Raw genomic sequence first — 288,358 nt, 5'->3', positions numbered from 1 at the left:
ATCCATACTCCTCTGCTGTGCTGCCATTCTGTGTGTGCTTACGATCTGCTAGCTATGCAAATTGTAATAATCATTAGGGCAAGACCCTACCTTCTCAGTCATCCAACAAAAGAAAAAAAGGACATCAGCATGAGATACACATTTTATAGGGTTTGTGTCACTCGGAATTCTATGTTTTAATGTTAGCCATTTTTTTTACTATCAGATTGGAAGCATACATAGTAATATAATACGTGCTTTAAGAGTACTGTAGTAGTGGCACACTTGTTTATTTAAAGGACCATCCACTAGAGCATCAGTGGGGGAACTTGTGTGCTTCCAGATGTTATTGGAGTCTAATTCCCATCAGCCTCAGCCTGCATGGGCAAAGGTCAGGGTTTATGGGAGTTATAGCCCAACATCTGGAGGGCCACAGGTTCCCCACACCTGCACTAGAAGAACGATATCAAAAATCAATGCTGAAAGAGTTGCACCGTTATATCACAACTCAGGCCTACAATAAGCCAACTGCAATCATGTATTATGCCTTGACAGGTGTCTGATAACCCCTCTGCTTTTTGAGTCTCAAACAGGCTATAAAAGGGTTTATTGAATTCCTTGTATGCCACTGTTTATGGTGGGTTCTGTTTGTCTTGGCAGCTCAAAAGCTGCGCAGGCCTGTCATAACTGATGAATCAACCTACAACACTCTAGATCTACAACTTCAGGGTCTACAATGCAACTGATGAGAAATTATCCTTTCTGCACAGATCATATACACTTGCGAAAATGTTGGGAGAATGGCAACAATTCATACTGAAAGGCCGTGTTTCGATTTGAGCATTATAATTACATGTTGCTAAGATCATTTAGGCACCAAACCCTTGACAGTGTAGCACTTCCATTTTAAACCCTTTCAACGGAAATCTTACACTGAACAAAAAGTAGAGTTGGTAGGATGGTAAAGCCAGTACAGAACAATTGACCTCATTCAAGTTTGAGAGTACTTGATGGATGAAGTAGCTCAGGCTTGCTCAGAAAAAAAAAAGTTATTATGTTTTTTCCATCTTTTTGGCATCTGAGGAAAAAGTCATTATTTCAGCTAATAAAAACATTTATGAATCCTTCCTCGCCGGTCATGAAATAGTAGTTACATTTGTGTTTCTACAGATATGCTAATCCCTTTCGATTTCTACCATTTTTACCACATTAACTCCATTACAGAACTGCTGTTAAGTCTAATTAGCATTTTTGTTACTTTGCAAAAATAAAACCACTTACCACTAAATCAAAAGTGTCTTGCTATATCTTTGAAATCGCCATAGCCTAAATTGTGACACCTCACTTTACAAATTGAGAAGGAACCAGTCTCTTGGCCAGATGTCCTACTGAATTCCACAGTCGTCTGCCACTATCAATCATCTTTATTGCTGCAACCTTTGTTCTAAGCAGCTTGTCAACATCCAGGGTGCTCTTGCAGGATTACCATGCATTTTTCTCCTCTTGGTGAAAGAGCGCCAGAGGCAGGCAAGATGTTTGACTCAATGTTGAGGGATGTATAAATATAAACATGAATACAATGTTGTTGTGCCAAGTTATGCTGTGAAAACAAAGGGCTTGTGGTGAGGTATACAATATCCTTAAAAGAATGGTTCATTGTCCAAATCTGACTAGATACAAACATGAGACACTCAGTCTAAACAGAAATACTCAGATTGGCAGCTTAGCAGAGGCCACCTTTGCAATTAAGCCAGACTGTGCATCATACCCTGAAGTCCTGCACCTGTCTGTTATCACAATGCACCTTTATTATTTATTTATTTATTGCATTTGTATACTGCCCCATAGCCGAAGCTCTCTGGGAGGTTTACAACAAGTAAAAACATTAAAAACAAATATACAAATTTAAAAACACATTTTTAAAAAGCAATTTTAAAACACATGCTAAAATACCTGAGAGAAGAGAAAAGACTTGACCTGGCACCGAAAAGATAACAGTGTTGGCACCAGGTGCACCTCATCAAGAAGATCATTCCATAATTTGGGGGCTGCTACTGAGAAGGCCTTCTCCCTTGTCGACAGACTCTCAGCTTCCCTCCGAGTAGGCACCTGGAGAAGGGCCTTGGATGTTGAGTGTAGCATACAGGTGGTTTTGTGTCGGGAAAGGCATTCCATCAGTGGTCCCAAGCTGTGTAAGAATTTAAAAGTAAGAACCAGCACCTTGAGTCGAGCTTGGAAACATACAGGCAGCCAACGTAAGCAGGCCGGAATCAGTTTTATATGTTTGAACCGTCTGGTCCCTGTTACCAATCTGGCTGCTGCATTTTGCATAAGCTGCAGCTTCCGAACCATCTTCAAAGGCAGCCCCACATAGAGCGCATTGCAGTAATCTAACTTGGAGGTTACCAAAGCATGAACAACTGAAGCCAGGTTATCCCTGTACAGATAGGGGCGTAGCTGGGCCACCAACCGAAGTTAGTAGAAGGCATTCTGTGCCACCGAGGCTACCTAAGTCTCAAGTGACAGAGATGGTTCTAGGAGAACCCGCAAGCTATGAACCTGCTCCTTCAGGGGGAGTGCAACCCTTTCCAGGACAGGTTGGATATCCACCATCCAGTCAGAAGAACCACCCACTAGCAGCATCTCAGTCTTGTCTGGACTGAGCAACAGTTTATTAGCCCTCATCCAGTCCATTGTTGCAGACAGGCACTGGTTCAGCACAGTGACAGCCTCACCTGAAGAAGATGAAAAGGAGAAATAGAGTTGCGTGTCATCAGCATACTGATGGCAACGCACTCCAAAGCTCCAGATGACCGCACCCAGCAGTTTCATGTAGATGTTGGACAGCATGAGGGACAGAACTGACCCCTGCAGAACCCCATACTGGAGAATCCAGGGCGCTGAGCAACATTCCCCAAGTACCACCTTCTGGAGCCAATCTACCAAGTAGGAGCAGAACTGCCACCATGCAGTCCCTCCCACTCCCAACTCAGCCAGTCTTCCCAGAAGGATACTATGGCTGATGGTATCGAAAGCCGCTGACAGATCAAGGAGAATCAACAGAGTCACACTCCCCTGTCTCTCTCCCGACAGAGGTCATCATGCAGGGCGACCAAGGTTGTTTCGGTGCCAAAACCAGGCCTGAAACCTGACTGAAATGGATCCAGATAATTGGTCTCATTCCAGAGTTTCTGGAGCTGGCCTGCCACCACTCGTTCAAGGACCTTGCCCAGGAATGGAACATTTACTACCAGCCTATAGTTATTAAGATGTTCTGGGTCCAGGGAGGATCTCTTCAGGAGTGGTCTCACTACCATCACCTTCAGGCAGCCACGGACCACCCCCTCTTGCAGAGAGGCATTAAACACTTCCCTGGCCCAGGAAGCTGTTCCGTCCCTGCTAGCTTTTATTAGCCAAGAGTCGAAGGATCCAGCACAGAAGTAGTTGCATGAACCTGTCCAAGCACCTTGTCAACATCCTCAAGCTGTACCACCTGAAACTCATCCAAGAAATCAGGACAAGGCTGTGCTCTGGATACCCCGCTTGATTCACCTGCTATAACACTAGAGTTTAAGTCCTGGCGAATGCTAAAGATTTTATCCTGGAAGTGCCTAGCAAATTTATTACAAAGCTAGCAAAAACACTTAACATTGCAATCATGTTTTTAAACAAGTACATCAGTGCTATACTGATATTTCCTAGAGCAAACATGTATAGTGTGGATGATAAATGAAATTCACATGCACGTGTGTTGGGGAGCTGTAATCCAGTCAGGGCTCTCAGATATGTGATCATGAACCTGCCATTCACAGTTTACATGTTGGACATGGAAAATGCTGTTGCCATATAAAGTGTAGAGCTGCTCACAGACAGGCACAATCAAGGGAATCATTGCAGTATCCGGGTCTGCACTGCTACAGAAAACATGTTAACAAAAGGTTTGGTCACTCATTGTAAGACCAGATGACCCAGATCTCCCAGTGTATATTTAATTGTTCTGCTATTTGATTCTGTGTGATCCCAGCCAATAGCCAATGTGGGACATTTAACAGCATAAGAAAATATATAGATTGGGGAGCCCAAACACAGGAACTGATCACTGTTTTGTACCCTTCACTGCAAAATACTGCAGATAGAAGAGCTCACAGGAGGCCTCTCAGCATAGGGAAATGGCTGTTTGGTATCGTCAGTGGTGATGGATAAAGCACAACTGTTGAGGAAGTTCAGTATCAAAACTAGAAGACATGAGCCTAGGAAGAGAGCAAGAAAATAGGGAGGAGGGGAAAGGTGGAAGAACAAGAAAGGCGGGAAAGGGATGAAAGCAGACATTGTGGCTATGGAGATGGGAAAGTAAGGAGGCAAATGGGGTGCAGCTTACTCACTGATAGCGATGGAATGATCTTTTACTTTTGGTCCTTTCAGTTTCTCATTTTTCTAATCTTAAATTCAGTTCTCCATATTTCTGCAGCCATTTGAGTTTTTTTAAAAAAGTTTCTCATGAAAATTCTTCAGCATTTTAGTGCACGTTTCTCTTAATAAATACATTTTTGCAAGCAGTTTATCCTAATATAATGCATTTTTGTATGTTATTTTCATGAATATGTTCATTTTGTGTGTACTTTTCCCTAATATATGTATTTTTGTAAACATTTCCTGGTTGGAGAACTGCATCACAAAATTCAGGTAAGTGTGAATTTTGACGGATGGCTGCATTTTGGCTTTCATATTGTTTTGGAAAGTGCAAATTTGATCAATATGGTTTTACATGTGAACTTAATCAAAATCATCCCCCTTCTCTACTCATTGATTCAGAACAACTGGCCAGTTCTTTGACTGATGGTGCCTCAAAGCTGGCCATAAGAACCTCTCATAAGATTCACAGCTTTTAGCCTTTTAAAGGCCAGTTGCTGGGAAATGAAAGTGAGGAAAGCTCTTGCACTCAGATCCTGCTTCCAGGATTCCCATAGGCATCTGGCAGCACTCTGAGGACAGGATGTTGGGCTGGATGGGACTTTGGCCTGACTCAGCAGGACTTTGCTCATGTTCTTATGTAATGCAGTTATTTAGTAGGTGTGCTTTTTGTGTTTGTAATCTCAGTTCTACACTGCCATAATGGGAGAAGTGCATCTCAGGATCCTCTATCTTCCAGATGTCGTTTTCCTTGTTCCTTTGCTAACTGGATGTTTACAGATAGTGATAACTGTAAACAGAGCTGCTTGCAGATGCTGCAGTAATGAAGCTGGTGAAAGCACGAGTGATAGGGGTTTCTCTTGCAGACATGATACTGTCTGCAGAATGGTGCCTCTCCTCTCCTTCCACTCTGAGCAGCAAAAGTGGAATAGGCCATAGAAATGTCAGAGGTAGCTGGACCTTTGGGGGCAACCAGAAGTCAGTGCTCTAACTCATGTTTCAGTTAACAATGAAATGAAGTCTTTTCTTGAGCAGGTCATCCAGGTTAGTAAGGACCATATGAAGACAGATTTGGCACAAGGCCTTGACAGAGATGGATTGTGACTCCTCCAGGCTGCAGTAGGCCTATTAATTAAATAGTAAAAGATTTTCCCATGAAAGCTAGCAAAAACACTGCAGTCACTTCCAAAGCAACAGAGAAATAAACACCCTGGACAGTGAAATGCTTTTAGCCCACACATGTGAAAGTACTTATCAAGGGGAAATGAAAATGTATCATTTGATGCCTCATCTATAGCTTCGCTGGCAATTTGATGTCAGAAAACACACAATCACACACACACACACAAGGTTATGGTAATGGCAAAGTAGCACGAACCTGACAGAAGCCAGAACATCTGTGCTCCATGTGTTTAAACAGCATTGTTGGAGGGAAACTAGAACGCCAAGAGTGTTTGCATCATAGATCTTGGTGAGAAAATCTCAGTTCTGCTGCTTACAATACTTTGTTCAGTTGATCACACACAGAGGGGACAACTTTGAGAACAATTTGCCTTGACTAACTTTTGCCTGTGCACAGGGGTGTAGTCATCCAGGATCTCAGGGGGTCTTAGACCCTTTACTTTCTGGGGAGCCAAGTCCCAGCAGGGTCTGTATGTCTCAAGCATCCTGGGAACCAATCAGCATGAAAGGAGAGTGTGTTGGCCACTGAAAAGAGTCTTCTAACATGTTTCCTTGTCCTTTCTGCCTATGTGGAGCCAATCAGAGTTAAAGGAGGTGAGTCAGCCACTGAGAAGACTCTTCTCAGTAGCTAACACACTCCCCTTTCATGCTGATTAGCTCCTAGGGATGTCTGTTGTTGTAGGATAAGGCTTGTTGTAGGCTAAGGCATTAACAATGATAGAGAAGCAGAAAGCAGTATTCAGACTTGGCCAGATTATAATCTTAGAAGGTTGTATAATCTTAGAAGGGGTGTAGCTGTGAGCTGGCATGGCTGTGATTATCATGAAGGGACCCTGCACTTCTGAATTTGCCATTACAGTACTGCCTGCGCATCGTAATTTTCTAGACCATTGTATATTCAAAGCTATTATTATTTCTTAATAGTGAAATTTAGCAGCAGGGACTAGTGACAGCAGTCCAAGGAACCATGAAAATTAGTGTCACAGTCCTGACAATAGTGACACTGTGCTTGTAACTAACTCTGGGCTAGTGGTTGAATTATTTGGTATTTGTTCTGTACTGTTATATTTGTTACTTGCAACCTCGTATCTGGTGTTGCTAAGGACTCCAAAGTGCAACTTTGAAAGGTTCAGTCTACAGTCTTGATTCAAAATGGTGTCCAATTTTATCCAAGTATAGATGGAAACCGCTTCTTGATCTCAGAAACCATCATGCAAAATTTGGTTACAGTTTCGTAAGAGGTGTCGAAAGGCATAGAGAACAACTTTCCATAATATATAGTTGATTTAGCTAATGCATTACTGATTGAAAATTTGAAAGCTAAGTGTATACATATTATTGACTTGAGAATCATTGCCACTCTATCTCTCCTCATCCTAACTGTGCAATTCTGAGGCAACATAATTGTCACCATTTATTTGTCTGCAATTTTTCCATGGTAAACCATTCTCCAAGTGACTCACAACATTAAAAAGTTTACATAAGATAACTTACTAATAGTTACAAGACAATAAAATTTGAATAAACATTTTATGTTTGACTTGTTTTTATGTACACCACTTAGAAATGCAAATGATTAAGCAGTATATAAATAAATAATAAATAATAAATAAATAGTATACAAATAAATAAATAACTCTAAACTAGTGAAAACATATCAATAAGCATACAATAAAATTCAAGAATCCACTGATAGTAAGGTCTAACAATAACAATACAGGAACATAATCCAGATAACAAAAATAAAGCATCTCCAACATTAAATCTTGACCTTGTTGTTGTTGTTGTTATGTGCCTTCAAGTCGATTATGACTTATGGCGACCCTATGAATCAGCGACCTCCAAGAGCATCTATCATGAACCACCCTGCTCAGATCTTGTAAGTTCAGGTCTGTGGCTTCCTTTATGGAATCAGTCCATCTCTTATCTGGCCTTCCTCTTTTTCTACTCCCTTCTGTTTTTCCCAGCATTATTGTCTTTTCTAGTGAATCATGTCTTCTCATTATGTGTCCAAAGTATGATAACCTCAGTTTCATCATTGTAGCTTCTAGTAACAACTCTGGTTTAATTAATCAAGTTAAGAGAGATTATATTGTATCAACTAAGCATATAACAAGGTTTATAAACATAAGGTTTCAACATTTTAGCTTCAAGTGATAGTTCTGGTTTAATTTGATCTAACACCCAATTGTCTTTTTCGCAGTCCATGGTATGCGCAAAGCTCTCCTTCAGCACCACATTCTTGACCTTAGCAATCTTAAACAATACCCCACTTTGATGGCCTCTAGGCACATTTTGCAACAGAAGCAGCCTTTGTATGAGTCAGTAAAGGCCCTTCCCTTCCAGGTCAAGTGAAAATGAGCCAAAGAGCAGGGACCAGGTCTTGCAGGACTCACAGTGATATCTGCAATTTGTTACTGGTTTCCACATGGCTTTCAGATTAGATTTGTGGACAATAAGATCACATGGACTCTTTGGAAGCACACAGACATTACACACACTAACATCAGTGATTCAGATTTGACAGAGGGATGCTAAGGTGTAACTCTTGCATGACCCCAGAGACCTCATATAATCTAGTTATACAATCATCATTGGAGACAAGAGAGATCTAGACAGAGAAAAGTAGCATCTACTCTGCTCTGGCAACATGTGAATGAGGATCACAGTCTTCTAATGTGCAGGACAAAGCCACTGAGTTGTGAAGATTACTGATGGTGTGGATCTGGTCTACCGGTTATGGAGTCATATTTTGAAGGGAAAGCAACTCTGCTTAGTTTTATCTTAATGTCCCCCTTCCCCTTGATGTTTCCTGAATTTTTTTCACTTCAGTGTGTTTTCTGACATTCAGACATCTAATTACTAGGCAGAAAAAGCAAAGATGCTCTGATCTAGCTGTAGCAACTCTACCATTGAACTGTACAGACTTGTCCACTGAATCACTACAAAGGAAAGGAGCTGTGTGGAGGGTGCTTGCTCTTTTCTGCAAAGAGTCTGTCTCGCCATTGACGATATTCACTCAGTGAAGGTCTTTTTCATATTTATACTTCCTGCCATTTTAATTAGATTGTGGAGTAAAGTTTTCAAAGAGGGTGATGGAAAAGGGGTGTTAGTGAGCCCCAGTCAAAGCTGCCAAGTTCCTTCACTTCTGGAGCCTCTGAATGCTTCTTTTGAGGTCTGGGCTTGTCTCACTGGAGAGCTGGGGAAGGCCCCACATGGCCCCAGTCCTGCATCTCTCAACTTCTAGCTAGCTTATTTATTTATTTATTTATTTATTTATTATTATTTCAATTTATATACCGCCCTTAGCAGAATAGCTCTCAGGGCGGTGAACAAACAAGATAAAATACAATATATCATAGTAAAAAAAACCAAAAACATGTACAAACAAACAACAGAAAGCACAACAAAAACAAAATACAACACAAATTAAGAAGGATACATGTTAAAAGTAGAAAGATTAAGAAAATTAAAAGATTAAAATGCCTGGGAGCATAAAAAGGTCTTTACCTGGTGCCGGAAAGATAGAAGTGTAGGCGCCAGGCGTACCTCTTCGGGGAGGCTGTTCCACAACTCAGGGGCCACCACAGAAAAGGCCCTAGATCTAGTAACCACCCTCCGGGCTTCCCGATGAGCTGGTACCCGGAGGAGGGCCTTAGATTCTGAACGAAGTGAACGGGTAGGTTCATAGCGAGAGAGGCGTTCCACAAGGTATTGAGGTCCCACGCCGTGTAAGGCTTTATAGGTCAAAACCAGCACCTTGAATCTCGCCCGGAAGCAAATAGGGAGCCAGTGCAGACGCGCCAGAATAGGTGTTATATGCGAAGACCGACTGGTCCTCGTCAATAGTCTGGCAGCCGCGTTCTGCACCAGCTGAAGCTTCCGAACTGTCTTCAAGGGCAGCCCTATGTAGAGCGCATTACAGTAATCTAATCTTGAAGTTACCAGAGCATGAACAACGGAGGCGAGGTCGTCCCTGTCCAGATAGGGGCGTAGTTGGGATACCAGACGAAGATGGTAAAATGCATTCCGTGCCACCGAGGCCACTTGGGCCTCGAGAGACAAGGAAGAATCGAAAAGAACCCCCAAACTACGTACCTGTTCTTTCAGGGGGAGTGTAACCCCATCCAGAACAGGGTGAACATCCACCATCTGAGCAGGGAAGGCGTTCACCAGCAGTGTCTCGGTCTTGTCTGGATTGAGTCTCAGTTTATTAGCTCTCATCCAGTCCATTATCGCGGTCAGGCAACGGTTCAGCACATCAACAGACTCACCTGAAGAAGATGAAAAGGAGAAATAGAGCTGCGTGTCATCAGCATATTGATGGCAAAGCACTCCAAAACTCCTGATGACCGCACCCAGCGGGTGCTGCAGTCTCATTATTATGAATTTTTTAGGGATTGCTTAATTTTATTGCATATTTATTGAGATGTTTTCATTCGTTTCTTGTATATTATTATTTAATTTTGTTATTTTTTTGTAATTTATATATATGTGTGTGTTTGTGTGTGTATACTGCCTTGAGTATGCTTTAACTATGGAAAGGCAGCATACAATCATAGAATCATAGAGTTGGAAGGGGCGGCCATCGAGTCCAACCCCCTGCTCACAGCAGGAAATCCACAACTAGAGCATCTCCCGCAGATAGCTGTCCAGCCTCTGCTTGAAGACATCCAGCGAAGGGGATCCCACTACCTCCCTAGGCAGTCGGATGATAATGACAATGATGAGAGGGATGTGGCATCAATATTGGGTTCTAATAGCCAAATCAGAATATGGCCATTCACAGCTGTACTGCTAGAGAAAAAAATGTACATATTTGGAAATGAATACACAGCAGCCACAATCTAGGATATATTATGCGCATTTAAGCCCCATTGATTTTCATTGCTTCTAAGTCTGCATAACAGCGCATGGGATTGTGGCCAGAGGTAATAATAGAAGTAGCCAATTTCAGAAGCTGGAGATATAAAGTTGCTGCAAGGGAACATGTGCCAATTTGTCCACTACCCAAAAAGAAAGGGAGGGCAGGAGGTGGAATACTTGTCAGAGTTCATATATGAACACATTCAGTATTCTTGCATTATTATCCTAGCCACTCCATTTTCTCATTCCCCAAATGTCAACATAATGCCAGGTGATTATTTGCCCAGCTAACACCAGTGTGCTGACTTAACTGCATCAGATAGTGATGATTTTTAAGATCTTAGGATTCATCTTTGTCATAAAGGCTAGCACATTTTCACAGCCAAGTAGCCTGACTAGCAACTACCCCTTCTCTGCTTATGAGTGCCAAGCTACACATGACTAATGCAGAGAAGAGAGGTTTCTTAATCCTCTTCCCTTGTTCTGGTTTGTCAGTAAAATTAACCTCACAAAGCTATCTATGAGCATTTCCAAACTGTCACAGTTGTTAAAATTCAATCACACACCAGCAAATTCGGATAGCACAATTAAAGTGGATTTGATGCTCTTGCACAACAAATCTGCTTCAAAGAAGAATCAGACTTTTTACAGTGATGGGAAAATGCACTGGAAGATGGGAAGATAACAATTCCTTAGCATAACAACAAATAACCTCCCTGTAAACAAATCAGGATGAATGGTCAATGAACAGGTCGTTTGCAGCAGCCTGTGTCTTTTCTGATGTGGAAAAGGGAAATATGGTGCAAGACAGAGCTAAGAGCACTCCTTGCACCATGTAAACTACTGAGCATAACATATAGTTTAGACCTGATATCATGCAGATAGCGGAGGGCATTCAATGCTAATCATACTCAGAGCAGACCCATATAAGTTGATTCACTAATCAGCAAAAAAACCCGTGCTGTTTAAGAACGTACCTATAGCCAACAGATATTTCTATCAAACCTTAAAAAGCAGGGAAATTGGGCAGCTCTAGTGAATGCACAAAGGGAGCAAGAAACCTGACCTCCTCTCTGAGATATTGTACTGCCCTACAAATTTGTCAAAATGCAAACACAATTTGGGTTGGTCTTTCACAGTCGAATCTGTGTCAAATTTATTTTTCTTAATTTCAAAGCCTATTTTATTGGTCAGTGTCATATGATGGTGAAGACAACCATTTGTGTTTCAGACTGGAGTTTATGTTCTATTTCTATTTTGGGTGCATTAACAGTTGAATCTGAAACTGCAGTCTGATGTAAAATCAGACAGATTACAATATGTTGCTGCTTGAGCAATGAATCCAGCTGTTGGAAAAAACAAATTTGGCCTGCCCAAGATGCATGAGTTCAGCCTGCTACGCTTAAACTACTCCACTTAAGGAAAGGTGGGCATGGTCAATTAAAAACATACAGCACACCTAGAAATTTGCTAGAATATATTTCACCTGCCACTGTTTACCTTGTACAAATTGAGACACTCCTCATGCCTATTAGATACTATTCTGCAGAATAGTCAGTGCCATAATTCCACAATTGCTTTTGGAGTTTTTTTTAGTGCAAATTATGCAAAGTGTTGCTGTACTTCACATATTCACATAAATTTACTCAAAAGAAAATGATTTACTATAAGAAACTTCACTAAAATTGCACAGTAAATCAAACATATTTAAAGTGATTATCTGAACTACATCAACTGTCTTAATATTGTTGCTTCCTCCCTGCTAAAACAAGATCAGCACAGTACATGTCTTGTTTCTGTTATTTGGGTTGATTGCAGATATTGCCACCACTCACCATATACTCAGAGGCACATGTTACCAAATTCTTCCAAGCTACACAGGAAGTGGATTGGACTGTGAAAGATCAAACCAAATTGTGTTTGCATTCTTAGAAATGTGTAGGGCGTTACAATATATCAGAGAGGAGGTCAGGTCTCCTGCTCCCCTGGTGCATTCACTATAGCTGCCCAATTTCCTTGCTTTTAAAAGTTTGATAAAAATATCTGTTGGCTATAGGTATGTTCTTAAACTGCAAGGTGATTTTTTTTGCCCACTAGTGAATTTTTCTGCTTTTTCATCTGGGAGGTAAGAAATGGGATCCTGTTCAAGTTTGCTGAGAATGGATTGATCATTTGCATGCTTATTGAGTTTGATGGTGTTTACTCCCCTGCAATCATGTTTAGGATAGATGAAACTGACCATTGGGGATGAGGAGGGGGGAGGAGAAGAGGCAGGGGTAGGGGAGGAGAAGGGCAGGTTTGATCGTTTGCATGCTTATTGAGTTCAATGTGATATACTCCTGTGTGATTATGCTTAGGATAGGTGGAACTAACCATGGGAGAGGAGAAGAGGAAGGGAGGGCTGGAGTGAACAGGGGGGAGGAAAAAGGAAGAGGGAGGGGAGGAAGAAGGGAGGTGGAGGAGAGAGGAAAGGGGGAGGAGGAGAGAGGAAAGGGGGAGGAGGGGAGGAGGAGGAGGGGAGAGGAATGGAAGGAGAAAGAGAAGAGGAGAAAGGGGGATGGGGAGAGGAAAGGCAGGTCTTTCATTTGCATGTTTATTGAGTTTGATGGGATATACGTCCATGCAATCAGGTTTAGGATAGGTAAAACTGACCATGGGGGAGGAGGATAAGTGGGAACGGGACAGGAGAGGGAAGGAGGAAGGGAGAAGAGAGGGGAAGGAGGGGAGGGGATTGGAAGGGAAGAGGGAAGAGGCAAAGGAAGGGGCAGGGAAGGGGAAAAAGGGAGGGTGTATGAGGGAGGAGAATGGGAGGGCATGTTTGATCATTTGCATGCTTTTTGAGTTCAGTGGGATTTAATCCTGTGCAGTCATGCTTAGGGTAAGTGAAACTGACCTGGGGAAGAGGTGGGGAGAGGAAAAGGAGTGCAAGAATGGGAGAGGAAGGGGGAGGGGAGGGAAGGGGGAGGGGAGGAGATTGGATGGGTGGGCACTGGGCAGAGGAGAAACCCCTTTGCTTTCCAAAAGGAAAACGTTATGAACAGTATAATTGCTTTTTGGCTTTCCCCCACCTTTTTATTCTACAGCAGGCAAATGTAGCCTCCCACCCAAATTTAAACCAAGGCTGTCCCTGGCCAAATCCACACCAGACCTTTATTTCACTTTAGACAGTCATGGCTTCTCCCAAAGAATCCTGTGAAGTGTAGTTAGTGAAGGGAGCTGAGAGTTGCTAGGAGATGTCCTTTTCCCTTCACAGAGCTTCAATCAGAGTAGCTGACTGTTAAACCACTCTGGCCACTGGAGCTCTGCCAGGGGAATAGGAGTCTCCTCTCAGCACCCTTCACAAACTACACTTTCCAGGATTCTTTGGGGGAAGCCATGACTGCCTCAAGTGAACTAAATGTCTGGTGAGGGTGTGGCCCCCTGATTAGGCAAGCTCAGCAGCTGTGAGTATGGCTTTTAGAACACTGACAGTTGGTTCTTACTGAGCATGCCCGGCCTTATCATTGATTTCAATGCTAAATTTCTGAAATTAATTAAAAATCAGCCAGGTATTTTTTTACCTTTTAAACTGCAGAAGATGAAGGTCAGAGTATGGGGCAAGGTCAGTAATAGGATTACAGGTACTCTGTGAACATGGCTGATTTTTAATTCATTTCAACAAATTATGAGAACTCTGACAGAAAAAAGTCCAAATGGGTCTGGTTTCTCTCTCTCTCTTTTTACGCTTTGAACTCTCGATTCTCTTTGTTTTGTGTATCACCATGAAAATTTAGAGGGTTGTTAAGCAAGCGTTTCTGAGTTCAGGACTGTAAGTTTGGTAAGGTTTTGTTTTGAAATGAGCGTATAGGAAGCATCAGAATGGCAGGGGAGGTATTTTCAATTTAACATTGTGGAATGTGAAAAATCCACACTGGCTACAGTATACAGCCACTCTCATGGCTATATAATAAACATGACTAACTTAGGTTCATTAATTTCAGTGGGTTCTTCTCTAAATTAGACTTAGTTGAATACAACCCAGAAACGCTTGGTGGTCTAGATAAAGCTTGGTCAGCTTTATTCAAAGGGTTTCATTAAACAATGAAAGGATTTTGTGCATGTTTCCATCAATTTGATTTGGAATAAAGAAGCCAACTTCCAAAATCATATAGTCTTTTGATCCCTAGATTTTTAAAAAATGCAATATCACCAGTGAAGGTGGAAAGCATAGTTTCTCTGGGAGGGTATTCCACAAATATGGTGCTGCCACAGAAAGGGCCCTGTCCTGTATTGCCGCACAACATACCATGCCCATTGGTAGGACCACAAGTGGGGCATCTCATGCAGATTTCAAGGTATGGTAGGTATTGGAGGATTTGAGCCCCTTCTTGTGAGTGTTAATTGAGACTGAAAGGAGGCTTTGCTTTCAAAGGCCAGAACTTGGATTGAGAAAACAGATATGCAAAGGGCTTGAAAGAAAATCCATGTAAACACCACAAAAAATGGGGGGCACATGAATGTGGGCCAATAGCATTGTTTTTGCAGAAGGTATAAGACTTAGTAAAAGTGGGCAAAATCATCTGTGCTTGAGTTAATAAGGCAGAATGTGATATCAAGCTTTGACCCAAATTAAAATGTGAACACTAGGATTTTAGAAACATCTAAATTAAGAGATAGATAGATAGATAGATAGATAGATAGATAGATAGATAGATAGATAGATAGATAGATAGATAGATAGATAGATAGATATGCACCCTCGATACTCAAATTCCGAATTGCTAGTAAATGTTGTAGCACTCAACCACTTAAGAAAGGCAAGGCTGGTAAACAAGGTTTTTGAGCAAGTCTACAGCAGAGCATTAGATTTCTGAATAGGGACTTGTGACCTGGCAACAGAAAGCTATTTTCTCTTCAGAGAGGCTGTCTGCATTGTATGCCAATCCATGCCATTTGGGTTGTTTAAGAAAGGAAATTGAAATGGAGCAATTCAATTCTATTAGGAGGGGGAAATCCTCAAGGTAAAAATGCATGGCTTTTTGCTACAAAAACAAGCTTGTTAGGTTGATGTATGACCAGCAAAGGTTTCAAAGTACCCATTTGACCAGGTTGAGCTTTAGCATTTGAGGATGGATTTTTCTTTCAGTCTCTGGTATTTCAGAGGTATTTATCTTCATGATATAGTTTTTTTAGTGAACACTAAAGTAGCAGAACTGAATGATCCCACAATGTTGTGTTTGTGTTACCATCGTAAGATTTAGAAAGGGGCCAAGAAGCTTATTCTGTCCAACCATTTTCACTTAATTGATCTGTCTGATAGATGAATCAGTTTTGCCATATACTTTAATAGGATGTGAGTGGGCTGCTTTGTTTGCTGGTATATGTGCAGTGGATCATTAACAAACTATGCACATATTTAGAAATGCCTACTCTCCATAGGCAACTACTGATGCCGCCCTGGAGGAGCATGTGCTTCTGCTGGATTGGCCTGGGGAAAGCTGCCATGTGCTATTCTGAGCTGCCTTGAAAATAACAAAAGGTGATAATTTCTTCTGCATGGTTCCTGAGTTGTGGACACTTAGCAGAGGGCTGGTCTATGATATTTTGTGGCCTGAGGCAAAGGACAAGGTGATGGAATTGAATCTTACCACCATGGATGCTGGGACAGCATTCTCCACTGTACCTGAGGGCTGCAGGTTAGGTTAGAACAGCCTTTCCCAATTAGTGGGCCACCCGATGTTGTTGGACCGCAATTCCCATCTTTCCTGACCGTTGGCAATGCTGGCTGAGGCTGATGGGAGTTGTGGTCCAACAACATCTGGTGGCCCACTAGTTGGGAAAGGCTGGGTTAGGAGATGCAGAGCAGGTCAGCAGGGGAAATGGTGGAGGGAACCATGGCTGGCCCTGGCACCTGACATCTGCTCATCAGTGTAGGCGATATTGAGCAAAAGGGACCAATTGTCTGATTCGGTATAAGGCAGCTTCCTATGTTCCTAGGACTGATGAGCAAACCAGAGGTTTTCATTGTACTACCAAAATGTTTCGGCTTCCGCCTTCATCAGCTGCTAACATACAAATGCTGCTACCAAGGTGGCAGTTATAGAGCTCTGAAGATGGAATGCTCAGAGGGGCTTCATTTGCAGAGCTAAGTGATGTTTGTACTGTCCTCCAGGTTAAGGCCATGTGGTGCCAGAGAGTATATCCAAAAGTTCTTCCTCTTAGTCAATGCTGCTGGATCTGTTGGCATCTCTACGGCTGTTATAGAAAAGTCCAACCAGCTGTGGCCCTCAGTGTTGAAATGTTTTGCAACTGGTTGCTCCACTTTTTTTTGCTCAAGATTACTGATTTGTGGCTTCTGAAGCATCTGCATAGGTCAGTTGTAGTTTTTCCTATGTATTGGATATGACATGATACAGTTTTTTTGCATTGAATGACATAAATTATATTGCAGGACCTGCAGGTGATGTTCTGTTTGATGTAATATGTTCTGCCTTGTCCTAGTGCTTTGTAAAGTAGCCGTCTCCATGAGGTGCACACAGGTGATACATCATTTGGAGTGACAAGGATGAGACCCAGTATTGCTGATAGGTGGCTTAAGCACAGCTCTCACTAATAGTCTGCACAAATTAGGAGGCTAGCAAAATGCTGCAACATGAGGCTTGTTAATGGCTCTAGCAAGATGTTCAGAGTTTGCAAGCAATGGGTAGCTCTCCCTGATTGCTCTGTGATAGTTAGGAGATGCTGGATGGAAATCTACCACAAATGGAATCCTTTGTTCTATGAAACCTCATTATGATGGAGGAAGTTTTCCCTGGACAGAATGGAGGCTCAGTGGATGTTGCAATCGATAATATGTGGAGGATATCTTCTCTGAAGAAGGTTTCTCTGATCCTTCTCTGATATTTATCTTCATTCTTGCAAATATGTTTGATTCTCAGAGCTAAGCTGTAGACAATATTTTTCTTTATATGCTTAAAATGGCAGGATTTCCAGTTTAGATAGGTGTGGGCATCAGTGGGTTTGCTATAGAGATCAGTGGCTATTTTATTGTTTTCAATGGTGAGAAGGGATGCATGGATTATTATTTGTACTACTGAATGTAAACTTAATAGATGGATGGATAGAGTTGATGTAATTTTTAAATTGTTCTAAGCTCTCTTTACCATTTGTCCTAGGGTTGCCAGGTTCTTGGCCTGAGACTGATCCTGTATCTTTAGGAGAAGAGAAAGTCACCCAAGTGCAGGTGTTCTTGCACACTGTAATGGGAAAAACCACAAGGTGGAATTCTCCCTCCCCCCTCCACAACTTTTAAAGATACAGAAGACTTCTTGGAGGCCGGGCCTGGTAATAGAACTTACTTCTGTGTAGACACATCTTAGATTGCAGCCTAAGCCACAGTACCAACAGGAATGTGTATAGTTTACTCCCTACCATAGTGCCAGTGGTTAAAATGCAACCCCTTTAAAAATGCAGAATGAAACAAGTTGGGATCCATGGAGGTGAAATATGATTATAACTTCAGATCTTAAAGGCTAATGAACCCTCCCCCAGTGCCTTTTTATCTTCACCAGTTTCCTTGTAAAACTTTCCTTCAGACTCAGCCATTTGTTGAAATTAACTCCCGAACCCTCTAATCTTCCATTGCATCCCACGCAGATATTTGTTGGCAGCTGAGAGATATCAGACATATGAGAGGACTAAACCCCACAGGAGATTTTACACCTTAGCTGGAGCTGTCCCTGTTTGCCAAGCAACACATCAATTTCCTCTTCAGTGACAATATGTTTAACCTGTGTTTTTTCACAGTAGGCTTTAAAATAAGCAATTAGAAGACACAGTGTTTTCTTCAGGTTGATGTATTATGTACCAAGACACAATTGACCTTCAAGGCATGAGGAGAATCAGTGAAAACAGCAACTATTCTTAAGCCCTAAAGTGCTGTGGGATAATGTAAAAGTGCCAAATACTTTTTATACTATTACCAAATACTATTACTTTACTTTGTTATTATGGATATGTTTGCTTGCAATGGAACAACTGAAAGTAGACAGTTTATTATCTATCCATAGTGAATCTGGAAAGTAAGGTGCTTTTATGATAAGGCTAGAACTTATGGGTTTATACCTAAGACTTTTCATGCCTCCATACTTATGAAATGCTTATCAGTTTGAAACAATGTTTTCCCTTCCTCCTTCCTCCCTGGAGTTCATTTTTTATTGACATCTGGGCACTTGTGGAAACACAAAGATAGTAATGTGAGCCTTCAAAAAAATGCACACATTTCTGGGTAGGCAGCTTTCCAAGAAATTTCATGTCTACATGAATGCCAAATCATCACTCAAGATTATTGATAGTAGAAGTGCCTATTTCTTTGGGGAATTGAATTTCAAAATGTCCTTATTCTGTGGCTAGAGAAAACAAACTTAAGATGGCTAAGATAGTCACACCATCAACTTTCATAACCTCAGCACTTTACATAACCCCAATACTTTTCTTCCTCTTTGTCAGGGCATTGCTGTAGTGGCTCCCATAGCTGTATTGTCCAGAAGATTTGACTGTCTGGGGGGACAGACTATGGCTCAGTGGTAGACTAGAGTACTTGCTTTGCATGCAGAGGATCCAAGTTTCAGATTCAGGTGTCTCCTGTTAAAACAGGGAAGGGAAACTAGATGATGCCAGTGGACCAGATCCTTACCACCCCAACTCCCGCAGGCCACCTTTGACAGATGGGCAGGGCTGCCCACATGTCAATCACCTGATGTCACAATAATGTTGGATAACCCATTTTCCTTCGCCATGCAACTTGGAATCAGACCATGTGGACAAAGGTATATAGGGGCTTTGCAGGTGCCTGTGATCAGTGGATCTGCAGAGCCTGTTCCATGTGCCTTTCACCAGCTTCAAATGGTAAGACAGCTGTGGCTGTTTCTGGCAGGGATAGCCTGACCATTGTTGTCCATGCACTGGTAACCTCCAGGTTGGATTACTGTAATGCGCTCTATATGGGGCTACCCTTGAGGTTGGTCTGGACGCTGCAGATGGTGCAAAATGTGGCATCAAGACTGCTCACCGGAGCAGGTTATAGCAACATGTCACTTTGCTACTGAAAGAATTGCTCTGGCTACCTATTAGCTACAGGGCTAAGTTGAAGGTTCTGGTTTTGGTATACAAAGCCCTATACAGCTTCGGACCAGGATACCTGAAAGACTGTCTTATCCCTTATATACCCAGTCGATCACTGTGCTGTGCAGGTGAGGGCTGACTACAGATACCATCTTATCAGAAGGTCCATTACGCACAACATAGGAAGCAGACCTTGCCGCACAACATAGGAAGCAGACCTCTTTGGAATTCCCTCCCCTTAAATATCAGACAGGCACCATCTCTGTTATCTTTTTGGCACCTACTAAAGACCTTCCTCTTTCAACAAGCCTTTTAAGTAGAGACCTTATTTATCCCAGTCTGCATCTGTGTTGGAATTGCTTTTTAATATATTTTTAAACCTTCTTTTTAAAAATATTTTAAAAGCTTTAAAAAAAATTTTTAAAGGTGTTTTAATGGTTATTGTGTGTTAATATATTTTAAAGTCTGTTTTTATTATGTTTTAAAGTGTTTTTAGTGCTTTCGTTTGCCACCCTGGGCTCCTACTGGGAGAAAGGGTGGGATATAAATCAAATAAATAAGATGCATTTTCTCCATGTATACTACTCCCATGGTAGGAAATCCTGTGGATGTCTATGACCAACATGTGTCTGCTCTGTTTTGCCACATGTATTGTGGAAAGCTGATCTCTGCAGAATATGCATGCAGTACATCAATCACATCTGGTGGTGAAAATAGGGGTACATCTAATTTCCTACCCAGACGTGACAGGTCTATAGCAAATTGTTCTTGTGTGAAGAAGCTGGGTTTAGCAACATGCTGGCAGCTTTCTGTTCATCCAATTCATGATGCAGCAGGATAATCCAGGATAATTCACTGAAGTATTTTTGTGTAAAGTGAAAAAGACCTTTTCCCTTATGTTGCTTGTAGTCAATGCTATTGTGAAAATACAAATGTGGTATGTCTGCAAATTAGAATGTCTTGAAAATTGGTACAAAATCAACCATCTTGGGCCCTACAATTGGCAGAGGAGGCCCTGTTTGTGTGGTGCCACTGCTAGGGATGGAAAGAGCTATCAATTTCAGTTCCTCATTTTTCCAGTCTTAAATTCAGTTATCCGCATTTCTGCAATGATTCACTATTTTTTTAAAAAAACACAAAACCTCATGAAAATTCTCCATTTTAGTGTGAATTTCTCTTTATAAACACATTTTTGTAGGCAATTTTGACTAATGTACACATTTTTGCAAGCAATTTCTTGTCATATAATGCATTTTTGTATGTTATTTTCATTTTCATAATCATTTTAATGCACACTTTCCCTAATGTATGCATTTTTGAAAACATTGTTTCACTGGCAAACTGCATTGCAAAATTTGAATAAGTGTGAATTTCGAAGGACAGCTGTGTTTCAGTTCTCATATTGTTTTGGAAAGTATGCATTTTATAGATTCGGCTTGAATTTGAGCTGAATCTAATTTCTTGCCCATCCCTAGTCACCACTGGGGCCTGCCTGGTTGCTGTTGACCCATGACAGAGCCTTCTTTGTGATGGTTCCCTATTTGTGGAATGCCCTCACTAGCTAGTTGTCTGTCTTCCTTATGATTAACATTCAGGAGGAACTAAACATTTTTGTTCACCCAGGCATTTGATGGCTAACATACTGTTCCAGGCAACCTTGAAATTATTAGCTGTGAGGGTATGTGTTTTAGATGTTCTTAATGCTCTAAAATATTTTAAATGCTTTTAGTTGTTCTCTATATGTTTATTTTACTTTTAATGGTATCATTTTGCCACTTTGGTGTTTGCCACCTTGAGCTCCTTTGGGAGGAAGTGCAGGATAGAAATGAAATATATAAACAAAATTATCTCTGGAAACAGAAAATCAGTTACAGGATGTTGAGATCATTTCACTGGGGGGGAAATGAGAGGAACGGTCATCCCAAAATGTGCTGAATGAACTGGTCTTCAGCCTTTGTAACTTTGCCTTATCTGTACAGCATTGCTGAATCACATTGTGCTGAGCTGAAATGAGGAGTAGGCACGCATTTTGCAAACAGTTGCTTACCTTACTGAGTACCACTGCCTCATCTGCAATGGGAGGGGGAGTGTTCCATGTGATTGTGCCCTCTAACTAGATATGGGTGAATTTGTCAGTTTCAGCTTCGCTCAGTTTCACATTTTTCAAATCTACATTCATGTCATGCCCCCCTCAGAGGACTCATCCAAAGAGGAAAAGGCATGGGAGACCTCAGACCCAGGAGAGGGGACAAGCAGGGAGACAGCCCAGGACCCTTCACCAGACCAGAGACAAGCCCCTGAGAGAGCCTGCCTGCCAGAATCAGGAAGCGACCAGGAGACTGCCCCTTTCTCAACAGAGACAAGACACCAACAGGTGTTGCAGCAACCAAAGCAATCAGCATGATTAAGGAGCTGGAGAGCTCGAAAGAACACAGGCTGATTGGAAGCATCCAGGCCAGCATGCAGAGTACAAAAGGCTGGAAGGAAAGGGAGACTCCTTGCTAGAGTCAACGTCAAGCCTTGCTGCAGACATTACTCCAGCTCTCCTGTTAAACCCATGCCTTGAACACTGCCCTGCCTGATCGGATCTGGACATTTGGACTCCCTTAAGGACTTCTCTGCCTCCTCCTTCAGCACTTCCCAAACGGTAAAACATGCTGGCTGACCCCCTGGTTCCTCCTGCCTGGCAGATTTATTGTCTGGCCTTATCTGTTCATTAGCTGTATGCCTCTGTGAACCCCCGCGTTTGACAATTCAGTTCTCCACATTTCCACATCAGTTTGTGATTTTCTTTTTTAAAAAAAGTCTTCATGAAAATTCATCATCATTGTAGTGCAAATTTCTCCTTTGCATAGGATTTTGCCTAATACACACATTTTGCAAAGCATTTTTCCCTAATATAATGCATTTTTGTATGTTATTTTCACTAATACATGCATTTTTACAACACTTTATCCTGATACATGCATTTTTGTACCCATTACTTGGCTGGCTTGGCTGAAGAACTGCACTGCAAAATTCTTAAAAGTGCAAATTTCAGTGGATGGCTCTGTTTCAATTTGCGAATTGTTTCGGAAAGTACAAATTAGTTAAGCTTGCCTTTAAGTGTGAACAGAATTTCTCCCCCATCCCTGCTTCTAACACATGTTTAGTGCAGTCCCCTCCTTTGTAACCTGCATTGCAGCTGAGGTTGCTTCCAGATAACATTATTGAACATTCATCCTGATTAGTTTGTTCAATGTTTGTGGGAATATTCTATGATATCAGCTTTTTATCGAGTATTCATTCTGATTGCTTGCAGGGAGATTATACAATGTCAAATCAAGCAATTGTTATCCCACACTTTCCAGTGGGATGCATTTTCCCATCACTTTCCATACTGCAAAAAGTTCAATTTTTTTAAAGCAGGTTTGTTGCACAAGAATTTATTTATTTATTTATTATTTCGATTTATATACCGCCCTTAGCAAAAGTAGCTCTCAGGGCGGTGAACAAACAAAGTAAAATACAATATATCATAATAAAAACCACAAAAACATATACAAACAAACAACAAAAAACACAATAAAAACGAAATACAGCACAAATTAAAGAAAATACAGATTAAAAGATTAGAAAGGTTAAGAAGATTAAAAGATTAAAATGCCTGGGAGCATAAAAAGGTCTTTACCTGGCGCCGAAAAGACAGGAGTGTAGGCGCCAGGCGTACCTCTTCGGAGAGGCTGTTCCACAACTCAGGGGCCACCACAGAAAAGGCCCTAGATCTGGTAACCACCCTCCGGGCTTCCCGATGGGTTGGTACCCGGAGGAGGGCCTTAGATTCTGAACGAAGTGAACGGGTAGGTTCGTAGCGAGAGAGGCGTTCCACAAGGTATTGAGGTCCCACGCCGTGTAAGGCTTTATAGGTCAAAACCAGCACCTTGAATCTCGCCCGGAAGCAAATAGGAAGCCAGTGCAGACGCGCCAGAATAGGTGTTATATGCGAAGACCGACTAGTCCTCGTCAATAGTCTGGCAGCCGCGTTCTGCACCAGCTGAAGCTTCCGAACTGTCTTCAAGGGCAGCCCTATGTAGAGCGCATTACAGTAATCTAATCTTGAAGTTACCAGAGCATGAACAACGGAGGCGAGGTCGTCCCTGTCCAGATAGGGGCGTAGTTGGACTACCAGACGAAGATGGTAAAATGCATTCCGTGCCACCGAGGCCACTTGGGCCTCGAGAGACAAGGAAGAGTCGAAAAGAACCCCCAAACTACGTACCTGTTCTTTCAGGGGGAGTGTAACCCCATCCAGAACAGGGTGAACATCCACCATCTGAGCAGGGAAGGTGCTCACCAACAGTGTCTCGGTCTTGTCTGGATTGAGTCTCAGTTTATTAGCTCTCATCCAGTCCATTATCGCGGTCAGGCAACGGTTCAGCACATCAACAGACTCACCTGAAGAAGATGAAAAGGAGAAATAGAGCTGCGTGTCATCAGCATATTGATGGCAACGCACTCCAAAACTCCTGATGACAGCACCCAGCGGCTGCATGTAGATGTTGAAAAGCATGCGGGACAAGACCGACCCCTGGGGGACTCCACAATGGAGAGTCCATGGTGTCGAGTGATGTTCCTCAAGCACTACCTTCTGGTGACGATCCGCAAAATAGGAGCAGAACCACTGCCAAGCAGTGCCCCCGACACCCAACTCCGCGAGTCTCCCCAGAAGGATACCATGGTCGATGGTATCAAACGCCGCTGAGAGATCAAGGAGAATCAACAGAGTCACACTCCCCCTGTCCCTCTCCCGACAAAGGTCATCATACAGGGCGACCAAGGCTGTTTCGGTGCCAAAACCGGGCCTAAAACCGGATCGAAATGGATCTAGATAATTGGTTTCATCCAAGAGCGCCTGGAGCTGGCTGGCAACCACTTTCCACCAAATCCACTTTCATGGTGCATCCTGAATTTGCCAGTATGCCATTGAATTCCACCTGCAAAATAGTGACAGTATGGAAATGCCCTGAGCCTCTATATCAGCCTTTCCCAACCAGTATGCCTCCAGATGTTGTTGGACCACAACTTCCATCAGCCTCAGCCAGCATTGCCAATGGTCAGGAAGATGGGAGTTGTGGTCCAACAACATCTGGAGGCACACTGGTTGGGAAAGGCTGCTCTATATAGTCCAGATTTGTGGCTATTTTGGAACGGTTTAAACCAGCCTCCTTCTTCCTAGCAACCAGTGGTGGCTTGTGGCTCCATGTCAGTGGGGCAGTGGAATCTGCTCCGAGTTTTAGTCTGAACTTTCAAGGTGCACCTTGGACAGCCCCTTGACAATTCAGACTGAAATCCGGAAGCGTATTCCACTGCCTCACTGACATGGAGCCACCAGCCGCCACTGCTAGCAACAATAAGTTTGTCTGCTTAAAGTAATAGCAGTTTGAAACATTTTAAGCTTCATGAAGGAACAAATATGAGAACATCCCCTTGATAAAGACGGGTTCAAGATGAGTTGGGAACTTACCACTCCTTGCAGCTGTCTTTTTGTGTTTTCTGTTTTGTCTGAACATTTACAGCTGTTTGTGATCCCCCTTCTTGTTTGTGTTTGACTTCTGATTGGCTGCATGATGATGTCACTGTTGTTAGGTTGAAGGAACCCAATTTAAAATAATAACAAAAAGGTACTGAAGCAGTAGCCAATTGGGTTTGTGAGTAGTAGTGAACTGATGCCAAAAAAGCAAAAGCAAACAACAACAACAACTTGTTGAAAAAGAAAAAAAGGGTTTGGGGGATATTTCAGTAAACATTTCAGACTTCCCAAAAGCCCATGCTTTAAACTGAAAATGCCTTCTTCAGTTTCGTGAAATGTCAGAATCACATTCATTTTGCAGATGAACTTCTGAACCATCTTGTATAATGGTGGGAGACATTAAGCCAATGTTTTCTACTATTAAGTATTTTGTCAGTCTTTCAGATTTGTTTCTTCTTTGCTTGGTTCCTGTATAAACATAGATGTCATTAACTGAGCACCTTGCATCTGCACAAACCAGAGAATAATATTACTTAGATTCTTCTGTCATTTAATGGTTTGGAATTGGCTGATATTTATAGAAATCTGTAATAAATCTCCTCTTGGGACTAAGGCCTTTGTAGAAATTGGGCCATAGGTCTAGCTATTGACATACCTATTACAGAATGGAACTCCTGCTGTGTCTCATTACCTCTGATGTTACACTGTGCTTATCTAAAGGGAATGCAATATAATCTGTTTCACAGGATGGATTTCACATCATATCAGTTGTTTATAATGAAGCTTAGACCAGATGCATTGTGCTGGCGTCATGGTGACTATGAAGGATTTGGGTTATCAGATGGAGGATAATCCAGTCATATACACTTTTTCAATCTGAAGTTTTCATTTATACTGTATCTTGCCATTCTTGGTATTGTATTCAGCCAAATTCCTAAAGAAAGTAATTGCTTTGCTTCCTTGGGGATATGTCTAATCTTTGCTCAGGTCTGTTTTATGAATTCACTACATGTGGCAAACTAGGAACAGTGAAATCTGCAATCAGCTGCCAATGGAATAAACCTCCTCTCACAGTGCCTTTACAATCAGAAACACAGTAAGTTTCTGGATATAATCATAATATCAACTATCTGCTGGAGGAGCTTCCTAGTGGTGCTCTCTGTGCAATAAGTTAAAGCAGCAGGGGGAAGTTAGATGTGCAGAGGGGTATTCTTGGTGTCTGATAACCAGCTTTGGAATTCCCTTTTGCCCATGATCTGAGAAATTCAAAGCTTCTCTTGAGAATCTTCCAAAAGTGCTGCACAGCACTGCTATTCAGGCAAGCGTCTTGAGCAAGATGTTTGTTTAGGGGTACTACTTCTTAAGTAAGGTGGATTAACTATGCTCCTTTATTGATTCAGCATGGGCTGGGACTTTCTGAGCCTTTCCAGAGAATTCTTGGGAAGAGTTTGGGCTTTCTCTGAATATTATCTGAAATCTTGGAAAGACCTTGCACCCCCAAGTGTTTTGATGCTAGCTCAGTGCTGTCCTCAGCCTTCCAGCATATGGTTTTCCTTCCCCCTCCCAATTTCCTAAAATTACCTTGTTAGAAGTTAGGAGTAGGGATGGAAATTTCTGAAAATGTCAAAAATATATTTGTTCAAATCATGATGAGAAGCAAAGTTCTCCGCCCACTCCACCCTGGTTCCACTCAAAATATGAACAATTTTCACATATTACATGCATTCTTATATGCATTTTTATATGTATTATATTATACAAATACTATATAACTATATGCATTTCTTTTTTCTTGAGTGTGATGTCTCTTTCAGATTCTAAGCCTGAGGGCAGGGACTATGTTAATACTCAGCTTTTTTGGCTAAAAGGTGAGGTATAAATATATAATATAATGTAATACATGCTCCAGGTTTCCAAAAGTTATGTATGTTATGTTAACGGTTTATTTCTATGCCGCCTTTTGGCCAAAAAGGCCCTCAAGGCAGCTCACAAAAAATAAACACAAATACAAAATACACATTAGAAAGGAACAATACAGTTACAAAAATTTAAATAACAATATTAACATTGTTAAAATAAGCAACAGCAATATCTTTCAATAACAATCAGCACTTTCCTAATGTTTTGACGATGTCTGCTAGTTCTTACATCAATGTGTTATTTTCAGTAACCAGCACATAAACACATGCAAAAATTCCTTCTTGAAACTGTGACCAGGTGCAGACAACATGGCTTCAACATTAGCCAACTACTCTGCCCAATTGCTTAGTTTGTTATCTAACCTGATGAAGAGTTTTGGAGAACTTGAGAGCACACTGTTGTGTGATATCTTGGTGAATCAGTACATTCTGCAGACAGGAGGGAGAAGGAATCTTTTGTTGCTGCCATGAGACTCCTCAGCCAAATTCCTGGTCCAAAGGAAAGGAATTAGACAACTTGCAGTGGCTCCACCAGGAAATAGAATGGCTCAAGTGTGCTGTGCACCAGAAGGGAGCAGAAGAGTTATGCTGGTATACCACACCCCCAATAAACATCTCCTGGAACCCTTCCTCTCCACCTGATAACACCAGCCTTTTCACCAAGGGGGAGAGAAAACATTTTACTTCAGGCTTGAAGAAATCTGCTTGCTGTGTACAGTATTTGGCATTTTTGAAGAACTGACTGCTGCTTATATTTTTGTACATATTTCACTGTACCTGAAATGTTTTTCACGTCTGACTCTGTTTCGTATGTTCTAACAGTGTATTTTATAATGTATTTTAAATGTTATAACATTTAGGTTATCAAAATGAATTCTTTATTTGGATTGTTATATTGTGTTTGAATAGTCATTGGACTGTTATTGTAATGCTACATTGATATGCATTTTTTCTTTTGTGTTGTGAACCACTTTGGGCACATTTGGGTGGAAAAGCAGCATACAAATAGAATAAATAAAAATCTAAAGACTTGCATAAAAATATGTATGTATTAATATGCTTATAAAATTATGCTTCAGATATATAGTACATCATGAGGCTTCACTCCTTTGTGTGTGTGTGTATATATATATGTGTATATATGTGTATGTAGACAGACAGACAGACAGACAGACGTAATTGTGATTAACCAAACAGAGGTTTTTATTGTATTAACAAAACGTTTCAGCTTCCGCCTGATGTTGCTGCCTTCAGGGCCTGTTATTCTTACTTGACCCCTCAGTGGCTTTTGATACCATTAACCATGGTATTCTTATTTATTTATTTGTTTTATTTATATCCCGTCCTTCCTCCCAGCAGGAGCCCAGGGTGGCAATATATATATATATATATAGGTGTATAAGTTTGCACAATTACTTGGGCTCTTTTTTAAAAAAAAATGCATGAGCAATTGCCTCAGACATAATCGGACATTTGATACAAGCATCTGATGCAAGCAAAGTTCAACTCCAGGAAATAGAGTTTTAGACCTTTCGGAGGCCCACTGTGAATTGTTTGCAAGGCACTTCTTGCTTAAAGTGGTTGGCCTCCGTAGTAATCTTCATGCCCTATCCACATTTACTGTAGTCTCCAGTGTGGTGTCCCGTGCAATATCTGTTGCAACTTCTTGGGATCAGTATCTGTTGATGAGGCCTGATGATATTGACAAGGTGCTTGCAACAATGCAGCCAGCAACATGTCCTCTTAACCCTTGGCCTTCCTGGCTTATTAAAGCTTGCCAAGGGGGTATGACTGAGTGGATCCAGTGTACAGTCATGTCTTTGCAGACAGGAGTGGTCCCACCACCCGGAAAGAGGCAGTGGTCTGACAGCTCCAGAAAACACCCACCCTGGACCCATTGGTTTGTGACAACTACTGCCTGGTCACAAATACCCCCATTTTAGGGAAGGAGACTGAGAGGGTTGCGGCATAACAATTGCAAGTACTCTTGGATGAAACAGATTATCTCAACCCATTGCAATTTGTTTTCAGGCCTGGTTTAGGGGACTTGGTCGCTCTGATGGAGGACCTTTATCGGGAGAAGGACAAGGAGTATGACCCTGTTATTCTTACTTGACCTCTCAGTGGCTTTTGATACCATTAACCATGGTATTCTTATTTATTTATTTATTTGTTTTATTTATATCCCGCCCTTCCTCCCAGTAGGAGCCCAAGGTGGCAAACAAAAGCACTAAAACACTTTAAAACATAATAAAAACAGACATTAAAATAAATTCAAACAAAACAACTTTAAAAACATTTTTAAAGGTTCTGAAGACTTTTTTTAAAAAAAGGTTTAAAAGCAGATTAAAAAGCAATTCCAACACAGAAGCAGACTGGGATAAGGTCTCAACTTAAAAGGCTTGTTGAAAGAGGAAGGTCTTCAATAGGCACCGAAAAGATAACAGAGATGGCACCTGTCTAATATTTAAGAGGAGGGAGTTCCGTAGGGTAGGTGCTGCCACACTAAAGCTCCATATGTTGTGCAGAATGGACCTCCTGATAAGATGGTATCTGCAGGAGACACTCACCTGCAGAGCGCAGTGATCGACTGGGTATATAAGGGATAAGACGGTCTTTCGGGTATTCTGGAGCCAAGCTGTATAGGGCTTTGTACACCAAAACTAGAACCTTGAATTTGTCCCAGTAGAAAATGGGCAGTCAGTGCAATTCTTTCAGCAGCAGGATGACATGTTGGCAATACCCTGCCCCAGTGAGCAGTCTCGCCACTGCATTTTGCACCAGCTGCAGCTTCCAGACCAACCTCAAGGGCAGCCTCACATAGAGTGCGTTACAATAATCCAGTCTGGAGGTTACCAGTGCGTGGACAACAGTAATCTGGCTATCCCTGCCCAGAAATAGCCGCAGCTATCTTACCATCCGAAGCTGGTAAAAGGCACTCCTAGCCACTGAGCTTCTTCTGAGCTGACTTGGTGAGATGGGTATCGGAGGCACTATTTTACAGTGGTTCTGATCCTATCTCCAGGGTTGTTTTCAGAGAATATAGCATTGGGTGATTGGCTTTCATCTCCCTGGCAGTTGTACTGTGGGGTGCCGCAGGGTACCTTCATGTCCCCAATGCTGTTTAACATCTATATGAAGCCTTGGGAGCAGTCATCAGGAGATTTGGAGTGAGGTCTCAGTAGTATGCTGATGATACCCAGCTCTGTTTCTCTGTACCATCTGAAGTGGGAGATGCCATGCAAGCCCTGGACCAGACTCAGCGGTAGGCTGGATGAGGGTCAATGAACTGAGTTTCTAGCAAGATGGAGGTGCTGTGGGTTGGTGGTTCCTGAGTTCACATAAATGGTCATTTGCCTACTTTGGATGTGGTCGTATTCCCTCTGAAAGAACAGGTTCATAGTTTAGGGGTGCTCCTAGATCTATCTTTGTTGCTAGATACCCAGTTGACATCAGTGGCTAGGAATGCCTTTTACAAGCTTCATCTGGTAAGACAGCTGCATAGCCTGACTACTGTTGTCCATGCACTGGTAACCTCCAGGCTGGATTACTGTGATGTGCTGTATGTGGGGCTGCCCTTGAGGTTGGTCTGGAAGCTGCAACTGGTGCTATATTGATCAGGATGAGACAGAGGATAAAACAGAGCTTCTTTATTTATCAGTTCTTAAAACAGTGAAATATCTGAGCTTGTTCTGTGCTAGGCCTCACCCAGCACACACAATACTAACACACAAACTAACTAAATCAGTCTAGCTCCCCCTAGGGTGTGTCGTACCCTCTAGAGAAAGTTAACTCTTTCTTTAATGTGAATCTAACTTAGACACATTTCACTACAACTGGTGGAGCAGGGTATTGCCAACATGTTACCCTGCTGCTGAAAGAATTATTTATTTATCTATTTATTTATTTATTTATTATACTTGTATACCGCCCCATAGCCGAAGCTCTCTGGGCGGTTTACAGTAACTAAAAACAAATACAATTTAAAATACATCTTTTAAAAAACAATTTAAAACACAATTTAAAAATTTAAAACAATATAAAACACATGCTAAAATGCCTGGGAGAAGAGAAAAGTCTTGACCTGGCGCCAAAAAGATAACAATGTTGGCACCAGGCGCACCTCGTCAGCAAAATCATTCCATAATTTGGGGGCCACCACTGAGAAGGCCCTCTCCCTTGTTGCCATTCTCCGAGCTTCCCTTGGAGTAAGCACCCGGAGGAGGGCCTCTGATCTTGAACGTAGTCTACGTGTGGGTTTGTATCGGGAGAGGCGTTCCATCAGGTATTGTGGTCTCAAGCCATGTAAGGCTTTATAGGTCAAAACCAGCACCTTGAATTGAGCTCGGAAACATAAAGGCAGCCAGTGCAAGCTAGCCACCTAGCTACCTGATGGGGCAATATAATTTGTCACCTCCTCCACCTCCTCCTCCCTTCTTCCTTCTGAGAAACTGCCAAGGGGGTCCTTCAGAATGAGCTCTTCTGGGCAAGGTGAATAGCAGAATGCCTGAGATGCAACTGCAGTTTGCCACAGAGACTAGAAAGGTTGTTTTAAACTTAGATATTTTTTTTTTAAAGTTACCTGCAAGGACCCCCTTGACCTTTCCATAGAGCAAGGTGAGGCAGAAGGAAAGTCGAGGGAGTAGCAGACGCCACAAATCTGGTGGCTACAAAAAAGGTTTGAAAAAGGGAGGGGAGGAATAGGGCATGCCAGGGGAGAGGAGGATGGTGACAGCACTGCTAGGACCACGAACAGGAGGATGGGGCTGGTGGGTAGCAGGAAGAGGAGGTGTGCCACCACCTGCCTTAGATAGCCCACTCCCTTCTGCTGGGACTGGATCTTGAGAGCTGGAATAGGAGGTTACTGTTTCACACGACCACAGAATAGCTAACTTGTTGCATACTTCAAGAGAAGCAAACAGAAGTTAAACATTTTATATATATATATGCATCTACATGATCAAAATAATACAACAATGCTGTGAGACTGACAAAAAGGCAATAAGGATTCTTCTCCCACAGTTCTGGAATTCATCAAGCTACATCACAGCACATAGTTTGCTTAAAGAAGGTTGAAATTTAGTACAACTAGAAACCACAAAGCCCACCCAGACACAGTTCCCAGACTGTCACATCATCATGAGGAATTGTTGAACAATGTACACAGATTTAGTAGGACAATGTCAAAAGAACCTTGTGCAGCACAACATGATTCATAAAATATCTGCATCAGGTCAGTGGATAGTATCTGGAAATCCCCTTCTACTATTTTTTCATGTTTTTAATGGGAAAAATATACATATTTGGCTTTAAATTGTCAATGACTTGGAGGAAATATTTTGGTTCAGATAAATGTCAATTCCCTATGTATGCATAGGATTTTACTTCTAGAGGCAGCATCAGAGTTGCCATTTAGGAGGAACGGCAATGGCCCTTGTTCTCTTTCTTGAACAGAGAATGTTAGAGGTGCCTTACAATATGTTGGTCCATTGGTCCACCCAGTTTAGTGTTGTCTGCACTGGCAGGGGCTCTCTATGGTTTCAAACAGGGATCTTTGGCAGTGCTACTTGGAGATGCCAGGCACTGAACCTGGTCTGCATGCAAAGTGTGTGCTCTGCCACTGAGCATGAGCATTATCCAACTGCCTTTCAGAAGTCAGGAGTACCTATATTTCTAGTCAAATAGCTGGTGGTTCTACACATTGTGTGACAATTACTCTAGGCCAGCCTTTCCCAACCTTTGAGTCCCCAGTTGTTGCTGGACTACAGTTCCCATCAGACCCAGGAAGCATGGCCAATGGTCAGGAATGATGGGAACTGTAGTCCAGCAACATCTGGGGACCCAAAGGTTGGGAAAGGCTGCTGTAGTCAATTAAAACAGCCTATATATGCTAAATATATCTCTTTGAGGGGAAAGAGGGGGTGTCTGTATGAGCTCACTGGCTTTAGGTAAGCCACTACTTCTGTCTCAGATGCCATATGCACCCCAATGATAATAGGGGATTAATAATACTAGCCTATATTTCAGCATTCCTGAAAAGATGGATGAGATAAGGAAAAATATCATTTGTTGAAAGCTGGTACTGCAGAAGATCTTTAGGTACAATCCTATATACAAGATCCTTCAGCTAAGGAGCTATAAATTTTCAGCATAAGCACTGCTGAACTAGAGGAAGACTGGATATGCTACCAGCCCACCATGGCAGACACATCAGCAGAACACCTCAGACATGCTGGTGGAACATATCAGTGGCAAAGCCATTCTACTGGCAAAGATATGGCACTATGTGTTTTCACTCTCACTTCCAGGACTGGGCATGCGTTGGATACCATGGCCATTCCACAGAATAGCAATGGTATATCTCTGGTCCTAGCTAGCAACACAGGGGAATTCAGTTCTGATTTAAAGCTGAATCTATCAAATTTGCACTTTCTGGAACAGTATGAGAACCAAAACACAGCCATTCTTCAAATTTACACTTATCAGAATTTTGTGATGAAGTTCTCCAATCAAACAATGGTTTTAAAATATATTATATATATTAGGAGAAAGTGTGCATAAAAATGAATATAATAATGAAAAAATACAAAATGCACTATATGAAGAAAAATTGTTTGCAGAAATGTATATATTAGTCAAAACTGCATATAAAATATATTTATTAAGAGAAATTCACGCTAAAATGCTGAACAATTTTCATGTCGATCATTTGCTGCAGAAATGTGGATAACTGAATTTAAGATTGGAAAAATGGGAAAGAGAAAGGAGTGAAACTGGCAGATCCCTCCATTTCTAGTCCCAGCATAATGCGAGTACAGGTTTGCTCTATTAGTCATTTTCTGGTGTCACCTGATAACCAACCATATTCATTGCTGCAATCCCAAATCTTGTGATTATTTTTTATGAATGGATATGGTGTGTTGTGTTTCTCATGTCATCACGAGTATTGCAGCTCTCAAAACTGCATTGGAAATCCATATTTCTTGGTGACTTATCTCTTAAGCAAATGGCACGATGACCTCAGAACTTTGTGGATAGGAAGTGGATTTCTTTAACATCAGCTATAACATTTTACCTGGCAGTGTAACACTGAAGGCCGCTTACATAATCAGTTAGAATGTATATATGCCAAAGATACATTTACAAAGCCTTTCACCTGATAGATCCTTTGTTTACCACAGGCTAATTCTTCTGTTGACTTGGAATTATGCAATCACATTACAGTACTTTCTGAATAAAATATCATGTACAAATTATGATGTTCACATAGGCTTCCTCTCCTAACAAAGGGAATCATATTCATTCCTGTAATGAATCCACCAGAGATATATAGACAAGTGATAAATTATTAAAGGGATTTGAATCAGTGCATCAATTTCCACTTTTGATTTTGATGGTATGTTATGATGCCACTATTTGTTACAGGCAGAGAGGGGCTTTGTCTCTAGCCAACATGTTATTAGTTTTATTTCCATTTAAACAATAGCTTTATATTTTTAAAAAAGGTTTAAAACAGTTTCTTCATCACCTCTTATACCATAATGCTGCTTAAAATTATGGATAATAATTTGAATAGAGCTGAACTATTCAGTTGAGAGAGGTTTCAGGAAACACCATTGAAGGAGTGTGTTTACATGAGCACAAGTAATCCATTCAAATACCTGTTTTGAATGTGAACCATGTAACCATGAATGTGAACCAATAATTCCACTGTTAGTATGATGTGCTAGTATTGTAGTGATCACCCTTTATACAGGAAAAGCCAATAAAGGCACTGGCAATTCAGGAAAACTACAAGAAAATCCATATTCATATGCATCATTTGAATATTTTGTGTCACAAGACTTAGAATATAAGTGTTGCATCTCCACTTCTGAAAAATAATCTTAAGTATATGGTTGCCATAGGATATTAAGCATACCTGTTGTGACCTTGACTAGTGGTGGCATATCCTAGTCTTTAAAAAAAATTCCATGAGCTTTTCAGTTTCAGATTCATTATAGATTCTGTATTATCAGTTGAATACAAAACACATTTTTTTTCTGTTCAAGACCTACTTATTAATCCCACAAGTTACTTTATAAGCGATTGTATCATATCATCCATAATATCCACTCTCTGTACTAAACTACTGTTTTGGGAAAGGAGAAACTGAGCCACATTGTTCCATGTAGATCATTTTATTGCTTTAGATAATGAAGTGTGAATGATGCAGCTGTCAGACATAACAGGTATCTGCAAGGTGGGTGGCTCACTTGTTTTTAGTAGGGAGGAAACACAGGGCAGTGGTATTCTGCTCCTCTTCCCCCTGGGCTCATCTCTTCAAACGACAGATATAGCACACTATTTGTTCTCTACAGTTACACCTCCGGGCAGTCCCAGCTGAGGTATGGATGGGCCTAGGGAATGACCATCTCCAATGCTGTACTCCATATAGTCTACAGTTTACCACAGATCATGGCGGACAGGGCAACCCAAGACATTTTTCTGCCAAGTGCAAAAGACAAGATCCCTACTACCACCACCAAGTGCAGAAACCAACTGAAGTGGCCACTGAATTTTATTTCAACACTGGTGATGGGATAGCATCCTCCACAGCACCTGATGGCAGCAGGCTAGCTTAGGGTGTGCAGGGCAAGCCACGTAGCACACAGCACACTGTCCTCCAGCATTTAGAATCATAGAACAGTAGAGTTGGAAGGGGCCTATAAGGCCATCAAGTCCAACCCCCTGCTCAATGCAGGAATCCAAATCAAAGCATTCCCAACAGATGGCTGTCCAGCTGCCTCTTGAATGCCTCCAGTGTCGGAGAGCCCACTACCTCTCTAGGTAATTGATTCCATTGTCGTATGGCTCTAACAGTTAGGAAGTTTTTCCTGATGCCCATTCGAAATCTGGCTTCCTGCAACTTGAGCCCATTATTCTGCGTCCTGAACTCTGGGACGATCGAGAAGAGATCCTGGCCCTCCTCTATGTGACAACCTTTCATGTACTTGAAGAGTGCTATCATATCTCCCCTCAGTCTTCTCTTCTCCAGGCTAAACATGCGCAGCTGTTTCAGTCTCTCCTCATAGGGCTTTGTTTCCAGTCCCCTGATCATCCTTGTTGCCCTCCTCTGAACCTGTTCCAGTTTGTCTGCATCCTTCTTGAGGTGCGGAGACCAGAACTGGATGCACCCCACCACCTCCAATGGTATCTGCTGCCTGAGGCACCCATTTCATTCTGCCTAAAGGCAAGACTGATTATGAATACTGCAAAGTAAGCCCCCCTTCAGTTTCTTTAAGACAAAGCCCTTTAGTGCACCTTATAATGATCATCTCTTTGCAGTACACCTGCTCTCTGCTCTCAACACACTGTGGTCTAAACTGCATATGTTGATCTAACCCATGGTAGATAATGCTGACACACCATAGTAGGGACTATCAGAGCAATCCAACCCAGGGGAAGCCGACATAAGTTGTGCTGGAGCAAGAGAAGCCAGTGTAAAATCCTGCAACATCCAATTGCCATTCAGGAGCCTCTGGGTTGACTGAAAGCTGACTCAGCCGGGAGCTGCACACAAGGACCAGAAAGTAAAAGCCTGCTCTCCCAAATATACCTACCAGGGAGTAAGCCCTCTCCATTGATTTCTATTGCAATTATTTTCTTAGACTGACCATTTTCCTGGCGTAACTTTTGCCTGGATTGGGACCTGCAGGAATGCTCCGAACACCTAAGGCCTAAGGCCTCTCACCTCAGCTCCTCCCCTGACACACCCCCAACACCCCCCTTTTTTGGGCAGCTCCACTTGCTCCAGTCTTGGCTGAGCTGGACTGGCCCAGCTGAGCTGGGCTGAGGGACTTACACCAGCATAGCCTGGCTGAGAACTGCCACATCCAACTCCCATCAACCCAGTGTAAATGCAATTTGGATTGCACCCTATATTACCTCTGGCCTCTTCCAACTTGATTATTCTATCAATTCTCAGTTGCAGAAGCCTATAAGTTTGGTTACTGGAATAGCTATCTCCCAACAAAGATTCCTGAAATAATATCACTTAAAATAATGCAACACATTTTGGTGCAGACTTCTGTATTTAAGCATGACTAAATATTTTTAAAAATACCAAAGCTCTAGAAAACCACTAGATGTTGATAAGTGTTTTTCTGCACAGAGATTATATTTCTTTTCTTGGCAGAGTAGAGCGGGCTGAGGGAGGGGCTTACTTCCTAATGAGTGTGTGCAGGTTTGCAATCTTAGTATACATTTATGTAAATAATTCAGTTTTGCATGAACAGAATTGAGAAATTACATATAATACAAATTATATTTATGTGGGAGGGAAGTCAGCTTGTGAGAGTTAGCACTTTAATCATCTAAATTTATAAAAGTGAATCTTAGAAAGAAGTCAAGTCTGTGAGAGTCAGTGGTTTGAAAGTACTGTGCAAAGTCAATCTTAATAAACAGAATTACTAAACAGAATGCTATAAGCAACACCTGTGAATTGTGAAAATAATAGCTGTTATTTATGCTTTTGCCATTCATTTTATCCCTGTGAAACATTTTTCTTGTCCTTTGACTCATTTAGCTAGACTGGAGGTGGAACCAGCCTTATTGGGAGCATTCCTAAGACTGATCCTTTATTGTGCTTCAGAGACGGGTGGGATCAGCAGCAACTTGTCAAAGCAAATCACGCCTGATCGTTCTGTTTCATGTACTGCCTCGGTAAAGCTGCTGTCTGAATTCCTTGGACCTGGACAAATACCAGAAAAGTCAGACAGCACACCCTCTGGGATGCATCTGTGGAATTTGTGGAGTTCTTTTTATTCTTTCTTCTTTTTTTACCAATGCAATGAGAAATAAAGCAAAGGTTTGGTGACATATATAGCTATATTTTATAAAATAATGTTGATAAGCAAAAAAGGACCTTAGCTTTCTGTGCTTGTAAATTCTTTCTGTAATGTTCCAGTGGGAATTCATGGCAAATATCTCACTAGTCACAATCACAGCTCATCTCTTAGTAATTTCCAATCTATGGATAGGATCTTCTTCTGAATTTTTAATCTATAAAAGATTTGCATTTAAGCAATTTAACAAGAGACTACCAAGCAGCTGAGAGCAAACTGATGCCTTATTTCATAGCTCATGACAACTTTTGTTTAATGCTAGAGATTTCATGTGTTCACTAAAACAGTGAGAACTAAGACTGGCTGATGTCAGAAGCGATTACCTGGAAGCAACATTCATGAAAAAAAAGTTTTAAAAGTCATGATCTCAGCTGCTGGCTAAAGGTTTTATACAGACACAAATGTATTACTATAACTAAATTAATTAATCCTGTATCATACAACATATACAAAAAATGTGGAGTATTCAAATCAGTGATGGAAGAAATTCAGAATTAGGGGAGTTCAGATGACAAAGTATCTCAATTTGGAAGTTCCACCCCCAATACGAGCCAAGCTTAAACAGCTTCTGAAGTTTGAATCCAACTTCCATTACATTCACTTAGTCAGCCATCCCTTCTAGTTCTCTGCCCTTCTTGTCAAGCATGCTAAGGAATATCATCTTCTACAAGCTCAAGGTTCTAGTTTTGGTGTACAAAACCCTGTGCAGCATGGAACCAGGGTACCTGGAGGATCATCTTACCCCTTATATACCCAGGCAATCACTGCACTGTGCAGGTGAGGGCAGTGGCATCACTAGGGTTGGTGTCACCCGGTGCGGTAACTCATGGTGTCACCCCCATGGACCTCCTCCCGTATCAGACCATACAGAATCCTTAGTAATGTTTTTTGTACTAATGTTACTCGTAAATCGTAATTCCCATATATCACTGAATGTAATGGCAATAGTAGTGACATAAACAACTAGCAAAATTAAAATTACACCTTTGAATTACAATATCATACGCACAGCTCAAATTCTTGCTCTTATTACTAATGGGAGTTAATTATCTTGCATATGCCCATAGTAAATTTTCAGATACTTTCAGACCCTCAGCAATTTTCAAGTGGTCTATGTAGAAGAAAGGTTTGGGAACCCCTGGAATAAGACACCTGCTTATGACCCTATGCTGCTCTCTCCCCTCATTTAGGTGCCTGGGATGCATGCGTGTGGACACACCTCCTTACAATTATGGAAAGTGATTCTTAATAATAAGTCTCCAGACACAAAGTTACATAGGTATTTATCAGTTGTTTAGTAGCAAATTCAGAGCTGCAGGGTCCCTTCATGATAGTTACAGCCACGTACACCATTTTTTGCTCCTGGATTAAGAATGAGATCTTGGCTAATGCATTCTCTCACAACAACAAACATCTCTAGGAGCCAATCAGCATGAAAGTGGAGAGCGTTAGCAACTGAGAAGAGTCTTCTCAGTGGCTGACTCACCTCCTTTCACTCTGATTGGCTCTAATCTGCAGAAAAGGCAAGGAAGCATATTAGAAGACTCTTCTCAATGACTAACACACTCCCTTTTCATGCTGACTGTAGGATGCTTGGAGACATAGAGACCCTGCTCCCAAAAAAGCAGAGGAACTAAGATCCCCTGGGCGACTAACCTCCTGGTGCTTATGGACAGGGCATGAAGGGTGCTGCATTGCTAATGTCTATTATATCATTTTTAAACGAGTCTGAACTCTTTTAGCTATATGTGTGTATGGTTTTAATATTGGAAATAGTTTAATCTTATTTTAATGTAGATTTTGTATGTTTTTAATTATATGTATTTTTTATCTGGAAGCCACCATGAGTTCCAGTTTTGGAAAAATGGCGGGGTATAAATAAAGATAACAACAACAACAACAACAACAACAACAATAATATATTTTGTGATGCGCAAGTTCGACATTACACTGATGGCATTCCCAAATATGTACTTTCACACAGACTTTGGTTTTCCATGACACAATGTTTGTCCAAGCCTCCACACTTGGGGGGGGCACTACTTGCACACCCCTTCCATAAGCACATCAAAGTTGGATACACACCTGAACCAAGACCCAGACAAAAGGGCACTCAAAACAAAAAGGTAATTGCAGTGGCTGAGTAGATCTTGTACAGTGGTTATACTTACTAGGCAGCCACTGTCCTTCACATTTTACAAAATACTTTTTCCTATACAAAGATTAAATTTCTGTGTATGAAAAAGTAATATATGAAGTGGTCTCAATAGTGAGAAAAGTAAACAAGTGAATGGTGATCCAAATGTTTTTCATTCTCACGTTATGAAGCTAGCTGCCAGATGATGTATCATCTTCGCTACGCATGCAGCGTAGACTGAAAAAACAGCACCCAAGCCACCATTCAATACGTGCACGTGTTCTTTCCAACATGAATCTACAGGTCTCAAAAAGTAATGTGTGACAAAGTCCTCAAACACCTTATAACATGCCTCAAACATGGTTTCTTGTTCTACCAGTATGCCTTCACACCATCACTCTGCCAAAACATAAGGATAGGTAAATTGCTTTTAGGGAGGTTCACAATTATGATTTCCTATTTATTTAATCTAAAAATATTTAAAATACATAAAAACAGCCAGGGGAAGATATTGGAGAAATATAAAATAAATACAACTTAAAAAAGGGGGGGAGGTGAAAAGACCTTAAATGTGCTACTCACCATCTCTCAGCCTACCCTCCCCTCAGGATGAAAACAACGAACCATGACCATCCCCAGGAAGAAGGGCACACTTAAAACGTAGAGGAAAAAATCATCTACAACCATAGTGTGAAATCAAATACTTATTGGGACACAGTATGAAGAAATATTTATATAAACATGGCTATCAAATATGTTTATGAATTACACAATCTTTGTTTACTCAGAAGCAAGTCCCAATGTATTCAATGGGGCTTACTCAAACTGGGAAGTGTGCAGAGAACTACAGCCTCAAGTGATAAGGAACTTGTTATTTCAACTTGTGCTTTTAAGTTGAGACCTTATCCAAGTCTGAGTCTGTGTTGGAATTGCTTTTTAATATGTTTTTAAGCCTTTTCTTTTTTTAAAAAAATGTTTTTTTTAAGCTTTTAAAAAATATTTTCAAAGATGTTTTAATATATTTTAAAGTCTGTTTTTATGATGTTTTAAAGTGCTTTTAGTGCTTTTGTTTGCCACCCTGGGCTCCTACTGGGAGGAAGGGCGAGATATAAATCAAATAATAAATAAATAAACTTCATTCACCCAACCCAAAATTCAGAATCATGCCTCTTTAGGCTGTTTTCCAACTGTTTATTCTTGCTTTATGGTTATTGGATTTTAAATGGCTTTATTTCTTGTTGTGAGCTGCCTTGGTTTCCAACCCTACCTCAGAGGGGTGTTGGAAAGACTACGCACACACACTGCAGATGTATAAATACATACAGCCCATATAATAGTTTATTGTCAAACCAGTTGGTCATTGCAGAAAAATCAGTATTAGTTTTAAAAAAATCAGTATTCGTTTCCTACAGAATAAAAACTGTAACACCTAAGTAAGCCCTGCCTACTTGCCTTAAAATAGGACTGGAGGGGGGGGGACAGAAACAGAACAAAAACACAATTCTTTTTTACATTCACTCCAAAGTCCCATTGATTTTCAGCACATTCATAACCATGTCTAAAAGTAAATCCTATTGAATTCAATGGGATTTACTCTGGAGATATGGGATTAGCAATGCTTTTACCCCCACAAAAGCAAGTATTGGGAAGGTTTTGTCCTACACACAAGAGGGGAAAAAACTGAAATATATATACTTACCCAATTTATGAGATTTTCAGATAAACTGGGGGGGGGGAACCACCATTTTCTGGCCTTGCAATGAGGTTTACTAGACACTGCCACAGGTCAAACAAACACTTCACTGATTGGCTGCAATCCTGAACGGGCGGGGTTAAAGCTACGAAGTGCTATACAGTAGTTTTAAAAAAGATTTAACGGGGCGGCTGACATTTTTATGTATATCTCGAGAACCAGACCACCTAGAAACTTATTTTTTAAAAAAATTAAAGCTGAGAATCACCCCCCTCTGATGGTGTCACCTGGTGTGGTCCGCACCCCCTGCACCCCCTAGTGACGCCACTGGGGGGCGGCTGACGTTTTTATGTATATCTCGAGAACCGGACCACCTAGAAACTTATTTTTTTTAAAATTAAAGCTGAGAGTCACCCCCCTCTGGTGGTGTCACCTGGTGCGGTCTGCACCCCCCGCACCCCCCTAGTGACGCCACTGGGTGAGGGCTGACTGCAGATACCAGGAGGTATCTGCACAACATAGAAAGCGGACCTTTGGTGTAGTACCACCTACCTTTTGGAATTCCCTCCCCTTAAATATTAGACAGGCACCATCTCTGTTAACTTTTTGGTGCCTGCAGAAGACATTCCTCTTTCAACAAGACCTTCCTCTTTTCAGCAGAGACTTTATCTCAGTCTGTGTTGGAATTGCTTTTTAAGATATTTTTAAAGCTTTTTTTAAATAAAAAATATATTTGAAAGGATGTTATCCTTTAATATGTTTTAGAGTCTTTTGTTTTTTAAATGTTTTAGAGTGGTTTGAGTGTTTTTGTTTAAGGCAGTGTGCTCCTTCTGGGAGGAATGACGGGGGGGGGACCGGAAACACCAAATTCAATTTATAAATATGTTTAAAATGGATTCCTGCTCCAACCTTAGTTAGGAGTAAAACTGGCTTCAGGAAGGACTCCCCACCCTTTTGTGAGCCCCCTACCTCTTCTCCCTTTTCCGTAACAAAACCTGGAAGACTATATATGAGCAGAGCTGAAATTCAGAAGGATTGTTGGCTTGGATCATAAATGGCTCATTATTTCTGGAGGGGGATCACTTTTGACCTTTCCATTGCAAATCTACTTACTACCTACCCCCCCACACACACACACACATACCCTCATACCAGTTCACTTCTCTGGCTAGATCCATGCGAGTAGGATAGGATCAGATGTAAACAATGACAGCATTTTTTTACAGAAAGGTTATCTATATGTTCCAGCTTTAGGTCCCAGAGCTGCCACCGCTTCTTCTTCTGTACCAAGCTACATCTTGCAAAGCACACAAAAGAGAATGGCTAAAGTAGGCTGAAGGAGTGACAACAGTAGTTGACATCCTATTTATCATGCCAGGATTAGGACCACCTCTTTATAATGAAGCAGTGCTCTCCATAGAAACATGGACACCCTTTTTTTCCAAATGGTGGTGACAGAGGCTAGATTGAAAGGTTTTGATGTGGGACAGGAGAGGAAATGGAGAGGAGTGTCTCACCTGTCTTCAGATGATGAGTAAACCTGACCACAGACCCTAATGACTCCCAAGTCTGAAGGGGTGAAAAGTTCTTGCCAATTGTCTGGTGCATATTAATGAAACCCACTGCTTCTTTTCTCTGACTGGTTTTGGCCTCTCTCCCAACTATCCCATATTGCTTTTTATCATGGAATTCAGTGACATAGATCATGAGTCGCCAGTGTGGTACCTGCAGGCAGTAGTATGCCCACCTATGTCACACCCACAAAATGTCTCAGTAAATATCTCCCAAAATATCCACAATGCACAAGAGACTTCCTACTCAGTTCCTGTTTGCACTGTCTTGGCGTCTCCCACATTGTACGCTCCCCTTAAACATCCCCATATTTCCTTGAATGCCAGGATTAGACACGCACCCTCCCTTCTGCCCTGAGGAGAGATGCAAAGAGCTTTTCTCTCTGAGTGAGTTCACTAGTGGCTGATGAAGGTGCCTCCCCACTGATGGCAGGGGAGGGGGGTTTGGCAGCACCATTTTGTTGTCCTTGTCTCTTTTTCTACTTTTAGATGTGGCAGCTATTCTGTGTTATGCCACACTCCCGCAGCAGACATTTTGTGACTGCTGCATATGACACTATCTCAAAATTGCAAATATGCCCACTGGTCCAAAAGGGTTGGTGGCCTCCTGACATAGGTGATGGACCAGCACCCAATCTGCAGAGCTCTTTCCTTCACTTCATATGCACTATCGTGGGTTCCATTTCTTTGTCACACTACAGTGTGCCAAAGAGAGAGAATTTTGCAGCTGGCTTTATATAAATATTGATGATTCTGAACATCTTCAGATTGTTGTCACGGTTAAGTATGTTCCCTATTCTGAGACATTATCTATCATGTAACAAAACAATATTCAGTTGCATCTCCTTTTGTGCCAATAGAATTACTAGGATCTGATGTCTATTAATTTAACTGAAATACATGCCCTTGCTGCTAGGCATTTTATTTACATCCTTAATACAGTTTCTTCTTCATTAACATGGCTCACATCTCTGCCATTTCTTAAAAGCATTGTTTCACAGCATAAATTAATGTATGATATCCTGTTCCATTCTGCAAACAAGAGATGAATTTAGAATGCTTTATATAGCACTATGGATTAAAAAAACATACTTTTTGCTATTCAGATTAAATATATGCATAATATGACCTTAAATTAGCAATCAACTGCAGCCTAGCAGCCCATAGACTAAAGATTATGAGATGTAAGACCCATAACAATGAAAATTTCTCACACAGGCTATTTCAGAACCACTAGTTTTATTCAGTAGTTACATTTCCAACACTTTACACATTAAAATCATGTTACTTCTTAGTGTCCAACTCATGAAAAGTAGTTTCTTTGATCCCTGCCTGCCAATGAGTTGCTGGGCTAAGTCCAAGATGCTGCTTTTGGTGTATAAAGCTCTATAGAGCTTGGGACCAGAATACTTGAAAGATCGTCTTACCCCTTGTATAATACCCAGTTGATCACTGAGCTCAGCAGGTGAGGGCTTTCTGAAGATACCATCTCAACAGGAGGACTGTTTTGCACAATACAGGAGTTGTACCTTTAGTGTTGTAACATCTACCCTCTGGAACTCCCTTCCTTTAAATATTAGATAGGTACTGTCCTCCATTGCCTTTTCAACACCTACTGAAGATCTTCCTCTTCCATCAAACTTTTTAAGTAGAGACCTTATCCCAGTCTGTGTATGTGTTGGAACTGATTTTTAAGATCTTTTAAAGATTTTCTTTTAACAACGTTTTTTTTAAGATGCAAAGTTTTTAAAATGTTTTTATTGTTTTGTTGCTTGTTTGCTGTCCTGGGATCTCTTGGAAGGAAGGGCGGGATATAAATGTAATAAATAATAATAAAATGATTGTGCTACTGTAAATATACATATGATATTTAATATGAATGAGCGGAGATCATTTTTGTTTCATTTACACTCCCCTTTCTTAATTTTCAGCACTCCTTTTGCGGGTCTCTCATCTCCTTAAGGGAGAACATGCTTCTCCCACAAAATTTATTATTTAGCCTGAATTATTTAACTGCAATGTACGAAAAGATATTACCTATTGAATAGCCCATGGAAAAGGATGGAAATTAAGCATATAGTGAAGCCAACCATCTTATGCAGTGAGCAATGGACAGAAAGAAAGGAAAGCTACCTATGGCCTATGGGTACTATCACTTGAATCACAAGCACATAGAATATCTACATAAAACACTTGGCATTCCATTTTGACAAATCAGGTCCTGTAATCCTGTTCTAAAACCCTGTTTCACAATAACATATTTATCTTGCAGTCTCACCATTAAAATATGGGCCTAAACACAAATGCAGAACATAGAGGCACCATCTGAATGTGCTACAATCAGAGAACAGGGTGCTTATGTGATATCCATGGTTATACCTGTTTATTTAAGTGATTCTTACTTGGATATCCAAGCACAAAATACACACATCTCTCATCAGGTCTGAAGGATGTGCTTTGCTTAATTTGGCATATGTCCCTTTAGAGCAAAGATGGGAACCTCTAGACCTCCAGATGTTGTTGAACTACAACTCCCACGATCTCATAGCCAACAACATCTTGAAGTTTCTTGTTATCCACCTCTGCTTTAAAGCACTCAGAATAAGCAGCTAGGAGATCTCCTGCTTCAGACTATTTCAAAGTGACCATCTATGAACATGCTGAATCCTATAAAAGCAGGGGTAGCCAACATGGTGGCCACCAGATGTTGTTGGACCCTCAGCCTCAGTCAACATGGTCAATGGTCAGGGATGACTACAGAACTGTAGTTCAACAAGCAACATCTGGAGGGTACCACACTGATTATTCCTGCTATAAGGCCAACAAAAGTGTGAGACAAATATCAATTTTAGCTATTCCTCTCCCTTGTTATTTAACTTCTATATAAATTATATGATGGAGATTTTGAAATAAAGCCTTTTTAATTCTTCTCCAAGTTAGGAAATTATCCTCTGGCTACTTTCCCTAGATGCTGATGACCTCTTGCTGTTATTTCAGTGAAGCCTGAAAAAAAATGTGATTCGGTAGTTACTGTTGTGAAGACTTTTTGACAAGCAGTTACAGGGAAACAAGATATTTAGACTTTTAAAATAGCTGGACTTTGGTCACAAAGCAGAGCAAATAATGTGTCTGTGCCTGGACTTATCATCGTGTCTCTGTGTTGATAGAGTCTGTTAATAACAGAGATGATATGAAAGAAAATACAAAATCAAGATTCACCAGAAGCTATGGTGGAATGGAAACCCAGTACATCTCTCCAATAGGCAAAAGGCTTTGGTGCAGTTTCTGTATAGTAAGAGGACAGAAAAATGTTTCAGAATTGTAGGCAGTCCAAAACAGCTTCTTAAGGAAGCTCTTAATCTGCCAGAAGTTATTGGGATGGGGGGTGGGAATTCAGCTGAGACATTAAAGAAGCAAAATAGCAGTAGAAAAGCAAGCCATAGTTGGACAAATTAAATTATTGGAGATGTGTTATCTCCAAAGTTGATTTACTTTCAAAATTATGCATGGAGGAAGAGTATAGTAATCCTCAAACATTTCTGTGGCTAAAGTAAAACATAATGATGTCTAATCAATTTGAGGAAAAGCTCTAATCCACCTAGCAAATAATTTATCAAGGTAGGAAATATGGACAGTGCAACACAGGATGATCTTGCATACATTAGTGCATCTAGGATTTCACCTTCTTTGCATTTATTCAGTGGGGTCATTTGTATTTCAATGCTACTGAGCCAAGCTTTTTCTTCAGAGTTAAGAGTTACCTTCATCACGTTGGAAGTGGAATAGCAGAGGCCATTCAGTGTGTAACCCAAGGGTTAAATCTGTTTTCTGTCAACTAGCCAAGAGGGGTAGGTGGAGGTGTTGCATAGCAACCAGGGGAGGTGGCATGATCTTTAGTGAGGTAATAAGGGCTCTGACAGGCTATCTAGCTGTGAGGGAGTTTTCTTGTGAATGTTAAGTTGAATTTTACTCCGGACTCAACAAGGCCTGTTAAATAGGCAGATCCCCTTTTTCTTTCTGGTTGTTGCATACTGTTTTGTTCAGTTTTGCTCAATAAACGTTTACCAAGATTTTCTCTCTGGACTTCATCTGCATCATTCAAGTGCTTCTGCTAACACATCAGGCTCCAAATGAAGGTGCAATATGTTAATTATTATCTGAGCTGGTTTGATAGGATCATCAGAAGGAAATGCCCTTGTCCTTTCTCAAAAGCAAGTTGAGGATCCAATTCAGTACACAGTGTGAACTGTATTATTCTTGTTTTTTTTCTTTTTTAAGGGATCATTCAACTTTTCAGGGACAGGTCATGTACCTCTTTTTCCATATATTGAAGGAATTATTTTTCTATTAGGTAAAGGATGTACAGTGTTTTTTAAAAATTGTTTTAAAAAGATGTTTTTAAAGATGTTTTGTTTTAATGTGTTGTTAAGGATGTTTTGTTGTAATATATTTGAAGGTCTGTTTTTATGATGTTTCAGAGTGTTTTTAGTGCTTTTGTTTGCCGCCCTGAGCTCCTGCTGTGAGGAAGGGCAGGATATAAATCTAAATAATAATAATAATAATAATTTACTCCATTGCTACTTTTGTTTACCTCACTAATTCTTCTTGCTTGTAACGGAGCAAATATTGGGTGCAGTTTATGGCTTGAAGTCCCCTCCCCCCCCCATTTTTTGTTTGTGGGTTTAGTGCTGGCAGTTTTATCTTTGCTTGTTACATTGATTTTATGTTCAAGTAAATAGGGAAAGCTGAATAAACCATGACCGACTGATTGAGTCAAAGGAACACACACTGAATTTTACAAGCATGTGTCCTTCAAACTTGAGAAGAGGATGCATCTGTTCCCAATTACACATTAGCTGTGTTCAGGCAACCGGGGGCAGGGTAGAGGCGCACATGCAAGCCTCGCCCCCACCATCTCCAGGCTGCTCTTCAGATCTTCGTGGAATTAGTGCAAAGGTTTGAAGAGGATTTTTAAAGTGTGTTCATTTTAACATGCTTAGAAAACTTCCTTGTATGCAGCAACCCTGGCTTATCTGGGCTTCCAGGTGTAGGAAGATTTGCTTCTAAGCACATTCAATCCACCTGCATACTAATTGCGTGAAGGTCTGAAAAGCAGCTCGTGTGCCCAGGGACTTTGGGGACAAACCTTGCATGTATGCTTCTCCTGTCTCCCCAGTTTAACACTGTGCAAAGGTCTGCACAAAGCTACTGTAAAGGAACAATCGGCCCTTAGACTTATTCCATGGTAGGTTTTAAGCCAGATATCTGACATAAGGTAGGACTCTCTATGTCCAAATTTATTTATTTATTTATTTATTTAATTACATTTCTAGACCGCCCTATAGCAGAAAGCTCTCAGGGCGGTGTACAACAAATAAAATCACAATTAAAATATGAGCAAGTGTGAAAAATATAACATGATAAAAATCCGAAATAGAATTGCCATGAGTTTATAAATTAAAATCCATATTAGGTTTAAAATTAAATTTAAAATGTTTAAAAAGCCTGGGCGAAAAGGTAGGTTTTTACCTGGCGCCGAAAAGATAACAAAGAAGGCGCCAGGCGTATCTCGTCTGAGAGGGCATTCCATAGTTCGGGGGCCACCACCGAGAAGGCCCTAGATCTAGTTGTTGATCTCCGGGCCTCTTTATGAGTTGGGACCCGGAGAAGGGCCTTCGACGTCGAGCGTAGTGAACGGGTAGGTACATAGCGAGAGAGGCGTTCCACCAGGTATTGCGGTCCGATGCCGTTTAGGGCTTTATAGGTAAGAACCAACACTTTGAATCTGGCCCAGAAACATATCGGTAGCCAGTGCAGCTGCGCCAGGACAGGTGTTATATGGTCAAATTTCTTTGTCCCAGTGAGAACTCTGGCCGCAGCATTTTGCACTAGCTGAAGTTTCTGAACCGTCTTCACAGGTAGCCCCACGTAGAGTGCATTACAGTAGTCCAATCTAGAGGTTACCATAGCATGGATAACTGAGGCGAGATTCTCCCTGTCCAGATAGGGTCGTAGTTGGGCTACCAGCCGAAGCTGGTAGAATGCATTCCGTGCCACCGAGGCTACCTGAGCCTCAAATGCTTCTATGGACTAGCCATACCACCATTTTGTAGTGTGTCACTTATAGAGAGCTTGAATAACCACACTTCTGCATTGACAGAGGCACTTTCAAGGCAAGGGAAATGAGCCAGACCAGACGGCACAAAGAAGTTGGCTTGTGTCCGAGACTCTACAAGAACTCAAAAATGTCGTATGAAATATGCAGTTCCTCCTTATCCCCAGCTGTGGAGAATGTCTATGCCTGGTTCACAGTTGCCTGCCAGTATGGGTGGTTAAGCGGATCCTACCCCACCATGGACATCATATGATATGGGATGAGGCACTTCCATGACAAGACGTGACTAAAAGAAAACGGGAGAGAGGTCATAACTTGGGGGGAATCACATATAGTATCGGCCGTCACATGAAGTGCCACTTCAAACACTAATTTAGGTTTCTGGGAGAGGGGCACCCACCGACACCCTAATGTCCCACATTTGAATGTTTAGACAGGGCCTTAGAGTCACAGTACAAAACCAACATTGCCCATCAAATTTCACACAGCAACAATTATCTAGGAAATGCAAGGCCCTCAACATTTCTCTGCTTAGTTATTTGTACTCCTTACACTTCAAGGAGAGTTACTTCTGGGTCCAAATATGTGCAAATTCACATGTGTAAATGTAACGGGAATGTTTAATGGCCAGAACACACAATTAAAAATCAGCTTCTTTCTATGATCTTGTTCCTGGATATAGAAACAAATGGAGAAATCTATAGTGTGCTCTGTCAGTATGCTCATTTACTCAACAGTGCTTCTTATAATCAGAATAGATCCAAAAAGTATCACTGTTGCCATAGAAATTGCCATGGCGTGATGTGTGCTATTGGTGCTAGCCAAAATATACTCCTCCAGGTGATCTTTGCAAGAATCAAAGTTACATGGAGAGAAATAAAAGGATCCTTTTGGATGTGCCAACCAGCCCTACGGCACGCAGACAGCTCTGAGACAAACACATAAATTGGAGCTCTGCTTCTGTATGGCTTCTATCATAGGCATTCACAATACAATTACAATTTTAGAAAGACTCAGTGGATGTGTTTTGTCCATACTATGAGTGTCTAGTCACAGTCTTTGGACTCAGAAAGGAATTACAAATGTATCTGGGGGATTGCATGTGATATGGCTCATCTGCCTGGGAGCAGAATGGGAACTATGGAGCTGGTATCTCTCTGTGTTTCTTTCTTCTCTTGTACATAATATCTATTTAAGACAATATGTGACATGACTGTCACATGTGTGGAATAGCATTCCTGTTGAGAATGCTCATCGGCACTTTCCGGAAATAACTGAAGACATTTTTGTTCTGACAGGCTTTCCCCACTGGATGAATGGGTCTCTGCCATAAGTGTCTATTTTGTATTGTTTTGTTGTTGTTTTTAAATATGTCTGTTCTTTGTGTTGTTTTTGACTGGGTTTTTTTACCTGTGTTTATTGGACATTGCCTTGAAATGCCTGTTGAAGGCAAATAATAACAATAACAATAACAATAACAATAATAATAATAATATACTCTGTTTTGATCCACCTTGGCTACCAGCAGTTGATAATATGAGGGGGGGGAATACTTTGATCATCTAACTGATCATTTGACTTAAAAGCATTTTTAATCTATTTGTGCTTTTACCCATATTATGCTTTAATTAAAGGAAACCTTCCCACTTTATTAATGCCTAATATAAATTCATATTCCCACATACCAACATACTTCCATATTTAAGGATTTATTCCATTTTTTTCTTTGCTTATGTCTTTTGTATAAGAGAGCCTAGTTTAATTAAATATGCTTTTTTGTGTGATCCAGAAAGCTCTTGTCTCTGACATTTTCCATAAAAGTTCTCAGGATAACTAAATTATTCTAAATAGATGAAGCCTTCCTATTATTATTTTTTAAAACTGAAATAAGAACATCAAATGATATACAATGCAGGAACCAAGAGGAGTTGGACGAAAGAAACAACACCAAGAAGAAATGAATAACACTAGCATACTGAACTATTGCAAGAAGTGAATGGGAGAGATAAGTAATTTTTTTGCAGGGATAACAGGAGAGGGGTGGGGGTAGGGAATAAAGAATGGAGAAACTGTTAGTTTGCACTGAATCTCCATGCTGTTTTACACAGGTCTTCTGTATGTAGCAATATGGGAATCCTCTTCATGCTTTCTCTCTCCCTTATCTGAAATCAGCAGTTCATGAACCCATTTTCCAGCACCGGGAATAATTCCATTGTAGGACAATACATCTTGCAGTATCATATCCTGATAGATAACAAGAAAAGAATCGGTATTCCAAAGTCTAGTGAAGAATCAGAATATTGGTTACTCGCAGTAAGTTCTCAGTGAGTGTAGACTCACTCTGATGTCAGTGGGGCAGTGAATCCATTCCAAGTTTTATTCTGAACTTGGATAGCTCCTTGAAAGTTCGGAATAAAATCCAGAGCAGATTTACTGCCCCACTGTCATCGGAGCCACCAGTCTCCACTGGTCCCAGTAACTCCATTCACTTGAATATGCAAAGAGTCTGCAACTGACAGAAATTATTTAATCTCCCCCCAAAAAACGTTTCCTATTAGGGTAATCTATAATTAGGAATAATCAATGCACTATTTTCCTACCCATGGCTGTTCAAAATGGTTTCCATTATGCTATTACCTTTTTGTGCTTCCATTCTTTTTCTCCTTCTTTTTTTATATATTCAAGCTTGAGATCATCCTGCAAAGAAAGAGAACAATGCTGAATAGTTTAAACCCAATGTTTTTTCAATTATCTAGCCTTTGGTGGCCTAACTTCAAGAACTACCTAATTTTATAATCCCTCCAATACTTCATGATTTAATTTATATGATTTTACATAAAATACCTCATTTCAAAACAACATGTCATGGAATATTATCACTGCAGGACACATTAGAATTGAACTGCTGTTCTCTAATAAGAATAATGTTCCCCTTACAAGGAGGTTACTATCAAAACATAGACATATGTTGCTCTCAGAAACACCAAGATTTTTTGAACAACGGTCTCTTTTGCTCAGCCAGATATGCATGCAATATATTCATTTGTAGAAGGCAAAGACCCTGCACTGAGATATACAAATGAATACTACATGTAGCTAATGAATGCATTAATTCTGAACCTAAATTAAACATTTTTCATACAAACTCTCCCCAAACTCTATAGACCAGACTGTACTTTGGGAAGAACTTTTAAAACAAATACAACACTCTTTATTTTGGCTCCCACAAATGGACAAAAAGGCAGCTTGTTGTAACTGATCTGACTAAAGGTGAGGTAAGTTAAGGTACATATCATTGTTATAAGGAAGCACCTGGGACCAATTCTTGAGCTAACATACAGCATAAGTAATAGACTTGTTTAAGTGATTGCACTGTTGATACAGAAACAGAAAGGGATGTAGTTTAATTCTACAAAATGCTTCTTGAGAGGAAGCCTACGCAGATTCTAACTTCTACATCTCTGGTATTCAGCTCCTGAATATGTGCTTTGACCCTTGATGGAAACAAGAGAATGCGTACAATTTGCAGATGGCCATACAATGTTAGGGGTGATCCATGTTGCTAAGAAACTAGCAGTGTCTGGGAGTCAGGAAGTGACAAGTGAGAAAAGGTAGAAGCAGAGGGACGCAGAAACTTGCCAGGTCAAGCACTTTAGAGGCAACAGTTTAAATTGAATTAAAAAAACAGAATTGCAGAATGAAGAAAAGCAAAGTCCTATGAGTTCACTTGAAGCAGTAGTGTGCAAAAAACATGTGTGCAAAGCACAGTTCCCCAAACTGCAGCTATATAATTTCAAAAGTCCTAAAAATAATACTAGTGATCCTAATTCAGTGAAAATTGCACAATAGGGTCTCATCATCTACGGAAGGCAAAGATGTGCGACATCCTGGAAATTAGAAGCTCTATCTGCCATGCTAGCAGTAGTACTTAGCTGCAGTATTGCAACAACTAGCCATCTTAATCCAATAGAGGCAATAGGTGTGGAGAAATAGAAATCTCAATGAGATCACAAAGCTGATTTTCACCAAGAATTTGAAAGCACAACTGAAATGGAATTCATGGAATTTTGCATGAGCTGCACAGCAGCATATCATATTGGCTCAAAATAAGCTGAATTATTATCTATTTGGGAGGGGTTTTATTCATGCTTGAGCTCATCTAGTTAACTGTAGAATAGTTTCATATATGCACATATATATCTAAATGTAAGCAACTTATACTCAAGTGCTGGAGAGGCTAAGTGTACAACCAGTGAAGAAATAAAAATGGGGAGAGAGGGGGAAATTAAAATAGCAGGGACTTGCAATACACCTTGCCATGATGTCGTGGTTACCATCTGATACAGGGGTAGCCAACATGGTGCCCTCCATGGAATGGACTCCAGCGCCCATCAGCTGAAGCCAGTATGGCCAATGGTCAGGAGTGATGGAAGTTTTAGTCCAACAACATCTAAAGCTCACTGCATTGGCTACCCCTGATCTAACAGATGCATCTGACACTAGTTGCAACCATCAGCATCACAGAAAAATACCCACAATAGTTGTGCTTGATGCATCAAGGGAGGTATATGTTTGTAACAAAAAGCCCATTACCTAAGCTTGCATTGACAAGTCAGAAAAAAGAATTGAATCATGAAATCATAGACTCATAAGAGTTGACAAGGACCAAAAGGCCATTGGGTCTGACCTTCTGCTGTAAAGGACTATCCATCCCCTCGGCGCCACAATTAAACATTAACAACCCAGATTAATGTGCATGTGCACTACCCAAATGTGTTCAAAGTGGTGCTTAAAATATTCTCAAGGACCTAGTCTAATATATCTTGTGGGTGTCACCTGCACTACAGAATTGGCTGATCTTTGAGAAATGGCACAGGAATTTTAAAAAAGCACATGGCCACAAAGAGAATAATAGTCAATATTTTCTCATTAGAAAGTGAGCATAACTTGTTTGCCATTTCTGCTCTTAATATATACATGACCCAGAATGAATGTGAATGACTCTGAATATATTATGCTGTTCCCATAAATTGCCACTACACCAAAAATTATCCAAGATTAATAAGCACACAATTTCCCCTCCAGCATTCATAAAACTAATGAGGAATATTGAGTGCAAGGAGGGGAATATTAATTCTAAATTTTAACTATATATATATATTAATTTTACATTAAAATGATATTAATGAAAATATATATCAATAACCCAGTGGGAAAAATAAAATGCCACCAGTCAGGGAAAATTACAATGCCATCAGCAGTCATTTCAAGCAGTTTAACACCACCATTTTAAGACCGTTCCTAGTGGTCACAAAGGACCCATCAATCTTTGGAAGCAATTCCAGATCAGCTGCAGAATTCTAAAAGATTTAAAATAATACAGTACAAATGCAATGCAAAAATAAAAGAAAGCCACACAGGGTAGAAGTCAGTGTTTTATATTGCTTTTTTAAAAAACAAACAAACCCTAAATAATAATAAATAATAAGTGTGGCAATTGTCACAATGCAAAGAATACTCAAATTATTCTATTTGTGTGCTAGGGCTTCCTTAACTTTATTTTCCAGCTATCATTTATCATGCAGCAGCAGATGCCACTCCAAAAGTCCCCTGGAATCATGGAAGTTACTTGCTGGACAGATGCAGTCTGGAGGCAGGGGAGGAATAAAGCTTTGCAGATCTTGAAGATCTCCACATTTTATTATCCAGGTCTCTATCTCAGAAAAGTTGAGTTTGTTTCTGTATATATTATGTTTTTGATGTAATGACTCTGTGTTGACTTCCAGTTATCCCCAGATCAACAGCTTTGCACTCTTTACCAAATTCCATATAGGCCAATGACTTGACACAACTTCTCGGTGGCTATGGTTGTTGCCAGGGTAGCAGTATGTCAACCCATTATGATGCTCTAGCATGGGTTTGCTCATGACTCCAAAAGAAAGTAGTATTGGTGTGCTAGTGTTGCAGTTAGTGGTTTGCATACAATGGAACCCTTGCTTGAGTGAAGGCACTTGCATGAGGAGAAGGTACGTGCATTTGCAAAAGCAGGGGACTTTGATTTCCAACAATACCCACAACACAATTGCAGCTGCAGCCCTCCATGCTCTACGAGATGTTCTTCTGAAGCTACATAAATAAAGCTATATTATTATTTCATTAAGCAGTTTTACATTGTACAATAACTTATACATAATACACCTTGGTAAGAAACAAGATATAAAACAGATCTGCAATGGGAAGGTGATTTTAGATTAGATGCTGCTATTTCAGTAACTGATAACTGATAACTGGGCTTGAATTGCTCAGTCCTGTAATGATAATGGCTTGCATCTCAAGAAGCACAAGCAGCCTCCTGCTCATGGGATGAGTTTTTTTCTGGCCTTGTCTTACCAACTGCAGCATCCAAAAAGCTTTTTTCAGGAAGCTGTGTTGCTGCCATTGCTAAAGGTGAGTCCCACCCCGAAGAAATGGTTGTAGTAGGAAACCTCCTTCTAGAGAACTTTGGTGAAATGATGCCCTCAGTTTCTCTGCTCACAAAAAAGGTGGAGAATTTCAAGGGACCATTTGTGTGCACCACTAAATGTAACTTAATTTTGTTACACACTTTTTTTAATTAGGTGGGGGCGCTTTTGGTTTTTTAATGAGTTGAGGGAAATGACTTCTCTTGTTTTATGAATTATTCAGTGAATGCCCTCCATGTTCATATGTAAATTTTAAATCATTACGATTTGCATGTGTGTGAACCTGTAATCTGCAATTATTCCATTCATCTGTATCCCCACTTAATATTACATTTTAATTATATATTGTGATCAAGATTTATGTATATTTGACAGCAAATCCTAACAAATAAATTGGCAGTATTTTGTAAAGAACTGTAAATCAATTTATTTTATCTGTGTTATAAATTAAATTAGATGGCTGTCATGTTTAGACAAAAATGCATAGCTTTCCATAAATGTTTCAATAAAATGTCATCATGTTTCATATCCTCATACTGTCATAGTTATAGCCCAAATAAATGTAACCGAACCCAAAATTATGTCATGACTTAAATTTCAAATCTCTCATTTGAAACCTGCTCATTTCAAATCTGGATTTCAAAACATTGCATAATTTCCTAGCTACAGAGATACAAATCCCATAGATAAGATCACTTATAATGTACACATATTAAGCTGCATCCAAAGCCACCTAAGGAAGGTCACCAGAGAAGAATGCAGCGTTTTTCCAGATCTGATCACTTCTTTGCTCTTCAGAAACATCTGTTGTTATGACCCAGAAGATTTTTATTAAATGATTTTTATTATTTTTATTTATTAGAATGATTCCAAAAGATTTGAAATATATAACATGAGATCACTGGAAGCCGATTAGTTTTTTCAGGGAGGAGGGGGGATATTTAGAAAACAGCATTAATCTAAAGGCATGTTAGTCTTGCAAAAGTTAACAGCTGGAATTCTAGCTTTCCACGTGTGATTAGTGATATTGTCAAATTTCATTTTTCCTGGTTGAATCTCAACAACTTATAATGCTTTCATTCAAACAGAAGATGGGAATTACGGCCTCAAATTTTTTTCATCAGCTTGGATTTTAAACCAATTCAGAGAAGTCAAGTCCTTAAATACATGAATGTTAATTCCAGAGAATGGCATTAGTATTTTAATTTGCCCTGGACAGGGCCAGTGCCAAGCATGACCGGGCCCTTGGACACCAGCCTGCCCTGGGCCCCCTGCTCCAAGCCCCCTCTACAGACCATGCAGGACTGCTCCACCTACCTTTTATTTATTATTTATTTATTTATTATTTGATTTATATCCCGCCCTTCCTCCCTCTTTTTCTGTGAATGTCCTGTGCGCTGGCATGCAGATCGCTGCCATCAACCAAGATGGGAGCAGAGGCTTCTCTAAGGGGCTGATACCCCCACTGCCATCTTTGTTGATGGCATGCATGCATGCTATACTGCATGCATGCACATGCCTGCCATCAATCAAGATGGCGGTAGGGGCATCGATCCCTTAGAGAAACCTCTGCTGCTATCTTGGTTGATGTAGCTGCACACACAGTGCGCAGGGCATTCACAGAAAGGGAGGCAAGGTAGGTGGAGCAGGTGGGTGCTGCAGGCCCACACGATCTGTAGGGGGGCTGGGAAATCCGTCTCTGCGATCTGCAGCAGGGTCGGGAGTTGACCCTGCCAAGCATTGCGGAAAGGGAGTGCTACCCCCAGGCCCTAAGGAGGGGCTCTTCAGGGGCCCCTCTGGGCTGCAGGGGCCCTTGGCCAGGGCCCGACCTGGCCACCCTTTGGTGCCAGCCCTGGCCCTGGATCACTTTATAGATTTTTATTGAGTTAAAATTATTTAAATTGTTGTACTTTTTTGTTGGATACCACCTTGGGATGCTACATGAAAAATTGTATAAAAATGCGTTAAATAAAATAGATAAATGCATATAATAAGTCCCCCCTCACTCTTTCAGAAGCCTGCAAACCAACTACCTCCCTCAACCATCCACTTAACATTCCTTGCTACTCTGATGATGGTAGTGGTGGGAGAGAGGCAGGGCACTTTTTTAAAGGAAATCTGACTGATGGTTTCAGTTTCTGGCTTTTGAATGCTGAGACTGTTCTACCCAGGAAAATGGTTTGAAGGCTTACTGGGGCCTGCACTCCATTTATAAATCAATCAGGATTCATATACTGCTTAATCATCAAAACCTCCAAGCAGTTTACATAAAATATACATTAAAATTACTGATACAAGCAGGTGTTAAAAACAAGTTAGCCTATTTCCCCCCCCCCAAAAATAATAGGAGCAGTTATAAAAATATCTATTGTATTTAACAAGTCTGGGGGAAAGGAATTAAAGCTTTCCCCCTCTGAACAGCTATTACTCAACCACTGTATGCTCAACTGGGAGGGAGGGAGGGGGAACATTCTGGGCACTACCAATATGCTGTGTTCAAATGATAGGGGATAGCGTAATGTAATCCACAAACCCTGTCCCATTATTTTAGTTAAATCATGCTTCTCACCAGCATTCTGAAAAGAGTAGCTAGGGGAGATGTCACAGAAGACAAAAGGTAAGAAGAACGGGCTCCCTCTGGGCCTCCTGTAATTCCTCAAGGTTTTCTTCCATGAGGCAAATTTGGGGAAGCAATTTACATTAAGGAACGAGCACACGGGGAAAGAGTTACCCTAGCAGGGCCAGCCCTGGTATTAGGCAGAATGAGGCTATTACCTCAGGCAGCAGATACTGAGGGGTGGGGACAATTTAAATAAATAATAGAAACAGAGTTAGCAATAGCTAGTTTCATATGTACACCAAAATAAAACCTTTTAAAAATGATTCTGTAGGTTAGAAGTTTCTATTTTAAGTTACAAGTTAGCAATTTGCCACTGTGCAAATAGCCCCTTCAAATCCACAAAGCATCTAGGTTTACAAGTGCTATTGGGTTGTACTTTGTGGATTTACGTTATGCAGAGATAAGATATCTATGCCAGGGTTTCTCAAATGCACTTGCAGTCTGTCACAGGTAGGGACAGAAGGATCTGTCTGGTTCTGTTCTCATTTCTCCAGTGTTCAGTTCTCCATACTTCTGCAACAATTTGTTATTTTTTTTAAAAAAAAAATCCTCATGAAGATTCTTCCACTTTTTAGTGAGAATTTATCCTAACAAACATATTTTTCTATACAGTTTTGACCAATGAACACATTTTGTTAAGCAATTTCTCATAATACATTTTTGTACATTGTTTTCACAAATATATTCATTTTTAGGCATACTGTCCCCTGTTATATACATTTTTGGGAAACGTTGGTTGGAGAAAAATTCAGATAAGTGTGAATTTCAGAGGATGGCTCCAAATATTGTTTCTCATATTGTTTTGGAAATGCTAACTGAACTGAATTTTTTTCCCCATCCCTACTATCAGGTTTGTCTTGTGGCTTCACCTGCACACACAGCTAAAGCTCAGTTTGAGAACTACTGGACATATTAAACTGAACACACTGTGATACAAAGACCAAGTGTTGAAAAATGAGCAAAGGTTTGAGCAGCATAACTACAAGGTGTTCAAAAGAATTTTACAATGAAATGTATGTCGAGATGGCAATTTGTCAGTTACAATCCATGGTCAGTGTTACAGTATAGGGCTCAAAGCACAAAGCCCCATCTGTAAGCAAAAGAGTCACTCAGCAGCCACTAGAAAATGTTGAGTGATTGTTTTGGACCACTTAAGTAGCTAGTGACAATAGTTCACAGACAGCCAATTCACATACTTATCACCCTGTACTTATGATAAATAACATCACAAAGCATAGCTGATACTTAGCTTCTGGATTCAGAGCATGTCACAAAAAACCCTAGAGTTTTCCATCTTCATAGCATACAGGAGAGTCAAGTAATTTAAATTAGCAGATGTTTAACATAACCCCCCCCCACTGATTTTGTGCCTCTAGAGTGAGCATGGCTCCTAAATGATGTTTGGGATCATAAAATAATGCAGCCAGTTTACACAAGTCATCATAAAAAATCCTTCCAAGGCGACAATAAAATTGGAAGTGAACAGGAAAAAAAGTCATATTAGTTAACTTTTCAGTTTTGCTATGGTTGAAAAGTATGCTTTCAGCAGCTCTCTAGATGTTCCAGTTATTCATTTTCATCCAAGTCCTAAACACTCTAAAAAAGTGTTTTCATGACTCTGGTGAACCCTGCAGTCCCTGAACTAACCCACCTGGCACACCTCCAGGAGTTCTCAGCCTTGGAAGCAAAGGAGTTATGCAATTCCCCTTGGTTGTCTAACCAAGCTTGACTGAGGTAGAATTCCACTCTGTAAACAAGGGATGGGGAACCTATGGCACTCCAAATGTTGTTGGATTCCAACTCCCATCATGACCAGACAGCGGTGGAGTACTAAAACAATACAGCAAAGACACCTATCTGATGTCAACAGGACTTCCTCAAACTGTGCTGATGGCTTCTTCAAACTTGGAGCTGGCCTGTATCTCTGTTCCTTCCCTAAGAGGTGCAGTGAGCATTGGTCTGGTCAGGTCCTTCTGACCAGCCATGCAGACACCATTAGAACAGTTGGGAAGGAGGGTGGGCTACACAACTGCCCAAAGACCAGTTAAAGGGAAGCAACATGATTTTACTTCTTGATAGCCTTCATGCAGACCTACTTAAGCCAGACTATAATGGAAGATCCCTGCTAAAAGCTGGGGTTGCAGCCACCACCAATTTCACCTCAAACATCTCCAAGTACTCCTCCCCTGACCTTGTGTTGAGCAGAGACATCTGCATAGGACTTCTATGTGCGTTTGGGTGCGCATTTTTTGAAGCCTCTGCTTAATCAGGAACTCTGATAATGTTGGGGTCCCAAACACGTAGAGGCTTCTAAGTGTGCTCAGTCAAACACATGAAGAAGTGCCCTTCAGATCTTCCTAGTCAACATGAAAAGGTTGGGTTGGAGTGTGCAGAGGTTGGTATATGAAGGGACGCTGAGGGAGGAGCTGGCATACATACCCTCCCATGCCCTTTACTTGTATTTACATTACTACATTACTACATGCTAAACACATGCTGGCTGAAATAGATGGGAATTCACATTGTCTGGAAGGCACCAGGTTGGCAAAAGACGTTATATAACACATGGAAGGGCAGTTGCTGGTGATCACTTCTGTTACAGTGCTTTCATACCAGCTGATGATCGCTCAAATGATCCCTCATGATCACTCACGTTGTACTGCTTTCACACCAGTTGATTGATGCTTTTTTAAAAAGGGAATAATTGAATTTTTATAGAAAAATATTAAAGATTTTAATAAGTGAGAAAGTTTTGTGTATCCCAGCTTATGCTACATGTGCTTTCTTTGTTTATAGTGAAAACGGAACCAGGCAGGGTCATTTTATCCCACAACTTGAGCGCTCTAGGACTGGACTATTACTCTTCTGTTGCCATGGCAACATATTTTGCAAGAGTATTGGATCAGAGAAAGAGAGATTATTTCTTTCTAAAGTATCGTGCTGCTTTTTTCCCCTCATAGTTTTTAGCCAATAACCTAAACTTTGTAAGCTTTACGTTTCTTGGACTTGGATACTAATACACTTATTTGGAAGTAAGTTCCATGGAACCAACGGCAGTTCAGGGTGTAGGTTTGTATCAATGCAAATCCTACTCAAAATAGACTCATTGAAATTAATGGACTATTAATTTCAGTGGGTTTACTCTGAGCAAAACTTAGTTGGATGCAACCCATAATTAGGCATACTTAAACCCACTGATGCTAACAATGTGAGGGCACCAAACTCTGTGCCAGATTATTAGCTTGAGACCAGTTTGCTTAAGACTGGGCTGTTGGGCTGTCAAATAAAAAGATGTTCATGATCACACAAATACAGAGAGGTCACAGTTTTTTGCAGAAAGGAAACTGGTGTTGTTGAGAGTCAGTTTAATGACACTTGTATGCACCACTGTGAGGTGTTTTTCTATGCCTTGTTTAAGTTATGAACTTTACCTCTGTAAAAGGAATAACATTCTTTTAAAAGGAATCATTTTTAAGGCGCCTTCATACATTATAGGAAAGCATCCTATTTTACAAAAAGCTGCTTGTGCCAGATCATATATTCAACTTGTGAAGGAGGATTTCAAATGGCAAAATGACTACAAACAAATCTTTAGCTAGCTTCAGAAAATATTACTATTATACTGTTGGAGATCGCTGATTTATAGGGTCGCCATAAGTTGTAGTCGACTTGAAGGCACATAACAACAACAAATTTTTGATACATTAGAGCCAGAAAATTGGCTGATGTTTACCAGAATGTGTGTGTGTGCAAGTGCGCATGTGTTATTTTATTGAATAAAAGTGTTGAACTGCTTGGGAAGATGCTAATTATAAAGAAAACTTAAAGAAATGTGAAAATGTGTCTAAGTACTAATTAAAACCAATGTTATGCTAGAAACAGTGGTTTACCACTTTGAACATTTTATAACTTTGTACGCCACTTTGAGTTCCTTAGAGGAAATGTGGGCTATAAATGTAACAACAAGAACAACAACTTGGTAGCTTGGTTTGGTTGGCATGCAGCCTCTGTTTGAAACCTCTCTAATATTTAGCCCTTAGGAACACTTTCCCTGCCCTATGACCTGCCTTTTAGAAGTGTAATATTAAAAAATTAAAAAATAATGTTGCCATAGCTACTAGACTGAGGATAGAGGAAAATACATGTATTAAGAACAAGTGCATTTTCTGGTATTGGTAACCTTGGAGAAGTAACATTATCAAGTAAATAATGCTTCTGGGGTAATATGCAATATTTTATCCTTGTAGTGAAGTTACATCATGTGCACTGTCAGGAAACATCAGGAAAAGTTTAAGTCAAATATGGATTTCTATCCAAGGGATAGAAAGAAAGCCTGAAAAGTCTAACTTGGATCTAGAGTTGCAGAAGAAATTCAGTTTTGTCTGCATTTTAATGAGAAGCAGGCAATGTACTTCTTGAATCAAAATGCAGCTATCCTTCAAAATTTGCAGTTCTGTGAATTTTGTGATGCAGTTCTCCAACCAAACAATATGCACAAAAATGCATTGTATAAGGGAAAATTGCTTGCAAAATGTGTATATCAGTCAAAACTGCATATAAAAATATGTTTTTTACCAATTTTCATGAGGATTTTGTTTAAAATATAATTTGCTGAGGAAATTTAATTTAAAATTGGAAAAATGAGAAATTTAGAGAACCAAAATTGACAGTTTACAGCTACAGTGTGCTTTATTACTATGTAGGGGAAAGAATATAGTGGTGGTGGTGGGAGTTTTTTAACCTTATGCCATACATTCTCTCCCCCTGCTCCACCCCTCCATCCATAATGCTTTCCTCCAGTGTATTACTGTTTAGGGGTTCAAGTTCCCACCCTCTCTCCCCTCCATTGACCTTTTTTTCAGTTGATATATTTGACAGTCTATGTCAGGGGTTCCTAAACTTTGGTCCATGAGCTTCATTTAGGTGGGCCATGGCATGTCCTCATTAAATATTTATACTGATTTTTAAATGTATTTTAATGCTTCCTTTATTTCATATATTGTATTTTATTGTGTTACAGTTTTAATTCTATGGAATGCAAACTGTAGTAAAATAAAATACCATATAAGAAATCAAAGAAGCAATAAAATACAATTTAAAATCATACAGTGTCTAGCACAGCACATTACAACAGGCAGAAAAACCATTAAGTCGTCTACCAAGAGCCTCGGGAATTTTCAAGTGGTCCATGGGAAAACATGTTTGGGAACCACTGGTTTACAGCTTAATTGCTCTCAGTTATAGACTAGCAACACAATCCTTACATGTCTACTTAGATACAAGTTCCAGTGAGTTCAACCAGTCTTACTCCTAGTGAAGCTTGCCTTCACTACGAGACTCACACTGTCTGCCCAATTGTGTCTATTATGCCTATTTTAGCCCCATCTCTAAGCTGCAATAAAACATTGGACTATGTGTAAGAGAATTTGTATGCCACTCTCAGCCACAGCACACACAAATATACAGAGAGAAAGAGAGAGAGAGACTGCACTAGAGAGGATGGGAGGGATAACGGGGTATAGTGGCATTAATCTGGGCAATTTATACTGATTAGTTACTTTTTAAATACATATTTATTGTTAGTTGCCTTAGGTATTATATATGAAATGGAAGGGCATAAAGTTAACAAAGAAATTAATGAGTTTTAACATGTTTTTAAAATCTAAACACTGGCAGAAAATGTTTTAAAGAACTGCTACCTTTTGTTGCAGGTGAGGATGGGGGTGGTGGTTATGCTGATGACCAATCCCAGCTGAAAGGGGAAGGGGTTTTGATGTTGTGCAAAGTGTACAAGTACAGTTCCTTCCTCTACAAAGAAAGGAAAACAAACCTACTACAAGAATACCAAAGAAGAAAGCAAAGGGTCTCAGCAGACCTATGCTCCTTGCAAATAATCAAAAAGTTGCTCATGCATTATGCAATTGCAGTCATGAAATTGTAGGCATATGGATCAGGAACCAGCTAGGAAACAGAAAACAGAGAGTAGGACTAACTGGAGAGTTCTCCCAATGGAGGGATGTAGAAAGTGGAGTCCCCCAAGGACTGGTATTGGGACCAGCGCTTTTTAACTTGTTCATAAACAATATAGAGTTGGGGGTGAGCAGTGAGGTGGCCAAGTTTGCTGATTATACTAAATTGTTCAGGGTTGTTTAAACATTGCAAAGAGCTCCAAAAGACCCTCTCCAAACTAGGGATGGTGTTTGCTGCCTAGTTCCATCTGCTTGTATTTCACAAAGCCGTTGTTCGATCCCAATCTGCCTTTTTTTGTTCCTGCTTGCTTTGGCACTTGCCGATTCGATCCACTGTAGTTATTGTTTTTGCAAAAAAAAACCTGTATTTTTTAATGCAAATGCTTATGTAAATGATCATTTGTTCCACGTGGTTTATTTTTTCCTATTTATCACACCTACATGCTGTTACAAATGCATCAACTTAGAGAAAATTACCAAGATAATTTCAGAAAATCGGGGGTGGGGGTAATTGAAAAAAAATCTGTGCCAATTACAGCTACAAACCACTGCAAGAAATCAGGTCCAATCCAAAAAGATAGTGGACTGTCAAAATCAGTCAGAATCCAGTACTAAGTCTGATTTACCGGATATTCTCTCCCATCCCTACTCCAAACTGAGTGAATGAGTGGTAAAACACCAGATGAAATTCAGTGCAAAGAAGGATAAAGTTACGCATATTGGAGCAAAAAAATCTTAATTTCACTTATACACTCATGGGGTCTGAACTGGCAGTGACTGACCAGGAATGAGACCTTGAGGTCATAGTGGATAGCTCAATGAAGATGTTGACCCAGTGTGTGGCAGCTGTGTAAAAGGCAAATTCCATGCTAGGGATCATGAAGAAAGAAATTGAAAATAAAACTTCAGATATCGTAATGCCATTATACAAATTTATGATGCAGCCACATTTGGAATACTGTGTACAGTGCTGGTCACCTCACCTCAAAAAGGATATTGTAGAATTGGAAAAGTTTCAGAAAAGGTCAACCAAAATGAGGAAAGGGTGCAACATTTCATTTTTTTTGGTTTAGTTTAGAGTAAGAGGTTACATGATAGAAGTGTCTAAAATTATGCATGTCATGGAGAAAGTGCACAGAGAAAAGTTTTTCTCCTTGTCTCATAACACTGGAACTTGTAGACATCCAATGAAGGTGGATGTTGGAAGATACAGGACAGACAAAAGAAAGTACTTCTTCACACAGCACATAGTTAAACTATGGAATTCACTCCCAGAAGAGGCAATGATGGCCACAAACTTGGATGGCTTTAAAAGAGGATTAGACAAATTCATGAAGAATAAGGCTATCAATGGCTATGCTCTGCCACCGTAATCAGAGGCAGTATGCATCAGAATGCCAGTTACTGGAAACCGCAGGGGCAGGGGAGTGCTCTTGCACTCAAGTTCTGCTTATGGGCTTCCCATGGGCAACTGTTTGGCTATTCTAAGAACAGGATGCTGGACTAAATGGGCCATTGGCCTGATCCAGCAGGCTCTTCTTATGAATTTTTTCAGGTATAATTGAATCTCGAACTTTGAGGCTTTAAACAGCTGTAAGGCAGAGCTTGCCATTCAGTTTTGCATTGATTCTGTTGGGAATTATTTGCATTCTTCTGTTGGGAATACTGAGTTCTTTTTGCCTTTTGCATAGTCAGAAAAGAAAAAGGGTGTTGGAGAGCAAAGGGAGGTGTCTGTCTGATGTTGACTGGGAGGGAGATCCACAGAATCGGGCCACAACACTGAATGCACATCTGCTGCCAGATATGAGCCATGCATCTGAGCTTTGTGGGACCACTAACAGGTGGTCCTTAAGGTGTCTTGGACCCAGGTTGTTAAGGGCCTTGTAAATAAATACAAGAACCTTGGAGTTGGCCTGCTAACATACGGGCAGCCAGCGCACGCTTTGAAGCACCAAAGTTAGGTGCAGGTGGGAGTCTGTCCCCACCAACAGTCTAGTTGGAGCACTTTGTACCAGCTGGAGTTTCTGAATGTCCTTCTTCCAAACGCATGTTAAAAGGAATTATGTTTATATTGCTAAATAATTTTAAATGTCTACATAATTTTAAGACTGTATCACCCTGACATTCTGAGACACGCAGATCTCACATTAAACTAAGTAAGATATCCTCTACTCTGCTTCATAGTTTGACAAGACCCAAAACACATCCTACACATAGCAGCTGAAGGCACTGAGTTCTTTACAGTTCTTCAGTATGCTAAAAATTGGGTTCACCAGCCTCACAATATTCTTGACAGACACTTTTAGGCAATCAAAACACAAGAACACAGAACATAGAACACAGACTAGAGTTGGTAGGGTTGTTCTGCATGATCGAGTTGAAGTTGAACAGTATTTATTAGGTAAAAATGTATATTGCTTGCTTAATTAATAAAACATTAAATTTTAACCATACTGAATTATACAATATTTAAGTGGAATATAAATATTTGATGACATGGAAGTTGTAGGAACTTCATAAAAATGAAGTTTAAACATTTACAATATCTGTGGCAGAGTTATGTTAACTTTGTTTTAGATCAGTTTTAATTTTTCAGATGAAAAAGTTGCTTACTTAAGAAAATAGGAAGAGCCCTGGTCGATCAGAGCAAAGCCTAACCTAATCCCACAGTGGCCAACCAGATGTCTAAGATGTTTAAGAAGCAGTGTCAGACTGGGAGTGGGAGACCAGGGTTCAAATTGCTGCTCAGCCATGAAGCTCACTGGGTGACCTTTGTCCAGTCACTACGTCTCTCAGCCTAACCCACCTCACAGGGTTATTGTGAGGATAAAAGTGGGAGGGAGAGAACCATGCTTGTATGCCACCTTGGAAGAAAGGTGGGATGTAAATGTAATAATAAATAAATGTCCATGGGAAGCCCACAAGCTTCTGGCTATTGTTCCCTGGAAACTGGTGTTCAGAGGCATCTAGCCAAAATTACTAGTAGCCACTGGTGTCTTCTTCCTCCATGAATTTGCCTAATTTCCTTTAACGCCATCTAACCATCTCAGTTAGTGGCTGTCGCTGCATTTTGTGGAAGCAAATTCCATAATTTAACTATGTGTTATGCAAAGAAGTACTTCCTTTGAATCTTCCCAACATTCAGCTTCACTGGATGACCCTGGATTCTAGTATTATGAGAAAGGGAGGGGAAAATGCCTTCTCTCTGTTCACTTTCTCCACATTATGCTTCATTTTAAACATCTTATCCTTCAGTACTCACCTTTTTTCTAAACTAAAACTCATGTAGTAGCTTGTCCAGACCCCTGAGCATTTTGGTTGTCCCATTCCACACCTTTCTATTTCTGTAATTCCTTCTTTGAGATATAGTGAATGGAGCTGTACATAGCATTCCAAGAGTACTTCATATTCTGCTCTACTCTCCCCCTTATCACCTCTGCAGTTCTTGCCTTATATTTCAGCTAGCCTCTCCTGCCTGCCTGCCAGCTGATCAATGGGGTTTTGATGCCTCTCAGGCTACTAGTGTGATAGATGTAAAAATGCCAGTCAAAAGGAGGTTCTATAGGCTAGAGTCTTTTCAAAACATAGTAAGGATTAAGAAAGATGCCAGTCAAATCCATAGGCTTTCCCACATAAATTGCAGCTTTAACCAGCAGAATTGTAGGCATAAACATCAAGCTGCCTGTGTGTGTTCACACACGCACACACACACAGAGCCATTTCAAGGAGATAATTTCAAGTTAATAATCTTTTTATGCTGTCCCCAAACCCAAAGCTTCAAGAAGTACACATTATCTGCAAGTCAGAACAATAGTCCAATCTTATAAGACTGCTTTAAGGCTTTCCTTGCTGCTCAGAATGTAGTTCTAGTAGTAGATGGACTACCACAATAGCTCTCTGCTTCTGTATTTGCCCTTTATTGATATAACATTTTTTTTATAACATAGAAAATATGGTTGCTGAATTGCTCTAAAACGCTTGACACTGAGATACAGGTTTAATTCAGTTTGGTCCCAGAGAACCGTCTGAGGACATACGAGGACAATTAAATGCAAACGGTGGCATTTGTGCATGAATGGAATGCGTCCTGGAAGCCTCATGTCAGCACACTATGAACCTCCCAAACAAACAGAGCCATACATATAACAATTTAAATAAATAAATGTGCCAGTCTTAAGTCCAGTTTGAATGCTTCCTAGACCCTAGAATGCAAAACCCCAACATCTTACACCCATCTGGGATCATGTGCAGATACTGATTGTGTAATAAATCAGAACTTCCATGTGAGTTGGAACCTGTCCTACTGTTGTTCCCCGGTGACTAGTTTTCAGAGGCATGCTGCCTCTGGTCCTAGCAGTAATACACAGCCATTATAATTAATAGTCACTAAAATCCTGGCTCTTAGTCAGGATCATAGAATCATAGATTAGTAGAGTTGGAAGGGGCCTATAAGGCCATCAAGGCCAACCTCCTGCTCAATGCAGGAATCCAAATCAGCGCATTCCCAACAGACGGCTGTCCAGCTGCCTCTTGAATGCCTCCAGTGTCAGAAAGCCCATGACTATATAGTGTATGCTACCGCCAGGATCAGAAACAGTATGCCTCTGGATACTGATGTGCTAGATTGTGGAAGTTTATTTATTAATTTATTATTTATAAAAATACTTGTATGCTACAATTTCATTTTAAAAAAATCAAAGCATCTTACAATGTGTGTGTGTGTATGTAGCACACAATAAAAACTACGTAAACATTTAAAATCACAGATCCATCAGTTATTACAGAAGATGTATTCTTAATCATCTGTATAAGGCTGGCAGCACACCAAAGTTTTGAGCAAGCATTTAAATATTAAAATAGAAGGTGCCTGCTGAACCTCTATTGGAAGACCATTCCAAAGGAATAGGCCGATGATGCTAAAGGCTCGTTTTCATGCTGATGTCAAATGAGCTTCACCAACTTGGATGATGACCAATGATCCTCCTACAGATAGTGGTTGAGCTGAGATATAAGGGTGCAGGCAGTCCGTGAGGTACTCTGGACCTAACATGCCCAGAGCCTTGTAAATTAATGCAAAGGACATTGAATCTGGCTCAGTAACAAATGGGCAGTCAGGTTGGAAAGAGCAACTGTAACCACACACACTGCGGGAGTCTGAACTGAGCCTTAATCATACTAAATACTACAGTCTTCTGGAAAATTTAGGGTCTAATCCCAAAAGGGCAAACTCTGGAACAGTTGCTATACCCTACAAGGCTTTTCCAAAATATGTTCTTTCCAGAGTGTGCAAAATTCCCTTTGCAAAACTTCAAAAATATTTTACTTACATATGTGATATTTTCAAATGATGGCTTTACTGTTTGTAGAAGGAGCATCTGAATCACTGGATCTAAACCTGCAATGTAAAGAAAGGGAAGAAAATATCTAATTATATTTTATAAGAAAGCTAAGGGAAGAAACAGAATAGTGCGTAGTTCAAGTACTATAACTACTAAAAAAAATATCCTAGCACAATGAGGCTATTGTTACATTTCCTTGGGATGGGTTTTTCCTTAGTTTTGTACGCTGACAACCAAGGCTGGCGCCAAAGGATGGCCAGGTCAGGCTCTGGCTGAGGGCCCCTGCAGCCCAGAGGGGCCTCTGAAAGACCCTTCGTACGGGTGGGAGAACAGCACTCTGTTGCCATGGTCTGCAGCAGAGTCCCTGGCGTGGACTGCAGGGAGGGAGCTTCCAGGCTGTCCGCCCGTTCATTTGCTTCACCTACCTCTTTCCTGTCTTTTGCAGCTGTGCGTGCTGCATGCACAGGGCTGCCATCAACCAAGATGGTGGTGCAGGCTTCTTTAAGGGGCTAATGCCCATACCGCCATCTTGATTGACAGCAAGCATGTGTACCGCACATGCGTGCCATCAACCAAGATGGTGGTGCGGGCATCAGCCCCTTAGAGAAGCCTGTGCCGCCATCTTGGATGATGGCAGGCCTGTGTGCACAGCACGCACAGCAGGAGGAGACAGGAGAGAGGTAGGTGGAACAGGCAGGAGCTGCATGCCCGGGCAGGCTGGTGCCCAAGGGCCCAGTAATGCCTAGTGCCAGTCCTGCTGACAACTTTAACCAGGACATATCCCTATCTGTTTCATATAGCAAATGTCTTTTATTATTATGTTAGACTCAATGTTGGAAAGAACTATTATATTACAGAGCCATGCTCATGGCCCGTGTTAAACATGAGTTGGCTGAATCATGGAGGCAGAGCATATTCACAATGGCTAGTAGCCATTGATAGTCTTATCCTCCTAGAATTTGTCTAATCCTCTTTTAAAGCTACCCAAGTTGGTGGCCATCACTGCCTCTGCTGGGAACGAGTTCCATAGTTTTAACTACACGTTATGTGCAGAAGTATTTTCTTTTGTCTGTTCTGAATCTTCCAACATTCAGCTTCATTGGATGTCCACAAGTTCTAGAGTTATGAGAGAGGGAGAAACCCTTTTCTCTGACCACTTTCTCTATGCCATGCATAATTTTATACACTTCTGTCATTCTACCTCTTACTCGACTTTTCTCTAAACTAAAAAGCCACAAATGTTGCAACCTTTCCTCATAGGAGAGTTGCTCCATCCCCTTGATCATTTTAGGTGCCCTTTTTTGAACCTCTTCCAACTCTACATAGAAAACTGTCTTATACTAATCAGATCACTGGTCCATCTAGCTCAGGGGTAGCCAATTTGGTGCTCTCTAGATGTTGTTGGACTACAAATTCCCACCATCCTTGGCCATTGGCTGTGCTGGCTTGGGCTGATGAGAGTTGGAGCGCAACAACATCTGGAGGGCACCATATTTAGCTATCCTATATAGATGGCAGGGAATTGAAGTTTAGCCCTTCTGCTTGCCAAGTATGTGTTCTGCCATTAAGCTACAGTCCTTCCTGACTTTCTCTTACATTAGTCAGTTCTGACAGATGATCTCAGCATGGAACATACAGAGATGTACTATTCCTCCTTGCAACTCACAGTTCCTCTTATATACAGGCCCTTTCTCTCCCTACCATAATGGTTCATTTTTTCAGTTACTAATTTTTTAAAAAGCCAAAAGGTTACAAAAAATAATATATGGTTTCTCAAATCGTGCAGATCTAAGAGACTAAGTAGGAACTTGACTATATGGATTTGCAGACAAACTGAAGACAGTGGACAGTATTGTACACCAGTCCAGTATGACTTAGTGGTTAGAGTGTCAGCAAAGACTGGGGAGAAGTGGGTTCAAATGCCCCATTTAGCCATGGATCTCACTCGACCAGTCATTCATTATGTCTCAGTCTAAACTACCTCACAGGGTTATTGTGAGTGCAAAGGGGGGCTATATACAGCATCCTGAATTGTTTGGAGGAAGATTACTGTAATTTTAAAAAATAAAAAAAGCTTTACTAGGCTTTAGAGCACCTGTTAGGCTTCTTTTTAAATCACTGGCAAGGAGTGGGTTCTTTTGGACAAAGCAGTGGCCTACTGAGCCATCTTCAACTCATGATGGCTCAGTTAAGTCCATGACAAAACAATACTATGCAGCACTGCTTGCTCCATAAGTGATCTAACAGCTAGAGTTGCATTGCTGTGAGTCATTACCCCTAAGCTTGTCACTAGGCCTAAGTTACTTGCATTCCCGCTCTCCAAAATACCACACTCTGGGAAAGTATGTTGTATTTAAAGTAAGTGTGGGGCACCTATAGCCTTCCAGATGTTGTTGGACTCCAACTCCTATCATCCCTAACGCTACCCATTGGCCATGTTGACTGGGGCAAATGGAAGCTGGAGTCCACAAACATCTGGAGGGGCTACAGGTTCCCTCCCCCCCCCCCGAATGGACAGAATGCTGGTTTCCTCATATATTGCCGAGTGCAATGTCATGTCGGGCATGACTTTGGATATCCCAGACAGCATTTCTGTATCCAAGACAGGGAAAGCATATAACAACAAGTATTAAGTGCTCAAACCTAAGAAAATGACGAGACAATAATTAGCATTTATATAACCAGTGCAGAAGAGGAAAGGGGGGGATAAGCAGTAATTGCAGCCAAAGGGCTGAAGAATAATAGCCATGGACACAGCTGCTGCAGTTTAACAAGTCAGCAAAATAATAATATGGATGGGCTTTGGGGTCCAGATTGCTAATTACTTAAACTCCCACTTATGGAGCATGCTTAGCATCTGGCCGCCAGAAATATAAAGGGAGTTGTTAGGTACTGAATATGTCTGATAATCTCCTAGTTGGGAACGTTTGAGTTACAGCTGGGATTTTTGGAAGAACCAGGTCAATGTTTCAGAAGTAGATGGCTTGGAAAAAAATCTCTGAACCAAATTAGCACTGAAATATTTTTTTTGTTGAGATTGAGAGAGGAAGGGAAATATGTTTTCTGAAATATAAAAATTGTGGGGAAATTAGAGAAGAGGAACAATCTGTTTATTGGATAAGCTAATGCCTCCAGTAGGAACTGGGGAGAAATTCAGTTGGGTTTGCATTTTAATGTGAACCTGCCTAACTGGCATTCCCAAAACAATACACAATACACTTCTCCAAATCTTGCAATGCAGTTCCCTAATTACAAACCTGTGCAAAAAATGTACATACTGGCGAAGATAACATAAAAATGCACAATATTTTGGAAAAATCACTTGCAGAAATATGTACAGTAGGAAAAATGCATGCTAACATGCTGATGAATTTTCATGAGACTTTTTTAAAAAAAAACTGCAAACTGATAATGCAACTCAAATTCCAGTACAGAAATCAATGTTTGAGTGAATAGATTACACTTCACACTTTAAATGTTCAGTGCTCCACAATGGGTGGTGTCCTGCTCACACAAGAACAAGTTCTAAGTAGACTTGTATAGGATTGCACTATTTAAAATCAATTCATTTATTTATCATTTTGATTTTTTTTTTAAAAAAAGAATAAACAGGGGGGAGGATTTAGAATTTAGATGAAGAACTTAAAATCATATAAAAATCCAGTAACACTATGGATCATATATAATTATACTACAAATCACATTAGTACATAAAGGCATATACTCGTAGATGGAGCAGCTGGTAAGAAATACAAAGGAAATAATCAGTTTCAACACTATGTTTAATATGCATATCTAATATCTAAATTAGATGGAGGTTGTAGGAAAATGTCCTGATCCTCAGAAACAGCCAGAGGATATACCAGACTTTAAAACCTTTAAAATTTATCTAGTGGGCTTGCTCTGGTTTGGAACAACCTTCTCTGATGTGTAATTTTTTCCCCATAGGAAAGGCATCCCACATCCTAGAGAACTGCTCATATTCAGTGGGAGGTTTTTCCTTCTTCCGGAGGCTTGTTTCTTCCATCTCTCTAAGATTTTAAATGGAATTCATTCAGATGCTGGAATGAAAAAGACATCTGGGCACACATATTCCATCACTATTGTTGTTTCCTTTTTAAAAAAAAACATATGCCAAGTTAATTAGTCATAAGAACCCACCCTTATGCCACTTCTAACACATGCTAGTACAGTTCATTACCACTGACATTTTTCCTGCTTTTCCTCTTTGTTTAAGTTTATATCCTACAGCAGCAGCAACTGGTCAGTTGCATGAATTATTGCCAGGAGCAGTGTAGTGGTGGAAAGATATGGGAATCATTCTGGATCACCATGGAAGCCCTGGCTGCACTTTTCAATACACTAATGCTAGTATTAGCAGCTGCATCCTGTCAAGAGATTTTTTTTCTCAGCCAAACAATCTGCCATGCTTTAAAAATACAATGTGTGTGAAATTAAGAGAGAAGAAAAATATAATCTCATGATGAGAACAGTTTTTGGAAGAATCAACGTTGATGTGCTGGTGAGCCTCACCACCCACACCTTTGAAAAACATGGCAAATGAAGCACAGCTTATAACTGAAAGATTCATGCCCGTGTGGTCACCAGAAGTAAACCACTCTCCCCACACACACACCCCAGTGTGAAAGAGAGAAGGTTCCTCTCCTTCTAACTCTTTTCACATTTCTCCTCTGATCAACATGCGTCTGTCAATTTGGAGGTGGGTGGAGGAATGAATCGCACATTCCAAATGGGCATTTCTCAAAACTAGCAGATACAAGGGATGGGGAGACTCCTTTAGGAACTAAAGTTATTTTCTTGCATCACATACAGTGCGGATAGGGAATCTGTGGCTGTTCTGATGGACTCCAACTCCCACCATCCCCTGACCATAGGCAATACTATGGCTGATGAAATCTGGAATCCAACAACTTTTAGACATGCTGTCCATCTCTGATATACAGCCTAATCCAGGGTAGCCAACATGGTACTCTCCAGATGTTGTTAGGGCAATGGGCAATGGTCAGGGTGTGTGTTTGCTCAGATGTAAGTCCCACTAAGCTCTATAGAGTTTACCCAGGGTGCTTCCAACATTAGTGCCATTTAGTGCTGCTCAGACATTCCTTCCCTGCCATTAATTGGAAGAGGAATTAAAATTCCACATAGAATATAGTGATAGACTAACTAGCAATGCCCTTATCCCGAGGCGAAGATCCTCCTATCATGGCTGCTCACACAAATAAATTGATCAACTTCAACAAAACATTTATTGCTTGCAGCTTGAGTGCATTCAGTTGCCCACTAGCTGGCTTCTGATTTGCTACCAAGCTTGGCTTAAGGTTTTCCAACTGGTGTATAAAGCTCTATAAGGTTCTGTTTCTGAGAAGCCACCTCTCTCCCTATATACCATCTCAATCATTTAAATCTGTGGATGGAGATCAGCTGATGGGGCCATATGCCCCTGTGGTAAAGCATGCTATGACTTGAGCACATGCTGTTCACATTGTGGCACTAGTCCACCAGAATTCTCTTCCCTCAGAAGGGAAACAAGCCCCATATTTTTTTCAGCATTTTGTTGAAAACGTTTTTCTCCCAAGCCTTCCCAAATTAGCCTATTTTATTTCTGCAGTTTTTAGTTCTTGCTGGTTTTTATGTCTTGATGTTTTTTATGATACACATAATATTCTCTTTCTATACCCCCTTCTTCTTCTTCTTCACTCAAAGTAAACAGTGCTAGCCTTGGTGGTCTGCTCTGTTATTAGGCAGCTTCCTATGTGGATACAGCTTGGATGTATATTTGGGGATGGAGGGAGTATCTTTTCAATTGTTCTGTTGTAACAGGGAGAAGCGTTCAGGTGAATATGTTTAGAATCCTCCTCTCAATTAGGAACTCTGATAAGGCATTCAACTGAATGTACTTAGAATCTTTCTTTAGGCCTTCCCTCTCAACCCAGGAAAAAGTGGAGCAGGTATGCACAGGGGCATTGGGGGTAGAGCTTTAGTATGAGAGTCTGCCTCCTTCCCTCTTTTAGTCCACATGCATTCAGGCAAATGCCTGAAAAAGGTCTTTTGAAATGTTCATAAGCCATGGACAATCTGTGCTGAGATCACATTAGAACCTCAATCACAGCATAGCTGATATAACATAGTAGTGCCAATACGGGTTACACCATCCACATGAACCAAAAAGTGAAATGAAGGCCAACGACTTCACAACTGGAGAAAGTTTATGTTAATATCAAAACCCTGCTCTCCTGTGAAGCTCACTAGCTGTGCAATCCAAACCCAAAATCCACCCGATGAGCAAGTTTGGAATAGGGGATCTTGGGCAATCTTGGCTATGTTGGGGCTCAGCTAGGACTATGCCAGTGTAACTCCCTCATCCCAGCTCAGCTGGGGATATGCCAGAGTAACTCCCTCAACTGAGCCCTGGCTCAGCCATGGTTCAGTTGCTTAAACCTAAGCCATCAGAATTTACATTGGGATAAATCCCCCAAAAAGGGTATTGGGGGGGGAGAGCAAGGAGAGACTTACACCTATTCCAAACCTCTTTCAGCTCAGTCACATGACCTGGCAACTCGGCAAAACTTACAGAGGCAAAAAGGGTGATGCAAATCAAACCATGTTAAAGGGGTGTTTTCTAACTGCCAGTCTCGTATCAGCTCAGTCAGAAGTAGCCCTGCTCTTGAACAGAGTTTGGAACAGGGGTAACTTACACTGGCTTAATTTAAGTCAGAGTAAATTCCACTGGCTTCCTTTACTTAGGATTGTTCTGTCAGTGATCTTGGGATAGTCAATAATCTCTCAGCCTAACCTACCTCACATATTAAGCCTGATGTATGGTGCTCCAAGTTCCTTGGAGGAAGAGTGGGATTCAAAGGAGGAGGAGGAAGACAGGGGAGAAGAGAGGGAGAGAGGGAAAGTTCTAAGAGATCATAGTCAAGATTACTTTTGCTGGCTATCATTGTGGAGCCAAGACTGTCTCTCTTCAATTACACATGGCAAGGATAGAATGATGTGTGGGTTTAAAGGCAGTTTTCTTCAGGAGGCTAGTCCTAACTCAGTTTCTCTTGAAAATATAATACAATGAATACTCGCTATAACATGGGGGTTGGGGAACATGGAAACACCAGCATTATACTGTAGGTCTTCCACATTATAATAAAGAGTGCACTGAAAGGGTTAAAGCGAGCAAGTACAGTACTACTGGTCCTAGAGCTGCAAAAAAACAAAAACAACCACCACCAACCAGGGATCCTGTGGCTGAAGAATGGAGTGGGAAGAAGAAGCAGGAAGGGTTACAGAAGGAGGAAAACAACTTACATAAGGCTTCACAGACACTAATGAAAGACTCAAAAACTCAGAGAAGGTTCCAGATATAAACGTCCCTGCAGGGGGGAATGCCACAGAGGGAGGGATGTTTCAGGAGAGATTTTTTCAAAAACCTGAGAGGAAAAAAGACACAGAAACACCCAGGGGAAGCAAACAGAGGACTCACCAGGGACAAGGAGGACAAACAATGAAAAAAAATGAAATATAACAAACAGAAAAATAGGGTATACAGTATTTAACTTGGAGCACATGGTCATAGCCACAGTATATCTGATTCCATGGTACAGTGATATGTGTTATATTGAGCATCCACTGTTATGGGGAATTAAGAACGATTTTAATCCATTCCTGGGCAAGGTCCTTGAACAAGTGGTTGCGGGCCAGCTCCAGACACTCTTGGATGAGACCGATTATCTGGATCCATTTCAGTCAGGTTTCAGGCCTGGTTTTGGCACAGAAACAGCCTTGGTTGCCCTGTATGATGACCTTTGTCGGGAGAGAGACAGGGGGAGTGTGACTCTGCTGATTCTTCTTGATCTCTCAGCAGCTTTTGATACCATCGAACATGGTATCCTTCTGGGAAGACTGGCTGAGTTGGGAGTGGGAGGGACTGCATGGCGGTGGTTCCGCTCCTACTTGGCAGGTCGGCTCCAGAAGGTGGTGCTTGGGGAACATTGCTTGGCACCCTGGATTCTCCAGTATGGGGTTCCACAGGGGTCAGTTCTGTCCCCCATGCTGTTCAACATCTACATGAAACCATTGGGTGTGGTCATCCAGAGCTTTGGAATGCGTCGCCATCAGTATGCTGATGACACGCAGCTCTATTTCTCCTTTTCATCTTCTTCAGGTGAGGCTGTCAATGTGCTGAACCAGTGCCTGGCTGCGACAACGGACTGGATGAGGGCTAATAAACTGAGGCTCAATCCAGACAAGATTGAGATGCTGCTAGAGGGTGGTTCTTCTGACTGGATGGTGGATATCCAACCTGTCCTGGATGGGGTTGCACTCCCCCTGAAGGAGCAGGTTCATAGCTTGGGGTTCTCCTAGAACCATCTCTGTCACTGGAGGCTCAGGTAGCCTCAATGGCACGGAGTGCCTTCTACCAACTTCAGTTGGTGGCCCAGCTAAACCCCTATCTGGACAGGGATAACCTGGCTTCAGTTGTCCATGCTCTGGTAACCTCCAAGTTAGATTACTGCAATGCACTCTACGTGGGGCTGCCTTTGAAGATGGTTCGGAAACTGCAGCTTGTGCAAAATGCAGCAGCCACATTGGTAACAGGGACCAGTCGGTCCAAACATATAAAACCGATTCTGGCCCGCTTGCATTGGCTGCCTGTACGTTTCTGAGCTCAATTCAAGGTGCTGGTTTTAACCTTTAAACCTTACACGGCTTGAGACCACAATACCTGAGGGAATGCCTCTCCTGATACGAACCCACCCGTACACTACGCTCAACATCAAGGGCCCTCCTCCTGGTGCCTACTCGGAGAGAATCTGGGAGTCTGGCAACAAGGGAGAGGGCCTTCTCAGTGGTGGCCCTGAAATAATGGAATGATCTCCCTGACGAGGTGAGCCTGGCACCAACACTGTTATCTTTTTGGCACCAGGTCACGACTTTCCTCTTCTCCCAGGCATTTTAGCATGTTTTAAATTGTTTTACATTTTTTAAATTGTGTTTTAAATTGTTTTTAAAAGGTGTGTTTTAAATTTGTATATTTATTTTAATGTTTTTAGTTCCTGTAGACCGCCCAGAGAGCTTCGGCTATGGGGCGGTATATAAATACAATAAATAAATAAATAAATATCGACTGAAATTTTTTAGAAAATGCAGCAGAATAAAGAATCCAAACCACTTTGGGAACTTTTTGATTTTGATTTATTTGTATCATACCAACATTCACACTTGAACCGAGTTCCAAGTAGATACAAATTGTTGCCACCTCAGAATTGCAGCATTTTATATTCTGCACACATGTACAATGCTGGAATGGAATGGATTGCCTTCAAGTTGATTCTGACTTATGGCAATCCTATGAATAGGGTTTTCATGGTAAGCAGTATTCAGATGTAGTTTACCATTGCCTTCCTCTGAGGCTGAGAGGCAGTGACTGGCCCAAGGTCACCCACTGAGCTTCATGGCTGTGTGGGGATTCGAACCCTGGTCTCCCAGGTCGTAGTCCAACACTCTAACCACTACGCCACATTAGCTGAAGCTTAATAAAATAATGTCTCGTAATCACTGAAAGATTTGGAGAAGTTAAGGGGGAATTTTAGAGCGTTAGGAAAAGCAGAGTACTAACAAAATGAGGTGGGGGGAAGGATAGAGAGAATTCTTGTTATCTGCATCCAACAAATTTATCTTCATTTCTAGTTTTGCTTTTTTATTTTAAGTCTAAAAATACAGAGAACACATCTGCCAGTCCTTGAAAGGAAACAGAATTGTGAGCAGCAAATAGAATGAAGATCCAGGATATAAAAAGAACAAATAATGCTAAGTGGATTGCAGTTCATTAGAGCAAATGCACCTCCTGTAAAAATACCCTCATTTCCATGTACTCGCTTGCTCCCACATTTTCCAAGCTGCCACCATCCCCACATTCATTCAATCTACATGTGAAGTTAGGATTTTTTTACCTCAATATACATCACTTTACACTTTCTTACACTAAACTGCATTCACCATTATGTGCCCATTTTGGAGAAAAACTCTTCGCTTGGATGTTCACTATCCTGAATAATTTGGTGTAGCCACAAACTTGGTTGCCTCACAGCTCATCTCTGACTCTAGATCATTTATGAATGAATTTAAAAGTGCTGATCCTAATAGAGTTTCTTGGGGAAACCTCCTTCTCTCTTCCCTCCATGGTGAAAATTGCCCATTTATTTCTACTTTCTAATTCTTTAAACAGCAATTGATCCTGATGAATTAATAAATTTATTAAATTTATTTACCCATTAAACCCATAAAATGACCCATGCATCCAGCTATAATCCAGCTGTTGAGGTTGTGCATGGGTTGCCCTTTCAGAATATTAGTGAAATCACCAATCAGTTCTTTCAGAGGACTGATTTATTTAGCCCCTGCTTTCCTTTTTCTCCAACAAACAGCTGATTGGCAGGATTGCTACTTTTCTGAAACACTAATGGCTGTGCATGCTCAGTTGAATCAAGATGAGCTTGTCCTCTGTAACAGGACACCCCATCAATTATCTATGCAGTAATGCAACAATGGACTCATCATTGGCATCCATAAAATAACCACCACTTTTAAACATTTTTTGAGTTGCCTTATATGTTTTTTTAATATCACAGATTAAAGTACAGGAATATGGATTACTCATGGTTTTAAATGATTATTTATTATTCTCCTAAGGAAAAGGTGAACAATTCATTTTATGTAACATATTACTGCTAGAAGAGGAATACAGTGTTTCAATGTATATAAATATAAAACACCACAATATTTATCCTGTTACTTTTATTGCTTTAAATCTGCTCTCTTTATCTTCTCGCCAAAGAGAAGTACTATATACACAAAAATAAAATTATGAAACCTGAAGGCATCCTTAGCTTCACTGTTAGCATGTTGTAAAGTTTCTTATTTATTACTTCCCAGGGACCTTTGGTAAGAATTAAGCAAATCAACTGTGTTGTAAATCAGTCATTCAGTGGTCTGCAAATGATGAAGAAAAAAAGGTAGAAAAAAAATTGAACCTCCATTTTAAAAAGGACACATTTATTCACTAGCTGGATTCAGTTTGGTATTGTTAAATCTAAATAAAATAAGCAGGCAGGTTTCTACTTACATACCAACTACAACACCACACTTCCATGACAACCTACAGTTATTTACCATGATAGAAGACATATTAGCCATAATCCAGAGAAATGTACAACTAATTCTCTATCGTGTTCTAGTAAGTCAGTACTGTAAGGCACGGAGTACTGGGCACGGCTCGCCTGAAGCAAAAATAAATAAATCCAGCTAACTGCATGTACCAAGTATGGGGTTGAAAGGTAAGCTGGTTAGTGGTAGCAAGAGCAGTTGGGGCAAAAAAGGAGAACCTTTTTTTAGCCTGAGGGCCACATTCCCTTCTGGGCAATCTTTGGTGGCCACATGCCAGTGGTAGGCAGGGCCAGGGGCAGAAGTGGCCAGAGCAACAACTGTGGTTTTTACCTTTGTGCAGTAGGCTAGTTTCTACACATACTAACACATTCCTCTCTAGCCTCCATCCAAGCATGAGGCATTACCGGAGTTCAAGGGCACAGTCCATCCAGGCAAACATACTTAAGGAGGGTGCAAGGCAAGGCCAGTGAAGGTTTGGGGAAAGCATGCATCACTGGGGAGAGTCTTGAGGGCTAGACTGAGAGACCTGGAGGGCCACATTTGGTCCCTGGGCCTGAGGTTCCCTATCACTAAGTTAGGAGCACAGGAAACAAAGTTGCTGGCGATAAAGTAAGAAGCCAGAAGCACCTCTGCAGGATGAGGGCAGCTCTAAGGCGGCAGGAAAATCCTAAAAAGATGCAGAGTTCACCTAACTATTCCTCCAGAGAAAGAAAGCCTACAGGCTTTCTTTGATGACGGGTGATACTCATGGGATAATCTTCTCCCACATCCACTATACTGTACATTATTAAGATCTTTTTTGGAATCTCTCCTCCAGGCACCTCCATCATCTGAGGTAAGGAGGGTGACAATCAAGGAAAGTGTCTTCTTGGTTGTGGTGCCCTGCTGGTGGAATTTTCTCCAAGGAAAGCTTACCTGGCTGGCACCCACTCTTATGTTTTCTTGGTGTTAGGTGAACACCTTCTTATGTTTCCCAGACTAGATATTTAGGTTCAGCTGGATTGGTTTAAACCTGTCTTCACTTTTTTTTCTGAATGTTTTTGTTGTTTTCCAGCTTTTTGGATTTTTATTATGTTGTCTGGAAACCTGGCTACTGCTGCTGCTGCTGCTGCTGCTGATGATGATTTGAAGAGTGGTATGAAAATCATTCAAATAAATAAATAAACAGCTGCCCACACCTGCTCCTACGGGACTGAGTAGTTTTGGGCAGTTGCTCTGCTGAAATTGTGGAGGGTCAGAGTTCAGGCTGCTCATTGAACCTGAGATTCTAGACTGAGAGTCTTAGCCATACATGCATGACCCAGGAATTGTGGGCAATTCCTCCTCAGACTGCAATTCAGCCAAACCTGGGACACACAGGTTCTCCAAGCTACCCTGGGTATGTGTTGGTACAACATTGCTTAAAGCCAGGGCCAAGGCACTCACAGATTCAACAAGACATGACAGGGTCATGGCCTGTTGGTTTAGTACACATACAGAGAAACTCAGGTGCAAGGGCCAAATGCAGCATTCCAAGGCTGTCTATCGGACCCTTGGGACCTTCTTCAAACCTTGCCCCTCTAAGCCACATCCCTCTCCAGACTGAGCCATGTCTCCTCAAGTGCTTTTACCTGGCTGGAATGCGTCCTTGTAATATGATAAAGTCTCTTGCTTGCCTGAATGGAGGATGGAGAGATGTGTGCAAGTGTAGTATCCTTTGTCTTTTACATGGCTGGAATGTAGCCTGCTGTACAAGGGCATCCTTTGCCCCACCCACTTTTCCCTTTGGCCACACCCATCACTGGCATGTGGCCCTCCAGAAGGTTCCCATGAGGGAATGTAGGCTTTGGACTGAAAAAAGTTCTCCACCCCTTTTAGTAGCTCTGGGGCATGTGAACTACCATGCAAGAACAATGATTTCTGCCACAAAGCTGTTGCAGTCAAGTTGCTCAGCCTCCCCCCAGTCTCACTGGGGGGCAAGCCAGACTCTGGTCCTACCTTACAGCATGCAGAAGTCATGCTCCTGTTTTGTCTGGCTGTCTTGAAGCTCCCTTAAGGTACTATCTTCAGGTACTTGTATGGCCCCATCTCAGCCCAGCATTTTCTATATGAGGATAAATTTAGAACTCTGTCACATCTCGTAAGACTTGCATGAAGCAGTTCTGAGTAAAAGCTACAGGGCAGACAGTCCTACAAACTGTTCACCTGCCTCATGTTGCAGCTTCAGCATAAAGAGACAGTCACCTGAGATCAAGGCAATAGCTACCAGATTCCTCAATAACAGAGTCAAGCCTTGGGGCAAGATTCACATGGATAAATGTTCAAATAAGCTAACAGTTCTCTAGTTTATTGTGATCAGTTAGAGGCAAAATAGAATTCACCTGACCAAAGCCTTAAATCCAGACATCAGATACCCTGGCTCTTATTCGACATCTCCCAACGTATCCCACAATCAACGTTGGGGTGGTTAATGGCCTGGTGAGCAGCCATTGGAAGCTACTGGACAACTCAAGCTGGTGCTTGCTGCCTGACCCCACCCCACTTCCTGCTACAACAGTGTTGCAACAGCTGCACTCACCCAGTGCACAATACAAATACCTGCCTTTGTTTCCCATGTAAGGTTACAGGAAAGTGGGGCAGGGCAGGGGGCGTTCAATCAGGAATATGTTATGGGGAAAGGGGTTAAATGCATACTACCTCCCCCACTTCCACTTCCCCAATCAAATTTGGGATCCCCTCTGGTCAAGTTGAGTTTATATACTCAAGGCGATGTAATACATAGCAGTTTCTTAAACCACTTTAACCTCCATCAGACAGTACATGGAGTTAAATAGTAATGGAGATGAATGTTTTATCCATAAAGGGCAACCTCCAGTAGTTCATTTTATTTACTTATTACTATATAGTTGTAAAGTATAGCTATTAGGGGGTTGCAGTTTGTGATATTACAGTGCCATGGGGAGGGGGGGAGAGAGAAAAGCTGCTGAAATCCCACACAGCCATTAAAGGTCCTGGAGCCATGTCCTCTCCTACAACTGGTAACACTCCTTCATTTTGCATTTCTTTGTCTTGGGGGGGAAAACCAATCATCCTTTCAAAAGTTCTTCTTACGCTTTTGAAATGTGTAGCAGTTTTCAGATCCTGCCTAACTGAGAGGAAATCAGAACATATTCCTTTTATGATGATGATTATTATTCGGCACAAGGGCTGATGGCTCATAACCTTTTGGTCTTCCTTTACTCTGTCTGTTCTTTTAAGTTGCATTAGAGCACATGGTGCCATTAAGCTTCAACGGAAAGAAATGAAAAATCAAAAGGGGGCACTTGCTTCAGGTAAAGGCAAGAAGACACTCAACGCTTTTTGCAAATCTTAAGCAAACTCCATTCAACTCCGTTCAATTTTTAAATAAACAATCTTTATAACATCCTTTTTATTTGACATTGCTTCAATAAATACCAAGAGCATGGCATCTCTTGGGGCATTTCTGCTCCTGCAAAATACTGATAAGCCTCCCCAGCATTTTTGTTTAAATGTACAGGATTCTGAAACTAAAGGTTCAGTGTTTTAGAAAAAGCCCAACAACAATGGTTATTTACATTCCAACATGAGTTTGCTTTTCTTTGTTTTTTCTTCTTCTTTGAACTGAGATTTTCACATATTCCTGTATGGTTCAGAAAGTAGCCCTCAGTCTGCCTCATGGGAGAAGTCAGGGATTTATTGACACAACTTCACCTACACAGCAGCCTTGGGACTAGAGCAGTTTACAACAATAGTTTAAGAAAATAACCAAGGAAAACTGCTTCCAATTCAATCTGCAAATGGGATTAAGAGAGAGGAAGAATGTAATCATCTGTATTGGATTTTAGCCAGGGCATGAAAGGTTAACAACTCAAATGTTATAAAATGTTATTATTGCAAGGCCCAAGGCACAGCTGGTTAAGAGCTTTATGAAATAACTACCTGAAAAAACATCACTGCCTCTCCTATATATTGTTTTAGGCTGCCTCACAAGCTGTATTTTCTAATCATGATGTAGCAGTTGCATAAATATATAGTTTGTGAGTGGCAGGGCAATTTGCTTTTTATTTTGGTTATGGGTTGGGGAACTGATGCAAGCAGGGGCTCTCTGATCAGTATGCTCACAAACAGGGATGGGAAAGAAATTTGATTCAGTTTGCATTTAAAGGTGAACCTACTTATAGGTTGCACTTTCTGAAGCAATATAACAACAGAAATACAGTGATCAGGGCTAGTTCTAAAGGGCGGCCAGGTGGGGCACGCACTGGCCCGACGGCCCCATGAGCTGCAGGGGGCCCCTCAGCCGCCCCTCCGCTTCCCTTCTGTGATCCACACCCCCCACCTCCCTGTCTGCTGTCTTTTACTATTGCCCTTAACAAAGAAGGCGGCAGAGATTTCCCTAAGGTCCTGAAGCCCCTGCCGCCATCTTAGTTGATGGCAGAGATGCGCACATAGCACGCATGCATGCCATCAACAAAGATGACAGCAGAGGCGTCATCCCCTTAGGGAAACTGTGGCCGCCATCTTTGTTAAGGGCAATGGTAAAAGACAGCAGACAGGTAGGTCGGGGGGAGCGTGTGTGTGTGCGTGCGTGCAGGCGAGGGGCACCAGGGCAAGCTGATGCCCAAGGGCCCCGGCATGCCTGGAGCCGGCCCTGACAGCGATCCTTCGAAATTTGCACTTCTCCAAAATCTGCGTTGCAGTTCTCCAACCAATGTTTACAAAATGTATCTGCTAGGGGGAAATGTGCATTAAAATGAATATATTAGTGAAAATAGCATACAAACATGCATTATATTGGGAGAAATTGTTTGCAAAATATGTACGTCAGTCAAAAATACATACAAAAGTATCTACTGTATTAGGAAAAGCTCATAATAAAATGCTGACAAATTCTCATGAGGATTTTTGCAAATAGCTGCAGAAATGTAGAGAACTGAATTTAGATTGGAAAAATGTAAAACTGAGAGAACTGGAAATGACAGATCCTTCCATCCCTACTCACAAACAAAAAGATGCTTATGACATCATATGAAGCAAATTTATATCACATCAAACCGCTGCTCCATGCAACTCCATATTGGCAACAACTCTCCAAAGTTTCATACAAGACTCTTTCTCGGCCCTAACTGAAGATTCCAGAGATTGAATCTAGGGTCTTCTGCATGCAAAGCATGTGCTCTCCACTCAAGTGTGCCTCTTCTCTTAGTACCTTGCTGGATAGGACAGTCATCTACTCATGTTACAAAATATTTTTTTTGACACTGAGATTAAACCAAGAAAATGGAGAATGATTTATAAAAATGCTATGGTTCAAACAAACAAAATGTGACTGCATTATTATATGCTTTATTATTAAAATATTTATAAGCGGCACTTTTCATAAAAGTATATCAAGGCAGCATTACAAAATACAAAAATGTTATAGAATTGAAAACCAGTAAAACATTGTTAAAAACAGTAATAAAAGTATCCATAAGTACTGCTCCGGTTGGAAAAGAAAATTCATATCAAAAGGCCCATTTGAAAAGTTTTCAGGAGAAAGAAGGGATGATTCCTGCTGAACCTTTATTGATAGGGAGTTCAACAAGGCAGGGCCTGCAACCCTAAAGGCTTGGTCCCTGGTGGAGGCCAACCAAACCTCAGGGGTGTGAAGAACCACTAGGAGTGCCCCATCGGAAGATCTCAGTGACTGAGATGGAACATAGGGAGTCACACAATCCTTAAGGTACTTTGGGCCCAACTTGTTTAGAGCTTTGTGAATTAAACACAAGTACCTTGAACCTGGCCTGGTAGCAAATTGGCATCATGCAACATGCAGCAGAGTAACATGTTGCCAGTAATCTGCTCCTGTGAGCAGTCTGACAGCTGCATTCTGCACTAGTTGCAACTTCTGGATCAGATACAAGGGCAGTTCTACAGCAAACACTACTTACTGTAGCGTTACAGTAATCAAGTCTTGAGGTTACCAGTGCATGGGCCACTGTGGCAGAAAGCTAGCAGAAAGCACTCCTTGCCACAAAGCTAACTTGAGCCTCTAGTAACTTATTCTTACATGGACTCCCTGTGTTCCTTTAACTATATGGTCTTATCAAGTCCACATTCAATTTCAACAAAGTCTGGGAGCACCCAGTGCTATAACTAACAAGTGAGCGTCTTATGACTGTAGTCTAATTTACTACACTCCGTTCCTCTGGACAGCTGTACTACGGCAACAGGAAGTCCACCATGAAGTCTTTGTGACTTACACTTTTCCTGCAGGAGTAACAGTCAGCTAGGACCAGATAGGAAAAAGACCAGTGAAGGTAAAGTTCTTTAGTCCTCACCACAAACCAGAACTAAACCTAAGAATGCATAACTGTATTTGCATATTTCCAGTCTCTTTTAGATCCAGTGATGCGTCTCAAATTCTTGTGCTTTGAATTTATCCCCAGATTCTGAAATTCTGAATTACTTGGACTGTGTATATACCATGCATTTAAAGCACAGTATTACCTTCAAAGAACCCTGGGAGCTGTAGTTTGTTAATGGTGCTGTGAATTGTAGCTCTGTGCAGAGTAAACTAGAGTTCCCAGAATTCTTTGGGGAAAATTCAAAGGGAATTCAAGTACACTTCTGTGCAGTAAAACTAATAAAAAGCAAACTTACACAAGTATACTTTTACATCAGGATGCATCAAGACAATGTTGTTTGGTGTTTAACAACACCACAGTAAAACACCATATTCAAAGAATGTTGGTGAAATTGTGATAAGTACCAAAAAATATTTGTAGTGTTTCATCAATGCACACACGTAGACCAGGGGAAAAAAATAAGTAATTGAAAGCTGCTCCAGCCCGGAAATTAAATTTCAGAAATGTTCCCCATTATAACAAAATTTACGTGTGGATTGATGCAGGGCACAGTGAACCAGAGATACAACAAAGAAATGGAACATGGAAAACCTTCTTAACTAGAAAAACATAAGACACAAAGAGTCCTGTAGGGAAAAGGGACATTGATCTTAATGACTTAGGGCGCTTCTAGACCATAGTTTTTTTGGGGTGGGATTCAATCACATATGGGCAAATTCAAGTTGTACAGTTAAAGTTGATTCGGTGCTCTTACACAACAAATCTGTCTTTCTGCCCCCCCCCCCCAAATAACCATCCAGACTTTTTGCAAGTTGGAAAGTGATAGGAAAATGTACTGGAAAGTGTGGGATAGCATATATTTGATGCAACATCACTAACCTCCCTGCAAACAGAAAGAATGAATACTCAATAAACAGTTGACATTATCCAACCTCCCCACAAAATTTGTGCAAATCAAACAGGGTGAGTGCTCCACAAACAGGTCATCTGGAAGCAAATGTAGAAAGCCTGGACAACTATCTATGTTCTAAAATAAACTGTTTCTAAAGAATTCAAACAATTCTGATTCCTCCTTTGCTTGTACCCCTAGATAAAAACCAACAATGCTAAAGTAATGGAAAGCAATGCATTAGGATTACCAAGTATATCCGTAGCATCAATAATTCCCAGTTCAACGGGGGTTGCTGCTTTCAGCGTATATGTAGATGGGATCTGAAGAAGAATGCTTACTTCTCCAAAGGACTCTCTTGAACACAGCTGGCCAATGAGGACTTGTTTCATTCGCTTAATCTGTTTAAACACATGAATCCAAATTGTTTCTTCAGTTCATACTTAAAACTAGAAGATGTATCGCATACAATTCATAAGTTAATTCACAAAAAGGGCATAGGCTGGTGGTCCAACGTATGGTTCCGAGCACCAGCTGAGAAGCTAATGGAGCAAAAGGTGCTTGATGAAGGTGTTTGATAATTTTATGGATACTTGGGGGACGTTTTTGTAATATTTGTAAACAGGCAGGCTGTGTTTTAGCTACTGTTAGATCCCAAGAAATATTTTTGGAAAGGCATGTTGCCATGACTCTTGTGATCTTAAGTTTAATTATCATTTCAGAGATTTACCTGTATTTATGTGATAATATTCTCTATCCAGGTGACTGGTTTCATGTACAAATTATATGCACTATGTTTGATTTGACTTTGGGGGGAGGTTGTATTTTGTATTTTGAAATTGCAAAAATAATTTTATTAGACAGAAAGAAATAGATATATAATGCAAAATATGCAGAAACATACACAAAGTGCATTAAAAAGTGCAGGAACAATCCAGCCACAATTAAGCATTTTTGTGTATCATTGAATTCAGTGTAAGAATTAAGCACAGGCTTAAATCTGTCCTCTAAAATCATGGTGTTTCAAAGGGCTGTAGCCAAACTGTTGGACCTCATCAGACTGCCAGTCCTAGTGCCACAAGGCACCACAGGACGGCAGAGACCATCCAAGAGAAGAGGCCATTATGGAGTGGTGGTGGGGAGAAGAGGAAGGATCATAGAGACAGTGGGACAGGAGGGGGTAGTAAAAAAACTAAGGAAACATGCTTGTGGTTGGGATGGCAGATAACCACTGTTCCAATTCGCTACAGCACAATTCACATACACAAACACATACCCCAGTGCTAAAGAGTCAAGCAAGCTTTGATTCCCCCCCACCTCATGGCACTGGGGTATGATATCTGACATTTAGCTGCAGCACCGGAATGTGGGGTGGGGAGCAGGCAGACGGGCCTTTTGGTGAGGCCTAGGATGAGGCGTGGCATAGGGTGGTTAGCCTGGGAGAGCGGACTTTGCCTTCCTCTCTTCCTCATCGCAGGCAATTACGGGGATGGGCTTCAGTTCATTCCCCTGTGAATTAAGTGGCTCCCATGGCCAGGAGCAGGACAGGTGCCAAGTGTGACTGGGCTCTTGGATGCCAACCTGCCCTGGGCCCCTGCTCCCAGCCACCCCTACAGACCATGCGGGACTGCTCCACCTACCTCTTCTCTTTCTGTGAATGCCCTGTGTGCTGGGCACACAGATCACTGCCATCAACCAAGATGGCAGCAGAGGCTTCTCTAAGGGGCTGATACCCTGCCACAATCTTTTGTTGATGGCATGCATGCATGCTATGCTGCATGCACACACATGCCTGCCATAAATCAAGATGGTGGTATGGGCATCAGTCTCTTAGAGAAGCCTCTTGGTTGATGGCAGCTGCACACACAGTACACAGGGCATTCACAGAAAGGGAGGAGAGGTAGGTGGAGCAGGTGGATGCCATGGGCCCACATGGTCTGTAGGGGGGGCTGAAAGCTTTCTCTCTGCGATCTGCAGCAGGGTTGGGAATCGACCCTGCCAAGGATTGAAGAAGGGGAGTGCTACCCCCACACCCTAATGAGGGGTCCTTCAGGGGGACCTCTGGGCCCCAGGGGCCCTTGGCCAGGGCCTGACCTGGACACCCTTTGGTGTCAGCCCTGACCAGGAGCTTCCTCCTACCAGGTATCTTTCACAGGCCTATGGCCTGATCTCAGTCTGGGTGAGTGAGTCGCGGGGGGGTGTAATACAATTCACATAAGGCAGGATGGAGTCTGGCCAACTATAAGTGATGTGATCCATCCTTCCTTTCCTCTTCCCAGGGCCTGCCTGTCCTTAGGGCAGGGTACCTTTAGATAGATCACATTAAGTATGATATTATGAAATATTGAAGTTTAAGATTAACGGTTAATATTAAGCTTGTAATGGGGGTTGAGCAATCATGATGGGGGCATTGACATTGCAAAACAAAAAATCAAAATGTGTCAGGAAATTCTGAAAGGAACTATCAGCCATTGTAGGCACTATAGGGCTAAATGGAGTCAGGGATGGTGCCAGTGGGTGGCCAGGTCAGGCACTGGCCGAGGGCTCCTGCGGCTCAGAAGTGCCCTGGCCAGCCTGGTCCTGGCCAGCAGCAGGGTGGGCAGGGAAAAGAGTGCAACATCAGGTGGACCTTTCTTTGCGCTCACAGATGGGGGAAAGAGCAGAGGAAGTTTGTCTCCACAGCAGCGCTGCCATCCTCATCCTCCTCTCCCTAAGGGTAGGGCAATTGAGGCAGCATAGGTTCAGGCTTCCCCTGAATACCAAAGCAAAGAAAGAGGAGGAGGCAGCAGCTCTGACACTGAGCCTGCCGACAGCAAGCAGGAGGCTCTGGGTGAACCCCTGCACAAGTGCAGTGTGCCTCCCCCCTGCAGCTTCTGCATCCTTTGGGGAAAGGAGGAGGAAAACCTCTTTGGGGCACCCCAAACTGAGTGACGCAGTGGGCCTCTTGGGAGTTGGCAGAGTGGGCCTTTAAAGGAGGGAGAAAAGTCAAGAGAGGACTTGGCTTGCCTAGGTGGGCACCCTCCCTGAGCAAGGTGCCCTCTTGAATGGGCTGGTCTTCCTCCCCCCCCGCCTCTCTCCATCTCCATTCCCCTCCTCCTCCTGCAGCGCCTGGCCTTGATTTAGAATATTGGAATATTACTTTAAAGAGGTGGGCCTATGAGGGATGGGTGTGGTTTAAGGAGGAGGGGAAGGGCCCAAGGCCCCCAAATACCCTGTGCCCAAAGGTCCCCAGAAACCTGGAGCCATTTGTGAGTTCCAAAGCCTTTTGCAAGCTACTCCTTGCTTCTCTTTTGCACCTCTGACATCAGGGGTAGAAAGGAAAAGCGCAAGGAGGATCACAAAGGGCTCGGGAACCCCCTGCAAGGGATTTTGACAGATGGGCAGGACAACCCACCTGTCAATCAAGTGCTGTCATAATGTGATTGACAGGTGGGTTGTCCCACCCACCCATCAAAGTTGGCCCATGGAGTGGGGCCAAATAAAGATCATCGCCAAATAGGTTCCTCACCCCTGCCTTCAAGTCAAGGGCCCATATTCTTTCATTCTTAAGCTTTTATTCATGAATGTAGACCTATTTTGCTGGGCTGGCTTTACCATTATGCACAATAGGGTGGCAGACACTGGGGGGGGGGTGGCAAGGAGAAGCAGGAAGGCGTTGGGGGGCAGAGCTGTGTATGCTACACAGCCTGCTCTACATCATCTGAGCTGGTCTGCTGCCCCCAGGCAGTGGTGAATACTGTCATCAGTGCTGAAGTAAGATTCAACAGGCTGTCCAGGCACCTTCTGCAATTGGAATTGAGGGAGGATGGGGGTGGAATCTTGTCCTTTGCCTCAGGCAGCAAACTGTCTTGGGCCCATTCAGTACATAACCTAACAAAAGTATGATTTCTAGAACTGAAATCCTAGAGGAGAATGTAGTCCTCACCATTTTTCCTAAGGGTCGCTTCACAAGGGCTGGAATTATTCGGTAAGCATTGCAGCATCCAGATTTAATGAATCCAACATATTGGCTTATTTCTCCTCCTTTCATAAATACTGCAACAAAAATGACAATGATTATACAGCCACGATAGTGGCTGTATACTATAGCCAGTGTGGATGTTTCGTATTCCACAATGTTAAATTGAAAATAACCCCCAGGCCATTCTGATGCTTCCCATAAACTCATTTCAAAACAAAACCTTACCAAACTTAGAGTCCTGAACTCAGAAACACTTGCTTAACAACACTCTAAATTTTCATGGCGATACACAAAATAGTCAGAGAGAATCGAGAGTTCAAAGGGTAAGAAGAGAGAGGAAAAACCCAGACCCCTTCTGGACTTTTTTGTCAAAAGTTTGCATAATCTGTTGAAATTAATTAAAAATCAGCCATGTTCACAGAGTACCTATAATCCTATTACTGACCTTGCCACAAACTCTGACCTTCATCTTCTGCAGTTAAAAAGTTAAAAAAATGCCTGGCTAATTTTTAATTAATTTAATAAATTTAGCATTGAAGTCAATTATAAGTGCTCAGTAAGAACCAACTGTCAGTATTGTAAAAGTCAGACTCCCAGCTGCTGGGCTTCCCTAATCGGGGCCACACACACACCAGACCTTTATTTCACTGTAAACAGTCATGGCTTCCCCCAAAGAATCCTAGGAAGTGTAGTTTGTGAAGGGTGCTGAGAGGAGACTCCTATTCCCCTGGCAGAGCTCCAGTAGCCAGTGTGGTATAACAGGTCAACCACTCTGATTGCAGCTCCGAGTGGAACAGGGCATCTCCTAGCAACTCTTAGCACCCTTCACTAACTATAATTCCCAGCTGCAATCATCCTAAAGAACAGAAACAAGAAATGTGCTGTGCTTATCTTGTTTTAGCAGGGAGGAAGCAACAACATTAAAAGAGTTGATATAGTTCAGATCGTCACTTTAAATATATTCGATTTACTTTGCAATATATTCTAGCAAATTTCTAGGTATGTTCTATATTTTTACTTGACCATGCCCACTTTTCCTTAAGTGGGGTGATTTAAGCATAGCACATGCATCTTGGGCAGGCCAAGTTTGTTTTTCCCCAACAGCTAGATTCATGGCTTAAGTAGCAACATATTGTAATCAGTCTGCTTTTACATCAACTGCAGTTTCAGATTCAACTGTTAATGCATCCAAAATAGAAATAGAACATAACTTTCAGTTTGAAACACAAAAGGCTGTCTTCACCATAATATGACATTGACCAATAAAAAGGCTTTGAAATAAAAATAAATTTGACACAGATTTCTAGGCTGAATAATGAGAAAAATATAATTTTCTAGGTTAGACTCTCGGTAGAAACGGTAATAACACAGAAAAGAAGCAAAGTAAGAACACCAACAAACATACAAAAATGTAATTCTCCATCTTTGGAGATGGCAGGTGTTGCCACCACTCACCATATGCTCAGAGGCACATGTTACCAAATTCTTCCAAACTCCACAGGCAGTGGATTGGACTGGGAAAGACCAACCCAAATTGGGTTGGCATTTTGACAAATTTGTAGGGCAGTACAATATCTCAGAGAGGAGGTCAGGTCTCCTGCTCCCTCGTGCATTCACTATAGCTGCCCAATTTCCCTGCTTTTTAAAGTTTGATACAAATATCTGTTGGCTATAGGTTCATTCTTAAACTGCAAGGTTTTTTGCCTATTAGTGAATAGGTATTATAGAGGGGTTTTCTCCCCCAATAATCGTTTTTGCTCAAACTTATTTTGAATTATGCCAAATATCCAGTTTTTCAAGTAAGCCTTTAAATGCTATATTGCCCTAACAAGCAAATGACACAATTTGTCCTACTGTGCTTTGGGTGCAGAGCCAACGGTAACATCTAACCATCAAGTATCAGATATGTTACTGTGCATCTGTGTTGGACTAGGACGTGGGAGACCACGGTTCGAATCCCCACAAAACCATGAAACTCACTAGGTGACCTTGGGCCAGTCACTGCCTCTCAGCCTCATGAAAACCATATTCATAGGGTCGCCATAAGTCGTAATCGACTTGAAGGCAGTACATTTACTTTACTTAAGAGTGAGAGATGCAGGAAAGTTGCCCCCACTGTTAATGAGCACACACACACACACCATGTCTGGATCAGTTTGCATATTTTCAGCTATAATTGTGTTTTTCTTGAAATTAGATGACATTATTTAAAAGTTCATTTTTAACATATTTAAGTAGCAATCGAAAGATAAAGAAAGTATTTTCTGCACTCTCTGCATTCACGTCCTGTTTCAAATCTGAATAGAGTGAATAGAGCCAGGGACAGAAGTCATTCCAGATTAATAGTGCAATATATCTTTAACTTGGATGTAAATCCTCCTGTACTCAGTGGGGATTACTCCCAGTTAAGTGCACATAGGACTGCAGACTAATTGGTTCTAAATATATCTGGTTTATTTATTTATTAAAGCATCATTTATGCCACCTTTCCAGGTGAAACCTTACAATATGTAAAGGTGGGTCACAATATGTAACACACAAAAGTATATTGTGTATGCTCCCTAGACTTCCGTTCTTTATTTAAACAATTTTTATTCTGTGCCAAGCTGATGATTACTTTTTTCCCCAGATTGCCTCTCCTATCCAACAGCATGCATGCATGCACTCCTTGCTTATGAATCATGCCACTTTGAATAAAATGGTGTGCTGAATTCCAATAGAGTCATTCCAGGCTCAAATAGTGGCTCTGCCTTCCTACTTTACTGTTATGATTAGGGATTTCAGAGAATTCCAACCAAAACAGAAATGGGAGTGGACATTGCCAATGTTTCCTTAATCATCCTACGTCCAGAACAGAAATCAATCCAGCAAATACGATCAACATTCACAGCTGTTGTTACTTTCAGTCCACAAATGATATGTAATTTGATTACTCCCCCCCTACTTTGCATTGTGTGAGTGGAATAATGTAATAATAATGTAATTTACATAATTTATAAATTGCTTAAGGTAATGCTGCCACAGCGGACAGCAAGACAAATAATGTAGGTTTTGGTGGAAGATGAACTGCAGCGGCATGGAAACAGTGCTGCATGTGACAAATACAGGGCAGATGGAGAATAATGCCTTCTTACATCCACAGTTAAGGTGTGTTTTTTTTTAAGTTAACATTTAATCTTGTTTTCCCTCTGTATCTACTCTGATTAAGAGAAAGGAAAGGAAAGCAGGAAAAAGGAAAGCAAGGATTTTGCAGTAAGAAATTGAAGATACTGACTTTCAGGAAAAGAATTATTGACCATTGTACTAAAAAACCTGGCATTTTGCTACCATGAAAACCACACAGTCATTAGGCCAGTACAAATGGAAACTGAGGGCAAGAGACCATATAAGGTAGGGGAACTGAACAGCTGGGAAGAAGGCAGGCTCCATGGAGTTGGAGTGGTGCAAAGTCACTGCAGACTTTTATTTGATGCAGGCATACAAGAGCAAAGCTCTATTGAACTCAATGAAGCTATGAATCTGCCTGCTCTACACCAGCTGGATTGCTCAGCTTGAATTGGCACCTAACATTTTTCCATGGCTGGAAAAAAATAGCAATAATAAACGCAAATGCTTTCAAAGTGTAATGCTACCATTATATGCTCCTTTGTGACAGCTCATTGATGCAAAGTGGTTGTGAACTGAGCACCACTCATCATTTAACCCAGATTTATGGATGACTTAAAACAAAAATACTGGCTGTTCTACGAAGGCCAAGGTGACTCTAAGACTCAGACTTTTTAATAAAAATAAAGAATGCCATTTTTACAGTAATAACCATTTTTATATAATGTACCCCAATTCTCTCGGTAAAATCACACCATAAAATATAATACAAGAATATAAGATGCCCAGAATAAGATGTTAAACAACTTCAAAAACATATGCTGCCTGGCCAGTTATCATAAAATTCCATGAAGAACAGGGTTGTATTTGTGTGAAGGTATATATCAGATGTTGTGTGTTCTGTTCCAGGTTCAAGAAGCACAGGAAAGGGTAAACCTGTGTGGAGATGGACACAAACAAATCTCTCTTGGATGAAGCCTTATTTCCTTTTAAAAATGTATCTTATGAATCCAATAGTTCCACGTGGCCTGCACCCCTGTCAGGGGCACAAGTTTGGCTGTGGAGTAGATACAGGACTTCTCCCTTTTACACAAAACCCCAAAGCATGAAAGAGAATGTGTATTGTTTATACCTTCTTCATCTCTGCTTTGGGATAACAAACGTGCTCCTTATGCTCCCACGTATTGCATGATCTGAAACAAACATTTTATTCCTTCAATCATGGCATAAAATAGTGCTTAACATATCCAGCCATAAGGCAGACTCCAGAACACTGACTTCACTAGTCTATCAACCTGGTATTGAGACTAGTGGTGTGCAGTGGTTTCAGATAAATTCCAAACCAAAGTGGAATGCTTCAGAGGGATTCTGGGCTTGTCCAAGGTGAAGTGGGATATGTACAAGGTGCCCTGAGTTGAAGCGTGGACCCCTCCCCAGTGCCATGTGGTGGACTCAGATGCAAAAAAGGGGGGGAAACTATACACAAGTGTTTCCTAAAGGTGAAACTAATGTCTCTGACCTTACCATATATAAAACATGTAAGGGAGGGAGGGTAGAGGTAGAGTAAATGTCAGGGTGCGATGAGGAAGAAGACAGAGCTCCATTACGATTGAGGGGTCAAGTTTGTAATCAGAAGGAATTATTTTACCCAGATTCTCCAATCCCAGTGCTTTGGGGGAGGAAAGTTCTCTTCACCACCACCCCTAAATCAAATTTAAAGCTGCCTAGTGCAAAACCTGCTGGGCAGCTTTGTCTGCAATTTTGTAGGTTTCATATTCTCTCATGTCTGCAATTGCCCACAAAACACTAGGACGGATTAAGTGATTCCCACTGTAACTGTAACAGCTGTCCTTATAAGAAAGTCATTGCAGATATCCTTCTGAAATTTGGCAGGATTCATCTCCTCAGTATAGATTGCCTTACCTGCAAATTTCATCTAATTCTATGCAGAAATGTAAAAATCTATAAATTCCTTTTTTTAAAAAAAATCAAACTTTAAATGTGATTTGGCTGTAATTTGGCAGGCTTTATCTACTCTGGAGAGGTTGGCTATGCCTGCAAAATTTCTTCCACTTTCATCAAAAGAGGAAAAAGTTATAGCCAAGTTTTATTTCCCAGTAGTGAAATGGGGGGAAGCGAAACCTCAATTTTCTAAAGCTGAATCAGGCACCCTTCAAAGTGCTTCAGACTGAGACAGGCTGTTTCCTGAAGCGCTGAATCTGTCTCTGAACCAAATCTTGTGGTCAGTGCACACCTCTGCTTGAGGTGCTACTGGAGACGTTCATAAGCAAAAAGAGATGTTGCATTAAGATAAATGTCTGGTGCTCTTTAGTGCTACAGTCCTTAATGTCGGGCTATATAAGTCAGTAAGTTTCCCACTTGAAAAATAATGAGCTGCACCACTACTGCGGGTGAAGTGAATTCCAGCAGACAGCCCTCTATAGTTATCTGCAGGTTTAAATAAAATTGTCATAAAATCTATTTCTTTCCCCCATAGACTTAATATCTTTTTGTTACACACTTCTGAAATACCATGTCGTCTGGTAGATGAACCTAACTGTGAACAACTAAATACATGGAACATTTTCATTAATAATAACAATCCCTTTCACAGCTGCATAATTAACACAGTCAGCAAGAGAAAGGGAGGGAAAGGGCAAGAAAATTAATTCTTGTCGGCATTACTATAGCCTGTGCCTGCGGTGGCGCTGGGTGCCCTTTGTTAAAATCCTTCACTCTTTTGTTTCTTGAACTTCATCCTCTATAGTCCCTAATCAGCATCATCTGTGGGCATTGTACCTTTGCAGTACATTTATGAAGGGACCATCTTGGGAGCTAAGCCCCTTCAGAAGTGGTGCACAAATTGAGACAGGATAGTTTTAAAACTAAAACCTTCAAAAATGGGCTGGTATGGCCATCCTTTCATCCTAGAATTTGTGTTATACTATGGAAAGCTTTCCCTAAGGAAGCTCGCCTAGTGCCTAACTTGTTGTCCTTTTGGTGCCATGCCAAGACTTTTCTGTTCCCTCAGACCTTTTAACATCTCACTCGTTTGTTTTTAGTCTCTATGATCTGGTTGGTGATTTTTAGCTTCTGTATGAATCAGAAATTTGGCCTTCTTATGGTATTTTATGTGCTGGTCTTTTATACATGGCTGTTATGATGGTTGGATTTTTAAACTTATTGTACATTTTTATTGTACCAGTGTTTTATTGTTGTTTTAGTGTCTAGACCATTTATTTTATTATGGGGTGCCTTATGAGTACGATAACGAATAAATAAATGTAAATAGAATTCTGACTCAAAATCAAAAATACAAGATTTGCCCTTGTTGGGGAATGCTAGAGGGAAAGCTTGAAATCCTAAACAGATCTCTGCATATATTTGGGGTTAGACCCACTTGGAAGTTCACCTGCACAAGAAGGAAGGAATAACAGGGAACAGTGAATCACAGCCATGCTCTTTCACAGGTCCCTTTTGTCTCCAGTAGGACTTCTGCAGTTATTGTAGTCTTTACATTTAACTGTCAAAGCCTAAGGATCAATCATTATTATTTTTTAGTCTAATTTTTAGCACCAAAGGATATGGCTTTTTTAGTGATTTATCTATACATTCACAAGCACACAGCTACATTCTTTTCTTAAACCCAGGGGAGGGGTTCCCCTCATTTTTGGCCCCATCCACTTTATACATCTAAAGAAGTACCACTTTAGACAGTCACAGCTCCCCCCAAAGGATCCTGGGAATTACATTCTTTTTAAGGGTGCTGAGAGTTGTTAGGAGACCCCTATTCCTCACGCAGAGCTACAATTCTCAGAGTTCCCTGAGAAGAGGGATTGAGTGTTAAGTCACTCTGGGAATTGTAGCTCTGTGAGGGGAACAGGGGTCTCCTAACAACTCTCAGCATCCTTGACAGACTATTGTTTGCCAGGATTTGAGAGACGCTATGACTGTTTAATGTGGTATGATACTGCTTTAAATGTAAAGTGCAGATGGGGTCTCAGTCTGAACTCTTGCTGAGCCTTTTAAAGTCAGTTGCTTGTTTAAAATAAACTAGTATTTTACAGCTGCTTCACAGAACAACCTGAATTCTGACAGTAGCTCCAAGCAAGATGAAGAAGCAGAGAACAACCTTTTCCTCAATGAAATTGCCTGGAAAGCTTTACCTTGACGTACCAATATAAATTCTCTTTTGCTAGGGATTCTTGTTCAAATGCCGATGACGTGACACACAATAGTTAGGCTTGGCGGTTAAACCATCGCTACAGCTGAGAGGTGAGGTGAGCATGTAGCTTTCTATGGCTTTCAGTTCTTGAGGAAACAAGATAAACAGAAGTAGCGGCGTTGTCGGCAAACTTTCTTTATTGAACTGCTATGGATAGGTGAGGATGAGGATAAGGCTGCTAGCTGTGCATAGGAACATGGGAAGCTGACTTATACTAAATCAGACAAGCTGTCCCATTTAGCTTAATATTCTCTACATTGACTAACAACGATTCTCCAAGGTTTCATGCATGTGGTCTTTCCTAGCCCTACTGGGAGGTGCCAGGGATCTCTCTCTCTCTCTCTCTCTCTGGGCTCATCTACATGGTGGTTTAGTGTGTGTTTGGTGCTACTCACATATTTTAATTCACATGGTTCACATGATGTTACTGGCTAACAGAAGCTATCATGCAGTTTTCCCCCTGTAAATCCATACTAATCCAATCCACTGATAATACAAAAAGGTTAGAACAATACCGCTCCACTCCTCTCCACATGTCTTTGAAGACAGTTTGCTTCAATGGTTTTTAGTGGGTGGATGAATCATCACTTTCAGCTATTTCAGAGCTTGGAAAAGTTACTTTTTTGAACTACAACTCCCATCAGCCCAATCCAGTGGCCATGCTGGCTGGGGCTGATGGGAGTTGTAGTTCAAAAAAGTAACTTTTCCAAGCTCTGCTCTTTCTCTACCCACTAACTGTCCCATGAATTCCATTTTGTTTCCAGCGGTTTATCTAGCAACTTTTGACTGTTCTGTCCTCCCCCCTTCACAGTTTACTGCAGCCCTCCCTTTTTCCCCAAGTAAACTTCCTTCACTCCTTGTAACTAGCAATGGGAATTGCAATTGGATTTTATCATTCTTTCTAATATTCTCTATCTTTGCGAACAGAATTTTGAAGTAACATCTCTCCACACCTGGTTTCCATTTCCCCCCCTAAAAAATCTAAAGTGGATTTTAAAAAAAAAATCACCTCAAAAATATCAATATTTTCTCAAAATTTCTTTTTTTTTTTTTCAATAATTTTTATTCAAATTTTCATAAAACATACAAGACGAAATCATAAAACATTCAAAGACAAAAAACAAAATCAAAAATAGTTAAACAAAAAAATAAAAATAAAAATAAAAATAAAAAATAAAGAGTAAAATATTGACTTCCCATTTGTCAAAGATCAGATCAGTTATAAGTCTATAATATATAACAATCCTGTCTCTTAAGTCATATTTTAAAATCACTTTCCTCCAATAGTTATCTTACTTAATCATCAAATCTCATAAACATTACTTTATTCTTTCCACAAAAAGTCAAAGAGAGGTTTCAATTCTTTAAGAAATATATCTATCAATTTTTTTTTTCCAGATAAGCATATCGATTAATCCATCTCATTACTAATTATGATAATCTTATTGTCATAACCATAGTCAAAATAAACATTTCAATTAATCCATCACATCAGAATCTGTTAGGTTCAGTAATTTCAGTAGCCATTGTTCTATTATCCCTATTAGTTCCATTTTCCATCTTCCATCTTCAGTAGTCTTGTTAAGTCCAGTAATTTCAGTATCCAATCTTCCATTATCAGTATTCCATAATAATCTTGCTGTCAAAGCCATAGTCATATAGTAAGAGTCTGATGGGAATTACCTCTATCCCAAATATTTTCTTGCCATCCATTCTGAATAGGTTGCTGAAATACTGCTGTAAAATCATATCTCTGTTCTTTTTTTCAAAATACACTGGGTCATCTCTTGAAAGTTTTTCCATTGTCACATGGCTGCAGTTAATTCCATAGATTTTCTCTATATTGGGCTCCATCACATCATTCCAGTCCAGAAGATTATCCATGCCATTGATAACTTTATCTCTAGAATCTTCATTAATTTCTTCAGAGATAACATTGAGTTCCAAACAATAGATTTTATTTCTAAAGTCCATAGACTCCAAATCTTTTTCCTGTTCCACGTTTGTTCCAATCTCCGGGGTCTCCTCTCTCACAGGGACCCCTGTTCCAGTCTCCAGGGTCTCCTCTCTCACAGGGACCCCTGTTCCAGTCTCCAGGGTCTCCTCTCTCACAAGGACCCCTATGTCTTTAATCTCCTGTGTCTCCAAACAATAGATTTTATTTCTAAAGTCCATAGACTCCAAATCTTTTTCCTGTTCCACGTTTGTTCCAATCTCCGGGGTCTCCTCTCTCACAGGGACCCCTTCCAGGGTCACCTCTCTCACAGGGACCCCTATATCTTTAATCTCCTGCGTCATTTTACTCAATTCAATTTTCAACTCCTTACAACCCTGTCGCAGGTTTTGTTTCGTTATCTCAATCTCATCCATTATTTTCTGAAACATAGTTATTTCCAGATTCTCAGCCACTTTCTTAATTGCCATTTTAAAAGAAAAATATAGGAAAACCACTTCTTATTTCAGCAACAATTGGGTTAATACTCCAAACTTGGTGACATCACAGTATAAACAGAGCAGACAGCCTTATCTCTCCATAGTTAAGTAAACAAAATGCAGTTCCCAGGATCGAAACAATTAATGGCAGTCGTCAGAAAACAGATTCGTCAAAATAAAATAGACCAAAAAGAGAGTAGTCTCAGACAATATAATATTCTTCAAAATAAAAATCTGGAATAGAAATCCCTCTTCTGTGTATATCTTTAGAATGCAAATCCAGGACAGCTTTTTGCAACAAAAACAGAGATAAGCTATTAATTAGTGCGTAGCAGAGAGAAGTTATGGCTCCCCAGTGAGATGTCAAAAACCGATCAATCTGGCAAATCTCTTTTAAACAGCAACAATTTAAGTCAAGTAAAAGAAAAATATAGAAAGAAGGGTGCTTGCCTGTTAGTGCGTTCTCTCTTAGAAGATAAGATGAACGTTCGCTTTATCAGATAGAGCTTGCCGTTGAAAATCCGTCCCACCTTCGTCGGCTGGACCTCGTCCCATAAATTAATGAGATCTGGTCGTCCCAACAAAAATAGGCTTTGAGGTTAATCTCTTCGTTTCTCCCTACCCGGGAGAAGTTTAATCAGTCAAAAAAAAAGAAAAAACTGACTGATATATCTGAATAAGCTTCTTTTGAGGCAGGAGCCCGTCTCAAAAGCAGGCACAGGCTAAGTCACCCTTCCCGGAAGTCAATATTTTCTCAAAATTTCAATATCGATATTGATATTTTGAGAAAACATCAATATTGATATTGAAATTTTATTTAAAATATTGATATTATATTGATTTGTTTTTCCAGCAGGGAAAAATTAACTCAGAAAAAACAAAGGGCAGCAGAGAAAGGGGGGCAGATGGCCCCACTTCTTTTCAACCGCCAAACTTCAGGAAGCAGTGGGGGCAGGAGGAAGTGGAAATACTGTGCAGGTCAAAAATATTTGCACATGCCCAGTAACTGAGCAACTGGAGGGAGTAAAAATATAAAATTAGAGGGTGAGGCCACAGGGAAACACTGACACTAATCCTTCCCAGAGGAACACCTACTTGTGTAAATGGAAACCAACGGATTTGAAGCTACCATTGAGCACAAAGTGTGGACTTTGCAAATCTGTTGCAATGGTAAAAGCAGTGTATTTGCTACACAGAAATGCTCCCATGTAGATAAGCCCCCCCCCCACACACACACAGAGTTTTCTGGCTGAAAATCATCCCTCCAAAGCTGCTATTTGCTGTCATCAGCAACTCTGAGGGCAATTAGTAACTTGAGGGTGATGTTCAGCAAGAAAATGGTATGGGGAAGAGTTGAACCACTGCACCATAGTCCTGATCCAGACTGAGGGACTCCGTGGCTGCTTTTGTTTTTTAAAAAAGACCCAAGGAACCCCAACAGACAGGGTTCAAAGATGGATCTAAAGTGATATGTAGTTTGATCCTAAGGATTGGCAAGATAGTAATAGGTTCATTTACACTGGTATGCACCTACTGTAAAACCAGCATCTTTTCAATGCCCCTTCCTGGGACTGAAACTGACGCAAAAAAAGGCTGTCCCATTTCTTGCAGTTGGCACTTGTGAAGACAGAACACAAAAGGAAAGGCTTGTCTCCCAGGAACAACATCAAGGCCAACCTGGCCCCATCTGTCAGCCAGAGAATAAACAACTGCAGGGAGATAACTGCAGGAACCACAACAGGGGAGAGTGCTGTTGCACTCAGGTCTTCTGTGCAGGCTTCCCTCTGTGGCCACTGTGAGAAAAGGTTGCTGGGCAAGATGGGTGACTGGCCTGATCGAGCAGGGCTCTTCTTTTGTTCTTATAGTTGTTCCCCTTCCTGTCAGAAACTCTGCTAAGCTGCCAATAGCTGTGGGATTGCAGATGCAAGAGAAGAGAACATTCTGGCTCCATCCATCAGCCAGAGGAAAAAGAGCCACTAATTGCTGTTCAAGCATGAACTCCTGCAAAGAAAGATCACCCTGGTCTGAACTGGATATAAACACCTGCTTATAACTTACCACTTACTTCTCACCTTGAAGTACTGATCTCCCTCTTCTACTTTCCCTTCCTCTTTCCCTTCTTTGTGTGTCTTGACTTTTTAGTTTCTGGTCACGTCTACACCATACATTTAACAGGGATGTCATCGAATTCTAACAAAAGCAGAAACAGTAGCAGAACTTGCCAGCATTTGCCTTTTTGTTCCATGTGACAAATAGACGTTAATCCAGCAAACACAATCAGTATTTGCTAGGGATGTGCTAGAATTCTGCCCAATTCGGATTTGGAACCAAATTTGTGTATTCTCTATAGTTGCGGATCAGATTTTTATGTAGTGATTTTCTGCAGCTATATTCAAAAATGTGTTTTTTTTACAAAAAAGAGAACCTCTAAAATATGTATATTAAGAATGATAATATTGATATTTCCTTTCAAATTATTGATATTTTCTTTTAAAATATTGATATTAATATCAATATTTTTTGCGAGGGGCTAGTGGATGACGAACTAACTCGAATTGATACCAGCCTGTTAGGTCAATGGAATGCTTTCAAAGTGACACAAGCCAATGGATCCCATCCCTAGAATTCACTGTAGTTGGTGTTTTCAGTTCACAAACAATATGTAAAGATATGTGATTGATTCTGTTTTTCAATTTGAATTGCATTTCCTTTGCGTTTAAACGAATGGAGTGGAATAACCTAATGATAATGTTATTAATTATGTAATTAATTACATAAAACCTCACCATAGCAGATAGTGAGACAAATAATGGAATGAAAATCAATGCCTTCTTACATCCCTAACATTTCAAAACTCTCTTATACCACTTTAACAGTCATGACTTCCCCCAAAGAATCTTGGGAGCTGTTGTTTGTCCAGGGTGCCTGGAAGTGTAGCTCTGTAATGGGTCTCCGAACTCTCAGAACACTTAATAAACTACATTTCCCAGAATTCTATAGGGGGAAGCCATGATTGTTAAAGTGGTATAAGAGTGCTTTAAAGGTATGGTGTGGATGTGACCTCAAACAGAGCTTGGAAGATTACTTTTAAAAAGTAATAAATTACAGTTACCATTGCATGGCCCAAAAAGGTAGTAATTACCATTACAATTACAATTGCTCTGAAAGTAACTGATTACTTTACTTTTTCTCAAAGGTAATCACTACAATTACATTTGTTACTTTAAAAAAAAGAACACCTACAAGGTGCTGGCCTTGGCTGCTGCACATCTAAGTAGCCTAAAACAACATTAAAAATAAACACACACATACAGAGGTAGTAGAATAATTCTTTTTATCCATAAGATAGCAATGGTGGTCTCTCCGCTGGTAAGGGAGGTGGGGAGGGAGGCAGAGGCCACTACTCAGATCTTTGCACGTCAAACCAAGTGCAAACCCCACCCTCAGCCAGCAAGCACAATCTCTCTCACTTAACCACCTCCTGGACCCTGCCCTGCCACCAACTAAGGGACACTCACCCGAGCAAACATTTTCCCCTGAGATGCAAAAAAGTTAAAATACTGCAAATGCAGCACAGTAGCCAGAGAGGGTGGTGGAGGCCACTTTGTGTGCCAAGTGCAAACACAGTATTCACACACACACACACACACATACACACACACACACACGTTGTCATCTTTCACCTCCACAGTTCTTTATCTGCATTCTGCTGCTGCCTCCTTCTCCTCCTTTATCCATGTCCTTGCCCTCCGGCTCCTTTTCCCCTCCACTCCATTCTTCACCACCACTATCCATTTTTAAAAACAATTGTTTTCTCCACTCCACCCCGTCTCACTCTCTACCTCCTCCCTCGTCATCTCCTCCCCACCCACAGAGCATGAGGGAAGAGTGACGCTGCACAAAAGCCCAGTTTGAGGCACATGATTTTCATCCACAAATCAAAGAAGCATAAGACTTCCCCTGCTTCCCCCCCCCAGTAATCAGGGCAGGCTCCAAAGGGTAGCCAGGTGGGGCACTGGCTGAGGGCCCCATGACCCACAGGGGCCCCTCATTATGGTGGTGGAGTAGTGCTCCCCTTCCATGGCAGGCTCCCTGCTACAGATTATAGGGAGGCAGCTGTCCACCCACTCGCCAGCCCACCCACGCCCACTCGCTTGCTCAGCCCCATGGCTGCCTGCTCACCCTCTGCCCCTGCCCACTCCCTTGCTTGCCCTCCCCCCACTCACTCACCTTCCCCCACCTGCTCACTCACCCTCCCTATCCCCTGCTGGCTCGCCCACCCCCGCTTGTTCACTTGCCCACCCCTCACCCCCACCCACTCGCCCTCCCCCCTGCCCACTCGCCCTCCCCTCTGCCCACTCGCCCTCCCCCCTGCCCACTCACCCTCCCCCCTGCCCACTCACCCTCTCCCCCCACTCGCTCATCCTCCCCCCTGCCCTCCTGCTCACTTGCTTACCCGGCGTCCTGCTCCCCTCGCCCACCCAACCTCCAGCTTCTCTGCCAGCCTGGTAGGTAGGTGGTGTGTGTGTGCCTGCAGGTGCCAGGGCCCATGGCAGGCTGGTGCCCAAGGGCTCTGGCATGCCTGGAGCCAGCCCTGCAAGTAATGTCCAAAAGTAATGCTGGAAACATTACAATTACTCCTCAAAAGTAATAAAATTACTCCTCATTCTATTACAATCAAAATGTAAAGGAATTATCCACTCGTTCCTCAAAAAAGTAATGATTACTTCCAAGCTCTGACCTCAAAGCCTGATGCCAGGGCCTCTCTCCCTCTCTCAAAAAGAAGCAAGCAAGCAAACAAACAAACAAAAAACCTCTTGTAACAGCTACAAATTGTTTTGCAGTCACCATATCTCAAGCATCAGAGGGCTCAGGACAGCTTTTACACAGGGTATAGTAACCTGGTATTATTGGGGGTGCAGAAGCAAATACTCAGCAGTATTTAATTTACAGCAATGTCAGTTCAGTTTCCTATAGTACAAAAAGTTTCCTAGTCAAGTTAGAATCTCCCATAAAACTTCTGGCTTTTCTTTCAACTCCTAAGAGTGTCCCTCCCAAGCAAAACCAGTTTAGTCATCATGCTGTCAGATGGGTGTGATTTAAGATATACTCCAGATATCTGGAACAAAGGATTTCTTCCTGCAGCCAATTGTCAATTGTCCTCTGTTAGTGTTTGGAACAAAAGGCTTCATGCTGAGCAAACTGGAGAATTCTCTATATTTCTTTACTTTCGCTGAAATGCCACACATCTTCCAGGATTTAACAGAGAATGAAATGTAATCTCAATGTCTACTGAGCGTGTTCTAAACAAGGGCACAGACACATATTTTTAAGGAAACTAATAATGTGTGAAAGAAGTGTTGTAAACCACAAGCACACAAACAGATCCAGACCCTGCCAATGTTCCTCTAAGTCTGTCAGAGTTGCACCATCTCAATATTTGTACAATGAAGTAAGTGACAGTAAAAGAATGCCACACCATGTACACACACATGCAAGTAGGGCACAGATTGCAATGTTCCTACAGCTTTCCATTAGTCCTGTTATCTGCTCTCAGTTACAGGGGCAAAACCATAATTTCATCTGTTTTTTTTTTTTTCTAAATGCACTGGCATTTTCTAAATTCAGACTCATAGCTTTCTCAAGGGTACGATTCTCAATTTTCTAAAACTTTTCAATCTAGGAATGATTTAGTAGTTGCTATTGCTGGCACTTCTGCCAGTTTTGTGGAGATTAATCTCTAAACCAGAATCAAGAACAGGGGTGGGATTGGGGAACCTAAGTTGACTCATTTTAGGGTTTCATGTGTCAAACTTTTCAAAAAAGCCAATATATTTCAAATAATGGCAGCCAGGAAGTCAGTTTTCCAGCTGGCCACCACTTCTGGGCAAGTGAGACGGAAGGAATGATCATCAGAAGACATTTCCTAAATAAAAGTAAATTGCCTCCTGTTGCATAACTTGATACTTTTCCTCTCTCATCTGTGTTTTTAAAAAATATAATTTAAGATCAACATGAATTGCTTTGGATTAGTTTTCTACTCTCACCCACTGCAATTTATATCATTTGGGGTTGTGTTCAAAACTGTGTGTCTAGCAATGGCTACAGATGACAACCCAGACATGGGCAGGAAAGATCACACACACACACACACACACACAGAGCGAGAGAGAGAGAGAGGGAGGGAGAGAGAGAGAGAGAGGGAGGGAGAGAGAGAGAGAGAGGGAGAGAGAGAGCGCAAATGGTGCTTTGTTGTATTTTTTTAATGTAATTTTTAAAAGATCTTTTAATTATTGGTTATATTCATTTATTTACTAGGGGAACTCTGCCCTCCTGCTCACTCCACTTCCACTCCCTGACCACCCCCCAACCCAGCTGCCAACCCCCAGCAACCCCACTCCCCTCACCAACCCATTTGCCTTATCTGTTCCTCTGCCACCACTGCTGCCACCCCCTAGTACAAACAATGCAGTGCAGCTAGGCCACATACTGGCCTCCCACGCACCCTGCCCAGGCTGCCGCTCCACAGCCACTACCCTCCACTGCTGCCTCCCCTGGACAAACACTGCTGCCACATGCCGGCCAGCCAGCTGCACCCTGGGCAGACTGCTGTTGCCACCTTGCTTACTTGCTGAGGCGAGTGGTGGTGGGCAGTATGCAGGTGGGGGTGGGGAAAACATTCATGCAACAGTTTGCAGTGCCACCTGTCTGTGGCAGTGCAAACTGCAGTGTGACACAGTTGTATTTAGACAGATTGCATGCTGTCCACTGCACTGGGCTTTTTTACAAGGAAGGACACTAAATAAATGAAATAAACTTCAGGTGGACATTATATACCAAAGGTCATATGAACCTTCAGGATTAACTTTATGTACACGGTCCTTGAGGACGATCTGGAAATTGCAACAAAGGTAAAATGCTACATCAAGAATTCTGGTAGGGGCAGCAGGCCACAAGGATATTGCCCCTATCTTAAAACAGCTCAACTGGTTGTCAGTTGTTTCCCCAGCCTAATTCAATATGCTTCCTCTGATGATGTATAAAGTCCTAAACAGCTTGAGACCCTTCAAGAACACCTTTTCCCATATTGACCAGCACATGTTCTAAGATCAGCAAATGAGGCCTGCCTGGTGTTCCCTACATGGGATGAGATACATGGTTTAAGGGTCCAGGAAAGGCTTTTCCATGTGGAGCTCTTTGCATGTGGAACTCTTTACCTGCTAAGGTACATCTCTTTATAGTTGGCCATTGTGCATCTTTTTGGAGGTCATTTGGAGCAGGAGAGATCTGATTGCTATTGGTTTGTTTTGCATTTTTAATGGACTGTGTTGTTTTTATGAGTTTTATGCATTTTTATCTACTTGATTTTGTTGTAAATAATCCTGGGGCCTAGGCAAAGGGTCGTAATAGCATATAAATAATCAAAATAAATAACAAATGGTTAGGGATGTGCTTGAATTCTTTCAAACATTCAGTTACACCAGGAAAATGCAAAGTTTCAAAATGTAAGAACATAAGAAGAGCCCTGTTGGATCAGGCCAGTGGCCCATCTTGTCCAGCATCCTGTTCTCACAGTAGCCAAACAGATGCCTATGGGAAGCCCTCAAGCAGGACCTGAGCACAAGAATACTCTCCCCACTCCCTTGCAGTTTCGAGCAACTAGTATTCAGAAACATACTGCCTCCAGCTGTGGAGGTGGAGCATAGCCATCATGGCTAGTAGCCACTGATAGCCTTATCCTCCACAAGTTGGTCTAATCCTCTTTTAAAGCCATCCAGGTTGGTGGCCATAACTGCCTCCTGTGGGAGCAAATTCCATACTTGAACTATGTGTGAAGTATCCAGGATAAAAATATGTCCATTCCCTCCTCCCACCCTAAATTGCGTTCAGATAAAAATGCTGTCCTTCTGACAGCGCTGGTCAGGGGAAGGCAAATTATGAACTGCTTAATCTTAGTTCAAACATTGTAAGTGATGACTGAGCATTATGCTGGGTCCCTGCACAAGAGTGAATTTTTGCTATATTCAAACCATGGGTTTATACTTATAAAAGAGAAGCATCAAAGAAATCTATGGGCAAAGGAATGACCTTCTTGAATACTAAAGGTGATGAGGCAGCCCTGCCATTTCCTAGAATTAAGAATTCCTGCTGCTTCAAAACAGAGAATCCATGCTTATTAACAGGAATCATTATGGCTTATCTTGTAAACAAGAGGTTGGATTAAAAATAGTTTAAATGCTGTTTTACACATTAAACTAGTAGGGAGCAAAGTTGAGTTTGTGACATTTAAATGTTATCTGGGAGAATATTCAGTATACGAATCAGTATACGAGCCTAACATCTCAGGGCTAATGTCCTTGCCACAAAGTTCTTCCCCCTGCTCTTTTTATTATATCACTTTAAAGGGAATTTAGTTGCATCACAAAAAAAGGAGAGCAGTTTAACTGATATAGCTACATTTAAATTTAATTTAAATTTAATGCTTCACCTTCAAAGTATGTATGCTGAAAACTACTCAGTCCATATGTGCCCTGATGAAAACAGAGGCTGCAATGTGGTGGAGCATCGTTGCGGCTGGGAACCTAGAGAGCTTCCATACCCTTCATCCCACCCACATTGCAATATGTCATGACTTCTCATTCTCAGTAAACCCTGACAAGTTGTCTCCCTTTGCTTTGAATGTGCTCCAAGTGACCCCAAGTTTCCTGGTTAGCCACAGGTAATGTAATCATGACAGTACTGAGTAGCTGTTCACAAAAGCAACCAAGCAGGCTCACCAGAGCCCACTACACATAACTGGTTTTCTGGTGATTAGGATGATGCAGCTCAAGAGAACTTGGGTTGAAACAATTACGGTGAAAGGCAACACCTTTGGTTAGGGTTGCCATATTCCAGCTCCACAAATCTGGACAGGCTAATCTGCATATTGTGCAAATTATTTGCTAATTATGCAAATTGAGCATATTAATGGTTGCATTGTTGTTTAGTTTTTGTGCCTAGTAACTACCACCAAAAACTGAGGGAGTGTGTGTGAGAAATCTTTTTTTAAAAAAATCTTACTTTTTCAGCCTTAAATGCCTAGACTCTAATTTCCAATATTATGGAATAATTATTTATTAATTAAGAGGATTTATATCCTGCTCTTTGACTGTTAAAAACTGAGCTCAGGGCAGCTTACAAACATAATAAAAACAATAAAATTTAATATAAAAACATAATAAAAACACAAAATAGAAATAAACATAAAACAAGTCAGGGCAGCAGTATAAAAATCCAGCATAAAACAAAAAGCCAGCAAAAACATCAATTAAAAGCAATATTGTGACCAAGAGGTTGTCCATACTAACAATTAGGAGATGGAAATGGACAGACCACTACAACCTGTGATGCAGAGAGACATCAAGATTTCAATATTATCAGTCCAGCCAATAATCTTATTTAAAGAGACTGGTGTTTGAGCATGTGAGAAGTGTAGTACACTGATTCTCACATAACAAATCAGGGAGACGGGAAACACAGCCTTCTATAATAAAGGCTGGAACTTGATGGAGACTTGAGTGCGGGAACATCTTTTTTAAAAAAAAAATGCAATGATTTCTAGACACTTGGCAAGCTATGCTAGCATTAGACAGGGCAGCTTATAGTGAAAAAAGGGGGATGTACCTTACCCAACCAGCCATTTTCTGCCTTCTATGAATAATGTTTCTAGTGTCCCCTTGAAGGAGCTAAAGTCCCAGCCTGCATTTTCTCCCAAGAATCTGACATAGGACATAGCAGTGGAAATGGCATATTTCTCAGGCAGTGCCAGGGGGCAGACATGTAGCACCAGAAAAAAAATACTACACAGTAAGCAAATAACTTTTCCCCAGGTGATCAGTGTGGGGTGGATTGTGCCATTCCTATTGGTCTTAAGGGGGGGGAGGTTGCACACCCACTGCACTGAAGATAGATAGATAGATAGATAGATAGATAGATAGCCTCTCTGTATGTATATATGCATATATACACATCTGAGTAACCCCCACCTAACTGGGCAATATGGCAACCCTACATTTGGTGCAGCAATAGCTGTCAGACTGTAACAGTGGGAGTGATGGACTTCATGGGGGCCTAAAAAGCTACAGAGCCTGGAGAAGTAGGGCAAGAGGGCTCTAGTATCCAGGATAAAAAGGAGGGGAAGGATGCCATTTTTTTTGTTTTGCACAGGCTGCCAACATAGTAAAGACCAGCCCTTGGAATGCAACATAAAACATGGGTGGAGTTTGATATGGCATATTGCGTTATTATAAATACTGGCCTCGATATTTGTAATAACTAAGGGTTATCCTACTTCACTGTGCCACCTTAGAAGAAGCAAAGAGTACACCAACACATTTCCAATCAAGAAAAAGTGATGAAATAAAAAAAATGAAATGGACTGCCTTCAAGTCAATCCAGACTTATGCCAACCCTATGAATAGGGTTTTCATGGTAAGTGGTATTCAGAGGGGGTTTACCATTGCCTTCCAGGACTGGAAAGTAAGCTAAATCTTACTATAAGGAGAATAAACATGCTGTTCACACAAATGGATGTGGTTTTCATTTACAATGTCTAATTTTAAATGAATGTTACATTAATAGCTCTGATATGTTGCCTCCAACGGCTATTTAAACTAAAGAAATAATCACCAGAACTAATTTTTCATGGGCAACTAGTGGAGTAGATAGAATCTTGGCACATATCCTTCTGGAATTCCCCCTCCTTTGGGCCAATAGCCAAAGGTCACTACAATAATAATAATAATAATAAAAAAGAAGATATAAACATAATTTGTTCCACTTAGCTGAGGTTCCTTTTTCGAAGCTATCATTAATCTGGTTTATAAGGCCTTTAAGAAAAGCAGCAGCACACTACATCATTTCTGACAGCAGATTTTGAAATCTTACTGCAATGTGATGGCAAAACTGGAACACTGGCCAATTCCTCCCTCTGCCCCCATTTTGTGACAACCAGCCGAGACCTAGTTTGCTCTTTATCTGTCCTCCAATGCATTCAAAGGCCAATAATGCTTTTAAAGTAGTTTATGAATTCTTTTGTACTCTCTATTTCCTACCCTTTACTTTGAACTTGTGTTCCAAAACAATAATAAATAATTTCCCAAACCTTTGTAGTGAATATAACCTTTGCACCAACTACAAGATGGCAGAACCATCATGTATTAACTGGGAGATTAAACCAGATTAACTCAGGCTGAAATTGAAGTGCATGTTTTTAGAGCAAGGGCAACAGAGAGGTGGTTGGCTCCCTCTGGATTATAATCAGTAAAAGAAGCTTTTTTAAAAGAAATAATAATTAAGGAACGTGCTGCAGCTTAACCTCATATTCATGGCTTTCTGCAAGAATGTCAGGTCAGTCCTCGACTGACAATATTTTTGTCTCAGTCCAAAAATACACAAAGGCAACCATGTAAACTGATTTTACAGCTGAAAATATTTATGATCGATAAAGCAACGAACCCCAATCAGCCTTCTGCACTTTTATAGTAATTAAAGAGTGAACTTCCCGGAAGGATTGCTCCGCCTGTGGCTGCCTCTGAGATGAGCTCTGTCTCAGAGGAAGCTTTTTTCAGTTTAAAATCAGTCAAAAGGGAACTTTGACTGGTATAAATGTTCTCCCAGGCAAGGGTGAACCGAAGAGATTATCCACAGAAACTTCGTTGGGCTGTCGGTGGCTGGAATTGATCAGGAATTCCCTGGGAAATGAAGGCATACCTAGCAGCCGAGGACGGAGTTAGGACTTCCAGCAAGCTGGACTGGAAAAAAGCGAGACATTTTTCTTTTAAATGATCTACAACAGGCAAGCTTTCTTCTGTCTAATCTTATCATTTGGCTTAAATTACTACAGCAAAAGAGATTTGTTTAAGAATCAGCAATCAAGATACCTGGGTGAGTTACACTTCTCTCTTTTATACAAGGATTTAAGGAGGAGGAAAGAAAAGTTTTAAAAAAACTTATTTTTTTATGTCAAAAAGCCGGCCTGAATTTGGAAACTATAAAGATTAAAACGGATGAGGGGCAATTTACCCGAAGAGAAAATCTGATTTAGATGATTATTTGATTGTTATATGTCTGGGACTATTTTTTCTTGGACTACTTTCTTTAGACGAATCTGCTGTTCGTGTATGTTACTAATTGTTCGGCGCTGTGAACCAAATTTGTTTTGCATTCTTGGACGTGCGGGAGATAAGAATTGTGCTGGCCAGATGATGTCAACAGGCATGGAATATTAACTCTTTTGTTGTTGGAAAAAAGCCTTTATGTTTGGGAACAGTGGTTAATATCAGAAATTAAAGGCTTCTTTTGGAATATTAACTCCTTTGTTGCTGGAAAAAGAAATAAATTGCTCTTTGCTTGGGAATAGTGTCTATATTGGAAATTGAAGGGTTTTTTTTCTCTCGGTCTTAAGAATGACAATCAAGAAAGTGGCTGAGACCCTGGATGTACAGGAAGGGGTCCTCTCTCTAATGTTTCAGAAAATAATGGATGAGATTGAGATGGCGAAACAGGAGCTGAGACAGGGTAGACAAGAGATGAAAATTGAATTTGGCAAAATGAAGCAGGAGCTGAAAGGAATAGGGGATTCTATGAGAGAGGAGGTAGATGAGATCAAAGATATAACTGGACAAGCAATAGAAGATGAAAGAAAAATTAAAGGGAGGATGCAAGTCCTGGAGATTGGAACAGATATATCAAGTGTGGAACTGGAAAAATATTTGGAGTTTGTGGACCCTGGATATAAAAATTACTGTTTGGAATTCGGCGTTGTCCCTGGAGAAATTGATGAAGATATCAGAGATAAAGCTATCAATGTTTCGATGGAATTTCTGGACTGGAATGATTTGATGGAACTTGAAATAGAGAAAATTTATAGAATTAATTCCAGATATGTGACAATGGAAAAACTCTCAAGAGATGTGCTAGTGCATTTCGTAAAAAAGAGGAACAGAGATATGACTTTACAACAATATTTCAGCAACACATTCAGAATTGATGGCAAGGAAATATTTGTGATGAAGGAAATTCCCATCAGACTCTTACTATATGACTATGACTATGACAGCAAGATTATTATGGGTGCAAGGATGGAAGTTGGAAGATGGAATTAACACTGATAATAGAAAAATGGCTATTGAAATTACTGGACCTAGCAGACTTGATGAGATGGATTAATTGACATGTTTATTTGGAGAAAAATCGATGGATATATTTCTCAAGGAGTGGAAACCTCTCTTTGACTTTTTGCGGAAAGAATAAAGTGATGTTAATGAGATTTGATGATTAATTAAGATAACTACTGGAGGAAAGTGATTTTGTAATATATTAAGAGACAGGTTTGTTATATATTATAGACCTATAACTGATCTGCGACAAATCAGAAGTCAACATTTTATTTTATTGTTTAATTTGCTTCTTTTTTGTTTTGTTTTGTTTTGTGTTTGAAAATTTGAATAAAATTAATGATAATATATATATATATATATAGTAATTAAAGAGTAACCATATATATTATACAGCCACGAGAGTGGCTGTATATACTATAACCAGCATGGAGTTTTTGCATTCCGCAATGTTAAATTGAAAATACCCCCATGTCATTCTGCTCTTCCCATAAGCTCATTTCAAAACAAAACCTTACAAAACGTATAGTCCTAAAGTCAGAAACGCTTCCTTAACAACCATCTCAGTTTTCATGATGATACTCAAAACTCTCAGAGAGAATCAAAAGTTCAAAGTGTAAAACAAGAGGGGGGGGAATCAGACCCCTGTTGGACTTTTTTCTGTTAGTGGCCTCATAATTTTTTGAAATTAATTAAAAATCAGCCATTTCACACAGTACCTGTAATCCTATTACAGACCTTGCCCTATACTCTGACCTTCATCTTCTGCAGTTTAAAAGGTAAAAAAAAATGTCTGGCTGATTTTTAATTAATTGAAGAAATTTAACATTGGAGTCTGTTATAGTGTTGGGCATGCTCAGTAAGAACCAACTGTCATTGTTCTAAAAGGCAGTCTCACAGCTGTTTGGCTTGTATAATCAGGTGGCCACATCCATGCCACACCTTTATTTGACTTCAGATAGTAATTGCTTCCCCTAAAGAATCCTGGGAAAGTAGTTGGCGAATGGTGCTTAGAGTTATTAGGAGACTCCTATTCCCCTGACAGATATCCAGTGGCAAGAGGTGTTTAACAGTCAATCCCTCTTCTGGGGATTGTAGCTCTGTGAGGAAAATAAGACCTCTCCTAGCAATTCTCAGCACCCTTCACAAACTACACTTCCCAGGATTCTTTGGGAAAAGCCGTGACTGTCTAAAGTGAAATAAAGGCCTGGTGTGGATGTGGCCAGGGACAGCTTTGATTTAAATTTGGGTGGGAGACCACATGTGCCTTATGTAGAATAAAAAGGTGAAAAACAATGATACTGTTCAGTGTTTTCCTTTTGGAAAGGAAAGAGCCTTTCCTTCTCCGCAGTGCCCATCCACCCAATCTCTCCTCCCCCTCCCCTCCCTCCCCTCCCCCTTCCCTTTCCCCTTCCTCCCCTTCCCTTCCTCCCCTTCCCTTCCCCCCTCCTCCATGTCCCTCCTCTAGTTTAGTTTCACCTATCCTAAGCATGATTGTACAGGAGTAAATCCCACTGAACTAAAAAAGCATGCAAATAATCAAACCTGCCCTCCCAGCCCTCCTATAACCTCTCTCTTTCCCCTTCCCTCCCCCTTCCTTCACCTCTCCTCTCCCCCTCCTCTTCCAATCCCTCCCCCGTCCTTCCTCTCTCCTGTCCCTTCCTTCTTCCCTCTCCTTTTCCCTCCCCCTTCTCCTCCTCCCCCATGGTCAGTTTTACCTATGCTAAGCGTGATTGCACGGGAGTAAATCCCATTGAACACAACATACAAATGATCAGACCTGCCTTTCCTTCCTCCCCCCCTCCCTCCCCCTCTCCTTCCGCTTCTCTCCTTGCCCTCTCCTCCTCTCCTTCCCCTCTCCTTCCCCTCTCCTCTCCCCTCCTCCTCCCTTCTTCTTCCTACTCCCCTGCTCACTCCCTCCCTCCCTCCCCCTCCATGGTCAGTTTCACCTATCCAGAGCATGATTTATTTATTTATATCCTGCCCTTCCTTCCAGCAGGAGCCCAGGGCGGCAAGCAGGCCAATTGCACAGGAGTAAATCCCACTGAACTCAATGAGCATGCAAATGATCAAACCTGTCCTCCTTCTCCCCTCCCACCTCCTCCCCTACCTCTACCTTTACTCCCCCATGGTCTGTTTCACCTATCCTAAGCATGATTGCACAGGAGTAAATCCCACTCAACTCAATAAGCATACAAATGATCAAACCTGCCCTTCTCCTTCCCTCCCCTTCCCACCTACTCCCATTCCCTTCCTCCCCTCTGCTCTTCCACCTCCTCCCTTCCTGCTCTCCCATGGTCAGTTTCAACTATCCCAAACATGATTGCAGGGGAGTAGATCCCATTGAACTCAAAAAGCATGCAAATGATCAATCCATGCTCAATAAACTTGCACAGGATCCCATTTTTTACCTCCTGGATTAAAAAGCAGAAACATTCACTAATACTAAAAAAAAACAAAAAACCTTGCAGTTTAAGAATGTACCTATAAGCAACAGATATTTTTATATCAAACTTTAAAAAGCAGGGAAATTGGGCAGCTATAGTGGTTTAATTTACAACTTTCAAACTTACATCACATAGTTGGGGGGGAAATCAACTAGACAAGCCTCCTTTAATTGATGGGGGGGGTTCATTGACTCTCCTAGGACAGACACTAAGCCTGAATCAAGAGATATACTTGATGGGCAATTACCTGCCTCATTTACATTTGAATAGAAAAATACATAGGCCATCAGTAGAACAAAACCATCAATAGAAACAGTGGTGGAAAGAACGATAACATTATTTGTCAGAAGGGGGACCCAAAATGGTAAAAGCAGAAGACAATGAAAAGCAAGCTGCCACAAAATGGAACTGTGTTCTAGTTCATCAAAATGAGAATTGAATTGGCACCAACAAGTGAACTACATCCCTACTGGTGAGCCGAAGTAATATTCATCTATCTCAAGTGGGACCTGGGGGTGGAAAGTCTGAGAAACCCTGTCTTGCATTGTAAGAAGACACAGGCAAAAGGCTTGATAACAACTGCATTTCTGCAGAACATGCATCTCAGCGCAGTTATGCAGTATCTCCTTTCCTTGCCCCCTTCCAGCTTAAAAAACCCTAATTAAACATTAGCCTTACCCTAAATTTATTCAGGAATGGATTCGGGTTGGATGTTCCCTGGGTTGGCAGGCTGTGCACAAGCCCTACTGTAGATCAAATGTATTGTCATACAAGTGTTCTAGCACTCAATGAAAACTCAGTGGATACTCATGAGGCTATAGTTTTTCTGTGATCCAGACAACCTTGCAATCCCCCAGAAGCCAATCAGTAGCTTTTCAACTAGAAGACTAGGCAAGCTATAATTCCGCAAAGCTTCTTCCATTATTAATCTTCTAATTGAAGAACCTCTTCCTCATCTCTTGATTTCTGCCTCATCAGGCTATCCAGGGTACTCCAGCCAAAGGGCATCCAACTGCAGTACATATTCTGTTTTCGCAGAAAGACCAAATCTTAGACGTCCACCTGGTTCAGCACCATTAACTACTGGGTGTGTGAAAATCAATCTCTGTTATTCACAATTTATGCTAATGTGGGTCCCTTAAGACTCAGCCATAAACAGCCAGCTATCTTTAGGCTAAACCAGCTTCCTGAGAGATTTACAATAAAGCAGCTGTCCCAATTAAGCAGAGTGAGGTACAGTAATATTTTACAGTTCTGCAGTACCTTTCATCCCAAAGCATTTTTACCAATTAAAGGTATATAATGCTCTATAAAAGATGCCTCTGTGGAAGTTTTCTCATGCAAGAGTGAGAAAAGGAAAAATTAAAACCACTACAATGCAGCAAACACCTGTTCTTAAATATCACAAGATGGGCTTGTAAATTTCAGGGGGAGGGAATGAAATCCTGTCCTCAGTGAACTCACTGGAACAAACATTTAAGAAGCTGTTTGAAAGATCTATGTAGCATACCACGGTGGTTGTTTTTCAGACCATCTTAGTAAAAATGCAAAACATCTGAGCTGAGTGTATTGCAACACTTCTTTATTAGACCAGCATTTATGGTCGTATGACATATAAGATCCCTGATCATTTTTTGAAAGTTTGGGAACATGCCACAGGCTTATGTGCTCCCTTATTTCCTCATGTGCTCAGATTCATTTAGTTACTTCCTCTTTACTACAAGCCATAATTTACCATTATATGGTTTATGCCTGGACTGCAAACCAGAATTGTAAGCCACCGTGGTTTACAATTCTGGTTTGGAGGGCAAACGCAAGCCAATGTTTGCAGGTTCAGAAGTAATAGCAAGTTATCATTATGCTAAACAGAAGTAATGAATTAACTGAATCTGAGCATGGAAGGAGAGATGGAAGAAGGAAGAGGGAGTGCACAAACCAAAGCTCCAAACCATAGTTGGGAATTCTGAACTCAGCCCCAGTTTGTCATACCACTTCATTTTACAGTCCATCCCACTGTGCATTAGCAAATCCACATCCTCTTCCAGACCCAGATGCACTGTCTCCATTCCCTCTCTCCTCTTCCAGGCTATTCCTGACTTCTACCCTTTACAGCACTTACAACTCCTCTCCTCTCTCCACCTTGCCACCTGCCACTCTTCAACTGGCTCAGTTGTGAACACAGCATATCCAGCTCATTCTCTACTGCATTCCTAGTTTGAATCTCCATTTTTCCCATGAGATAATGTAACAGTGGATTTACACCCACTTACTTGGGAGTAAGCCTCACTGAAAACAATGGGACTTACTTTTGAGTAGGCATATGCTGCCCTGTTGGAGGGTTAGTGGCCATATTGAGATAGATAGCTTAATTGGGAAGTAGATGCACAAAACCAGCAGGAAACATATGGAAATCTATTTATTTTAAAAACAGAGTGGATACATCTATAATTACAAGTGCACATGCGCGCACACACAGACATGCAGGCATTTCGGTTCTAAGCAACTATCTGTATGTGATGGAGGTAGAAGAAAGAGGAAGCAAAGTTGGTGTCAATGGACAGCATGATTGGGTACCTGCTGATGGCCTAAACTCCAGCAGGGGGCCCACTGACAAGCGCTTCTGGGACCTGCTCCTTTGCTTCACCATTGCAACCTGCTTGTTCATCTGTCTCTCACTCCGGCCAAGAGGGAATGAGCAAGCAAACAACAATGGTGAGGTGGTGGAGGAGGAGGGGTTGCTACCACCTGCTTGTTCATTGGGTTTGCCTGGCAAGAAAACAAGTAAGTAGTTGCACTGATGAGGCAGATGAGCAGGAGCTGGCAACAATGATGGGGGGGTAGCCTGACTGATGGAGGGGTGGCTGTTGAAGGAGTCTTGCCCAAGTTTTGCCACTCAAAACCTGGAGACATCACAGGGAGCCCAAGACATTTTCCACATCCTGTATTAAATCATGCCATCTCTTTAGACATATAGCTTCATGTGTGCTGTTGCTTGATTTAAGGAGCAATGCTAGAAAGTGTTGTATGATCTGCACAAGTGTACATTTGGGGCCTTCTTTCCAGTGCAAGTGTTAAGAGGATCAAGGTATAGCCTTGTCTTGGTTCACATTGTTTTTGTATGACTCTCCGTTTTCAGAAATATGTCAGAGTCAGCACAGAGGCTCCCAACCTACAGTGTATAAATAGTAGAATGTCATTGTAAACCATTATGAAATTCTGCAGAGTCAAGAGACATCAATTTATGGTACCTGTCTCTGAACTATGATTTGCTTATTCTTACAAATCTGTGTTCCAGCAGTTAATGGAAGCAGTTGAAACCACGATATCAATAGGATCAGCCAAAAGAGTAATTATATAACTCATGTGAATACAAAAAAATCTAATGAGATTATGTAGCAGATAATATATGGAATTTAGCTAGCTTTTTATTTAAAAAATACTGCTTTTATCAGCTAATGCTGATAAGTATTGGGACACACGCTGTGGCACAATCAGATAATCAAACTGTGCACCACTCATGGCAAAGGCATAATAAGCATTTTAAACAACTAATTAATCAAAAGAGTTTGATAAAGTCATTGCTTTTCTTTTCCGATGCAGATTACACATCTAATTCATTCAAGTATCAACTGGTTAATTAAAAGGTTTTATAATTTAGATTTTTATAAGAACTCAACAGATGATGCAAAAAACAGTCTTCGAGAATAAATATTTAGGGGAATCCTCCCTTAATTATAAGAAAATGTTGCACACATTTGTACATACCCCCATGCACACTCAAAAAGGGCAAAGCTAAATGATATGCCACTAAAGATGACAGTCCTGCATCCAGTACACCCTCTTCTCTCAGTAATGCTTCTCTCCTGAAATGAGCAGCAGGGTGTCATTGCATTCTGTATTTTCTCATCTCAACTCCACATTAACCACCCCTGGGAAAATGCATTACACTATGATAGCATGTCACATATCTCAGGAACGAAACATTACAGGAGCAAAAGAGGAGACTGGATCCACGTATGATCGTATATCTAGTGGCAAACTCTTATTTATTCACTAATAGGCAAAAAACCTTGTGGTTTAAGAATGTACCTATAGCCCACAGATATTTCTATCAAACTTTAAAAGGGAAATTGGGCAGCTATAGTGAATGCTGTTGGAAGTGGGGCAAGAGCAACTCCTCTTTTGTTCTTTTGTTTATGTTCCAGAAGGGAGACAGAATTAGGGTAGGCTTGATTACCTTTACCTGTGATGCTCTCACTGACTTCCTTCTGTAGTTAGACTGATATGTCTAAGGGAAGCTTATCTGCCCCTCCTCCTTCCGCCCTTTCCTCTCCTCTCTTCCCTTCTCCAACTGTCCAAGAGAGAGAAGTCACCTTTGTCTCTGCTCTCTCTCTCTCTCCTGAACCACGAGGGCAACTCCCAAGCCTGGGTGTTGTGCCTCCAACTTAGTTAGTTAGAACTAAGTATGCCTTTCTATCTACTATGTATTTCTATAAATAAAGTACCTTTTCTTATTTACTAATTCTTAAGTCTCAGTGATCTCAATGCAGGGTAAAAGCCTGCTTTCATAGGTAAATGCGCACACACTGGCACACACGCATTTCAGACCGTTCTCTGCTTAACAAATATACAAATTTACACAACAACAAATGCACCAGGGGAGCAGGAGACCTGACCTCCTCTCTGAGATATTGTACTGCCCTACAAATTTGTCAAAATGCAAACACAGTTTGGGTTAATCTTTCACAGTCCAATCCACTTGCTGTGTAGCTTGGAAGAATTTGGTAACATCTGCCTCTGAGCATATGGGGAGTGGTGGCAACACCTGCCATATGCAAAGATGGAGAATTATATTTTTGTATGTTTGTTGGTGTTCATCTTACTTTGCTTCTTTCCTGTGTTACTAATGTTTCTACAGAGAATCTAATCTAGAAAATTTTATTTCTCTCATTATTCATCCTAGCAACCTGTGTCAAATTTATTTTTATTAATTTCAAAGCCTTTTTATTGGTCAGTGTCATATGATGGTGAAGACAGCCTTTTGTGTTTCAAATTGGAGGTTATCTTCTATTTCTATTTTGGGTGCATTAACAGTTGAATCTGAAACTGCAAATCAGACTGATTACAATATGTTGCTACTTCAGCAATGACTCTAGCCGTTGGAAAAAAGAGGATGCATGTTTTCAGCCTCCTGTGTTTCAACCACTTCATTTAAGGCAAGGTGGGCATGGTCAATTAAAAACATAGAGCACACCTAGAATATTTCACCTCCCACTGTTTTATCTTGTGCAAATTGAGACACTCCTGAAGTCCACTGGAGACTATTCTGCAGAATAGTCAGTGCCATTATTCCACAATTATTTTTGGAGTTTTTTTAGTGTAAATTCTGCAATTTGTTGCAGTACTTCACATATACACAGAAATAGAAACAAAAGAAAATGATTTCCTATAGGAAAATTCACCAAAATTGCAAAGTAAATCAGAAATATTTAAAGTGACCATCTGAACTATATCAACTGTCTTAATAGTGTTGCTTCCTCCCTGCATCAGCACAGCACATGTTTTGTTTCTATTATTTGGGCTGATTGCAGGTGTTGCCACCACTCACCATATGCTCAGAGGCACATGTTACCAAAATCTTCCAAGCTACCCAGGAAGTGGATTGGTGAAAGACCAACCAAAATGGTGTTTGCATTTTAACAATTTATAGGGCAGTACAACATCTCAGAGAGGAGGTCAGGTCTCCTGCTCCCGTGGTGCATTTACTATAGCTGCCCAATTTCCCTGCTTTTTAACGTTTGATAGAAATATATGTGAACATAAGAACATAAGAAGAGCCTGCTGGATCAGGCCAGTGGCCCATCTAGTCCAGCATCCTGTTCTCACAGTGGCCAACCAGGTGCCTGGGGGAAGCCCGCAAGCAGGACCCGAGTGCAAGAACACTCTCCCCTCCTGAGGCTTCCGGCAACTGGTTTTCAGAAGCATGCTGCCTCTGACTAGGGTGGCACAGCACAGCCATCACGGCTAGTAGCCATTGATAGCCCTGTCCTCCATGAATTTGTCTAATCTTCTTTTAAAGCCATCGAAGCTGGTGGCCATTACTGCATCTTGTGGGAGCAAATTCCATAGTTTAACTATGCGCTGAGTAAAGAAGTACTTCCTTTTGTCTGTCCTGAATCTTCCAACATTCAGCTTCTTTGAATGTCCACGAGTTCTAGTATTATGAGAGAGGGAGAAGAACTTTTCTCTATCCACTTTCTCAATGCCATGCATAATTTTATACACTTCTATCATGTCTCCTCTGACCCACCTTTTCTCTAAACTAAAAAGCCCCAAATGCTGCAACCTTTCCTCGTAAGGGAGTCGCTCCATCCCCTTGATCATTCTGGTTGCCCTCTTCTGAACCTTTTCCAACTCTAGAATATACTTTTTGAGATGAGGCGACCAGAACTGTACACAGTATTCCAAATGCGGCCGCACCATAGATTTATACAACGGCATTATGATATCGGCTGTTTTATTTTCAATACCTTTCCTAATTATCGCTAGCATGGAATTTGCCTTTTTCACAGCTGCCGCACACTGGGTCGACATTTTCATCGTGCTGTCCACTACAACCCCGAGGTCTCTCTCCTGGTCGGTCACCGCCAGTTCAGACCCCATGAGCGTATATGTGAAATTAAGATTGTTTGCTCCAATATGCATAATTTTACACTTGTTTATATTGAATTGCATTTGCCATTTTTCCGCCCATTCACTCAGTTTGGAGAGTTCTTTTTGGAGCTCTTCGCAATCCCTTTTTGTTTTAACAACCCTGAACAATTTAGTGTCGTCAGCAAACTTGGCCACTTCACTGCTCACTCCTAATTCTAGGTCATTAATGAACAAGTTGAAAAGTACAGGTCCCAATACCGATCCTTGAGGGACTCCACTTTCTACAGCCCTCCATTGGGAGAGCTGTCCATTTATTCCTACTCTCTGCTTTCTGCTTCTTAACCAATTCCTTATCCACAAGAGGACCTCTCCTCTTATTCCATGACTGCTAAGCTTCCTCAGAAGCCTTTGGTGAGGTACCTTGTCAAACGCTTTTTGAAAGTCTAAGTACACTATGTCCACTGGATCACCTCTATCTATATGCTTGTTGACACTCTCAAAGAATTCTAATAGGTTACTGAGACAGGACTTTCCCTTGCAGAAGCCATGCTGGCTCTGCTTCAGCAAGGCTTGTTCTTCTATGTGCTTAGTTAATCTAGCTTTAATAATACTTTCTACCAGTTTTCCAGGGACAGAAGTTAAGCTAACTGGCCTGTAATTTCCGGGATCCCCTCTGGATCCCTTTTTGAAGATTGGCGTTACATTTGCCACTTCCCAGTCCTCAGGCACGGAGGAGGACCCGAGGGACAAGTTACATATTTTAGTTAGCAGATCAGCAATTTCACCTTTGAGTTCTTTGAGAACTCTCGGGTGGATGCCATCCGGGCCCGGTGATTTGTCAGTTTTTATATTGTCCATTAAGCTTAGAACTTCCTCTCTCGTTACCACTATTTGTCTTAGTTCCTCAGAATCCCTTCCTGCAAATGTTAGTTCAGGTTCAGGGATCTGCCCTATATCTTCCACTGTGAAGACAGATGCAAAGAATTTATTTAGCTTCTCTGCAATCTCCTTATCGTTCTTTAGTACACCTTTGACTCCCTTATCATCCAAGGGTCCAATTGTCTCCCTAGATGGTCTCCTGCTTTGAATGTATTTATAGAATTTTTTGTTGTTGGTTTTTATGTTCTTAGCAATGTGCTCCTCAAATTCTTTTTTAGCATCCCTTATTGTCTTCTTGCATTTCTTTTGCCAGAGTTTGTGTTCTTTTTTATTTTCTTCATTCGGACAAGACTTCCATTTTCTGAAGGAAGACTTTTTGCCTCTAAGAGCTTCCTTGAATTTGCTCGTTAACCATGCTGGCATCTTCTTGGCCCTGGCGGTACCTTTTCTGATCTGCGGTATGCACTCCAGTTGAGCTTCTAATAGAGTGTTTTTAAACAACTTCCAAGCATTTTCGAGTGATGTGACCCTCTGGACTTTGTTTTTCAGCTTTCTTTTTACCAATCCTCTCATTTTTGTGAAGTTTCCTCTTTTGAAGTCAAATGTGACCGTGTTGGATTTTCTTGGCAATTGGCCAGTTACATGTATGTTTAATTTAATAGCACTGTGGTCACTGCTCCCAATCGGTTCAACAACACTTACATCTCGCACCAGGTCCCGGTCCCCACTGAGGATTAAGTCCAGGGTTGCCATCCCTCTGGTCGGTTCCATGACCAACTGGTCTAGGGAATAGTCATTTAGAATATCTAGAAACTTTGCTTCTTTGTCATGACTGGAACACATATGCAGCCAGTCTATGTCCGGGTAGTTGAAGTCACCCATTACTACCACATTTCCTAGTTTGGATGCTTCCTCAATTTCATATCTCATCTCAAGGTCTCCCTGAGCATTTTGATCAGGGGGACGATAGATCGTTCCCAGTATTAAGTCCCTCCTGGGGCACGGTATCACCACCCACAACGATTCTGTGGAGGAGTCTGCCTCTTTTGGGGTTTCGAGCTTGCTGGATTCAATGCCTTCTTTCACGTATAGAGCGACTCCGCCACCAATACGTCCTTCCCTGTCCTTCCGATATAGTTTATATCCAGGGATAACCGTATCCCACTGGTTTTCTCCATTCCACCAGGTCTCCGTTATGCTCACTATATCAATGCTCTTCTCTAAGACCAAGCACTCCAGTTCTCCCATCTTGGTTCGGAGGCTCCTAGCATTAGCGTACAGGCACTTGTAAGCAGTGTCTCTCTTCAAGTGTCTTTGGCACTTGTGGTTAGGCCTGTGGTAATTTTGCTCTTCTGAATTTATATCCTGTGCCCCTGCTCTCACAATGCCTACTTCTAGGCCTACCCCTTTTAAAATTTCATCATTATATAGGACTATAGGTATGTTCTTAAACCGCAACTTTTTTTGCCTATTAGTGAATTTCTCTGCTTTTTAATCTGGAAGGTAAGAAATGGGATCCTGTGCAAATTTGCTGAGAATGGATTGATTATTTGCATGCTTATTGAGTTCAGGGGGATTTACTCCCCTGCAATCATGCTTAGGATAGGTGAAACTGACCACAGGGGATGGGGAGGGGAGGGGAGGAAGAGGAGGGAGTGGAGGAAGGGCAGAGGGGAGGGGAGGAGATGCACAGGTTTGATTATTTGAATGTTTATTGCGTTCAGTGGGATTTACTCCCGTGCAATCATGCTTAGGATAGGTAAAACTGACCGGGGGGAGGGGGGAGGGCTGGAGTGGGCAGGGGAGAAGGAAGGAGGAAGAGGGGAGGAGGACAGGAGAGGAGATGAGAGGGGAAGGAGGGGAAAGGCAGGTCTGAGCATTTCCATGCTTATTGAGTTCAACAGGATTTACTCCTGTGCAATCATGGTTAGAATAGGTAAAACTTCCCATGGGGAAGGGGGAGGGGGAAGGAGGAGGGGGAAGGAGTGGATTGGAAAGAGCCAAAGGAAAAAGGAGGAGAGGGCAGGTTTGATCATTTGCATGCTTATATTCAATGGTATTTACTCCCATGCAATCATTCTTAAGATAGGTAAAACTGACCATGAAGAGGAGGAAGAGGAGGGGAAAGGGGAAGGAGGGGATTGGAAGGGGATGGGGAGGGAGGGGCAAATGAAGTGGGAGGGAAGGGGAAGAGGGAGGGGATAGGAGGGAGGAGATGGGAGGGAGGGTTTGATCATTTGCATACTTTTTGAGTTCAATGGGATTTATTTCTATAATCATGTTTGAAAATGGAAATGGACTGCCTTCAAGTCGATCGCCACCTATTGCGACCCTTTGAATAGGGTTTTCATGGTAAACGGTATTCAGAGGTGGTTTCACCATTGCCTCCCTCTGAAGCTGAGAGGCAGTGACTGGCCCAAGGTCGCCCAGTGAGCTTCATGGCTGTGTGGGGATTCGAACCCTGCTCTCCCAGGTCATAGTCCAACACTGAGCCAGAGGAGGGGCAGGGAGTGTAGGAGGAGGGGGAGGAGATGAGATTGGGTGGGTGGGCACTGGGCAGAGGGGAAGCCCCTTTCTTTTCCAGAAGGAAAACATTGTGAACAATATCATTGCTTTTCAGTACTCCCCCACCTTTTTATTCTACACAGCAGGCACATGTAGCCTCCCACCCAAATTTAAACCAAAGCTGTCCCAGGCCACATCCACACTAGGCCTTTATTTCACTTTGGACAGTCATGGCTTCTCTCAATGTATACTGGAAAGTGTAGTTAGTGAAGGGTGCTAAGAGTTGCTAGGAGATGCCCTGTTCCCCTCACAGAGCTACAATCAGAGTGACTATTAAACCAGTCTGGCTGCTGGAGATCTGTCAGTGGAATAGGAGTCTCTTCTCAACACCCTTCACAAACTACACTTCCCAGGATTCTTTGGGGGAAGCCATGACTATCTGAAGTGAAATAAAAGTCTGGTGTGGGTGTGCCCCCCTAATTAGCCAAGCCAAACAGCTGTGAGTCTGGCTTTTAGAACACTGACAGTTGGTTCTTACTGAGGATGCCGACACTATCATTCAGTTCAATGCAAAATTTCTTAAATTAATTAAAAATCAGCCAGACATTTTTTTAACTTTTAAACTGCAGAAGATGAAGGTCAGAGTATAGGGCAAGGTCAGTAATGGGATTATGGGTACTCTGTGAACATGGCTGATTTATCATGAATTTCCACAGATTTTGAGAACTCTGACAGGAAAAAGTCCAAAAGGGCTCTGCAGTTTTTTTCCTTTCTTTTTAGACTTTGAACTCTCTATTCTCTCTGACTGTTTTGTGTATTACGATGAAATTTAAAGGGTTGTTAAGCAAGCATTTCTGAGTTCAGGACTATAAGTTTGGTAAGATTTTGTTTTGAAATGAGCTTATGGGAAGCATCAGAATGGCATGGGGGTATTTTCAATTTAACATTGCGGAATGTGAAAAATCCACGCTGGCTATAGTATACAGCCACTCTTGTGGCTGTATTATTTATTTATTTATTAAATTGCCTGTTCCGTCCTCCTTCCCAAATGAGCCCAGGGCAGCAAACAAGTCAGCAAACCGTGCAAGTAAAAATAAATAAATAAAACTATTTTAAACATCTGAAAACATTAAGAACATCTAAAAACATTTGAGAACAGTCACATATCCTCACAGCTAATCATTTCAAGTTTGCCAGGAACAATTTGTTTCAACCATCAACTTCCTGAGTGAACAGGAATTTTTTTTTAAAAAAAAAATCCTCCTGAATAATGAGGGAAATGGATGCACCTCACCAAAGAGAGCATTCTACAAATGACCACTATCAAGAAGGCCCTCTCATGGGTCAGCACCATGTCTGCAGCACCCACTGGTGGCACCATCATCAAGCCCTCCCATGCTAGTTATGTCTAGTTACACACACATAATGCTATCATGTATTCTTGATCTGAATTGAGCCATGACAGGCTTGCCCTGTTTTCAACATACTACAGTCAGAGGCCATATGCTCCTGAATACCGGTTGCTGGAAGCCTCAGGAGAGAGTACTGCTGCAACTCAGATCCTGCTTGCAGGCTTCCCATAGGCATCTGGTTGGCCATAGCGAGAACAGGATGCTGGGCTAGATGGGCCACTGGCTTGATCCAGCAGGCCCTTCTTATGTTCTTATGAAATCCAGATCATGAAGATGATTGTCATAGTTTGCAATGAAATGTCACTCACCATGGTCTATCGGAAACTTCCTCCATTTTAACTGAGCAGTCAGCTGAAATATAAATACCATAGGCCAGTTTTGATAATACGGACAGCCACGGATTAATTCTTCTTTGGCAAGCTGTTCACGCTTTCCTAATTCCTGAAAGACAGTTTCATTCTTATGAGTAGCAATAAACTTTAAAAAAAAATAGAAAAAAGGAAAAGGAAACAAATATAAAAAGTGGAAAAAGGCAAGCTCCAGAATGGGAATCAAGTACTGAGAAATGGGAAGCTCATACCTAGTAAGGATTTTACTACAGCTCAGTCAATTTATTGGACAGTTAGAACCACATTTATTTAAAAAATTGAGAATAGAAATTAGAATGAATGAAACGTTAATTATGAAGACTGCCTGCCTACCTGCCTGTGACATTTACATTCAGAAATATCAGTTACGTGTCTGATAACACAGGTGCTACGGAACTCCGGAAGCATGTATTGGCATGATTGTAATCAGTGGCTGCTTTTCTTTTGGTCCTGTAGTTAAGAATTTAATATACAAGTGCAGGAATACTGCATCATCTTAAAAGTTTTATTTTATTTTTATTTTATTTAAAAAATAGAGATGTGAAGGCCTGTGGGGGGGAAACATGAAAAATGGGGGGGGGACACTGTGTTGTTTTCATATTTTTCCAGTCTTCACATATCTAGTCATCCCTGCCATATTTAATTACCCAGGGTGCTTCTGTGCCTAGGGATGGTGGGAAATAAAGATGGTGGGTGCAACTCTCTGGAGATTTGCTCCAGCTGCAGCCACATGCCTGCTCCATACAAAGTTTAAAAGAAAGAAAAGAAGTTGCAGGGCTGCTGCTCCTGTCCTCACCAGCTCATAAAGGGAGGTGGGAAGAGAGCAACTAAGCAGGCCAACTTAGTGGGGAAGGAAACACACTGGGCCATGTCCTAATAATCTTTCTGCAAAACCTTTTATAGATGTTGTCAGAACCAGTTGTTCTCTTCCTCACCACCTGGTAGGAAAGGGGAGAATGGGTTCCTTTTTCTTTATTTTGTATTTTTGTGGGGGAAGAGAAAGGAAAGGCGATCCATTCTACCACCACCACCCCGATAATTATCCAGGTGTTAGGAAGAGGAAAGGGGTCCCATTTTCTCTCTTGTTTTTCCCCAAACAAAAGGGGGGACTCCCCTTCCCACCTTGTGGTAGACAGGGAAGGAATGAGCAACATGAGAAATGTAAGGGAGGAGACAGCAGTGAAGTGATGTACTCTGCCCCATACACACATAGCATCTTGCCCATGGCCCCCTCAAAATTGGCAGGGTCTGCTCTCACTTATCAGCATATGTGACCTCACACTTCATAAACTCCACTGCTTCTTTAAAGTTTTGCAGTCAACCACACTCATTTGCCACTCATAGCAACTGTCTACCAATGACTTTCCACTGAACAACAAAAGCAAAGATGGAGAACCTGTAGCCCTTCAGATGTTGGAATCCAACTCCTGGTAGCTCCAGCCATCATAGCCAATGGTTAGGGATGATGGAGCTGTAGATCTGCAACATGTGGAGGGCTATGAGTTCTCCACCCCACAGGTCCTGGGACATACATTTCAAGGTGCATTTGCCTGGGTCTCATGTATTCCTTCCCATGACAGTGGGTACATGTGCTTCCAAGGTCTAATGCCCCACCTTGCCGAATGTTGCCTATCTGTACGATTGTCAGCATTCCAGCCATCCATTAGACCGACCAGTTGGATAACCTATAATCACCCCAAGTATGTAAGGAGACTATTGTTTGATTCTTGAGTTTGCATCTCAGGAATTCATTTATCTGAACTTCTAGAATATTGATAATTTCAGAAATGTAATTAACTTGTTTTCTTATTGTATTTTTTTAGAAAAATATAATGTTCACAGTTTCTATTTAAAAAAGATGAGCACATTCAATTATTTTTCTAAAATATATTGTGTTTGCAGTATAAATTAAACTCAAAGTCAATCTTGCCGGTCTGAACAAATCAGTACTGATCATTTGAAGTGTAAGCTGCTGCTTAGCAAATCAAAAGCATCTGAGTTGGGAAACAAGGAAAGGAACCCTTCAAGGAGATACAGTTCCAATCTGACATTAACAAGATTTGGTTCTCACTCACAATACACACATCAAATATATTTTATAGAGCATTTCACTATCGGGCATTATAGGGCTTAACACTTCATTCTTGTAATTTCTTTTAAAAAAAAGTAGTATGCAGGCTTATATAACGATCTAATAGAATATACTGTCTGTCTGACAAAACTCAACTAAATAATAATTTTAAAATAAGCTGCTGTCCCTCAAAAAAATTAATGTTATATTAACTAAGGTTCCATTCCTAAACACATTCACCTAGGAGTAAGCCCCACTGAACACAGTGGGACTTATTTCTGAGTAAATATTGATAGGATTGTACTGTAAATCTACAAATTTACTTAGTCATCTGGGATGTGATTTATTTTTTATCTGTTCAAATTTGGCTAAAAACAGCATAAAATTACCAAACAATAGATAAATAAGAAATCAAATTATTCAGTAAAACAGTTACCAAAGGCTTGATTGCATTCTTGATGGTACAAGTGCATATTTAGGTACATGAGATCAGACTGGTTCAATGGAATCCCTGGACCAAATTTCAGATTTATATAACTATATATACAGGATAAAAATCCATTTGGGCAAAAGTTAACGGTAGATTATCAGGTTTCATTTTTGCAGATTGTCACCCATGCCTGCTCTGCCCACATCTAGGCCACAATCTAACCTTTCGTTTAAAGCACTCATCTACCACTTTAAATAGTCATGGCTTCCCCCAAAGAGTCCTGGGAACTGTAGTTTATTAAAGGTGCAGAGAGTTGTTAGGAAACCCCTATTCCCCTCACAGAGCTACAATTGCCAGAGTGGTTTAACAACCAGTTCCTATTTCCAGGGACCTTTGGAAATTGTAGCTCTGTAAGGGGAATAGGGGTCTCCTGACAACCAGCGGCATCACTAGCCAGGTGTGGGGAGTGCGGACCGCACCAGGGTGACACCATGAGAGGGGGGTGTCACCCAGAGCCGCCCCGCCCCTAGGCACCAGGAAATGGGGCAGGCGGACGGCAGAGAGCTGCCCTGTCTGTGCAGCGCATGCACAGTGCAACACGTGAGGGAGGCGTGAGCACCGTGAGGGAAGGGCGCTGGGCTGGATCTCCCGCAGGGTGGGGCCTCGACACCAGTGGCGTTGACTGTTACCAGGCACGTGAGGGAGGCGCGAGGGAAGGGTGCCAGGCTGGATCTTCCACGGGACGGAACCTGATCTGAGATCTAGTCGGAAATGAATCCACCCCTCTCCAAAACAAACGAACAACCCCAGATGCAACTCCCAAGTAAACGTGCCCAGCCCATGGCTGCAGTTTAGAAACGCAAGTGTTTCTGCTTGGCGAGGTTCAGGGCTCAAGCCCTTTATGTGCCTTATGCAGAGGTAAAAGTCCCGGGAGGGGAAGAGAGGAGTCAGGCGTTGGGGTGGGAAGGGATTCCCCCGCTAAAAAAATCCCAAGTCCTATGTTAATACCAGGTATGCTTGGAATACACATCTCAGGAGAGCTTTCTAGGGAGATTTCTGGGCCATACAGGAATTGGGAGACTGCAACATGGGAGGAGAAGAGGTTTGGGTTTTGGGGGGAGGCTCTCAAATTAGTGGCCTCTGCTGAATTTTCTTTGCAGGGACACGCCGTCTGAAAGAGAAGGTTGCACGCAGGCGCCTGCTTGTTTTCTTGTCTCTCTGTCTCTCCTCGCTCCACCCACCCGCAATCATCCGCTTGGCATTTAATAACGTTAAGACTTATTAGCGGCTGTAATGAAAATGGTGATGCTTGAATAGAGCGCTGTGTTGGAGCTGGGTGTAATAGCTACAAGGCATGTTAAGAAAATGTATTTATCCCCAATCAGGGACTCACTCTTTGGGTTCCCAGCACAAATGCTAAATTGAAGGGGTTTAAGACAGATTAAAGTGAGTCTTTATTTCCTTCGCACTTTCATCTTTAAACAGCTCGCTTCGCTCGGCCCTTGGAGGATATTCTTGAGGGGCTCTTCTGTGTGTCCACGTGGGGGGTTTACACTCCTCCTCCTGCTCGTCTTTCTCTCTCTCTCTTTCCCCCCTCCTCAAAACCATGGCTGTTTTCATTTCGCCCTACTTGCCGTTTGTTTAGGATGGGGAAGAAATGGGCTGGCAGCTGGCTAGTGGCCCCTCAGCGAGCCCTGGTGGCCCACAGCACCCACACCCTACCGCTTTTCAAGATGTGTCTGATGGGCTAGCTGTTCCCTAGCCCAGGAAAGCCGATGCCACGATAAATGGACTAGCTAGGTTCCAATCCTACCTACACCTTCAGAAATGCATAGCGGGCAGAAATAAGCCATCCCTGGACTTAATCCACTCTTAATGGAGCCACGCTGTTTAACTGGGAAGGGGTAGCCCAGCCTCAGATCAAGGGGGAGCTCTTGTGTTGTGATTTGGGTTTTTGATCATCTCCAAGCGAGAGTTGGAGGGGTTCAAGAAATTGACTCTCCCCCCCATCTGTAAATGTATGTGTTTTTAACTAGTATATGTGTGATAGTTTTAATCTAGGAGCAAGACCCACTAAGAGTTGGGGGGTGCATATGTTTGGGTTTTTTTAATTTCCAGATCATAATAATTTGGCATTAAGTTGGGGGAGAGGGAGCCGCAAAGAGAAATCGACCAGCACGTGTGTAGTAAATGTCATTATTTATGCTTGACTCTTCTTTAGTGCCTGTTTTTACAGAAAGCTGTAGAAGCTCCCCCAGATTATCAACCCACTGGATCGTAGCCAATCCTGCGACCCACTGAACGTAATAGATATGGCTATTATTTGGGCCGTTACTGATTATGCAAACCTAATCCATTAATGTATCTCATGTAACAGTAAAGTTTAATGTTAAAATGAACATAATTTTGATGTAGTTCTTAAACGTTTTTACTTCGAATTCTATTGTTTTCTTACCAAATTTTCACTTTAACCACATGAAACTGTGTATAAAAGTAAATACATTTAGGCTGTGCGTATGATATTGTAATTTAAAGGTGTAATTTTAATTTTGCTAGTTGTTTATGTCACTACTATAGGCTATTACATTCAGTGATATGCAGGAATTACGATTTACGAGTAACATTAGTACAAAAAACATTACTAAGTATTCTGTATGGTCTGGTATGGGAGGAGGTCCATGGCGGGGGTGACACCATGAGTTACCGCACCGGGTGACACCAACCCTAGTGCTGACAACTCTAGATTATAAACCTATTGACTTCCGGGAAGGGTTGCTTTGCCTGTGCTGCCTCTGAGCGAGCTCTCATCTCAGAAGAAGCTTTTTCAGCTCTAAAATCAGTCACAACGTTCTTTTTGAATGATAAAGATTTTCTCCCGGGCAGGGAGAAACGTAGAGATCAACCCCAAAGCCTGTTTTTGTGGGGAGGACTGGATTTCATTTATTTATGAGAGAAAGTTCAAACTGCAATGCCGGACGGACTTTCATCAAGCTCTAGCTGATTATAGCGACACATTTATCTTTTCTTTAAAGAAAACGGACTCTAACAGGCAGATAAGCATCCTTCTTTCTATCTTCTTTTTTTACTTGGCTTAAATTGGTGCAGCAAAAAAGAGATTTGTCAATGAATCAGCTGTGAAGAACTCTTAGGTGAGTTTTGGCTTTTCTCTTTCACTTTTTTTTTTTTTTACAATAATTTTTATTCAAATTTTCATAAAACATAGAAAACAAAATCATAAAACATTCAAAGACAAAAAACAAAACAAAACAAAAATAATTAAACAAAAAAAATAAAATATTGACTTCCCATTTGTCACAGATCAAATCAGTTATAGGTCTACAATATATAACAATCCTGTCTCTTAAATCATATTATAAAATCACTTTCCTCCAGTAGTTATCTTAATTAATCATCAAATCTCATAAACATTACTTTATTCTTTCCACAAAAAGTCAAAGAGAGGTTTCAATTCTTTAAGAAATATATCTATCAATTTTTCTCCAAATAAACATGTCAATTAATCCATCTAGTTAATAATTATAATAATCTTATTGTCATAACCATAGTCCAAATAAACATTTCGATTAATCCATCTCATCAAAATCTGTTAGGTTCAATAATTTCAATAGCCATTATTCCATTATCCCTATTAGTTCCATCTTCCATCTTCCATAGTCCTGTTAAGTCCAGTAATTTCAGTGTCCAATCTTCCATTATCAGTATTCCATAATAATCTTGCTGTCGTAGCCATAGTGATATAATAAGAGTCTGATGGGAATTTCCTCTATCCCAAATATTTTCTTGCCATCCATTCTGAATAAGTTGCTGAAATACTGTTGTAAAGTCATATCTCTGTTCTTCTTTTTTACAAAATGCACTGGCTCATCTCTTGAGAGTTTTTCCATTGTCACATGGCTGCAGTTAATTCCATAGATTTTCTCTATATCAAACTCCATCACGTCATTCCAGTCCAAAAGATTATCCAAGCCATTGATAACTTTATCTCTAATATCTTCATTAATTTCTTCAGAGATAACGTTAAATTCCAAACAGTAGATTTTATTTCTAAAATCCATAAACTCCAGATCTTTTTCCAATTCCACATTTGTTCCAATCTCCAGGGCTTGTATCTTCCCTTTATTTTTTCTTTTCTCATATCTGATCTCATTCTCCTCTCTCACAGGATCCCCTATTTCTTTAAGCTCCTGCGTCATTTTGCTCAGTTCAATTTTCAGCTCCTTACTACCCTGTCGCAGGGTTTGTTTCGTTATCTCAATCTCATCCATTATTTTCTGAAACATAGTTACTTCCAGATTCTCAGCCACTTTCTTGATTGCCATTTTTAAAACCACGAAAACAAAGCAAAACAAAAATAAAGAAGAACCACTTCTTATTTCAGCAACAATTGGGTTAATATTCCAGGCTTGATGACATCACAGTATAAACAGAGCAGCCTGCCTTATCTCTCTATGTTCAAGAATGCAAAACAAATTTAGTTCCCAGCATCAAAACAGCTAGTGGCGTCGTGAAGAAGCAGATTCGTCAAAATAAAATAGACCAAAAAGAGAATAGTCCCAGACAATATAATATTCCTCGGAATAGAAATCAGGAATAGAAATCCCTCTTCTGTTTATATCTTTAGAATGCACTTCCAGGACAGCTTTTTGCGACAGAAACAGAGATAAGCTGTTAATTTCGTGAATAACAGAGAAGAGTTATAGCTCACCCAGAAGTTGTCCAAAGCCGATCAATCTGACAAATCTCCTTTGGCTGCAACAATTTAAACCAAGTAAAAAAAAATAATAGAAAGAAGGGTGCTTGCCTGTTAGTCCGTTCTCTCTTTAAAGAAAAGATAAACGTATCGCTTAAACAGATAGAGCTTGTTCGGAAGTCCATCCGGCATTGTTGGCTGGACCTTATCTCATAAATTAATGAAATCCAGTCCTCCCAACAAAAACAGGCTTTTGAGGTTGATCTCTACGTTTCTCCCTGCCCGGGAGAAATTTCATCAGTCAAAAAAAAAAAAAGTTCTGACTGATTTATATCTGAATAAGCTTCTTTTGAGGCGGGAGCCCGTCCCAAAAGCAGGCACAAGCGAAGTCACCCTTCCCGGAAGTCTGGCTTTTCTCTTTCACTAACGAAATTAAGGAGGAAAGAAATCGAAAAAGCTTATCTTTGTTTTTATCGCAAAAAGCTGTCCTGGAGGTGCATTCTAAAGATATCAACAGAAGAGGGATTTCTATTTCGAGGAGGGGGAAAAAAAATTCTTTTTGGTCTATTTCATTTTGACGAATCTGCTTGTTCACGACGCCACTAATTGTTTTGATGTTGGGAACTAGGTTTGTTTTGTATTCCTGAACACATAGAGATAAGGCAGGCTGTATTGTCTACACTGATATAAGCAAGCCTGGAACATTAACCCAATTGTGGCTGAAATAATTTTTGTCTCTGTGGTTTTAAGAATGATAACCTGGAAAGTGAATGAGACCATGGAAGAAATTATGTTTCAGAAAATAATGGGTGAGATTGAGATAACGAAACAAACCCTGAGACAGGGTAGACAGGAGATGAAAATTGAACTTAACAAAATGACGCAGGAGCTTAAAGAAATAGTGGATTCTGTGAGAGAGGAGTTTGATGGGATAGGGAAGCTACAAGCCCTGGAGATTGGAACAAATGTGAAATTTGAAAAAGATTTGGATTTTATGGATGTTAGAAATAAAGTTGACTGTTTGGAATTCAACGTCGTCTCTGAAGAAATTAATGAAGATTTTGGTGGTAAAGTTATCAATGTCTTGGATAATTTTCTGGACTGGAATGATGTGATGGAGCTTGACATAGAAAAAATTTATGGAGTTGGCTACAGATATGTGAGAGTGGAGAAACTCTTAAGAGATGAGCCAGTGCATTTTGTAAAAAAGAAGAACAGAGATATGACTTTGCAGCAATACTTCAGTAACATATTCAGAATTCTTGACTGGAATGATGTGATGGGGCCTGACATGGAAAAAATTTATGGAATTAACTACAAATATGTGACAGAGCAGAGATGCACCCAGAACAGAGATGTGACTTTACAACAATATTTCAACAACATACTCAGAATTGATGGCAAAGACGTATTTGTGATGGGGGAAATTCCCATCAGACTCTTGTTATATGACTATGGCTATGACAGCAAGATCATCATGGGATACTGATAATGGATGAATGGATACTGAAACCACTGGATTTAACAGGACTATTGAAGATGGAAGATGGAATTAATATTGATAATGGAAGAATGGTTATGGAAATTATTGGACTTAACAGATTTGACGAGATGGATTAATTGATATGTTTACTTGGACTATGGCTATGACAACAAGATTATTATGGGATATTGATAACGGAAGAATGGCTACTGAAATTACTGGACTTAACAGGATTATTGAAGATGGAAGATGGAGTTAATATAGATAATGGAAGAATGACTATTGAAATTATTGGGCCTAACAGATTTGAATTAGATGGATTAAGCGACATGTTTATTTGGAGAAAAATTGAAAGATATATCTTTCAAGAAATTGAAACCTCTCTTTGACTTTTTGTGGAAAGAATAAAATAATGTTTATGAGATTTGATGATTAATTAAGATAATTACTGGAGGAAAGTGATTTTATAATATAATTTTAGATATAGGATTGTTATATATTCTAGACCTATAACTGATCTGCGACAAATCGGAAGTCGACATTTTATTTTATTGTTTAATTGTTTTTGTTTTGTTTTTTCGTCTTTGAAAATTTGAATAAAAATTAATGATAAAAAAATAGATTATAAACCTATTATATTATATATTATATATTATAATTCAAAGCAATGTTTTGAACATCAAAATGTTCATATTGCATTTAATGGAGGCCTGCACAACTTAGGACTTACCAGTCCTTTGGAGAAGGGCCATTACTTATTGGTAGAGCATTTGTTTTGCATGCAAAAGATCCCAGGTTTAGTCCCTGACATCTTCAGGTAGGGCTGGGGAAATCTCCTGCCTGAAATCCTGAAGAGCAGGTGCCAGTCAGTAAAGGCAATACTGAGCTAGATGGACTTGGTTTTTGACTCAGTATAAGAGAGCTTCCTTTGTTCCTATCTGAATGCAGCCCACAAGCCATGAATGGCAGCCTACCATAATTCCTCCCTGTCCAGGTCTAAAGAAATTAGGAAATCCTGTCAAGCACCCGGCAGGCTAATACATGGCTGTTGGACTGTGTTCATCTTGGTAGGTTACAATCAGGATTTTATCCAGAACTGTACCTTGAGAACTTTCCACTGCAGCCACTTGAAACAAGACAAGGAGCTTAAAAAAGATAGCAGGTCATACATAATGGCATTATATGTTTTTTAAAGCAGTATATCTTAAAACTGTTTTTTTGTTCTTTCCAAGTGCACTTTAGACTTTTAAAAGCTTGCTTACCTCTTTCACTCTTAAATAATCTGTAGATGAGATTTTGAGAAAGTCACAGTTTTCCTCAGTAACGATTGTTAGCACATTGTGATGCATCTTTGGAGGGAGCGGCACCAAAGTCCCAAAGCAAGTTCCTATCCCAAACTTCAATAATAAATTTGAGAAGAAAAAAGAAACTAAGTAACATCTAGCATCCCATTTCCTTTTAATTAGGAGAATGATACAACATAAAACATTATTCGGTATTAATTGCAGTCCTGTGCATGCTTCCCTGTCTGAGTAAGCCCCATTGAATACATTGGGACTTGCTTCTGAGTAAACATGCATAGGATTGCACTATAAATATCTTTACAGGTTGTGTAAATAATAAACATCTTTGACAGTCATGCTTATATAAATATTTCTTCATACCATATCTTGATATGTAATTGATTTCACACTATAGTTGTAAATTATTATTTACAAATTATTATTTCCTCTACATTCTAAGTGTGCCCTTCTTCCTTGGGGTGGTCATAGTCTACCTCTGTTGTTTTCACCCTGAGGGGCAGATTAGGCTGAGAGATGGTGTGTAGCCCATGGCCACCCAGTAAACTTTGTAGCTTATTTCCATTTTAAATTTTAATTAAAATGATGTATATGCAGGCAAAATATATGAAGTAATGCAGATCTACATAATACATTTAAAGCACATCCAACTTGCATTTAAAGTGCATGACTTCCCCAAAGTATTCTGGGTAGTGTAGTTTCCCCCTCATAGTTGTAGTTCCCACCACCCTTAACAAACTACAGTTCTCATGATTCTGTGTAGCGATTCATGTGCTTCAAATGTATGTTGAATGCACTTTAAGTGTATGGTGTGGATCTGCCCTAGAATGCTGTGCATTCATTAGTGAATTGAAAAGAACAATTTTAAAAGATACTTTTTTAAACAGGGCTGTAGGTCAGTGGTATGGCACATGCTTTGCATGCAAAGTTTCAAAATTCAATTTCTGGAAGAGACTATTGCCTGGAATCCTGGAAAGCCAATGCTAGTCCATGTCATCGGAGCTGAGCTGGCTGGTATCAAATGAACTGACTTGGTATAAGGCAGATTCTTTTGGACTAAAAGAGGAAAGAGACCCAAGGGCCACAATGACTCTGAAATTTATGTATACATTTTATTTACAATATTTATATACCACTTTTTTGTAAAAAAAAAAAACCTCAAAGCCATTTATAGAAGGAATTAAAACAATGAAATCATTGGCAGAAACAGTTAAAGATTGGTATTTTAAAACATTCAAAACAATAAAACCAACAATTAGTTAAAAACGGGTAAAGAACACAACAGCTTCTATATGCCTGGGTAGGCTTGCCTAAACAAAAATGTTTTCAGCAGGTGCCAAAATGAGTATAATGAAGCTCCTGCCTAATGTAAATAGGCAGGGAGTTCCAAAGTGTAGGTACTGCCATACTAAAGGATAGATTTCTCACAACAGCAGAACAAGTACTATGTGGAACCTGTAACATGGAAAACACACCTTGAACTTGGCCTGGTAGCAAATTGGCAACCAGTACAGATTTCAGAGCAGAGGTATTATGTGCTGAGAGGGTCTCACTCATGTCAGCAATTATGCTGCAGCATTCTGCACTAACTGCAGTTCCTGGATCAGGTTGTGCTGCATGGGGATTTCTGTGACCTTGGCTGACTGCCTGCCAGGATTTTTTTAGTTTTGGTTAGTAACCCTGAGTGGTTGGAGGATGCTGAGTTTTCTGTCTTACTCATACAAATCTTTGTGGTTGGTAGGGTATTGCATTTAGGAAATCATCGTCTTTTGTTTTTCTTTTTTTATTTGCATTTCATTTACCTCTGACTTTACTCCCTTATATCCACAGAAGCAACAACAGTGGTTCCATGTGGTGAGCTCAACCCCCTTGTTGATGATGCACCGTGTTGTTTGCATGATGGCTTGTTTCTTGTCCAATAGTGTTCAAAGAGAATTCACATACTGGGAAGTTTGGCTTCAATTGCTGTTGTTCCCAATCTACTGCCTGTGAAGGTAGACCAAACCATGTGCGTTTTCCCTCTGTCAATTATTACTCACTGGAATTGGATTATCTGTCAAAGTGAGTTTATAGCAGCCCACAGAGTAGGCAGGAAAGAGTAGAGAATCTTCTTAACTCTTACTCATTTCTCAATCCTCTCTTTGCAGTGAAGGGTCAAGTCTGTAAAGAGGTTTGGAGCAGCCATGTTAAAAGGCAGGCAGGGCATTCCAGGTAGGGGGTTGTCAACCCTGCTTTGATATAGATGTTGTTGCAGAGGATCTCTAGTCAAGCCTTACCATCAGCACAATCCTAATATCTACTCAGAAGTAAGTCCTGTTGAGTTCTATGGGGCTTAGTCCCTTAGTAAGTGTGTTTAGAATGGCAGCATTCAGGGGCATCCATCTGAGTGCTCCCATCTAACATCTCCACAACACTAGGCTCCTTTCTTCCTACAATGGCCTTCTGGTGACTGGCTTGGTCTGAGGGCACTTCAACCCTTCTTGCCAGAAGCAAGTAGGCTAGATTAAATGTTCCTTTATCAAAGCTCTCTAAGCAGGTGAGAAGGAATGATCCCATCACTTCAGCTGGACCTGGAAACAACCTCATTTAACTAAGATTTCTATATTAATTTCCAATCAGAGGATTTTTTTTGTTATGCTCCAAGCAACTGTGGTTGATGCTTAATGTATCATGTTTAATGACATCATTAGGGCCCACCCCCTATGACATCACTAGGGCCTGCCCCCATGACATCACTAGGGCCCATCCTTGAAATCTCAGGGTTTAGGATGCTTCTGATCTGGCAACCCTAGAATGGATACAATGACAAGTGGAGACAAGGAGACTTCCTTTCCTTCCCCCTCACCCACATTGCAATTTATCAGAGACCCCTCATGAAGAAACCCATTTCCAAAATGGATTCTTTCTGTCCAAAGGCCACTGAGCTGCCTTCTAAGATTTCCCACTGCAATCAGAGAAGAGTGCCGAATGGGCCCCTGGAACCATTTTCCATGCAGTCAAATTTGAAAACTTTGAAAACTTTCAAAATAAGGAGAGTGATTCACTTTTTAGAAGGACATTCGAGGGCTGAATTACTTACATATCTAATGTTTTCAGACATGTTCCTGTCTAATAATTAATTTATTGTCAGGTTTTATTGTTCTTCTTTCTGTGCCTAACTGATTTACAGTGTTTCCTAAGAATTATTTTCCTCTCCTTTCTTCCTAATTTGGCTTTATTATCTTACAGGATGCACATTGAGGCACCATGTAGCTACTGTGTTGTCCCCAACATTTAATTAATGTGCATAATAGATCAACATTTCTACAAACAGAAAAAAGGTCTTTAGATTACATTGCCTTCAGATATATTGTGTCTGACACCTCAGTCCTGCATCTATTGGCTCATATGTATGCTGCACTAATTTCAATAGGATTTACTTCTATTGAAGTAAGAATAAGCTTCCTGTACCTAGGTTGCTCAGTGTGTCATGATGACTTTTTTATTTGATCAGACTAGTATCTGATTATTATTTGTTTCACTCAAGAAATACAAGGCTGTTGCTAATGCTAGACAAGAAAGATAAATGGTCTGGACCATGGGCCATTCACTTCGATGCCTGTGTGGTTAAGGCTGAAAAATTGCACCTACACAACTGAAGGAGAGCAAGAGCAGATTTCACTAGAAGAGTCCATGTGATAGCACTGTGACTGCAGCATCTACACCCCCTAAAAACAAAGAATTATGCACCTATAGCCTCATTTTTATGTTGCAGTAAACCACTTCGTTTCCTTCCAGCATGAATGGGGAGAAGCATACCAGGATCCCTGCCTTAGCATAATGTCTGGATTGGGGACTGTGGTTTGTTTTCCTCCCTACAAAGCACAATCTGTAGCCAAAGTTTGTTCTTGGCTTGGTGATTGTGGTTTGTTGAGGGCAAAACAAATCACAATCCCTGTTTTAGATGCAACACTAAGCCAGGGGTCGTGATTTGTTTTTTCTCCAAAAGCTAGATGGAAGGAGACAAACAACCCACATAAGTGTGTTCACAATAAACCATTAACTACAGTTAACTGTGACATTCCAACAGGGCCACTGTTGCTAAAAATCCTCATCAAATCATGACAAACACACTGATGTTGCACTGCTGTCTTCTGGGCATGCAGTCAGCCATTATCCCGTTACTCTTTTTAATACAAATGTTGAAAGAATGCTCCAGACCTCTAAGACAACTTGCCAAAGGGTTAAAGAAATCTTTTTGATTGGACCCTATAACTTCACTGAAGTAATTATGCAGGACCAGGCAGACCACAGAGGTTCTATAGAATACTTAAAGCAAGAGTGGCTAGCCTGTGGCCCTCCAAATGTTGTTAAATTACAACTGCTGTCAGCCCCAGCCACCAGGGCCAGTTCTAAAGGGCGGCCAGGTGGGCACTTGCCCGAGGGCCCCAGAGCTACAGGAACCCCTGAGGGGCCCTCCGCTCCCCTTCCATGATCCGTGCCCCCCACGCCCCCCACTTACCTGTCAGCCGGCTTTTTAGCATTGCCCTTAATGAAGATGGCGGCTGCAGCTTCCCTAAGGTACTGAAGCCGCTGCCACCATGTTAGTTGATGGCAGAGATGTGTGCGCGTAGCATGCACATGTGCCATCAACAAAGATGGCAGCGGAGGCTTCATTCCCCTTAGGGAAACCACGGCCGCCATCTTCATTAAGGGCAATGGTAAAGACTAGACAGGTAGGGGGCTGTGGGGGGGTGCGGGGGGGCTGTGGGGGTGCACGTGTGCACACATATGTGCGTGCACACATACACACACTGGGGGGCCAGGGCAAGCTGATGCCCAAGGGCCCCTGCATGCCTGGAGCCGGCCCTGCCAGCCACCATGGCCAACAGCAAGAGATGAAGTGATCTGTAGCTCAACAATTTCAGGGGGAGGGGGACAGGAAGGATGGGAGAGGCAAATCTGTCGAATTTGTACTTTCTGAAACAATATGAAAATCAAAACACAACCATCCTTCAAACTCTAAAGTTATCCAAATTTTGCAATGCAATTCTCTAACCAAAGTTTACAAAAATGCATATATTAGGGGAAAGTGTGCATAAAAATTAATATACTAGTGAAAATAATTTTATTAGGGGACATTGCTTGCAAAAAATGTGTACGTTAGTCAAAACTGCATACAAAAATGTGTCCCTTAGGAAAAATTCACACTAACATGCTGATGAATTTTCACGAGCGCTTAAAAAAAGGTCACAAATTGCTGCAAAAATGTGGAAAACTGAATTTAAGATTGGAAAACTTAAGACTGGAAAAGTGAGAAACTGAGGGAACTGAAATGGACAGATCCTTCCATGTCTAGGCACAGATTAGCCACTCCTGACGTATAGTATTAGATATGGCACTAGTGAAAATGCCAAGGAAAGGAAATTGTTTGCTATATATAAGGGCTTCAGTGTTTCCATACCAAATATATACCTGTCAACATTCCCATTAGAGTCCACATCCTGGAGGTCATAAGTTGTTTGGAAGACTGTTGCAGGCTGGAACACAGTATACAAGCAATCTTGACATAGAATGTTTCTTTTTTTAAGCAAACAAAATCCACTCTTGAGAGGTAATGAAGTGACAAAGCAAAATTTGAGAAAGGATGAGTATGCACTTTGGTCTTTTTCCTTGCATTTGTAGGAAGTAGAAATTACTGAAAATTTGCTAGTTATGAAAGATCTGCTCACGTTCAAACACCAAATACACGACAAATGCCAGGAAACCATGTTTGTGTGTGTGCATGCACACACGAGTTTGTGTTGTTCCCTTTGCTTGACAGTTATCTAGGATAATTTCATCTCAAGTTCTGTCAGCCTTAAGTATGAATAAAATAGTTGCCCAGAACAATGTTCATTCTCATTTAGACAATTAAATGCAGTATACTGTGGGTGGATTGTATAACTAATATTATGCTTAGCCTACAGTGACAAAAACTTCAGCAAAAGCTGTCACCAAGAAATGCATTAAAAATGGGGTTTTCTTTCCGTTCACAGAAAACAGCTCTGGTACACCTCTCTCGCAAGCTGTAAGAAAGATCCAATTTAGACAGAAAGAATAAAAAGGAGAATTAATCTTTTTTTCTTTGCCCAAGGTCAGCTATGTTATTTTGGTGAGCTAGCAGGAGGAATTCTCAAAGACCCTCTTTTTGTTTGCCATTTACTTCTGGATCCTAGAGGCGTTTGGAATTCATTCGTTGTTTGTTTGGAGGAAACCCTGCACGAGACACAATAGCTTTAAATGCTTGAAAGGTAAGCCTAGTGGCATCAATTCCAGCTGGTTGATGTAAGCTTATTATCTGTGATTGTAAATGACAACACCAACCACACAAAAATCAAACAACTTCCTCCAACTTCTTCATGCCAATCAGAGCAATTCAGCTCACAAAGGAAGACAGGAAAGAGCAGCTTTCAACAGATATACCAGATGACTCAAAAACAAGTCTTGTGCAAAACACAATTTGCTCTATAGCTTCCATGCTCTCATCTCCTATCAATTGTATTAAAGAGATGGAAAACCTGTAGCCCTCCAGTTAGACTCCAACTTTCACCAGCCCTAGCCAGCATGGCCAATGGCCAGGGATGATGGGAGCTGTAGCTCAACCAGTGGCACTGCTAGGGCCAGAACACTTGAGTGCCCCCAAAGTCTGTTACAATGGCCATCAGACCCTTTAACTAATTTTTGTTTCTTTTTTTCCAGTAGCACTCTGAAAACTGAAGAGGGCAGGTGTAACTCCCTGCCATTCCTACAGCAGCACACTCGCTGTAGAACATAAAAACAACCACAACACTATGGTGGGCACTGCCTGAGAAGGATGAGGAAAGGGTGAAGGAGATATTAAGAAGAAAGGGAGGCACATTACACTGAACACAGATACAAACCATCTCAACACATGGACAAGTGTTTGTGTGAAAGAGGGTACACTTGCTAATTTTTATCAATTGACTATTGTGTACACAGACTGTACACTCTTTGAATGTAACATGTGAACACTCCTAGGGTCTGCAATGATACTGAGAGAGCCTATGTGCATGCATTAAGTCCTGGGCACACAGGAATAGTTTATACATGGAGCTAGAGGGTAGAGAAATAGGGCCAATGGACATGAAACATGATACCAGGATTGGGGAACCTTTGGTCCTCTAGATATTGTTGAATGACAACTCCCATCAGCCCCAGCATGCATTGCCAATGGCCAGGGATGATGGGAGTTGTAGTTCAGCAACAGCTGGAGGGCCAAAGGTTCCCCACACCCTGTCTATACAGATCCCCACAGTATGAATTGGGTATTAGTCTTTTTGCCTGCCTCTGGAGGAGAAAGAGGCCTTTCATGACAGCCATGAAATACTCTCTCTCTCATTAATGAACCACTTGTTTTGAATTGATTCCCAGTTGTTGTGATTCAGCTCCAGTTTGGGTTCAAGGCATCCAAGAGATTTCAGGTTCAGATGTTGTGGCTGTTTGATTTGTCCGCCACCCTGCTCTTCCTCCCAAAGTAGCCCAAGGCAGCTCTTGGGGGGAAGGGGAAACCAAAGCTTTCTGAACCACTTACTGGATTTGGATTTAGATTTGCTTTCACTCACTGGCTGACTGATTCCTATTCTTACATGAATATTTAGGACTACAGTTATGGTTCTCACAAACAATACCCCACTTTGGCTGGACACATATGTAGTTAGAGTTTAGATCCTATTGCAGTCAAGAGAATTTAAGCAGCCCAACTAAATCCCAGGGAATAGTCTAAGGCAGCCTTTCCCAACTAGTGGGCCACCAGATGTTGTTGGACCACAACTCCCATCAGCCTCAGCCAGCATTGTCATTGGTCAGAAAAGATGGGAATTGTGGTTCAACAACATCTGGTGGCCCACTAGTTGGGAAAGGCTGGTCTAAGGGTACATGACTGAGCCACCTTGCTAATACTAAATCGATCTGGATGAGGTCAGTGACAGGAAATATATGCTTCCTTGAGTTTCATGATAGAAGAAAAGTGGGATATAAATGTATTAAATAAAGGTCAGGGATTTTACCAAAGTAAGACATGACACGTTAGCTTAAATATTGCTTTAAAAAAATCCACTAGTAAGTTGCAAAGGCATTTTATACTTGTATACATATTTACTGTTTCCCTTGAACATAGCAAATAAAAGTTCTAAGTGTCCAATTAGCCATCCCAGTTACTTGCTTCATGGCGGTGCCTCTGTTATAATAACTTACCAACATTTGGGGAGCTGACGGAGATAGTTCAGATGAACTGGTCCACTGAACATGACCTGAAACGAAACCTCCTCCAATCATCTTTTTGTAATATTTTGTCAGTGTTCTAACAGAGCCTTTGAGTATTGCATAGAACGCTTGGCTTCCATCCACTGGAATTCAAAAATAAATTAATTAATTAACAACAGACAATTTCTCAGACTATCACAGGAAAAAAACTGGGCATGTCCACAGCATGATATAACTAATTATAATAAAGCTACATTTGTAATTTTATCAACATAGTTAAACATTTTTGTAATACTTAATCTTCCTACTCTTGCTTCCAAAATAAGAACTTACATATGCATGATTTGGGGACTCACCATCTAAATCAATGGTGGGAAATCCTTTTCGGAGTGTGGTCCATATTTCCTCATGGGCAACCTTCAGGTGGCTGCATGCTAGTGGTGGGTGTGGCCAGAGGCAAAAATGGGTGTGGCAGAGAGAAAAGCCGATGAAGCAATGGATGCAACAATTATGTTTGTAAATTAGACTACATTCCAGCCATGCAACAGTTACAAGTTTCCATACACACCTATCCATCCTCCATCCTGGTATAAACATGAAGGACTCATTCCAGCCAAGTGAAAACACTCCAGGAGGGCACAGAGCATTGCATGGGCAGAGTCCTGAGGGCCAAACAGAGAGGCCTTGGGGGCTACTTTTACACCAGGCCAGAGGCTCCCCACCCCTAATCTGAATTATGCTCATATGACCCACAATATGGTAAGGTGTAGTCTAGACCTACATATCATGTCACCCAAGCTGGCTGCAGTCCATCAGCCACATACTATAGCCTGCCAAATTCTCAGCACTTTCCATTTTGGCAGTCTCAGCCAGGCAGAAAAACTAGAGACATCAATTCCCTGGTAGGCTGCCATACATGGCTGGAGGGTTGTGCTTGGCCTGATGGGCCACGCATTGTGTGAGCCTAGAAAAATACACTGTTCATGCACGTGCAAATGTGAAAGTATTGACTTTGATTCAACAAGGTGCCCAAGCACTATGTGGCCTTTCCAATTCAATATTCCCATCACAGTGAGCTTCAAACTCTGTTTTAATTTTAAAGCATGGTTTATCAGGCAGGGAGGATGAAATGGGAAAAACATGAAGCCCCCAAGTCTGCATGAAGATCTCATGTGTGTGGGGCTCAGGATATCAGCCACTTTGCCTCATTTCTTGTTCAGGTACATAGAATCATATATCTGTGCTCCAACTCTCCCTATTTACCATGGACATATCCTTTTTTAAATTCCCTGTCACTGTCCCTCTTGTGACCCCCCCTTTTTTTGTCTTTTACGGTAGTGTTGTTAAAATCCTGTTGTGCGAGTCACTAGAGGTGTCATTGTTCTCAGTTCAAGTCTTTCTCCAGAGTCTCCTAGAAGTCCTCAGTGGTACATGGATGCATCTTGTCTCTAGTACACATACATATAAATGCATAGGCATGTATACTAATGCATCATGCAGCAGTCTGCTCTGTCATGCACCAGTGAGGTTCAGTGTGAACCATTAATGATAGATCATAGGGCAATTGTGTTTACCTATGGCTACGGACTGCCTTCAGGTCGATCCTGACTTATGGCGACCCTATGAATAGTGTTTTACCTAAGCTATCTTTAAACAAACAAACAATTGCAGACAGGCTATTGCAAAGTAAATAAATAAGTATTGCACACATCAGGTGGAGTAGAAAGGGAATTGGGGGCCTCAAGCAGGGAGGATGAGAATAATGATGTTATGAGCGTGTCCCTGTTTTCATCTGTGAACTGATGGGGTGTGTGTAGAATGACCAGTAATTAAAAACAAAGGTACATCTTTGATTCACCCTACACACTAGATACAACCCTGCAGTCTTATAGACTAGCCTTCGCCAACCTAGTTACCTCCAGATGTTTTAGACTGCAACTCCCATCAGTCCCAGCTAGCATGGCCAATTGCCAGGGATAATGAGACTGGTTGTCCAAAACATCTGGAAGGCACCAGTTTGGGAAAGGCTGTTATAGGCTACAGATGGCAAAGGAAAGATGGTAATTTCAATTCTGACAAGGGGTATTGAAGGGAGCTTACTACTTCAATGCAGGGAGGGGTCCTTCTTACTGTTTTGTCTTAATGTACTTTACTGGTTTTTTTAGACATTCAGTGGCAAGTTCAGCAACGTGGTGGATCTTCCCAGAGACACTCTGGGAAGGAAGAACAGCAAGAGGTTAGAGCTGTACAGTTGTTGCCATTCTGCTGGAGCCTCCACCTTAAAAAAAAAAAACTCCAAAAGGGGCAGTGGTTAAAAGTTAAGAAGTGTTAGGAAAAGGGATAAGAAAGGTATGAGGTTCCCCCAATGCACCAGAATTGTAAGCCGTATCATGAACATATTTGCATGGGATTTAGAATTACTAATATTGTTTATCCGTTAAATAAATTTCCTTAAAATTCTTCATTTTTTTTTAAAAAAAGCCACAGTCCTTTTTACAAGAACAATCTGAATTTCCTTGAACCTGTTACAAATAAACCACTGTCCATGTTCTTCCCCTCTTGAGGGTACCTTGTTAAAATTGCATTAGTATGAGTTGCTGGAGATGTCACTCCTTAGGGATCAGCACCCCCCTTTCCCAGGGTCAGTAAAAGTGAAATCTCTTGCAGGGGCATGTATCATGTCTCTTATATATGTGCACTTAAGAACTCACTTGTGAATGCTACAGTTCTAAGTCATCCACAATTTCACATGTTTGCGAGGTTCATTTGAATGGCTGGTAACAGACTGTATGACAATTCCTTATATAATTGTAAATGAATGGAGAATTGCAGAGTAAGAGAATATAGCACAATGCTCATAAAGCAATATTATAATGTTAAGGGGAAAATGGGTAATACAAGAGGGTGCATGTTAAAAGCATTGTCACAATTTCAATCTGTGAAATGAGGTCTGGTTTAGACCCAGTTGTGAACTTCTTACCATGACATTAGTCTGTCAGATTTAATGAATGCAAGACCTCTCTGCTGGTTGCAAAACAAATCAGAAAACTATTGCCTCTGGCATTTCAAAAAGATATCTAAGAAACAAATGAAGGGCCTTATTACACAATATTATTACAACAACACAACCCCATTTTTTCATACATTTTGCCTTTCCTAAAGCTCTGTCTGTAAAATGATCTTGGGAGATTAAAGACTTGTCTGGCATGTATTATTTTTATCAAGTCAGTTTTACTTAGTCAAAAACCAATTTTGCATTTTATTTTTAGTTTGTTGAATCAGATGCGATTGAAAATATTGCTTAACCAGGTTCGAAGAACTGGAAAAGATTGAACATTGATGCAAAGCAGCTTTTTCTTTAAAGGCATGATGTGACAGACTGAGTCATTAAGATTAGCTTTTATCTCATGCACACATTGGCACTCAGCAATTTTGAACCTCTTTCTTCCCTGCCATACTATGATTTTAGCTAAATGTATATTGTCAACAGAGCACCTAATCCAACAGAGCAGGACTGTCCCAGTGGCCAAGATACCAAAGGAGACTTGTACAGAGTCATTTTGTTTTCCCAAACATACACCCATGCAAGAAAGATGCCAGTTTTCATCACTATCAACTCAGGTGAAATGTTTGACCTTAAAATTGTCCTTTTTATTATCTCATCTTAATTTATGCTAATAGAGTCCCTCCCTGCTTAGTTTACAATTCGATCTATTAATAACATGTCCTTCAGTTACTATATTCCCTTTAGGTGACTTGTTTCTAGTAAAGGTAAAGGATCAGCACAGTCTTAAGAATGAACATCTTTTGATGGATTCAGACTGAAATGATACTGGTGGAAGTGTTGGTATGTACTGTAATCCTTGTTGAATGATAAACACCTTGAATTAACAAAGATGGCATACAAGACTCGAGACACACTTATAGGAGACCACAAAAGACAGACAGACAGAAAAATTGTAAGTAAGCCAGCGAAATTTACACCAGCTTAAATTAAGATGGAGTCAATTATCCCTATTCCATACTCCTTTCAGGAGCCAGTACCAGCCTGGCAGAGGGAAAACAAGCCTTTAAATAGAATTTGACTTACACCACCCTTTTTGACAGTGTAAGTTCCACTGGGCTGTCAGGTCACATGACTGAACTGAAAGAGGCTTGGGATAGGTGTAAGTTTCTACTTTTCCCGTCCTGCCCTCCTCCTACCCCTCAAACACCCCTTTTGGGGGGATTTACCTGGTGTAAGTTCTGCTGGCTAAAGTTCCACCAGCTGAGCCCCAGATGAGCCAGCATAGCCCTGGCCCAACCAAGGTGAGGGAGCTACACTGCCATAGCATCAGCTGAGCCAGGACAGCCCAAGATCCACCTATTAAAACTTGCTCATCCCGGAGGATCTTGGGTTTGAATTGTCCTTTAGGAATTCTGAATGACCTTGATAGACTATGGTGGGGGTAGAGGTGGGCTGAGACCACTGACAATAATTTTAAGAAGGCAAACAGTTGCACAGTGTGAATGAAATTGCAATGCATAAAGAGAAAAGGGGGAAATAACTGGCTCAATTCACTTTACGTTAGACTGGCCCTCCACATATATGGGGTCAGTCTGGTGAGGAAGCGGAGGCCTTGGGCAAGATTATTTATTTATTTGATTTATATTACACCCTTCCTCCCAGCAGGAGCCCAGGGTGGCAAACTAAAGCACTAAAAACACTTTAAAAATCATAAAAACAGACTTTAAAATATATTAAAACAAAACATCTTTAAAAACATTTTTAAAAGGTTTTAAAAACATCTTTAAAAAAAGGTTTAAAGACATATTAACAAGCAACTTCAACACAGACACAGACTGGGTGCTTTCATTGTTCACCCTTCCCTCAGAGGGCCCACCTCCTCCTGCCTATTCATGTGTGTCTCCCCCTCCAAGCCCACTCAGCACCACTTCCAAGAGAGAGAGAAGGTGTATCTAAGGTTATTGCTCCTTTTCCTTGCTCACTGCCTACTTGCAGCAGCAGCAGCAGCAGCAGCACAAAGAGGAGGAAAGATTTGACATGGACTCCTTGCACAAAGGATAGTGACCAAAACACTTTATTTAGAACACACTCAAACAAATATTATATGTGAGAAAAAGCCTACCAGACATCTATGTTTCAGCTACCACACGGTCTGGTTTCTAGAGCTTTTGCATAAGACCTGAACTAGTGCCACATTCACACCATACATTTATTCCACTATTATTCAACTTTAAGCAGTCATGGCTTCCCCCAAAGATTCCTGGGATGTGTAGCTTGTTAAGTTTGCTGAGAGTTTTTAGGACACTCCTCACAGAGTTACAATTCCCAGAGTTCCCTAGGAAGAGGGACTGGCCACTCTGAGAATTGTAGTTCTGTTAGGAAATAGGAGTCTAACAACTCTCAGCACCCTTCACAAACCACAGTTCCCAGGATTCTCTGGGGGAAGCTATGACTGTTTAAAGTGGAATAATAGTAGAATAAATGTATGGTGTGAATGTGGACTAGAACTGCTCTAGATCCTGGTGAACTGGAACGCACATAAAGCATGGCCAAGACTCTTCAACATTACACCCCTCCTTTTTCCCCACTAAACCTTCCATTGGCTTCCTACTAACTCAAACAGATCTACTAAACAAACTGCACCTTATATTAATCTGTCCCTGAAGCCTGAACATTGTCTTTACATAGCAGTACACATAATGCTACATCATAGCATAATATTTTAAATGCTCTGGACATCTTTGATGTGGGCCCCTCCACTACCTGGAAAAAGTGGTTTCAGAGCTGTTGACATGGGAAGTAGGACGACATGACCATAATATGCAAGTAGGCTCCTGAGTTCAAATGAAGTCTGTGGATCTGCAGTTTCTTGTATGCCACTTTCTTTGGATCTGGAGAAATACCATGCGAAGAAAAACATAATAAAAAACCCTCTAGTTTAGGCTTCTTGTATTCGGACTTCTCAGGATTCATTGTGACATTGTACTGCTATACGCGATTTAAAATTGCTTCAAGTCTGTCATCATGTTCCTTTTGACTTGTCCCAAATACATGGATGTGATCAGTGAGGCTTTGTAACCCAGGAAGCCTAAACAGAGTTTCTTGGATTACTTTGTGAAAGATTTCAGCAGCAAAATACCAAAGCTCAGTCTTTTGTACTGCCCAAGGCCAACATGAGTGGTAAATATGGTGATGTATCTGGATTCAGAGTGAAGCTCTAGTTGGTAATATCCAGCTGTGATATTTGGGGAATATTCTTGCCCCATTTAGGTCTGAAATGTTATCATCTACAGTGGGTGTGATGTGGTGTTCCTGTTTTATGGCTTGGTTGGGCAAAAGAGTCTGATTTTTCCTGGTTATTTGGATTTCAGGGCAACTACAACTGGTGAAACCCATAGGGTAGTTCCTTCCACCTTCTCAATTATATCCAGTGCTTCCAGGCATCCCAATTCCTTTTCTTCTAATTCCAGCACATGGAAAGGAATGTGTCTATGTGGAAAAGCTGCAGGCTTGACTTTGCCATCAATGTGGAGCTTGACCTGATAGTCTGTATGCTTCCCTTTGTCACCAACAACTTTGTGTGAGCCTGAAGATTCTGGTCCAGACAGGTAGGCTGGATGTTGCAGGCCATATAGATGAGCTGCAGTGTGATGGCTGTTTCATAGCTGAGAAGGGTGTCAGTGCCATCAATGTAAAAAATAGCTGTTGTCTGGATATTCTGGAACTGCTGTGTTTGGAACTGTCCACGTACTGATAATGGCTGTTGAGATCCATATGAATAAAACTTCACATTTGCTTCTTGAAAAGTAGGTCTGTTAATGAACATGCCATATGTTTATTGTGACATAACATTTACTGAGGCACTCGTATTTATGAGAAGCTACAGATCATGTCCATGTATGAGAATTGCGCCATGGTGAAACACCTTGTTCAGTTTGTGCCTTGCGCAATGGGCATATGACAAAAGCATGTTACACTGAGTTTGTCAGTAGTTAAGACTTCAACACCCTCTGAAAATGAGCCATTATCTGCAGAGTGTGAAAAAGGATTAATTGCATTAAGAGCCATCTTTGCCTTTGAATTCTTGTATTAAGATGGACTGATAAATTTTGAGATGGCGATCTTTGCAGCAAAATGGTTCAACTTTCCACATTTATGAGAGATACTCCCTTTGTCTGGATAAATGTGCTCATGAGATTATTGCCTGCCACAATGATAGCATGAGGAATCCTGATATTGTGTTACAGATGTGTGTGAAGTTTGAAGCTGGGCTCTCCCCATCACAGAGTGCTTCATCATCATTGCTGCCACATCAGTACAGGCATCTATTTGTTGAGCATGTATCTCTGCCATCTAGTAAGCGCAAGCAGTGGGCTGGAGTTTAGGGAGCAGCAAATCTGAACCCCTCAATATTATCTTCCTGAGGCATGGGCAAAAACATCACTAGAATATGTGAATTCACACCTCCCTGTTGATATTCCTGAATTCACAGGAAGCAGCTAGGTGTCTCTCACGTGCGGGAAACTCATCCATGCATTCTTTCAGCTTCTAACTGGCCTAGTGGAATGTATACAACTCAAAATGTTTTTCTTTGGAGAAAAGTACTTTGTCAGGGCTGCCTTTCACCTCCTGCAGCTGGGAAGGCGGTAAAGATGTCATATTCTTGTTCTCCAGCACAGTGCAGAAGGAAAACATGCTTTCTGAGAGTTGGTAGGAGACCCCTATTCCCCTTGAAGAGCTAAAATTCCCAGAGTAGTAAAACAATCTCTCCTCTCAGGGAATTCTGGGAACTGTAGCTGTGTGAGGTGAATAGGGAACTCCTAATAACTTGCACAACTTTAACAAACTATGGTTCCTAGGATTCGTTTGGGGAAGCCATGGTGGTTAAAATAGTATATGTAAGAAATGCTTTAAATGTAAAGTGCAGATGTGGCCATAGAAAAGGGGGGTTTGGGGACGGATCAGAAGGGAGGGAGGGAACTGATTAATTTATATGAATCCAAAGGTTTTAATCACGGGGAAAGAAGATTACCTCATAGGAGTAAAAGAAAATTGCAGAATCTAACCACAAAGGAATAAATATGATATCTGCACTTTCCTTTAAGCTGTTTTTCACATGCATCTTTCTAGCAGTATAATGACAATTCTCTTTATATTTGGGGGAGGAGTGGGACTTTAAAACTGAAACAGGGATTTAAGTTAATGTGACATGAAGAAAAATTAGGCTAAAAGATACCGGAGGGATGGAACCAGGCACATTTATAAATCCAATGTGAAAGTCAGGAGCTTTTCCTACAATTGCTGATCATGGAAAAAAAGAAGTCTGTAACGACATCCCAAACATATTAATACATGTAAAATGTATATCCAGTTCAGCAGACTATTAAGAAAAAAATAACAGTAACAGACTGTATTTATCCTACCTGTGCTTCCTTTCACCCAGAATTCCCTTATGACAGTTGTACAGAGATGCCTCATCTCTGCATCAGAAAGCTGTTCACTGATGTCCGGAATTACTTTCATTGTCTTAAATACAGTCTCATGTTCTTCTGGAGATCTGAGAATTGGGCTGCAGAAAGAGAGTTTCATAGAAGACAGAATGTCGCTAGTTGTATATATATTGCCATACAACAGTTGCACAGAAGGGAGAAATTCACCAGGTACAGATGTCTGAACTTGGAAACTTTAAGAAGGTAGTGAGGAGCCCAAGAGGAAGGAATGTGTGTTAGGGTGGGGGCAGTTCACAAATTGATTTGGATTAACCAGGCAGGTCTGCTATGAAGTAGGGATGGGGAAGAAATTCAATTCACATCACGTTTAAAGGTGAGCCTACCAAATTTGCACTTTCCAAAACAATATGCAAACAAACTATTAAAACTCAGACAACTTTCAAAATTTGCATTTTTCTGAATTTTGCAATGCAATTCTCTAGCCAAGTAATGTATACAAAAATGCATATGCTAGGTTAAAGTGTGCACAAAATGCACATGTTTGTTAAAATAATATCCAAAGGTGCATTCATAACATTAGGGGAAATTGCTTTGCAAAATTGTCTATATTAGGCAAAATTGCATACAAAATTGTGTGTATTGGGAAAAATGGCACTAAAATGTGAGGAATTAAAAAAATTATGAACTGATACAGAAGTGGGGAGAACTGAACTGGAAAAATGAGATACTGAGAGGAATCAAAACTGACAGATTTGCCCATTTCTACTATGAAAAGCATTGAGGCAAATCATGGGCTGGGTCATTCTGGTTGTGACGAATGTGATGGGTGGTACGAATGGCACCAGACTTCATTCCACCCCTGCTTCCCTCTGCAACACTGCAGCCCTGCCTTCTGAGAAACACAGCTGCTGCCACGGCTGGAAGAGTCAGCCAAGACAAGGTGCAACCCATGCTTTGCTTTATATCTCCTTTCTCCGCACCTCAGGGTTATAGGACACAGGCTACAGGACATAGGCTGCTATAATGCTCTGGTGATGATTCCATTAAGCAGATAGGTCAATCTATCAGCAAACTGATATCAAATGTAATGATACGCTGCAAGTGTGATTGAAGGTTTAACCACACGGACCAAGCCTGGAAGACCATTTTTTAAACAAACTGTGGATTCAGGGAGGGGCAATTTAAAGCACAGGAGCAAAACCCATAGGTGGGAGGGGGTGTTAGCTGCCTGGAAAGCTGTTACTGGAAAACAGAGAAAGCAGGCTAGGAATGTCATAGAGACAGTGGAGGCTGGTCCATTTGGTCGAATGGTGCACTGCCCCGCTAACTTCAGTCTGCCCTGCCTTCTTACTTCTAACCAGTCAGGAGATGGCTCTGCCTGTCATTGGCTCTAGCTCCACTTACTGCTGGTCTCAATGCCTTCTGCCCTATCTGGCCCTGGCTGTTTTCACACATGGGGCTGATTGCGTTAGTTCAACTGATGAAAAAGGAAGCGCTTCTGTCCCGATTTCTAAAACCCCTTCACACTGCAGTACCTGTTATACCGGCATTTTATGCAACAGTCTTTCACACACACACAGAGCTACAATGAACAGAGCAGAGTTTTTCTTCCCCCCCATTCATTTTAGAGGGTTTGGTGTATTTCCCCCCAACTTGGATTTTTAGGCTCGTGGAGGTGGCCCTGGGGGTTGGGAGGGCGGCGCCTGCTATTGTGGCTGCCGGGAGCTCACGGAGGTGACTCTCCTTATTCTTAATTTTTATTTTGGAGGCTACGGGCGGCGGTGCCAGCTTCAACAGCCTTGATAGCTCCTTTTACACTTGCTTTCCCCGTCTCGGACTATACCAGAGCTCATGGTTGCGGCGGTGGCAACTCCGGTTGACTTATAACACACCTCCATCCTTTGGCCCCAGTCCTCATTTCCCCCCTCTGTTTAAGGTGGCTCCTGCTAATTTCCTCCCTCTGTTTTAAGGTGGATCCTGCTCATTTCCCCCCTCTTCCACACTGCATGCTGGGATGCCTGTCACGTGAGCGGCTGTAACTAGCAGAAAACTCCTGCAATGTTGCTTGCTAATGGATTATTTGTGGTATCATTTGTCACTGAAATTAGCGCTAAACTTCCACTACATTCCACCAGAATTGCGAAGCTAGCTTTTTTGTTGTGTGAAAGGTCAAATATAATGTGGAAATTAACAGGTAAGAAACTGTCAGAATAATGGAATAAACTGCAGTGTAAAAAAACCCCCTGTGAGCATCAGCCACTAGTGGACAGAGATAAGTAGCCCTTTCACTTATGGCAAACTGCTTCAGCTTCAGCTGCTTCCTGATCACAGACCTGAAAGCCCACAGAGGCGATTGTTAGTGGGCAATGGCTGGCCAGGAGAGTAATAAGCACCACTTCTGCCCCCCCCAGCCATTTCTCTGCTTTAAATTGACTCTTCTCAAAGCTGCTTTTCATTTATAAAAAAAAGAGTGAGAGAGTGAGCTGCCAAGGTTTGCTTTGTTTGTGCAAAGTACTTTGTAGCGTACAAAGTAGCTTGCTGGGGGGAGGGGGGAGCCGGGACAAATGGTTACAAAGAGATAATGAACTTTATAATTTCAGTATGCACTGTGGAGGCAACAGGTTGGTGCCGCTTACTACAGAGGCACGATGGCTCTAAATACCAATTGCTGGGGAACACAATGCGAAGAATGCTATCGTGCTCCTGTCCTGCTTGGGGGCTTCCCATGGGCATCTGGCTGGCCATTGTGAGAACAGTATGCTGAAGTGCATGGACCTTTGGTGTGATCCAGCAGGGCTCTTCTTATGTTTACAGACACAGTGGGGCTACCTGGATACACTGCAACTGCACTGCTCAGAATTTTAATTTTTTTGGTGTATTTCTATCCTCCCCCCCAGCAAAGCTATCAGGACACATTATTGCCAACACCAGCTGCCCACTTACGGCTTCACAATTTCCATGGACATCCTAGCTGAAGAGAATTTTTGGAGGGTAGAGCCCTCCTCCCAGTAGAATTCTGCCAGCTCAGCTAACAGAGACAGCTCAAAGCTGAATAATGGCAGTAATATCAAAATGAGAAAGCGGTAAAATGTAGCAATTTAATACTTCAAATTATAGTATTTAGGACTCTAAACTGGACATTTCCCAAAGAATTCGGAGGAACAGCTTGTACAGTTCCCAGCTGCCAAGAAGGCAACTTTTGCTGTTCTTAAAAAGCCCTTGAAATACCACAGTGCTTTTCAATTATAGGATGTGCACCCCAAATATGCTCTCCCCATCCCTTGAGTCTTGGAAGGCCAGAGACTAAACTGGCACTCAGGGACTATAGAATGGAAGACTGTGAAATGGTGAGAAATGGATTTGGTTATAGGAGAGCTCAACTATGCAGCACTTCAAAAACATCAGATAGCAGAGTTATAGGCAGCTACCACCACCAGAGTGAAATGAGTAAAAATTATATGCTCCCCTTATGCTCTCGGAATGGACAAGCTGCAACACATACTGAACCTCCTGCCTGATTTCCCCGGGGACCACTTAATTCTACTCAGAGTAGAGCCATTGAAAGTAATGGACCTAAGTTAATTATATCCATCAATTTAAATGGGTCTACTCTGAGTATGAATAAGAAATGTTCCTCTGATAGACAAGAAGACAAAATCAAAAACTAAATGAGGTTTTAAACTAATTAAGTGAAATTTATTCAGCCTTTGAAAATTTATCCCTGGTTCCCCAAAGCCAATCCAAAAAGGTGGGTAAAAAATACACTTTTGTGAAACAAAAGGAGACTGACATGTTTTATAACAGGGAAAGGATGTAGAAAATTGTGATACCCTTTGACACATATAATCACATAGTCACCAGCACTGGTTCGTCCTAGCACGGCTTGTGAATCCTAAATGATTCCTTAATCCCAGAATCATTTCTACTTTGTAGCTCCCCTGTGTGTCCGGACAAGTTCATTTTTCACCAGTTAGTTTTTAAAAGATCATGTGAATTAAGTAAAGAAGACAAACGCTTGGCATAAATGCCCATTGAGTTGTTTAGTTTGACACTGTGACATCAGATTGCAAATTTTGCAGGAAAAACACTTAGCAATGCCTGTCTAGCCTGTTTTATTTTATTTTTTAACTAAAAAACAATTACAGGTAAGTAATTTTCTCTTCCCTGAAATATAGCAATGAGTTTTGCCATCATAACCTTTTGCCATTTTATCTTTTGACTAGCAACCACACTGTCCCTCAAATTAGAGGGGCTGTCAACAGAAGACTGGAACAGCTAACCAGCCATATATAAAATAAGATCTGAATAGATGAAGGCACAATTCCACACTATGGTAATGGTAGAGAAAATTACAGGTCCTAGCACTGTCAAACATCACTGTTGAGACAAAGGTTGAGTATATCAAGTTCTTGAAATTCTCTTGCTTCTATCCAATATTTTATTTGTTAAAAATGATTAAGCCAGAATTATTGCTTTCTTTGTCAGGGCAAAACTCCAAAAGGAGATAATAATACTGAAGCATTAGCACAGCACCCTGTAAATAAAAAGGCCTGTATGTCAGAAGAAAAAAACATAGGCAAAGGAATGAGATAAGTTTGTTCCCTGTCCCTAGCCTTATTTGCACTATGTATCACTCCCTTGGCAATTAACATTAGGAATAAGACGATCACAAAAAGAATAAAGAATACTAAATGATAAATGCAGATTATATCAAATGGGGAACAAGGCAAGATTACTTGTCCAAAACATGATCTTGAATTTTATGCACATAAATAACACACCCAGCAGCAACATTTCATTATACTAGTTCCATGAATCCAAATCAGATATTTTTAAAAGCTAAACAAAACATATAAGAGAAATATGATTATCTGCAGTTTCAATAGGTAAGGTAGGAAAGCATAAGAACATAAGAAGTGCCTGCTGGATCAGGGCAATGGCCCATCTAGTCCAGCCTCCTCTTCTCACAATGGCCATCAGATGCATTAATGCATTTCTTATATGGTTTTGAAGCACGAACACGTATTTCAGTTAGATTCTAAGCTGTTGCACAAGAAGGATGTAAAGCTCATTGGAGGTCTTGGGGACCAGTCAAGATGGGCAAATCTCAATTTAGTTTTTTTTTAAGTTTCTCACTTTTCCAATCTATAGTTCACTACATGGAACTACATTATTTCCATAAATTTCATGCATCAGTTTGCTATTTTAAGAAATTCCTCCTCAAAATTCATGAGTACACATTTATCTTTTAGTGATGGGATCTGCTGGGCAGTGCTGATACAAACACATTCCATTGACCCAGCAGGTTGGTATCAAGTTCATTCTTTGTCCTCTAGCTGCTGATTTTTCCAATCTGTTTTTTTCCCTCACAAAAATATTGGTATTAATATCAATATTTTGGAAGGAAATATCATGAAATATCAGTAAATGAAAGGAAATGATAAAATTATCATTCTTAATATTGGTATTTTAAAGGTGGATTTAGAAAAAAAAACTCTTTTCAGAAATAGCCGTGGAAAATCACTACATAAAAATACAATCTGTAACAATAGCAAATAAGCTAATTAATGGAAATTCAGTACCAAATCCTAATTGGGCAGAATTCTAGCACATTCCTAATCTTGATATACATATTTTTGTATGCAATTTGGCCAATAGAAACTATACATCTAAAAACATCTTCTTCAGGTGAGGCTGTCAATGTGCTGAACCAGTGCCTGGCTGCGACAATGGACTGGATGAGGGCTAATAAACTGAGGCTCGATCCAGACAAGACTGAGATGCTGCTAGTGGGTGGTTCTTCTGACTGGATGGTGGATGTCCAACCTGTCCTGGATGGCGTTGCACTCCCCCTGAAGGAGAAGGTCTGTAGCTTGGGGGTTTTCCTAGAACCATCTCTGTCACTTGAGGCTCAGGTAGCCTCGGTGGCATGGAGTGCCTTCTACCAACTTCAGTTGGTGGCCCAGCTACGTCCCTATCTGGACAGGGATAACCTGGCTTCAATTGTCCATGCTCCGGTAACCTCCAAGTTAGATTACTGCAATGCGCTGTACATGGGGCTGCCTTTGAAGATGGTTCGGAAGCTGCAGCTTGTGCAAAATGCAGCAGCCAGATTGGTAACAGGGACCAGATGGTTTGAACACATAAAACCGATTCTGGCCCGCTTGCACTGGCTGCCTGTATGTTTCCAAGCTCGATTCAAGGTGCTGGTTTTAACCTATAAAGCCTTACATGGCTTAGGATCACAATTCCTGATGGAACGCCTCTCCTGACACAAACCCACCCATACGCTATGCTCAGCATCCAAGGACCTCCTCCGGATGCCCGCTCCGAGGGAAGCTGGGAGTCTGGCAACAAGGGAGAGGGCCTTCTCAGTGGTGGCCCCCAAATCATGGAATTATGTCCTTGATGAGGTGCGCCTGGCACCAACACTGTTATCTTTTCGGCGCCAGGTCAAGACTTTCTTCTTCTCCCAGGCATTTTAGCATGTGTCTTTAAATTGCTTTTTTTAAAAATGTGTTTTTAAATTTGTATATTTGTTTTTAATGTTTTTACTTGTTGTAAACTGCCCAGAGAGCTTAGGCTATGGGGCAGTATACAAATGCAATAAATAAATAAATAAATCATAACACCTGAGTTCGCTATTAGACAGGGGCAAGCCGGGGGGGGCATTTAACCTGAGCCTTGAGCTCTAAAGGGGCCTCAGTTTTGTTTGTTTGTTGTTATATGCCTTCAAGTCGATTATGGCAACCCTATGAATCAGCAACCTCCAATAGCATCTGTTATAAACCACCCTGTTCAGATCTTGTAAGTTTGAGTCCGTGGCTTCCATTATGGAATCAATCCATCTCTTAGACACTTATTAATGTGGGGATATTTGGTTAGTTTTGCAAGTTGTTTTTATGCACATTGGACTAAAATGTGACACATGCTCTCAGCTTGAAAAGACTAGAAAAGAAATTGTTAAGTTTTTAAAAAAATCAAATTATGTTTCACTTTTCTTTTTTGGTGCCTTATTTTGTTTTCATGTACTGTCATTTTTTTTAATTTTTGTTATGGCCAGGGATCTCAGAGTTAGAAGTCCAGCATGAGATGGCGGTAGGAGCAACAGCTATGGGCGAGGGAGCTCCACAACGAACGGCTTTTATACGGTAATTTCTCCCTTGTTGGAGGTTACAATGCATTGGAAAATACGGGGCAGCCTCCCCCCTTCTTATGCCGTCACCCTCGGACCCGACCTGGACGCCAGCTATCAGAAATGCGATGTGAGACTTCCACCTGCGCTGGGCTGCCACCGCCGCCGTTTCTTGTTTGCCGGGTCGGATCTGGGGGTGGGCTGCGGCCCTTCGGCGGGCCTGGCGCCACAGCCTATCTTCGGGAGATGGCGTTGCTGGCTGCGGCGGTTTTCCGATGGCTGCTGGGGTAGGGGCGCGCCCCTGCAGCCCCCGCTGTCCTGCCATGTTGACCTTTGTTCGTTCCGCCTTGTGTCGGCCGCATTTGCCTCTCGGCGCCTTTGCCTTTGGCTTCTTGGGGAGAACTTTCCTGTTGGTCGCATCTTCGTGGGACCTGTTTGTGCCGCCCCCTCGCTGTTTACTACACTGGACGCTGGATGCTGAGAGTGAGAGGAGGTGCCGCTTTCGGTTTCGCAAATGACGCACCTTTTGGACTATACGGGCTAGAAGCCTTATTGAACCTTACTGTAGAAGCTTTTACCTGGTTGTTTTAGTTTTATTGCTTGTTATTTGATGTTGTGATGTTTATATACCTTTACTTTGTACATCGCTCAGAGTGGCTGGGTCTCCAGCCAGATGAGCAATAAATAAAGCGCATAAATAAAATAAATAATAATAAAAATAAGTGAAACAGACCTCTCTAAACCTCTGAGAAGGCCTGCTATTAGTATACATGATTTACCCCTCATTTAAAATTCCTCTGAAATGAGGAACTGGTAGGAGCTGAGCTCTTTCTCTCTCTCTACTATATAAATACAGAGAGAGGGAGAGGGAGATGGAGAGATCTGCTTAGATGTATAAAGGTATGACTGAGTGAGTTATGTTAGTAATTCAAAATGGGTTGCAGTGGGTGCAGGGCCAGTGTAAACTAGTATTGGGAACAATATATTGCATGAGATTTGGTAGTCCATTGGAACATATCTAGCGCAGATGTGATTCTGAGACCAGGGGGGGAAATCTAGTACAGTTGTACTCTATTGCCTCAATCCAAAGCACAGAGTGTATTGCTATGCAGCCATAAGCTTCCGATATGTGTGGGCTTCCACATTCGTTTAAGTGGATGCGGCAGCAGCTCCATATCTGTATCTGAGCCCCAGTGAGCTCATGCAGTCACTGTAGCAAGGCTTGGGTTGTGTACTGATTTCTGATGTATATATCAAATATGTACCTTTTGCTAAAGAAACAGTTCACAATCAAGAAGCTAAGCAAATCATTTCCCACTATCTGACATGTAAATGTTTTTGTATGTTTTTAAGAGAGAGAGAGAGAGATGAGAAAATGAGATATGTCTAATCAGGGGGAAAAACTTGCTCTATTAATCTGCAGTTTTATGAGCTAAATTATTTCTGCTGCATGTCATTATAATGATTCGGAACTGCTTTGCTTCTTCTGTAAAATGCCTACCAAGGCTTCATTTCCACAAGAAGTTGCAAAGGTACAATTACTGTAATTATAAATTGAGGCACTAGGTCTAATTTACAAAGGCACTCTGGTGGAGCTTGTATCATTCTGTCACATTCGTGACTAGATTTCCATCTGACCTTACGCACAGGAGATTCTAAGTTAACTTTAATGTTTTTGGCATATACGAAATATTTTGCTGTAAAGTTTTATAACCCTCAGAGCTCAAACTTCTCTCCTCGTATGATTTAACATCAGACTTGTGTATAATTTGGAGAATGGTTTCATAAAACCTGAGAAACCCATCTGAATGTCGACTTTCCTCTGCTGGCTCACCTCTGCTAGTTTTGCTTCAAGATTTTGCTGGCAGAATTTAAATAAGAGAAGATGGTTCCAGTTCCAATGTCATTTCAAAGCTCCTTCTATCAACTTAGGTTTCCTGTTTTCTCCCTTGACATGTCAAACTTTTCATCTGTTACTTTGCAGCAAGGCAGCATTAGGTAACTAACATCCCAGAGGTAAACACCTATACTTGTGTGTCTGTTGTCTGGACTGCTGGACTCCAGGACTGTGGAGAAGTCTTAGGCTCAGTACTCTCAATGCCAAGCGCCACCAATCTAGAGCAGGCAGGACATACAAACTGAGAATTCTCTTAGGCTGCATCTGATCTTGAATACTCTGTTCAAAGCGGTGATGGTAGCACAGTTGGGGCAATGGGCCCATTGCTTGTCTTGGGGCTCTGACAAATGCCCAGACTTACCCTTACTGCCCTATGGAGCAGAAATAGCTCATCCAGTGGGGCGGAACCTCAACATTAGCTCCTAGGCAGCAGGGTCACTTCCACTTACCAACCCCTCTCCTGCCAGGGAAGCGGCAGTGACCCTGCTGCTGAGTAGAAAATGTTATGGCTCTACCCTACCAGGCGAGCTGCTTTAGCTCTGGAGTCATCACTGATGCCACATTTTCTGACATTGCATTGGGACAGAAGTGTACGTATCCTGATAGAAATCTTAGAATGCCTTGAAAGAACATCCTTGATTTTTTTTTTAAAAAAAATAGTTTGCTTCAGATTACAAATAACTAGCCAAACCAATTCTCCTTGTTGTTGTTTTAAACACATTTGTTTTGTTTGAACAGTTGAACAGATGTTATAATATCCTACTGTTTTAGGGAGATAAAATCATGAAAGAACATTCTTATGAACAAATGTATCATTTATTAGGGCTGGTGTAGCGAGAAATGAACAAGTAGGGAGTCTCTGGCTCAAAAAATGAAAGGAGCTATAGAAATTCTAAGTTTAATTTATTACATCTACCATTCTGCTAAGGAACCAAGAGTAGCATGTTAGCCTCACAGAGATCATATGAAATGGGTTGAGCTGTAAGATACTAAAAACCACATAAATTAGGGCACCGGCACCTTTTGAGAGTTTGGCAGCATGCTTAGGAACTGAAGCCTCATTCCCCAACAGAGTAAACAATCAGCCTAACAGCATGAATTTTTAGTAGTCTGAAAAGACAAGAACTATTATGAAAATAGATTGTTAGCAGGGCCTTGGGGGCTATCCAGCATTATGCACTCACATGCTAACTAGTTGCCTACTAGGCAGACGTTGTGGGTCTGTGCTCAGTGATATGAGTTCCTAGTTTTAGGGAATGTTTCTTTCAGGAGGATTGCCCAAAGAAGCTGAGAGACAAAGAGGGGTGTGTGGAGGAGACTTTTAAAGTCCTATGATGATTGCTTCTTTGCTTTTATGCTGAATGAATGTTTTGGGGCAGGAAGGTATTGCACTGAGGAAAAGGAAACGTGTGGCCCATCACATGTTGTTGGCCTCCAATGGTGTGGGGAGTTGTATTCCAACAGCATCTGGGAGGGCCACCATTTCCCCATCCTTTCCTTAGAAGCAGTCTGTTTCTCAGGTGATATCCGCTTGCACTGATATGCTTCTAAGAGTCAATGGGATTCTGGTAATGGAGATTCAGTAATATGGAACATAGAGAGATGGCATTGTTTTGAGTTTACTGATGATGATAAGGATGGGGGAGACATTTGATTTGGTTTGCATTTAAAGCCAAATGTATCAATTTTGCACTTCCCCAAAAAATATGAGAACCAAAACACTGCCAACCTTCAAAGTTTACACTTATCCTAATTTTGCTATGCAGCTCTCTAACCAGTGTTTACAAATGTATATTTTAGGGGGAAATGTGCATAAAAATGAATATAGTGAAAACAGCATACAAAAATGAATCATATTAGGAAAAATTGCTTGCCAAAATGCAGGCATTAGTCAAAACTGCAGACAAAAATGTGTTTATTAGGAGAAATGCTGAAGAATCTCCATGGGGTTTTTTTAAAATAAAAAAATCTGTAATTGCTACACAAATGTGGATAAATAAAACAGTGGGAGAACCAAAATTGACAGATCCTTCCAACCTAGCTGATGGTATGCCTAGTGCGAAGAATGTGAACATCTTGAATATGGGAACAGCCTAATAGAGAATGTAGGGAAAGAGTCAGTGGCTATGGCATATATTGGCATTACGGAAGGGGTCCATTGGCCAGTGCTGCTTTGAAAACATTCCATCAATGTAACAGGCAGTATCAATTCAAGTTCATTCTTTGTCCATATCCACTACTTTTATCAGTCTGAATTTTCCCCTCCCCCCAAATATTAATATCAATATCAATATTTTCTTTCAAACTATTGATATTTTGAAACAAAATATTGTTAAATGAAAGAAAATATAGATAATTTGAAAGAATATATTGATAATTTGCAGGAAAAGCTTGATAAAGGAAAGGAAAATGGCTTTGCTGCCACCGCCATCACCTCTTCCTCGTCCTCTGTGACTGAGGCTGGTCAGTTTTCACATTAGCAAGCAGAGACTTGCTGTTTTCCTTTTGGAACGGAAAGGAGGAAAACAGTTTTCAGTGCTCCCCCCCATCCCCACCTCCTCCTTGGCAAGCCCTGAGACCTTAACATGGGCAAGACTTGGTTTGCTTCTTTCTACTTGAAGCTAGGGTTATTCAAGTGGAGGGGGTGGGAGAGGGAGAGAAGGGCCTGTACTGCTGTGCTGTGAGTGAAATCAATAAAAGAACAATATATTTGAGGGAATATTTGGGGGGGAGGAGAATCTAGTGTTGGGGAAAAGCCACTGAAGTTCAGAGCAAACAGGATTGGTCCATGAAGATGGAGAATATATGGGGAAATTGAAAAAAACAGTGTGAGATCCAAATTCAGTGGAATTCTTGTCCATCCCTAAATGGCAGCAACAACACTAAGAAGGGCATTACTGAAGTCCTGAAAGATAAACTGATAAAACAAAGTTCAGAACCTCCAAAGTAGTATTTACAGAAATGCTATCTATTGGACCCTGTTCCATGCATGAACAGGGCCATCTCCAACGGCAGAGCTGTAGGGTCTCACTCCATAGATGAGATTCCACCTAGTATATCAGAATCTCCTTTCACTGTTACCGTTGCAGATGTTGTTGGCGCACTTTATTGGGTTCTAATGCTCTTGATTGGTACATTTTCAAGCTTTTACTCTCACTTCATACACTACTTTTTAATGCACTGCACTACTAATTCATAAAGCAATTGCCTGTATAGAAATGGTATGCACATTTCCACACACACTTTCACTAAGGCCTATGAGGAATGCCACTGTTACTTTGCAAAATGGAGAAAGTTAAAATGTTAGAATTAAAAGCAAACTCATGACAAGTTCCTTCTCAGAAATATACTGCTTATGCTGAAGAGGGTTTTGATTCTAAAATTTGGTTACACACACACACACACACACACAGAGAGAGAGAAAGAGAGAGAGAGAGAGAGAGATAAGAACTTGCTAGCAGACAAACCTAAGTAATGTGTTATTGATTTGGGTAATAGCATAGATCTCAAACATAATCCACATTAACAACAGAGGTCAAAATGCTACATGAAAAAGTTCCAGTAGGGGCTCTGTTATTTCTGTATGTGCAGCAATATTTTTCCCAACTAAAAGGAAATCTCATAATTCAAATGTCCATATCTGGACTCAATAACACTGAAAAAGGTGAAATATGTACGTATATATTTCACATATATATTTATTAAACAAGAAGTAATTAACAGTGCAACCTTATACACGGCTACTCAGAAGGAAGTCCCTTGAGTTCAATGAAACTTACTCCCATGGTGTAGGACTGCAGCCTAAGAGCAGCAGCTTAAGTTGACAGCATTTATTATCTGAATGCACAGCCCACCCCAAAGCTTAAGATAAGTAATATTGTTTCAGTCTGGTATTTCATGAGTAGTGAAATCCTATGAGCATTCAGTGAGTTCATTTGGGGTTCACTCCCCTCAAGTAAGTGGGGTTTACTTCTGCCCCCAAGTTATTCCCTCCTACATAAGGCTGTAGCCTAAGATGCAGTTAAACAGCTGAAAAAAGCACAGTCATCTACTGGCCTAACCAAGAGATTATTTTTTGGCCCAATAAAATATGTTACCGCCATATATGTTTTCATCTGTTTTCTATTTCCAGAGCAAACATCAGCTATGCACATTAACCAATCTGTTAGTTATCATTTCTATAGAACGTTTCAGGGTATGTGTATTACAGTGTCTTTTAACCCTTAATTCAATTAAGAATTTCAGTTTCCTATGCACCATCTTGGTTCTCCTCCTTCTAGTTTAAGGCTTCTGTGAAAGCAGCTAGCCAATTCAAACACAAATTAACAGGGAAACAAGGCTAATCTGTTAAAAAAAAAAAAAACCTCAGCCGAGGCCACAACAGCTCAAGAATGAAATACTCACTATGTACTATAAATTTCAACATAGTCATGTCCTGAAGGCATCCTTCATTCCAAGCCACATTTCCAAAAATACATCGACAAACGAGAAAATACAGACGAAAAAGGACAAAGAGGGTGAGCCATGGCCTGTAATGATTAGGTTATGAAGAGGGAACAGTAGCAGTATGCATATAATTTGATTGACACTGGGGGAATATTTGCTAAATAAAGGCCTATATATTCCCACAACTGTAGCTTCCTTGTGATTTAAAAGGACACACTGTACGATGGCTGTTTCTTCCCCTGTGTGCAACAGTTGTGAAAGATGCAGGCATTTCCAGAAAGTAGGCAAAAATTAACTTTATTATTATACAGAGAAAGGAAATAATAATAGGGTTAATGTTTGCCTCTCTTCCTTCACCAAGCTTTCTTCTCATTTTCTCTTTCTCTCATGTACATTTTCCCAGTTCTTCCCAGTTCCTTTCAGTTTCTTATTTTTCCAATGTTAAGTTCAGTTCACCCCATTTCCGCATATGACGGTGAATTCATGTGAATCCACATGAAAATTCATATACATTTTCATACACATTTCTCCTAATATATGCCTTTTTGTACAAACTTGGCCTAGCATATCCATTTTTGCAAGCCATAGAATGCATTTTATGTGCTATTTTTACTAATATATGCATTTTTGTATGCATTCTGCAGTTGGAAAATTGCATCTGAAAAAGTTGAAAAAGTGAGAATTTTTAAGGTTTCACCTGTTGTTTCAGAAAATGCAAATCTGGTAGATGCACATTAAAATGCTTACTGAACAAATTTCTCCATCATCACTATTCTTACTAAGTGTAGCTTTCTAAGCCCAATCACAGACTCTAACATACTTGGCACCTTCTGGTAGGGCATAATGACCTTTTTTTTTTACTGTATTTTTAGTGGTTTTCATCATACAGTTTTTCTTTGTTGTAAACAGCTTTGATGTTTTTAAAAATAAAATAGTGGTATGCAAATATGTTTATAAATAAATACCTAGATGACTTTACCCATAGCAGCTATGGGTACATGCAGCTCATGCTGTGGCAGAACAGTGTGGGAATTCATATCACAGAATACAATTTGGAAAATGAAAAGCAGAATGGAGTTTGCAATGATGACATAAAAACACATTAGAGACTAAAATTGATGACTTTATTAAGGTAAAATGTCAGTGCAGTATGATGGAATTTTAATTCACCCAAATCCTGGAACACAAGAATGCTATAGAGTAATGATTAAAATATGCTTGTGTCTGGTTCTGGAAAGAAATTGCATTTTGAGTTATAAGTGTGTATCATTTAATAGAAGGGAGAAAGCAACCTTTATAATAAAGTGGTGCTAAGCTGCACTATGCCACCTAAACTTCAGAAAGTATGTGAAAACTGGAATAATAATAATAATAATAAAATTTTATATAGCAGACGCCCATCTGTCCGACTGAACGGACACTCTGGGCGACATACAATATAAAATACAATATAAAATACAATCTGCTCATATACATAATCATCACATTATTAATATCATAACATCTCATCTGAAGACCATCTTCCATTAATACAGTGTAAAACCTAACCCACCCCAGAGATCCCATAGGCCTGCCTGAAGAGCCAGGTCTTCAAGGCTCGGCGAAAAGTCAACAGGGAGGGGGCATGCCGAAGGTCAAAGGGAAGTAAGTTCCAGAGGGTGGGGGCCACGATCGAAAAAGCCCTCTCCCTGGTCCGCACCAACCTAGCTGTCTTAGTCGGTGGGACCGAGAGAAGGTCCTGTGAGGCTGATCTTGTTTGGCGGCATATTTGGTGATACTGGAGGCGCTCCTTCAGATAAACTGGGCCGGAACCGTATAGAGTTTTAAAGGTTAAAACCAACACCTTGAATTGGGCCCGGTATACAACTGGCAACCAGTGTAATTCAATCAACACCGGGGTGATATGATCGCGGCGGTGGGTCTGCTTTATTAAGCGTGCCGCCGCGTTTTGTACCAGCTGGAGTTTCCGGACCGTCTTCAAGGGTAACCCCACGTAGAGCGCATTACAGTAGTCTAATCGAGAGGAGATCAGGGCATGTATCACTCGTGGGAGCAGATGTATGGGAAGATAGGGTCGCAGCCTCTGTACTAGATGAAGTTGGTACCAAGCTGCCCGGCTCACTGCAGAAACCTGAGCCTCCATAGACAGCTGGGAGTCCAAGATGACCCCGAGACTGCGGACCTGGTCCTTCAGGGGCAAACTCACCCCATTAAGTATCAGGTCAAAATCACCCAACCTTCCCTTGTCCCCCACTAGTAATACCTCAGTCTTATCGGGGTTCAGCTTCAGCCTGTTCTCTCCCATCCATCCACTTACGGACTCCAGGCACTTGGACAAGGTATCCACAGCCAACTCTGGTGAAGATTTAAATGAGAGATAGAGCTGCGTGTCATCCGCATATTGGTGACACTGCAGCCCAAAACTCCTGATGATGGCTCCCAGCGGTTTCATATAAATGTTAAATAGCATGGGAGAGAGGATAGAACCCTGTGGCACACCACAGTTGAGGGGCCAAGGGTCTGAAACCTCATCCCCCAACACTACCCGTTGATATCTACCGGAGAGATAGGAACGGAACCACTGTAAAACAGTGACATCACTTGGCTTTCCATCGGAGAGTATGAATGAGCCAAAACAAGAGAATGTAAATTAAAACCACAAAAGCCTTGGGAGATATAGCATATGTCCAGGTGAAGAAGAGGAAGAAGAAGAAGAAGAAGAAGAAGAAGAAGAAGAAGAAGAAGAAGAAGAACTTTTAGGTGCCTCTATGTATTGACAGCCAACTTTTTTACAATATTTATTTATTTATTTATTGTACTTATATACTGCGACATAGCCGAAGCTCTCTGGGCGGTTTACAGTAACTAAAAACATTAAAACCAATATACAAATTTAAAAACACATCTTTTAAAAACAATTTAAAACACAATTAAAAATTTAAAACAATTTAAAATGACCATACCCAACGGTTTCATGTAGATGCTGAACAGCATGGGGGACAGAACTGACCCCTGCGGAACCCTGTACTGGAGAGTCTAGGGTGCCAAGCAATGTTCCCCAAGCACCACCTTCTGGAGGCAACCTGCCAAGTAGGAGCGGAACCACTGCAATGCAGTCCCTCCCACTCCCAACTCAGCCAGTCTTCCCAGAAGGATACTATGGTTGATGGTATTGAAAGCCGCTGAGAGATCAAGAAGAATCAACAGAGTCACACTCCTACTGTCTCTCTCCCGACAAAGGTCATCATACAGGGCGACCAAGGCTGTTTCAGTGCCAAAACCAGGCCTGAAACCTGACTGAAATGGATCCAGATAATCAGTCTCATCCAAGATGAAGACGCCATGTGGTATGCAGTCAATAATGCATAAGCCTCACTAATTTTTATTTTTTATTTTTAAAAAAACACTTCCTGAATATTTCAGATTTTCCCAGTCTAAGGCCAACAAGGCTGATGATCATCATCTCACCTGTTTGACTGTATGGACAAGCCAGGGTATTCCTCACACACACTCATAAATCTTTGGCTGTTGGATTCTTGGTGCAAATGAGAAGGAACAGATTATTCCATTATTGCACCATAAGTCTTGTGCACTCCCTCTATAGCATCTGGTGTCCACCATTGTTATTGAGGATATACTGAGTTAGGTTGACCCTTAGTCCAGGAAAGCTGTTCTTAAACAATAAAGATAACTCATCTCAATTTACAGACTCCAAGGAGTAGCACACCAACCTAATTAGGAGAGCTGGGTATTCACATCACTAATAGAGTTTCACCACAATTGTGGCTGTATTTGTTTAAATTCAATATGCAGCCATGGGTCTTGTTATGTGGGTGCCTGGAAGATGGAAGAAGTTACTATGGAAAAATAGCTTTTCCATCTGTGTCTTATGTGTAAATCTTGAGCTTCAGTCATTATGACACACTCATGTTCCAGGATTTGGGTGAAGTGAAATTCCATCACACTGCAATGACATTTTACCTTTTAGCTTCCACATGCAAGTATGTGTAAACCATACTTACCCAGTGACTCACACGGGTAACAGTGACCAATGTGTGGTTAGTGCAAGCTGTACAGCCTAGAAGAGAGATGGGCAACCTGTGGCCCTCCAATGTTGTTGGACTACAGCTCTCATCAGCCCCATCCAGCATGGCCAATGGTGAGGGATGATGGGTGTTGTCATTCAGCAGCACCTGAAGAGCCACATGTTTCCCACCCCTGGCCTAGAAAAATCAACACTTTTCAATAACTGGTATTCATATTGTGATGTAACATCAGCTGAATTACACTAACCATGATGGCAGATTTCCTTCTTAGGCTGAGGATGGAGATGTACTAGGAAAAAGGATCCTGCCTTTTCCCAGCACATTTTGTCACTCATTACAAGTGGATGAAATATTTTTTCTTAACAGAAAAAGAACAGCAGGTTGTTGTTTTCTGCACTGCACTTAAAAGAGAAGTCCTGCTATTACTTCTCATTTCTCCGCTATTACTTCCATTGGAGCTCTTCAAAATTGTCCGGGGGCTATTACACGCTGGCCCCAAGGACATGATCTTCTCTTTTGCCTATATGTGGTTCTACTACTTTAAGTGCTGGTGCTTAGTGCAGCAAGATGTTTTCCATTTTGTGTCACTGAAGAGGAAGAGGTAATTCTTCAAACCTTCAGGATTGTGCTGCCAAACCCCTTGGGGCTGATAGATGATCTCTGGAGTCCCACATTTTATAGGGTGTTGGGGTTTTTTGCCCCTTTCCTTCCAGCAGTTAAGGAAGTATGGAGCAAAACTCACTCAAAAAAACTAAGGGCTAGTTTACATATCATAGGTGCCACATCAAGGCTGCTTGGAGTTGTCACTCCATGTTTTATGCAGCAGTTTACAATTTACTAGATTGGGTGGTACTATTACTATTTTTCCTTTGGACATTTGCAACTCACCATGTGGTAATAGTCTCTGTACGGCAGCCACAGTGTTCATGCTGGTCTCAGAATGAAAGATTTTCAGTATCACTGCAAAAAAATAGCCTGTTCTGCAGGATGAGCTGCTGCACATGCCATGGCTAACCAACATAGTTAGAACTGCCATATGAAGTGATTTAAACCAGCCTTCACATGGCACCCCCTTCTCTTATGCATCTTTCTTAAATGTGTATTCTGCCAGAGAATTCAATATGCCTCAGGAATGTAAATGTGAAAAACTTTGAATCATGCCTAGAGGCAAACATGCTTGAAATGCAGGGTCCTAATTAATCATTGGTAGAGGCTGTGTGGTGTAGTGGCTAGAGTACTGGAAGAGCCTGGGTTCAAATTTCCACTCAGCCAAGAAGCTCATTAGGTGACCTTGGGCTAGGCACTCTCTCTCAAGGGCTGTTGTAAAGATAAAATAACATTGGTGACAGAGGGGTGGGGGAGAGAGACTTGTATGCTCCTTAAAGGAAGGGTAGGATTTAAAAAATGTAATAATTGAAAATGTAACATGTAAAACATAGATTGCCATAAGCATCTTAAGCAATCCTGCACAGGACACTGTCTATAGTCCAAACATCATTCATTCATTTATTGCATTTATATACTGCCTCATAGCCAAAGCTCTCTGGGCGGTTTACAACAATTAAAAACATTAAAAACCAACATATAAATTTAAACCATACCAAATTAAAACCCATAAAAACTGATAGGCAAGTTAAAACACATGCTGTTCAAATGCTGTTAAAAATGCCTGGGAGAAGAAGAAACCTCATTTGGTACCTACACACACTTACTTGGGGAGGAAACCCTATTGTATTCAATAGGGCTCATTTCTGAACAGATGCATATAAGATTGTGCTGTAGGTCTAGGTAATATGCCTTTTTTTTTGTTCCCAGAAAAGTGCATGCAAAACCAAAGATTCTTCTGCAGTGGCAATGAGCAGGAGTTCTTAAACTATTGCACCCTTGGTATGGGAGGACTCACAATGTGTACCCGCTGCAGACATTTTATCTATGCCACAGTACAGTTTAAATAAATTGTACCAAATTAGTAAGTTTGCACTCTCAAAAATTTGCCGTTTTTCCAAAATAACAACAAAAACAGTTATCTGATGTAGACATTACAGAACCTTTGATTCCATAGCAAAAAATAATAAAATAAAATAAATTCCCCATATAGTCTCTCTGTCTAACCATCCTATTTGAGATTCATCCTATTGGAGGCTTTTTTTTTTTTTGCAACAAATGATTGCTTTATTGCTGCTCTTTTTTTTTACAGTACAAAAATGGGGATTTTAATCCTGCCTTATATGGCCAATTAAATCTCTCTCAGATTAAGCCGCTGTTCCTGACTGCTACGGCATAGCTGTGACCTCTCCACTCTGTAAATCAGTCTCACAAATTGCACTGGATAATATCTTCCAGAACAGTTCTGGAATTAAGACAGAAAGTTACTGTCAGCAATATGCTGGCTCTTGCTGTGATTCATTCACTCGAAGGCCATCCTTTGACAGTTACAGAGTACAATGGTGAACTTGCGGGGGAAGAAGCAATGCCACCAGATTTCAAAATGGCAAATGATGCATGCATGTTAAGTGAAACTCATGGCTATCCGTCAGAAATATTAAAATAAATAAAATAAGAATATGTGGGGGACAAGAAAACCAACTAAGGCTGCAAACCTTAAGTCAATTATCTAGGTGTAAGCTCCATTGAATTTAATAGGATTGAATGTAATAGGATTTATTTCTGAGTAGGGATGGGGAGAAATTTGATTTAGTTCACATTAAAAGGCAAACCTACCTAATCCACACTTTCTGAAACAATACGCGAACCGGAACGCAGCCATCCTTCAAAAGTGGCACTTCTCTGAATTTTGCAATGCAGTTCTCCAGCAAAGTAATGCATACAAAAATGGATATATTAGGATAAAGTGTGCAAAAATGTATACATTACTCAGAATAACAGATAACAGTGCGTTGTATTAGGAAAAATGCTTTGAAATGTGTACAGGAGGCAAAACTGCATATAAAAATCTGTATATTAGGAGAAATTTGCACAAAAATGCTGATGAATTTTCATGAGGACTTAAAAATGCAAACTGATATGGAGAGCTGAACTTAAGAGTGGAAAATGAGACACCAAAATTAACAGTTTTGCCCATCCTTACTTCTGAGTAGACATGATTAAGATTGCAACCTAATTGTCTAGGCAGAGGGGCAGAACAAACCAATGAGCAAACACCAAACAAGGAGAGAGACAAAAAAAGAGAGCAAAAGTAACAAGAGAAAAAGCAGACACAACAATGTAAGTGGCCAGGCTTTTCACCGGAAAATGGGGATGCCACATTAATTGATTTTCCATTTCCCAGATTTGTGGAGATGTAGCATTGCATAGGTCTTTGGTGTTCATATAACCCACGATATTCTATTCCCACTGTGCAACATCCTAACATTTCTGAATGAATATGGTGCAGATGGCATGATAAAGTAGCACAAAGGTGAGGGGAAGACTAAGTTGAGTTAAGCCAAAGCTTCCTAGTCTGCCTGCAGCACAAATGATATCCCTACAAGTTTATGGATAAGACAATAAGACAACAATGGTTGTCTTCTTGTAAGCAAATCCTAGCTTAATATGCCAGGATATATATGAGCTTTGTACACCCACAGATACCCTTTTGATCCTAATTCACTCCACCCTCATGCAAGTGGGGAAACAGACAACTTAATAATAGCTTCTCATTCATAATAATAGCTTTCATGAACTGAAAATAAGCCGGGATTTGGATGGTTTACAAGTTGCCTGCTGAATCCTGGCTTGTTTGGAAGCCATTAACCATAGCTTTTCATTATGTATCAACTGAAAACTATGGTCAATGGCTTCCAAACAAGCCCGGATTCAGCATGATCAAATTAAGGAGACACAGAAGGAGCTGGTGAATGGGATAAAGCGGGTTGGAAGTTTTGATTTGGCGTTACTCCTTGAATCTAAGTACAGAAAGTCCATGTTTGACTATCTATCTGGACATGGAATCACCTTCTACTTTCAGAACATATATTTGTGCAGGTAAGAAATTCTGCTTGGTACCATTCGCAAGTTTTTATGAAATTGAGTGGTCTTAATAAAACTTCAGAGCATTTATCTTGGCTCTGTTGTTTGCTTTATCTGAATCCATGAAGCATATGGAACTCAAAATGTATCCAGAGGTTAGTAAGAATCCTCATGCAATAGGGCCAGAGTCCAAAATCAAATATATATGTATATTTCCACATACGTTATCAGAAGGAAAATTGGTCAGCTACTCTAACTAGATAATTCTTTCCACCAGACATTTATTCCACTTCCCCCAAATTATAGCTTCCCCCAAAAAATCCTGGGAAGTGTAGTTTGTGATGGATGCTACGAGATGTTAGGAGACTCCTAGTCCCCTGACAGAGCTCCAATGGCCAGAATGGTTTAACAGTCAGCCTCTCTTCCCAGAGAATACTGTGAGGAGAATAATGGTCTCCTAATAACTCTCAGCACCCTTCACAAACTACACCTTCCCAGGATTCTTTGGAGAAAGCCATAACTGTTAAAAGTTAAATAAATGTCTGGTGTGGACGTGGCACAATATCAAGTGAAAGAAAGCTAGGAAGTTCTTTTAAATGCAGTTCTTTTTCACCATCATTGTTTGGGGCATGCTTGAGAAGAAGAGAAAGAAATTTCAGAACACAATGCTGGAATATTGAATGCAGCCCCTCAATGACAGAAACTGAAGGTTTAAGGAGCTTCCCCAAAGGCAGAAATGTAGGCAATGACAAATATCTGTTATCACCTGCTGAAATGAAGCCTATGTTCAAGTTCTCTATAAGTCTTCAGGTACAATTCACAGTGCTTTTGTATACCCCAACACACTAAATGTCTCCTGTAAGTTAAATTAGGGGTAGTTGGACTGTGGCATTCCAGATATTGCTGGCCTACAGCCCCCATTCATCCATGATCATTGGCCATACTGACTGAGGACAATGGGAGTTGTAGATCAACATCTAGAGGCCCACAAGTTCCCCATCTCTGCCTTAGAGATTGCTTCCTTCCCAGAGCTTGGAAAAGTTACTTTTTTGAACTACAAGTCCCATCAGCCCCAACCAGCATGGCCACTGGATTGCTGATGGGAGTTGTAGTTCAAAAAAGTAACTTTTCCAAGCTCTGTTCCTTCCCTATGTCCAACCTAAGACTGCCATCTTTTTCTCTGGTCCTGTTCCTATATTAGTATTAGTCTTAGTACTCACTTGATACCTGAAGGTCTCCAAGTGACTTAGAACAATGTTTAAATAAAACCAATTATACTATTAAAGCGAAACCATAAAACAACAACACAACGTCAGCCCCATGGAGCCACAAGAAGCTTTTGCAGCATGTTAATAACAGACAACATCATCTCATCTCAGTCTGTCATATGCCTGGAGAAAAGGTATCTGTTTAACAGCAGCCTGACTTTCAGAAATTTAGCAGGTGAACCTTTTTCCTCCTATGGAAACAGCAATGAAGATTTTATGTCACGTTTTATTTTGGCTGCACTGGGGTGGTGGTGTGTATCAAGAAGTAGAGACCCAAAAGTTCTAGCCTACACCAACTCATGCTGGCAAACTCTGTTCTCTCTATTTTTTTTATTTTAATTTTTAACAAAATTCCTTGGTGTTTTGATCATTTGCCAGCTAAGCAAATGTCTTAGCTATAAATAATGCCTATCTTAGGGTCAAACATAAATGCAAAGCAGGAAATCGTTGATGAGGGTATTCAAGGTTTTTTGTTTTACTAATTAGCAGCCTCACATGGCTGCTTTGAAGGACAGGGATATGGTGCTCTGCAGAAAATGTTAAACCCCTTCCTACCAGCTTTTCCCCTGCTATTAGTGCCAGAACCTGAATGTTTAGCAAAAAAAAAAGGGGGGGATGAGAAATATTAAATGACAGAATGCTACCTTCCTCAAAAATATACCTATACAAATAACACTAACATACTGAGGAAGACCCTAATCCTTCTCCTGACATCTAATTTTCAATGTTGAATGAGTTTTCTTTTTTTAAAAAAAAGAAAATTGTATGGAGGTGTATTGTCATGTGGGCCCCCACCTGCAGTATGACATATTACAACCCAGACCCAGGTTTACCCCCAAGAAAAGCTAGGCTTACTGTGGCTATGTAATGAATATTAGTAGATGCAGTCTGTGTCAGCAATTTGGTCAGTGAATCTAATTAGATGACACATGGAGCTGTTCAGTCCTGGAAAGTTCTGAATCATCCACATGGGTGGAGAAGTCGCCTCCTGCCAAACCTGTCTGTAGTCATTTTCTGGAGATGATTCAGTGGTTATACGTGTTATTTTTTCTTCTCTGTCAGCTTAATGATAATATTCTTGTTGTTGATTTTCCTGACACAATTTCACCATACATTGAGAAACACAGTGAGCTTTGGGCATTGTTGAGCGTCTGTTGCTGCTTCAGGGGTGTGTTTCTCTCTCTCTCTCTCTCTCTCTCTCTCAGCTTTTTTACTCCTTCAGAGCCTTTTCTTGCATCCCTCACTGAATCGTTTCGCAGTCCACCGACTACCCTACTGACTTCTGAAGAGTGTTGAGCCTGGCCTTATATTCCGCTTAGTCAGGACTCTCCAGCTAATCAATTCTGATGGAATTCCAAACACTCCTTGGTCTATAATGACAGACCAATAGATATGAATGGAATATCTAGGAAATGACCAATCATAAAATGATAACTCCTGAATGCTACATCTGTTACATACAAACTGAAACCCAGCATGGACACTTCTGCCATCATCTTAGCAACAGGGAGCAACTGTGACAGTTTCTGCGTGTTGGCCAACTACTAGCAGACCTTGTATGCTTTGTAAAAGAAAAAGTTTCTCTTCTTTTCACAGTTAACTATTCGCATTCCAATATGCTTTGGTGACTGGTGCCTATTGGGATTGGTCAGACAGGCCAACAGTTCTGTAAAGACAACACTAAGGAAGAGAAAGCTGACAGCCAGTGCCATCCACTGGACTGAATGTACATAAGAGGGCAGGCAGGTAGGGACTAGCTGAAGGTAGACTGAGGTTGGTGGGACAGCCCTAATGCACCAGCCACCACTGCTGATCAGTGATTAAATCATCAATATATTCCTGGAATAAAACGTTAGCTCATAACAGTATGTTTTCTACACACACCTCTGCTGATTTTGGCTGCTCTAGCTCTGACAAAACTTACTACTTTGATCTTGATCTGACATGATGATGACTTTCTGTTAATCTCTTGAGGACATCTCAACTCTGACTGCAATTTGGTCATGTGCAGACCTCAGGATTAACTATGAAGGAAGATCCCTATCTAGAAATGCATTTATTAAGGTCCGTATCTATAAATGCATTACTAAAGCAGGCAATGAAAATTAATCAGAATTATTAAAAAGTGTTTGATTGCATTAGGAGGGTTTATGTTTTTATAATAACTGTTCCTCCTTGAAAAGCCATAAAATTTGAGCATGGATAATATTCAAGAATGAGCAGATAAATATTGCTTTGTATATCATTTGTAATCATCTAAAAATTTTGAATGAGCATTTTTACCCAGCGTGAGAACTACTTTGCAGTTCTGTTATAATTATCCCCTTTACAGATTTTAATGGGAAACTGTTGAGGCAGTTTTCCATTGTTTGTGTAAAATTTTACAGGAGCTGTAGTATTCACTATATAGTTATTGATTTACCCATTAATGCCTAGGGGGGTCTGAATTCTAAAGAAAAGGAATAAATTTGGATTAGCCTGTGCTATGTCAGTCTAAGAATAGGCATTTCCTCTAAAGCCTCATACTCAAAAAATCACATTTTTGAAGGCTAGAAAACAAACCGACAGATTTCATTTTAGTTGGAGAAGATAAGAGACATCAGACTAAGTAGGTGTGGGGCTAACTACAAGACTTGCATCCTGACATCCAATCCAATGTATATCTACTTAGATATGTCTTCCTGAATTCAATGGGACTTTCTCCCAGGTAAGCGTGTGCAGGATTGCAGCCTAAGCTAGAAATGCTATGCCATGGGAGAACTGCCTGTGTGTACCACAGGGAGATATTAAGGTTCATATATTCTTGATTGCCCACTCTAACTGACAGAGGCTTTCCAGGGCCTTAGGCAGAGGGTCTTCATATCAAGTGCTATCTTTATACCCTTTTAACTAGAGATGCCAGGGACCATCTGCATACATAACATGTGCTCTGCCACTGAGCTATGGTTAGGAATGTCAGAGAATTCCATCAAAATGGGGAATAGCACTGGAAAATATGTCAGTTTGCATGTCTGTCTGCAAAAGAGGAAAGAAAATCAGGCAAATGAATTCAATTGATATTTGCTATGTCAATTTTTTTTTTCATTCCACAATTTGTTGTCATTATTTTTTTCAGTATGTTTCTGCCCTCTCCCCCAAAATGAGTGGTGTGGAATCATGTAACAGAAACATAATAAATTATGTTATTAAGTTCACCCACAGTAAACAGCAAACCAAAATAACATTGTTTTTGCAGAACCTTAACTGCAGCAGAACGAAAACTGCGCTGCATGCAATGGACATCCCTAGCTATGGTCCCTCTCCTTAAGAGTGGAACATAAGAATGTAAAATGTGTCCAGTTTTAATTCAGTATGGTTTTAGTTGTTTTGACCCTTGACCATAACAACCATAAAACAAAGTATCAAAAATACATAAAACAAAACCAATCAGGCAGTAAACTATACACACACACCAGAGCACTACAAAGAAATATGAGACCAATGTTAAACAAATCTCAGAAGCAAACATTATGATTACCATCTACAAACTCTGAATCAAAGTACTTTGGCTGTTGTTCTGCAGCCACCAAAGGAAAAGTAGCAACAGTGCAAGGAAGGTCCTTGTTGCTATTGGCCAGGATTCTTTATTGTTACAGATTCTTTATCTCTTGGTCAGGTCATTTCTGTTGGGATTAGTGTTTTTATTCTCACAGAGGTAGAATCTCTGTAGAAATTTATTTTGGATATTCTCATAAATGGCATAGGGGAAAATATGGAATGGAATGCCTTCCTCTGCCTTCTTCACAAACACAATAATGCAGATTAAAAGACACATTGCAGCGCCAGTCAGCCATAATTGCCGAGAGCATGTGCGGGAATCTCAACAAGGTTAAAGCTCTCCTTAAATCAAATTTTGACAGATCTCGTAAGCAAATGGTAATTCAGAAAAAAGAGTATCTCAACTGTCATTTTCCTAAGCAAACTCACTTGGAAATAAAGATGAAGCAGGGGAAGGTATATTTCCAAGATATTGATTTAGGATTGGGGATGTCTCCAGAAAAACAATATGATGCTTTAGTGTGCACAACAAAATCTATTTTGAACTACTGTTACGAAGGAGCATAACTCTGTTTTAGATTGTATCTTTATATATTTGCAGTCAGATTCTGTTACTTCCATTGAAAACAGAAGTTACCCAAACACTTGGTCAAAATGGCCTTTTTCAAATTAAACAGTCATAACTTCCAGAATTATGAACCCAGAACATATTGGAAAATAAACCTTATAAAAATAAGTATTTGGCTTTCACTCTTAGCTGTAGCTTCCATTTTAGGCTGCAATCCTAACTTATAATCATTACACCATGCTATCATTGTCCACCATTATCACTCAGCGCCTCATTATAAGGTAAGTAATTAGTCACTCTGATATTGTAGAAAAAGGAGGTTGTAATCCATGTGTGAAAGAGAAGTAAGAAACACATAAGCCCACATGGAATTTCCAGTTACAAAATAGTTTGTGGCAAGCGAGCAGTATGACATCTGAAATGGAGCATTTAACAATGACCACAACAGCACTGTCTTACCCACCAAAAATGGCCCACTTAGTATAACCACTACCACACTGTCTCATCTACATTCTTGTTAGATTCCCACCTATATAATTCAATTATCATTAATTTGGGAATTGCACAAGTCATGTTCTATTAACTAAAGATAAGTTGATAGCTTAGAGATTTTATTGTTTTTAAATTTAATATGTACTTGGAAAGGTTTTCTTTTTTCTTACATTTTCTTTCTCTAATACCAGACTGTGGCAAATGGCTTGGGAGATACCACAGGTAAATTATGTTTTGATTAATTATCATCTTCTCCATCTTAAAACAAAATGCAGAAAGGTGACAAAATGCTTCTTAAACAGAGAACAGAAAATATGGACAGGGGACAGAGAGTTAATTGCACTAAGCTTTCAACAGAAAATCTGAAATGATCACACTGAAAGGAAGAATATGCAGGTTATGAAAACTAATAAAAATATCCTGCAGAGAACTGCTACCAGCACATGTGATATAACAAATATCTAGTGTCTACTGAATTACGTATGAACAGTGAGAGAAAAAATGATATGCATCTAGCTCATTAAACAATGTTCTGTCTCATGACAACATGTTTTATGAAGATGTATGATAGGAAAAGGAGGAAGGTGTGTTCTCCTGCAGCACATTCTAATCAGGTAGCATTCAGAAAGTCTTTGGTTCAATCCTGAGCATCTCCAGGTAGGAGTGAAACCTGGGATAGCCACTACCAGTCATAGTAGAAAATAACAGGATAGATGGACCAAGGTATGAGTAAGGCTGCAATCCAATAAACACTTACCTGGGAGTAAGTACCATTGAACCCAATGGAGCTTACTTCTGAGTAAACATGTATTGGCTTGCAGTCTAAGACAGTTTCCTATGTTCCTAGATCGACAGATTTAGGTAATATGTTAAGAATCAGAACAGGATTTCTGTGGTAGATAAGATTGCTTGCCCTTGGAGGAAATTTCTTAAAAATCTTAAAAACAAAACATCTTAAAAAATCTTAAACAGCAATTCCAACACAGATGCAGACTGGGATAAAGTGTCTATTTAAAAGGCTTGAAAGACAGGAGGCAATAAAAAGATAACAGATATGGCACCTGTCTAATATTTGGGATGAGATGGAAGGAAGGTGTGATTTTTGACTAAAGGAATTAAGTGGTTGCTATAACAGTTAAGGGGCATCTGAATGGTCATATTATCTGCTTTTTTGCTTTGTGTTATGTTTTTATCCTATGAACAAAGCTGTTAAAAGAGCACATTTCATGTTTCTTTCATGGCCTGGCTGGTTCCTTTAAAGAACATCTGCCTAGAAGTGGCAGAACACCCTCCCACCCACTAACCCACTCACTTATCTGGCCCCTGTTCCAGCATCAGTTGCTGCTTTAGCATCAGCTGCCTCAGATCCAGCTGTAGGGAAAACAGCATTGGCATGGAGGAAGAACGAGGGCTCCTCTTCCTCTGTTTCTCTCTCTCTACCTTCCTCCCCCCACCCCATAGCCCATGAAATGCTAGGAAATATGATTTTCCCAGGGCTCCTGTTGACATTCCAGGAGTCCTGGGAAAGGAAGAGGGACAACAAGGAGGAGCAGAGAAGAGGGGGAGGAATGGAGGATGGGGGGTGAAATAGAAAGGGAGATCTCAGCAGCCCTCCCTGCTGCCACACCTATAGTAGCTATCATGAAGGATGAAGGAAGGAGGGAGAGAAAGAGATAGAAACAGTAACAGAAGCTGAAGCATTAGCTGTAGCAACCACCAAGTAATTGGACTGAAGGGTTCATGATGGGCAGCTGGGAGGATTATGCTTTATAACTCTTGGAGAGAGCAAAATAACTTTTTAAAAAAGTGTTCTCCAGTTCTGCTTGAAATTGCCATCCCAGTCTAACGCTGTTGTTTTTAAATTGTCCACTGGTGAAAACAGGCCAGGAAATGGCTACCACCATTATCAATATGGACCTGTTCAGGCATTGCTTACCAAGGAGAAATCTCACAAGAAAATCAGGTGTACCCATCTTCCATCACCTCGCCATATGTAGAAAAGAATGCCACATATAGATAGCTCTGTGTGGAGGAGCTAGTTAATTTAACTGATGCCTTCACATTATACTGGCTGTGCCACAAATCAGTTGGCAGTAGGGTTGCCAGGTCGGAAGCATCCCAAAACCTGAGATGTCATGGGGCGGGCCCTAGTGATGTCATGGGGCAGGCACTAGTGATGTCATGGGGTGGGCCCTAGTGACATCATAAAGCATGATACATTATCAACCACAGTTGTTCGGAGCATACCATTCAAACAAACAAAAAACGTCTTTCCTGTCCAAAACACCTTCTCTCGACTTCTGTGCAAGAACCCAGTAAATTCTTTGCAAACGTCAAGAGATGGACACCTAGTGATATTGGGAGAGGTGTGTGGAGAGAGAGAGAGAGAGAGAGAGAGAGAGAGAGAGAGAGAGAGAGATTCTCTCAAGATCAGATCTGTCCTGTTTACATGCCGCCCTGGGCTCCTGCTGGGAGGAAGGGCAGGATATAATAATAATAATAATAATAATAATAATAATAATAATAATAATAATAAATGAACATTAACACTAGCTCTACCAAATAATATAAATTAATGAATTATTTAAATCACTCATTGCATCTTAGAGGAATACAGAAGCATAAAATATGGTCTATCCAGATAATAAATCCAATATCTTGCACAAATACCTAGAAGTTCAGATTTGATGAAGATCAAAGTACTGCAGGAATTATTTTAGGTAACTGTGATAATCCTTAGGAGAAATAGTTCTTCCATTATACACACCACGTTGTACATTCCCATTACCCTCTACTTAAGCCAATAACATTTTTCTAAATCCTGTGATGTTAAAATCTAAAGCTCTCCTATAAAATTTTACATTTTATAAATGATATATTATAGATTAATTACAGAACTTCTGAAATATATTTCCCTTATGCTGGAAGTACTAGTTAGTCTCATTTAAAAATCCCTCCACTTTTTACATTTTCTAGGTTCATTCACTCTCCCACACATGCTTCTTATTTTAAAATGTGTTGTCCTGGAGTGCTCCACGCACTAGAGGCCTAAACCCAAGTATGGAACACATCTCTTCTAGTCTAGCACCGGAAAGCAAACCAGGGCAGTTGTTCCACAGAGTCTACAAACCTATAATAATTATAGATATGCCATGCATTAATTAGTGCATGGTGTGTGCACATCACCAGCGGCATCTTAAGGCAAAAGGAGGGGCCATGTACCTGAGCCTCAGTGTACGAGGTGCAGTCAATGAAGGGAGGGCATAGGGAGCTGCCTGCCACCAAGTCAAACCATTGGGTACATCTATCTCTGTACTGCCTACAATGACTGGCAGCAGCTCTCCTGCATTTCAGGCAGGGAGTCTTCCCCGGCCCCACCTTGAGATGAACCTGGGGCCTCATACAGCTCCATGGTATACCTCGGAGCTGAGAGTGATGAAGCAAGAGAGGAGGAGGCTTGAGTGCAGATGGAGGCGAACTCCCGACGAATGCAATTATGCCTTGGTAAGTGCCTGTTCTAAGCGATATATAGTAGCGGTGAGGGCAGCAAAAAAGAGATATTTTGCTGCCACAATTAAGGCATCTCTCTCCCGCCCAGTGGAGCTCTTTAAAATTGTACGAGGGCTTTTACATTCTGGCCCTCGGGATATTATAGATCCATCTATAGCCCGCTGTGATGAGTTCGCGAGGCACTTCCAGGATAAGATCGCATGCATTCACTGGGACTTAGACTGCAATATTATGGCAGTGGGATCTAATGAAGCATCCAGAACACGGTCTTGTCCTTATTTATTGGATGAGTTTCAGTCTGTGCAGCTTGAGGATGTTGACAAGATCCTTGGACTGGTGCGGGCGACCACATCTGTGCTGGACCCTTGCCCCTCTTGGCTGGTGAAAGCTGGCAGGACCGGAACCGTCGTCTGGGCCAAGGAGATAATAAACACCTCTTTGAGAGAGGGAGTGGTCCCTGACTGCCTAAAAGAGGCGGTAGTGAGACCGCTCCGCTCCTGAAGAAACCCTCTTTGGACCCAGATAACCTGAACAACTATAGACCGGTGGCGAATGTTCCGTTCTTGGGCAAGGTGCTGGAATGGGTGGTTGCTGGCCAGCTCCAGGGGCTCTTGGATGACACTGATTATCTTGATCCATTTCAATCCGGTTTTAGGCCCAGTTTCGGCACTGAAACAGCCTTGGTCGCCCTGTATGATGACCTTTGTCGGGAGAGGGACAGGGGGAGTGTGACTCTGTTGATTCTCCTTGATCTCTCAGCTGCTTTTGATACCATTGACCATGGTATCCTTCTGGGAAGACTCACGGAGTTGGGAGTTAGGGGTACTGCTTGGCAGTGGCTCCGCTCCTACTTGGTGGGTCGTCACCAGAGGGTAGTGCTTGGGGAACATTGCTCGATACCCTGGACTCTCCATTGTGGAGTCCCGCAGGGATCGGTACTGTCCCCCATGCTTTTTAACATCTACATGAAGCCGCTGGGTGCGGTCATCAGGAGTTTTGGGGTGCATTGTCATCAGTACGCTGATGACACGCAGCTCTATTTCTCCTTCTCATCTTCTTCAGGTGAGGCTGTTAACGTGCTAAACCGTTGCCTGGCCGCGATAATGGACTGGATGGGAGCTAACAGACTGAAGCTCAATCCAGACAAGACTGAGACGCTGTTGGTGAGTGCCTTCTCTGCCCAGATGGTGGATGTTCATCCTGTTCTTGATGGGGTTACACTCCCCTTGAAGGAACAGGTTCGTAGCTTGGGAGTTCTTTTCAATCCTTCCTTGTCTCTTGAGGCCCAGGTGGCCTCGGTGGCACGGAATGCTTTTTACCATCTTCGATTGGTAGCCCAGCTACGTCCCTATCTGGACGGCGACGACCTCGCCTCAGTTGTTCATGCTCTGGTAACTTCTAGATTGGACTACTGCAATGCGCTCTACGTTGGGCTGCCCTTGAAGACTGATCGGAAACTACAGCTAGTCCAGAATGCAGCGGCCAGATTGCTGACGCGTACCAGAAGGTCCGCTCACATAACACCTGTTCTGGCCTGACTGCACTGGCTTCCTATTTGTTTCTGGGCTAGATTCAAAGTGCTGGCTTTGACCTATAAAGCCCTACACGGCATGGGACCGCAATACCTGGTGGAACACCTCTCCCAATATGAACCTACCCGTACACTGCGTTCAACATCTAAGGCCCTCCTCCGAGTGCCATCCCATCGAGAAGCTCGGAGGGTGGTGACCAGAACCAGGGCCTTTTCAGTGGTGGCCCCTGAACTGTGGAACAGTCTTCTTGATGAGGTGCGCCTGGCGCCGACGTTACTATCTTTTCGGCGCCAGGTGAAAACCTTTTTATACTCCCAGGCATTTTAAAGTGTATTTTAACTGTATTTCACTATTATTTTGCATTTTAGACGTTGTTTGGTTCTTTTTTGTTTGTTTGTTTTTGGTTTTTGATTTATTGTATTTATTGTATTTTTACACTGCGCTTGTTTTATCTTTTATGTACACTGCCCAGAGAGCCTTCGGGCTTAGGGCGGTATATAAATTAAATTAAATAAATAAATAAATAAAATAATAAATTCTACATGCAAAGCAGGTGCTCTCCCCACTCAGCCACAGTCCTTCCCCAGGGAGGGTGGGCAGTTCCGGAGGGGGGAGAGGATGCCAGGGGTGGCTCAAGGCATGTTTGAGGGAGAAGGGAAACTGGGGGAAGGGGGGGCTCTTTTGGCAGGAGCCCAAACTGAAGTCAACCTGCAAGAAGGTGTGGCATGAGGGGGTGCCCACCTGCACTGACCCAAGTGTGCGAGGAGGGTTTTGTTCAGTTTTGTTTTTTGGGACAGGGGGGTGGGAGACTATTAGAGAGTGGTTAATCCAGGCAGTGCCCTATCAGTCCTGGGGAGGGAGCAGCACCAGGGATCAAGGGTGGCTCTCTAGTCCTCATGGAGGATGGTGGTTTAAGAACCTAAGAAGAGCCCTGCAATGCTGGATCAGGCCAACGTGGGCTCATCCAGTCCAGCACATCCTCTTCTCACAGTGGCTGACCAGCTGCGGGGCCCCTGTGCTCCCCTTCCGCAATCTGTGGCAGGATAGCAGGGCAGAAGCTTCAGAGCTGCCCACCATTCTCCCGCTTCACCTACCTTTCTCTCTGCTGTTTTTTGCAGCTTGCGCAGGTTTGCCATCAATTAAGATGGCGGCCAAGGTTCCCCTAAGGGGTTGAAGCCTCTGCCACCATCTTGGTTGATGGCAGCAATACGAGCGTGTAGCACACATGCATGCCATCAACCAAGATGGCGGCACAGGCTTCAGCCCCTTAGGGAAACCTCGGCCGCCATCTTGATTGATGGCAAACCTGTGCGTGCTGCAAAAAACAGCAAAGAGAAAGGTAAGTAGAGCGGGGAAATGGTGGGGGGCTTGGGATCTCCTGCCCTGTGGCCAGCCCTGCTGGGTGGCCATGCCACACCATGCCAAAAACTGGAGATCCAGGGACAGGGGGTGTGGTCTGGCCGGGGAGCCAGAAAACACCCCCGAAGCCGGGGACTCCGGCCGAAAACCAGAGATCTGGTAACTCTATTTGGCAGTGCCAGCATCTGAACCTGACTAGGATAACACGTTCAGATAAACACAACAGCAAAGAGTACTTTCTCCCTGCACTGAGGTGATCATGGAGAAGGCTATGATTATGAGTCTTTGTGTGAAGGGTGTATGATTATGTTTGGGTCTGCCCCTTCCACTTTTGTGTCTGGCTCTACCCACTACCGACATGCATCCCCTGATAGCTTTCCACCAGAGTAATGTGGCCCTTGGCCGGAAAAAGATTGTCCATCCCTCTGTTACAAAAACATGCTACAACAAGCTCCCAGTTCACATACTCCCCCTTCCTTTCCCTCCTCCAGTTAGTTCATAAAGCAGAATGTAAAGCTATGGTTTGATCCTACGTTGTTATATGCTATAATTAATTGTAGTTTGAAGAAACCACAATTCTCTGCATACAAGCAGAATGCGAACAGGGACAGCGCAAGGGGATGGCCAGACTGGGCCCTGGCCAAGGGCCCCTATGGCCCAGAGGGACCCCTCCTTTGGGTGGAAGGGTAGCACTCCTGCGATCTCTGGCAGCATTGGCTCCCAACCCTGCCACAGATCACGGAGAGGGAGCTCCCAGGCACCTCCTCCCCCATACAGTCAGTGCAGACTTCAATAAGCCTGTGCACACGCCCCACCTAACTCTGTCATCGCTGTGAATGCAGTGTGCATGGCTATCATCAACCAAGATAGCAGCAGAGGCTTCCCTAATGGGCTGACGCTCCTGAAGCCATCTTAGTTGATAGCAGGCGTGTGCACATAGTGCACATGTCATTTACAGGGACGATAAAGGTAGGTGAGATGTGCTGGAGGGTTTATTAGCCTTGCACTGCTTGTATGGAAGGGTTGGGCTAAGGTGCCACGGGCCCAGGGCAGGCTGGTGCCTAAGGGCCCAGGCATGCCTGGCACCAGCCCTGAACAGAAAAATGCAGTTTGTTCCAACTTTGTTTAAATTTCCACCCCTTTCACATGAAGGAGGAAGGGAAGAGAAAGGGAAGTGCATGAACCCAAAGCTTGCTGTGGCATGTTCTTTTAACCAGAAGTCAAGGTTTCCTGTTATGTCTAAAGCAGGTCATAGGGTCATATAGCACAAGGAGAAAAGCCCAAATATGCTGCATATGTGTATCATCAACCAACGTAACTTATACCTTTTATTTTAGAACTAAATTCTACTTCCCAGTGACACCTAATCCATTGTTTATGAGAAAATATCCTACAAACTGAGGTTCTAGGAAGAAAGACAGAAATTATGCTCCCCATTGTTAGTACACCAGAGAAGAAAATCACATTTACTATATGAAGTGCTGAAAGCAAATTCACCTTCAACTGTAGCATATTAGCTGTTCATACACCTTTCTACAAGAGGCAACAAACTACTACTTAAGGTTGTACAAGACATATTTAAGGCTGCAATCCTATCCATACTTAAGTGAATAAGGTTCACTAATCTCTAAAGCGCTCATTTCTAAGATGCAATGCGTAAGAAAGACACCCTCTTTGAAAAGTATATTTGTCTCACTAACATGGATTGTGAAAGCAACGTGAACATAATCCAAATACAAACATTCATGTACATTTGCTGTGGGCAAACCAGGAAGCACACAACCTCTCCTGCTTATTTGTTCCTGTGCTTTGTCTCCATATTGTCCCCTACAAACTACCACTGTCACAGAAGTACTATAAATGCCATAAAATGATAAATTAGACAGTGGAAAAGAGAGTGGATTCCTACATAGTGTGCTCAGAGCAAATTATTATTAGTCTATTGAAAAGAATGCATGAAGGTGGAGAGCATACATTTTTCTTAGGAAATGGAGGGAGAAATAACAATAATTTAAGATATGCAGATGATACCATACTACTAGCAGAAAACAGTAATGATTTAAAACGACTGATGATGAAAGTTAAAGAACAAAACACAAAAGCAGGACTACAGCTTAATGTCAAGAAGACTAAAGTAATGACAACAGAAGATTTATGTAACTTTAAAGTTGGCAATGAGGACATTGAACTTGTCAAGGATTATCAATACCTTGGCACAGTCATTAACCAAAATGGAGACCATAGTCAAGAAATCAGAAGAAGGCGAGGACTGGGGAGGGCAGCTATGAGAGAACTAGAAAAGGTCCTCAAATGCAAAGATGTGTCACTGAACAGTAAAGTCAGGATCATTCAGACCATGGTATATCATTTATACTTGAGTTCTTGATTTTAAAAGAAGCAAAAGCTGAGTGTAGCCATACACATACCTTGGACTTCAGAAAAGCAGATTTTAATAAACTCAGATCATTCAGACCATGGTATTCTCGATCTCGATGTATGGATGTGAAAGTTGGACAGTGAAAAAAGTGGATAAGAGAAAAATCAACTCATTTGAAATGTGGTGTTGGAGGATACCTTTGCGCATACCATGGACTGCGAAAAAGACAAATATTTATGTGTTAGAACAAATTAAACCAGAACTATCACTAGAAGTTCTACCAACTTCGGTTGGTGGCCCAGCTACGTCCCTATCTGGACAGAGAAGATCTCACCTCAGTTGTTCATGCTCTGGTAACCTCTCGATTGGACTACTGCAATGCGCTCTACGTAGGGCTGCCTTTGAAGATGGTTCGGAAGCTACAGCTGGTGCAAAATGAGGCGGCCAGACTAATAACGAGGACCAGGCGGTCTGAACACATAACACCTGTTCTGGCCCGCTTGCACTGGCTACCTATATGCTTCCGGGCCAGATTCAAAGTGTTGGTTTTAACCTATAAAGCCTTATACGGCGCGGAACCACAATACCTTTTGGAACGCCTCTCCCGATATGAACCTGCTCGTACACTACGCTCAACATCGAAGGCCCTCCTCCGAGTTCCGACTCATAGAGAAGCTCGGAGGATGGTAACAAGAACTAGGGCCTTCTCAGTGGTGGCCCCCGAACTGTGGAATAGTCTTCCCGAAGAGGTGCGCTTGGCGCCGACATTGCTATCCTTTCGGCGCCAAGTTAAAACCTTCCTATTTTATCAGGCATTTTAGCTTTTCTTAAATATGTTTTAATTGGTTTTAGATTATGGATTTGCATTTATATTTTTTGTATTGTTCTATGTGATTCTATTGTATTTATTATATTTGTTGTACACCGCCCCGAGAGGTATGCTAGTGGGGCGGTATAAAAAATTCAATAAATAAATAAAATAAAATAAATAGAAGCTAAAATGATGAAACTGAGGTTATTATACTTTGGACACATAATGAGAATACAGGATTCACTAGAAAAGACAATAATGCTGGGAAAAACAGAAGGGAGTAGAAAAAGAGGAAGGGCAAACAAGAGATGCATTGATTCTATAAAGGAAGCAACAGATGCTATTGGAGGTCGCTGATTAATAGGGTTGCCATAAGTTGTAATTGACTTGAAGGCATATAACAAAAAAGAAAATAAGTTTGGGATTATTTTTTCTTTACAGTTCTGTCCAAAAAAAGAGCATAGTAAATGGAAATCAGATAGTTATGCCCCATTAGTATTCTACAAATGTAGTTAAACTTTCCAGCAAGTAAGGAAATTGGTGGGGAAGAGAAGGAAGGAAAAAGGAGAGGAAGAGAATATTAATCAAATAAAATCAATTAGGACATTAATATGAAAAGTTTATGCCATTTCAGGGTTTCCCGCCTTTACAGAACAGATCAATAAGCTGTGAAATATCTTACCATTATCAATAAAAAGCATCTAATAGTGGCTTCAAAAAGAAAATAAGTGGAAATAGAAATATTTTAAATATCTCTGAAAAGGTGACAGCATAGCCTCTCATATAAATTGGTGCAGCTTTACTAAAGAAAATAGGACTAGATAATGAACGGAGGATATGTGGGTGTTGAAACCCTCCAAAGTCACTTAAACGATGCCTCCTATATCTGAACTATCAGCATCTAAAATGTACACCCTAGATGCATGTGTCATAGAAAACAAAAAGGGAAAAGACTGATCAATGTAAGCACCAGGTAACCAAGTTCTTTCCAACTGTGCTAATCCATAAAACACAGCAGTGGTGTGGCAAATGAGCAAGAAAAATATACTTGCTAAATACTCATTAGCAGCACGTTCTTAGACTAAATGACAGCATTAAGAAGGGGATTGAAGGGGACTGAAGAAGACCTGTCCTGGGAGTGAGTATCTGGCATCTGGGCGCTTGCTACTAGCTCCTTTGGGCTGCTGTCTGTCCAGACAGCTGAAGTCCCTGGTTAGTGCTGCAAGGACTGGGACCCCCTGCCTGACCCTTGGTCCAGAGAGAGGCTGCAGTTAATCTCGCAGCCTCTTGCAACAGCTGCTGGCTGGACCAGGAGGCATAAAAGCCCATCTGCCCTTGGGGAGCCCCTTAAGGGAGTCCCGAGGGTGAGGGCGCTACCCCGCTTCTATTACTTTTTCTTGTTTTTTAATGTGTTCTCTGTTAAACCAGTCTAGAGGAGACTGGTGGTGGGGAGGGCATGTGGTGCATGTGTAGTTCCTGCACAGGGTGGGAGCCTGTGCAGTGAACTGAATGAGAGGAGAAAGTCGCCAGATGCCTTCAGAGTGAGAGTCTGTAACTGGCAGAAGGCTGGCCCTCCCTGGGTGTGAGACAGGAGGGGGAGTAGATGGGCCCGGTGTGAAAAGGTTTAAATGGGTGAGCCTGTTCCCAATCCTCGCAGAGGCCTACTGGGATAATTCACTCTGGCAGGCTTTGTTGGTGGGCTAGTGTTGGGCCCATATTAGGTGTTTAGGAGGAGTCTTAGTATGGAGGAACATGGGTGATGCCACCCCAATTTCAATTATTATGGGCAGAGGGAAATATAGCCATGGGGATGTGGGGAATTACCATAGAAGGTGAAGGCAAGGCTATCTGCATCTTGTTCCTTGCTGCCACTCCTCTCATGGATGGGTTCCTCGTTGCTCATCTGCTGTGCCCACTGGCCTGTGTGTGTTGTTGTTTAATGCCAGATCGGTACATAATAAGACCACTCTCATCCATTACTTGATTGTGGATGAAGGTGCCGATTTGGTGTGCATTACCGAGACCTGGGTGGGTGAACTTGGAGGAGTTGATCTGACCAACTTTGCCCACCTGGATACTCGGTGCAGCACAGCACAGGCTGCAGGGACAGCGGGGGCAGGAGTTGCTGTGGTCTACAGAACTTCCATCTCTGTCACTAGGAAACCACTCTGTCTTGGAGCTGGCTATGAGGGCCTGCACCTGGTGTTGGGCCGAGGAGACAGTAAACTAGGGTTGCTGCTGGTGTACCGTCTGCCCTGCTGCCCGGCAGCTTCTCTGACCGAGCTGGTGGAGGTCATCTCGGCTGTGGCTTTGGAGGAGCCCAGAACGATAATGCTGGGTGATTTCAATGTCCATGCAGAGGCTGCCTCTAGGGTTCTGGCTCGGGGCTTCATGGATTCCATGACGACCATGGGGCTGTCTCAAGTTGTTATTGGCCCAACACATGGGGCAGGGCACACCCTCAACTTGGTTTTTGCTCCAGATGGAGGAAGGGGTGGTCTGGAGATAGGGGAGTGGATGTCACCACATTGTTATGGTCAGATCACTTCCTGGTGAAGTTTAGACTTATGGCTCCGATCCTTTCCTGCAGGGGTAGTGGACAGATTAAGATGGTCCACCCCAGAGCCTAATGGAATCCACTGGATTCCTGAATGCCCTCGGGGAGTTCCCAGTAGATAGAGCAGGTGACCTTGTTGAAGCCCTTGTCACGCTGTGGAACAGCAAGGTGCGTCGGGCTCTCGACACGGCTGCCCCCGAGCGCCCTCTCCAGCACTGTGGAGCCCAACTTGCACCTTGGTACACCAGTGAGCTAAGGGCAATGAAACAGGCTAGACGACAGCTAGAGCGCAAGTGCCTCCATTGCATCCTCAAGTAGTCATCCAGTGGAGCTTTTCCATATTGTCAGTGGTCTGTTGACATCAACTCCAGAAAATGGAGTCTTAGACCCTTCGGAGGCCCACTGTGAATTGTTTGCAAGGCACTTTGAGGGTAGAGTTGCTCGCCTTTGTGACGATCCCACCTTTGGCTCCACCTGTCAGGTTCCCACCTGCTTGTGGCTACCGCCTTTCACTAGGCACCACTTCAAGACACCACCAGTCAGGATCATCATTTTTATTTTTTCTCACTCCGCTCTAGCACAGATCTCTCAAGATCCCACTGCTGGGCAGCATCACCCTCCACTGCCTGTAAACAATACTGCTAGAGACTTCGCCTTAGTCTCCCTATGGCTTGTTACTTTGTGTCTGGGTGCCCTTGCTGTCCACAACCCCCTTGTATCTTAGTCTATAAAGCATACAATCCTGGGTTGCTCTAGATACTTGATGATGTTACAATTTCTTTCTTCACCGCTGCCACCATTAGATACAGTTTCCCTTCAGCCTTGGTAATCACCCTGCCCTCCCTTCTGGTCTGTATATCCCCAGCCAAGGATCCAGCTTTTGGTAAACCAATAAAAGTATTGATAACACTAGGAAATAACAAGATTACTTTAGGAATGTTTAACAAGCGTATGGTTTCATATAGTGTCACTCTTATGTTTCCAGTTATATATATTCTGTCCAAATATCAGCCTAATAGAATCCAAACCTCCCTCAGAACTCTGTCAACTCAGTCCCAACTGCCTCCCACTTCAACTCCTTTCCAGTCACTCTCCTCTCAACTCCCCCACCAAACAGAACTGTCATCCTCTCATTTATACCTTCAGGCATTCAAAACACTCAGCCAATCATCATCCAACATTCTCCAGCTATCTAGCACATGTACTCCCCCCTCTTACTCAATTCATTTACCATATATCCCTATATAAACCCACACTTACCATATTTACAGTTTTTAACATATAAGGACATCACAGCCTCCGTAGCAGTCTTGATGCCCCATCCACATCTACTGTAGTCTCCAATGAGGTGTCCAGTGCAATGTCTGCTGCAACTTCTTAGGAACGGTTTCAGTTGATGCGGCCTGATGACGTGGACAAGGTGCTTGCGATGATGCGGCCAGCAACATGTCCTCTCGACTCTTGCCCTTCTTGGCTTATTAAAGCTTGCCGAGGGGGTCTGACCGAGTGGATCCAGGGTGTGGTCAACACATCATTGCGGGAGGGAGTGGTTCCAGCTGCCTTGAAAGAGGCAGTGATCCAGCCACTCCTGAAAAAGCCCACCCTGGACCCATTAGTTTGTGACAACTACCGACCAGTTCCAAATACCCCCTTCTTAGGGAAGGTGATTGAGAGGGTTGTAGTGCAGCAACTGCAAGTACTCTTGGATGTAACAGATTATCTTGACCCATCCCAGTCTGGGTTCAGGCCTGGTTATGGGACTGAATCAGCCTTGGTCGCCCTGATGGATGACCTTTATCGGGAGGACAGAGGGAGTGTGACCTTGTTATTCTTACTTGATCTCTCAGCGGCTTTTGATACCATGGACCATGGTATCCTTCTGGGCCGACATGGTGAGCTGGGTATTGGAGGCACTGTTTTACAGTGGTTCTGATCCTATCTCCAAGGTCACTCTCAGAGAAGCAATGGGTGACTGTCTTTTGGCCCCCTGGCAGTTGTGCTGTGGGGTGCAGCAGGGTACCATCTTGTCCCCCATGCTGTTTAACGTCTATATGAAGCACTTGGGAGCAGTCATCAGAAGCTTAGGGGCAAGGTGTCAGCAGTATGCTGATGATACCCAGATCTATATCTCCATAACATCTGAATTGGGAGAGGACGTGCAAGCCCTGGACCAGTGCCTGGACTCGGTGGTGGGCTGGATGAAGGCCAATAAACTGAGTCTGAATCCTAGCAAGATGGAGGCGCTGTGGTTTTGTGGTTCCCGACTTCGGATAATTGGTCAGTTGCCTGCTTTGGACGGGGTCGTACTCCCTCTGAAAGAGCAGGTCCGTAGCCTGGGGGTGCTCCTGGATCCATCTTTGTCGCTAGAGGCCCAGGTGACCTCAGTGGCTAGGAGTGCCTTTTACCAGTTTCGGCTGGTGAGACAGCTGTGGCCGTTTCTGGACCAGGATAGCCTGACCACTGTTGTCCACACACTGGTAACCTCTAGGCTGGATTACTGTAATGCTCTCTATGTGGGGCTGCCCTTGAGGCTGGTCCAGAAGCTGCAGCTGGTACAAAATGCGGCAACAAGACTGCTCACTGGGGCAGGGTATCACCAACTTGTCACCCCGCTGCTGAAAGAATTGCACTGGCTGCCCATTTGCTACAGGGCCAAGTTCAAGGTTCTAGTTTTGGTGTACAAAGCCCTATAAAACTCGGGACCAGGATACCTGAAAGACCATCTTACCCCTTATATACTGCGCTCTGCAGGTGAGGGCCTCTTGCAGATGCAATCTTATCAGGAGGTTCGTTCTGCACAATATAGCAAACGGACCTTTAGTGTGGCAGCACCTACCCTGTGGAATTCCCTCCCTTTGAATATTAGGCAGGCACCATCTCTGCTATCTTTTCAGTGCCTTTTGAAGACTTTCTTCTTTCAACAAGCCTTTTAGGTTGAGACCTATCCCAGTCTGCGTCTGTGTTAGAATTGCTTAATATCTTTTTAATAATGTTTTTAACCCTTTTAAAAAGTTGTTTTTTCTAGATATTTTTAACGCTGTTTTGTTTTAATGTATTTTAAGGTCTGTTTTTATGATGTTTCAAAGTGTTTTTAGCACTTTGTTTGCCGCCCTGGGCTCCTGCTGGGAGGAAGGGCGGGATACAAATTAAATATTAAATAAATAAATAAAATGAGATGTACATCGCATTCTAGCAAAGTAAACTAAAATAAAACTGCAAATTTTAAAATGCCAAATTTTGGAGTGTGAGGTATTATTGATTGATTGATTGATTGCATTTATATACCGCCCCATAGCCAAAGCTCTCTGGGCGGTTTACAACAATTAAAAACATTAAAAACAAGTATATAAATTTAAACCATACCAAATTAAAACCCATAAAAACCGATAGGCAAGTTAAAAAACATGCTATTTCTTCAGTCATCCATTGAGGTCTTTTTCTTCATATATGCATATTCATCAAGATGAATAGATCTCTTGTTCACCACTGCACAGAGACTAAACATCAAAGATAAAGCTTCCACATCATCTCAAATGCAATACTTCCCAATAAGGTCTGCTCACTTGCTCCGCTCTGTCTGAGCTGGGATGAGGGCCTTCAGCTGGTGTAACCCAGCTCAGCCAGGGGTCCGCCATATCCAACTGCCCTCAGCCTGGCATAAATAGCATTTGAACTGTGCCCTGAGTTACAGGAATAATAAATGGGGGGGGGGGGGTTGGCAGGCTCCAAACCTGACTATATGTTTCATTACAGTACCTAGAGAGGACCACTATACGTTCAGCTATTTGTATGGGGGCTTTCCACACTGAACACATATCAGTTTAGAGCATAGCCTGCCGCCAAGTTGCTGCCCCCCGTGGATGTTCATTATGATAAATTGCTGGAAAAGGATCTAGTGTAGATATGTATGCAGAGCTTGGAAAAGTTACTTTTTTGAACTACAATTCCCATCAGCCCCAGCCAGCATGGTGCTGGCTGGGGCTGATGGGAGTTGTAGTTCAAAAAAGTAACTTTTCCAAGCTCTGTATGTATGTATATTTGTGAATCAGCCTGGAATACTACCTTGTTATTAACCCTTGGAGGTGAATCTAAGCTAATATTTGGTGCTAACACAATTAAAAAATAAATAAACCATAGAGGAAATGCACCATGCACCTATGTTACAAACAATATGGGTGCTTCAGGCAAAGTTCTCTGTGTGTGAAAGCCTGATTTGTGTGATGCCTGTTCCCTTTTTATTGATAGGAAGGGACTCAGCTGTCATACATATTGGCCACATTCAGACATATTGCTAAACCAGAGGTCACCAACCTTTTTGGACCAGTGGACACATTTCAAGTTTTGATAAAGTCCTTTGGGCACCAGTCACAAAATGGCTGCCATAGGAGGTGGCATAACAAAATTAGAGACAGTACATTCATTGCTCCTTCCCCACCTCCCAAGGAGGGACTCTCAAGGAGGAGTTAACAAACACATCCTAAAGTTTTTGTTTTCTCTTTGCCCTTCCCTAAATTTGTAGTATGGTCAAGTTTGTTTTTTGGGTGGAATCTAAAACTGAGATACCTAATGCAGCATCAAAGCCAAGCTCAGGAGCTCACTGTAATTACCAACGTAGTTCAGTGCATGAAGAATCAGAACAGAGGAACAGACCACAGGTGGAAGAGAACTGTAGCTATAGGCAAAGTCAAGCTTTTGGTATTCCTGGGGATCTCTCAGAAAAGGATGAGACAATTCAATAGATTAAACTCGATTCATGTAAGTTGGCACACTCTCTGAATGGAAGACGACTGATGGGAAATGTCACTGCCTTTCCCTTCCCCTGGCCTAGCCCTCACATCCTCTCCACCAGTGAGGGGCATGACTGGCTGGTGCTATACGCCTCTCCCACCCGCAGATGCTCCACCTAGAAATGTGGCTGCCCCACCTAACAAGGAAGGCTGGCTACAGGGTGGTGCCCAACTCCTCCTGGATCGATTGGAGGAGTAGACAGGAAGGAAACTGTGGCTGTGCACATACCATACATTTAAAGCACATGACGTCTGCCAAAGAATCCTGGGAACTATAGCTTGTTAAGGGTGCTGGGCATTGTAGCTCTCTGAAGGCTAAACTACCGTTCTTAGGATTCTTTGGGGGGATGGAAATCATGTTTTGAATGCACAGTGTGTATGCAGCCTAGGTGAGCCTCACTGAGCTTCACTGAAGCTCATTAGTGTAGTTCTATGCCACAGTTTAGCATTACATCCAAATGCAGCCACAGTCTCCACATGGGGCCCTTGCACCACATTATTCTAAGGGCATAGTGGAGGGGCAGATGACATCTTCTCTGCTAAGCAAGTTGGGTAACCATCAGGCAAGACTGAACGGGGCCTACTGGGCTAGTCCCCCCCTCTCCCTCCCTCCCTCCCTCCTCCTCCTCCTCCTCCTCCCTTGCTGGATTAGGCCTATTACTTAAGTAAACTTTTTGTAAACTCATAAAAGCACCCTGTTAAATTAGTTTGTTAATCTAAACACTGATTTTATTTGTTATGTTCCACAGGCCATTTGGATATATTAACTTTTTTTGTGCTGTACCTCTTTGTTCTATAAACATCAATATTCTTCTCCTTCATCTTAAGCAAATATACAAGCAATATTTGCTAATGAAATGAGCAGGGTATTTGGAAACCTGAGAAAACATGTGCAAGTAAACATACTTGAGACCTAAGACCTGTGTCAATTAAAAGGCCCATTGGTACAAGGTAACGCCCTCGCTTTCTGAGAATGGGTTGAGTGAGACTAAGGCAATATCCAACACTCAGAAATATACCATTTAAAAAATAAATAAAATAAAACCTGATATATGAGTTAATGTGAGGTTTAGTTCCTGAACATATCCTTGTGTTTTTTTAATAGTCAGTGCCACAGTTATACATGGAGGGTAGAATGTCACTTATCAGGGAAAACAGGCAAATGGAGGAGCTGAAGGAAATTGTTTTTGGGGCCATTAAGGAATGTAGACGAGCAACTCAATTAATCCTACTCAGCATTTCCTCACTTAAATCAATGTAAGCCTTCCCTTGGTGCCTTCCTGTTAGAATTCCTTGTGTTTCTCAAATGAAGAAAACTGTAAACATCAACAAAGAACAGCACTTGCCCTCTTGCAGTCCTTTTCATTAATCATCTCGTAGGTCAGAGGTATATGTTAGAACATGATAATCTTATGGGAACATATGCTCATAGAGGAAGTGTTTTCTACAACAGACACTTCCATGTCTCCCCTTCCCCCCCCCTTGAATGTCAATTTGGGCACACACCCTTCCACTGTGGCATCTTGGCATACATTCAAAGGCTAACATTATCTTCAAAACCTAACAGAAAGGCCCCACTCCCTCCAAAAATAAAAGGGAAAGGGAAAAATGTAGCATTTCAAAACTTGCTGATACAATTGTGTCATTAAACTAGATAATCTGGTTGTGGTTTGTTTTTTTAAAAAAACCCACTCTAGTTCAACAAGACAAATACTCCAGTTTTGGACATTCATCTTCCAATGCTTGAAGTGCCATGTATATTATTCGTCAGTGGATACTAGATTTGATAGCTGAAGGCCTGATCCTTCAAAATAATCTCTTCTAAGGATTGAGTTTGTGAGAGAATGGCAGGTGAAGAGTGACGGCCAAACCATGGTTTGACTGTTGGGTCCAAGCCTCAGGCCTGCATATTTCCCTCCTTCCTATTCTTGCACATTTCTTATTCCTTCACTCACTTCCTGGATTGTGGAAAGCCATTATTTGCTGTATGCCCAAACTGGGCAAACTATTGGAATGACAGGGGACCAGAGTACAAGGAAAGGAGGGAGTATTTGAGCCAGAATCTGGCTGATGCCTATTGGGACTGGTAGGGCAGCAGACAGGGAGACCAACAGTAGGTGGAGCCAGAGTCATTGATAGGCGGAGCCAACTAATTTTAGGTTTGTATCCATCCTTCTCAGCCTTCTCACTGAGTTCTACAAGGGCAAAACTGAGATTACAGAGAAGAAAGCTGACAGGTGACCCCCTGGACTGGCTATAAGTAAGAAGGCAGACAGATGAGGGCTGGATGACAGCAGATTGCGGTTGGTGGGCAGTGACTAAATGAGAGGGACACACATTTACGTAATGGCTGGTGAAGCATTTTAAAATAAGGTTGGAGGCTGTGCTTGGGACCATGGTCATGACCTAAAGGGTCCTTCCTTAACGATTATAATTTTGCCTGGACATACGATTCTCACTATAGGTGTCCATTGCTGAGAATCTAGCTAATGTCAGCAGAGAACTGCAGGCAGAAGTGCTCAAATGATTAATTCGAAAGTCCCAAATACCAGCACACAAAAATGCCTGGACTAGAAAGCTGGTAAGTTGGGTGAATAACGTGTGATGGGATAAACAGGGCAAAGTAACAAAAAGGTTAAGGGGATGTTGTTAGCTGAGAAGTTATGCAACAAGGACATTGTGTCAGACTCCAAGTACATGATTGAAATACACTGCTTTTCCTTATACTGGAATTTCTAGCCACAGAGTAGGGATGGAAGGATCTGTCAGTTTCAGTTCTCTTGATTTCTCTTTTTTCCCCTTCCTAAATTCAGTTCTCCACATTCCGGCAGCAATTTGAGAATTCTTTTTTTTAAGCCTCATAAAATTCTTCAGAATGTTGGGGTAAATGTCTCCCAATAAATACATGTTTGTGTGCTGTTTCGACTAATGTACACATTTTTGCAAGCAATTTCTCCTAATATAATGCTTTTAAAATGTTTTTTTTCACTAATATATCAATTTTTATCCACACTTTCCCCTAATATATGCATTTTTTTACAATAATTTTTATTCAAATTTTCATAAAACATACAAAACAAAATCATAAAACATTCAAAGACAAAAAACAAAACAAAACAAAAATAATTAAACAAAAAAAAATAAAGTATTGACTTCCCATTTGTCACAGATCAAATCAGTTATAGGTCTACAATATATAACAATCCTGTCTCTTAAATCATATTATAAAATCACTTTCCTCCAGTAGTTATCTTAATTAATCATCAAATCTCATAAACATTACTTTATTCTTTCCACAAAAAGTCAAAGAGAGGTTTCAATTCTTTAAGAAATATATCTATTAATTTTTCTCCAAATAAACATGTCGATTAATCCATCTCGTTAATAATTATAATAATCTTATTGTCATAACCATAGTCCAAATAAACATTTCGATTAGTCCATCTCATCAAAATCTGTTAGGTCCAATAATTTCAATAGCCATTATTCCATTATCCCTATTAGTTCCATCTTCCATCTTCCATAGTCCTGTTAAGTCCAGTAATTTCAGTGTCCAATCTTCCATTATCAGTATTCCATAATAATCTTGCTGTCGTAGCCATAGTCACATAATAAGAGTCTGATGGGAATTTCCTCTATCCCAAATATTTTCTTGCCATCCATTCTGAATAAGTTGCTGAAATACTGTTGTAAAGTCATATCTCTGTTCTTCTTTTTTACAAAATGCACTGGCTCATCTCTTGAGAGTTTTTCCATTGTCACATGGCTGCAGTTAATTCCATAGATTTTCTCTATATCAAACTCCATCACGTCATTCCAGTCCAAAAGATTATCCAAGCCATTGATAACTTTATCTCTAATATCTTCATTAATTTCTTCAGAGATAACGTTAAATTCCAAACAGTAGATTTTATTTCTAAAATCCATAAACTCCAGATCTTTTTCCAATTCCACATTTGTTCCAATCTCCAGGGCTTGTATCTTCCCTTTATTTTTTCTTTTCTCATCTCTGATCTCATTCTCCTCTCTCACAGGATCCCCTATTTCTTTAAGCTCCTGCGTCATTTTGCTCAGTTCAATTTTCAGCTCCTTACTACCCTGTCGCAGGGTTTGTTTCGTTATCTCAATCTCATCCATTATTTTCTGAAACATAGTTACTTCCAGATTCTCAGCCACTTTCTTGATTGCCATTTTTAAAACCACGAAAACAAAGCAAAACAAAAATAAAGAAGAACCACTTCTTATTTCAGCAACAATTGGGTTAATATTCCAGGCTTGATGACATCACAGTATAAACAGAGCAGCCTGCCTTATCTCTCTATGTTCAAGAATGCAAAACAAATTTAGTTCCCAGCATCAAAACAGTTAGTGGCATCGTGAAGAAGCAGATTCGTCAAAATAAAATAGACCAAAAAGAGAATAGTCCCAGACAATATAATATTCCTCAGAATAGAAATCAGGAATAGAAATCCCTCTTCTGTTTATATCTTTAGAATGCACTTCCAGGACAGCTTTTTGCGACAGAAACAGAGATAAGCTGTTAATTTCGTGAATAACAGAGAAGAGTTATAGCTCACCCAGAAGTTGTCCAAAGCCGATCAATCTGACAAATCTCCTTTTGCTGCAACAATTTAAACCAAGTAAAAAAAATATTAGAAAGAAGGGTGCTTGCCTGTTAGTCCGTTCTCTCTTTAAAGAAAAGATAAACGTATCGCTTAAACAGATAGAGCTTGTTCAAAAGTCCGTCCGGCATTGTTGGCTGGACCTTATCTCATAAATTAATGAAATCCAGTCCTCCCAACAAAAACAGGCTTTTGAGGTTGATCTCTACGTTTCTCCCTGCCCGGGAGAAATTTCATCAGTCAAAAAAAAATGTTCTGACTGACTTATATCTGAATAAGCTTCTTTTGAGGCGGGAGCCCGTCCCAAAAGCAGGCACAAGCGAAGTCACCCTTCCCGGAAGTCCCCCTAATATATGCATTTTTGAAACATGGGTTGGTTGGAGAAATGCATCGCAAAATTTGAGTAATTGCAAATTTCAAATGATGACTGTATTTCAGTTCTCACATTGTTTCAGAAAGTACAAATTTGATAGATTTGGCCTCAAAACAGGGGGAACAGTATGGCATAGTTAATTTCCATCCCATTGGGACCTATGGAAGGCAGAAAATAAGAAGAAAATACTCCTCCACCCAATTTTCCAGCTTGCTGGCATGAGCCTGGCAGAACTGTGGTCCTTGATTTTTGCCAGACCCCCTCTCCACGAGACCAAGTTTGTTGATTGCATGTACTGGAGGTTGGGCCCTAAGGGCAGTTTAGGGATTCTTCTTGTGTACCACCCACCCCGCTGCACAGCTGACTCCCTGACCGAGGTGCTGGAGGTTATCTCGGCTGTGCGGGTTCTCTCCCCCAACCTTTTGGTTCTGGGGGATTTTAACCTGCATGCTGAGACGGATCTCATAGGAGCCCCTCGGGATTTCATGGAAACCATGACTTCCTGGGAACTGCACCTTAGTAATTGTGGGCCCATCCATGTAGCTGGTCATGCTCTCGACCTTGTATTTGTCTCTGGAGGGGGTGGTAGTGCTCTGAAAATGGGGGCTATTTCTTCGAACCCCGTGTCATGGTCAGATCACTATCTGGTGAAAATGGACCTCTCATTGCCACACACCCTCCGCAGGGGACAGGGACCGATTCGGATGGTCCGCCCCAGACGCCTGATGGAGCCAATTGGATTCCTGAATGCGCTGGGAGATTTGGAGCTGTCTGAAGGCCGCCCGGTTGAAACCTTGGTGACAGTGTGGAATAGGGAGCTCACCGGGGCAATAGACTGGGTGGCTCCGAAACGTCCTCTCCCCCTGAATAGAACTCAGACCGCACCATGGTATACACCACGGTTGTGGGGTTTGAGGCAGGAGGTGAGACGGCTAGAACGCCGGTGGTGGAAGTCTCGCTCCGAGGACGATCGGACACTGGTTAGAGCAGCAATAGCAGCCTACCAAGTGGCAACAAAGGCAGCAAAGAAGGGCTTCTTTGCTGCCTCTATTGCATCTGCAGAATGTTGTCCCAGGAGGTTGTTCCAAGTGGTCCGAAGCCTGGTCGGTCCAGCTGCCCAGGAACCCATGGAGCACTTTAAAGCCTCCTGTGATGCATTTGCAAAACATTTTGCTGATAAAATTGATCGCCTAAAGAGCGTAATTCCGCACGCCATGGACACAGGAAGCGGGCCAGAGGCGATCAGTTGCGATGCGGTCCAGTGGGATCGGTTTCAGCCTCTTCCCTCTGAGGAAGTGGACAAGGTGCTCTCTACTGTGAGGCCGACCACTTGTTTGTTTGACCCTTGCCCCACGTGGCTCATTGTGGGCTGCAAAGAGAGACTGAGCGAAGGGATCATGGCGGTGGTAAATGCTTCCTTGGAAGAGGGTGCATTGCCATCCACCCTCAAGGAGGCGGTAATAAAACCCATCTTTAAAAAACCCTCCTTGAATCCCCAAGATTTAAACAACTTTCGCCCAGTCTCCAATTTACCATTCTTGGGCAAGGTGATCGAACGTGTGGTGGCCAAACAGCTACAGACACACTTGGAGGAAACAGATTACTTAGATCCATTCCAATCGGGCTTCAGGACTGGATATGGAACTGAAACAGCCTTGGTCGCTCTGGTGGATGATTTAAGGAGGGCGTTGGATAGGGGAGAACACTCCTTCCTCGTCCTCCTGGATCTCTCAGTGGCTTTTGATACCGTTCACCACGGTATCCTCCTGGATCGCCTGGAGGGAATGGGAATTGGGGGCACTGTTTTACAGTAGTTCCGTTCCTATCTCTCTGACAGGCACCAGAGGGTGGCATTGGGAGAGGAGGTTTCAGACCCTTGGCCTCTCAATTGTGGTGTGCCACAGGGTTCTATCCTCTCTCCCATGCTGTTTAACATCTATGTAAAGCCGCTGGGAGCTATCATCAGGAGATTTGGGTTGCAGTGTCACCAATATGCGGATGACACTCAGCTCTATCTCTCATTTAAGTTCTCACCGGAGTTGGCTGTGGAGACTATTTCCAAGTGCCTGGAGTCTGTAAGTGAATGGATGGGAGGAAACAGGCTGAAACTGAACCCTGACAAGACCGAGGTACTGCTTGTGGGAGATAAGAGAAGGATAGGAGATATTGACCTGACGCTGAACGGGGTTAGATTGCCCCTGAAGGACCAGGTTTGCAGCCTTGGGGTCATTCTTGACTCCCAGCTGTCCATGGAGGCTCAGGTGTCAGCGGTGAGCCGGGCAGCTTGGTATCAATTATGTCTGATACAGAGGCTGCGACCCTACCTTCCGGTCCATCTGCTCCCACGGGTGGTGCATGCCCTGGTCTCCTCTCGCTTAGACTAGAGTAATGCGCTCTACGTGGGGCTACCCTTGAAGACGGTCCGGAAATTACAACTGGTACAGAATGCGGAGGCACGGTTGATTAAAAACAGCTGCCGCCGGGATCATGTCACCCCAGTGCTGGAAGATCTGCACTGGCTACCAGTTGTGTACCGAGCCCAATTCAAGGTGTTGGTGTTAACCTTTAAAGCCCTATACGGTGTCGGTCCAGTTTATCTCAAGGAGTGCCTCCAGCATCACCAAATATGCCGCCTGACGAGATCAGCCTCACAAGACCTTCTCTCGGTCCCACCAGTTAAGACAGCTAGGCTGGTGCTGACCAGAGAGAGGGCATTCTCAGTTGTGGCCCCCACCCTCTGGAACTCTCTGCCATACGACCTTCGCCATGCCCCCTCCCTGGTAGGTTTCCGCCAAGGATTGAAAACTTGGTGGTTTCAGCGGGCATACAAGTCTCCTAGATAATTTTAGTTTAAAGTGTATAGATGTAGGTTGGTGGATTATAATTGTTTTATATGTTAAAACTGTATTATATGTTGTATTTTTAATTATGTACACCGCCTAGAGTGGCCGTTCATTCGGCCAGATAGGCGGCCTAAAAATAATTTTTTCTATTATCATTATTATTATTTGGCAGTTCATCCACCTCAGCCACTCCTTCCCTTGCCCCAATAGGATTGGTCTGTCCATGCAGCAAGTATAAAAGACCACTTTAAAAGCAGTAAACTTGCAAGACAGTAAATTGTGAGGTCAGTCAATTTACAACAAGCCTGTAAGGTTTTAAAGATGAAGGACTGAAGTGATTGTGGCATGCTGAAGGTCACCGAGGGAGTTCAAGGATGAAATTTAATCTGGACAGTTTCTTCCTTCTAGCTTATGTTCTGCAGTAGTTATTGAGTGAAGAATTATTAGACAGGGTGGCAAGTGAGAAAAACTATTGGTGGCAAAAGAAGTTAGATGGGCAGGAGAAAAAGAGAGCAGGACCTTCACTTGAGAAGAAGGAATTTCAGCAAATGTAGCTTGTCATGTACATTCCTTCTTCTACACAACTATTAAAGGTGCAGAAGCCATGTCCTCTATTTCATCTGGTGACCTTAAAAGGAAAAGAAGGAAATCTTAGAAGGGAAAATTACAGTAATACCTCAATTAAGGATTCTTCCAGGAACAAAGCTTCTTTTAAGGAAGGGTTTTTTAAAGGTGAAACTAACCAGCTTTGTTTTGTTATGGATCAACTTTCAAGCCTGTGCCTTTGCATTAAGGTGAAACTGACCAGCCTCTGTCTTTGCTTTGCTATCAATAAACTGACAAGCCTGTGCCTTTGCTTTGCATTAAAGAGAATTCCCAGGGCTGGGGAAGGAAGGATCCAATATGATTCAGAGAAGGAGAAGGAGGGGAGGGGGAAGGCGAGGGAACGGGTGGGTGTCAGGTAGGCACCCTGTAAAGTCCACATTGAAGCTGCCCCCACTGTCTATGAGTGAGTGTGAGAACCTATCCCTATTCTTTCCATGTTATTCCTACCTCTGGTACCAAAGTTTCTGTTAAAGAAGTAATGTCCAGGAACACATCTACTTTGTTAACTGAGGTACTACTGTAATCTTCATAAATTAACTGTGACATCCACACACACACACTAGTCATACTGGGAACGTTCCCCTCCCTACCAGGGATGAGGGAGAAATTTGATTCAGTTCACAGCTGAAGCTGAATTTATTAAATGTGCACTTTCTGAAACAATATGAGAATCGAAATACATCAATGCTTCAAAATTCAAATTATCCAAACTTTGCAATGCAGTTTTCCATATATAAGGGGAAAATAAGCATAAAAATTAATATATCTGTGAAAATAACATACACAAATGCATACTATTAGGAGAAATTGCTTGCTAAAATATGTACATTAGTCAAAAGTGTATACAAAAATGTGTTTATTAGAGGAATTTCCATGTAAATACAGAAGGATTTTCATGAGTTTTTTAAAGTAAAGAAAAATTGCTGCAGAAATGTGGAGAAATGAATCTATGATTGGAAACATGAGAAGGGAATCAAAATTGACAGACCCTTCCAACCCTACTCCTAATCCAAAAATTTGCAGAGCCATCAACTAGTGTTGTTTCTCTTTATCATACACATCTTGTATAAGATGGCTGAAAAATTGCAAAGCTATACCTGGATCACGATTCCATCCTTAACAGAGTAATCCTGTATATGTCTGCTCTAAATTCCAAGTTCAATGGGGCCTATTCCTAGGTAAGTGAGTATAGGACTGAGTCTTAGTCTAATTTATTCTGTGGTGTGTGATTTCTTAATATTCAAGTTAGGCAGTCTGTGTTTGTCTCATTATTAATTATTAAATTGATAATATTTGTGTCCAATTTTAGACAGTCTGAGGCTGCAATCTTAAACACAGTTGCATAGCAATAATGTTTCATTGAAAACAATGCAGACTTACTTTCAAGTGAACTTTGAAATGAAGGTATAAATAAAAAATCTACAGGGGACTTCTGTTGCAGACTGTGCTAAATAATATGATAGCCTATATATCTTGAGCATTTCTACTCAGAATCTAGCACTCTAATTCAAATGACGTTAGTCATGCATCACCTCATGTTTATGTGCTCTAGTGACATCTAGTGAAGAAGTGCACAAAAACCTATGATGGCTACAGGGAATCAAAACTGGTGTTTCTTTTTTTTAAAAAAAATCAAATCTATTTCATTTTTTTAAAAAACAAACAAAAATTAAGGTTCTGCTAATGATTTGCATCCTGTAGCAATTATTTTGACTCCATGTTAAAAGATAGCATTGCATGCTATTTGCAATTCATATGCCCATACTTTCCAGAGCAATGCTGAAGCAGAATCCGCTCAGTTTCTTTATGGAGGGTTGTCTTCGTTCTTTTCCTTCTTGTGTAACTGCAGGGAATGTTTGTGAGTGGGAAGCTACTACTGTATATATCGTCTTGCAGACTGTATTCTCCAGGGTCATGAGATTATAAACTAAGGAGCACTTGAATCATTATTTTCTTCCCAGGAGTAAATAAGTAGTTGGTCCCAAATGTGGAAGAGAATGAAATAGTGTGGCAGTCTTTTGAAGGAGGGGGGCAGGGTCGGTCTAAGGCATTTTGCTGCTGGAGGCAAGGACAAGATGGCACCCCCCTTCCATTCCAGGCACAAAAACTAACTGGGCTGGCAGTTTTAACATTTATTCAATCCTGACTATGGATCAGTATCCCCTACCATGTTTGAGGGCAGTAGGCCAGTCTAGGAGATCCAGGGCAGGCTAGGTGACACACACCCAACTCTGCCTTCCAATACCACACCACAGATCACTGCTCTTCAACATCTGCCACCTCAGGTGGCTGCCTCCCTCTGCCTAACAGTAGCACTGGCCCTGGAGGGAAAATGATACTCAGCTAGTGCTAGAATGAATGTGAACATTCTGCAAAACTAGATAGATTCTGGAGCCTGCTACTCCTATTATTTGGTAATATTTTTGCCTATTGGTTTAAAAGATAGCTTTAGACTTGAATTATTTGTGGATTTTAAACATTGATTTTATTGTATACCACCTTGAGAGCCACAGGGTCTGAAAGGTGGCTTACAAAAGTATAAAAGATAGATCACTAAAGATATAGAACAGGCTCCTTGCAAATGTACTATTGCGATGCTTAAGCCCTGCCCCCAATATCAACAGAGGTTGATAGATATCTCCTGAAGTACAGGTAGATTGTTGGGAATCCAAGGTGTCCACAGAGGGCAGAAGGCAGCTCACATAGCTCCGCTCCCAGTATATAGAAAGGATTCTGTTTTAGCAAGGAGATGGTAAGCCCTCTGGCTATGGGACACATTATGTCAAGTGGTATGTCACAGTAGAATAGTTTGCTGTAAAAATAATGCATTAATACAAAATATGTAACATGATTTTATTATCAAAGGATATGCTCTAATGCTGCTGCCTTGTCTCCTAAATGTACAGGTAGGATCCAGGTTGCAACATGGCTATTCTGTTTTTTTGTTTTGTTTTGTTTTTGTAACCCAATAGGCTGCTTAGAACAGTAGGCATTTTATGTCTCAATGTTCAAAGGGGCAAGAAGGTATATGCAGGACAAATCTCAATCTTTCAGTGATGCTGCATGCGCCAGGCACACTCCTTGGCCAATGCATGGCAAATGTTATCCTGAAGGGGGCTACCTTACTCATGCATGGGATTTCCAATAAGGGAATCAGAACCTTGGGCAATCAAGGGTCCTACCTCCATGCTGGAAACCCTACATGCAAGTTAGGCAGCCCTCTTCAGACTAATACTGATCACACATTAACCAGGGAGCGTGACCAGCATGTGCAGGCCTTTGCATGTTTGCAAAGGGCAAGGTTTACCCAGCATGTTCATGCTAACCTCTTCAAGCATACAAGCAATATCTGAAGAGACTGGTATTTAACTTCTATGTATAGAAAAGAGATTGATGGGAAATTGCTGTGCCATTGATATTTATTGTCCTGGTGGTTTCACATAATCATGGGTGCTGCATTACAATCTCACCATAGTTTAGCAATATGAGAACAAGCTTCAGCAAGCCATGAGCTCACACACACTCCTGATCTCTCCTCCACCATGGACTCGAAGAAATTGGAAGCTCTTGCTTCCATTCCAGATTAATCACAGTTTAGCATGTTGTTTGAACCCTAAACTGTGGTTAGCTTTAACTATGGTTAGTTGGACCAAGCCAGTTTCATAATCTATTGAAGTTTAACTATGGCAAGCTGTAGTTACAGAAATGAAAACTTGCCATATTCTTCTTGCAGCTGTGCCAGAGGAGGAAGGGAAATGTGAGAGCCCAAAGTTTGTTGCAGCTTATTCCCATAACACTAAACTATGGTTTCACATTATGTACAAACCAACCAACTATGTTCAATTGTACCTAGTCATTACTGACTGTGTTTCAGATTGTAGCCTGTCATTTGTTTTTAAGAGGATTGCTCATTTCTACTAAATATCTCAAAGCCATAAAGAATTTTGTACTGGACAATATTTCACTATACCATTCTTCTTATTTTAATATTTGTTGGAATTAAGTAAATATGAAGCTGTCTACAATTGCATGTCTTGATGTATAATAAGCACTCCATAGTGTTTGTTATATCAGAAACACTAATGTGAAAAGTATTTTTTTAACTTTCATTATTCTTGTTTGTACAAGAAGTGAAATTCATAAAAGTCAGGCACTTCCATCCCTCAAATGACAAAGCAATGCAGCAACACTGTAAGTAGCCAGCGGCAAAGCTAGGCCTGTTTAATGGAGCAATAAGATTGATCAGCAGATGTTAATGCATGTTTCTTGGAGTCCCACTGCTTTCAGATAACATTATGTATGTTTTCTTTTATTGTTTGTGAATTAATAAATAGCTGCCCTATCTGCAATATTTTTTCAGCTAATAAGAAAAATCGTGATGAAAGTTTAGACTTGGAATCACATAACTGTGATGAACTGAAAACCAGATAGCTGAGTTCTTCACTTCCCAAAGAATATCATCTTAGCAAAGGGTGCAATTGTATCCTAAAATAGCTGTAGCCACCATTCACAGCAAATCTGATGAGGAATATTTATGGCAGGAAAGGGGAGGGAAAACTAATTTTCTCTGTTTCCTGGAAAAGGAAGAATTTTAATAGGACTTTGGAGATGACAGGGATCCTGAGGTCAGACATACATCTTAAAATGAGCAAAGGCAAAAGATGTGAATGCGAGGAATGGGAATGAGTTGGACCCAAGGACCAGGGACATTAAGGCCACTTGCTCCTCAGCATAACACAGATGTCCCAAGGCAGGGCATAAGACTGTACACTAGGCCTGCACAGTTTGTTCAGCAAATGTGTAAGTATAGATTTGCAACCATACATGTTAATTTTCATATGGAAATTTTATGCACATCTTTGTCCTCTTTTGGGGGGTGATGCATTTCCTCTTTGGGGGTATGTGTAAGTGGTCAATAGCAGTTCACCAGCTATTTATGGTGGCCAACCAAATACTTAACGGTCACTCCTGTTGTGCAGTCCCTGGCAGGCAGGGACGGTTATCTGGTGAGCTGCCATATATGGCTGGTAATTTAGGTTTAATTTGACTGGTCCACAAGCTGTGCAGCCCTGGATGACACAATGCCTTTGACAGAGGACATTGCTTTACATATTTTCCTTTACTATCCCACCATGCTACTGAAAAGTCTTTCCAAAGTCCTGGGTCTTGCGTAGAAAAAAAAAGTCTGTGGCCAACCACCTGCACTCCCAATGTGAAAACAGCACATCTTTCTTTTGCCACAGGGATAACATGTGACTTTTCTCTTCACACAAGACCCAGAAAGATGAAAAGAGAGGTTGTTAATCAATTGTGCAGTCTCCATCACACTCTGTCTAGATAACATGTAAATTGCCCTTAGTGAAATCAAACCCAAAACTGCTCCCCTGCACTAGATCTGACTTTCGTGTCATAGGATCTGTGAAAGGAACAGACCTATGCTCATATGTACTTTAAAGCAGCACATGTATATTTCACATTATGTGATACTGTTATATACATTCAAATATTTTACCCAAATATGCAAGTTTCTTTATGTGCAGTTCCTAAATGAACTTTTATTCCAAAGTAAAGAGGCAAAAATGAGGGGGAAGAGCCAGGGCCGGACCCAGGCATGCCGGAGCTCTTGGACACCAGGCTGCCCTGGGCCCCTCCGCTCCCCTTCCGTGATCCATGGAAGCAGCTGCGGCTCGCCGGACAGGAGCTTCCGAGCCGCCCGCCATCCCCCGCTTCACCTACCTTTCTCTCTGCTGTTTTTTGCAGCTGCGCGCACTGCACACGCAGGTTTGCCATCAATCAAGATGGCAGCCGAGGTTCCCCTAAGGGGCTGAAGCCTCTGCCACCATCTTGGTTGATGGCAGCAATGTACGTGTGTAGCACGCATGCATGCCATCAACCAAGATGGCAGCAGAGGCTTCAGCCCCTTAGGGAAACCTCAGCCGCCATCTTGATTGATGGCAAACCGCAAAAACAGCGGAAAGATAGGTGAACCGGGGGGATGGCAGGCGGCTCAGAAGCTCCTGTCTGGCAAGCGGAGGGGCCCCTGTAGCTCCAGGGGCCCTCGGGCCAGTGCCCCACCTAGCCCCCTTTAGGACCAGCCCTGGGAGGAGCCTTGAAAAAGGTTTACACGTTTGAAGCTCAGTTGCATGCTGGTGAGTCCCACAGTACTTGTATGTAACGAGCAGGCTCAGGGTTTTAGCACTGCATTAATTTATACTTTATAGAAATAAAAACGGAGTTAACGACAACCACATACCAAGGAGCCACTGGAAATATGTCATAGGAACAAAGATGTCACCATGAGTATTCATATTGCTGTTGTTAATATTGTACATCCCACCTCTGAATGTCAGCTTGAAGATTTTGAAGTATAGTGTTATTTTTTTTTTTTAAAAGCAATTAAAAAGAGCAAACATAAAAGTAAAACCAAAATATCCAGTGTGTCAATAAGATTTTTAAAGGGACAGCAAAATGTCATAAGGAAGGGAGCCTGGCAGATCTCCCACGATAGGGAGTTCCAAAGCTTAGGCACACTAGGAGAAGGCTCTGTTAGGCACCCCCACCAACCAAACCTCAGAGAGTAGAGGGATTCACAAGTGGATTGGCAGACTCATGTAAGAGGAGATGGATAATACATATGGAGTATTATATAGGACCTCAGGAAGACAACATTTCCCCACCCATCCCTCTGCAGAGATGCTAGCATGTACTCTTCCATTAGTAAGGCTGCATATTCTATCAGCATGTTCCTTGTGGTCTGTCTCAAGGACTACATTAAACTTTAATAATAGTTCTGTCTTACTTCAGCTCTCCATCAAAATACTGATGATTTTGGGATTATAAATATAGGGTTACTCTACTGAGTACTTTGGCTAATCAGAAAGACGTTAATTTGAGTGTGCCCTTGAATGGGGAGGGGGAGTTAAATCTGGATAGACGAAGAAAAAAAAGGAATGCCATATTGACTGTTGTGCTGTGCTGCATAGATGTCCCTGAACAAATGCAAGAAATGTTTCTTTCTATAGCTTAAGGGATAATTTTAATATTAAGATTTCCCTTCACAGTAGAACTCCTGGGCAAGAATGTACATGAAAAAAATATCAAACATACTTTTGATCTGCATGGATTTTGAAAATTGAATCTATGAGCTAGAAGCTAGATTCGAGCCCCTTCTTCCACACATTGCCTTCCTGCAAAAGCTATATAATAGATCTATTCCAGCGTAGAGGTTTTCATTCCAATAAATTCCAAAACTAGCTGTGATATTAATTATGTGAATGATTCTTGCAAGCTTGTTTTTTTCTTTACCAAATACCAGCTGTGGTGGACCCGATCTGGATTGGGTCCTTGGTGTGTGGCGGGAGGGGGCTTTAACCTTTTGTTCTTGCTATGGTCCTGATCCAGATGGCCCCACCCTTCATTAGCTGCTATTGTCCCAGGGGGACAGCATCAGTGGGGCCAATGGTGGCTTTCCTCACAATGCAACTAGCTTTTGCAGGAGGCCCTGATCTAGAAAGTGACAGGCGGAGAGTTAAAGCCCTCCTCTCCTCATACTATAGTCTCAATCTGAATTGGATACCTGCTTTTCTCCAAAATGTGGGTACTATTTCATAACAAAAAACAAGCACACAAGGGCCAACTGCATACTTACATGTCAAGTTTAGCCTTACACAGACTTATAAATGACCAGCCTGATCTTAGCAATGGTTTTTCCAGTAATTCCAGAATCATGTGTCAGGCCATGCACCATGAGAGAACAGTTAGTGTTTTGTGAGAAATGGATGAAATAATTAAAGACACCTGGGTTTCCCACGGTCAAAAACCATCTACATGGGAAGCTAAGCTACCCACTGCATTTCTATATGACTTGGTTCTGATTAGCCTCGATTAGGTGTGGATAATTGTGCTATATTTCTACATCCAGTATGATTGGATCATCCAGTTACTCCTGATTTAGAATGTTAACCACCTCCATGGGCTTGTTTCCTTCTAGTGAGAAGACAAGCCCAGAACAGTGACTCAGACAGAGACAGAGTAGGTGTGCTCCTGAAGGTGATGAAGTCTTAGGAACATAAGGATATAAAAAGAGCCCTGCTGGTTTAAGCCAGTAGCCCACCTAGTCCAGCATCCTGTTATCGCAGTGGCTAATTACATGCGTATCAGAAGGAACATTGGGAGCTGCCTTATACCATGTCAAGACTGTCTATCTAGTCCACTATTGTCTATGCTGTCTGGCAGTGGCTCTCCAAGGTCTCTCTCAGGCAAACACTTTCCACATCACCTACCTGATCCTTTTGACTATGTCAGATATTGAACCTGGAATCTTCTGCACACAAAGTATGTGATGCACTACTAAGCTATGGCCTCTGCACATCTTACACATTATTAAAGTAAACTTTCTCAGGTAGTAAGACTTCAGCGTATTGTGATGTGGGAACAGCAGAAACAATGCGAGTTACATGAACAGATCATTTGGTACAAAAACAATATGGAACAGCATTTGCCAACCTGGTGCTATCTGGATGTTTTGGACTACAAGTCCCATCAGCTGATAGGCATTGTAGTCTGAAACATCTGGAGAGCACCAGATTGGCAAAGGCTGATCTAGACGATCCAAGGAGGAAAACATGGTACAATTAGTTTGACTTCAGGTGAGAAGGCAGGACAATGAGATGACTAACTACTGAGACAGGACAATTCAGACTACATTGAGAGGCAGTGATGAAAGCAAACATGAAGCTTTATGGCAGAATGTTTCATGCTAGCACTGCCAAGTTCAGTTTTGCAGCACTTGGAGCAGATATATACATAGACACGTACTGCTTTCGGCAGTAGTTAATCAGTGCATTGTCTTCTCAATGTAGGTTAGAAACAAAAAAGATGGAATAGCTTTCCCCCCCTCCGCTGCTGAAAAACAACAACTTGAGTGTGCATGCACACAAAGAAAAGGAGAGTGAGAAGGCAGAAAGAAATCAAGTGCAATGAGCTTTGCAGCCAAGCCGCCTGCACTCAACATGAGCCACATTTTAACCATCCCTACTCAGCTGTCTTCCCTTGTGGCAGCCTCCTTGCCTGAGAAAAGAAAGCTTTGAAAGCCCAGATCAGGCGGGCTGATAACCACAGTTTGAAGACTCCCAGCTGTTTTCCCCTGGCAGAGAGGCTTCCCTGCTCTAGGCAGCCTCCCCACCTAAGAAGGGGAAACTGAATGTTGGTACAATCCACACTGCAAAGGCTGCAGTCTAAGAAATAGTCCATGGGGAGAAACCCAGAGGACAGAAACACCTATACACACACATACACGTAACATTTTGCTGGGGACATCACTTGTTCTGTTTATTACCCATACACCAGGCCAATAGGAATGGTTTCCAAGAAAACAGTATTGACACTAAGACTGCACATTTTGCACAGTGCTGACTCTGACTTGACAACTGACTAAAGCTTAAAGCCTATGGAGAAAAGGAAACAAGCAAAAAGACTGTGATCAAACAGATTTGCTTTGATTTTTCTGAGAAGCATAAGACACCAAGCCACATTAACAAAACATGTTCACTAATTAGAACAGTAGTTATGAATTTCAACTTGCTGCATGATTAAAACTGCTTGTTATTCATGAGACTATGAAAAGGTGGTTAAAATGTTAATTTGATTCTGGAATTACAATTTTACTAACAAAATTTATTTTTTAGTAGTATATATTTGCATATGTAAGTAGTTACAAGAGTCCCCAGTGATAGGTAGTGCAGAAATGTTGTCAACATGCCAAAATTGTACTTTGACAGGTGACAATTAAACTGTTTATAAGAGTGCCCCATCTTATTACAAATTAAATAAAAAGGAAGTTTCCACCAACAAAAATTATCATTTTAGAAGCACTGGAAATTGTTAAAAAAATTCTAGCAAGGCTGGATTAATTACTGGACAAAGTAAACTAACCTGGATTTCAGATAATAAGGGGCTGTTGCTACTGCTATGTTATCTTGGGGTCCTGTATTTTGGAAAGTAAGCCTCTTGTGTACCTTAGAACCTATGACTCTGGGCCACATGGGATTACACTCCCTATCCTGTCCAGTCCACTAAATGGAGGGGAGTTAAGTATGCAACTAGCCTCTCCACATATCCAATGCATCAAACTGCCTCCAGTGCCCTTGCGCTATCTATGCACTGATGTCACATTTGAATACAGCCTACACACATACAATCCTACCTGTTCTGCATAGAACAAAAGCACATGGCCTATTATGGATTTTTTCCCCTGTCAATTCAAACGTAATTTTGACCTACACACATAGGACCAGGACTATACCCATGGAGTCCATATTAAAATGTGATATCCCTATGTGCAGGAATGTTGGAGAATGGTGAATGTACCAGAAGGGTGGAGACAGGGCACACGATCATTCCTCTTCATGTACTAGGCTGGATTAGGGAACTACTGGGAAAGAGCAAGGACAGATAGATTAGCTACCAATAGCTTCTGACTGACTCTGAACTTGCTTGGTTTCTTCATGACCAGCAGCTGCTGCCTCTGCCTGCAAGATTAGCTTCAGAGTTACTGAAGAGAAACTGACGAGGCCTGGTCATCATTCTGCATCCAGCCTGGGTCTGGGACACAGCAGAACAATAACTGAGGTGGGAATTTGAAATATGATGGATCTAAGATTGATGCTGATTTTCAAGATAATTTGTAACAAGGAACAGGTTGAAGCTTTTCCAAATGTTTCCATAGCTTTCTGCCTTTATCTACTGCTGCCCATTTCAAATTGTGATGGAGAAAGAGCATTCTGCAAATTATCCTTTATTAAAAAATAAATTAGGTTCCACAATGCTGCAGTCAAGGCTGTCATCATTATCTGTTCTCTCAATGGAACAATTTTCTGAGAGAAATTACTTGTGATAATCTCATATCTGAATATTCTGCCAAGAAAAGTAGGAAAAAGAACAAAACTTTTTTTCACAATAACTTGAGTATAGTTTCTCATTTTCTGTAAACCACAATGTTGCATTTGATGTTCGCGTTGGTTGATGAAACATAAAAATAAGCACCCACGCGCTGAAGGACTGAAGAAATGCTGTGCATTGCAAGTCCAATATAGTAGATATTTTGTCTTTCAAATATTTGTTATTATGTGCCTTCAGGTTGATTATAACTTATGGTGACCCTATGAATCAGTGACCTCCAAGAGCATCTGTCATGAACCACCCTGTTCAGATCTTGTAAATTCAGGTCTGTGGCTTCCTTTATGGAATCAATCCATCTCTTGTTTGGCCTTCCTCTTCTTCTACCCCTTCTGTTTTTCCCAGCATTATTGTCTTTTCTAGTGAATCATGTCTTCTCATGATGTGTCCAAAGTATGATAACCTCAGTTTCATCATGTTAGCTTCTAGTGACAGTTCTGGTTTAATTTGTTCTAACACGCTATTATTTGTCTTTTTCACGGTCCATCGTATTCGCAAAACTCTCCCCCAACACCACATTTCAAATGAGTTGATTTTTCTCTCTGCTTTTTTCACTTTCCAACTTTCACATCCATACATAGAGATCGGGGATACCATGGTCTGAATGATCCTGACTTTAGTGTTCAGTGATACATCTTTGCATTTGAGACCTTTGCTAGTTCTCTCATAACTGCCCTCCCCAGTCCCAGCCTTCTTCTAATTTCTTGGACTATTGTCTCCACTTTGGTTAATGACTGTGCCAAGGTATTGATAATCCTTGACAAGTTCAGTGTCCTCGTTATCAACTTTAAAGATACATAAATCTTATGTTGTCATTACTTTAGTCTTGTTGACGTTCAGCTGTAGTCCTGCTTTTGTGCTTTCCTCTTTAACTTTCATCAGCATTCTTTTCAAATCATGACTGGTTTCTGCTAATGATATCGTCTGCATATCTGAAATTATTGATATTTCTCCCTCCAATTTTCACACCTCCTTCATCTTGGTCTTCATCATATGGTTCTTCATCATATGGTTCCTCCGTGAATGAATCTGTCATCCTGTCATCTCTTTTACAGAGTCCTTCAGTGTATTGCTTCCGTCTTCCTTTTATCTCAGTCAGTAAGTGTGTTCCCCTGTTGATTATTCAACATCTCTACTCTTGATTTAAATTTCAATTAAATTTCTCTAATCTTTTGGAATAGGGCTATTGTTCTTCACTTTTTGCTGTCCTCTTTTATTTCTATACAATAACTATTGTAATAGTTCTCTTTGTCCCTACATACTAGTCACTGTATTGTTGCATTTAGGATTCTAACCATGTTTCTATCCCCTTTTGCTTTTGCTTTCCTTCTCTCTTTAGCCATTTTAAGAGTTTCTTCAGTCACCCATTGAGGTCTTTCTCTCTTTTTAACTAGAGGCATTGTCTTTTTGCTTTCTTCCCTGATCTTGTCTCTGACTTGATTCCATAGTTCTTCTGGTTCTCTATCAATTAAGTTTAAAGCCTCAAATCTGTTCCTTATTTCATCTTTATATTCTTCTGGGAAGTTATTGAAATCGTATTTTGGCATTATGATTGCTTTGTTGTTGTTCTTTAGCTTTACTCTGATCATCAATACGACCAGTTCATGATCTGTACTGCAGTCTGCTCCTGGTCTTGTTTTTGCAGGAAGTATGGAACTTCTCCATCTTCTGTTGCCAATTATATAACCAATTTGATTCCTATATTGACCATCTGGTGATGTCCATGTGTACAGTCATCTTTTCGGTTGCTCAAAAAATGTGTTTGCAAGAAAAATTATTGGCTTCACAGAATTCAGTAAGTCTTTCTCCTGCTTCATTTCTGTCTCCTAAGCCCCATTTTCCCACAATTCCTAGTCCTTCTCTGTTCCCCACTTTTGCATTCCACTCCCCCATGATTATCATCATATCTTGTTTTGGTGTGTGATCAATTTCCTCCTGTACTTCTGCGTAAAATCTCTCCAATTCTTCTTCTTCTGCATTTGCCATTGGAGCGTACACTTGGATGATGGTTATATTAATAGGTTTCCCATTTAATCTCATTGGTATCACTCACTCAGATAATTGCTTTTGCTACATCACTGCTCACTATTAAAGCAACCCCGTTTCTTCTTAATTTCTCAGTTCCTGCATAAAATATTTTGTAGCTGCCTGATTGAAAATGTCCCATTTCCGTCCATTTTAATTCACTCATGCCAAGTATTGTAATGTTGATACGTTCCATTTCTTGCTTGACAATTTCTAACTTTTCCTGGTTCATGCTTCTCACATTCCATGTTCCTATTGTGTGCGTCGTACAACTCCAGACTCTCCTTTCACATCTGTGTGCATCAGCCTCTGGGCTTCCTTTCGGCTTTGACCCAGCTGTGTCATTAGTCACAGCACTACTTGTCCTTGTCCTTTGTTCTTCCCCAGTAGCTCAGTGAGCGCCTTCTGACCTGGGGGTCTCATCATCCAGCACTATGTTGTGTTGCATTTTGGATACTCTGTTCATAGGGTTTTCGTGGTAGGAGGTATTCAGAAGTGGTTTATCATTGCCTTCCTCTGAGTTTGGATGCATCTTAATGTGGTGTGTCAACTTTGACCATTCCGCCTTGGATGCCCCTGCTAGGAGTCTAGCCTCTTGGTCTAGACTCCTGACAGCATTGCTCTGAGCTTCTTCAACACTCTCAAACCCCTTCACCACGTTAAGGTGTGCATCTAAATTCTGCCAAACTTGAATTCTGCCCCTCCAAGAAATTCCTGACATGCTGCTGATAACTTTCTCCTACAGAAAGTGGGAGAAGGAACTAGAAGAGCAGATGTCCTTTACTTGATTCTAACCAATAGAAATGACTTAGTGATGATTTATACTTGAGTTCTTGATTTTAAAAGAAGCAAAAGCTGAGTGTAGCCATACACATACCCTGGACTTCAGATAAGCAGATTTTAATAAACTCAGATCATTCAGACCATGGTATTCTCGATCTCTATGTATGGATGTGAAACTTGGACAGTGAAAAAAGCGGATAAGAGAAAATCAACACATTTGAAATGTGGTGTTGGAGGAGAGCTTTGCACATACCACGGACCATGAAAAAGACAAATAATTGGGTGTTAGAACAAATTAAACCAGAACTATCACTAGAAGCTAAAATGATGAAACTGAGGTTATCATACTTTGGACACATCATGAGAAGACATGATTCACTAGAAAAGACAATAATGCTGGGAAAAACAGAAGGGAGTAGAAAAAGAGGAAGGCCAAACAAGAGATGGATTGATTCCTTAAAGGAAGCCATAGACCCGAATTTATAAGATCTGAACAGGGTGGTTCATGCCAGATGCCATTGGAGGTTGCTGATTCATAGGGTCACATAAGTTGTAATCAACTTGAAGGCATACAACAACAACAAGGTTGCATGGCAAGTGACCATAATGGGAAGAGTCCAAGATGGGTGGGAATTTCTAAAAAAAAAGAAAATTCTAAAGCCACAATTGCAAACAATTTCAACAAGGAAAAAAGGTGGAAGACAGCAGAAGAAGCCAATGTGGCTTCACAAAAAGCTTAGAGTTCACCTGAAAACAAAAAAGGACACAAATAGGAAGTGGAAGGAAGGCCAGGTCACAAAGGTAGAGTACAGACAGGTAGTACAGAATTGCAGGGGTGGCATCAGGTAGACTAAATCTGAGAATGAGCTGAGGTTAGCAAGGGATGCTAAAAGCTTTCTTCAAGTATATGTATACTAAAAGATTGAGAAGATAAACGGTGGTTCAGATACTCAAATGAGGATGGCAAAATGATAGCAGATGACAAAGAAAAGGTAGAAGCGTTCAGTTCCTACTTTGGCTCAGTCTTTTCCCAAAACAGGGTCTTTGATCCTCCTGGAAAACATGTACAAGTTGGAGGGGTAGGACTGCAGTTTGAATTGATAAACAAATTGTCAAAGAATTAAGTTCAAATCTCCAGGGCCCAATGAACCGCATCCTAGAATAATGGAAGTAACTGGCTGAAGAACTCTTAGAACCACTGTCTATTATCTTTGCAAAATCATGGAGGATGGGTAAAGTGTCAGATGGCTAGAGGAGGGCTAACGTAGACTCTATCTTCAAAAAAGGTAAAAAGGAGGAACCTGGAAACTACAAACTAGTCAGTCTGACATCAATCCTTGGAATAATTCTGGGAAAGATTATAATCTGTAAGAACCTTGAAAACAACCCAGTGATTACTAGAAGTTAACATGGATTTCTCAAGAACAAATCCTGCCACTTTTTAATCTCACTTTTTAATCAAGTTTTCTCCCTGGTAGTCGGTAGGAATGCTGTGGACATAATGTATCTCGACTTCAGCTTGACAAAGTGCCCCATGATTTCCTGATTAGCAAATTAGCTATATGTGGGCTGGATGGAACTATCAGGTGGATCCACATTTAGCTACAGAATTGTACTCAAAGAGTGCTTATCAATGGTTCTTTCTCAAACTGGGGGGAGGTAAGTAGCAGAAACAAAATTCAAAGTGATCTTGATAGGCTGGAGCATTGGGCTAAAAACAAAAAAACAAAATATAACAGGGATAAGTGCAAAGTTCTACACCTAGGAAAAAGAAACCAAAGGCACACTTATGAGATGGGGAATACTTGGCTCAGCAATACTACATGAGAAAGATCTTGGAATTGTTTTTGATCACAAGCTGAATATGCGCCAACACTGTGATGCAAAAAAAGGCAAATGCTATTTTAGGCTGCATTAACAGAAGTATAGTTTCCAAATCATGTGAAGTACTGGTTCCCCTCTGTTTGGCACTGGTTAGGCCTCATCTTGAGTTCTGGACACCACACTTTAAGAAGAATGCAGGCAAACTGGAACAGGTTCAAGTGGAGGGCAACAAGGATGATCAGAGGGCTGGAAACAAAGCCCTATAAGGAGAGACTGAAAGAACTGGGCATGTTTAGCCTTGAGATGAGAAGATTGAGGGGAGATATGATAGCACTCTTCAAGTACTTGAAATGTTGTCACACAGAGGAGGGCAAGGATCTCCTCTTGATCATCCCAGAGTGCAGGACACGGAATAATGGGCTCAAGTTACAGGAAGCCAGATTTCAACTGGACATCAAGAAAAACTTCCTAACTGTTAGAGCAGTACAGCAATAGAAACAATTACCTAGGGAGGTGGTGGGCTCTCCAACACTGGAGGCATTCAAAAAGAAGCTAGACAGCCACCTCTTGGGTATGTTTTAAGTTAGATTCCTGCATTGAGGAGGGAATTGGACTCAATGGTCTTATAGGCCCCTCCCAGCACTACTATTCTATGATTATTCTGTACTGTATTTGTATTAGGGAAGGAAGGTATTCTGAATGGATTCATTGGCATTGCATATACAATTGGTGGTGAACCATTTCTGAAATGTGACCATGTTTGCCAATATATTATCCAAAATGGATAAAACAGGGCAACCAGCTTTTTGTTTATCTTTCCAATTCTATCTGTCATCATATATGCAGTATTTTTGATAGTTATTGATACCAATTACACAGTCTTGAATGGCAGTGATAAAACCTCATTTTGCTTTCAGTTGAAAAGCTTTTATCCACTTCATTGCTGAAGTTACATCACATTTCTGCTATAAAGGGTTGTATCCAACTAAGTTCAGCTTAGAGTAGACCCACTGAAATTAATGGACCTACATTAGTCATGCCCATTAATTTTAGTGAGTCTGTTCGGAGTATGACTAAAACTAGATAAAACCAAAGTCTTCATTATTATTATTATTATTATTATTATTACAACTTTTTTTTCATTTTTAAGTTCAGTTCACATTTCTGCATCAGTTGGCAATTTTATAAAAAAAAACTCATGAAAGAAGTCCTCATGAAAATTCATCAGCGTTTTAGTGCACAGTTCTCCTAATATACACAATTTTGTGTGCAATTTTGCCTTGCAAGCAATTTCTCCAGTATGATTAATCTATTGCATTTATATTCTGCTTTTCCTCCAAGGAGCTCAATGCGGTGTACATGGTTCTCCTCCTCTCCATTTTGCCCTCACAGCGACCCTGTAATGTAAGTGAGGCTAGGAGGCAGTGAATGGCCCAAGGTCACCCAGTGAGCTTCATGGCCAAGAGGGGATTTGAACCCTGGCTTCCCAGATCATAGTAAAATACTCTAACTATGGTGCATTTTTGTATGTTGTTTTTATTAATATATACATTTCACCTTTTCTCCTAATATATGTATTTGTATATGGTTTTTGGCTGGAAAACTGCATCACAAAATTTGGAGGAGTGCCCATTTCAAAAGATGACTGTGTTTCAGTTTGTATATGGTTTGGGGGAAGTACAGATTAGGTAGCTTTACAAACAGAGCTGAATTTCCCTCTCCTCCCTACTTGAGACACAGCTGCTCCCCAGCAGATACTTCCCTTTCCCGGCAATCCCATGAAACCAGGAGGGCCCTGTGGGCTAGACACAAGGGAGTTATGCTTACTTAGCCTCAGCCAACACTACTGACACTCTCCATCCCTTAAGCTGGAGGAAAAAGCAGCCTTCTTACAGCTGAAAGTATCCTTGGGGAAGGGAGAACTGGCCCTCTAAGAGTGGAGCTCCTCCCTGCCAATTCCTTCCCCCTTGTCCCATGGTTGAACATAAGTAAAGACTAATGACCAGCTCCCACCAGCTATGGGTTTATCCCTGTAAACTGTTATGTGCTGCCAGCATTAGCCAGAAGCATGTGATTACCTCACATATGCACCCCCTGGTTCCTATGCATTTTCTGTTGTTGTTGTAGAGGCATTTTTTTTTTAAAAAAGTGCAAAACATAGGAGTCCCTCTGGTAAACAAGAACCCGCTCCATGAGTCCATTAACCACCCAGCATGCCTGAACATGGTGGTACCCTATTAACAAGTAGGGAAAGTGATCACAGCACACTATTTCTTAGTCTTGTCTCACTGAAATGATGTCCTTGCTGTGCATTTGGCTGGCCACTCTTAATGTGTTCCAATCTGTCCACAGCAGATATCCACAAGGCAAGGCAGTGAGGCAGTCCAGTGGTTGCAACACCATGGAAAACTCAAAATGGACAACTTGTTCGAACAAAGGCGAGAAATGAAATGAAGCCTTGTGAGTCCCTGCATTCAGTCTATCCCTCCTAAGCTCCACCTTAAGCCTGAAGAAGGTGAATCCTTAGAGGGTCAATCCCCTGGCTTGAAAATGAGTGCTTCTCCTTCTTCCTGTGGCTTCCCATCTGGCACCATTTGGCAGGTGCAGTGGAACAAAAGGTACTCGATTCCTCAGGAGAATTGAGCTTGAGGGAAGGTATCCACAAGTGTGCTGGCTCAGGTTCTGCAGATTTGTGACCATTGGCCTCGGGTCACTCTGAGAAACCCAAGCAAGTTCCCCAGCCAGTGATATGGCAGTCCTGGACCCCTAGACTGATCCAGATGGACTCTTCTTAAGTTATAGTCTTAATACAACCTAGGGGTACGTAACTGCATCTGGCTTGTGCCCAAATGTTAATAGAAAGCACATGCGTGCATATACAGAACCCACAGAAGTTTTTAAATGTGAGAAAGTGATTATTTTAATGGCACTAATCTTCCTCTCCAGCTGGCTTCAAACGGCTGAACCCACAGTTACAACTCTCACTTGTCCCACACTATGAAGAATATGATTTTCACAGCTTAATAACTTGGCCAATTAAATTTAAAACAATTCAAAAGGGTCTTGTTATCATTACAGAATTATAGACTACAAAATGTTAGTGTTGCGGAGATAAGATATGAAAGGCTCTTTCTTATGCTGTTCTTAAAACTCTCCTTTTGATTACAGAATAAATTCTAAGGAATTAAAAATAATGCTTCCCCTAACAAGCATCTTGTGGGTGGTATGTCTTTTTTTTCATCCTGTAGATTAAAGGCATACTATGCAATCATTATGGGTCCCTTTTGAAGTCAATTCTTTGCATACTAGGGCTGGAACAAAAGTCATTGGAATGTCATTAAATAAAAAGGATCATTTGTGTTTTTCACGCAAGGACCACATTCATTCTAACTCTTGTTGGCCAATTTTCTTTGAATTACAATGTGGAAATAAAGCCCTGGAACGCTAGTCACACTTTTTCAGCTGGAGTCCATCCCCTTGTAAAGGTCACAGGAAGCTTGGGTTACGTGATATGTGTTTTTAACTGCTTATTGATTTGATGCTGATTTGTAGCGCTCCTTATTGATACTAAATTTTAATTAAAAAAAAACCCAAAAACCAACAAGATTAATGACACTGTGTTCGAACCCAGGACATAATAATGTTTTCTTCTACTAAAGTTACTCTGTTTCTTGTCATTGTTTTGGGGTTACCATCCGACCAGATGTGCTGAAATGTGTATCCTGTTGAACTCTGCTTTATTGAGGTGATAATGGTAGCCTTTAACATTCATTATTATGTACTAGTATCAGCTCTAGGCACAGCAGGCAGTACTAGTTTCAGAAGAGGAAATAAAACTTTTAGAGTATTGTTGCTGCAAGAGGCTATATTTCGAGGATACTCTTTCAGCTTAGGCACAGGTGTGCTTTTAACAGAAATGACCTCAGAGACGTCAAAAATAGATTAGGTCTCCATGTGCTCAGGAGGGATGGGGCAGGAGCAGTCAAACCAAATGCCAAAACAGCTTCCTGATTCCACTGAGCTGCTTGCTCAGAATCAATTTACAGTACAATTACTAACAAATTAACACTCAGCCTTCAGTCTTCAGGCTCACCTAACTGAAACTCAATCCCTCTAGGCCAGCCTTTTCCAACCAGTGTGTCTCCAGATGTTGTTGGACCACAACTCCCATCAGCCTCAGCCAGCATTGCCAACGGTCAGGAAAGATGGGAGTTGTGGTCCAACAACATCTGGAGGCACACTGGTTGGGAAAGGCTGCTCTAGGCAGAGTTTTATTCCCCTCCCCATAGCTTCACATAGCTTTCAGGCATTTCCATACACATTCGATCACAACAGCTTGCCACTGTCAGGAGAATCAAAAACAGTAACGTTATTTCTGCAAACTGCCATATTGGGCCAAGACCATACAAATTTAATGAAATGCGAACTACACCGGACTGAGCTTAAGTAACAATAATGCACTCAAAAGACAAACAGGTAGAGAACAGTGAACTACATCCCTATGCCTGAGTTTATATTATGTTTTACAAAAAAAACCCCACTGGGTGGGATGGAGTCACTGTTAGGGATGGAATGATCTGTCATTTTCAGTTCTCTCCATTTCTTATTTTTCCAATCTTATATTGACTTCTCCAGATTTCTGCATCAGTTTGCAATTTTTTTTGAAAAAATATCTTCATGAAAATTCTCCAGCATTTTAGTGCAATTTTTTCCTAATAAACACATTAATGTAGACAGTTTTGACTAATGTACACATTTTTGCAAGCAATTTCTCACCATATAATTCATTTTTGTACATTATTTTCACTAATAGATTCATTTTTATGCACACTTTCCCCTAACATATGTATTTTTGTAAACATTGTTCGGTTGGTAAACGTCATTGCAAAATTTGAATACGTGCGAATTTCAAAGAATGGTTGTGTTTCGGTTGTCATATTGTTTCAGAAAGTGCACATTTGATAGATTCTGCTTGAAATGCAAACTGCATCAAATTTCTCGCCCATCCCTGTGCTATTTTCCCGGCAGGTGAGTCACTGTTTCTTTCCAGGAGGGCAAGATGGTGGGGAGGTCAGTGCAGTGCAAACATAGTGGTGCAGCCAATGTTTTTGCCAGTGCACATGTACCACACCAACCTCTCCACCACCTTGCCCCTCTTCCTCCCAATAAGCGACAGAGACCCACCTATTGGGAAGCTAGGGTAGCAACTCTACCTCACCTGGCAAGCCCCTTCTGCTATTTTACCTAAGGAAACATCACTTTTTTAAAAGCATTCTTTTGATTTGCTATTCAGAACCTCTTGCCAACTGGAAACATATAAGCTGTTTGCCAACTGGAGACACGCTACTCTTGAGTTACTTTTACTTTAATAAGAAAAGAGCAATTTGGAAAGCCAACAACAGTAAGTAAAGCAAGCATGCATAAAATTACATTACTTCTGCTAGTTTCTGTTAGAACTCCCTTTTCTACCATAAATCAGGTGGAAGCTGTCCTGATTTGACACTAGTATGAAAGCTGCTTTATGTAGTGATGCTGCCCTAGAACAGAGTATATGTGCTGTGTCTCTCCTATAACGAAACTTGGCCATTTTTACATAATGCAACCACAAGGGTCCACCATCTTCCATTCATTTCTATGACCAAAAAAATCCAGCCAAATTAGCCCAGCAGAAACCACAGCTAGATGAGAGACTGCCAAGGTCTATTCCAGACATCTAGTGAAATTATGAAACGCTATTCTTGGTCCTGCATTATTCCTGTCTAGGCTATTGAGGAATTGGTTTGTTGTGAAGTGCAGTACAAACTGACCTGATCCACAGCTCCTGAATTAACACTCAGACCAGAACACTAGTTAGCCTTCAGAGTTCACACTTCTTCAATTTTTTAATGCAGTTCTCTGCTCAGAAAAAGTACTAAAATGTATATTAAAATGTGTATTTTAGGGTAAAATGCATCTAGAAATGCCTTCTGTGAGAGCAAATCTGTTTAGAATGCATATATTGTGAGGAAAATACATTCAAAATATTATTGAATTCATGCAGCTATTTAAAAAAAAAAACCCTGCAGATTAAGGCAGAATATAGGAGGTAATTAACAGATGGGGAAAAGACACCAAACAGAAATGGACTGACCCATCTATTCCTAAAGCTATCTGCATTTTTAAAAAATTCCCAGTAGATTCCTCAGCTGAACTCCTTGTTCCTTTAATGCCATAAGCCAATTTGGTCCAAGTTTAAACTACAGCAGTTTTAGGAGCAACTCCTTCAAGTCTTTTTTCATGAAGAAGATTCACATTTGCAAATCACAGGAACAAAATTATTTTCAGTTCCACCATATTCTCAGAGGAAAAGCCATTAATTGGTGGGAGCAGGGGGGGAAATCATGTTCCAGGCATCACTCTCTTGAGGGCCTGAAATTCTCTGGCAGATGGATGAGGCAAGGGAATTTGTAGCACATGGTGTGCTGAAAGCTCAAGCTGAATTTTTTTCACAGCTTGTTATGAGTTCATCTGTATATAAAAGAAGAAGGGGGGAACTGAAATAGACTTGTGGATTTCCCCCTCCCAAGCAATTCACTTGAAGCCAACCCTTTTATTAATATAAAACTATTTCTTTACAGCTGCATTTTGTTTTAAATTAAGAGCCATTGGGTTGGATCTAGACTCCCTGGAGACACAACTCTGCTCACAATTTGCTCCACAGGAGCAAAGAAGAAGTGGTTTCTGCTAGTCCCCTCAACCCCCTATCCCCACCCCCAAGAGTTGATTCATAGGGTAGGAGGACCTTCCAGAACAGCATGGGGGATTCTGGGGGAGATGGGAATCAGGTAAATTCAGCTCTTACTCCAGTGGGAGCCTCCACTGGATCAAGGTTCCCTCCATGCATTGCAACTTGTGGAAAGGCAAGTCTAGATCCAACCCAAAGTTTTAGATCTGAGATTTTGCTGCAGGAGCATTTTTAATATCTTTTCTCTAAGGTTCTCAAATTACACAAAATAGGGAAGAACTTCCTCCTGTTATTACAGCTGTTACGTGCAAGGCCATCTGGACACAAAAAAATTGCACACAGTGTGTATAAATGATGGTCTTCTTTATCCACAGTTATTGCTTGCATCCAACTCAGTTCATACTGTAAGGTTATTTCATAAGGCTGAAACGTTGCTTCTGCGTGGTTAATATTGTCCTAGTAATGCCTTCAGTAATTGTGAAATCCAGCTGACCCACTTAGATGCTATTCACTAATAGGCCAAAAAACCCTTGCGGTTTAAGAACGTACCTGTAGCCCACATATATGTCTATCAAACTTTAAAAAGCAGGAAAAATGGACAACTATAGTGAATGCACCAGGGGAGCAGGAGACCTATCCTCCTCTCTGAGATACTGTACTGCCCTACAAATTTGTAAAAATGCAAACACAATTTGGGTTGGTCTTTCACAGTCCAATCCACTTCCTATGTAGCTTGGAAGAATTTGGTAACATGTGCCTCTGAGCATATGGTGAGTGGTAGCAACAACTGCCATCTCAAAGATGGAGAATTACATTTTTGGTATTTTGTTGGTGGTGTTCTTACTTTGCTTCTTTCCTGTGTTACTACTGTTTCTACAGAAAATCTAACCTAGAAAATTATATTTCTGTCATTCATCCTAGAGATCTGTGTCTAATATATTTTTATTAATTTCAAAGCCTTGTTATTGGTCAATGTCATATGATGGCGAAGACAGCCTTTTATGCTTCAAACTGGAGGTTATGTACTTTTTCTATTTTGGGTACATTAACAGTTGAATCTGAAAGTGCAGTTTGATGTAAAATCAGACTGATTACAACATGTTGCTACTTAAGCAATGACTCTAGCTGTTGGAAAAAACAAACTTGGCCTGCCGAGGATGCATGTTTTCAGCCTGCTATCCTTAAACTACTCCACTTAAGGAAAGGTGGGCATGGTCAATTAAAAACATAGAGCACGCCTAGAATTTGCTATAATATATTTCACCTCCCACTGTTTTATCTTATGCAAACTGAGATACTCCTCGTGTCCACTGGAGACTATTCTGCAGAATACTCAGTGCCATTATTCCACAACTGATTTTTGAGTTTTTTTAGTGTTGCAGATTGTTGCTGTACTTCACATATTCACAGAAACAGAAGCAAAAGGAAATGATTTACTATAGGAAACCTCACTAAAATTGCCAAGTAAATCAAATGTATTTAAATTGACTATGTGAACTATATCAATTGTCTTAATATTGTTGCTTCCTCCCTGCTAAAACAAGATCAGCATAGCACATGTTTTGTTTCTGTTATTTTGGCTGATTGCAGATGTTGCCACCACTCACCATATGCTATTGAACTCTGCTTCAATGAGAAGCATTGAGTGAAGGGTGCTGAGAGTTGCTAGGAGACACCCTGTTCCCCTCACAGAGCTCCAGTCAGAGCAGCTGACTGTTAAACCACTCTGGCCACTGGAGCTCTGTCAGGGGAATAAGAATCTCCTCACAGCACCCTTCACAAACTACACATCCTAGGATTCTTTGGGGGAAGCCATGACTGTCTAAGTGAAATAAAGGTCTGGTGTGAGTGTGGGCCCCCGATTAGCCAAGCCAAGCAGCTGTGAGTCTGGCTTTTAGAACACTGACAGTTTGTTCTTACTGAGCATGCCCAGGCTTATCATTGACTCCAATGCTAAATTTCTTAAATTAATTAAAAATCAGCAAGGCATTTTAAAAACTTTTAAACTGCAGAAGATGAAGGTCAGAGTATGGGGCAATGTCAGTAATAGGATTACAGGATTACCCTGTGAACATGGCTGATTTTTAATTAATTTCAACAGATTATGAGAACTCTGACAGAAAAAAGTCCAAAAGGGGTTTGGTTTCTTCTCTCTCTCTTTTTACACTTTGAACTCTTGATTCTCTCTGACTATTTTGTGTATCGCCATGAATACTTAGAGGGTTGTTAAGAAAGTGTTTCTGATTTCAGGACTATACGTTTTGTAAAGTTTTGTTTTGAAATGAGTTTATGGGAAGCATCAGAATGGCATGGGGGGTATTTTCAATTTAACATTGCAGAATGCAAAAAATCCATGCTGGCTATAGTATACAGCCACTCTCTTGGCTGTATAGTTTTCATATGCTATTAATGGGACATGGAGCCCCCAACCTCATGGACATGGGGTTTTTTTTTCAACAGAGGTAACTAGGCCTAAGAAAAAAGTTAAAAGTGGAGAAGGAACAGGACTGTGGATTCATCTTTTGATAACACCCTGTATGCAAATACCTGGAAATAAGCCCCATTGCAGTCAGTAAGGTTTATGTCGATTAGCTTCTATACCTGGAATTGGGGGGGAGCAAATCTGTTAGTTTTTTCTCTCAAATTCTTATTTTTTTATCTTAACCTTCAGTTTTACACATTGTCACATCACTTTGCAATTTTTTAAGTTCTCATGAAATTCATCAACATTTTAGTGCCAGTTTCTCATACACATTTTTGTATACAATTTTGCCTAATATACACATTTTTGCAAAGCAATTTCCCCAGTACAATGCATTTTTGTATGCTATTTCCCCTAACATATGCATTTTATGCAAGGTTTACCATATGTATATGTATTTATGTACAGATTACTAGGATGATGAACTGCACACAAAACTTCAAAGAAATGCAAATTTTGAAGGATGGATGTCTTTTGGTTTGCATAATGTTTCAGAAAGTTCAAATTAGATAAGTTCACCTTTAAATGCAAACTGAATGGCAAACTGAGGCATCCATTCCTCTTCAGCCTATTCCCCCAAAAATATAAAAAACATGATTACTTCTGGAAGGTGCTGTTCAACTTGAAATTAGTATATTTAAAAATAATAATAATAGGGAAATAAGATAATCCTTCCAAAGTAGATCTCATTATCAGTAAAGATAAATAAGTAAAGATGATGCTAGATATAGCGTGATAGGTATGTTGTCATTAACATTTTTCCCATTTGACTGAATTATACAAATCCCAAATTGGCTTCACTTTGACAGCTGTAGTACAACTCTGAAATTAAACTGAATATGCATACTGGCTTGCCATGTGCCTCTAATCATAGCCACCATTCTGCAAACTCCCCAAACCGCAATCTTAAACTCAGACCTAATCACTGTTAACACCGTATTCTGGCATTTAAAGCTGATTCACAGCATGGAGACAACATATGTGCCCAAGTGCTGACTGATGGTGCATCCCCCACTGCTGGCACTGAAGCAGATAAGCTGGCTATGGCGGTGGTGGCAGCAACAGCAGCTGACATTACTGGAGGGCAGGTTAATTAACTTTTGGAAATTAAACAGTACAACATAACTTGCAAGCATGAAAATAGAGATCACTCAGTCATTTAAAGCAGAAAAGTGTTGAGAGGAAAAAAATCTGTACAAGAATTACAGATACACAAGACTACATACGGTACAATACAAACATTGGAATAATCATAAGTGAGAACTGCATCAGAGCAATGGTATTTTATAGTACCATGACATTTCTGGAATCATATGTGTAAGTGAAAAGTTGTTTCTCAATTATCTAGTCAGCTTAGTGATCTAGTTATAGAACAATGATGACTATGTATTCGCAATCAGATTTACTTACTTTCCCCCCAACATTTTGACCCCAATGCATCAGAAGGCAGCCTACATAAAATAATAAATCACAAGCAACCTGTTCAAACCATCTAATAAAACATGCAATGAAAACCATGAAAATTGTTCATTAAAATATGTAATTAATGCCACAATATTCACTATTGGCCACCCCCGTCAAACGTTTTGAAAAATAAAAATGTTTCTGCTGGGCAAAATGAGACACAACAACATGAGACCTAGGACTGGATCTCCTGCCATTTTTTGACAGCTGAGTAACAGCTGTGGCAGAGGTTAGATCCAAGAGTACTCCGGTGATGGGTTGGGAGGTTTAAAACTTTATGACCCCATGTCATTTTCCTGGTGAAAATTGTCCTCCATGCTACTATATACCCCATGAGGAGGGACATATGTGTACCTGCTTTTCCCAGCTGGGCAAATACCTTGTGGGAGGGACACTTTCTTTGGGAACATGATCCTAGGAGAAAGGGTAATTGTCCATTCCTTAGTGCTGCACTAGGCAATTGAGCCTCAGCTGAGTCGGGATGAGACAGCCCCAGATCTCTACAGGTCAGGTATAGTGGCTCAGAATGAACTGGAGCTATCAGGTAGCAGTGCATAAGGCAGACAGAAGAGGCAGGCATGCGAAGGAGGGAAGAAAAACTTGGAAAAGGAGGCACCTCTTTGCAGGAGAAACTAGGTGTCATTCCTGCTCAACCTCTCCTCCTTCCCACTAGGCCTTCCCAAGCCCCATGTGCCAAACCCCCTTAGCGAGCGGCTTCCCTGAATGCAGGGAAGCCACTCACAAAGGAGCAGCACCTTGCCATAGGAATCCTATTGCTTATCAGCTGATAAGCAGGAGAATTCATTTTGTGCTGTGCTAGCCACTGCTCGTTCAAATGGCTCCCCTGCATGCAGAGAAGCTGCTCGTGAAGGAACAGCAACCGGCAATGCGCAGGATAAAATCCTCCTGCTTGCCTGCTTATTGGTACACAGAACAATTCCATCCTGCATGGCACTGGTTGAACCTGCCTGCTCTCAGTTGGGGGAGGGGGGAGAAGGAGATGTAGTGTTTCCTTCTTCCCCCAACTTTATTTTTAATTTTAGAAAACCCTTAGCCCCACCCCCAAAATAACTTCAGGAATGGATCTGGGATGGGGTGGGTGGTCCCATCTTCAGGACAGAGATTGGCCCCCCTCGGGGCTCACAGATTGGGACCACATGGGGGATAGGGAGCAATCAATCCCTCTACACCCCTTGGCTGCTATTAAACTATTAAAAACTGTAGTGATCTCATCTCCTGCTGTCATGATTGCCTTGTCAGTCTCCTAAATGCTAGGAGGGAGGGACATAGCTTTGCCTCACTCCATCATTGCTTTTCTTTGCCTGTCTTGCTATTAACAATTTATTAAGATTTTCAATGTACAGTCAGTCTCCTAAAAGCCAGAAAGGGAGTACATAGCTCTGTTTCACACCAACATTGCTTGTTTTTGTTGTTATTAACAGTTTGATAAGGTTATTCAGTTATGTAGAAACAAAGTACATAACCAACAAGACAAAATTTTAAAAAATAAAATAAAAGGGGGGACATGATATACATGGGGGAATTGTTTCTCCCCTCAGTCAGTATAAAAATATAGAATGCTTCACAAATGTAGGTGTTATCTTTGGGCAGGACCCCAGCAAATAATCTCAGTGCCATTCCAGTATTATCATTTTGGTATACGTGTCACCAAAGCAAGTGCATTGTTAAGAATGTGGCTAAGAATACAACTACACAACAGTGGCTTGCATGAGTCACCTTTGAATCATACAGCAACACTGAAGAGCTATGTTATGAAATTCTGAAGTTCAAACTTGGCATGTCCACATAAGCTTGAGAAATAAAAATAAAGGAGCTTGCGAGAAATCCCCCCTCTACCTCCACTATCACCATCCCCTTGATCATTCTGGTTGCCCTCTTCTGAACCTTTTCCAACTCTATAATATCCTTTTTGAGATGAGGCGACCAGAACTGTACACAGTATTCCAAATGCGGCCGCACCATAGATTTATACAACGGCATTATGATATCGGCTGTTTTTTTTTCAATACCTTTCCTAATTATCCCTAGCATGGAACTTGCCTTTTTCACAGCTGCCGCACACTGGGTCGACATTTTCATCGTGCTGTCCACTACAACCCCGAGGTCTCTCTCCTGGTCGGTCACCGCCAGTTCAGACCCCATGAGCGTAGAAATTCAGATTTTTTGCTCCAATATGCATAATTTTACACTTGTTTATATTGAATTGCATTTGCCATTTTTTCACCCATTCACTCAGTTTGGAGAGGTCTTTTTGGAGCTCTTCGCAATCCCTTTTTGTTTTAACAACCCTGAACAATTTAGTGTCGTCAGCAAACTTGGCCACTTCACTGCTCACTCCTAATTCTAGGTCATTTATGAACAAGTTGAAAAGTACAGGTCCCAATACTGATTTGTGTGACCAACAGGTTTTCCTTGTTTTATAGAAAGTAAGCAATTACATTGGGTGTGCCTAAGATACTCAGGAGGATTTGTGGCACCCCCAGTAGCATGTCCTTGGCTTTTTCAATGTGTATCACTTAAGTCATAGGGCTGATTGTAAATAGCACGATAGTGCCATCAGTGCACTTTAGAGCGACATAAAAGGGCAAAGGTAACAAAGGAGGAATATATACGTGCACTTTGGCTTCATTTTAGTAGGGGAGAAGAGCCAACTACTAATACTGTACATAAGAGTTAGGTTACAATATTTAGCCCTAACTTAAAACAAAACATGGTTCTTTCATTAATTATGTTGGAATGGCAATGCACTTGTTAGCTTTGCCATCTGAGATCCCCTCTCAAAATGCAATGTACAGTATAACATTAATAATTAATTAATTCACTGATAAATTATCGAGGAGATGGCCTGGGCCACCATACAAAGCAATATGATTAGCATGTGTCCACAAGAATATACCCCTACAACAGTGACGGGGAACCTGTGGCCCTCCAGATGTTGGATGAGAAGTCCCATCATACCTGACCAGTAGCCATGCTGGCTGGGGCTGATGGGAGTTGGAGTCCAGCAACTTCTCTGGAGGATCACAGGGTAACATAAGAGTCTGCTGGGTCAGGCCAATGGCCCATCTAGTCCAGCATATTGTTCTCACAGTGGCCAGCCAGATACCTATGGAATGCCCGCAAGCAGGACCTGAGCGCAAGAGCACTCCCCATCCTGCAGTTTCCAGCAACTAGTATTCAGATGCATACTGTCTCTGACTGTGGAGACAGAGCATAGCTGTCATAGTTAGTAGCAATGAAAGGTTTATCCTCATTGAATTTGTCTAATCCTCTTTTAAAACCATCCAAGTTGACAACCATCACTGCCTCCTGTGAGAGAGAATTCCATCGTTCAACTACAAGAGATTTCTTATCCTTGTTCTAAAGTTTCACTATTAACTTTCCATACTAGTTTCTGATGTATTTGTGAAAGGTACTTGAACAGGCAAGGACAGAAGGGTAAGAATGATTTTAATACTTACATCTTCTTGAGTATCTTTGTTAGGATTTGCAACTTCTCTATGAATTCTGGAGAACCAGAACGCAACTTCTGGCATTTTTTAATCTGATTTATATAGAAGGCTATGTTATGAGAATCTTCACCAGTTATAGTGTCTTTGCTGAAATCACAGGAATGTATCCTAGTGACATGGAAGAGAAACAGAATGGTACCTTTAGAGCAAACTCATCATGTAACTTCTGGGAAAATAGGCCATAATTTAATAGGCAATAAGCTCATATGCTTGTACCTGGCACTTATGAATAAATTAGGGTTGCCACAGAAATTTCACAAAGGAAAAATGGAAGGTTCCTCCTCAGACAATATTTCTAAGGAATTCTGAGGCAAGCCACAAGAGTTTAAGTTAGAGGCACAAAACTTCTTCAGGCATTCTGCACATCACTACATTATCACTGGGTTTCACCTAACACAAAAATTGAAGCAAATGTTTTGTCTCTTTTTTATACAGATCATCTGAAGAATTTTGAGGGAAGCCAAAATAATGATGCTATGGTTAGCAACCTTTGTTTCAGGGGCATTTCACACATCCTACCATCACTACCCCACATCCTTCTGGAAGCCAACAGAGGCTTGGTCTTTTAGGAAATGAACCACACGTGCACAAGGTCTACGGTTGCTAGGTGTCCAGTTTTTGCCGGAGACTCCAGATTTTTGGGGTCATCTCCGGGTAAGTCACCTTAATCTCCGGACTCTCAGCTTTCTTTAAAAAAAAAGTTTCTAGGTGGTCTGGTTCTCAAGATATACACCAAAACGTCAGCCGGCCACCTCAACATCTGTTAAACAAACTCGTAGCTGGCTGTTCTAACCCCGCCCTTTCAGGCTTGTAGCCAATAAATGTTGACCTGCAGGCAGTACCAAGAGCACATTGCAAGGCCTGAAAACTGTCATTTCATAAATTGAGTAAGTATATCATTTTCAGTCTTTTTCTCTTTTGAGTGCAGAAGTCAAACAAGTTTAAATTTTCCTGGGCTGTTGAAGAGGGCAGCATTTTGAAAACCTTCCCAATATGAATCCAGTACTCACTTTTCTGGGAGTAAAGCTGCAATGCTAATTCCACATACCCAGAGTAAACCCCACTTAATTCAATAGGACTTACTTTTGAGTAGACATGATTGATTGATTGAAACTTTATTTTTACCCTGCCCTTTTTCCAAACTGGAACTCAGGGCGGCTTACAAATAGAACTACATGTAGTTAAAAACATAGAAAAACATACAATCAAAATACAATTAAACTATGCACAACCTTAAAACCTTAAAAGGCACTTAAAAATCTAAAAACAATTTAAAATAATAGAAATAATAATATAAAACAATAAAACAAGCCTTGTAAAGCCCAATCCTAAACACCTTCTATCCCAAAAGCCTCTTGGAATAAAAAAGTCTTTACTTGCTGATGGAAGGATGGCAAGGAGGGGGCCATTCGTGCCTCCCTAGGAAGGGAGTTCCAGAACCTACGAGCAGCCACCGAGAAGGCCCTATCTCACATCCCCACCAATCGCACTTGCGAGGGTGTTGGGACTGAGAGAAGGGCCTCTCCTGAAGATGTCAGGGCCCGGGCAGGCTCGTATAGGGAGATACGGTCTGACAAATAGCCGGACCTGGGCCGTACAGGGCTTTAAAGGTCAAAACCAGCACTTTGAATTGTGACCGGAAACAAACTGGCAGCCAGTGGAGCTGTTGTAACAAGGGAGTTGTATGGTCCCTGTAACCAGCCCCTGTTAACACTCTGGCTGCAGCTGTTTGTACCAGTTTAAGTTTCCGAACAGTCTTCAAAGGCAGCCCCATGTAGAGCGCGTTACAGTAGTCTAAATGGGACGTAACTAAGGCATGCATCACCATAGTCAAATCAGGCATTTCCAGGAATGGGCACAGCTGGCGCACTAGTCTTAAATGGGCACTCCTGGCCACAGCCAAGACCTGGGCCTCCAAGTTCAGAGCTGAGTCCAGGAGCACACCCAAACTGCGAACCTGTGTCTTCAGGGGGAGTCTAACCCCATCCAGCACAGGTTGAATCCCTATTCCCTGATCTGCCCTTCGACTGACCAGGAGCACCTCTGTCTTGTCTGGATTCAGTTTCAATTTGTTTGCCCTCATCCAGTCCATCACTTATGCCAGTCACTGGTTGAGGACCAGGACAGCTTCCTTGGCTTTAGGTGGAAAGGAGAAATAGAGTTGGGTGTCATCCGCATACTGATGGCACCGAACCCCAAACCCCCAGACAACCTCTCCCAGTGGTTTCATATAGATGTTAAATAACATGGGGGACAAAACTGAACCCTGAGGGACCCCATAGGTCAACAGCCAAGGAGTCGAACAGGAGTCCCCCAGCACCACCTTCTGAGTTCGTCCCTCCAGAAAGGAATGGAGCCATCGTAACACGGTGCCCCCAAGTCCCATCGCAGCAAGGCGGTCCAGAAGGATACCATGGTCGATGGTATCGAAAGCCGCTGAGAGGTCCAGTAGAACTAACAGGGACACATTCCCCCTGTCCAGCTCTCTGCGAAGGTCATCCACCAAGGCAACCAAAGCTGTCTCTGTCCCGTAACCAGGCCTGAAACCAGACTGAAATGGATCCAGATAATCCGTTTCATCCAAGAATCTCTGGAGCTGGACGGCCACCACACGCTCTATTACCTTGCCCAAAAATGGAATGTTGGAGACTGGCCAATAATTTCCCATTATGGAGGGATCCAGGGAGGGCTTTTTCAACAAAGGCCATACAACTGCCTCTTTTAGGCATGATGGAATTCTGCCTTGTTGTAAAGAGGCATTAACTACTCTCCTCACCCACTCGGCCAGTCCCCCTCTGGCACTTTTGATGAGCCAGGAAGGGCAAGGATCCAGCAAACATGTGGTGGCTCTCGCCTCTCCAAGGGTCTTGTCCACATCCTCGGGCTGTACAAATTGAAAGGAATCCATTATTATTGGACAAGCAGGAGCCAAAGTTACATCCCCTGAGACTGTATCAATTTTAGCGTCAAAGTCAGAGCAAATCTGAGCGACGTTATCTGCAAAGTGCCATACAAATTCTTGACAGCGGGCTGTTGAGTGGTCTATATTACCCTCCTGGGGGCCAGAGTTTAAATTTATTTATTTTATTTATTTTATTTATTTATTTATTAAACTTTTATACCGCCCGACTAGCAGAAGCTCTCTGGGCGGTGAACAACAAAAATACTAAAATACACAATATAATACAATAAAAACATATAACAATAAAACAGTCTAAAATCAATTACAACAAATGAAAAATCAATAGCTTAAGTTAAAATGCATTGGGAAAGAGGAAGGTTTTAACTTGGCGCCGAAAGGATAGCAGTGTCGGCGCCAAGCATACCTCCTCGGGGAGACTGTTCCACAGTTTGGGGGCCACCACTGAGAAGGCCCTAGATCTTGTCACCACACTCCGGGCCTCTCTATGAGTCGGAACCCGGAGGAGGGCCTTCGAAGCAGAGCGCAGTGAGCGGGTGGGTTCATATTGGGAGAGGCGTTCCAACAGATATCGTGGTCCCATGCCATATAAGGCTTTATAGGTTAATACCAACACTTTGAATCTGGCCCGGAAGCATTTTGGCAGCCAGTGCAAGCGTGCCAGAACAGACCCCTGACCACTCGAAACAGCTCTGCTGGACGGCTCCCAGCAGACGCAATGATGGCAGAAACGAAAAGTTTCTTCTTAGCCCACACTGCCACGAAGTAGGCCTTCAGATAGGCTCTAGCCCGTGTTTGGTCAGACTCGCACTGAGTCTTCCGCCAACGTCGCTCAAGTCTTATTCATTTCATCACCGCCAGCTCCCTGGTAAACCAGGGAGCTGGTTTGGCTCCACTCCGTAAGAGCTCAGGAGCAATTGTGTCCACCGCCCTGGTCATTTCCCCATTCCAGAGGTCAACCAGGGCTTCGACAGAATCACCTGCCGCAGTGACAGGAAAATCCCCAAGAGCCATCAGAAAACCATCCGAATCCATCAGGCAGCTGGGGCAGACCATCCTAATCTGTCCCCCACCCCTGCAGAGGTTCTGAGTCCCAGTAAGTCTAAACCCAACCAGGTAGTGATCTGTCCATGACAATGGAACTATAGAAAGTTCCTCCACACCAAGATCACCATCATCCCATCCAACACAGAAAACAAGGTCCAAAGTGTGACCACCGACATGAGTGGGGCCAGATAATACTTGGGACAGACCCATGGTTGCCATGGAGGCCATGAAATCCTGAGCCCCTCCTGACTGAGCAGTCTTGGCATGGATGTTGAAGTCACCCTATACCACAAGCCGAGGGGACTCCAACACCAACCCCGAGACTACCCCAGCTAGCTCAGGAAGGGAGACTGTTGACCAGCGGGGTGGGCGGTACACCAACAGAATCCCTATTCTGTCCTGGCCACCCAACTTCAAATATACACATTCGAACCCTGAAGACTGTGGGAGAGGGCACCTGGTCAGGGGGATGGCATCACGATAGATTACTGCAACTCCACCTCCCCGTCCCCCCAGTCTTGCCTGCTGCTGCACAGAGAAACCTGGTGGGCAAAGCTGGGAGAGATTAACCCTCCCAGCTTCATCCAACCAGGTCTCTGTGATACAAGCCAGGTCGGCGTGTTCATCCAGGATCAAATCCTGAATGGCCATCATTTTGCCATTCACTGACCTGGCATTCACAAGCAGCATTTTCAACCCAGGGAAGCTGACACCGCGGCTATCCAGACTATTTGAATGGGGAGACAATGTGGGGGCAACCAACACCCTGTTGCACTTCCATCTCCCCCGATGACATAATTGCCTCCCCATTCCATATCTCCCTCTGCCCTCCACAACATTAATGGCAGCCCCTTGGTTCCCTTCCCCTGCCCACTTATGTTGAAAGCACATCCTTCCTATATAGCGGGCAGGCTATACTCTTAAAACCAACACACTACACCGACAGGCAGGTGTCAAACACATAAAAACCCTCCCACTGCATCAACTTCCAAAAAAGAGAGAAATAATAATAATAAAAAATAAACCCTCACCTCGTACACCTCCAAGATAGCTCCCCCAACGGCAACCCTCCTTTAATGTTGCCCCATTAAGAGACGAACAGTCATCGGATAGATAGATGGTAAAGGGGCAAAGCAACAGAGTCAAGCCTTGGTCCTAGTCCTGCCAGGAGCAGGAAAACCCGATAAAAAAGCCGAAGTCCAGGCAGCAATAACACAATACCCCGGGGGCTAAAATCCTTGTCCGAAGCTCCAATTGTCGCAGCCAAGCACAGCACTTACTAGAAGAATCTCAAGTTGGACAAAGTAGGACTCTCGACGGACGTTTCAATAGAGTCTTGTAAAAGGTGGGATAAGTGCTCTTCCGTGAAAGTGTTCCTGGGGGAGAATGCCTCACCTCAACTAATGTATCAAAATAACCCGGAACTTTGCTCCAGTCCTAGATATCCCTTCCCTAGCTCTCGACCAGGGTTGTCGCTGGTCTTAAAATACTCATCAAGCTGGAAAAAACACTTGAGCCCGCAACTACTAGGTCGTTAAACTGTTGAACACGTAGCTGCTGAGGTCGCAAACAGTTAAGCCAGCTGTAAATCTGGCCGGCAATACTAGCTGGCAGGCTCATTGAGATACTGCAAGGGCGTGAGTCTGCAAAGATGTAAGTCTGAGTCTGAGTCTACAAAAGAGTAAAACTCAAACTGAAATTATTATTTATTTATTTATTTTTATTTATTTATTTATTTATTCAATTTATATACCGCCCCATAGCCGAAGCTCTCTGGGCGGTTTACAACAGGTAAAAAACATCTGACATACAATTAAAACCTCATATTAAGCAGTTTAAAAATAAGTTAAAAATATCAAGAATTAAAACATAATTAAACACACACTAAAATGCATATTAAATACTACTAAAATGCTGAAAATGCCTGGGACAAGAGGAAGGTTTTTATCTGACACTGAAAGGATAATAATGTTGGCGCCAGGCGTATCTCATCAGGAAGAATATTCAATAGTTCGGGGGCCACCACTGAGAAGGCCCTTTTTCTTGTTGTCACCTTCCGGGCTTCTTTCTGAGTAGGCACCCGGAGGAGAGCCTTCGATGTTGAGCGCAGTGTGCGGGTAGGTTCATATCGGGAGAGGCGTTCCATCAGGTATTGTGGTCCCATGCCGTACAAGGCTTTATAGGTTAAAACCAGCACCTTGAATCGAGCCCAGAAACATATAGGCAACCAGTGCAGGCGGGCCAGAATCGGTGTTATATGTTCGGACCGCCTGGTCCCAGTTATCAGTCTGGCCACCGCATTTTGCACGAGCTGCAGTTTCCGAACCGTCTTCAAGGGCAGCCCCATGTAGAGTGCATTGCAGTAGTCTAATTTAGAGGTTACCAGAGCATGGACAACTGAAGCAAGGTTTTCCCTGTCCATTCCAAAAAGAAGTCAAACAATAGACACAACAGCAGTAATTTCAGCTAGAGCCATCTCTCATAACAAAGTGTTCTTAAGTGACACTTAATAGATATTCTTAAGCGACACTTAGTAGATGCAGGCTTCCTCTAGAGGCATCAGGTAAAACAGTTGTTCCAGATATCAAGGCCAAGTACTCTGGGCAGAGGTTAGGATTGTGCTGTAAATCAATGGGACTTTTGAGTGAACATAGCAAAGAATTGTCTTTGTGTTGTAAATCTGTCTCTCCCCCTCCAATCCTGCTGTGCATTCATTAGTGAATTGAAAAGGACAATTTTAAAATATATATTTTTTAAACAGGAAGGGTTGTAGCTCAGTGGTAGGACATATCTTTTGCATGCAAAGGTCCAAAATTCAATTTCTGGAAAAGACTATTGCTTGAATCCTGGACAGCCAATGCTAGTCCATGTCATCAGTACTGAGCTAGATGGTACCAAATGGCCTGAGTCGGTATAAGGCACATTCCTTTGTTCCTAAAAGAGAAAATAGACCCAAGGGCCACAGGGACAGTAATACCTCCACAACACTAGGCTCCTTTATTCCTACAATGGCCTTCTGGTGACTGGCCTGGCCTGCGGGCACTTAAACCTTTCTTGCCAGAAGCAGGTAGGCTAGGTTAAATGTTCCCTACCTAGGTTCTATCTTTTAGCTAAAATTTCTTCATTTCCAATCGGAGAAATGTTTTTGTTTGAATTGTGTGCTCCAAGCAACTGTGGTTGATGCTTAATATATCATGTTAAATGGCATCACTCAGGCCCATCCCATGACATCACTTGGGCCCACCCCTGTGACATCACTGCGGCCCACCCCTGAAGTCTTAGGGCTTGGGATGCTTCTGACCTGGCAACCCTAACAATGTCCTAAGTTCATTCCCTGGAATCTCCAATTTAAAAAAACCCAAGGCCAAAAAGGATCTCTGCCTGGAGCTTTGGAGAGCTGCTGTTACTCAAAGTAAACAATATTGGGCTAGATGGACCAATGGTCTGACTCAGTATAAGGCAGGCTTATATATTCATATCTCCCATTCATCTTCAGTAATTCATTTAACAGTACTCCAGTTTCCTTTCTTTTAGTCCCATATAAACGTTTACTTATTTTGCAAAATTGAGGTGTAGGTTTCTTTCATATCTGCTATGAAAGAAAATATTTTTGCAGAGTGCTGTGACTATTGCAGCACTGATAAGTTCATTGGTTGAATTATTTTCAAGGAAGCATTTGAAGACGATATTACATAGATAATCTAACAGCAAATTCAAGTCACAAGCATAATTTGGACACTGTTAATTATACACCAGTGGAGAGAAGTTCTTCTTTGCTGCAGTCATTTAGGGTGGATTAAAATGATGGCCTCTAAATGAAATTCCTGCTTGTGAACCTTGAACTCACCCAACTCAGCTCTCCAGATCTTGGTGATAGGGAAGGGAGCCCAGGTTTCTCTGTAGCCTAGGGGTATTTTTACTTAAATTATAAAGTAAATAAATTATTATTTCCACTAGTAGTAGTCCCTACAGCTGAAACCCTGGAATTTAGGGAGGGAGCCACACCAAAGCAAATATTCAATGAGGCTGTAGCTCAGAAGAAGCCAAAGTGGTGCCCGCCTGCTGTTGTAGGACTAGAGTTCCCATCATCCCTGACTATTGGTCATGCTGGCTGGGGCTGATAGGAGCTGTAGCCCAGCAACATCTACAGAGCACCATGTTGGCCATCCATATTGTCCCCATTGACTATTGTGAGACGAGGATGCAGAAACTCATTCTTCAAAGGGCTGCTGGGAAATAAAGGACAGCATGACTCAGCAGCAGCAAGCAGAAGTGAGGCTACAAGTGGAGGAGTCAACAATCACCACTGCTTGTCTCTTCCACAGGGAGCTAGCTGCCTCAGGAAGTCAATGGTTGCTTCCCTGTTTGTTTTTACTCTCCCAGCACAGGATTTTGGCTGCTCTCTGCCAATGACTCCAGCTAAACAAACTTATCCTGGTTACCTTTCAAACAGGTAGTTTAGCCCGATCCCAACAACTATGGGCCCGTCCATGCGACTGTATAATCTGCAATGTTATTGCTTTGTGTCCTCATTAATTCATCGTCATCCATACGACGTTGCAAGCTAGTACAGATTTTCACATTCACAAATCCGCATTAGAAATACCACTGAAAAACTTCTATGCTTTCTTGTATCGATAATCAATCACCTTAATGTTGGTGCACTTGGATGCAATGCAGCAGACTTTCCTGCAATAGGTGGTCCATGGGTGTTCCTCTGTCATATGCCAAGCCCCCTGTCTCTTTCCCCCCTAATAACCAGTTGCATATCCGGTACTGAAGTTGGATCCACCCTCTGCCCATGCATCCTCCTCTTTTCTTACAGTTCATCCCTGCTTCTGGTACTGAACTGGGCTACTTCCTCTATCTGGCTTCTGTAACTGTATCACACTGTTGTTTTAAAAAAACAAATACTATTTTGCAATCGAACGTGAAATCAAATGTTTAATGGATAATATTTCCACTTAAAAGCTATTTTGCTATATTACACAAACAATTCACTGAAAACACGGAGTTTAAAGGAGAAGGTTTTTAACTGAGCTTCCTTGGGCTGATAGGGGGGAAAGAGGGGGGGAAGAGGAGCAAGCTCTAGTACTTTAATGTGGCATTGATCTTGCAGTCGATCCAGCAGCGGGCAAAGCCTCTCTTTTCCTGCCCAACAGCTAATAGGGATGGGAGGGGGAGCCAAACATACCAAAGAACCAGGCAGCCAGATCCCTCTTTCTCTCTCTCTCTCTCTCTCTCTCTCTGTGTGTGTGTGTGTGTGTGTGTGTGTGTGTGTGTGAGAGAGAGAGAGAGAGAGAGAGAGAGAGAGAGAGAGAGAGCGCACTGTACATTGTGTTCTTTTCCTCTGAGCCCCAAATTGACTAATCTAGATCCTCCCTTTGCTAACTTGAAACTGAATGACAGACGATATCTTGCTTTCTCCAATGGTGGGCAGTGGAGAATCTAATACAATTTGGGAGTGGGAGACAGGAAGAGGAGATTGCACTGGGCAGAAGGACAGCCCTTTCAAAATGGTAACAGCAGGAGATAGTGGAAAACAATCAAACACGAAATGGATTTGCCTCCCAGTTTGGCAAATTCTATGGAATCGAGAGTAACCAGTGGCTCCCATCCTTAGTATACACTATGTTATACGTAACAGCCCAGATGTTTATTTTGCTTGCACTTGGGGGGGGTGTCCATTAACTTTGCCCTTTTCCAATCATCAAACCTGTGCATGCGTGGGAATTAAAAAAAGATATATGTTTCTATGCGCTTCTGAAAAAGTGTGCGAAAAGCAAATGACCGTTATGAACCAATCACTGAAAAGGGGTGGACTTAGGGGAGTGGCCAATACTAAAGCGATTTGGGGGGGGAGCCCACACATATGGATGCTTGAAAATTGAGTTTTCACAATATAAATCTGACCACAAACAGAACATGTATGAATCTCGAGTCAGCCAACCAAATATGGAAAACATGGATTATGCAGTTAGGTATGGATAGGCCCTGTATCTGAACAGCAGGGCAGGGAACAGATAAGGATTTTCAAAAACTGCTCTTATCTAAGTGCAAAAAAGAATTAATGGAGGAGGTTGTAGACCATCTAAGTCCAACACTCTGCTTGATACAGAAAATCCAGACCTAGAATATACCCAACAAATGGCTATCCAGCGAATGAGGGTCAACTACCCCTCTAGGTAACTGATGCCACTGTCAATCTGCTCTTCCCCTCAAGAAGGTTCTCCTTAAGTTCAACTGAAATCTACCCTCCTCTAGCGTCTAATATCCTCTAATAGCACATTCATTACAAAGTCCATTACAGCTCTGAGGCAGCAGAGAACAGGCCTTTGCCTTCTTCTTTGTGACAGTCCTTGAGTATTTGAAGAGCACTGTGTCTCCCCTGAGTCTTCTCTCCAAGCTAAACACACCCAATTCCTCCAAACTTTCCTCATAGGGCTAATTTTCCACATTGCTAAACATCTTCTTTACCCTCCTCTGAAATAATTCCAGTTTTTCTGCATCATTCTTAAGTGAGGCACTCAGAAATGGAAACTGTACACCAGATGAGATCTGACAAGTGCAGAATAAAACTGAACTATTATTTTTCATTACTTAGAAATTATGGTTCTATAATGCATTCTAAAACTGCATTAGCCTTTTCTGCAACAGCATCACACAGCTGACTCATGTTCAGCTTGTGATTTACACAATCCTGAGATCCTTTCCACATATACTTAATTACATACTTACCTGTGGCTTTTTTCATCAAGGGGCCTGCATATATCTACCCAACCTCAACTCTACTTCTACCAAAAAGACCTTTCAATCTAAATTTGACAATATGGGAAAAAATAAAAGAAGGGGATAAAGGGTAGAGAGAAGAGTGGTGAACAAAAAACAGGCAGAATCATAGTGTAGGATGAATGTAAGAAAACTGAATTACAAATACAAGGGGTTTGTTTTTGTTGGGGACTGTAGATTAGGGCTCACCAACCACTTTTGGGCCAGTGGGCACATGTGGAATTTTGTAAAAGTGTTGTGGGCATGGCATTTTCTGCCCTGGGCTCCTTTGGGAGGAAGGGTAGAATATAAATTTAATAAAAAACAACAACACAAAATGACTGCCATGGAGGTGTGATGTAACACAAAATTGCTGTCACTGGGGTGAGGCATAACATAAAATGGCTGCCATGGGGGCATGGCATAACACAACTAAAGACTGCCACTTCTAAAAGAGCAGAAAAATAAAGATGGCCAGAAAATGGTGTGGGCATGTCCCCCCAATAGCCCTCTTCCATGAATAAAAGCGTCTGCATCAGCCACCATCATGCTCACTCATAGAAAGAAGCTCTTTGCACCCCTTTTCTTTTCAGAAGAGACGAGAGTGTGGGTATCCAATACATCTCGTGCACTGTGGATTTTTGAGGAGACATTTAATGAGACTTTTTGCATGTGCCATAGGAAATACTGGCAGGGGCACAACCCTGCATTTAGATCAACATGATCAGGTTTCATTTGACTTCAGAAGGGGGCAGGAAGGCAGTGTATAAATCTGAAGAGGAGCACTGACTACATTGGCAGACCTTCTGGGTCACCACTGTTTTTATTTATTTATTTATTTCATTAAACTTATAGACCGCCCCATAGCCGAAGCTCTCTGGGCAGTTCACAAGACAAGAAACATCAAAAATACAATAAACGTGTAACAATATAAACACATTAAAGTTTAAAATGTTAAAAAATTAAAAACAATATCAGCGCATACAAACATGTTAAAAAGCCTGGGTGAAGAGAAAAGTTTTAACCTGGTGCCGGAAAGATAATAATGTTGGCACCAGGCGTATCTCCTCTGGGAGATCGTTCCACAGTTCGGGGGCCTCCTCTTCCATCTCTGCTCTGCCCCAAATAAACAACAGTGCTCAACTTGGCACCAAACTGAACTCCTGTATCCCAGAATAGGCTGAGCACCATATTAGAGCATATTTATGCCTCCATAAAGTTCTATTGAGGGGTAGTGCTGGTGTTGGATAAAGTTTTGTTTCATTAAGATGACTCATCTTGAATGTCTCCTGCAGTTTGCCATCAGCACACATGGGCACATAAATTTTTTTGGAAAAACACAATTCCAGCAAAATAAATAAAAATCCCCACAACATAACTGCAACATTGAATCAGGCAATACATTCAATCTTTTATGCACCTGCCTTGTTTCCTTACAGCATATTGCTTTACAGTTAATATGTATAATCTTATTAGCTGATTGCATTGATCCTCAGTTCACTTGTAAGCAAAATTACTCTGAGCGCAGAGTGGTACTTAAAAGTAATTCAAAGTATCTATTAAAATGAGGATTTTGGTGCATCAGCAAGGAAGAAAGCTGCAAAAATATTTCACCCATTTAAAGACTGTGCAATTTGCTGATCTGTAAAACTTACTTTTCGGTTAACAAGTAAGGAGAAGAAAATCTTAAGTGCTGTAATTTACTGAATGCTTTCCTGAAAGAAAGAGATTGACTTTCTGTCTACAGTAACCTAGAAGTCCTGTCTCTGTAAACACTGGGCTAGATTAAAGTTTAAATGATAAATTCCCAGGAAAGAAAGGCCATATTGTTGTGTAATCATCTTCCAAGGTATTCCTGTTTGCTAAATAATATTGACCAATATGAGTGGTGGCAAATATATAATCCTCCTTGATTTTCCCCAAGAACCTGAAAGTGAAAACAAAATCTACAATGGTATTGCCAGATCTATTGAACCTACCTTTTTGGGAGGCATTTTACCAGTATTAGATCTGAGTTGCAACCTTGCCACTGTTGCACCTGAACTCTTTCATTGCAACTTGCTGTCCTCCTGGTCTATTTCATATTGTGTTATAAGACTGTAGACTATAAAATCCTGACATAAATAGTCTCTATAAGAAACAGCACGTGATGTGTGTAGATTGCCATGTGTGATGAATGTACACACATGGATGATTTTTTTTTCTGCACATGCACACAGTGTACACTTATTTTTTATTATTATTAATAACCCATCACAGCTGGGCTCTGAGTCTGCAGGGAAGAGAGAGAACTTCCTGAGATCAGCACCCTAGTTTATGAGAAAGTTTTTCTGCCAGATGAGCCATACAATTGCCAAGTAATCAGGAAAAGAAAGGAGTCAGCAATCCTCATATTATCAAGGTTCGATGATTAAATGGAAACTAGCAGTCTGCAGCCAAAGCTAGAATCCTATCTTCCCCCCCCCAAAAAAAAGAAGTAAAATACATCTTCCATAGCCTGCTTCCCATTCTTCTTCTTCCCTACTGAATCCTTCTGGTCCTTCTGGTCAGATCACAAAGGTCATGTACGATTCCTCTTAAGACCTATCAGATTTTTACTCTTATCATAACAGCATCACTGATTGTGGCAATTACTATCTCCCCTTCCCCCATTATTTAAAACAATCTTGAACATTATGTGACATCAAAACAGTTCAGTCAATGTCTGAGGATCGTTTGCAAAAGCATAGCCAAGGTTGATCCTCTTACTCTTGATTCACAAGAGCTCTTTATTTAATAGTTTATTTATTTAACATAAATCTTGTATATCTGTGTGGGGATTATGGGGTTAAGTTGTTGGCTGACTCACAGCCTTGACCATCTGGGAAAAAAGGTTGATAGGTGTCACATTTTAATTAGAAAAGTTTGTTGTAGATAAATTCTGTCTATCAAGGGCAGACCATGGTTTTTCGAAAGCTTGAAATGTGTGTTTGATTGGTAAATCAAAGGAGTCTACAGGCTACCCAGGGACTCCTTAGAGGAGATTCAAGGCAGAATCCCAGAGACAAAGGATCACAAGGGCCAGGCAGAAGGATGTAAAAAGTGTTGCAAGTTGATAGGACCTCTGTTTAGATAGGGATAGCTGGGATTCTCTTTAAAGGACATTTATTTGGCTGTACTTTTTTGCTTCAAGCTAGAGGGATACTTGTGTGTGCATGTAACCTTTCTTACATTTAAACACTTTTTTCCTAGTTTATCTTTTTAGTTAACTTTTATCTTTATTTTACCAAAACCTTCCGATCTCCATTTACTCATCACCTACACCCAAGCCTAATTTCACACTACTTGAGTTGTTCTTGGGGACACTCAAGAGGGAAGTTTTTAGGCTGTGTGGTGAAAGGCAGCCTGGAAGCAGCAAAGGTCTAAGGGAACCCATACTCTCTTTTAGCCAGGAACCCCTTCCTTCATACAGCATGGGATCCAGGGTGCGATTGGGGTGCTGTCAAAGCATGGCTTCTGCAAGGGCAAGCCTTGTCTCACCAACCTATTAGAGTCCTTTGAGAGTGTTGTGACGTCCTTCCCCACCACCACCTGTGAAGCTCTCACTTGGGGCTACCAGCAGACAGGAACGTCAGGTTTATTCTTACCCTTTACAGCTCTAGCACAGATCTCCCTAGATCCCACTGCTAGGCAGCACCACCAGTCACTTTCTGTAACCCAAACTCCTAGAGTCTTTGCCTCAGTCTCTCTATAGCTTGTTACTTTGTGGCTGAGTGCCTATGCTGTTCCCAACCCCCTTGTATCTTTATTTTTAAAGCATACAACTCTGGGTTGCTCTGGATACGTGACTTGTTACAATCTCTCCCTTCACCGCTGCCACCATTAGATACAGTTTCTGTTCAGCCTTGGTAATTACCTTGCCCTCCCTTCTGGTCTGTATATTCCCCCAGCCTAGGATCAGGCCTTTGGTAAACCAAACAAGTATTTATTTAATATCAGAAATAACAAGATTACTTAAAGAATGTTTCACAAGCGTATGGTTTCATCTATATTCTGTTAGGTACTTAACTTCTTACTAATTGCCTCAGAACTCCGACGCACTCTCAATACCACCAAACCTCAAACCTCCAACCTCTCTCTCAACCTCTCAATTCACCACCTCCTAAACACCCTCTAAACACCACCTCCCAGATTCAACTGTCATTCTTCCATTTATACTTCCAGCCATTCAAACACTCAGACAATCATCCAGCATTCTACTGCTCATGTACTCCCCCCTCCTCTTTCACTCTACTTACCATATATTTTCTATATAACCAGCACTTACCATATTTAAAATATAATCAGGAACATCACAGTTGTCAACATGCATATAGATAGAGGTGATCCGGCTGACAAGTGTATTTGGACTTTCAAAAAGCTTTCAACAAAGTACCTCACCAAAGACTCCTGAGTAAGCTTAGAAATCATGGAATAAGAGGAGAGGTCCTCTTGTGGATCAGAAACTGGTTAAGTAACAGGAAGCAGAGAGTAAGAAGGGACAATTCTTCCAGTGGAGGAATATAGAATATAAAGTCCGCCAAGGATCACTATTGTGATCTAGTGTTTTTTAACTTGTTCATAACAATTTAGAGTTAGGGGTGAGCAGTGAGGTGGCCAAGTTTGCTGATGATGGTTATGCTCTGCCTGCACAGTCAGAGGCAGCACGCTTCTGAATACCAGTTACTAGAAACCACAGGAGGAGAAAGTGCTCTAGTTCTCAGATCCTGCTTATGGGTTTCGCACAGGCATCTGGCTGGCTTCTGTGAGAACAGGATGCTGGACTAGACAGGCCATTGGCCTGATCCAGCAGGCTTTTCTTAAGTTCTTATGTACCGACACAAGGGATGAGAGGAAAGGAGTGTGACAATCCCACAGCTGGCTCTACCTGTGATACTCCCACCAGGGCCACCACCTATCAGGATCTCAGTTTTTATTTGTTCTCTCACACGCTCTAGCACAGATCTCACAAGATCCCATTGCTAGGCAGCACTACCAGCCACTTCCTGTAAACAATACTGCCTGAGACTTCGCCTTTAGTCTTCTTCTGGCTTCTTGGTACTATGTGTCTGAGTGCCCTTGCCATCCACGACCCCCCTGTACTTTGTCTATAAAGTATACAGCCCTGGGTTGCTCTATATGCTTGATGATGTTACAATATCTCTCTCTTCACCGCTGCCACCATTTGATACTGTTTCTCTCCAGGCTTTGGTCTTACCCTGCCCACCCTTCTGGTCTGTATCAACCCCAGCTGAGGATCAGGCTTTTGGTAAACCAATAAAATATTTATTTATAAACCCCAGGAAATAACAAGATTATGTAAGGTAGATTTAACAAGCGTATGGTTTCATACAGTGTCACTCTTTATGTTTCTGGTCATATATAATTTGCCTAAATATCAGCCAGATACAATCCAAGCCTCCCTCAGAACTCTGCCAACCAACTCATCCAAATAACTCTCCACTAACAACTCTCACAACTCCCCCAGACTCAACTGTCATCCTCTCATTTATACCTTCAGCCATTCAAACACTCAGCCAATCATCATACAGCATTCTCCAGCTTTCAAGCCCATGTACTCCCCCCTCTCACTCAGTCACTTACCATATATCGCTTAATAAACCCACACTTACCATACTTACAGATATTAAAATACAGGGACATCACAAGGAGCATCTCAACTGGCAGTGCAAGATTAGCTCCTGGTATTCCCCGAAATGTTTCACGATAATATGCATTTGTGTAATTCATGTCTAACACTTCAATAATGCAGCACTATATTTAATGAAAAAGGTAAGTTTTAACTCCCTAAAGCAAAGAAATAAAAAAATCCTGAGCAATTTCTGTTCTCAGCATTCTGTATCCTTCATTCTGAGTTGCAACATCTAACAGCAAAGGATGTGTTGAACCCCCCACCCCAACAAATTGCAAGTAGAAACTCTTTTGGCTTCTCCTAAAATTGCTCAGATGTTTCACTTGAGAAGGAATGTCTAAATTTTCTTCTCATTTTGACTTTAGGGAAAATCTAGCAATAGCTTCAATAACTGAGCTTCAAAAAGAGGCTCCTACTGGGAGGAAGGGTGGAATATAAATCTAATAAATAATAAAATAATTAAGTTACTGAAGCTTGTTTGAGTTCCCTCAAAATTTCTCAGACAGGTTGTTTTCCTCAAATGTTATTTTTTGTTTGTTTATAAAAGTATTTATATACTGCCCTCTCACAAAACCTCACTGTGGTATACAGCAGCATGAAAACATTTTAAAACAATACAAAAGAATCGTTAAAATGACTGGCTATATTATGCCTGAAAGGAGGAATTCCCCAACCTCACAGGAATGTTGTTTCACTTGAAATTTAGGACCATAGAAAACTGCCTTCAACTGAGTCAGACCATTGGTCCATCTAGCTTAATACTGTCTACACTGACTGGCAGTGGCTCTTCAAGGTTTCAGGCAGGGGACACTCCTAGCCCTTGGAGATGCCAGGGATTGAATCTGGGACCTTCTGCATGCAAAGCAGATGCTCAACCACTGAGCTATGTTCCTTCCCCAAATATTCCCCATGTAATTTAGCTAGGAAAGGAAGTGAAATCTATACATAAACTGAGAGGATGCCTTTTAAAAGCTATAAAAGTGTGATGGGATGCAATGGAAATTACACAAAATTTAAAGTTAAAACTTCTCCTTAACAGAATACAATAAAAATGGAGTGAACGTAAAAGATGTGTGTGTGTGTGTTGCATAACAGAACTAAGATTTTACTCCAGCCATTATATATAAAAGCACTCAGATAATCATACAAAGGCAAAATGCCCATAAAACATAGATGTGAGCACACTTTAATAGTACAAAGGCCAAACGCATTTCAGTATCAAGTCTACATCAGTGGCCAAAATTATGACTACATAATACCATAGGGTTTGACTTTAAAAAAAACAATTCATTCCTGGAACAAGAACCTTGTGGATGTACAGGATGTTTAAATCTTACATTTAAAAAAATAAGCAAAAATGTGAATATAAAACTCAACTTTTAATTCTAGCTTATATCCTCTCTGAATATCGCTTACCATGAAAACCCTGGCAGTTCATATCCTCATGAAAAAAGATATTTTTTTAAAAAAAATCAAGGGTATAGCTGTCTTTCGCCATAATTCTATTTTTTTAGCAGTGCAGTAGAAATTAAACAATAAGTTTAGCAGACAAGTAAAGCAATGATTTTACTTAATCATTTGAATTTTAAATATGGGGCTCCTTTGTTGAATGTGGCTGGCTAGAGGCACTCGTTCTTCCAACCTTGTATCACAGCACAGAGTTAAAATTTCTGCAGTGGTGTCAGGACAAATTGCAGTGGAACTTGAATTAATTACCTTTAAAAAAGGTGTGCAAGTATTCAGCCTGTGCTCTCCCCCCGGTTTCTGAACACTTAAAGATGCTTGAAGGAAAAGCACTTTTCATACACACACACACACACACACGAAGTAGGGGTATTTACCCATTACATTCAACAAATGTACAGTCTATGTACATAATAACTGAGCTGTACACTCATAGTTATTGACATGTAATGTTCAATGAGTATATAGTTTGAATACACAATAGTTAAGCTATTCACTAATAGGCAAAAAACCTTGTGGTTTAAGAATGTACCTATAGCCCACAGATATTTCTATCAAACTTTAAAAAGCAGGGAAATTGTACAGCTACAGTGAATGCACCAGGGGTGCAGGAGACCTGACCTCCTCTCTGAGATATTGGTAATGTGATGTTCCTGTATTAATGTATATATGGTAAGTGCTGTTTGTATAGAAGATACATGGTAAGTGGAATGAAAGAGGAGGGGGGAGTAAATGAGCAGTAGAATGCTGGATGATTGGCTGAGTGTTTGGATGGCTGAGAGTATAAATGGAAGGATGACAGTTGCATCTGGGTGGACGTGAGTGGATTGTTTTGGTGGAGTTTGGAGGTGGGTGTGAGTTGGTGTATGTCAGGAGAGTGTGGAGAAAGAGGGAGGTGGAGTTCGGATTAGTAATAAGTCAAATATCACAGTAATAGATGAAACCATAAGCTTGTAGATCATTATCAAAGTTATCTTGTTATTAATGTTATTTAATAAATACTATTTTGGTTTACCGAAGGCCTGATCCTTGGCTGGGGTTTCACAGACCAGAAGGGAGGGTAAGGTAATAACCAAGGCTGAAGGGAAACAGTAACAAATGGTGGCAGCGGTGAAGAGGAGAAGATAACATTATAAGTATCCAGAGCAACCCCGAGTTATGAGTTATCTGCATTGATACAAGGGGGTTGGGAACAGCATAGGCACGCAGTCACAAATGTAACCGGATAGAGAGACTCAGGCAAGGTCTCTGGGAACATTGGTTGTACAACGTGACGGGTGGTGCTGCCTAGCAGGGGGATCTATTGAGATCTGTGCTAGAACAGAGAGAGAAACCATAAAAAAGGACAGTCCGGACTGGTGGAGTCCCTGGTGGTGCCTAGTGAAAGGCAGTAGCCACGAGCAGGTAGGAACCTGACAGGGAGAGCCAGGGAAGGGTGTCACAGGTACCACCCTACAAATTTGTAAAAAATGCAAACACATTTTGGGTTGGGCTTTCACAGTATAATCCACTTCCTGTGCAGCTTGGAAGAACTTGGCAATGTGCCTCTGAGCATATGGTGAGTGGTGGCAACACCTGTCATCTCCAAAGATGGAGAATTACATTTTTGTATGTTTGTTGGTGTTCTTACTTTGCTTCTTTCTGTGTTACTACTGTTTCTACAGAGAATCTAATCTAGAAAATTATATTTCTCTCATTATTCATCCTACAAATCTATGTCAAATTTATTATGATTATCATTAAATTTTATTTATACCCCACCTTTCGGCCAAAGGCCCTCAAGGCGCTTACAAAGAAAAATAAACACAGGAATAAAAATACAATATGAACATACAATAAAAATATAATAAAAACAATACAATTTACCAAAATTAAATTAACTAACAAATAACATTATAATAACAAATACAATTAAATAATAAATAACATTATCATTAATTATCATTATTAATTTCAAAGCCTTTTTATTGGTCAGTGTCATATTATGGTGAAGAGAACCTTTTGTGTTTCAAACTGGTGGTTATGCTCTATTTCTAATTTGGGCACATTAACAGTTGAATCTGAAACTGCAGTCTGATGTAAAAAGTCTGATGTTGCTACTTAAGCAATGACTCTAGCAGTTAGAAAAAACAAACTTGGCTTGGCCAAGATGCATGTGTTCAGCCTGCTATGCTTAAACTACTCTACTTAAGGAAAGGTGGGCATGATCAATTAAAAACATACAGCACACCTAGAATTCTGCTAGAATGTATTTCACCTCCCGCTATTTTATCTTGTGCAAACTGAGACACTCCTCATGTCCATTGGAGACTATTCTGCAGAATACTCAGTGCCATTATTCCACAATTGTTTTTAGAGTTTTCTTATTGTTGCAAAGTGTTGCTGTACTTCAAATATTCACAGAAACAGAAGCAAAAGAAAATGATTTCCTTCACTAAAATTGCAAAGTAAATAAAACATATTTAAAGTGACTTTCTGAACTAGGTGAAACTGACCACAAGGGATGGGGAGGGAAGGGAGGGGAGCAGGCATGAGGGGGAGAAGAAGGGAAGGTTTGATCATTTGCACGTTCATTGAGTTCAGTGGGATTTACTCCCATGCAATCATGCTTAGGATAGGTAAAACTGACCATGGGGAGGGAGGCCTGGAGTAGGCAGGGGAGGAGGAAAAAGGAAGAAGGGAGGAGAGGAAGAGGAAGGGAGGAGAGAGGAGAGGGGAAAGGCAGGTCTGAACATTTGCATGCTTATTGAGTTCTATGGGATTTACTCCGATGCAATCATGCTTAGCATATGTACAACTGACCAGGGAGGGAGGGAGGACTGAAGTGGGCAGGGGAGGAGGAAGAAGGAAGAGGGGGGAACAAAGAAGGGAGGAGGAAGGGAGAGGAGAGGGGAAGGAGGGGAAAGGCAGGTCTGATCATTTGCATGCTTATTGAGTTCAGTGGGATTTACTCCCGTGCAATCATGGCTACGATAGGAGAGAGGGGAGCAGAAGGAGGGGGAGGGAGGGATGAAGGAAGGGGGGAAGGGGCAAAAGGGAGGTGATGGGAGGGAGGAGGAGGGGGCACATTTGATCATTTGCATATTTATTGAGTTTAATGGGATTTACTCCCATGCAATCATGCTTGAACATGAACTGGGCTTTCAAGTAGATTCCGAATTATAGTGACCCTATGAATAGGGTTTTCATGGTAAGTGGTATTCAGAGGTGGTTTACCATTGCCTTCCTCTGCAGCTGAGAGGCAGTGACTGGCCCAAGGTCACCCAGTGAGCTTCATGGCTATTTGGGGATTTGAACCCTGGTCTCCCAGGTCATAGTCCTAGGATAGGTAAAACTGAACATGGGGGAGGAAAAGTGGGAGGGCAAAGGGGAGAGGGAGGAGGAGGAGGGGGAAGGAGGGGATTTGAAGAGGATGGGCAGGGAAAGGGAGGGGTGAAGGAATGGGGAGGGAAGGGGCAAGGAAGGAGGAGAGGACAGGTTTGATCATCTGCTTGCTTTTTGAGTTCAGTGGGATTTACTCCTGTACAATGATGTTTAGGAGGGCAGGAAGGGGAGAGGAGAAGATTGGATGGGTGGGCACTGGGCAGAGGGGAAGCCCCTTTCCTTTCCAAAAGGAAAACATTGTGAACAGTATTCTTTTTCAGGGTTTCCCCCACCTTTTTATTCTACAGCAGGCACATGTAGCCTCCCACCCAAATGTAAAGCAATGCTGTCCCTGGCCAAATCCACACCAGACTGTTATTTCACTTTAGGCAGTTATGGTGTCTGTCAAAGAATCCTGTGAAGTGTCATTAGTAAAGGGTGCTGAGAGTTGCTAGGAGATGTCCTTTTCCCCTCACAGAGCTTCAATCAGAGTGACTGACTGTTAAACCAGTCTGGCCACTGAAGCTGTGTCAGGGGAATAGGTGTCTCCTCTCAGCACCTGTCACAAACTACACTTCCCAGGATTCTCTGGGGGAAGCCATGACTGTCTCACGTGATATCAAAGTCTGATGTGGGTGTGGCCCCCTGATTAGCCAAGCCAATCAGCTGTGAGTCTGGCTTTTAAAACACTGACAGTTATCATTCAGTTCAATGTTAAATTTCTTAAATTAATTAAAACTCAGCCAGGCATTTTTTTGAAGATGAAGGTCAGACTATGGGGCAAGGTCAGTAATAGGATTACAGGTACTCTATGAACATGGCTGATTTTTAATTAATTTCAACAGATTATGAGAACTCTGACAGAAAAAAGTCCAAAAGGGGTCTGGTTTTTCTCTCTATCTTTTTACACTTTGAACTCTCAATTCTCTCTGACTGTTTTATATATCAGGACTATAAATATTGTACAGTTTTGTTTTGAAATGAGCTTATGGGAAGCATCAGAATGGCATGGGGGTATTTTCGATTTAACACTGAGGAATGCAAAAAACCATGCCAACTATCATATACAGCCACTCTTGTGGCTGTATAATACAAATCAGCAAGAATACACCTTTTCATGCAACGAGTTGTACATGTGTAGAGATACAGCTTGTGCCTGTGTTTTACTGCAACATGTAAACAAGCCTAGTGATGGAACTAGGGTAGGGGAGATACCTGTGGAGCTGGAAGATAGCAGAGAGGCTCCATTCAAGCTACAGAAGTGTGAAGAAATCTAACGTGTGAAGTTCAACCCCTCAGAGAAATGCAGTTTACTTCTCTTTTGCCACCCATTTTTTTCCTGGTATTATTACATCTGTGCATTCCTCCCCCCCCCAAAAAAAAAAAATTTGGCCAAAGAATCAGTGGTGGCTGATGGCTCCATGTCAGTGGGGCAGTGGAATCTGCTGCAGGTTTTAGTCTGAACTCTCCAGCTTCAGCATCTTGGACAGCTCCTTCAAAGGTCAGCCTAGAGCAAATTCCACTCCCCCACTGACATGGTGCCACCAGCCACCACTGCAAATAATGGAACTGTTGGGTGGCCAGCCAGAAAGTATCCTTGCAGCAATAGGCCATAGCAGGTCAGGTGATATTTTCTAAACCCTATCAAAGCTTTCAGAAGTGGTGTGAACATCTACTAAGCTACAGATTACCTTCATCTTTTATCTTCTCCTGCTCTCAACTGCATGTGCACAGAATCTAAAAGCTGGCTATATGTAAGATTTAATTCATTTGGATAACAAAGTATGAATGGCTCTGGAACAGCCAATATCCATGGATTGAAGTCTAACCTGTATTGAAGAAAAACACTTGCCATCCTTATCCTTTTTCACAAAATTGCAGCACAGTTGGACTATGAACTGGGTGCATATAACTAATAACTTTCTGAAAGATGGGACAAATGCATTTTGAAGCAACAAACATATGTTTCTGCTCAAGCGGAAAATGAATTTACCACTAGCAACTGATCTTTGTGTTCCACAGCTGCTCTGTGGCATGTGATGGTGATGACTAACTTCATATCATCATCTGCTTACCTAGCCTTAGCATTTCATACATGAGATACAGAATTGTTAAAAGTATGAATTACCCTTTTGTTCTTTTTTCAGGAATTCCTGGCAACATAGCCTTTTCTTTAGTGAATATTTTTGGATAAATTTCCATGAACTTTTGATGAGCTTCTTTAGTGGTGTAAGGATTATCCCTGAAGAAAAAAATGGAAAAAGTGATAAACATGTACAATAATGAAGTTCTAGAAAATGTTACTTCAGCTAGAAAAAGATTTGATGCACATGATCCAATATCCTGCCTCCTAACTGAAGGTGGTGTAGGGCTGTACTGGTCATTGAATGTTTGTCAACTTTCATCCACACTAGTGCCATGCAAATACTCTCGTGTGCTGCTGCCGTGCACCCTTGGCGTCTTTGCTTATGCAGCACTGACTAACAACACAATAACAGAATAACAGAATTGGAAGGGTCCTATAAGGCCGTCGAGTCCAACCCCCTGCTCAATACAGCAATCCAACTTAAAGCATGTCTGACAGATGGCTGTCCACCTGTCTCCTGAATGCCTCCAGTGTTGGAGAGCCCACCACCTCCCTAGGTCATTGATTCCATTGTAGTACCGCTCTAACAGTTAGGAAGTTTTTCCTGATGTTCAGACGAAATCTGGTTTCCTGTATTAAATATTAAGTGGCTTATAAATGCTTTAAAATAAAATACATAGTTATCCTTTCTTCTCACTTTCCTTACTTCCTTCCCCTTCCTCTCTTACATGATCTAAATTTCCTGGAGACAGGCCTGGCGCAAGAGACAGTGCTGCTTGAGCCCTTCCTCCTGTTCTTTTTCATCTCCCTGGCTGCCATGATGCCAACACCACCCTTCCTCCTCTCACTACTGCTTACTCCTTTTTCTCTATATTGCTGCTGCTTCAGTAACAGTGAGGCTCTTTCTCTCCCCCTTCATGCCTTGTCCAAGAAAAGGCCAAAGGGGTCCTTCAGAGCAGGGCACTTTTTTGGGGGGTGGCCATGAGAGTGCCTGTGCCACTGCCAAGGTTTGCTGCTGTGGCTAAACATTCTGCTTAAATTTTTGTTGGGGGGAGGGCTGGCCAGCAGACGCAAGTAGTGGGCCTGGGGGTGCCAATTTGCCATTCCCCATGCCACCACTTAAAGCAAATGCCTGTTTGCCTAATGAAAGATCCATATAATAGTGCAGTAACAACTGCACAGTGCTTGAAAGTCACACTACAATCTATTTTGCATTCCTATAGCTATGGGTGGAGGGGGATGAAATACAGCAAGTTGTTCTGAATGTAGATTCTAATTTTCATTCCAGTGTATCAGTCTTCAAGGGGAAAATTACATTTCACTCTGCTTTACATGTGTCCAGTTGCCCTGAAAATAACTGTGGATTCTATGACAAGCAGAATTGTCTTGGATGTGTGCACCACCTTCCATTTCAGTGTCACAGTCTTCAAGGGAAGTATCACATCGCATGGTGCTTTCCCCTTTCCTGTCATCCTTGAAAATGGATGTGTGAGCTGAGTTGGGGTTCATACTTAAAACACAACATGTTGTTTTGAACATGGATGCCAAGTCTCATTCAATGCTTTGATGTCTCTAACTTAGAGGGAAATACCAGATTGCATTTTCAGTCTTTCCTAGCCCCCCCCTTGAAAATGGGTGTGAGGATCAACTTGGTATTCAAATTTGAAATATATCTGGCTTTTGAAATTGAAATATAAAATGGTGCCATGAATGCATCACCACATTTCATTCCAACATCTTAATTTTTAATGGAGTTAATAAACTCTATGTATGGATGTGACAAAAGCAGATAAGAGAACAATCAACTCATTTGAAATATGGTGTTGGAGAAGAGCTTTGCGGATACCATGGACTGCAAAAAAGACAAATAATTGGGTGTTAGAACAAATTAAACCAGAACTATTATTAGAAGCTAAAATGATGAAACTGAGGTTATCATACTTAGGACACATCATGAGAAGACATGATTCACTAGAAAAGACCATAATGCTGGGGAAAACAGAAGGGAGTAGAAAAAGAGGAAGACCAAACAAGAGATGGATTGATTCCATAAAGGAAGCCACGGACCTGAACTTATAAGATCTCAACAGGGTGGTTTATAATAGATGCTGTTGGAAGTCACTGATTCATAGGGTCGCCATAAGTCGTAATTGACTTGAAGACACATAACAACAACAAAAAGTAAACTAGTCTGTTGTGCATTGTGTTTGTTATCCAATTAAAATAGAAGACACAACAAGCTAGTTGCACCAAAGGCTTTGCTTCATTCAACCAATAACAACAACTACAGATTATAAAGATTATAAACATAAAACAAGAGCGATCACTGTCAAATAAGATACTGCCTAAACGCCATAAACATAAGGACTATTTATACAGGTCAATACTGCTGTCAAAATAAAAACACAATGAAACATTTTAATTAGAAGCTGTATTAAATAAAACAAAAAACAGTAACAGATACATATTGTCTAAAACAAATATTGCTGGTTACTTCACAGATCTAGTGGTTTGAAATGAAACAACAGCTCTCAGGAAGAATGCAATCTTTTCCTTTAAAACCAGAGACTAGTAGAGTGATGCTTTATAAGAGTTTGCATTCATTTAGTAACACTGTGTTGGAATTGCTTTTTAATATGTTTTTAAAGATTTTTATTAAAAAAATATGTTTTTAAAGCTTTTTAAAAAATATATATTTTTAAGCTTTTTTTTAAAAAAGATGTTTTTAAAGATGTTTTGTTTTAATATGTTCTTAAGGATGTATTTTAAAGTCTGTTTTTATGACGTTTTAGAATGTTTTTAGTGCTTTTGTTTACCGCCCTGAGCTCCTACTGGGAGGAAGGGCAGGATATAAATCAAATAAATAAATAAAATAAACACTGGGAGGGGGCTGCCCTCTTTGTTCACTCCACTTACTAACCCCCTCAAGGTGAAGACCCCTCACAAACATACATTGGTTGCCTCACCCTTCCTTCTCACCCTACCACACCTTCCCCTCCAAAAAGGGCCCCAGAGCAAGCATTGGGATCATGTATCTCCTTTGGACCAGTCACTTCATACCTCAGCTTATTTCCTCCCCCCACCCAGCAGCTTGAAGGATCACATGCTTTTCCTCACATACTAGTGTGATGTTCCTATATTAATGTATATATGGTAGGTGTTTGTTGTTTAGAAGATACATGGTAAGTGGAGTGAAAGAGGAGGGGGAGTGAATGGGCAGTAGAATGCTAGATGATTGGCTGAGTGTTTAAAATGGCTGAACGTATAAAAGGAAGAGTGAGAGTGGAATCTGGGGGGAGAAGAGAAAGAGTGGGTTGTTTGGTGGGTTTGAGAGAGTGGTTTGCCAGGAGAGAGTGGAGAAGGAGGGGGGTGGAGTTCGGATTAGTATTGAGTAAAACCATATGCTTATGTGCCTTAAGAAGAAATCTTGTTAATCTTGTTAGCTTTGTTATCTTTAATAAATACTTAATTTGGTTTACCAAAGGCCTGATCCTTGGCTGGGGTTTCACAGACCAGAAGGGAGGGTAAGGTAATGACCAAGGCTGAAGGGGAACTGTAACAAATGGTGGCAGCGGTGAAGAGAATAACAATACCAGTATTCAGAGTCTCTGGGAATACTAGTATTAGGACGTGACTGGTGGTTGCCTAGCAGGGGGATCTGTTGAGATCTGTGCTAGAGCGGGGAGAGAAAAAATAAAAAAGGACAGTCCGGACTGGTGGAGTCCCTGGTGGTGCCTAGTGACAGGCAGTAGCCACGCGCAGGTAGGAACCTGACAGGGAGAGCCAGGGAAGGGCATCAGAGGTGGTGGCAGTAGCGGTGGGATACGAACAACAGAGAATCCAGATACAAATACTAGAGAATCCAGAACAGTGGTGTGGCAAACAGAAATAACAAAACAAGATTTCTTGTGAGAGTGACTGGCAAAGAGTGTGTGGCAAAGAGTGAGTGAACTCAAACACCATGGCTGAATATATAAAAATGAAAAGAGAGGAGCTGGTGGAGAAGTGCATAACATTCAATTTACCTCACGAGGGTAAAGGGGTAGATGAATTGAGGGTAGCACTTATAGGATTTGGAACTGCCCAGCAAAAACAACCTGTCAGGGAAGAGACCCCAGAAGGATATTTAAGCAATCCCGCTTATATAGAGTACTTGAGAGAGAAGTTAAGATGGGAGGCTGAGGAATAAGACAAGCAGAGGGAGTTGGAAGCTGAGAGATTGAGGATGGAAGCTGATGGGAAAGATAAACAGCGAGAGTTGGAAACTGAGAGATTGCGGATGGAAACTGAGAGAATGAGAGTGGATGCGGAATTACAGGCAGAAAAGTTAAAATTTGAAAGAGAGAAGTTTCATTCTGATGAGACAAGGAAAGACAGAGATGGAGCAAAAATAAAAATTACTCCAAAGGACTTTGCTGTCTATGAGCCTGGTCAAGATCCTCAAATTTATCTCACAACCTTTGAAAAGGCAGCTCAGTTGTGGGGGCTACCTGAAGATAAATACATGCAGTATTTATCAAACCTGATTAAAGGGGAATTGGCTGAGGTATACCAATATTTCCCCTCAGACAGGCCAGTCACCTATGCTGAATTCAAAGAAGCAGTGTTTAAAAGATTCAGACTGGGGCCTGATTATTTTAGAAAGCTTTTCAGAAACTGCCAGATACAGACAGGGAGGTCTTTTGTGGAGCTGGGGGCAAAACTGATGGACATATTTGGGAAATGGCTGACAAGTGCAAAAGCTCAGTCTGTGGAGGAGGTGAAAAACCTCATGATATTGGATCAGTTGTACCATCAATTGCCGCCTGAAATTAGGTTGCTGGTGAAAGATCGTTCCCCTAAAACTGTAACAGAAGCAGCGGAGCTGGCCGACCATTTCGCCTCAAACAGATCTGGGTGGATGGCAAAACCACAAAGAGATTTTAAAGCTAGACCAAATAACAATGGCAGAAAAGATGTGGTACCACAGAGAGTAAACCCTCAAATAAAATCAGAAGGGCACAAGACGCCTCAGTTTGGGTCTGTGTTCCCTAAAACAGAGGAGAAAATCTGTTACCGATGTGGAAAGCCAGGCCACCTACGTTTTCAATGTGAGGTTGCCAACCCCATTAGTAATCCTGCTCAGACAAGGGCAGTGAAAATAGAGCCCAAGGCTTTAGAAACAGCGAAAAAGGTTCAGTTCTGCCAGATAAACTGGACAGAAGTAACAGACCTTGATTCAAGTCTGAGAGAGGAAGTGAGTGTACAAGGGGCAAATTATTGGGCATTGCTTGATACTGGTGCCGCTCAGACATTACTGAGGCCAGATTTAATAAAATCTGAGGTAATATTACCTCAGGAAACTGTGACTATCCAAGGAGTGAGGGGTCAACCAGAAAGTTTGCCTGTGGCCCTGGTGGAAATGACTTGGAGAGGCCGAGAGGGCCGATATAAAGTAGGCATTAATGCCCAACAACAAGAACCAGTAATACTGGGAAGAGATGTAATGGGAGCCCAAGGAAAGATATATGTAGTGACCAGACAGCAACTTGGCAGAGAAAAAGAAGCCATATTAAGGGGGGCTGAAACAAACAGGGTGGAATCTGTTAACCAGCCTCAGGTCACCATAGCAACCACTAGCAGGCCTGCTGAAGGAGACAAACTGTATCAAGTGGTCTCTGATAAGAAAGAAGCAGAGCAATTCAGGGAAGAGCTGCATAAAGATATAAGTCTGAAGCAGATAAAGGAACAAGCTCTGACCCAACAGATTCCTTTCACTGACAAACTGAGGAATCAAGTTGTGTGTGAGAATGGGATTTTATATAGACTGTGGATGCCCGCTGAGAGAAAGGATGAATGTGAACCAGTGAAGCAATTGATAGTACCTAGCAAATACAGAACCAGATTGCTAGAGGTAGCCCACGATGTCCCATGTGCAGGACATCTGGGAATAAAAAAGACCAAGAGGAGATTGGCAGCACACTATTATTGGCCAAACATTTCCAAAGATGTAAAACAACATTGTCTATCTTGTGGAATATGCCAAAAGGTGGGAAAAAGTGGAGTAAAGACTAAGGCACCCTTAAAGCCCCTTCCTATAATTGGACAACCCTTTTATAGAGTGGGAATAGATTTGGTGGGCCCTTTTTCCAAACCCACAAGGCATGGCAAGAAATATCTATTGGTGGCGGTGGATTTTGCCACCAGGTACCCAGACGCAGAAGCACTAAGATCTGTAGAAGCCCCTGTAGTGGCAGAGGCTTTATTAAAAATCTTTATGAGGCTGGGTTTCCCTCATGAAGTGCTGACGGATCAAGGCAGTGTATTCATGGGAGAAGTGATGCAATGTATGTGGAAATGTTGTGGTCTAAAACATCTAAAGACCACTACTTACCATCCCGCCACTAATAGGTTAACAGAGAGATTCAATGGCGTTTTGAAGGGCATGATCAGAAGCTATGTTCAAGATCACCCACAAGACTGGGATGAACGTTTGGGATGCTTCTTATTTGCATATAGAGAAGTCCTTCAAGAGTCAACAGGCTTCTCACCCTTTGAACTCATGTTCACTAGAAAAGTGAGGGGACCTTTGGAACTATTAAAAAATTCATGGGAAGGAACCCTGGGAGAGTACAAAACATCTGTAGTAGATTTTGTATTGGAATTCCGCAATAAATTAACATCAATGATGGAGGTGGTGGAAAAGAATTTGAGTCAAGCACAGGAGAAGCAACGTTACTGGTATGACAGAACAGCCAGGGAACGTGTGTATGATGTGGGAGATATGGTTATGGCGTTCATACCCAGGAAACATGACAAATTACAGGCTAACTGGGAAGGACCATATACCATCAGAGAAAGGCTTGACACAGTGACGTATGTAATCACCACAGACCAATTAAACAAAAGCAAAGTGGTTCATGTAAATATGTTGAAGCCTTACCATACCAGGGATGCACAGGTGTTGCAAGTTACCTTATTCCCTGAGGGAAGTGGGCCTGAACTTCCAGATTTGGTACAGGAAAGCAAAGACAAAGGAGGGGTAGATCAAGTGGAATGGTCAGAGGAGGTGAAGGAGGAAGTAAAAGAAGAGATTCTGGGAGTTTTGAAAACCTATAGGAATCTCTTTAGCAACAAACCTGGCCGAACCAGTATAGTTATACATTCCATTGGTACTGGAGATCATGCCCCAATCAGATCTGTTCCGTACCGTGTGAATGGGAAAGTTTTGAATGAGATCAAAAAGGAGGTGGAAGATATGCTGGAATTAGGAGTGATCAGGGAATCCATCAGTCCCTGGGCCTCAAGTATTGTCCTGGTTCCGAAAAAAGATGGAACGACAAGGTTTTGCATTGATTATCAGCTAATCAATAAAATTACTGTCCCAGATGCGTATCCTATGCCCAGGGTAGACACAATGTTAGAGTTATTGGGGGCAGCAACCATTATCTCTACACTAGATCTCTGTAAAGGATTTTGGCAAATGGAACTAGACGAGCAATCCATCCTTGTGCTGACTTAAAGAGGGAGTAGGCAGCCAATCTGCGGGATGCTATTGCAATCCTGGGCAGCCTTTTAGGCTTGCCCTCAGTGCTCACTGCTCCTCCTGGTGGTGTGAGGGTTGTCACAAGCTTTCAGCCTGCACTGGCCACTTTGAACATGCAGGGCTAGCCATAGCAGGAGGGAGATAAAGCAATAATTTCTTCTCCCTGAGCTTCCCAGCCTATGCAGTGGCCACTTCTGTCTTCTCTTTTGCTCCCCTACCCTGCCCTGACTTCATACAACTGTGATGCGTGGCTACCAATCCTCCAATGAGTCCTGCAGGGAAGCAGACTGAATAAGTATGTTTCTCTACAAAACTCTTTCTCACTTTTCACATTCAGTGAGGCATTGTCCCCACAAACTATCAGTAGAACAACAACAAAAAAGATTTTGTTTTTAACCCCCCACCCCAAAAAAGCACTATATAGCAAGATGTTTCTTTGTCTGGAGTTTAATCACTTCAAAGGAAGCATTTGGATTGTTTCTTCATGTTTCTTGTGGATTTATTTATTATTTTATATAGTATTATGCTTTTTACACAAGACTGGAACTTAGTTAAATTGCCTGTAGATTGCTAGACAACTTTAAGGGCATGGGGAGAGACCAGTTTGGACTTTATTTGATTTGTGTTGATGATTTATAGATTTTATAATAATTTTAAGTAGATTTTTTTTACTTTTGAGATGTATTTTCCTCTGTAAAATATCACTTTTCTCTCTGAAACAAGTGATTAAATTTAAATATTATTTGTTTGCTTTGGATATATTAACAGTCAGCCTAGAAGTAAAACAGATGGCCATGACAATTTAAGCACCTTTTCAAAATCATAAGCAAAGTGAAATAAAAGGTGCCTTTTTCAATACTGTGGGTGAATTGTAATTCTAATATGTTAGCCACTATGACTATTTTTGCCTCTGGAATCACCCACCCCTGACATGCAACCACAGAAGGTTGCCTACAAAAGACTAGCCCTCAGACTGAAAAATGCTCCCCACCCCTAGTCTAATTGATACATGTATCTAATTTATACTTTCCTCTTTCAACAAGCCTTTTAGGTTGAGACCTATCCCAGTCTGTGTCTGTGTTAGAATTGCTTAATATACTTTTAAATAATGTTTTTAACCCTTTTTTAAAGTTGTTTTTTAAAAATGTTTTTAATGCTGTTTTGTTTTAATATACTTTAAGATCTGTTTTTATGATTTATTTATTTTATTTATTTATTTAATTACGCTTTTAAACCGCCCTATAGCAACAAGCTCTCAGGGCGGTGTACAGCAAAATAAAACCACATTTAAAAACAAACAAGTGTGGATTAAAACATACAATATAAAACATATTTAAAAACAAAATTAAAATACAAATAAAATAAAAATACAGTTACAGTTAAGTTTAAAATAAAATTAAATTTAAGTTTAAAATGCCTGGGCGAAGAGGTAGGTTTTTACCTGGTGCCGAAAAGATAACAAAGAAGGCGCCAGGCGTATCTCATCTGGGAGGGCATTCCATAATTCGGGGGCCACCACTGAAAAGGCCCTAGATCTAATTGTTGTTCTCCGGGCCTCCCTATGGGTTGGGACCCGGAGAAGGGCCTTAGATGTCGAGCGCAGTGAACGGGTAGGTATATAGCGAGAGAGGCGTTCCATCAGATATTGCGGTCCGATGCCGTTAAGGGCTTTATAGGTAAGAACCAACACTTTGAATCTGGCCTGGAAACATATAGGTAGCCAGTGCAGTTGGGCCAGAATAGGTGTTATATGATCGAATTTCTTCGTCCCAGTAAGAACTCTGGCCGCAGCATTCTGCACTAGCTGAAGTTTCCGAATCGTCTTCAAAGGTAACCCTACGTAGAGTGCATTACAGTAATCCAATCTAGAGGTTACCAGAGCGTGAATAACTGAGGCGAGGTTCTCCCTGTCCAGATAGGGTCGTAGTTGGGCTACCAGCCGAAGCTGGTAGAACGCATTCCGTGCCACCGAGGCTACCTGAGCCTCAAGTGACAGGAGCGGATCTAATAAGACCCCCAAACTACGGACCTGCTCCTTTAGGGGGAGTGTAACCCCATCCAGAGCAGGTCTGACATCAACCACCTGGGCAGAGTACCCCCCCACCAACAGCATCTCAGTCTTGTCAGGTTTGAGTTTCAGTTTATTAGCTCTCATCCAGTCCATTATCGCGGCCAGGCAGCGGTTCAGTACATTGACAGACTCACCTGAAGAAGATGAAAAGGAGAAGTAGAGCTGCGTATCATCAGCATATTGCTGAGAACGCACTCCAAAACTCCTGATGACCTCATCATGATGATGTTTTAAAGTGTTTTTAGCGCTTTGTTTGCCGCCCTGAGCTCCTGCTGGAAGGAAGGGCAGGGTACAAATTAAATAAATTATTATTATTATTATTATCATTATCATCATCATCATCATCATCATCATTAATAATAATAATAATAATAATAATAATAATGTAATCAGACTTTTGGGATTTCATGTTGTTGTATCGTAGACAATTTAAGAGAGAAGCCAGAGATCAGTACTTAATCCTCGTTATTCCAGCCACACTCTCCTGAACCTGTTCAAACTCCGCCCCTTCCTGTTCTATATCTCCCAGCCTTATTTTACTACCAATCCCAATATGCAATTCCCTTAGCACAATATCATATATCCCCTTTATCTAAGAAAACTACTTCCTACCACCCTACCAAACATATATGTAACACAGCAAACAATAACCAACCTAGTAACCTTCTTTGCTTTAAAAATTACATAACATAGTCTTTAACCCACACAGGTGGTTGCCTGTTGCATGGCAGCTGTTGATCAGGCGGGGGTTCTGGTTGGCAATTTTGTGTATGAGGCAATCCATTAGAGTAATCAGTATGAACTAGGTTATCAGTAATATTATTCGCTGGATCACCACAATCAGGGGCCGGATGCGTATCCTGCCTGATCTGGTCATATGAAGTTGGGTCATGCTGAATAGGGGCCAGATGGGGGGCATTCCATATGCGGCCATCTTACAGTTTATAGGTGTATTTCGCTACTCTGGCAAGTACCTTGAAGGGGAGCGTAAATCGTGGTTCCCTTTTCCGCAGGATGCCTTGTTTCCTGACCCGTACAAATGAACCACATCATATCCCTGGTTCCTTAGCTCCATTTTGGCAATCTGCATACCTCTTATATTTTTGTTGTTTTTGGTGTACTATTTGTTTCATGCCTGGCTGTAAGGAAGCATCTGACTTAGGCACGAGTAGTCCAGCAACTTTCAGCTTTGTGCACATCTCCCGTCCATGTAACAATTCGGCTGGGAACTTTTGTGTTGTGGCATGCCGGGTAGATCTATAAACTTGTAAGAAATCTGTGACAAAGGGTTTCCATGCTTTACATAAGAACATAAGAAGAGCCTGCTGGATCAGGCCAGTGGCCCATCTAGTCCAGCATCCTGTTCTCACAGTGGCCAACCAGGTTACCTTCTAGTTCAGCCATTTGTAGACTTTGTTTCAAGCTCCTATTAAAACGTTCTATCTCACCATTTGCCTGTGGATAGTAAATTGATGAGCGCCTGTGGCAAATATTTCTTTCTGACAGGAAAGTCTCAAATTCTACCGAGGTAAACTGGGTGCCATTGTCAGAAATCAGTTCCATTGGATCTCCTTCTTGACTGAAAACTGCAGAAAGGAAGGTGATAACAGCAGCAGAAGTAGCGTGGGAAGTAAAAGCCACTTCAGGCCACTCACTAAAATAGTCTATAAGGGTGATGGCATAACGACAATCAGCAGGTGCCCTCTTGAATGGGCCCACAATATCAATGGCCAACTTCTCCCAAGCTGAATCAGGAAGTGGGACAGGCTGCAATGGTGGCACATGTGTGATTGCAGTCTTGTCATGATGCTGGCAAGTCACACAAGATTTAATAGTATCTTCAACCTGCTTATCCATACCAGGCCACCAATATAAATCACACAATCGTTGCTTCGTTCGTACAATCCCTTGGTGTGTCTCATGGGCCAATTGTATCAGTTTCGCTTGTAATCCTGGTGGGGCAATGAGACGATGAGTACCACAGATTACAAGACCATTATGTAGAGACAGCTCATCACATATTTTAAAGAAAGGCAACAGAGTCTCATCCTCATTATGCATGTGGTGCGGCCATTTCCCTTCAAGGAACTCCCACAACTTGCTGTGTATTGGACAGGCCAAACAAGCAGCTGTAAACTGCTCTTTGGAAATGTCTGTCAGGGCAGGTGCAATGAGAGCAACCACTTCTGCATCATCTTCATGCTCACTGTCTGTGGACGGTAGGCTGGATAAACAGTCTGCTGTTACATTCTCAGTACTCCATCTTGTATGTGAAAGCCAACAGCTTAGCCGACCACCTGGCAATTCTCATTCCAGCTCTCCCTACACCTTTAGATGTCAGCAAGGTTGTTAATGGGTTGTGGTCAGTGCATAATGTGAATGTGCGACCCCACAGATATGTGCGCCATTTCTCTATGGCCCAGACACATGCAAGTGCCTCTTTCTCAACTGTAGAGTATGACCTTTCTGCCCCTTGTAATGTCCTGGATGCAAATGCAACTGCCCTTTCTTGTTTATCTCCATGAACTTGAGTTAGAACAGCCCCGAGAACATAATGAGAGGCATTGGTAGTCACAATAGTAGGTAATTCTGGATCAAATAAGGCTAGTGCTGGGCTATGTACAATCAAAGACTTCACTGCATCAAAACTGGATTGTGCATCTGATCTGTAGATCCACGGAGCAGCCGACATAGAGGTTCCACTATAGATACATAATCAGGCAGAAATTTCGCATATCAAGATGTAAGACCCAAGAAGGAGCGTAATGTTTGTACATCTTTAGGTGGTGGGGCCTCTGTAACTGCTCTAACGTGGTCTGGATCAGGTTTTAACCCATCTTGTGATATAATATGTCCCAAAAAAGGTAGCTCAGTCTGTCTGAACACGCATTTAGAAACGTTCAACTTTAATCCTGCATCTGCCATACACTGTAAGACGGCATGTAGTCATTCATCATGCTGTGCTGGCATCTGTCCCACCACAATGATGTCATCCAAATAACATTGTACTCCTGATTGGTTCTTAAGGATGAGCGACATCATCTTTTGAAAAGCACTGGGGGGCGATGCTAAACCATATGGGACATGCTTAAAACAAAACAAGCCATCATGGGTGATGAATGCTGTGAAGTCCCTGCTATCTTCATGTAATAAAACTTGATGATAAGCACTTTGCAAGTCAAGAGTAGAGAATACTGTGGGCCCCCTCAGTTCAGTGAAGACTTCCTCTATATGAGGGAGTGGGTGGCTATCAATTACCACTGCCTTGTTTGGCTCCCTCAAATCCACACAGAGACGAATACTTCCTGGTTGTTTTTTATTACCACAATTGGAGAAACCCACTCAGAAGAATCAGTTGCCTCAATGATGTCATTCTGCACTAATTTTTTAAGTTCCTGTGATACAGCCTCTCTCACAGCAAATGGCAACCGGTGCAGCCTCTGTTGTACTGACTTCACATTATCTCTAATTTTAACTCTGCGAATGAACCCCTTTGCACAGCCCACAGGTTCCTCGCCTCTGTGAGTGATTATAGTTGCAAAAGACGCTGGCTCCATAGTACTGTTGGAAGGTATTGAAGTGATAGTCCCATTAAGTACTTGCATATGCAATGCAACAAACAGGTCTCTGCCCAGAATGGGAGTTCCCTCTGGTACCACACAGAATTCAGCTGCCACAGCATTTTTCTCAAATGCTACTCTTGCTGCTAGACAACCAAGAACTGCAATTGGATTCCTTGAATAACTTATGAGATGCAATTTAGGTGCTGTAAGTGGTGAACTACAAAAGTATTGCATGTAAACTGACTTGGGTAGTATGGAAACTGCAGAACCTGTGTCTAACATCAACTCAATATCCTGAGAAGTGTTTTCTGCAAGGGCAGACACTGTTACAATGCATGTCAATCTATCCACTATAGAGGACTGAGCAAGATCATCCACACTCAAAACAGTAACTTCTGGTACAGCAACTTCATTTGTAGGTTACAAGGACCAGGTACTCTGGCAGACCCGTGCAAAATGTCCTTTCTTTTTGCACTGTCTGCACTGAGCTTCCTTTGCAGGTCAGTTAGCATAATTTGCTGCATGTTGTATTGAACCACAGCGGTAACACTGTACATATTTTGCAGGTTGCAAAGTTTTATTTGCACCATCTTTAACATTGCCCAAAGATCTTCTTGTTTTCTGCAGTTGCAAAGGCTGCACAGTCTGTACAGGTTCTGTCATGCTTTGACCCATTAACTTCGCTTCTGCCACTGCAGTTTCTATCTGGCTAGCAATTGTCATGGCTTTCTGTAGGGTAAGGTCAGGTTCTAGCAAGAGGCTTTCCCTGATGCGAAGGCATCCCTGACTTCTCTATCAACTGATCCCAAATCATTTCCTCTGCCATATTTCCAAAATTACAAGTAACAGCTAATTCTCTTAAAGCAGCAATATATTGATGTGTCTTTTCTCCCTGCTTCTGTCCCCACTGGCGAAATTTATAGCGTTCTGCCACAATATTGACTCTAGGCACAAAGAAGTTCCTTAAAGCAGTCAAAGCTGTCTCATATTTATCATCCACAATAGGCAGATTATAGAAGATTATCTGAGCTTCTGCTCCCAAACAATGAATAAGTAACACACGCTTTCTTGCCTCTGGAAGTTCCTCATCATGAATGGTTAGTACATACGTATCAAACATTCTAATCCAAGAAGTAAATGGAATCACAGGCTCACCCGGGGTTTGAAGGAAAGGTGGTGGGGGAGACAAAGGCAAAAGCGCCATCCCACCTTCGTCGCCAAATTGTTGTATCGTAGACAATTTAAGAGAGCCACCAGAGATCAGTACTTAATCCTCTTTATTCCAGCCACATTCTCCTCAACCTGTTCAAACTCCTCCCCTTCCTGTTCTATATCTCCCAGCCTTATTTTACTACCAATCCCAATATGCAATTCCCTTAGCACGATACCATGCATGTCCACTTTGTTTGTACAGATTCTTGGATTAATTAGACATGGCAATATCTTCTATCACCGTTAAATATTTTATCTTTTTCTTAGGACCTGAGAGAAATACAAATCTCTACCTTCCATATTAGAAAAGGCAGCAGGTGCAGCCTGATACGCATTTAACTAATTTCACCATCATCTAAATATACCCCAAGTGAATTTTCCTCTTTAATTATGTGCTATCTTGAAGAAAATTGCCCTTAATTATGAAGAAATACAGTTTTGAAATGTCCTGAATTTAAAAGGTTATGCCATCAATAAATTATTCAGACCCGCATCCTTCAGCTCACAATGTTATTCTCTCTACTTCATTATGAGTTTTTAAATTCAGACTCCGTAGACAGAAGTTTGTTCAAAATGTTACCCCTTGTAGCTCTGATGGGGCAATGATTTATCAAAGGATCAATTCAACTTGGGGAAAAAGTGGATTGCTAGAATGATTACAATGGTGTCATATTTATGAAAACATCTCATCATACAGCTGACCTTCAAGCAGGTCAGGCAACTGTTTTGGAGGGGGGCTCAAACAGATGATTGACTATGCTGAAGAGTTCTCCAATACTACTATTTTTGAAGAAAATATATATTATTGCCCCCCAAAAAATGGATCGTTGGGAAGAAGAGTTAGATGAAATATGAACTGATATAGGACTAGGGTCAGATCAAGGGAAAAGCTTCAGCCTAGTTCTCACCTTGAAAAGAGCTTATTATTTTGGTCACCATTATCCAAGAACAGTGGCATTCTCTATATTCCAGGAGACATGGTATAATTTAGCATAAGACATTAAAATATGTAATCATAATATTTTATTATTTTTTGACCAGTTTTCATATTTGGTTGGTTTCTCATGTGTGCTATTTTCACCACAATTCAGCAAAGGAGATCTGCTCACGGGGAGGGGGGGAGTGTGCACATGTGCAGCTGATGTAGACAGCAAATCTATACATGTATGCACCTCCATATCTCAATGCACATTGGACTCACTGGATCCATATTTTCATGTGGATGGGGATCAGCATTCCCTTCCTGGGCCTGAAGGAACTGAGTGTAACTCATGCTGGATTGTGCAAAGATATATATATATATATTCACTGTAAACCAGCCTTCCACAATCTGGCACCCTCCAGATATTTTGGTGTGCATCTCCCATCATCCCCTGCCAGCACAGCCACAGTCAGGGATTTACAGGAACTGTAGTCCAAAACATCTAGAGAACACTAGACTGGGGAAGGCTGCAGCAGAATTTCTCTATTTAAAAAAAGCTATCACTAGCAAGGTGCATGTGTACATTTTCATCTCTCTTCCTTAGACATGCAGAAGAAAAAAACAAACCCAAACTATGTAACTGCCAAAAAGATTTTGACAGTTATATTCACCAGCCAGTGCAGTAAAATGTTTTTATTAATCTACACAGGTATAGGAACATTATCTATAAAATGTAATAATCAAAACTAGGCTCATTTCCATAAGATGGAACATAGAATGGATACATCTGTTACCCCAACTCTCTTACCATTTTTTTTTATTTGCATCTACAGCATTTCAGAAACGGCTAGCTCCTTGGGCCTGAGCAATTTCAAGCAAACTGTCAAGCTTGGTGCTTGCAGCTTGAGGGAGAAGATGTATCAGAACAAAGCAACAGCTGATGTCCTTTTTAAAGTGATCCATTGCATCAGTCTTGTTCAGACTGTCTGGATGGATGAACCTGAAAATGTTCACGCTTTCTCATTGCTGGCTGCATTCCTCAATGATCTATGCAGCCTGCTCATCATCGCAAAATGCTTAAAAATCTCTAGTTTCTATCTTGGTGGTTGCTTTGAGCAAACAATGTAGCTTGCTGGGCTTGTTCCTTCCTTTCAGTTGAACTGTGGCACATTTCAGCCTTTGATCAGCAGCTCATGTTGATGCTACTGTTGGTTAAACTGATAGTCAGAGAACAGCCTGAAATGTGCCTCTCAGCCTAAGCCAGCCTTTCCCAACTAGCGGGACACCAGATGTTGTTGGACCACAATTCCCATCTTTCCTGACCATTGGCAATGCTGGCTGAGGCTGATGGGAGTAGTGGTCCAACAACATCTGGTGGCCCACTAGTTGGGAAAGGCTGGCCTAAGCCCAACCTAGAGGAGATGTCAGAGTCCTTTAACTATGAACAAGCAGCAATCAGGGGAACTCCAAATTAGATTGAGATCACAGCAGCGGAGGAAGGAATGCTTAACTTTTTCCTCAAGTGCCATGTTCCAAATGAACATTGCCTCTCAAGCTTCTGTTTGTGCTATTTGGGAAGAATAGAATGCATACCTGCTATGTAACTTTGCCCGAACATGGGTGGGGAACCTCAGGCTCAGGGAGCAGAACATGGCTCTCTAGACCTCTCTATCTGGCCCTTGGGACTTCCTTTAGGCCACACCCCTCACTGGCTTTGCTCCAGGCCCTCCTTGAATGCTTTTGCCTGACTGGAATGTGGCCTTGAACTATGATAATGCCTCTTGCTTGCTTGAATGGGGAAGGCTTTGTGTGCCCATGTACGTCTGTATAAAAACCTCTGACTTGTGTGTGGTTGGAATGTAGTCTGTTGTACAAAGAGTCAGATTCATTGCCAGTGGAGGCTGGTGGCTCCATGTCAGTGGGGCAGTGGAATCCACTCTGGGTTTTAGTCCAAAGCACCTTGGACGGCTCATTGACAGTTTGGACTAAAACCTGTAGTGGATTCCACCGCCCCCCTGACATGGAGCCACCACTGTCCATTGCCCTGCCCATTTTTCCTCTGGCCATGGCCACCTCTGTGGATGTGCCCCTCCCCAAAGGTTTTCCATGATAGAATGTGGCTCCCAGGCTGAAAAAAGTTCCTCACCTCTTCCTTAATGAGTCAAACAGCAGCTTCAGGAATTATTTTCAGTCAGGATAATATCACTGGGGGAAGCAATGTGATCCCGGCCTAAGTCAGGCTTCTCTTTACTTGTTAACAAATATCAGCCACAGAGATGGAAGATGTGATCACGGACTTTATGTACTTAGGCCCTGAGGATGTGGCATGGACAATTGGGCAAGAGGGGAAAAAATAATTGAAAAATAATGCTGAAGCCCACACCTGAATATCATGTGATCCACCAAGCTAAACAAAGCCCATCTACCAGGTATGCCAGTCCGTGAGGAACCATATAGGAGTCTCTTTTGTTGCCTGCCTAAGACTTCATAAGTGCAGGGAAGGGGTCCAGCATCTGGCTGGTCCCAGTATGTAGCTTCTGTGCTGTATTTATTATGATGAGTGACTTTCTTCTCTTGTCATTCTTTGAGTCAAAATGAAGATCTAGTAATTCATTTACAGTATATCCAAACATAGTTCTAAATACATACTTCTGTATTTTCCCCAGTTTTGACAGTGCTGTTTTTATACAAACGTTTTCATATCAAACTACACTTTCACTTTCATAATAGTGGCTTCAATTAACATCCTCCTCAAAACTAGCTGGATGACTTACCTGCCTTGAAGGCCACTGATTTTCAGTAATGCATCCAACTGGTTATAGTTCACCTTCTTATGACCTACAGAGTAGTTACAAATATTTGGTTGTTTATTTTGAGACATTTATAAATAGATTATCATTTTTAAAATTACATAGCAGTATACAACAGTTAAGAACAGCACATAATAAAATTTCATAAAACCAATAAAAAGACAATTATTTCATACACCCACAATAACCAGTAGCACATTTGACCCACAGACTAACCTGGGGAAAGCTGAGTAAAAAGTTGTCGTTTTTTAGAATGTGCCGAAAGCACATAATCATTGATGCATGCCTTATTTCCAGGGGCAGGGGAGTATAAGCACCAAGGATCACTAACAGGGTGCCCACTGGCACACTTACACCCACAGAGACCCATGAATTAGGTCCTGCTGAAAACATGTAAAGCCGATAATATAGTAGATTTGTATATAAACACGGCTTATTTGAAAGTTATTCTTCAAGAGAAGTTTAGTATTTACCTTAAAAATAATTAAAATCCAGTTAAAATTTTAAAATGAGATTTAAATTTTTAAATGTTTTTATCCACCTTGAAATGGAAACACCACATTAGTAGCTTGTACTTGTTATTTTTTAAATGGCAAAGTCACACATCACTCTTATGTGGTGAATAGTTCCTCCAGCCAGTATAGAGTTGTACTGACTTTCCTAGGCTATATTCACACCATGGCTTCCCCCAAAGAAAGTGTAGTTTGGGAGAATGTTGACAGAGCTACAGTTCCAGGATGGTTTAACAGTCAGTCCCTCTTCCCAGAGAACTCTAAGAATTGCACCTCTATGAGGAGAATAGGGTCTCCTTGCAGTTCTCAGCACCCGTCACAAACTATTCTTCCCAGGATTCTTTGGGGGAAGCCATGACTGTGGAATAATAGTGGAATAAATGTATGTGTGAATGTGGGCCTAGTCTGGTACCCTCAGACGATGTGGACTGCAACTCCTGTCAGCACCAGGCAGCATGGCCAACAGTTAAAGATTATGGAAATTGTAGTCCTAAACATCTGGACAGCACTACGTTGGAGAACACTGCAAAGGACTGCCTGAACAAGAATGACGAATACATGGAGTAGGCTTTGCTATTAAAAATGATCTTGTGAAGCTCTTGTCAGAAGTTCCTACTGGCATTAATGAACGACTCTCAACTCTCTGATTAAAACTTGCCAAAAACCAGCAGGCAACTATTCTAAGTGTTTATGCACCAACATTAGATGCTGATGAAGACATCAAGGAAAAAGTTTATACCCAGCTGGACACCATCTTATCAGAGATACCTAAGGAGGATAAAATTATCCTACTGGGCAATTTCAAGGCAACAGGCGTGATTTTGATTTATGGCCAGAAACCATTGGGAAAGAAGGAGTTGGCAATAGCAACCTGAATGGAATTCTACTTCTGACTAAATGTGCAGAGCATAATCTTGTTATCACAAACACACTCTTTTGCCAGAAAGATAAATTTAAAACCTCATGGAAGCACCCTTGGTCGAAGCGCTGGCATTTCCTGGATTATGTAATTGTCCATGCCAGAGATCATCATGATATACTCCTCACCAGGGCCATGACGAGTGTCGATGACTGCTGGACAGATCACCGATTAATTCGATCCACTATGGCCATTAATATTGTTCCTCAATGTAGACTCCAAGGAGGAAAACCAAGGTGTAAAATGAACATCCATGCCCTTCAAGATCCTATTAAGCGAGCTTGCTTTCAAACAACTCTCAAGAAACTTCTATATACAAAACTCCCTGAAAACATTGAGGAACACTGGATTAAACTGAAGGCTTACATTATTGCAGCATGTGAACAAACTATTGGATACCAAACTAAGAAACATCAGGACTGGTTTGATGAGAATGATAGTGAGATTGAACATATCATCGACAAGAAAAGGAAAGCCTTCCAGATATGGTAAAAAGATATTAACTGTGCTGCTAAGAAAAAAAATCTATGCCAGTGCAAAGGCTGAGGTCCAAAGAAGAACTAGAGAACTTAAGAACACCTGGTGGATAAAGCAAGCTCAAGAAATCCAGCATTTTGCAGATGCTCATGATGCACAGGGCTTTTTTAATGCCACAAAGGCCATCTACGGACCAACAAATTATGGTACAAATTCCTTATGTTCAATAGATGGTACCAAACTTCTAAAGGACAAAGAGTCTATTGCACTGCATTGGAAAGAACATTACCACAACCTCCTTAATTGTAACTCTATTGTGGCTGATGAGGTCTTCTCGCAAATCCCACAACAAATTAGAGATGAGCTTGCAGTATCCCCTAATTTGGAAGCAGTCAGTAAAGCCATTAATCAAATGAAGAATAATAAAGCTAGTGGACCTGATGGGATTCCTGCTGAAGTCTTTAAAGAAGGTGGGCCTGAACTTACACAACAACTTCATAAGCTCATCGAAAAAATCTGGATGAGGGAGGAGATCCCGGAAGACTTTAGGGATGCCATAATTATCACCCTTTTCAAGAAGGGTGAAAGAACAGATTGTGGGAACTACCGAGGCATCTCTCTTCTTGCTACTGCAGGTAAAATCCTTGCAAGGATCCTCACAAATCGCCTCCTAACTATCTCAGAAGACATCCTCCCTGAATCCCAAAATGGTTTCCGCCCTTCCAGGGGGACTGTGGACATGATCTTCACTGCACGACAGCTTCAAGAAAAATGCAGGGAGCGGACTTCCCAGGAGGATCCCTCCACCTGTGCTGCCTCTGAGACGGGCTCCTGTCTTGGATGAAACTTATCCAGTTTTAAATTCAGTCAGAAGGGTTTTTTCTGACTGGGGATGATTTCTTCCGGATAAGGAAGAAGCGTGAGATCTGCCACATAGTTTTGTTTTGATTGTTGGAGCCTGGAATTCGTCAGAATTGTCTGTCTTCCAGCAGTTCAGACAGAGCGAGGATTTTATGCTAGCTCAGCTGGATAAGTGACCCGTTTTTTTTTAACGGACTAGCAGGCAAACCTCCTGTCTACATTTATCATTTTCTTATCTATATAGCTAAAGAGATTTGTCAAAGTAACAGCAATTAAGATAACCTAGATGAGGTAAGACTTTCCTTCTTTATTTACGGAACTAAGGGGGAAGAAAATATAAATAGCTTATCTTTTTTTTATTATTGCAAAAAGCTGACATGGAAAATTGCGTTTTAAAGATTACAACGGATGAGAGCTTTCTGATTGGGAGAGATAAGAAATCTTTTTGATTTACAAGACTTTTGTGTAATATATATAAGGGACTATTTTTTCTGATCTACTTTTGTTGTTGTTGTTGACGAATCTGCTCATTCTCTCTGCTACTAGTTATTTGAACGCTGTGAACTAAAAGCTGTTTTTGCACTTCTGGACATTTAAGAGATAAGGACTGTCTAGTGTGTGACGTTGGTTGGAAAGATTAACTCCTTTGTAACTGGATAAAGAAATAAACTGCTCTTTGCTTGGGACATTGAAAATTGAAGGAGTTTTGTTCTTTTGGTTTTAAGAATGGCAATTAAGAAGATCATGGATGTACAAGAAGGGACTTTATTTCTAGACATGCTTCAGAAAATAATGGATGGGATTAACTCAATAAAACAAGAACTGAGAAATAATAGACAAGCGTGGAGAACTGAATTTCATGAAATGAGACAGGAGCTGAAAGAAACTCAGGATTCTATGAGAAAGGAGAATAAAGATAGATCTGGAAAACAAAAAAAGGATGAAAGAGAAATTAAAGGCAAGGTTCAATCTATGGAGATTGGCTTAAATATGGACATGAAAAAAGATTTGGATTTCCTGGTTGTGGCGGATCCTGGAGATAAATATTACAGTTTGGAATACAGCGCTGTCTCCGAAGGAATTGAAGAGATTGGAGATAAAGATATTATCGGTTCAAAAAAATTCCTGGACTGGAAGGATTTCATGGAACTTGAAATGGAGAAAGTTAATAGAATTAATCCCTGTTTTGTGTCAATGGAAAAACCTTCAAGAAATGTACTAGTGTATCATGTGGAAAAGAGGAGCAGAGATGCGGCTTTGAAACAATACTTCAGTGTTACATTTGGATTTGATGGTAAGAAAATATCTGTGATGGAGGAAATTCCTATCAGACTTTTATTATATGACTATGACAGCAAGATTTTTGGGTGCGTAAAGATGGAAGATGGACCCAATATGGATAATGACAGAAGAGCGATTTGAAACTACTGGACTCAGTAGATTTGATGAGTTGGATTAATTGACATGTTTATTTAGAAAAAAAATTGATTGACATATATCTCAAGGATTGGAAACTTCTCTTTGACTTTTTGTGGAAGATTAAAATGATATGATGTTAATGAGATTTGAAACCAACAAGATAACTGCTGGAGGAAGGTGATTTTATAATCTATTAAGAGATAGGTCTGTTATATATTATAGATTTATAGTTGAATTATAGTGTTTTGAAATTACTGGATTTAGTAGATTTGATGAGCTGGATTAATTGGCATGTTTAGAAAAAAATTGATTGATATATATCTCAAGGATTGGAAACTTCTCTTTGACTTTTTGTGGAATATTAAAATGATATGATGTTAATGAGATTTGAAACCAACTAAGATAACCGCTGGAGGAAGGTGATTTTATAATCTATTAAGAGATAGGTTTGTTATATATTATAGATTTATAGCTGAACTATGACAAATCGGAAGTCAATATTTTTATATATATGTATTTTTTTTTTAGTATTGTATTAGTTATTGATTTGTGTTGTTTTCTTTTTGTATTATTTTGGTTTTGAAAATTAGAATAAAAATTAATTGAAAAAAAAAAAAAGAAAAATGCAGGGAGCAAAACCAACCTATATATGGCGTTTATTGGTCTGACTAAGGCCTTTGATACTGTAAATCAAACTGCTCTCTGGGACGGCAACAATTTTGGATAACAATGGCTCTCAAAGTGATCCATTCAAAGTCGGATCAGGTGTCAAACAGGGATGTGTCATTGCTCCGACCTTATTTGCTTTTTTCATCGCCATGATTCTATAACTTGTTGAGGGGAAACTTCCCACTGGCGTGGAAATCACATATCGAACAGATGGAAAGCTTTTTAATCTCAGTAGGCTGAAAGCAAAAAGTAAGGTAATTACAACCTCTGTCATAGAACTTCAATATGCCGATGATAATGTAGTCTCCGCACATTCAGAGGAAGATCCTCAAACTATCCTAAATGTCTTTGCAGAAGCATATGAAAAGCTTGGCCTCTCGCTTAACATCAAAAAACCCAAACTGCTTCATCAGCAGGTGTGAACCAATCCCTCTGTAGCACCATCAATCCAGCTTAATGGTGCAACGCTGAAGAATGTCGATCACTTTTCTTATCTTGGCAGCCATCTCTCTGTAAAAACTGACATTGACGCTGAAATTCAGCATCGTCTGAGCTCTGCGAGTGCTGCATTCTCCCGAATGAAGCGTAGAGTGTTCGAGGATCGGGATATTCGCAGGGAGACCAAAATGCTTATTTACAAAGCCATTGTAGTACCAACCTTACAGTATGCCTGTGAAACATGGACCATCTATAAACACCACTCCCAACTTCTTGAAAGATTCCACCAATGCTGCCTCTGGAAAATTCTGCAAATTACTTGGGAAGATAGGCGGACTAATGTTAGTGTATTGGAAGAATCAAAGATCACCAGTGTTGAAACAATGATCCTCCAACATCAACTTCGCTGCACTGGCCATGTTGTTCGAATGCCTGACCACCATCTTCCAAAGCAGCTACTTTACTCCCAACTTAAGGATGGAAAACGGAATATCGGTGGACAGCAAAAGAGGTTTAAAGATGTTCTCAAAGCTAATCTAAAAAAATGTAACATAAGCATCGAGAACTGGGAAGCCTTGGCCCATGAGCATCCCAATTGGAGGTCGGCCATTATCAAAGGTGCTATGGACTTTGAAGAAGCACAAGTGCAGGGTGAAAGGGACAAACGAGCTAAGTGGAAGGCAAGTCAAGCAAATCCTCATCGTGACCATCTTCCATCTGTAAACCTATGTCCTCACTGTGGGAGGCTGTGTGGATCCAGAATTGGCCTCCACAGTCACTGACGGACCCACTGTTAAAAACCTTATCTTGGAAGACAATCTTACTTGGCCACGAATGATCGCCAATGAAATGAATGAATGGAGAACACTGGAATAATGGTTCAGAGTGAGATGTGAACCACGAATCCATAATTCAATGAATCTGGGTAGAATGTGGGGGTGTAATCTACCCACAGCTAGCCCAAGACATTTTGCTCCTTGAGGCAAAAGAAAAGGTGGTGCTCCTTCCTCTGTTCCATATACAGAAGCCAGGGGGGCTAGCAGCTGAATCTTACTTCAAAACTGGGGTCATGATAGTATCCTTAACTATTCACTAATAGGCAAAAAACCTGTGGTTTAAGAACGTACTGATGGCCATTTCTATCAAACTTTTAAAAGCAGGGAAATTGGGCAGCTATAGTGAATGCACCAGGGGAGCAGGAGACCTGACCTCCTCTCTGAGATATTGCACTACCCTACAAATTGGTCAAAATGCAAACACCATTTGGGTTGGTCTTTCACAGTCCAATCCACTTGCTGTGTAGCTTGGAAGAATTTGGTAACATGTGCCTCTGAGAATATGGTGAGTGGTGGCAACACCTGCCATCTCCAAAGATGGAGAATTATATTTTTGTATGTTTGTTGGTGTTCTTCTTACTTTGCTTCTTTCCTGTGTTACTAATGTTTCTACAGATAATCTAATCTAGAAAATTTGAGCCACATTCATTATTCATCCTAGAAATCTGTGTCAAATTTATATTTATTAATTTCAAAGTCTTTTTATTGGTTAATATAATATGATGGTGAAGACAGCCCGTTGTGTTTCAAATTGGAGGTTATGTTCTATTTCTATTTTGGGGGCATTAACAGTTGAATCTGAAACTGCAGTCTGATGTAAAATCAGACTGATTACACTATGTTGCTACTTCAGCAATGACTCTAGCCGTTGGAAAAAAGAGGATGCAAGTTTTCAGCCTGCTATGTTTCAACCACTTCATTTAAGGCAAGGTGGGCACAATCAGTTAAAACCATAGAGCACTTCTAGCATTTTGCTAGAATATGTTTCACCTCCCACTGTTTTATTTTGTGCAAACTGAGACACTCCTGATGTCCACTGGAGACTATTCTGCAGAATGAAAATGGAAATGGACTGCCTTCAAGTCAATTCCAACTTATGGTGACCCTATGAATAGGGATTTCATGGTAAGCAGTATTCTGAGGGGGTTTACCATTTTCTTCCTCTGAGGTTAGTCCTCCCCAGCTGGCTAGGGCCTGCTCAGCTTGCCACAGCTGCCAAAAGCCTGGGCTCCTGCTGGGAGGAAGGGCAGGATATAAATAAAATAAATAAATAAATAAGCCAGTGCCTTCCTCGTCCACAACTGCCAGCTAGGGGGCAACTGGACTGCTTGGGACTATGCAGCTTGCCCACTGCTGCACAGGTGGCAGAGCATGTAACAGCTGAGCCACTCACTGTGGGGGTGATTTCTAGCTGGCCCTTTACACCCAGGAGACATGAGCAGGGATTTGAACTCACAGACTCTGTACTCCCAGCCAGGTTCTCCTCCTCACTGTGCTATAGTCAGTGCCATTATTCCACAATTATTTTTGGAGTTTTTTTAGTGTAAATTTTGCAAAGTGTTGCTGTACTTCACATATTCACAGAAATAGAAACTAAAGAAAAGGATTTCCTATAGGAAACTTCACTAAAATTGCAAAGTAAATCAGACATATTTAAAGTGACCATCTGAACTGTATCAACTGTCTTAATAATGTTACTTCCCCCCTGCTAAAACAAGATCAGCACAGCACATGTCTTCATTCTATTATTTGGACTGATTGCAGGTTTGCCACCACTCACCATATGCTCAGAGGCACATGTTACCAAATTCTTCCAAGCTATACAGGCAGTGGATTGGACTGTGAAAGACCAACCCAAATTGTGTTTTAATTTTGACAAATTTGTAAGGCAGTGCAACATCTCAGAGAGGAGGTCAGGTTTCCTGGTGCCCTGGTGCATTCACTATAGCTGCCCAATTTCCCTGCTTTTTAACGTTTGATAGAAATATCTGTTGGCTATAGGTACGCAAAGCTTTTTGCCTATTAGTGAATAATACCAAGGGTAGCAGACCAGTTTAGGGTGGCCAGGACAGACTGTGAAGCATTAAGAGCTCTGTCCTCCAACAGGAATGGCCTGCAGGCTTAGGAGGAGCAACTAAGGGGCTGCTCCTGTTATCTGCCACTAGAGGTAGTGGTGTCCCTTTGCCTAATAGTAGGGCTGGCCCTGGGCCTAGTATCTGACTGGCCACAGTCTGTAGCTTTTGGGCTGTACTCATTAT

General features: G+C 41.4%; 1 protein-coding gene and 1 non-coding gene across 2 annotated transcripts; both read right to left on the bottom strand.

The window, feature by feature from the left end:
• Positions 1 to 51,427: 51,427 nt before the first annotated feature.
• CNBD1 (cyclic nucleotide binding domain containing 1) lies at positions 51,428 to 273,523 on the bottom strand. Its single transcript, XM_061611552.1, has 13 exons — positions 272,851 to 273,523; positions 272,555 to 272,738; positions 261,909 to 262,022; positions 238,497 to 238,655; positions 155,995 to 156,140; positions 147,556 to 147,707; positions 139,282 to 139,416; positions 129,265 to 129,397; positions 92,104 to 92,213; positions 88,429 to 88,579; positions 69,747 to 69,814; positions 52,007 to 52,066; positions 51,428 to 51,613 (listed from the first exon to the last, which is right to left on the bottom strand). The coding sequence occupies exons 1-13, from the start codon at positions 273,521 to 273,523 to the stop codon at positions 51,470 to 51,472; spliced, it is 2,229 nt and encodes a 742-aa protein (XP_061467536.1). The 3' UTR covers positions 51,428 to 51,469.
• On the bottom strand, positions 236,581 to 236,685 carry LOC133375979 (U6 spliceosomal RNA). Its single transcript, XR_009760363.1, has one exon. It is a non-coding gene; the product is annotated as a U6 spliceosomal RNA (small nuclear RNA).
• Positions 273,524 to 288,358: the final 14,835 nt, after the last annotated feature.

This window comes from Rhineura floridana, chromosome 1 (assembly GCF_030035675.1).
Source record: "Rhineura floridana isolate rRhiFlo1 chromosome 1, rRhiFlo1.hap2, whole genome shotgun sequence".
NCBI classification, from domain to species: Eukaryota; Metazoa; Chordata; class Lepidosauria; order Squamata; family Rhineuridae; genus Rhineura; species Rhineura floridana.
The sequence above is the reverse complement of the archived record's forward strand: the minus strand, read 5'-3'. Positions and strand labels throughout refer to the sequence as shown.

Coding starts and splice junctions, on each gene's coding strand:
- CNBD1 (XM_061611552.1), bottom strand. CDS start 273,523: ATGCATAATGAGGATGAGACTCTGTTGCCTTTCTTTAAAATATGTGAT. Junction 262,023..272,554: donor AAACAACAAAAATATAAGAG/GTATGCAGATTG, acceptor TTTTTTCTTCAG/GGATAATCCTTACACCACTA. Junction 238,656..261,908: donor CCTGAAAAAAGAACAAAAGG/GTAATTCATACT, acceptor CCATGTCACTAG/GATACATTCCTGTGATTTCA.